Source organism: Diadema antillarum, unplaced genomic scaffold (assembly GCF_040938485.1).
Source record: "Diadema antillarum isolate AM-2024a unplaced genomic scaffold, OU_Dant_1.0 seq00000565_RagTag, whole genome shotgun sequence".
NCBI lineage: Eukaryota > Metazoa > Echinodermata > Echinoidea > Diadematoida > Diadematidae > Diadema > Diadema antillarum.
In genome coordinates this window covers 804,116-1,007,461 of record NW_027271504.1, presented here as the reverse complement: position 1 = coordinate 1,007,461, position 203,346 = coordinate 804,116, and the positions used below count along the sequence as shown (strand labels likewise).

Here is a 203,346-nt window from a genome sequence, read left to right as displayed (position 1 = left end):
ATGAGGACAGACAGTATTCTTCTAACCAGTTCCTGTGATGTTGCATAATCATACTCCATGTAAACCTATGGTTCTCTTTGACACAGCACGAAAACACATTTGAGGCGAGGAAAGTCCGCACCTTGCCTCACTCAACAACTTTCTCTGTCCTGACAAACAAATACACTGTAAGTGCTAAAGTGGGAATACACTAATTGCAAGTGGCTCTTTAAACGTGATTCAATCCTTTGAATTTCAGGGGAATCCACACATTTTCGTGTGATCCATCCCAACCCTTCAGAACAAATACTGATATTTACACAGAAGAGGTTTACAGGAGTCTCTATACTATGGAATGACATCTTAGTAGTACAGACTGTACATTAATCTCAAGTATTTCACGTGTTACAATTCATCTTTCTCCGTGTAGGTGCAGACCTTCACAGAAGGATCAGCCCAACATGAAACCAACCACCAAATAATCCTACGCTTGCATATCTACCTACCCAGGCTGGCCCTGACGACGTCCTAGCAATGCTTGTAAGAGCTTATAAAACATGATCGATAAACTTAACATATCAAGTGGCCTACGAAACTTGTGCACGTCACGACCCATGTCCATGCAGCAGACAGGGCCGGGGCTATGTCCTAGACTCCGTTGGTCACGACCATGTCGTAGGACGGAGGGAGGCTCGTGCCATTCAGCTCGATTCCATCGGCGGTCTCCTTTGTCATCAGCCTCACGTGGGTCTCGTCGTCGAAGTCGGACTTGAGACTGTTCAGGAAGCGCTGCATGGGGGTGACAGGCGAGAAATAAACACACACAGACAAAATGAGTATATGATTCACTCAGTTTCTACTTTGAGTTTTCAAAAACTTAATGAGATTTGGGCCAAGATGCACGACAAAAGTGTCTCTAGTTTTCAAGTATATTTGTTTCACTTGCCCTGCCAACATAGAAAAAGTGCAGAATTCTGCTAAAAATTTTTTCTATTTCTCGGATTTGAAGAATGCGATGCTGAGGTCTGAAAGACAAAAAGCAGCAGAAGAAGAAAGAGAAGGAAAAGGAAATTCAGTATCCATGAAGATGACTAACCTCTTTCAATGACCCCTCGGAGGTCAGTAGGGTGTGTATGGCCCCAATAGGGAGCCAGATGATAGACAGGAGGGCCACGCACCAGCCCAGCCCCTGGCACCATTTGGGGTACTCATAGTCGCCGTAGCTGACTGGTTTAAAGTCCACGATGGAGAAGATCAGGATGGCCTGGAGACAGGTGGGGGGGGGGGGGGGGGGAAGAGAAAATGTGATGAAGAGGTTGTTGGTTTTACTCTTCTTCTTCTTCATCTTCATCCAGCACTGGTCATCATCCCCAACTATTGCATCACATCATTTATACTAAGATTCAAAACACATAGCATTGGTCATCATTCCCATCTGTAGCATCATTTCAATTATGACTTTTTATTTAATTGTTAAATACTGTTTAAGTTTATCAGGAGCTTTTTCTTGCAGCACAAAAATATAGGAGTACATAGGTTCTGCACTTTATAAATTGATAGATTATTTTCAATAGTATCATTCACTTCCTTCTAATCAAAGGGTTTTTGAGTTATTGGGGGGGGGGGGGGGTCTAGATGATAAATCAACTCTGGGTCCATCCAATTTAGCCAAGGTCAGTCTGCTTGGTATCAAGTTACAGCACAGTGTGGCTAAACACAGTAAGCTAGGGATTTTAAAGCCTCTACTTTTTCCTTTCGTTTTATAGCAAGGAAATGCCAAAGGATATGATATCTGTAGCCTCATCAACAATGTCAGATGTGAATATATTACAATGAGTAATAACAGTTGATGAGTCTTCTCTGGCAAGTCTTAGAACCAAGCCCTCTTGAAAGGTTTAATACTATGGGTAAAAACTTTAACGCTGTAATGCATATTTGTTTGACATGAAGATGGTTTACAATTGATCAGGATTTGTTGTATATATATTTTGAATGGCTTGACCATCAAAAGAATATAAATTGCATTACAATTGGCTTGTTATCTTGGATCTTCATCATTGGATTTTCATCATCATCATCATCATTGTCATCACCATCATCATCATCTTACTGCTTAATTTGATAGTACATGGGTACAGGAATATGTTGGCAGTGGGTTTGGTTCTGTGATGTTTTTTTTTTTTTTTGGGGGGGGGGGGAATTTGTCCCCTCCCACTTTTTCATTCTGCTCGATTATCTCTGATGATTTCCCATACTCTTTATGGTTCATGGGATAATGCAGCATCCTTGTTGGAAACCAACTGTTCAACAGTTTTTTTTCTAATTTATTTATACAGATACTTTTTTTTTCTCACTAAAAATTTCTCACCAAGATGAGGACAGGAGAGATGACAAGCCAGCAAGCTCTGAAGTAAATATTAGGGTAGGATCCCGTCATCGCCTCAATGTTCCTGGCTAAGCGGTTTCCACCTGATGAGCAATACAAATGCAGGGAAGAGGATAAAACTTATCTTGAAGAATATATACATCCATAGACAAATACAAATTTTGTAGATATATGAATAATTTTGGTATTCAGGGCAGGTTAAGACACATTTTCTTGTGTTTAACTCACATTGTTTTCCATTCACAGAAATAATTATAATCAATGATTATAAGTCACTATCTAGTAATTCTCTCACTTTAAACACAATCCCTGTCATACATGGAATACCATGATCATCAGAGCTGAATGTATACTGTGCATCAGTGGCTCTAACCCTTGTAGAGCAATCAAAGCAACTCCTAATCAACTTGTAAAGCTTATGAGTAGTGCCTCCTGAAAAACAGATCTTTGAATGCCTACGCTGTACTGTTAATTTCCTCACTAGAAGTTAATCTACTTGAAGAAAAAAAAAATAGTGAATACATTTCTTTTTCTATTTTTCCCCTTCCATGATATAAAACCTATATCAGGTTTCCATCACACAGTTCATGCAGTCATTTGTGTCTTGGAATTAAAAAAATTGTATCAAACAGTGACAATGAAACATAACTATAAAGTGGACAAGAGCAGAGAAGTGGACAGCATTCAAACCATACCTTCAGTCACGCCATTTTTTTTTTAATAGATCAAAAACACTAAATTCCTGCTCTAATTGAGACTAATAAGATAAATTAAAGGGAATAGAGCATTACCATAGAGCCAACAGACAGCCACTGCCTCAGCGATGGCGATGAAGAAGAGAGAGACGATGGCCGTGTACCAGTCCATGATCTGGAAAAAGTACATGCCTCCCTGTTTGTGGTGAGGAAAATGAACACACTCCATCATTAGCTCATAATAACAAGGAAATATGTAATGATATTCATACATTACTCTGTGTTGGTAGACAATCCTGTGCACAGACACATGCAGGGAGCAGCAATCTAGGAGTTCTTGTGCCTGCTCAGTATGGTATTTGACTTTTCACACAATGCTTCCTCAAGCTAATCTTAACCAAGAAATTGCTGTGCTGGACACAAGAAAAAAACACTCTGAGATATCTATGAGTGTGTGGGTGTGTGTTTTTTCTTTGTATGTGTGTGTATGTGTTTCAATTCATCACCTATCTATATCTAACAAAGTATTCATGAATACATTTAAATACCCCCTTCCTCTCTCCCCACCCCCCCAAAAAATGATATCTACAGCAACACATATACTGATGGTGACTCAACTGTGAAGCTAATTGAAAATGAAAACATTACATATACTACTTCCTCCTTCACCATGTTGCCATGCATATTGTACAATGACAGAATGCACTTCCATTATTTTATCATCACTTTCACAATGTCATTGCAGTAATGTGCACTATCTCCAAGAGTCCCATTCAACACCATCATCCTGCTGCATGACAACACTGGCGATCACTTAAAGCAACAACGATTTCAGCTACCAGAAATGGCAACCAGAATGTTTGCAATGGACTGGAAGATGCCTGGCTGTTGCCATGGAAACTGGGCCAAACCTCTCCGTCGTGCAAATTTGTGGGACTCACCCTCGTGATGTTGGGCAGACCCAGGAGGAAGGAGATAATGCAGATGTAGAGGACCAGGACCTCCTTGCGGTTGAAGTAGAACTGGCGGAGTTTGGGGAAGCCGTCGCTGAAAGTAGACACCACCACCTCAACCATGGCAAACTGCAGGGGAAGATGGGCACCGTCTCTATAAGCTGATGTCATTATCATTACTTTTATTTACTGTTATGTTACTTTCTGTATGGAATTGTGATGCCTTCCTCACATAAAAAGAAATTACAGTAATACCAATTAAAATATACTTAAAACTGGAGAAGCACTCTGACAGCGCAGACCTCCGCCAAGCATGCATGCAGCTCATTTCCACCACTGATCTTGTTCTTCCATAGAGATATCAGTGATTTCCACCCATACGTACTTATAGCATTGTGTGCTGAAAGTCGCTCGATTTCCCAATATAGAAGCCTTTGTTACGTCATAACCCCTCAGCTACACACCGTGCCTCGCCCTAGCAGAAACTAGAGTACACACTTCAGTGTGTGCATGCAAACCTCAAATACGCACAGTCTGAACTCCCAAGTTCATTGACCCTACCTGCCAAAATATAAAAAATCCTTCATAAATTCCAAAAAAATTCTCGGATCACTACTAAAATTCAATCATCTGTTACTTGTATCATTCTAAACCTTTCCTGCAAGTTTCATCCAAATCCGTTCACTACTTTTTGAGTTATTTTGTACACGGACAAACTAACTAACTAACAAACAAACAAACAAACCAACCAACAGGTAACGAAAACATAACCTCCTCCCTTGGCGGAGGTAACAAAGATTACAATAATATTGATAATGAATACTAACATTAATGATTAGAAGAAGGAAATGGAAAAACAACAATGTAAAGGAATGTGTAGAATACCTTCAATTCTGAAACAACTGTGGTCAAAGAAGACATTTTTATTGGTATTAAAACAGGGTGTTATATTTCCATTAATGCAACCAAGCAGTCATTACGGAGGAATAAAGAAATTTTCACACAGTCTGTCTTTTTTGCACCAATAAATTATCTTCCTACCATCTCATTTTAGAGAAGTACAAATCATCAGCATGCATCATTCAGACCGAATCTTTCAATTGTCGAGGCTAGTTTGCAATATGCCACATCTTTTAAAACTGCAATAGACCCATTTCTAGAACTGAAGCACCAAAAGGACAAGAGGGGCCAAAGCTCTTAAACAGGGACACGCAGTGTCTAGCATTTGTTGAGTAATGCATGTTGGGTCATGTTTGTTGAGTAGCATTAATAGTTGTTGCAGGGTAATAATTCCCATGAGGATTCAACCAGATGTTACATTTATTTTGGAGGCTGCTCTAGAAAGAAGGGAAGGAAGGAAGGAGAAAGAATGAAAAGAAAGACAGATTGTGAATAACAATCAATCGCTTTTAGAATCACACAAACTGCTCTTCCAGCAAACCTAGACGCATCCTTACCTACCTAACACAGTCGACAATCTTCCAACCTGGTCACCCTCTCTCCATCTCGTCACTTCCACCCTCCTATAAAAAAAATGGTATGACCCTGACTCACCTGGCTGTCAATTCCCAGACAGACGAGCATGAGGAAGAAGAGGACGGCCCAGAGCTGGGAGACTGGCATAGTGGTGAACACGACTGGGTAGACCACAAACACTAGGCCAGGACCTGCATGGTGGAAAGAAAGGAGACCAACATTAACACTGCTAGTACCTCATGGAGAGTGAAATGCAATTGCAGGGCTGCCAACTCTCACGCATTGAGCGTGAGACTCACTCATTTTGGTCCTTTCTCACTCTAAAACTTTATTTCATTTGCATGCATTTCTATTGATCTCACTCATTTTGACTCCTAAATTATAGCATTGGCCTGTGGGAGTCTCACTCTCAACTAGTTTCCAGTGTTGGCAGCCCTGCAGTTGATGCCTGCCAATGTTGCATATTCGTACATCGCCCTCATACTTGGCAGTCACGCAAACCGGAGGGCAATAGTTTGGAGGGTTGTTGAATTCAAGAAATTTTTTGACTTGTTAGATTCACGAAAACAAAACCCTCATGAAATATTTGGCATCTTAAGTGTTTTGCTCTGTTTTTTCAGTTTATGAAAGCAAACTCTGCGATGGGTGCTGTAAAAAACCTCAAGTGCCACTACGGAAGAACCAGCTACTATCATTCATTATCATTGTGCAAGCAAAGTAAATTCTAATTTTGAATATCAGTGAATCAAGCCTGGAAACAACCCAAGTGCGGAAAATTTGTATAGTGTGTTTGACTATTGTAAGGTGGACTCCCGTTATAATGAAGTCCTCAGGACCGGCAGTTTTCTTTCGTTATATTGAAATTTTGTTGTAACCGAACAAATAAACAACTAGAAAAGCACTTCGAGAGTGCAGACCTCCACCAAGCAGGTACTTTCCATTGATGATCTTGCTCTTCCATATGGAGATCAGTGATTTCCACCCACTGAAAAATTGCCCGAGATCCCCAATATAGAAGCCTTTGTTACGTCATAAACCCTCAGATGCGCGGCGCGCCTCGCCTTAGCAGAAACTAGGGCACGCACTTTAGTGTGCGCATGCAAACCTCAAATACGCCCAGCCTGAACTCCCAAGTTCATTGACCCTACCTGCCAAAATATCAAAAATCCTTCATAGATTCCCCAAAAATTCTTGGATCATTACCATAAGTTAATCAATTGGTACTTGTGTCATTCTCAACCTTTCCTGCAAGTTTCATCCCAATCCGATCAATACTTTTTGAGTTATTTTGCGCACAGACAAACGAACGAACGAACAAACCAACGGTAATGAAAACATAACCTCCTCCCTTGGCGGAGGTAATAAATAAAAAACAAAGAGTGGATAATGTTGAGGTCTGAATTTTTACTTCGTTGTAACCGGAATTTCGTTATAACCATGTTCGTTATAACGGGAGTGCACTATATCGGGTGTTTCTCGAATGTTTGTCAAATGTAGCATCTTGTGCTGATAACCAAGCACTCCCCTTCGTCCTTCTTACCCTCTGTGATGACCGAATCAATCTCCGCATCCTGGACCTTAGCGATGTAGCCAATAACGGAGAAGATGACAAAAGAGGCAAAGATACTGGTGAAGCTGTTGATACCGCAGATGGTCAGTGTGTCCCTGCAAAGTTAAAAGAAGAAGAAAATTGAAAGATTAACATAACAAGGTAAAAACTTTCACATATGGAATGAACGCTTGATATTCTCATCTTGGGAGAAAGTGACACTCAAGACCACAAATAAAAGTTGGTGTCACGCTCTTTTGTTTATCATTCTCTTTTTTAATACATATCTTATGTCAACATTATTTTCCACCTTGCTTGTGACTTAAGGCACTTTCTGTTGTCTTCAAATATCTAATTATCTCAATTTTCTATTATTCTCATTTTAATATTTCAATCACTTCTTTAGCCATCACATTGAAACAACAGTTCTTGCTAATCTATCTTGACATACAATTTATCAAAAAGACCTCCGCTGTTGGGTCAACAAGTATAACAAGATGGTCATGTTATTTTTTTTACCCGGGTTTCGGTTATTCCAAGTGTTACATGTTTCCTTGATTGTTTTGAGTACCACAGTTCGGTCGCCACCCTAGTTTGGCCTAATTGTAAATGTCAATCAAGACTCTGTACCCTCCTTTCTAAACCCACCTGAGGATGGAGCGGTTCTTGAACTCGTTGTAGCTGGAGAAGGCTATCATGGAGCCGAAGGCGATGCCGATGGAGTTGAAGTTCTGGGCCGCAGCTGCTTCCCACACCTACCAGAGAGTGACATACAAACACGACGATGAGAAATCCACAAGTTTTGAATCCACTGCTTGCATGAATGAATCTTATTGTCCTGCACACAATCTTTTGGGATTCCAGGAACTCGTGAAAAAAATGGAATACTGTAGGTGCTGATATTTTTGCATACAGATATTTTTGCAAATGAAAGTTTATCAGACATTTTCACGTGTCAAATTTCTCACTTTGTGACCTTTTCACATTATCGTGGTAATTGCAAAAACAAATGATAATACAAATGCTCACAAGAAAGAGTGACTTTCAATCAAACAAAAATACAAGAACACAATGTGTCTACACATACAGACATGCTCAAATTCTCACCAGATACATTTACATCACAGAAATATCTGATACATCAAACCTCTAGTCAACAAATCAACTTACAACTTCAGGGACAGTGTTTATATTGTGTAATCTCAATTGCCGCCCACAGTGAATTGAGGTTGACATAGCAAGAAACCTTCACGTGATTAACCCTTTCTGCATACACTGATATTTTCTAATGGCAGGGAACAGAACTGAGATGTACCAGTATCTGTATGATATATTCTGTATTCTGTATTAACCGTTCACTTCATATTTTGTATTCTGTATTCTATGGTAACCCTTTCTGTGTTAGAGACTTTGGAGTGTGTTTACAATGCTACGGGGTGTTCTACAAAGAGTCAAGGGTTAGCACACTGTCACTAAGAGAAAAAGAATGTATCTATTGGGTTTTATAAGAAAGGCATCAAATAACCCAATATCACAGTGTGTATACATACATTCAGTACATATAACTTACCGAAGCCTGCTTCAGCAACTCCCACTTGGGCCGGAGGAAGTACAGAATGCCGTCCCCTGCACCATCCAAGAGGGCGCCATTTATGAGCAGCACAAACAGGACCAGGTACGGGAACGTGGCGGTGAAGTACACCACCTGACAGACACGATTATCGCGGAACAAGAGAGCATTAGATTTCGGGAAGCCAGACATCACCCAGACATAATGCGGCTGATGACAAAGGACCACAGTGACCAAAGTTGCATTTCATACATTGAATGCTTGCCGACAATGAACGAAAAGCAGTTTTGTGTGTATATAAATATATACTACTTTAAAAATACATGTAGAGCTGCATACACTAATATTTTCTAACAGCGGGGAAAGGAACTGGTGTACCAGTATCTGTATTTTGAATGAAATACCTGAGAGAGAGGTTTAGCCTCGGTACAACCTGCTCGTCCTGGTGTGTGCAATGCTGAAGATGTTGCACTTTGAAATTTGGTACAATCAAATCTTTTTGTTTATGCTGGTCAATGGAAGGGGGGGGGGAGGTCATTTGTTTCTTGCATGTTGAAGTTGAAGTCATGCAAATAATGATAAATATTGACAAAAAGGAGAGCTTGCAAGTGCAAAAATTTAATGATAACGAGAACACAGTCTTCTGAAATTTATCACCTGTGTAACTTTACCATGCACCGTGGAAAAACAAAAACATGGAGCAACCAAAACAACTTCTTCCCCAAAAGAAACAAAACCCAATTACAAGCTCACCCAAGGAAATGTACACTGCATAATGCTTTGAAATTGAGATTTTATTCAAAAGCAAAGTATCATACCCTTACAGGAAATACAGGTTTCAACTGTATCATACTGATATACTTTAAAAGCTTTAAAAAAAATACACACACATAATAATAACCCTCCAATAAAGTGAAGTCTAGGAATGGGCAATTTTATGGCACTACAATGGTACCATCATTTCTAAGAGTTCAAGTATGGATCATTTAGTTTCTGATTCTGTCTTGTCCATCACTGATGGACTAATATAAAGTCTTTCACTACTGATATCACTTGCCACCCCTTACAACCCCCCCCCCCTTGTCCAGACTGCTTGACCATGCACAGTAGAATCCTTTACATCAGAGTGTCTCGTCCAGCCTGTCAATGATATCATATTTCACAAAAAATTTTTCATACATGATAAATCATATTACAAAAATCCAAGGTTTACATTCTCGACAGATACTGGTACCACGTCTGGGCAATTAGCAATGGGGAACAAAAAAAAACCAGAAACAAAACCAATAATAAAAGTTTCAAAAAAAGATATACATTTAAAGGACAGAAAGAAAGAGAAAGAGAGGGAAATAAAAAAAAAAAGTCTGAGGGAGTTAAACGAGCAAATGTCACATGCATCTCTTTTACAGGATGCATTGAACATTTCAACCTGCTTGCAAGTTCAGCAACTTGAGCTCAGAGCAAATCCCAGGGCCGGAAATGACAGAGTTTTCAAATATGCCTTTGCCTGGTTGACTAGGGAAGCATAAACAGTACCGTTTTTTTTCTCTCTTTTTTTTTTTTTTTTTTTTTTTTTTTTTGGGGGGGGGGGGACATAACTAGGTCAATGTTGTTGTCCAACCTCTGAAAAGTACAAACTATTAAAAGTTGCACCGATCAAGGTCAGCCCAATGCACGCTTGGTTTCAGGTCAGAGAGCCAGAGCAGAGGCTCTGAATAGTGATTAGCTCTCAGTGAGAGCTTCAGGACCAATGTAAGTTTGGGGAAATTGACTCCAGGAATACCTCTGCAAGGTGGCAAACATTTTTGGTCGTTTCTAGGGGTTATCAAAATTTCACGCCTAAAACTTTGGGTGGCTTCTGGTCTGTTCCTGGCTCGTCTCTTTGGCTTTAATCGAGATGAAAGCAGGTTGAAAGCTGCGCACCGTTTTAAAGGCACTCCACGCACAAAGAAGGCATAGTAGTGTGAGATGAAATGAAATCTTCGTATCAGACAGATCAACTGAAGGTCCTGCTTCTCTCGAGGGTACAAAGAGTTTTTGGAGCGAGACAATTTTATACTTCCTCCCCTAGTGCAGAGCAATAGCCATATTGCAGCATTGAACCCACAAAGCAAAAATGGATAAGGTTTAATTTGACTTCAGGACACCAAAGCTTGTGTTGTCAGTAGGAAACAAGCTCACACTGGCTTTCTTTGGGAGTGTAAATCCCATAATCAATCATCTCTAACCACCTAGTGTCTTAACTGTAATTGAAAAAAACAAATATAAGCACTTTGTATCTTTTGTGGAAATAAAATAGCAACAACTTTCAAAAAAAGCTATTCCTCTTCCAAGGAACAACAATCAGCAGCCATTGAGGGCTGTCAGTTTGATTTGTAGAATAATTGTGACAAGTAAGATGATAAATCAAAAGTCTCAAGATACAGGTATCAATGGTAAACTTAAATATTGTTAGAGAACTTATCTTAAAATTTTCATTTTTCATTTTTTTTTGGGGGGGGGGGGGGTGGGGTTGGGTGAGGGAAGAAGCAGTTATGCTATTTCTCTTCTACAAACACATGACAAATAGCAAATCATGACAAACAAAAAATTACTGTCAGAAACTACATATCATTTGAAAAGCCAAGGAGCTTTTAAAGCACCACTGGCTATTGACAAAATGATTTTGTGAGAAAAAAAAAATAATGGGGCAAAAATAAAGACAAGCATGGTCAGGTAATTACTGTGAGTAGACAAAAGATTGTTGGTTCACCTTCTTCACATATTATCCTTAAGGAGCACATTTTGGTGAGTGCTATTACCCCTACGTTTGAAGGGGGCAGCATAACGGTTTTCTGTGAAATAAATCGATTTGCAAAATTGGGCCGGCATCACATGGGGGGGCGACCGTTCGTCTTTTTTTTTTTTTTCAATCACTGGGGCAAAAAGAATTTAAGTTTGTGACGGATGTCGACAGGTGCACTCAGTGACTTGCTCGGGATGACCCATGGAAATTTGATCGGGATGCAGCCCCGGAACGGACGAAGGTTTGGAGGGGGAGGCACCGCACCTCCATTCTCCCCCCTCCAACAACACAGAGATTTGCTCGGGATGGTTAAAACTGACGTCTTTACTTTTACAAGTTGTAAGAAAGAGAATGTGTCGGCATTGCACACTTCCTGAAAGACAGAGAGAGACGACAAAAAAAAAGTTGAAAAAATGATTAATTATGGGTTGTGAGATTGGCATGTGATGCGGTTGACAAAGAATGCATGAAGAGAGAAATTCTACAACAGACTATGATGAAGGTTACAAGCTTGAAGCTGCAATGTAAATACACATTTCTTTTTTCCCCCACAGCGTCCATGTCATCTGGTCAGCACTTATTAAGCCTTCCTGTAACAAGAGCCAGACAGTGGATGAAAAGAGATGTAAATATGAATAGAACAGTCCAATGCTGGATACCGGTACTCTACAAGGGTAGTTGGGGGAGAAAAGAACCGGTTCAGATACAATGTAATTAGTACCTGGTACTCGATATGAAAATAAGGGTGATAAGTGTGTGTACCATGCCCAATGTGATTGGTACTTTTATCTGGTGTTACACAGACACTGTTACCATGCCAACCAGAAACAGTCATCCATACGACTTTGTTATGGACAATATGATTCAAAGCGTGATCACTATGGAGTTCAAATGAAATAGAATATCGCCACAACATTGTCATCCAAAAAAAGAGAGAATTATGTGAAAGTGTTTGCTTTTGGGACGGTTAGTGTGATTATCTTTTCTCTCTTTTCTTTTTGGAAGGGGGGGGGGAGGGTGATTTTATACACAGCAGATGGGCTTGCATTGTTAAAGTAAACCGTTTCCAGATTTCATGATAACATTGTCTGTTTTTGTGACAGTGAGTTTGTAGTTAAAATGTTACATCTGTTACTGTATCTACTGTTAGTATCATATGATGACCTGTTCATTTATCACAACTTACCGTGTGTATGATAAGTGCACATTGTTGTTAAATGAAATATTCAAGGAATACATATTCTTTCATCGGTGTATACAGTGTACATATTATATTGCATACAATGGTGAAGAAGTTTTGAGTTCTTTTGAAACCAAAGTCTGTTAGAGTAACCACAGGGGGAAACACTTTTGTTTTAATAGAAATATACATCATATGCTTTTGGTTTTTCAACACTACGAGTGGTTTCTAACTCTTGAATTGTTTTGGACCAGCATCTGAGGATATCTATTATTACTAAGAGTCACATGAAGGGGGATGTTGTCTAAATACAAGGTGTCACTTTAACAATAGAATAGAGCTAGATTTCATGGCTACCTGACCGATGTTTGTGTTTTTGACTGACCAATGTGTGCCTCGATCCAGTCTGTTCAATTACAGTTTGCAAATATCTGGGGGCCATGATGACTTTGATTCCTCAGATTAACAATATTTTCATCCCTGGCAAACCACAATGTATCTGCCGCTACCTTACTACTCATCAGAACATGGGCAATTGCGAGGCTGAACATTTTTTCTCTCCCTTTTTAGGCAGGAAAGAAGATCGTTTCCTGCAAGCCCAGCACAAGTGATACCCATTACCAACACATCAATCCCACTGAGTCTACTTTTCCACATATTACACCCTAGGATTGCTACATTTGCAGCACCTGTGTATCAGCCTCTTAAGATAAAAGCTAAAACTGAAACTGTTACAATCTGTTCACAACTAACATTAGACAAATGAGAGCCTTTCTATGTGCTTTCACGCTATGCTGTGAACATCCTTTTCTTCTTTTCAATGGTTATAGCTGCTTTTTGGTTTCTATGATTGTTTTCTTACTTGGGCTTTCATATCACATTGTAATTTAGAGGTGACCTTTTCCTACCCTTAACAGATTATGAGTGAAAGTAATGTAGATGATGTGTGAACAAATGATTCCCAGCAGTTTCTTGTTGGGAAAATTCGGTACAAGGGGATATTCTTTGATTTTCTATCCAAGCTACACAAATTTGCTGACACAAACAAAATACAAAGACTAATGGTTAAAGTTAAGATGGGTTTTCCAGGTCTCTGATTCCAAAGGACCAATATTGTGTGCCATGTTAATACAGCCCAGTTGCACCATTTAATAGAGTCGGAACTAGGGAAGATTCCTCTTACAATGACAAACCGTATTAAAGAGATATGTACAGTGTATGCATACATAATGTTACACCATGCCAATCATATATGTCCATTCAACATTGTATTTTTCAATATATAGAAATGCTCATTCCTCACTGATGAAAGAGGGTAGGAAGCATGCAAACATATATGTCATGATGTCAAAAACAATAATGACAGTAGATATTTCATACATTGTATTCAAAACTTTGTTAAATACTAGTACTGTCCCCATGTTATGCTACACATGTAGGTGCCACTGTCAAAAATTCAACCCAAGACGGTTTTGGTGACACGGTATAACACTGTACACTGAGGACAGGAAATTTGAGTATAATGGTGACAAGGCATCGTTGTTCAAGATGCGCGGTTGCCATGGCAAATTACATGTGACTGGTGTTGAGGCAGGCACACAATGTAATTATCGGCATGTAATGTGGCAAGCGAGATAATGGCTTGAGTGACTATGCTGTCATACAAATGCAGTTAACAATGACTGCAGTCACAGACACATAGCAAAGGAGAAAGAAAACCAATCACATGTCATTGTAAAACTCTCATACTTTCAACTGCAAATTCATGCACTCGACATTTTCGTAACAGCAGAGCAATTCTCCGCATAATATTAGCAGGGTGGGTGAATGCCAATGTTTCACATCACAACCTTAGATCTCTCTTGATTCTATGAAAAAAGAAATGGGGGCAAATGGGGGGAAAAAAAATCAGTGGTGTGTGCAAACTTATTCATTTTTCAAAATCCCTGCCACCACATAAATGTTGAAATACTGACAGGGATTTTGCTGCGTGGTTCTAGAATGCATTGCCATATTAACTGTCTTTAAGAATGATCTCGGCAATGATCTGCATCCATCAAAAAATGTTTTCTCCCTCCTTTGCCATGGGTGACTCTTGTTTCAAGCTGGATACTGGTAAATGAGCCAACGTGTGGTCGGCAGGCTAGGGCGGGGCCCCTTCTCACCTTGCCGGAGGTAGACACGCCCTTGAAGAGGCAGAAATAGACTAGGATCCATGCCAGGAGGAGGAGGCCGAAGAGCTCCCAGCGCATCCCGTTGGGCTCGTCGATCCCGCCGCTGATCTGGAGCACACGGTGACTGGAGAAAAATCGAAAGAATGGAGCACACACAGTGACAAGGAAATTATGCATTTATGGAAACTTTATTCAAAGACTGACTGACAGACAGACAGACAGACAGACAGACAGACAGACAGACAAGCAGCTGGTATCATTACACACGTTTGTATGAGAATTTTTTTTTTCATCTTTTTTTTTTCTAGCAGCTACAGGGATGCTAAACTTGTAAACAGCATTATGCTGCATTTTGAGGGTTAAAAAGGCATATTTTGGGTAGAAAAACAGTATAATTACCTTTCCTGCAATAGACATGTGTAGAAAAACAATTTGGAGGAAAACAGCCTTTGTAGCAAAGAAAACTACCAAATACTGCAAAAAAGTAACAAGATTCAAGATTCAAGATTCAAGATAATTTATTGTCATGTATAAAATATACATAAAATTTGTTTCCGGACATACATAAAGATAGAGGTGCATAAATGAAGAATATAAATTTTGAAATAACTTAACATGAGTTTTATACCATACATACATAAAATACATACATTTAATAAAAAAAAAAAAAATGAAATATTGCAGGAGAAAAATAAGCGTACATAAAATATGCATTTTTTTTTTTTTCCCTTCGCCCCATTTGCCCCATCCAGGCACTTCCATATGCCGGAGCACTCCTCCAGTTGAGACTTTAACACATGTTCTACACACCACCACTACCCCCCCCCCCCCCCCCCCCCCCACTCTCACAGAGTACACTTCCACATACACACCCACAGACACACCTACACACACACGCACACACACACACACACACGCACACGCACACGCACACACACATAGCCACACTCGCGAGTTACACCCATATAAACTTATACATACACACACACATACACAAAAACTATCACCTAATCAACGTGAAAGAGCGCTCCAGCACACAAAAAGCCTGGGCAAGGATAGGAGACAGTAAATTATCTCAAAGAGAATTTGCTGCATGACAAAGGCTATAAAAAGACAGAGACATTCATACAACATACTAAATTATAGCAGGCAGTGTGACGTATTACAAATGCTCAATAATGTTATCATATTTGTATTTTGTTTAAAAGTTCTCTTAATTCTTTTTTCTTCTTTCCTTTTCTGCGTATGTTCCAGTAACAAATACAATATATAATAAATTAAAGATATTTTATCACAAAATCTAAAACATTCAATTCAGTCATAGGTCATAGGGTTGGCAAGACATGCAGCTCAAAACTTCCCAGGTCTACTGTTGGCTCATCCACAATTACACTGCTGCTGTTTACAAATTTGTGTAAAATTATTTTGCATTGAGTCAAAAATATGTAACAATTCAACATAACTAACGAATACAATTGTCATCAAGTGCACACATACTGGACTTTCACACCACAAATACATTGCACAAGGGGTAGTTAAGCTCAACACATGCAGTACATGTAGATAGGTCAGAGCCCTGCTTGGGCCGAATCATCTAGCACTTGTCTTAAAATACGACTCATGAATCATGAATCAATAAAACAGTTCACATATTTTAAACATATGACATGTACTATAAATAACAAAAAACATAACCTCATCTGTTAAATCTGCTATTGAAAGCTTTACATGCTGCAATCAGAAATGACCATCTGAACCTCTCCGTCTTTACTTTTGGAAGTCTAATTCTACCTGATCTGTTTACAGTCACCTCATCATAACAACTGGCATCCCTGCAGTTATAACATAGCATTCATTTTCAAATTACCATTATAAAGTGCTGCAAGAAATCTTACAGTACACGGATGCATCGGGTCAACAAGTTAACTTGGTACAAAAGGAATTAGGCTTCTACCAACATTCAGCAATTTACAGACAAGCGCTCATCCACTCCTGTGGATAAGAACTTACTAACAAATTGCCAAAAGGGTGGTACAAGCGTAACTTCTGTGGTATGATCATCCCAAACCAATGAAAGTTTTCTGTATTACCAGTAATTTGGTTTGGTAGAGGAAGAGGAGGGCAGCGGATCATACTCACTCAAAGTACTCCTGGGATGCGGAGACGGTGTTGTTGGGTTTGGTCCCGTTGCCGAGCGTGAGGTAGTCTTCCTGCGACCAGCAGTCCGCCGTGTTCCATGTGTTGTTGCAGTTGGTCCACGGCAGGACGCTCTGGAATGAGGCGAAGAAGTAGAAGAGGGCCCAGGTCATGATGACGTTGTAGTACGTCGTCAGGAGGAAGGTTATCATCACTGTGGCAACGCCGGTTCCTGCAATGGGAAGAAGAACAAGAAGATGTCACTGTACTTGCTTTAAAAAAAAAACAAAACAAAACAAAAACAAAACAAAAAACAAAACAAAAACAAAAAACAAAACAAAACAAAACAAATACACATACACATACACATACACACAACAGCAGCTGAGGGGAGGGGGGAGAAGTGGTTACTAGTGGTCAGTGAATCTCACAAAACCATAATGATCTTACAAGGTAAATGTGTGACTTCTTGGACGAAGAAATGAATTGAACGAAATTTGAAATGAACTGGACTTTCAATAGAGCATGGGGCATTTTACAGTAAGATTATGAAAGATTAATTTCTTGCATCGTCATCAGCTATAAGTCATCAACTGATAGATATGAAATAGATTGGTAGAAGGTAACTCCTGTATCACTTTCACATGACTTTCACTGCCAGCAAGAACTGCTATCTGCAGTGATGATAGTGGTTTGGCTTTTAATCCATTAATGCTGCAAGGAATTTCTGTCGGAAGACAAACAGATTTTTTGTTTTTCCCTGTGCAGTCACAATTCACTGTTTTCCTGTGTGTTTTAACAGAACTGCTGGAGATTGCATCACATGAATAACTTTTAGAAGACAACATTCTGAGCAGATACATGTATTGAAATGACCATCAACTTCTAAGCAACAACAGAAAGAATTGATTCTATACATTGAAGGTATAGCTTGAAATTCTACACACAGAAAACTTTTGTCACGGGAAAAGGAAATCCTTGAAAATATGAAACAAGAGACCCGCGGGTCTAGCGCTCACCTGAGTATCGCAAGTTCACCTTTCACGCAGTCACTAATCTAAATTATTCACAGCTCTACCAAAATTTGACGAGGCATTCTCAAGTGGAAGATGAAAATGTACAATAAGGGCCCAATTTTTTCAAGATTCCTTAATTTGGGGGAATTGGGGCCCCCTGGGGCCCTCTGGGTGGGGCATGGTGCCCAGTTTGATAAATTGAGATCCTGACCACCTAGGGATGCTACCTGCCAAGTTTGACAAAAATCCATCATGAGGTTTTCAGGAAGAAGATGAAAATGTACAATTCAGGCCTCCATTTGGACCCTTCCAACCACCCCCCCCCCCCCACCCCCAAGAGGGGCACCCCTGGATCTCCTATGAACAAACTTGAAACTACAGTCATTACTGTACTCACTCATAGTATTATCTCAGCTCTATAACTTCTGATTCTAGAGAAGATTTTTAAAGATTCCTTCATTTGGGGGGTTTGGGCCCCCTGGGGGCCCCCTGGGCGGGGCATGGTGCCCATTTTAACAAATTGAGATCCTAACCCCCTAGGGATGCTACCTGCCAAGTTTGGTGAAAATGGGTCATGGGGTTCTCAAGAAGAAGATAAAAATGTACAATTTAGGCCCCATTAGGACCCCTCCTCACCCCCACCCCCCCCCCCCCCCCCCCCCCCCCCCCCCCCCCGGGTCCAAAGGGGGGCACCCCTGATTCTGCCATGAACAAACTTGAAACTACAGTCATCAATGTGCTAACTCATAGTATTAACCTAGCTCTATCACTTCTGGTTCTAGAGAAGAAGATTTTTGCGGATTCCTTAATTTTGGGGGGTTTGGGCCCCCTGGGGGCCCCCTGGGTGGGTCATGGTGCCCATTTTAACAAATGGAGTTCCTAACCCCCTAGGAATGCTACCTGCCAAGTTTGGTGAAAATGGGTCATGGAGTTCTCAAGAAGAAGATGAAAATGTACAATTTAGGCCCCATTAGAACCCTTCCCCACCCCCCTCCCCTGGGTCCCAAGGGGGGCACCCCTGATTCTGCCATGAACAAACTTGAAACTACAGTCATCAATGTACTAACTCATATTATTAACTTAGCTCTATCACTTCTGGTTCTAGAGAAGAAGATTTTTACAGATTCCTTAATTTTGGGGGGTTTGGGCCCCCCTGGGGGCCCCCTGGGTGGGGCATGGTGCCCATTTTAACAAATTGAGTTCCTAACCCCCTAGGGATGCTACCTGCCAAGTTTGATGAAAATCGGTCTTGGGGTTTTCAAGAAGAAGATGAAAATGTAAAAAGTTTATGCACGACGCACGACGGACGACGGACGACGGACGACGGACGACGGACGACGCACGACGCACGACGCACGACGCACGACGCACGACGGACGCCGGACGAAGGGCGATCGCAATAGCTCACTTGAGCCTTTGGCTCAGGTGAGCTAAAAATGTACTCTCTTATCACAAACAGGCAATGCAACTGCATACAAATCCTACTATCTTGTCATATCATATTAATATTCCTTGTACCAAGAATTATTTTCACTTTCACCTTTTCACTCCCAATGGGCGAGTCAGATTTTTCAAATAGGGAGAATGATCGTCACCACAACATAAGTCGCTGACTGGTGCATGTGTGGTATATATCATGCCATTTTCTTTTTTTTGTGAGTTTGTTTGTTTGTTTGTTTGTTTGTTCACTTTCCATCTCAGAAGATGGCTGGATTGCCCATATTCAGCTACGTTAAGCTGGTCTTCGATGGGGTCCAGTTGGATGTGAGGCGTGACCACTTCACCGGGTTAAACATCTTGCTCTTTGCGTGCATGAGTTGTTACTCTCTCATACACGGGACCTCCATTTTATGTCCTACCCGAGGGACAGAGTGTTTTGCCTCTTACTAGAGGGGACGGTATGCTTACACACAACATTGCTCAGTCCAGACTCGGGTTCGAACCCGAGCCGCGTGATCGTGAGGCAGACATGCTACCGACTGAGCCAACTCACCGCCCTATCAAGTGATATTTGCAAAATGAACAACTCACAAAAGATATCGCCATCCGACACATGTATACCATGTATATCGTCTTCAAGTCGGGGAAATCACTGAATTTTCTCTGAGAAGGGATAATACTTGTGGTTTTCGTTCCAAACTCCGACACTCGCTAAATTGTCTCACGAGATCCACATCTGCAAAATATTTCACAAATGAAATATAGTACATGCCGCATGCAATATTCTGGTATCCTCTGTTCCTTCTACCATTCTCTTTGTAGGTAAGAGGGCTGTACTGGGCATGATGTATAGCCTCTCTATAATGTGTGTTAATTTTAGTATCATGGTGAGGTCAAATGGCTGGGGATGGCATTGGGGTGAGAAGAGGGTACTCGTACATGATAACTCTTCAAGAAACAGCTTGCTATTACTGCTAATTAGATTGGAGGTAGTTCCTTACTATGAAATGCCACTCTATGTACATATTGATGTTGATTAAAATAGGGGGGGGGGATAAAAAAACCAGGCTGAAAGGAATTTAATGAGTAAGGGACAGAGAGTTCTGCAATTATTAAATCTTCGTCATTTTGTGAGATGTGAGCTTCAGCCATGTGTGCAAAGTAGATGAATACTGATATCACTACCCTGTAACTTTCCTACTGGTTCATTAATATCAAACTCACATTTTTCTGGTCAACAATTTGGCAAATGTAATACATTCCTCCCATTAATATAATTACATACATCTCCAAAATGATATGATACAAAGTACATATATATATGTATATATATATATTTATATATACTTCTTTTGATTTCCTTTATTTTCTTTGATTTCTTTTCATCTATAAGTCTGCATACATATCAGCATGACACCCACGAGGTGATGAAAATATCATCTTACAACCTAGATTGTATCATACTATATGGATGCTGAGTGACATCACTCTTAGTTTCATAAGAACATGTGAAACGTTTAAACTCCAATGATTGATTTGTTTCCCATCAAAAGAAATCAGAGCTCCTGCTATCATACATGTTTCACTTTTACTTTAGCTGTATCTATAAAAGTCATTTAAATCATGTGGTGACATTATGCTTTAAATAAAAACAAACACAAGAAAAAAGAGAAGAAGAAGATAGGAAAAAAGAGAGATACACTATGTAGGCCTAGTATATTATGCAGCAAAGAGGGGCTGAGTATAGAGATCCTCAGGGTCCATCCCCAGCATGATAATATTTCCAGGGGTCATTTCCTGTATGCTGCACAAGTGGTACCATCATTATAATCATAGCACATGATTGGTCCACCATGCTAAACATAGTTCTCTCAAAACACCCTTTGATTGCAGAACAGAAATGAGAGGAAAGAAGAAGAGGAAGTGGAGAAAGGCAGGGAGCGAGAAATGATAATGATGATAATGATGATAATGATGATAATGATGATGATGATGATGATGATGATGATGATGATGATGATGATGAGCATTTGTATGGCGCCATCTGTTAAAAAAATCCAAATGCACAGACTCCTCCAGGAGAGTTGGTATAAAATTGAATGCCTTGAGCAAAGTGCTACAAATTGTCAATTATGAGAGGGAGAGTGGAAGGGAGAACAACAAAAAGGGGAGGGGGGAGAGGAAGAGAGATGGAGGGGGATGGGGTGGGGCTTTCCTGGGTCGAGGTCACTGCTGCCTCACTCGCTGCCATGGCGATATTGATTGTGGGAGAAAAGACCAGGAGGTGTGACACCCAGCATTCCTCACTCACACACACACACACACACACACACACACACACACACACACTGAACTGGCACCAGACGAAGAAGAATTCATCGCACAAATAAATACAGGCCCTGGGGAGGTATTAGACAGGCTGACACCCTAAGAATTCTTTTTTTCTTTTTCATACTGGATATTAAAAAAAAAACAACCCACCAACAATGCGTACATTTGTAAGTTCCCTATACTGTCGCGCAACACAAGCTGACACCATCTGAAACCATGTACAGCTCATGTACAAGCCATGTGATCCCTTGTTTCCATTAGGCCTGCGGATTGAAGCTGAATTTGGGGGTCAACTGGCAACTATCGTATAACAAACAAATTTTGTCATTTTTTGAAAATATATGTCTTAACAAACTTACCACTAAAATTTACCCGAAATCTCTGCGTCGGAACATGCTCAAATGACGTCATCAATATGGCCACCCCAAAACCAAAAAAAAATCAATGAGAATTTAAGGATATCTCAAGTGTTCATTATACAACTGACATTATAATCATTAGATAAGTTGCCAGTGTATGTATTTCTTATTTCTTGCCTTTCTTCAAGCAAAATTGGGCCCATTTGTGACCTCTTTTCAAAAAATTTGAGCCCAAATTAGGTTATTTCTATGGCAACTTTATGCTGAAAACATTTGTTTTTTCTCAAACAAATAATGCAACACCCTCTCAACGATAAACACCATTCTAAATTTATATAAGTATTCAAATTTAATAGACTACAGTTGAGATCTAACCTGTGAGAGACCATAGCTACCATGGTTACACTCAAATTTGCCTGTAGCCATTATAACACAGCTGTCCAGATATCACAGTTTTCATTGTTAGTGGTGTATTATGTATATTCCATCTCAGTAGCTGGATTTTTTGTTGTTTTTCGTTTTGCATTTGGCACAATCATAAGACAATCTGACATTTTGTTCAAGCCAATTAGGCATAGAACATAGATTAAGTCAATTTCTCATATTAGATGAGACCCTCCTCCACCTCAGCCCCCTTGTTAGTTCATGGCTGTTCCTTTCTTACAGTCCTGTTATATTATAGGTTGTTTCACCAAACTTCTCATTGGTTTCAGTTTCACTTCACTGGTTTCAGTCTCGCTATCTTACTTTTTAGATTATGTTTCAATCACGAGGACTTGCTAAGTGAAACTGAAAACACTATAATTGACACTGATCTCACTGAAATCAATGTCGGTCAAACGGGTCTTGCATGGATTTCTGTACGATATCAAAGCAAGCCCATTATACTCGATGGACTACTACAACAAATACTGTACTTCTAAAAGAAATGAAGCACTGTTAACAGGAACTGGATACACATTTTGTCATAGATCACATTAGACCAGTCAAAATAGGGTTTCACCAACTATACTAATTGCAGTACGAAATTCCACTACAGTGCTACTTTTTATGGGCTCCTAAACACCTTACTCAAAGTCCCAAGAAATCCAGTGGGGCATAGTGGCTAAATTTCCATAATATGCAAATTAGCACCCATTATGATAAAAATACAGTGTTTCCATGAAAACTGTACTTCTAGGTTTTAGATTGGAACACCGAAAGTGTTAAAACCTATGTTTATGATGTCAGCTAGTGCGATGCAAACATTCGCCATGACATGTACATAGTCTGGGCCTCATTTGCATAATATGCAAATTAGCTCCCATAGGCCTAATGATAAAAGTACAATGTTTCCATGAAAACAATGCCTCTAGGATTGAGACTGGAACACCTAAAGTGATGAAATCTATGTTTACGATGTCAGTTAGTGCGATGCAACTAATTCCATGTACATAGTCTGGGCCTTATTTGCATAGTATGCAAATTAGCTCCCATAATGATAAAAATACAGTGTTTCCATGAAAAAAAAAATGCTTCTAGGTTTCAGATTTGAACACCGAAAATGTTGAAACCTATGTTTGCAATGTGAGTTAGTGCGATGCAAACATTTCCACGTATATAATCTCGGCCTCTTGCATTATGCAAAGGGTTCCGAGCCAACGGAATATTCTAATGCATCAAAGTGCCCAATATGAGCATATCAAGAGTGTTCAAATATGATATTTCAGTTTCTCTTCACCAAAAACAAACTTTACAGCCTTAGTAAACTAGAATGAAAAATATCATAAAATTAGAGTTTGTTATCCAACAGATAATGATAGTTTAAAAGTACGAAATCAAACAAGTGTCAACATCTATAATTTGTCTAAAATTATTTTGTAATGAATGAACTCTATTTGGAGGGTGGTTTGCTCGAATCTTGATTATTCATCTCTTGCATCCTTGAGGGTTTTGAGATATTGAAGATGGCACAGTCAAAAGAAACCCTGTAGGTAGTGCCCAAAGTCACCCCAGTCGATCATATTATCCCCACGACCATTTACACAACATGCATCAACCAACGCGATTTCCGTTGTTTTAAGCGTACGAGATTTTATTTTTAAGTCGTTTGGCCGTCTAGCAACGACTCTTTTATTTCCATGAAATAGAATTGGCATGGACAGAGACATTTTCCTACAATGTGTATAATTATCTTTAAAAAGTGGTGCACAGTCAAAGCGACTCGTAGGGAGGTACCCGAGTTCATCCCTTATACCCTCACGGCTCGGTACAAAACATAATTATACACACGTGAATACAGCTGTTTGAAGTGAAAAAAACGCTGTGCATAACGTCCCTTTAGTTTCATTTCCATTAAAATTCAGTGGAAGTTATAGAAGAATTTTTGTTCTACAATATCTATAGGGTAAAAATGGTTCACATACGAAGGCAACCACGTGGAGGACGCCCAAAATTACCCCACCAAAAGGCAGTCTAAGACATGCAATAATCATGTACCAACGCAAATACATAATTATGTTCTATGGGTACATGCCTTTAAACAGTCCTTTTGCTCCTCTAGCAAAGAAACTTTTATTTAATGAAATTCAGCGGAGTCAACAGACGATATATTGCTCTGCAATTTTGACTTACACTGACATAGTTAAAGTGGTTATCATTCGAAGGGAGCGTACTATATGGGAAGTACCCACACTAATCGCCTCTATACATGACCCTTTGTAACACAAATATCAACGCAATTATAGTCGTTCCAAAAGTGCATGTCTCAAAAAAAAAAAGTCGTCCTTGAGTTTTACGACTATCACTTGAGTTGTATGTTTATGTATAATTATCGTATGGTGCTATAATCATTGTAAATTCTTTTCAGTCGACATAGTTTTACGCACCTCATTTTCTTTTACAAAGAAAGTGATGTCTCGATCTGTTCTTGTTGAAAATGAAATAAAAATCAATTGAATTGTATTGAATTGGATTCCTGCCATATCAAGACACTTTTTTTTTCTATAAAAGTTGCCGGGGTAGAGATAAAATAACAGCATTGATTTACAATATCTATGCAGTCCAAAGGGTTCACTTGCTAAGACCACCTTAGGAGAGGTGCTCAAAGTAACTCCATGCATCCTAAAGGCGATGAAAAACATGCAGTATACAACCGAGAAAAATGTGCCATGGTTACATACCTCTGAAAAGCTCTTCCGCCTGTGTATCACACATACGCTTTGATGTTTGTAAAATGCAATTAAGGTGATATAGGACACGTTGCTTTACAATATATTTGTCAAGCCCTTGGGAAGTGCCCAGATTACCCCTACCCTGACCGTCGTGGTCCTGAAACAGATTAACAAAACATGCATTTATGCCAAAGCAAACTCACTTGTACATGCATGTAAAGTCGTTTTGCCGAGTGGTAAGTAATCACACTTTACTTTTCATGATATTTGAATGGTAGAGACACTGCTTTGCAATCATCATATAGTCAAAGGGGTGCACATTCAACGGCAACCGAGTGGGATGTGTTCAAAATCATCTAACCCCACGGCAATATAGAAACATGCACTAGCATACAGCACAAATATGTTTCAATTTTCCATGCCTTCACATTTTCCCGATCGTTACGGTTGTAGAGCAATTGCCCTTTTGTTTGTAAGAAATGCAATATAATTACCAAAAGAAAATTAACTACATTGTCAAAAGGGTGAACATTCAAAAGCAATCCCTTAGGAAATCTCCAGAATTACACCGCCGCTCAAGACCCGTAATTACATCACACGGATACTATTAACGCAAATACCGACGTTCTTTCGTGCATGCATGGTTTTAGAAGTAGTTGCAGCAATACAGCTACACACTTTTATATCAATGAATGTCGTGGAAATGATAGGAAAAGCATTGCTTCACAATATCTATTTAGTGGGAGGATGCACATTTAATGCCAATCCTGTGGGATGTGCCCCCCAAAGTGCACCACCCTCATGGCAATATAGAAAACATTGAATATCATTAACGCGAATACAGGCAGTATGTTCCAAACAAACATATTTTCAAACTTCGATCGTGCCGTAAATCAAGGGCACTTTTGTTTTCAAAAATACATTGTAGTTAATAGAGGGGACATTGCTCTACAATATCCATATCGTAAAAGACAACCCCATGGGAATTGTCCAAAGTACACCTACGCTCAAGCCCCCTTAAGACAAAATATAGATATTAGCAACACAAACATCGTTGTTCTATAGCGTGGATGGTTTTAAAAGCAGTTCCGGCAATATAGCAAATACACTTTTTAACAATGAAAAGTCATGGAAATGATAGAAGAGGTTTAACTTTACAAGATCTATGCAGTGAAGAGGGTGCACATTAAATGGCAACCCTGTGGTATGTGCCAAAAAATATTCCACCCATACGGCAATATATAAGACATATAAAATCATATAATGCGAATATAATATGTTCCAAACGTGTATGTCTTCAAAATGCCATCGTGCCGTACAGCAAAGGCACTTTTGTGTCCAAGAAATACAACGTATTAATAGAGGAGACATTGCTCTACAATAAATATATTGTCAAAAGGGTGAACATTTTTAATTAATCCTTTGGGAAGTGTCTAAATTCACACCTAAGCTTACGCCCTCTTGTTACAGAACACATTGTATAACAACGCAAATACCGTTGTTCTAGCGTGAATGGTTGTAAAAGTAGTCCCGGCAATACAGCAATACAATTTTCATCGACGGGAAGCAATGGAAATGATAGAAGAGACTTAACTTTACAAGATCTATGCAGTGAAGAGGGTGCGCATTAAACGGCAACCCTGTGGGATGTGCCAAAAATACTCCACCCTCACCGCAATATAGAAAACATTGTAATATCATATAACGCAATAATGTTCCAAACGTACATGTTTTCGAAATTCCATCGTTCCGTATAGCAAAGGTACTTTTGTATCCAAAAATGCAACCAATTACTAGAGGAAGCATTGCTCTACAATAACTACATTGTCAAAGAGGTGAACATTCAAAGGTAAGCTTTGGGGAGGTGTTTAAATCTACACCTACGCTAACGGCCTTTATTACAAAATACGGATATTAGCAACGCAAATACAGTTGTTCTAACGTGAATGGTTTAAAAAGTAGGTCCGGCAATGCAGCAAATATACTCTTACATCAATAAAAAGTCATCGAAATGATAGAAGAAGATTTACCTTACAAGATCTACATGATAAAGAGGGTGCTTATTGAAGGGCGACCCGGTGCCGTGTGCCCCCAAAATGCCCTTTATCCTCTTGGCAATATAGAAAACATATACTATCCTATGACGCGAATATATAATATGTTTCAAACGTACATGCTGTCGTGCCCTATAGCAAGGGCACGATTGTTTTCAAGAAATGCAATGTAATTAATACAGATTGTCACAGAGTTCTTTACCTCAAATGTGACATCCATATTAATATATTTTGATAACAGAATACACAAGTGAAATGACACTTGACAGATATGTTGAAATTGCACTCTCATTCCATTGCGTAAACCTGTTTCCGAAGCTCTTTCTCGTTGCCATGGAAACAATTTTGGTGACCATGGTTAGCCTTACAATGAGTTGAGTCATCTAGTAACTGGATACGTTTACTGGGCACCTACTTATTTGAAAGTTATTAAGCTTAATCTATAACTATTTGCGTAGAAAGAATTACATTTTATCATTTAGGGCTTTTTTTCATGAAAGCGTTACCATGGCAATGACTATATTTCCCCCATATTAACACATGATTAAGACGGAAATTGGTTCGGCACTTCGCTGAAACCAACAGGACACATAAAAAAACATATATTCAGGCATTCTTATTATATTTCAACAAATTAAATGAAAATTATGAAAATTATTATGCAATTTTTTGTTTATTTCTACTACGTCAGTGTAAGGTTGCTATAGAAACACTATTGGTATGCATACAACTCACCAGCTCAACTGAAAATGAGCATAATTGATGGCTGATGACCTGAGGTACATGAGAAATAGCATTACTGTAGCTAGAATTACTTCCTTTCTGAAATATTCCATTTTTATTATTAGAGATGTCGAAGTGACAATTACTCTGGCAAAATTGCAGTTCTTAAGAGGCCATTTTGATGACGTCATTTGAGCATGTTCCGATTAGATTTTTTTGGGTAAATTTCAGGTGGGATATTGTCAGGATGTACACTTTTTAAAAAAGTTAAAATTTGCTTGTTATACGATAGTTGCCAGTTGAGCCTTTTTTAAGCCACTTTTTGACCATCGTCTGCAGGCCTACATGTTCTGTCTTCATGCAGAAACAAGGAATACAGTTGGTTTAATTGCATGCTGTGTCATTTGTGTGGAAGACATGATTACATTATATACTGAGTCACATGTTTTGTTCAGGGGCCCTACAGACCCATGTGCATGGTGAGGAATATGAAAAGGCAATTACGTAGGCCCACTTGAATACAGTAGTTAAAGCTGTATGAGGAGATCACAATTCATTGTTTTATTCATACATTTGATGACTTGCATGTGCCACCATCTGAGTTCAATTCAGCTCAATCATTATGTAGCAAAATACAGCATCTACTATCATGCAATATTGACAGAAAATTCAACCATAGAAAGAAAGAGACTTGTAAGGTAGGGAGATTGAATCCCCCCTCCCCACCCCCCCCTCCCCCCCCCCAAAAAAAAAATAACTATAAGACCAAAAAGTACAAACTAAATCTTCACTTACATGTAAATCACGGCATGCAATTCTAAACTTTGCAGATTCTATATCTGTACGTGTTGAAACCTGATCATTGAGGTTTTATTGTAAAATGCTCTATAGTATGGAAGAATACACTACGTAGAAGTAAAACATTGCCTGGCAAAGGCACGTACATTGTATGCTAAGTAAGAATTCCCAGCCTCTAGCTCCAGCCCTTTATATATGACTGGGCCATGGATGTTGATGCCCTCTTGAGCACAATAAAGTCCCCCCCCCAAACACAGGCATCAAACTTGAAACTAGAGAGGGGCCGTCAAAGGCGGCAGACCCACGCCTAAGTACAAAGTCGGGGTAAACATAATGTGCATTCGGTCATCTACCAGAATTCGGCCACTTAATTGCCAGTGTGCTTTATCACCAGCCAGTGAGTTCTACCAAAGATCGTACACTGAAGTGTACGATCTTTGGTTCTACAGTCACATCACACGCAAATCACATCATTACACATACGGTATTAACACTCATTCACGTACAGGAAAGTCCTTAAGTCTCCTCCAAAAATCCATCCAAAATCCCAAATTCCACCGTCAAAAGTGCAGAATCGGAACTTTTCCAAGCGCGCGCGAATTAAGTCCAGTTTTAAGAGTATTGTCTACGCGACGGGTCGCGGAAAAAGCGCTAAAAATCGAGAAATACGCCGTTTTCTTGCGGGATATTTTGATTATAGCAAGCCGAGAGTGTGATGATATCAAAGGTCGTATGAGTGTACGATCTTTGATGGTATCCACAAAAGCAAAAAAGAAAAACAAAATTTACGTACCCCCTAGGCAATTACCCCTATGATTAGTGTCTACGGGAATTATTCAATGCAAGGGTTGAATGCAAATGTCTACTGCACCAGTATTCGGCCACCAACGAGCGCCGCAACGTGCCCGGTGCAATTTTGCACCAACAGTGTAGAGCGCGATGCATTTTCAGCGGCCTTGCACACGCATTGACATTGAGCACGCATATCGTGCAGTGTGACTGCGACCGAGCAAAATGCTCCTCCAACGAAAAAAACAATCAATGTTAATTTGAAAAATCATCAAATATCAAAGGTCGTATGAGTGTACGATCTTTGATGGTATCCACAAAAGCAAAAAAGAAAAACAAAATTTACGTACCCCCTAGGCAATTACCCCTATGATTAGTGTCTACGGGAATTATTCAATGCAAGGGTTGAATGCAAATGTCTACTGCACCAGTATTCGGCCACCAACGAGCGCCGCAACGTCCCCGGTGCAATTTTGCACCAACAGTGTAGAGCGCGATGCATTTTCAGCGGCCTTGCACACGCATTGACATTGAGCACGCATATCGTGCAGTGTGACTGCGACCGAGCAAAATGCTCCTCCAACGAAAAAAACAATCAATGTTAATTTGAAAAATCATCAAATATCAAAGGTCGTATGAGTGTACGATCTTTGATGGTATCCACAAAAGCAAAAAAGAAAAACAAAATTTACGTACCCCCTAGGCAATTACCCCTATGATTAGTGTCTACGGGAATTATTCAATGCAAGGGTTGAATGCAAATGTCTACTGCACCAGTATTCGGCCACCAACGAGCGCCGCAACATCCCCGGTGCAATTTTGCACCAACAGTGTAGAGCGCGATGCATTTTCAGCGGCCTTGCACACGCATTGACATTGAGCACGCATATCGTGCAGTGTGACTGCGACCGAGCAAAATGCTCCTCCAACGAAAAAAACAATCAATGTTAATTTGAAAAATCATCAAAATACGGGCCAGTTTGTGATGACGGAGAACGAACTTTCATAAATCTAGAAGGACATAGTCCCTCAAATAGGCCTAAACGTAAATTTCGGAATTCTTACGAACATTTGAGCAGCGAAGTCGGATCGTTGGGGAGTTTATGTCTTCGTATGGTAGCGGAAAATCGCAAAGTGAGAAACGGGAAATTTTCGGAATGGTCACTATACCATGGGGTCAAAACTTCAAGGTCACACAGAATTTGCAAGGGTCAACCGATTATCACCAAAATCTAATCGATTCTTTCCTGTCATTATCCAAACATTCCCTGAACATTTCGTGCAAATCCGTTTACCCGTTCTCTTGTTATCTTGTACACAAACAAACAAACAAACAAACAAACAAACAAACATACAAACAAACAAACAAACAAACAAACAAACAAACAAACAAAAAAACAAACAAACAAACAAACAAACAAACAAACAAACATACGGAACCCTTTACATAACCCCCTGCCGATTTTCATCGGCGTGGGTAACTACACTCACAAACATAGCTCTATCACTTCTGATATATTGCAGTAAAAAAACTTCTGAACGATTCTCACATTTAGTGTTCTCAGGTGTCCACTTGTACTAGGTGTTTCAAAAAACATTTCCCACTTTTGATCATTAATAGCTCAAAAACTATTCATCCGATAAAACTGTCATTGATATAAATAATAGCTGAATAGTGTACAAAAAAAAAAAACTTCTGAACGATTCTCACATTTAGTGTTCTCAGGTGTCCACTTGTACTAGGTGTTTCAAAAAACATTTCCCACTTTTGATCATTAATAGCTCAAAAACTATTCATCCGATAAAACTGTCATTGATATAAATAATAGCTGAATAGTGTACAATTTGGTTGAAGGTAATTTGAATGTGAAAGCATAAATCAGTTTCATTACCCACGCCGATGAAAATCGGCAGGGGGTTATGTAAAGGGTTCCGTATGTTTGTTTGTTTGTTTGTTTGTTTGTTTGTTTGTTTGTTTGTTTGTTTGTTTGTTTGTTTGTTTGTTTGTTTGTGTGTGTGTTTGTTTGTTTGTTTGTTTGTTTGTTTGTTTGTTTGTTTGTTTGTGTACAAGATAACAAGAGAACGGGTAAACGGATTTGCACGAAATGTTCAGGGGATGTCTGGATAATGACAGGAAAGAATCGATTAGATTTTGGTGATAATCGGTTGACCCTTGCAAATTCTGTGCGACCTTTAAGTTTTGACCCCATGGTATAGTGACCACTCCGAAAATTTCCCGTTTCTCACTTTGCGATTTTCCGCTACCATACGAAAACATAAACTCCCAAACGATCGGACTTCGCTGCTCAAATGTTCGTAAGAATTCCGAAATTTACGTTTAGGCCTATTTGAAGGACTATGTCCTTCTGGATTTATGAAAGTTCGTTCTCCGTCGTCACAAACTGGCCCGTATTTTGATGATTTTTCAAATTAAAATTGATTGTTTTTTTCGTTGGAGGAGCATTTGCTCGGTCGCAGTCACACTGCACGATATGCGCGCTCATGTCAATGCGTGTGCAAGGCCGCTGAAAATGCATCGCGCTCTACCCTGTTGGTGCAAAATAGCATCGGAGACGTTGCGGCGCTCGTTGGTGACCGAATACTGGTGCAGTAGACATTTGCATTTAACCCTTGCATTGAATAATTCCCGTAGACACTAATCATAGGGGTAATTGCCTAGGGGGTACGTAAATTTTGTTTTTCTTTTGCGCTTTTGTGGATACCATCAAAGATCGTACACTCATACGACCTTTGATATCAACACACTCTCGGCTTGCTATAAGCAAAATATCCCGCAAGAAAACGGCATATTTCTCGATTTTTAGCACTTTTTCGGCGACCCGTCGCGTAGACAATACTCTTAAAACTGGACTTAATTCGCGCGCGCTTGGAAAAGTTCCGAATCTGCACTTTTGACGGTGGAATTTGGGATTTTCGATGGATTTTTGGAGGAGACTAAAGGACTTTCCTGTGGTGAATGAGTGTTACCGTATGTGAAATGATGTGATTTGCGTGTGATGTGACTGTAGAACCAAAGATCTTACACTTCCGTGTACGATCTTTGGTAGAACGCACTGGCTGGTGATAAAGGACACTGGCAATTAAGTGACCGAATTCTGGTAGATGACCGAATGCACAGTATGTTTACCCCGACTTTGTACAAGGCGTGGGTCTGCCGCCTTTGACGGCCCCTCTCTAGTTAAATCTAAGATTGATTTTGAAGTAAGGTTTCAGATTTTGGTCAAATTTTAACCCTCTGTACAAAAATTGAACCTTGCACAGGAACCAATGATGTGTATGTGAGTGTGTGCTGACAATGGCCCTGAACAATGGACATGCCTGAACCACCTGTTGACTAGGCGTCAGTCTCGTGCTCCCAGGCACATGAATGCTTAATCAATAATTCATGTGGATTGCCCTGGGCACTGCTAGTCTGGATTCATGCACGGTAAAGGGTAAACTGCATGCACATGGAAAAAAGAAGCACACGTTTCCATGTGCTTGCAAACACCACATTCCATTCCAGCTGACAATATTTTCAATTTCTGCCACACATATCACTAAATTTGGGATATAAATACGCATAAATGATCTAAAGTTCCTCATTTTAATACAACTGTCTACTAATTAGATAGTCTGACAAATTTTTCACTTTTTGATAACAAGAAATCATTTTTGGTAAAGAGTTCAGCAGCATTTATCATTGGGGCGATATGTTTCACAGTAGATTTATTTAAGGCTCCATTTACACAAGTGTATACTCTAATTGATTTTCTTTGCTTCCTGTCACCATGTTTACGATAGAACAGAAGGTATTCATTGTAATTTCGTTTTTCAGAAGTAGGGAGAGCACTGTCGAGACCCAACGACAGTATCGGCAGGCGTTCGACTTTACACAGATACTGCCAGAGGCTGAATAAAGACTAGTTGTAATAGTGGAATTTCTCATGAATAAATAATGAAGCATTCAAACCCTAACCATTGTTTAGGACCATTGTCAGGGTGTTAACCGCACACTCCCATACACACCCATTGACCCCTGTGCAAAGTGAAATTTTGTACAGAGGGTTGAAAATAGAGCAAAATCTTGAACCTAACTGTGAAATTAATCATGGATTTCATGAAATCGATTTATGTTTTCATATTCAAACCACCTTCAATCAAATTGTACACTGTTCAGCTATTACTCATATCAATGACAGTGTTATCTGATATATAGTTTATGAATTATTAAGAATCAAAAATGGAAAATGTTTTTTGAAACACCTAGTACATGTTGAGATCATAATACCCTTGGGATTCTACCTGCTATCAAAGTTTAGCAAAAATCTTGTTGGGGGTTTTAAAGGAGCTAAAAACCATGCATGACACAAAATGCAAAGCAGATGAACGATGGCAATGGTTCATTTGAGCCTTTGGATTAGGTGAGCTACAAAAAAAAAGCCGTCAAAATGCTCCACTACCACCAAACAATTTAAAGTTATACTTGAATGCCTTTGTAAGGAAATTTTGCACTGCAAATATGAAAGGAATACCCACTCTATTGTTGGAGGATATTTGTACACCCACAGACTACCTACCATACTGAAAAGAGTTCTCGACATCATTTCCCCCCCCCCCCCTACTCACCGCATATTTGTGTTCGCCCTAGTTCGTTTGAGGTCCCAAAAATGTAGGTCACTCTAGCAATGTCATGAGAATAGAGCCCCAGGTTGTGAACATTTGCATATAAAAAAACAAACAGCTTTAGTGCTTCAAAATTGTTCTAAAATGTGAGTTAGGGTGGGATTTCACGGAGCACGCGAACGATTTGCGAAGGACGAGAATGACAAAATCCAACATTCGGAAAAGTTTTTCTCCGAATGTGTTCCGACAATGAAACCGAAAACTACTGTTGTGCAATTTGTGCAAAGTTTCCACGACGTTTGTGCGAATGTCGTGTGTATCATTGCTAAAGTACAGCATGTTACGTACACGAAGAACTCGCGACGGAAATGCGAACAACGATAAATTTCCAATAATCGTGGGAGAAAATGTACCCAAGGAGAGGTGGAAGTTGTCTTGAGTTGAATTTTTTTTCTTTCCTCTATTTCTCCTTTCGTTTTCTCTCATTTCTCTATCGTGTGCTTGCCTACATTCTTTTTCCTAATACCTATCTCCACTAGTAAAGCATTTGATTTTTCTTTCAGTTCCTCCAACACATAATCTCTATAGTTCAGATGAAATTTTACATACTTAAGATTAATTTTAAGTGTATTCTGCGATTTTTTGTTGTATATCAAACATTTCTTTCTCTTTGCTAGTCTTTACTTTCTTTTGTTACTATAGTTGTTAATAATTCTTTGATGTTTAGATGTATGCTACGATTTTTATCTGTAGAAAACGTATAAGTCATACATCCCCTAAACGTGCGCTAAACGTTCACGAGAATGTCTCAAAAGGTACGCGAACAGTTTGCGATTACGTCGTAAAATGATCAGAAAAACTTTGCAGACTTCGCGTAACATACGCGAGACAGTCTCCAAAGTTTCAGAGTCTGTTTGGGGTTTCAAGAACATTTTGCGAACATCGCGCTTGTCTTGCGAAGGTCTTGCGCCTCTGACGAGGCTTTAAAGACACTTTCGAGAACAATTCACGAGCAAATCACGACCAAGTGTGCAGAAAAGGTTCGCAAAAAATTTCAAACTTTTTTGAAATTCTCGCCGAAGTAAAAACGACATTCGTGAACAACTGACGATGCTTCCGAACCCTCACGTTCGTTTGGCGAACTTTTGCAGACTAAAATACGAATGCTGGATTTTGCCATTCACGTCCTTCGCAAATCGTTCGCGTGCTCCGTGAAATCCCACCCTTAGGGATAAAAATAATGAACATAAAAAAGCTAATCAGCATGACCACTGTTAAGTAGTACTGAATATACAAAATGTGAACAATACAATGTAGCTTTATAATCTATTTAAAAACAACATTTCTATGAATTCCAGAATAAACTATCACCATGACGGTTTATTGAGAAAATTAGTGATATCTCCTTATTCTTTATTCTTTATTGCAAAATTTCTGCACGTTAGGGTGTTTTGTGATACGACTTAACTATACATACATCATTAACGTATCCATCAAATGTGAAAACTTACACACTTTTCAGATCACTGCTCCCAATCTGAAATAGTGGCTTTAAACTTCCCACTGTGTGCTCCATAAAAATTCTCAAGAGCACAGCCAGGTATCCTTGAGTCCAAAACTTTGTTCAAATAATGGAATGATCAATTGGTCAATCACATGGATTCGCATAACTGAATCATACACTCTTCTCATCCTATCCTACTTGTCTTCTTTTTCCTATCTCTCTTCCCCTCTCCTCTTCCTCCTCCTCCTCCCTTTCTCTTTCTTCTAACATCTAAATCAAACATCTTGAAAGACTATTCAGCTAAAAGATAAATCTTATATTTCATGATAAACTTCTTGAGTATTTTGATTTCACTCTATACCTTGCAGAGTGGGGACAGGACATCCAGTTTGGAATACAAATAGTACCAACAAAACAACTGCTTGGATATTATATGTTGGGGAAATACGTGCACAGTCATTCTGAGTTCAGTCACCCGCGGATCCAGTATGGGCATACTGTAGTATTAAAACCTGAATACTGCCTGCAAATAATAATGTCAGTGTACACAAGCATAACAGAATAAATGGACAGATACCAGTGTATTCTATGGGGAGATGTAATAAGCTAGCTATTTTGTATAGATATTATGAGTGGTAGATAGGGCCATTGATTTCATCCTGTGAGCTTCAATTCATTTCTTCGTTCTTTCTTTCTTTTTTTATCGAGGGGGGTTAAATGGAAGGACCCCGATTCCTGAACAACATCAGAGAAAGAGAGAGAAAAAAGTGGGAAGAAAAAGAAGCATACCACCATGCCTACAATTCTATCACAGTGATGCCATTCACAGCAGATATGTGTAAGAATAGGTGGCCACAACAACAACAACAAGCAAAGAGACCTAATGACCCATGCCACAGCTAGTTCAGTGATTGATACCCTACTACTGTATTTAATATGAAGTACCAGGTACCATGGTATGCCTATTTTATGGCTAAAAAGAGCTTCATATATTTTATGTATTTTCAACAATTTCAGAATGTTGGCTTGTTTGATACTCTACAGGATACCATTTGGTAAATGACATCACTTTTTATGATAGCATATTATTCTAAGTAATTCACTATTTGGGATATGATGCCACAAAGAATCATTATCATGTTATTGTATGCTGCTTGGCATACGATCACTGTAGCTACTTTTGTGATTTCCTTCAACAACATTGCATCCACTATGCACTACACAACTTCTCGCCTCATCTTTTCTCTTCTTTTGCTTGAAGTTTTTATGCATATTACAAAACAAGAAGGGGCCTATATACTACGTAACAAAATGTGCCTAATTTTGAGACCCTGGTTAAAACTATGTGAATTGGTGCCTCTAACAGTACTATTTTGGAGTCATCTCTGCCAAGTTTTCATCAGAAGCTCTCAATGCAAAGTATATTTGAATACTACACGTATATGTGGTTAAGTTTCAATTGGAAGCCTCTCTTGCCTACATCAACTAAACGAATATAATGGTCTCTGTGTTTTTTTTAATTCCTTTTGTGAATTCCTTTTGTGAATTCCTCACCTTCAGGTGTAGACCCATTTCAATTTACCTCATTCATGGTAACCTTGCAAGATAATATTATAAGATCACTTCGCCTCTCGGAGTCTCCTGCACAAACAGCACATAATTATATCTCTATACATGGGGGCCACAACAAGGACATACACGTTGTCATGATTGTTGATGCCTGTAAGTGCTAGTGATGCACTCTTATATAAAATCTGGGGGGGGGGGGGGGAATCATTTCCCTTTTTAACCCCTTGACACTCATCCCCCATAAAGATTCCCTATGCTCTCCTGAGGGCTCCTCCCTTCTTTGGGGTGCATTTATCAACTCACTTCTGGTGCAGAAGGTTAACTAACATCTTCAGAGAGTTTTGGGCAGTTCATAAATGCAGTGCTGTCATGATTATGGGGTTACAAACATGTTTCAAAGATGTCCCCAAAAAGTGTGATTACAAACGCATTTCTGCAGGGTTGATCAACATACATCATGTACAATGTAGTTGTTTTTAAATGTGTTTATAACTGAGACCTGCCCTCCGCTGTCAACTACACATCTAAGACCCCGTTTACAGTGCAGGGCCAGGCCGAGCCCAGCCTCAATTGAAGTACTAAGCCCCGCAATTTTGTCCATTAACAGTGGTGGGCTCGCGCGGGCTTTTAATTCAAACCTTTCAATATTTTGTCGTAGTGGCGCTCTGCTTGTAAACAAACGACTATTACTGGCAGCGTGCCGGTTGCACTTTGGTATCGCATTTGGCCCAGTTTGTGTTTACAGTGAGAAAAGGCCGAGACTACCTCCAGAGCTTGGCCAAATGCGTGGCTGATTTTGGTACTGCGTTTGGACTTTTGCGCGTTTACAGTGAAATGAAGGCCGGGCTCAGCCGCGGCCAATCCCGGCCTTTGCACTCACTGTAAACAGGGTCTAAGCCCCTCAGGTCAAACTGTGCAATGGAGCGGCGCAGAGACAAGGCCTCCCAATTGACTCAAGACAGAGTTGATACAAAACACAGCGGTTAAGAAATGCCAAAGGGCATTTGCAAACACGATTTGCCAGTGCCATCCAAAAGGAGTTTTGCAAACATGTTTTGATAGTATTGAAATGGGTTTTTAAACATGGGAAAGTTGATAAGCTCAGCCTTTGTTTCCTTTTCTCCCTTCTGCTCTCCCCTCGTCCCACTCATCTCTCCCCCCACCCCTTCCCGTCACTCCCTGATTACCTTGCCAACCATGTCATCTCTCCTCCTTCCCTGGGGAAAAAAATGCCTATAAGTTGGCAATGACCAGTCCAAATTAAAAGTTCTGCCCCCCCCCCTTCTACCCACCATGGAAAAAGTGCTTCTATTCATCATCATTCTGATGAATATTCAGAGATTCCATTCATCCTAAACATCTTCACAGCAATCTTTAATGCTACAATATTGACTAGATTACACTCAAATAAGCATAACAACTGGAACAGCATCATGTTGCCATTTTTTTTCTATTGTATCCATTAAGATATGATTAACAGTTTTAAGGAATAGTGACCTACAAAACAATGTATGTGTTAATGATAATTCAGGTGGGCTGGATTGTGTTTTAAATGAGATATGTAACAATCCCAAATTTGAATTGAAGTTTCCATACCAGAAAATCTTGAGATTTCACAAGCTATAGACTCATAAAGAGATCTGGGCCCTGTTGCATAAAAAGATGCAATCAAACGTAAATAAGAGAAACATATGTCACACATCAGCCAATACGAATTGAGTATTCAGAGACATATGTTTGATTTTCTGACAAACACTGTATGCTCGGTCTCAACTTTTAAGTACCACGGCCCATTATTTGTATCGCAGAAGTACCTCATGTCAGCACCAGTGAGCATGCACGTAATAAATAAACACACCAAGGCATCTGCTGTCATAAACTGTTAAAAGTCTCCAAAGTTAATTTCCTCAAATACTTAGACCCAGTTCAGTAAATATGGAATAACACCAGGGTTACAAATTAATAAATGCAAAGTACATCAGCCTTGTGTCATGGGATCCACTTTGGCTACACACATACAAGTGCCCTGTGAAATAATACGAACTTTGATATAGGTTCATGCAAACCATGTGGCAGATGGCCTGAATTAGTCCATGCCTTTATAGAGGATGCTTTTGATATAGCCACTAGTTTGTTCTACAAGAAACTTCTTTGCATATCTGATAGATTAACTTATCATAAAAATATAAACAAGAAACAAAGCATTTCTGAAATATCTTGTTTAAAGTAATTTTGAGCCAATAAAAAAGGAACAAAGGGAGAATATATAACTAAAGACTGGACATTGAGGAGTCACCAAAATGACTGTGAATATAGTATTTTTATGGATAAGGATAGTTGTGACTCTATGTAAATCACTGTCATTTATCATTGTCACTGTTTTTATTTTTGCGCTGGTTTCTGGTTGTGAGAAATGTGCAAAAATGTCACCACTGTGATAATTTCCACTTTTACAGTATTTCAAACTGTTTCAATTTTCATACTCAACCAGGGGGAATTGGAGACACCTCGACCCATTCTCAGAGACTGAGAGCATGTGGCAATAGAGTCTTATATATGCAGTTCTTCTTAAACTTTAGATGCTCCCACTTTTAATGATTAATTAGCACACAAACACACATACAACCATAAACACTGGTTTACTCTAATGCACACACATATAGAGGAGCACACAAGTTTGATTCATGTAGATGTACCAAATCTGGCTTAAAATGCTAGTCTGAACAAACTATTTAACAGAGGAAGTACACATAGTGTACATGCACGTTACACAGTCACACAAATGGTACACTATCCACATCTTCAAACTCCTTTTTGGAACAAGGTCTCACTATATACCCAGGTCTGATGAAAATAGGCCTACCACGTAATTAGCTTCAAGCAGGTCTGGAGATAATGCTTTAACAGGAAGATTATTAACTTCGATTTGTTTTGTTTTGCTCAGAGAAAAACTAATTGGCTCGTGAGGCAGCTTCCTACAATGTCGTTCTCAGCCAATGATGTGCTTGCTCAATCTCTCAACATACTCTGAACATCAACAAAAGCTCAAGGACAAGCAGAGATGTTATCTATTAAACAAACTAAAGTGCAGATTGAGCTGTGCTAAACATGCAAGAAATCCATCAGGGTTTCAGAGCATGCCCTTTGTTTTGTTTGATGACTTCTTTGTTTGTTTTGTTTTACTTCGTTGTGTTTTTCTTTGGGGTATTGGTGGAAGAGCAAGGCATTTCTTTCTCATGAAGATGAGCAAGGTGCCATTTCATAGGACCATTCTCATTACAAAAAATTATGACAAAGAAAAACTCAAATTTTTATTCCCTGTGTCCTATAAGTATCTCCTTTCAAGATCATTGGCTTAACCTGAAGATGATTACTGTAAAACATGATATATTCGCGGCACGAAATTTTCGCGAATTGCCACTGGCATTCAATGCATATAGTGTAGACAAGAAATTTCGCGTGCATTTTAATTTCACAAACCTTGGCGCTCGCCAAATTCGCGAAATCAAAATGCACGCGAAAATTCCTCGTTTTACACTATTTGAACTAAAAGTCCGTTGATAGTGAGAGAATCTCTACAGATCCTAGCAATTTAATCCCTTTAATCCGTACTCAAAATACCATTCCTGAGCAAACGATCAAAATATGATATGAAATGGAGGTACACTGTGTACATGTTGCTTGGCAGCTGTTCTTCCTCATTTTGTATCTATTGCATTTCTTTCCTGTTTTCACAGACATCCATTTCTCCACCTGCTGTGCCAAGCGACAACTTCCAGAAGCATCTCATGGAAATAGACAGGTGGCTTAACGGTCAGCCGAAGTGACCTTAGCGACTGCTGTCGGGACATCTGGCTAATCAGTGATGACCTCTCCGCTAGCAAGGATGGGATCCCTGATTGGGAAGACAGCCTGAGGAGGCAGAGGGTCGCTACGAGGCGAGGCGCGGAGGAGAAAGAATCAGTCAAAGGTGGGAGAACAAAGATATGCCTACAGTCAGGCAGAACACATATGGATACACTGCACACAGACACACACTAATACACACACACGCACACACACACACACACACACACACATACACACACACACACACATGTTTGACCAAATATGGATATGAAATCTCATAACAGTTAAATCTATATGGATGATTCAGTTTTGTTAGAGAGTCATTTCGAATAAATGCAGTCAATTAGCTGCATGAGTATCATTTTCTGGATAAAAGTGGGCACATATTAAAGGGACTGTATAGTCTTGGTTGAGGTGAGGATTTAGCTTTGACCGTTTTGTGAGGTATTTACACTTAACTTGTAGAAACCACTCTATGAAAGCATACAATTCTAAAGGAAACTAAAATTTCATTTGATGAAAATCGGTTTTGAAATGAATGAGATATCCAAAAATATGGTAACACAAAGAGATCCTAATACAAAGAGATCCTAATGACAGATTTAATTGGGATTGCCTTTTTTTTTATATCTCAGCCATTTCAAGACCAATTTTCATCAAATAAACTGTGAATTCCTCAATAAATTGCACATTCTTTCATATTTCATAAGAGGTTTCTCATTATTTCACAAACACACACACACACACACACACACAAACATTGGAAACCTGTATCCCTACTTGAACCAAAACTATACCATCCCTTTAACATTGTTCTGACAATCAAATACTAGTTGGTCCTCCATCATACTGCTGAATTTGTGGGGAAGAAGAAAAAACAAACCCAAATATCCTTCATATCAACTGACATGTATGGTGTATATAATCTCCTTTGATACACACGTAGAATGTCACAGGAGTTATGGATTCTCTGAAAGTGAAAATGAAACATCATCTATTGTTCTGCACAATAACAGGACTGCCAACATTCACAAATCGAAATCCGGGGGATTCCAAAAAGTTTTCCGGGAGATACCAAAGTATCACATGCGTCTCAGTATATATAGGCAATAATACTTCCCAAAATCGGGAAGGATTTCGATATCCTTTGCCAGGATGTAAAGAGAGATTTCATCTTTCACAGAGACACCTGGTGAGTCACAGAGACTTTTTATACACTGACGCACTTCCATGATATACAAATTTGCAGAAGCAAAAGATTTTCATCCAACCACTGATTCTAAAGGGATGTCATAGTATTGGTGGAGATGAGAATTGGGTTTTTCACCTTTTCTGAGATACCAAGAAACCACTTGTGAAATAGTACAGAACGTACCATTCTAAGAGGAATCCAAAATTTATTTGATGAAAATCGATTTTGGAATGGCCGAGATATCCTAAAACAAAGTAAAACAAAGCGATCGTAATATAAGGGGAATCCCACCTGTTATTAGGATTGCTCTGGATTTGGTACATGTATCTCAGCCATTTCAAAACCAATTTTCATCAAATAAATATTGAATTCCTCTTGGAATTACATGCTCTTTCATATTTCATATTAAAGAGGTTTCTCATTAGCTAACCACAAATGAGAAACCTGACGTTAGGTCTCAGCCAAAACTATACAATCTCTTTAATACAGGAAGCCAATTTCTTTAGGGTAATATAAAACCTGAAAAACCAAGAACTATATACTATAACATCAGAAACATTCATGGCATGAAACTTGTGCAATTTGGAGCCAACGGCTTTTCTCTCATGGCATGAAACTTTCGCGAATTTCCATTGGAATTCAATGCTTTATGAAGACAAAACCTTTCCCATGCATTTTATGATCGTGGATCTTGGCTCTTTGCAACAGTTACATGTACGTGAAAATTTCTGGTCTTACATTAATCCTTTTAGTGCAGAGGCTCAGTCTACTTGGCACATCCGGCCGATGGGGCGAGAAAGAGTGATAACATAATTTCATGATACCTTATGTAGAACATACATATGAGTCTCCTTTAACCAAATACACAAACATGCACACACACACACACACACACACACACACACACTTCATATTAAAATGTAATAAAAATCTCAAGTAAACCAAATCTAAGAAACCTGCTCCTCATCTTCCCCCAACCAATGCCTTTAAAATCTGTCCTCTTAGTATGATAGGCCATACCAAAATGCAAGTCACTGTGCTTCTATTACCTACTCTCATCCCTACTACGGCAGGCAGTCATGCAATGCGTACAAAAACCCTGTGCTGCTTGTGTTATTTACCATTTTACCATCTGTACTGTCTCCTGACAATTGCATACCATCACTTCAAAAGCTTCATCAGATAGCTGTCTTTATACACAACTAACGAGTAATCTTTTTTTTTGAAACCTCACAACAAATGGTGAATGTCTGTCTGGATTTAAAATGCAAAGGGTTGTGTATTATAGCCCCTGCTGTCTTTAAGTCATGCCTAGGGTTATTGTGCTCATGCAGAGGAACAGCTCCTTAAAAAAGAAAAGAAAAAGAAATGTGCATGACTTCCAGCAAGGTACTTTAGCCTTCTAGCAGTTAATTACAAAGTGTGAGAGATAACTACTGCCAGGGGCTACAGTCAAACTAATAGTGATAAAGATACAGTATAGGATGTGTACACGTGTAGGTGTTGCTCTGGCAATAATGATATCTGCACACTGATTCTCTCATGACACAAGCTAACAAAAAACAATGTAGAACTGCATTAGCTTTGACAAGTAATACCTGTCAAGCATTGTACTACGCTGACAGGGACTAAAATTTCTTGACTGACATTTGCCCGGTTCTCTGCTGCTCCAGACAATGGTGGAGAGGGTGGCTAAATTAAAAGAGCAAAGATACACAGCTTCACACAGCTCAATGAAATCTCCCCCTGGCTGCATGGCATTACCATGGTAACAAGACAATTGATGGTGATGCAGTGCTGCTCAGTGAAAGCAAACACGAGTCCATCCACTGAAATTCTCTGAGGGAGTCAGAGGCTCTCATTATATATCTACCGGTATTCTCTCAAATGGCTATTAAAGAGACAGAATGTATAATATCGCATACAATGTCTACACATAGTCATTGATAGGCATCCATCAAGCATTCGGTGAAAGTGCAATTTTTCCTCTATGCAATAACAGCCTGTCTTTCACACTCTCAGACAGTATCATAATAGGATTAACGTCAATTACCGTATGGTCGCCACTTGTGTGTAATTCCTATGCACTTCCCGGTTGGCGAACTAACGATAGGCACTGAATTAGTTTGCCTCCCATAGCCTGCCACATATTATTAGCGTGTGTGTTATACACACACTGCAATGAAGGATGCATCGTCCGTCACCGCGTTTGAAAACCTCCCTTAATCTGCCACCTGAAATCCATTCTAAATCAAAAACATCCTCGCATTAAAAATGGTTTCATCACCTGTTACATATATATGGTAAAATGTATTTTGATTACAATTATTTACGTTTTTACAGAGGAAAAAGGTGAATTACGAATGTATTTTGAGAGTGATGAAAATCCATCGCCCAAGCTGATCTCCGATCGCGGCGCGCGTTACATGCGATGTGAATGTCTGGCAACTTTACGGCAGTGGCGGTAATTGACGTTAGTCAGGTCTCAGTCCCTTTGTACTCTAGTGTCTTTTGATCATCATCATCATCATCATCACCGTCATCATCATCATCATCACCATCATCATCACCATCATCATCATCACCATCATAAAGAAAATAATACATTTTTATCAAACAAGACTGAAGCTTTCCTATTGATGCTTGGTAATAGGCTGCATTTATGCATGTCTTAGGGAGAAAAAAAAATTCTCCTTCAATTTCTGGTAAAGGATGTGGCATGCACATCGACAGTAATGCTACTTTGATGTTTAGGCAAATCGCTTTGAAAACTGCACTGGGCATTTTCTTTATGAGCTCTCACAAACGCAATCTCTACACTGAGCATGTTTCCATTTTCTGAAGTTGCACATGAAAATGGGATTTGGTCACTTTAGATATTGCAATAGCTCACATTCTCCCTCAATTTTAAGCACCTGAACAAGCACAACACAAATCATGAGATGTATCATATTTTGATTTGATAGTACAAGCTAATAAACCAGACACCACCCTTCCCCTCCCCCTTCCCCTCCCCCTCCCCCCTCCCCCTCTCCCCTCCCCACTCCCCTCCATTAAACACTCATATTTTTATGTTTGGGAGCTAAAAAGCAGAAGCAGCATCCTGTTTTCCCAAGCATTTTATCATACGTTGGCATCTTGACATAAAACAGAAGTACTACCATCAAATCTTAGATAGTCAGTGTAATGTTTTCACTGGCCATACATACTGTAAAACATGATATATTCGCGGCATGAAATTTTCGCGAATTGGAGCCGATAGCCTTTTTCATGGCATGAAATTTTCGCGAATTGCTACTGGCATTCAACGCATGTAGTGTAGACAAAAGCTTTCGCGTGCATTTTAATTTCGCGAATTTTGGCGCTCGCGAAATTCGCGAAATTAAAATGCACGCGAAAATTCCTTGTTTTACAGTATACTGGACACTTTATGTATTTGGTTGTTGTTTTTTTCGTGATAAATTATATCTCTTTAGGTTTTTGTTTTTTTCCCAGCACAACTGGTATATATGATGTCAACTCAGCAAAACTAAACAGATCCAACAAACAAACACAAACACAAACAAAAGCAATGTGGATGATTTGATTTAGCTCTTTCATCCTTGAGAGTGCCCACATAAAACCTTCAGCAGTCAATGGTAATAGAAAAGGAGGTTAGTAACGGTGGAAGTCTAGTTTCATGATTATTCAAAGGATGATCATTAAGGCCAAGTAAAAAAAGAAACCAGTTTCTTGTCCTCGCGCGCATCTATTTTGGCCGCCGCATCGATTTTTTTACGATTTACTATTTTCAAAATGGCGCTGAAAATACCAAGAAATTCATAATTCTCATCCCAGCCCGCTCCCCGCCCGCATCGATTTTCAGTTGCCGCATCAACTTTTTTGATATTTATTATTTTTTCGGCCGCCGAAAAAAAAATCAACAATTCACCTACCAATCGTGATTTCTAATTACGCCTTGCGTCCTCTACTTAGCTTTATAAAATGGGTTCAAGAATGTAGCCAATAGGAAGCGCTGAAATGAGACACACCTCCTTCCTTTACTTTAGTACAATTGCACTGCCTGTAATCCTATGGTAGATTGCCGATCGTCTGTGCGGCGGCCTGTCTTCCCTTGTGCATAACATGTGTGGCGTAAGTACGTATACTCTACTATACGTACACTTTGTACAGTACAGTAGACCAAGCGTTATGGGACCGGACGCGTACATGGAGTCACTTTGAAGAGCAAATCCAACGATTTAGCAGGTTAATTCTCACGCCGTTTTCAGAGTATGTTGTCTAGTAGGCCTATATGAGGAGTCTATATCAAGTCTTTAAGGTAAAGGGTGCATATTCTATGTAAAATAAGTAAGTTTTCATGCGGGAACTTAAGTGTCCGGAAACCCAACCCCCCATTATACTTATACTGTATGTGCGGGACTTCCGCCAGTGCGACGTGCGTAAATGTTTGGGACGAACATCTTCGGACGTCTTGACCCACAAAGGTACGTGAAAAACGCTGAAAAATGATGTTAGTTTTCGAATTTTCGACCCATTTTATAAAACAAATGATGCACATGATTATTTCGTGGCGTTAGTGGAGGCGTAGCTCACTCTCGGGTATTTACAATGTAGTGCAACATGCACTCGGCTTCGCCTCGTGCATGTTTCACAATTGTAAATACCCTCGAGCACCACGCCTACACTAACACACTCTAACCTGTGCATCATTTGTATAGTAGTACAGCTGTAGCTTCTGTAGTGCGTATGTAATACACTGTAACGCATGCATTTCACACTGCGAGCTCGGCAAGAAGGAATGACACACAAAGCAGTTGCACTGTAGTTGGATGGGCGGGCCTGGGCTGTGACAGATGTACAGCGCACTCGGTACGTCGTGATGTAGACAGGACGTTGAGCACCTTCTGTACATTTCTCTCGTGCTGTTGCCCGCTTCATGTGCTGCTAGATTGATTGCGCAATGTAACCACAAACCCCGTTATTACGAGATCCGTGGGACCGGCGATATTACCTCGTTATAACCATACTCATTAAAAACAAAGAAAAACATAAGCATGACGTCATATACCCATCCATGAAACTTAAACATAACCTTTGCGTTGTTATTACACAATTATTGAGCGTTATTATTGAGAGAATAAAGGGAGATTATTTGTGAATTAGACGAAGAAACAGAGGCTGAAATGATAAGTAAATTTACTCTTTATTGTAATTCTTGTTTTTTAAGCTTTTTCTAAACACCAGCGCAAATATGGGGGCAAATATATACTGTAGAGTAACATACAGGCCTTGTTTACCTAACTTGCTAGGTATTTTTACGCTGTTGGTGCCCAGCGGGAATGTGATGATTTCATGAATCATTTCGGCTGTGATCTTGTACACATGTACAATGTATGATCGTTGCGCCCAAATTGCGTTCTTTATTTTCTTCCGAAAATCTCTTCGCGTTTTGTACGACCGTCCTTGAAAATATGTGACAGGATTGAATGTGGGAGGTTGTCATCCTGTTTACGCAAATCTGTACCAGATCTATTCAAACTAGTAAATGCGTTTGTTTCTTTTTCTGATTTAGGTTAACATGCATCATTCAACTTTTTTTACGCTACTGTCACCTGGCGAGATCGCAATGATTTCAGAGTAACATACGTGCGTTGTTTACCGCTAACTTGCGAGGTATTTTATGCTGTTGGTGCCCAGCGGGAATTCGATAATTTCATGAATCATTTGGCTGTAATTTTTACAGTGTATGATCGTTGCGCTCGAAGGGATTAAAAATGTGTTCTTTATTTTCTTCCGAAAATCTCTTCGCGTTTTGTACATCCGTTCTTGAACTGTTGAATGCGTTTGTTTCTATTTCCGAGCACCGATTAAGTAGGTTTTCTTGTACACATGTACAATGTATGATCGTTGCGCCCAAATGGATTAAAATTGCGTTCTTTATTTTCTTCCGAAAATCTCTTCGCGTTTTGTACGACCGTTCTTGAAAATATGTGACAGGATTGAATGTGGGAGGTTGTCATCCTGTTTACGCAAATCTGTACCAGATCTATTCAAACTAATAAATGCGTTTGTTTCTTTTTCTGATTTAGGTTAACATGCGTCATTCAACTTTTTTTACGCTACTGTCACCTGGCGAGATCGCAATGATTTCAGAGTATATACCGCTAACTTGCGAGGTATTTTACGCTGTTGGTGCCCAGCGGGAATTCGATAATTTCATGAATCATTTGGCTGTAATTTTATACAATGTATGATCGTTGCGCTCGAAGGGATTAAAAATGCGTTCTTCATTTTTCTTCCGAAAATCTCTTCGCGTTTTGTACATCCGTTCTTGAACTGTTTAATGCGTTTGTTTCTATTTCCGAGCACCGATTAAGTAGGTTAACATGCGTTATTCAACAATTTTGACGCTACTGTCACCCGGCGAGATCGCGATGATTTCATTCACTATTTCGGCTTTAATCATGCACTCATATTTAAAGTATCATTCGTTAAATGATAATGAACACATCCAGATCTATTCAAACTAATACATGCGTTTGTTTCTTTTTCCGAGCACTGATGAAGTAGGTTAACATGCGTTATTCAACTATCTTTACTCTATTTCTGTCACCTGGCAGGATCGCGATGATTTCACTAATTATTTCTGCTTTGATCAATACACGCTCATATTGAAATCATCATTTGTTAAATGATAATGAACAAATCCAGATCTGTTCAAACTAATAAATGCGTTTGCTTCTTTTTCTGAATACCGATTATTGTATAGGTTAACATGCGTTACTCAACTATTTTAACGCTACTGTCACCCGGCGGGATCGGGGCGATGATTTTATTATTTCGGCTTTAATCATCCAAACTCATATTTGCTCAAAACCAGCAAAAGAACTGGAAGTCGGAACTAAAATTGGAAAGGACATAATGATGAGTTGCACACGCATTCCAATTGTCCATTTTTGGTCAAATTTTATTGTCGATACATGAAAAGTTTTTGAATGCGTTATCTATTTTTTTCTCGTTGCGCTGTGGTCTGACCTCATATCACGCACACGTTTCTCGCGCAAAAGAAAATCGAATGATTATGTTTAATAATTAGTAGGAACATCGGAAGGTGTTCCTGTGTCTTCTCGCGCGATTAAGAAGAAAACATGGAAGGAACCGTTCTCTGCAAAACGGGAAAAGACGTGGATAGCGAGATTTCGGTTTCCAATGTTTCATTTGTCGCGTGTTTGAAGGCGGCAATTTGGTCAAGAAATGGAATCTCGTTATATCCGATCAAATTGCTTATGTTTTTCTTTATCATGATTTACCGAAATTGTCCTCGTTATAACCGGAATCTCGTTATAACCGAACACGTAATAACCGATTCGTTCTGCCATTACACGCAAAGGAAAGCGGGACCGACGCGATCACCTCGTTAAAGCAGTTCCTCGTTATAACCGAACTCGTTATAACGGGATTTCCCTGTAGTAGAGGAGACCAGCCAGCCAGCATAGCATGCGTTCTGGAGCTGGAAAAAAAATCGTGGAGTGATGGAGAGAACCGATCTCAAGCGCACCGATCTCAAGCGCACATGTGCACAGCGAACGGCTTTAAATAGTGAATATAGTATTCAACTGTTTTGTATTCTGTCTTTCAGTAAAAAGGAAATCAGGTGGTTGTTTCACAGGGTTGACAATTGGCAGTACTGTCTGCGGCATTTTAAATCCTTGAGCGAATAAGTTTTCATATGAGAAAAGATCTAACTCAGTAAGTTTGTGTTGTGTTGAAAGGCAAAAATAATGCTATGCATTTCCAGAGATAATGGTTGGATTCATAGGTTCAACAAGTGATGCATAAATGTGTATATTTTATGTTAAAAAAAAGTTTGTTTTTTTCCTTACCCTTGATATGACTGAATGAATACAGTCACAGTGTAGTTGAATTGGTATACTTGTCATGCATAAACAGCAATATACGCAGATTTGGTATTAAATTGTGCATGGTACTCCAATGATAAGTGGTTTATATCACACATAAACACATATTACTTTCATTTTGACAATCCACGGAAACTAGTAAGATATCAAATAGTAAGGACCTCCCTCATCGCCTTGCTCAAAAAACCCGGACGAGAAACTACTTTCTTTTTTTACTTGGCCTAATATCAACAACCTTGTGCCAAAATCAGCATCGGATCAATAGTGGGATTAACACGTAGGCAAATTAGCGGGATACAAATCTTGAGATTTTTGCCTGTGTGGACATAAAAAATCTTGCTCATTATCGCAATCATCATCACGACGCAAATCCCAGGAAATCTTGCGCTTATTTCTGAATTATTCAAATAATTAGCTCCGTGGTGACTGTGTGAATGCTGGAGCCAGTTATTTTATATCCCATCATTCAAATCGCACATAACAACAGCATGCGCATCACACCACTGTGACATTTAAGTACAAAAGGGCAAAGAGAAGCACACGCAGATTTATTGCCATTGGCAATTAGCAGGATATTTCTGTACATGTGAACATTTGCAAAAAATCTTGTGATTTGGATCGCGATTATTATCCCCTATTTCTGTCAATGTGAATGCTCGCAAAAACCCTGAGATACAGATTGCAATTGTTATCCCACTATTTTGTACATGTTATAAATGAGGCCAATATCAGCTATTACAACAAAGCTGGCCAAATGGGCAAAAGTTTCCTTCAACACTGCCTAAAAATGTAGCTTTTTATACCCCCACCACCCTGTCCCTTTCTTTCACCCACCTTAGGCTGAATACAATACATGACCTCTGTTAACCCCAGAGGTTGACAACTGATGAACTTCAAGCTTGTGCACTTGTATGTACATTGTACATGTGTGTGATGTGTGTATTTGGAAAGGGGGAAAACATACATGTTCCTTTAGCTTTTTTCATCAAAACATATCAAAATTCACTGCCATTCATTGCAGCTGTCTCCTGAGAGCAGTTTGTACAGTAGATTTTGTCACAGTACATCTCTTTTATCTTCTGTCTTGCATATAATGGCTGCTGCAACTGAACTGTTTTTCTTTCTAAGTATTAATAGCAGCTTGTACAGGTTGTAAACTTATGTAAGGTATTAGAAGCCAAATTTGTGGGAAAGGGTTGAAATACTCTCGCTCTAATCATTGACACATACTCGTCATGCAAATTTCACAAGAGCCCATTACCAGGACTACAAATGTAATTTTATATCGTGTGTCCTGTTCATCAAGGAGGGGGATATACAAGGTGAACACGGAGATATCAGGTGAACAAGTATTTAATTACTATGTATTATACACATGTGGAGTCAAATGACACTCTTCAACTCATAATAATAACACAACTTGGGATTCAAATGAACAACAACCCATGAAGCTCCAGCGAGAAAATTTACCTTTAAGGAGAGGCGTAATCTTCTTGAACGTCTCCACCGGTCCGTAGCGGACATACTGACCCAGCCCGAGCTCCAGCAGCAGCAGGGGAAGTCCCGTCAAGAAGAGAGTGATGAAGTAGGGGATCAGGAATGCACCTGTGTCGTGAAAGAATGGAGGCCAGTTAGGGGTGAAGTTCATGATCGAAGCTTGTTAATCGAAAACTGTAGTCAGGTTTGTTATTCCAAAGCTTCATTATTTTCAAAACACACAAATTCTGTATATGGTGCATTCCCATTATAACGAACACGGATATAACAAAATTCCGGTTACAACGAAGTAAAAATTCAAGCCGCGACATAACCCACTCTATGTATTTTTATTGTTTATCTGTTCAGTCATATAACAAAAGGAAACTGCCGGTCCCAATGACTTTGTTATAAAGGGAAGTCCACTGTACCTACAATGGTGTAGAGGTTTGTTATATAAATTGAAAATGAAAAAAGGTTCATTATTCTGAATGTTCCTTCATCTCAAAATGAAACTAGAAATATCACTTAAGGTGATTAATACCCCCGCCCCGTGACGACAGTCTTACCCAAGGAATGATCTTTCCTTGATCTTCTGCCATTTAAATGCCATTACCATGGCAACGCAGCTTCCGACACGTCCAAAAAATATGTCTTCCACATCTTCCCACCAAGACTATTGCGTGTGCCACATTTCATAAGCTTTTGTCAAAAACTGTGGAAGTAGTTCAATCCACAAGATCTTTCCTTGATCTTCCGCCATTAATATGCCATTACCATGGCAACGCAGCTTCCGACACATCCAAAAAATATGTCTTGCACATCTTCCCACCAAGACCAATGTGTGTGCCACATTTCATGAGCTTCAGTCGAATACAGAGGAAGTAGTTCAATCCGCAAGATCTTTTCTTGATCTTCTGCCATTTATATGCCGTTACCATGGCAACGCAGCTTCCGACACGTCCGAAAAATATGTCTTCCACATCTTCCCACCAAGATCAAGGTGTGTGCCACATTTCATAAGCTTTGGTCAAAAAACTGAGGAAGTAGTTAAATCCGCAAGATCTTTCCTTGATCTTCTGCCATTAATATGCCGTTACCATGGCAACGTACTTTCGGGTACTGTCAAAAAATGCGTCTTGCACATCTACAACCAAAGGCACACATCTGTACCAAGTTTCATGGAAATTGGGCAAAAACTGAGGAAGTAGTTTGCAACACAAAATTTTCCATCATTTTGGCTCATAATATGTGAGCTGTTACCATGGCAACATACTTTTTGTCACTGTCAAGAAATGTGTCATGCTGACCTATATCCTAAGACAAACATTCAATATGAATTCCATGAGAATTGGAAGAACACTGATGAAGCAGTTTTGCCATGAAGCATTTTGCCCTATATTTTACCAATAACATGCCGTTACCATGGCAACGCACTTTTTGCCACTGCGGAAATATGTGTCTTGCACATTAACATATTCAGATGAACATCTGTACCTAATTTCATAAAAATTGATCAAAAACTGTGGGAGGAGTTCGCGACGCAAGATTTGTACCCATTTTTGCCCATAATATGCCGTTACCATGGCAACGTACTTTTGGGTACTGTCAAAAAATACGTCTTGCACATCTACAACCCAAGGCACACATCTGTGCCAAGTTTATGGGAATCGGTTGAAAACTGAGGAAGTAGTTCGCGATGCAAGATTTGCAACGGACCGACCGCCCGACCGACCGCCCGACCGCCCGCCCGACCGACCGCCCGACCGTCCGCTGATTCCTATATACCCCCTTAAAACTTCGTTTGGCGGGGGTATAAAAAAAAAAAGATTCATTTGATATACTAAAGGTTCATTCATCCACCAATATTGAAATATACTTTGTTACTCTAGAGGTTCATTAATCCGAAAAGAAGGTATGTGCTAACGAAACTTTTGAATCACAAATCTTTACTTTGTTTTTGGATTAATGAACCTTTGGAATAACACAACTTTTTTCTTTTCAGAGATAAACATATACCTTTGGAATAATGAACACCATTTCATTTTTGGATTAACAAACCTTTTATAGAACAAGGAACCTTAGGAATAACAAACTGTAAACGGCAGTCAGAAGGTGATACTAACAACCAATACAGAAGTAGAGAGAAGACAATGGAAATGGATTAAACAGTCCTAGACATCTACAGCAAATATCGAAGTTTTGCCTGAGCTGCCAGTACAACATTTCCTATGCATGTAGCAATCAACAAAGATGAAAACAAGCCATTACTTTAACTTAATAACCGTAGGAAGTGAGAGTGTGGTCATCATGCAGTGAAAATACAGTACTGATAGATTGGCATTAAACTCACTGAGAAAAATTAGCTTAAGAAAAGTGTATATGCATCTTTCACTTTCAAGGAAAATACAAAGTGAATATTGAGAGAAATGTCTTTGGCAATTTAATGCTGTTTCATAGAATATTTATGACTTTATACGAAAACATTTAACCATTTTAAACAACCTACGTCAGGTGGACAGGTCATGCCATGATTGAAGTGATTTTTGATATTACAGACTTCCAATGAAATGCTTTGTACTGAAAATCTGACTACAATCATGTAACTTTTATAATAAAGGTCCTTGCCAGTTCATCAGATAACATACAAAGAAATAAACAACAATAGCACTGCTTTTTATTAAGAAAAAGAGATAATCAAATATACTTGCATGCCACTGTCAAGTGTTTCATGAGTTGCAGAAATGAAATGTACACAAGGTGTGTGAAAAACTATCACACCAAATGTCAGTTACCATGAAATCATAACCCGTTCGTGAGAAAATCAAACAGATGTTTATCTATGGGCAAACTGCCTGGTTTCAGTACTGTTCCCACTTCTGTATTGAAAGCAATCTGTGTATACCATCATTCTGTTACAAATCTATTATATTCTGGCCTCTTTTCTTCCACAGTTTGGGGTTTCAGGAAAAGAACAAAACAAAACATAAAATTTCATTTCAGCATCCTAGTATATTTCTTCTCACAGGCAAAAGTTGACCTACTTCAAAATAATAACACCATACTAGCCTCTTTCTCACATTTGTATTAAAATCAATACAATTGTTTACACTGTTATTGAGGTAGACCATATTCCAGGTCAGCTATGTATGCACTGTAACAATATAGGCCTACAGTCAAGAAGTCAGGGTTATCCACACTCATTGCTACAATTGTTTATCCCATCCACCACATGTACTGTACATAAATCATCTAGACAAGACAAAAGAAAAAATGTTACAGCCCACTGACTATATACAAGTGTGCTTCATGATTTTTGCATTATAGCAAGCTGAAGGCCAACCCTAGTCCCCCTACCGCCCCCCCCCCTTGCAATCATGCTGTTGCTCATACATTGTCTGACGGCTAATGTTGCATGAAGTTACAATTTCCACTTTGTAATATTACACTGACACCTCATCTTTCATTTTCCACGGTTACACTAAAAATGTAGAGGGGGCTACACTTTTATGCACTAATTGTGCTGCAGAATTCAAAGAGTGTGTAAGTTGCATGCAAACAAGCCAGCTCCATGTAAACAAAAAGTGAGAGAAGATAAAGACAAAAAAATTACAAAAATAATAGATGAGATAAGCCTGCACCAACACCTGAAAACCTGAGCAACCGTTATATATTTAGGAACATGGTTGGCACGAAACAACCGAAATGACGCTGCAATTTCAAATCTTGACTCTTTTGTAAGCCCAAAACTTCCTCCCCTTTGCTTTGACTGCTGACACTTGACCCTCAAATCAATTTCATAATCATTTGAAGCAAACAGTGGCGTACGTGACTGTTGAGCAACACTGGTCTTCAATGACTTGCAGAATTTTCAATTTAATTATTAATGAGATGACTACACACGTTTCTGTATCCAACCAGAATTTCTGGACACTCATGCTCTCACTTGTACACTTCAGGAAATGGCTAAGAGTTCTCACAACACAGCTGCACTTGAAAGAAAGATCAATTGTCAGTTTGTTGTTGTTGGGTTTTTTTTTTTTAATGTATGCGTGTATGCTGTGTACGTATGTGTGTGAGCGTGTGTGTGTGTGTATGTGTTTTCAATGTAAGATGTTCTCTTACTGCTCAATTTCTGCAGCTGCGAAATCACTGGTATTCAAGCAATCTGTCAAATGTCAGTTGTGCCTGGTTGTATCTAGTTGTAGGGCAATATAATTTAAGGGTGTAACATGGATTTTATTCAAGAGCTATGATCACGTGTGCTTCAAATAAGCTATGAAACTATAAGTTATGAAACTCTGCAGCTACTTAAACTTGCTACTATTCTCACAAGACTTCCAACGACAAATGTCAATTCGATAAAGTGGCATCATAGGCTCAATAATCTAGAAAATAGTGCTCTGTTGTTCTTGTTTTTCATAGGCTGTATTCCTAGCCATTTGAATGGCAAGTCATATCTGGCATGAACAATAATTTTCAAGTGGTTGTAAAAGCTGATGAAGGAATGTTGACAAGAAAAAAATGTAGACAAAACTCAGTGAAAACAAGTGGTCCAAAAAGACCCTGTATAAAATGTAGCAGCTTGCATGTACCTGATACTGCATCTTATGCATGCTTAGAATATGTTTGTAATATTGTTCCGGCATCTAAATTTTTGTTTTCTTCAGAAGTACAATGTAATTTTGTATCTTTACAAATTTAGTGATATGTGATATTTTTTTTCCCCCATGATTCTGCATAGAATATGTCAAAACATGCCACATTCCTGTATGTCTCCGAGCACAATATTAGCCTTCCTCTTCACACACATTCCAGAGATATTACTCTGTGCAATGGCTGGTTGCATGTGTACATTGCATTGCAACATGGTTTCATTTCTGCCTTGAGTTGATACTATACGGACATAAAGAGACATACTGAAATCCATCATTAGGGACATTCTAGGGGAAGAGAATGAAACAACGACAAATCAATAAACATCTGGGGAAAACTAAGCATTTTTTTAAAGGTATATTGCAAGTTATGGCCATTTCATATCTCAGGATGAAACTGATGTCCTACTGAGTATAAAAAACATCATAATACAGAAAATAAAAAAATGAACGAGCACTTTTGGGCATAATGTGACCAACATTTTATATTAATCATGCCATGCTTATAGACAGAGAGAGAGAGGGAAGGGTATTCAATTTATTCATAAATGAGAATAAGAAATAAACTGATTTTTGTTGTTGTTGTTGTTGTTGTTGCTGTTTTTTACAGCACGAAACAGTAGGGTCTTTTTTTAATGTCAAGTGGCTGAAACTTAAAGGGATAGTACAGTATTGGTGGAGATGAAAATTGGACTTTTAACTTTTTGCGAGATACCAAGAAAACACTTACGATATAGTACAGAGCATATCAATTTAAGAGGAATTCAAAGTTTATTTGATGAAAATCAGGTTTGGAATGAATGAACCATCCAAAAACAAAGTAAAACAAAGCGATTGTAATAAAGTGTGGGTCCCACACTTTATTAGAATCGCTCTTTTGTGGATATCTCAGCCATTTCAAAACCAATTTTCATCAAATAAATGTTGAATTCCTCATAGAATTACATGCTCTTTCATATTTCATAAGAGGTTTCTCATTATCTCACCGAAAAATGTTAGAAACCTGAAATTATGTCTCAACCAAAACTGTATGATCCCTTTAACATCATGGTCTCCGCTGGAAGTTCCCTTCTTTGACGATACAATCCTCCTTTGTTACTTGAGTCATCCGAAGTATACATGGATCGAGATCTACAAACAACTGAAAGCCGTTCGAGATGTATGAGTAGAGAGTGAAACCACATCTTTTGTCACTGAATTACGCGCTGTGCAAGTGCTGTGGATGATACGCCTCGCTTGCACTGATTTTTGTTGTTGTGTACATAATGTGTACATATAGTTACTATTAAATGTAGCAATAGTGACTTCTGTAGAAGCTGTTATTTTCTTGTACAGATATTTTCACTAATGAGAAGGCCACAGACATTTTTGCGAAATGTTGTTTTCGCGATTTGACATCAAGGCTATCATAATGAAAAGTGCACTACTGCCTGTCAATACGTGACATTTTCGCATGTTGCAAAAACCTGTGGCCTAACACCGATTTTCGAAATTTGTGAAAATCAAACCCTCGCAAAAATAACAGCTATAACAGTTATCAGGGGCAAAGAGTTGTACAGGCTGTTGCTTGATCATTATTCTTATAAATACTTTTTCAGGACAGACCAACTGACGAGATGTGACTTATTTTGTAATCTTGAAGAAACTTGTATACAATCTATTGTAAAATTTCAATCTATTTTTCAAAGTTAACCAGCATGGTGTGAAAATACACTTCTAGTGTCTCTCAAAAGGTGATAACTTTCTTTCTGAGTCAGAAAATATTGCCGAAAGCTTCACTGCCCTGTCACCTTTGTGTCCCCGAGTTGGCATAAGGCAACATTACTGTAAAAGCCGTTATTTTCGTGAGGGTTTAATTTTCGCAAATTTTCCAAATCACTGTTGGGCCGTGAACATGGCAACATAATGAAAGTATTGCCACTTGATCCTGATCATATTAAATCTAAGAACAGGCATTACTGCACTTTCGATTGCCTTGGTGTCAAATCGCGAAAACAACATCTCGCTCAAGTTCTGTGACCTCCTCACTGGAAAATATCTGTACACAAAAATAACAACTTTTACAGTATATTTGAGACTATTTTTCCATACGTCATGTCATGGCCATGAACGCATTGTCCATTTTTATTTCATCATCATTCATTCTTTAAAGCCACTTTACCCTAGTGGTCAACGCTGTTTCAGAGTATCAAATGTAAAGTTTGATTGAATTTATCGCAAAAAGAGAAAAGCCGTGTGTGGGAGAGTCTAGTGCTTACCGCCACCGCTCTTGTAGCACAGGTAAGGGAATCTCCAGACGTTGCCGAGGCCCACAGCATAGCCCACGCAGGCCAGGATGAATTGGGCCTTGTTCCCCCATTTCTCACGCTGACCGCCAGGGTAGCCACCAGCCTTGACCACTCCCGGGTCCTTCAGGGGGGAGAAACTGGCCTTTGAGGAGGGCATCGTGGATGAGTCCTTTGCAAGTTCTTCTGGGCTGGAGATTCGAAAGAAAATTTGACAAGCAACTATGAAGACACTGGCTACTGTACAAAAGGTGTGTCACTGATATTTCTTCCCCCAACCTCTCCTTCTCCAGTGAGACAAAAAAGTTACTGAGAAACCCAAAGCACACAATATACAAAAAGGTGTGACAATTGGTATTCCCCTGACGTAACAATGAGAGAGAGAAAAAAAAAATGCTGAGTAATCCTGAACGCACAAAATACACATACACAAAAACCACACAATACAAGACCATACAATACTAGCTTCTTGAATACACCCCACCCCCAAAGGAACAACACTAGAAAACCCTGAAAACAAAAGGCATCACAATGCAAGGGCTCTACATCTCTCTCCATTGATAATTTATGGCACACAACTAACACTTGTCCTCATAAGTGGCATACTTGAAGAACTCCTTCTCTCTGGAAATACACACCAGGTGGGTAATCAATATTTGTCAGACAAGGACATTGGTATTGAATAACTCAATTGTAGACACACATGAAAGGAATTAGGATACCATTTGCAGCTGAAACAAAAACCCAGCTTCAGTGCTTCAAAATAGTTTTTATGATTTTATGTGAGTTCAGGATAGAAACAACCAATGTAAAAATTTTAATCAGTGTAATCAACATTCAGTATTGTTATACAAAATGTGAACAATAGTTATAATAAAATTGCTTCCAGACTAAATCGTCTACAGTTATGGTTTAGTGAGAATAGTGATATCTCCTCATATTTTAGACTTCATTATGAATTTTTATACGGTAGGATGTTTTGTGATACAACTGATCTACATATGCATCAAATGTGATAACTTGAACATTTTTTAAGTCACTACTCCCAATGGTAAACAATGCCTTTAAATGTCAGCTTAACACATAAACTGTGTGCATTTTGATACAGCAAGAAAAGACTACCAGTAACTCTTTATATATTCTTTTTTCAAAATGTTTTCTTGCACATATTCTCTGGCTATCTGCCAATAAGCTGGTATGATTTGTGAGGTAAATTTTGCCTTCACATCAGATACCATATTTATGATGATGATGGCCACTACAGTCTTTACATCAGTCCAGGCTACACTGAATTCATTCATTTTCAACTATCAATTTAATGATTTTGTCAATGAGCATTTACGATAATTGCACTATAAAAACATAATTTTCCACACATTCTGCACATCTATCACTGAATGTTAATAGTTTCTCTTTACAATCAGCTTTACACTTAATGAAACCTAAACTGAAAACATAATGGATGCATTTTTTGTTTGAAGCTCTATCAGTCTAGATCCCCCCCCCCCCCTCCCGTGTTTGGGCTTATACCTCGTTTATACTGCAGCTACATGGGGTGTAGGTTTCAGAGCATCTTCAAGGAGGTCCTAAAGTCTGCTTGAAAAAGTGGTCTCTTGTCTGTTAACCCTTTATTTAGCAACTGAAGATTCTGTACATTTATGGCCTGTGGTTCTCTGGAAGGTACAGCAATATGGCTGTAATTTCGACAACTTTCTAAATGATATATTATAGCTCAGTGCATGTTTATTTTTGTCTATAAAGTTATGTTTACTTGAAAGCCTATTCAGACTTTACCAAGAGAATGGTGGGTCACAGAAGTAATTCTGGCATACTTTGTTGACCTTTAACCTCTTCCAAATTACATAATTATGTATATTCTATATGAAAACAAAAACAAAAAAAAACCGGTAAAGTATAAAACTATTACAAAAAAAAAGACAGATGGGCAGTATTGGGTGGGTTAATACTGCTCGGGCTGTTCAAGCAGGCCAGACTGGCTCCGTTCCCATGGTAACCAAGCTCCCCTCTGATACACAGTGCCAGTTTTTTTTTTTTCTTACATAACCACAAATGTGATTGAGCTCAAAAGTGGGCAAGTTTTGTACCATTTATCAGTGGTGGTTGGTATCACAGCAGTGCTATGCAAATTTTGTATTCTGCAGCAGCTGCATCCAGGAAAAAAGGAAGTTTCCCTTGGACTGAAGGAAGAAAATGCCTATGATAAAAAGCAAATCATTTGCCATGTGCTTGGTGTTCATTTTGTGTTCATTGTGTCAGTTACCGGTATGGAGCACCAGTCGTGTCAAGGAAGATGGGCAGAACTCTTCTATACCACTCTCTGGCCATGTAGGCCCACCTTCTTCACACAAAACAACCATGACAATAGCTTTTATCGTTGTTGGGGTGACAAGACCTTGTATCTACAAAATGTCAAATATTCAGGAGGGCAAAAAAAAACATGGTAGCCAAAGCACTGTATCAAATGGGATAGCCTTTCCTTTGACATGCTGTGGTGGCTTCATTTTGGGAGTAAGACAGCTAGGATTTGGACAGGACATCACTGAACTGATTATCTGACTATTTATCCAAAAAGTCATTTTCACCAAAATTTCTGATATGAGGTCTTTGTCGCCCCAGCAACATTATGCATTGGCTGGTTGCCAGCTACTTTTTCTACACATTGCAAAATTTACAAACACAAACATAGCATTTTTTCACCTTTTTTCTTTACGTCAATAGTTGCAAGATTCTGCAATTCATTCATTCATTCACAAAATTCACAATAAAAAAGGCACAAAGTTTTGGTTTGCACTGCACTTGATTTGTATTATTCACAGAAGAAATGCTAATGAAAAGAGTTGTTATACTCTCATCTCTATGATATAGTCAAATTACAGGGAATTGGACAGAAAGAATAAAATCCCAACAACTCTAACTTTTTTATTAAAAAAAACAACAAAAAACAAATAGAAATATATACATACACACAAACACATACCACTCTGTTGAATTGTAGGGCAAACACTTCAAAATACATAACTACCACTTCCACGAAATTCAACTGGAATCTGGACTTGTGGACTATGCAAGAAAACAAGAATACATGTACAGTATCTAGCCACAACTGATAATCTTCTGCAGTATTGACAGAATTTAAGAAGGTAGAACTGACATTATTCCAAGCTGACTGGTCACAAGGACAAACTATGAATAAGGCATAAAATATAATGAAGCTGTAAACTATACTGAAAAAAAAACAAACAAACAAACAAAATCAGTAGCCTACAGTGAAATCACAGACAGTGAGTCAGCATTTTTCTTATTACATCAGCATTACGTGGAGGGTTACATGTGTACTTTCACTGCACAGCAGTATAAACTGCGATGGGGTAATCTCTCATAAAGTAAAAAATAACATGTGACTCAGTCTTAAAGACATAATTTACCATTTGCAGATGAAACAGAAACACAGCTTTAGTGCTTCAAAATAGTTCTAAACTGTGAGTAAGGAATAGAAATAATGTAAAAATGCTTATCAATATAATCAATGTTAAGTATTGTTAAATACATAATGTGAACAATAACCATAATAAAATTGTTTCTAGAATACACTGTCAACAGTTATGGTTTATTGAGAAAACAGTGATATCTCCTTATATTTTAGGCTTTATCGTGTCATATCTTTATGGTAAGATATTTTGTGAAAAAACTGACCTGCACATATGCATCAAATGTGATATCTTGAACATTTTGTAAATCGCTGCTCCCAATGGTAAACAATTACCTTTAAGTACTCACAAAAATCTGCACATGTTTGCAAGACCAACATGCAACAATAGCAAAATAATGCAAAAATGGGCAAAAAGGAAAATTGGCTTCAACTGTGAGTCATAAAGAGTTTTGGGGTAAAATATATGACATCACAGCTACCACTTCAAACTTGTGTCAACAAAATGCAAAGCTATTATCAGAAAAAGACAAATGAGACTTGCTGCTGATGGCATGCTTAATTACATTTGGAGTACCAGGTAAGCCCATATGTGCGCATTAGTGCAAATGACCTTTCGCTTTTCTCAGTTGCAATAGCTGGGAACTTCACTCGTTTTCAGAGCGACATAAAGCATATCAAGCCTGCCCGATGACAACTGATGGAATTTCATCCATGTTAGAACAAAGTACGAACTTGCATCTATAGACCAGGTGACCAGAATGGTCCATTAACTAACAATAGGTGAAGATTCCACTTTATTGTTTTGCAATGAATGCTTTAAGACAAACTCTCAATATTGCAAAATATCAGGTTTGCTGTCAGGTGGATGTAATGGCAAGCGCTATTCATAACATTCATTTAAGAGACATATTTCCCTTTTGCAAACATCACAGAATTTTGCATGGTTGAAGAGAAGGGTCGCTCAATTTCCTGCATAAAATTATTACATAATACATCATGTCACATGAGAATATGTTCCTCTTTTGTACCAAGAATAACATATTTTCTTTTTCTTTTTTTTTGGGGGGGGGGGGGAGGAGGAGGGTCTAAAAATTCACTGGAAATCCATAGTACATATACTCCCTCCCTTGTAAAGAAGATTCCACTTTTTACTATTCTGAAGAAAGGTCTAATCACTCCCTAATACCAGCATATAAAAGGAGTCTAATTATCAGGATTCCAAAAGGGACACTTGAGCCGTTAAAACTTCAACGAATTTAAAAACCCCCACATATCTGTTCGAATACAAACTCTGCTCATGCACAAAGTGGAACTACCAACTGGCTTATCATTTCATTCTACGCCAGTCCCTGGCTCTATACAAACACAAAAGCTTGGGGTTGGATGACTGAATCCTACTTCAAGAACCTACATTTTTGCTCTCACAATTCTCTGATCTATCAAAGCCAACATCCACAGTAATCCGTCTCATTAAAATGATTCCCTTTCAGATTCAACTGTTTGTGTCATGGAATTCTGCAGCACTCTTTGGGTGTGTTTATCAACTCACTTCAGGTGTAGACTTCAATATTTCAGGGAGATTACAGCAGATGATCAACGCAAAGCTGCTTTGATTATGGGCGGTGGAAATGCCTTTCCGAAACACTGAAACAAGTGTGATCGCAACTCAGTCAAAAGCGCGTTTCTGCCGAGATGACAGATGCAAAGTCGTTTTGAAATGCATTTATAGCTCAAACCTGCTCACAATAACCACTGCCAAAGTAATCCATACATCTCTGCTCCATGGGTCAAACTGTGTAATGGAGCTGCACAGCAACAAGGCCTCCCTCTTGACTCAGGAAAGAGGTGATAAAAGCAACAAGTCGAGAAACGCAATCCGAAAGGCCTTTGCAAATGAGTTTTGATACTGGGTATTGAGACATGTTACAAACATGAAAAATATGAAATTCTTTCGTCGAGTTATTTTCATTGCGATTGATTGACAAATTGCCCTATAGATCGTTGAAAATATGCACAGAATTGATCAGTGTTTTAGTAGGAGCCATGATAAAAGAAGTCATGGATATACATACATGTATACTTCAGCAGGATTATTGACCTCTTGAAACATTTTCTGGGTTGAGTTCATCACAAGCCACAAGCTAGTAGTATATTACCAAAGATCATGTGGCCACAACACTGAAGCAAATATTCCTATACCAGTACTGTAAAATGAGGCATTTTTGCGAATTTCGCAAGCGCCAAGATTTGCGAAATTAAAATGCACGCGAAAGTCCTTGTTTACACTACATGCATTGAATGCCAGTGGCACTTCGCGAAAATTTCATGCCATGAAAAAGGCTGTCGGTTCCAATTCGCAAAAAATTCATGCCACGAATATATCACGTTTTACAGTAACTATAACTGAGGCAAGTACTACACTAAAATCCACTGAGAAAGCACTACAGTGCTACCATTGGAGGGAAGGTCAGTATAACATGTAAAATGCCAAATGATTCGTCCTTGAACCACTATTGTGATGATATTGTGTCTCCTGTCCTTGGGTAGTTGACTATCCTGCAAATTTAATACCAATTTATGGACTGGCCTGGAGGGGATACTACATTTGTATTGCCTGAACTAGAATTGTTGTGCACTAACAGAGTAAGGACAATTGGGCCTATTTGAGTCTAGTTCAGGGCAATTAATGCACTATCCCCTCCCCCCCCAAAGATAAATAAATCGTGTAGACAAATTAAAAAAAAAAATAGCCAGTCCATATCATCATTACTCACAAAAAACAGACATCTATACATCGTGAGAGCAAATTTCAATATTGACAATCAATGAACAAGTAATCAAATCAAAGAGGAAAAAACAGAGACATTTAGCAGGCAATATGTTATCACTGGACGCCCAGCTAGCCATCACTTGCTTTTTAATAACGCGCAAATGCTTGCCAAGTAGCAAAGTACAATGTGCCAATTCATTTTGCTGAAGGTGGGTGATAGTATGTTTACAGCATCTCTCCAACTTACTGCCAAGTATTACACAAATTTTACCATTAACTTTGCTGAGCAGGCAATAGTAAAATTATTGACCAGTCAATAATGATGACAGTCAAGGCTTGGGCAATAAAGAATCAAAGATGCCCGACTCAGATGACTGATATGGTTAATAACATCTCTTATCAAACCAACATAATTTTATGTTTGATCTACTACTTTCAAGAAGCAATAACACGGTATTTCAGTTTATTGCCACTTGGTCTACTATTACTTAGATGGTCTACTTCCCAGTTTGTCTAACACCGCTACGGCTAAACTCACTTGGTCTACTATCAATTTCGTCTAATGCCCGTATGGTCTCCTTCTCACTTGGTCTACTATACCCAGTTTGTCTACTTATCATTTCGTCTAATGACCAGATGGTCTAATTGCAGTTTTGTCTCCTTGGACTTTTTCCCATTTTGTCTGATAAACTGTGGGTATTAGACAAAGTGGGCATAGCCCATTTGGAAGTAGACTAAACTGGTAATGAGGCTAAGTGGCAATTAGACTAAATGGTCACTAGTCGAACTGGTTGTAGACAAAACAGGAATAGACCATGTGGGTTGAGACTAAATGGCTATTAGACAAAATGGGAGTAGACCAAGTGATAGATCACCGGTATTTCAACTCACCACTGCTTGCAGGATAAATTGGAATTCCGAGTCAAACACGGCTATGAACGCACACGCCAAGAATTTGTATCCTTTCCCAGTCTCTTCCTTATTTGTGAATGGGCAAAGAAATAAATCACCCCTACTTATGAGGTGTGATTAATAAAGTCAGTTAGCACCAGGTATGCAAATGATGCCCCACAAACTAACCAATCACACGCTGCATTCTTTGAGAATGCACTCTGCCATCACAAAAGCTGAATGGGATTCCGCATTGATTGTCTGCAGCAGCCAAAGAACAGCCTTTGAAGGCTGTGGTTGTTATTCTGAAAGTTCTGTGAATGTCTTCCCCCACAAAAGAGGCTCTTTGTGTGACATAAGCCCAACCTACTGTGCCTCGGGTGTTTTCAGGGTAGTGGAGAAGTACTTCGTGTGAACTACAAATGTATCTTCACAAGAACACAAACAAAACATAAATAATATCTTGACTTGATTCTGTCCTTTTGCTACCATTAACCACGACCAGTTTGTTTACAATGTCAGTGGATTTATACGATAGTGGTAGCAGAAGGGTTAATACAAACTGGACGCTCTGTAATGAGTGGTAAAGTGTATTGAAGCTCACTAACTGCTTTCATGAAGAAGGGCTTCTGATGCAACCAGGCCGAACTTATTTCTTCACATGACCATACAATACACAGAACAATGGCTACAGCCAATTTAGCTTCTTAGGGTACTAGCAAACAGTTTTTGGTTCTGTAAACACAGAATGTACTTTGTTATTACTGATGTATCACCTTGAGATATTCCCTCTCATCCCCTACCTCACCTTTCTTCATCTTTTTTATTATCTTTCTTTCTGGTGAAGATATGCAATTGTGGGTGACTACCAGTAGCTTGACAAGATCAGTTTCTCCGTGCTGGCTCTCAAATGTAAGTCATGCATTTTGAAATTGGATGTCATCCACACTATTAGTATTAACAAACATAAATCTATGTGCACATGTAGCAATGGTGTCATCACTAATTCTTCAAAAAAAAAAAATTAAAAAAATAAAGAGTTTCATTGCTGAATGAGTTAGTGTATTAAACCAAGAAGGTACATGGTGAGCAAGTACTAACTGAAACTCCTTGGTTTAACTACATTCTTGTCAATTTGAGTTTTTGCAATCAAACCCAAAAGATGGAGAAAATATTAAAACAAGAAAAAAAATGAATATTTCTTATCAGAACTGAGACTATTTCTCATTATGTAACAAATGGTGTGTCAATGAAAAGGTCTTATTTAGCTCTAGTTGATGGTGAACTTACTTTAAAAATGTTTGAAATGGCACTTAACCCATTCTGCCACCAAACCCTTCTCTTATTTGCAAATACCACAAATCATTCACATCCATCACACCAAATAGTGTTTAATTGAAAGCATTCAAGGTTTGCACTTATCTTGCAATCACTATCTCATTTTGCAGATATGTACACAATCAAGAAGATAGTAGAAGCATATTGATTCCAAAAATATCAAAAGTATGTTTGTGTTTCTCACAGCAGACAAATATTTGGCAGTCTGCTGTACCTATTATAGCATCACAAGTTTAGCTCAAAATGTAGACATCAATACTAATATATTGCCACCACAATGGTCAGCCTGAAACACTGATGTACAAGCATGATAATCTTATCAGAATGTTCGGACACAGTGCCCTTTCGTATGGCAAGATTGCAAGGGGGTAGCATTCCCACAGCACTTCCTGCTATGTAACAACAACATCGATACAGCTTTGGAAACTGCTCATCAGTATATATGCTAGTCTCTCTCTTTTGCAAAATGTTCATTAGAAAAGCACTTTGTATTCTGTGCTACTGACTACGTGAGTCTTCTCTGCAGAAGAAGTCAGGTTAGTCCATCCAGTACAGCTGATTACTCAATATGCAAATATTCTATACTATAGATACAAAAAAAGAAAGAAATGATGAACAAAGGCACACTTGCATTAAAGATTTTAAAACCATTTTTTTTTCATGTTATATTCATATCACGTTTAGATGTTGGAGCATTTAGGCAAAAAAAAAGAAGAGGAAAATAGTGGGGTGAAAATTCGCATCATACTCTAAAATCACAAATTTTCGCGTGCATGAAACTTTCGCAAATATTGAGAGGAACCAAGATTTGCAAAAGTAAAATGTAGATGAAACTTCTTTTCTCCACAATACATTCAATGCCAGTGGTAATTTGCAAATGTTATCATGCTGCAAAAAGACCATATCAACATCAGCTCTGATTTGTGAAAGTTTCATGCATCGAATCAATGTTACTGGTTTTACAGTACCGTACATCAAAACATATTGTTGCATGGAAATGCAAAAAGTCTTTGTGTGAAAGGGGATTTCCTCCGCCAAGGAAGGAGGTTATGTTTTCTTCGGCATTTGTTTGTTTGTTTGTTTGTTTGTCCGTGTGCAAAAAAACTCAAAAAGTAGTAACAGATTTGGATGAAACTTACAAGAAAATTTGAGAATGATACAAGTAAATTAAATTTTGGTAGTGATCTGGTAATTTTGTTGGATTTTATGAAGGAATTTCAATACTTTGGCAGGCAGAGTCAATGAACTTAGGAGTTCAAGCTGCTGTATTTATACGCGCACTTAAGTGTGTGTTCTAGTTTCTGCTAGGGATAGAGCGAGGAGCCGCGCAGCTGGAAGTTGATGATGTAACAAAAGGCTTCCATATTGGGAAAGCAGGTGACTTTCAGCATGCATACATTGTACATATGGGTGGAAATCCCTGATCTCGAAGGAAGAACAAAGACCAGTGGTGGAAATGAGCTGCTAGGTGGAGGTCTGCGCTCTCAGAGTGCTTTTCTAGTTTACTTCAAGGGCTGGGAATGGGGAGGGGGGGGGGTTCCCTGTTATGCAACAAGTTGATAAAAAAAGACAAACAAGTGATTTGATTGGAAGATGACCAAGCAAAGGTTTGTCTTTAGATTTACTCATACAATCACACACTACTTCCTTATGTTTCAGGCTTCTGGACCACCAAAGGTCCTTTTAACAGAAGTGATGCAATCAAAACAAAAAAAGTTTGAGAATCACATCTGAACACTGTCCTGGGGTGTGCACACAGAAACACGCTTTGCTCAGTGTTAAAAAACAGGCAAATATTTGGTACCGTGATCTGAACAAAGCATATCGCCCCTTGGCGCCACTGGGGTGGCGGAGGCGAAACAACGTACCCTGGTCAGCTACTCTCGAGTGTCAGGGAGATTGATCATGGTGACATATTCCTCAAAACCACTTCTAAGGAAAGGAATATGATAGGCCTATATCTCTCTATTTGTCTCAGTATTCTCAATATTTTGTGTAAATATGTTTCAGAGAATATAAGAGACTTCCTTGTCTATTTGCTTCTCCCAAATCCAAAACTTCAAACAACCTGTTTCTCTCCTTTTATTTTATTTTCCTTCTGATCACTATTGGTCACTATTTCACATACCTTTACCTATCTCTTTTTCTTGTGCTCTTCTGTATATTAACCTGTTGAAGACTAGACCCGAGTATAATCAGGCAAATGTCTTTGATGGGAAATGCATGTTATATAGCGCAATCAGATCGTCCTCAATGGTTATGGGTTAACATAAAATATCCTATGTGAGGATCAGACACTCTTTGATTTTTGCCACTTCAATTCATCAGCAACAATACTCTTGCATAATTACACTCTCTCAATTCTCGCATACACACAACAGACAAGATAAATACCTGCATGTAATTAGTCGAGAGTCTTAACACAAGATTTGTGATTTCCTATTCCACTGATTCCACATGAAATATCTAAATTTCACGAAAATACACAGTCTATTTGAAAACAAAGATGAACAAAGGTGAAATTAATGCACGGTCTGACAATCATATTAGGGAGGTGAGAGCTCACCTCCCTGATCATATATCTAGGATTTAAGGAAATACAATGTACACAGTCTGTAAAGTGTGCCTCGAGACTGCATTCAAAATCACATACACCTATTTGATTAGAATGAAACAAGTCTAGTAGAATATAAATTACAGAAACATGCAAGGTACATTACAACTTCTTTGTAAAAAACAGGAAACCTCAAGAGTGAAACTGATGATAAACTGACCTACCAGCATTCCTGCACCCTGACCTCAAAAGCATGCCCGTTAACCCCTTCAAAACCATCAGTCTATTAGAATCCAACTGACTTTGTATGTCACTGACGGGACAGAAAGAAGCAAAATGCATTCGATGAGCAGATCTGCCAATATTTCCACATCCGAATCAGGGAGTTTCCACACAGCAATCAAGGAGATATATATCTGTGTGTTACATGCATTTCAATGGGTAAAAATAATCCCCAAATCAGGGAGATTTTGATATTCTCTTATTCAAACATGAGTGGATTTTGGCATTTTCAGGGAGACTCCTGCAGAATAAGGGAGACTTGGCAGCTCTGCATGAGGCACAATCCAAGTCCCCAAGCACATGCTGGAATTCCAAATGTCATATTTGCAAGTAACAAATAAGAAAAAAAAAAAGTGAAGTATTACACCAATTTTCTGATCAATATATAGCATTACACTGAATGATGCCAACCAGCCAGGCATCCCCTGTATTTTACAGGGTAGTCAACTGCATCATTTATCATCATCATGCAGTCAGTGTAACTGAAAGCAGTGACTGTAGCCCTCCAATTTTGTTGCTTTTCTAAGGCTTGAAGGAGGTTTGTATTGCTGAGCTGGTTGTTTGTTGCCCACTGCAAAATCTGAAATTTTCATGTGCATGACACATTTGCAAATTTCAAGAGGAGTCAAGATTTGTAAAAGTAAAATGCACATTGTATGAAAGTTTCTTTCTACACAATGACTTGAATGCCAGTTCTGGCAAGTCATGAAAGATTCTGTCTAGTTGAAAGACCAAGGCTGCATTCATCATCTTTCCCCTGTTTGAAACGGCTTTCAAAAGCCATTTCCAAAGCCCTTCCGAAAGTCGTTTCCAAAGCCCTTTAGAAACAGCTTCCAAAATAGTTGCATTTATCAACTCATCGCGAACACGAAAACTGGCCTTGTCACTGCGCAGCTGCATTGCGCATTTTGGTTCGTAACCGCAGTACAAAGCCATTTCAAAACAGCTTTGCATTTATCTCGCTTCAAGGGGCTTCTAGAAACACAAGCAGGTTTCTGGAAACCTGTTTCGGAAACCTGTTTCGGAAAGCACAAATGTGCGGTTTTTAAAAAGGCTTTCCGAACCCCATAATCAAAACAGCTTTGTCTTTATCATCTTGTAAAAATTCCCTGAAAGCCGTTTCGAAAACCTGTTTCTACCAAGAAAAAGAGTTGATAAACGCACAACAAGTCTGGTGTCAATATGGTCCATGTGATTTTATACTCTACTTGTACGGTTGTAGCTGTTATTTGGGGAATGAGGTCACAGACATTTTCGCACGATGTTGTTTTTTAGATTTGACATCGAGACTTATTATAAGTGCACTATTAGCATTATAAATAGCCTAGTAGCATATCAATATGGCAACTTTTTTTGCGTGTTGAATTTACGGTTAGCTGTAATAGCCTTGTAGCATACGGCAACTTTTTTGCATGTTGTTAAATTTAGGTCCAGCAGTGATTCGCGAAATTCGTAATATGTAAACCCTCACGAAAATAACACCTTGAACAGAATATTGACTGGGACTCAGTTGCTTTTATGTCGATATCAAACTTTATCCAGCACAGCTCATGCAAATATTTGAGTCCTTTGAGTCTTACATTTCTAAAAAATTGCAATATCCCTACTTTACAGAACAAATGGCTTTATATTCACAGCAGAGTTTGTCTTTTTATCTCATTTTCTCTTTTTTTAACACTAGAAAATTGTCATACCTTAACAAAAATCGGAATTACCTGTCCAGCTGAACCTCCTCAAGCACAGGGTTGTCAATCCCAGTCTTGGATTCCTTTTCAAACTCTCTTTCCATGTTTTGTTTTTTTCTCCCTTTGACAGTGTGCAGCACTCCTTTCTTCTCGTACAAGATGGCTACTCTCTATTTTTACCTGGAAAAAAGAACCTCCTATACGTGGCCGCTGATTTGAAGGCAGAACAAATACAAATCACCTTGCTGATGAGACAAGAGTTTTAAATACACACAGTTTGCTCCCAGCGCAAGAGGAAACAGCAGCCTTCCACAAACTAGAGTATGGCAGCAGAAAATGTCACAACAGGAAAGAAGCGATAATGGTGCACATTTAGTGTCAAGGGTGGGTGGTGTCGCAAAAAGTTCGGAGCTGATCACCTCCCCTGAAAATAATCACTTTCTCACTCGCTCTCTCTCTAATGAAACCGGTTACATTTGTTGAGTCATCCTGACCAGTTTTAATGTGGTCTGATTCGGATGGGAGATGGAGACCAGGTTCTTGTCTCCGCGGCAGCCAGTTCAACTTCTGAGATACGCCCCTTATCTGGTCGAGTCAGTATCACTCCACCAAACAACAGAATAGTTCTAAGCAGATCAGAGATTTTGTGACGTGAAATTCAATGCAAACAGCACTGCACCTTGGACCTCTGTCTGTATGTCACACAAACCCCTCGATAACCAACCAATGACGACACCTGATCAGATTTAACACAGACAGATCGTGGAATAAAAACGGCCAGAATCTATCTTATCACAGCAATGCCGAATGTGGACGGTAATCTGTGGGTGTGTTATTCAAATACTAACTTCTCATAATCCCAGTGCACTAGATATCAATATTAGCATTCACCTCAAGGATTGTCTTGTCATCATTGATGGCCCAATTCACATCGCAGAAGAAGTTGTTCCACGGAATAAGCTTTTGGCAATTGTACATTCAGGGGTCTAGACATATACACTGTATGCAATAGTGCTGCATCGTCAGGGAGCTGTACAATTAATGTCAGATGACTGAATTTACAATGTCCAAATTGGATATGATGTCATATGAAGAGGAATAAACAGATCATTCGATGATGTTGTCAAAAAGTTATGTGAGCCTAGACATCAAGGGTAGATTGTAATTCATTTTGATATCGGTTTAACATTGAAGTGTGAATCAGCTTTGGGCATGCACCAAGCATGCCAGGGCTGAATGGTCAAGCACGTGCCCACACCACAGGATGCTGGAGATCAATTTGTGGTGAGATTTGTTTTGTATGTAAAACCCATAAAATACATTTGATACTGTTTTCCCTCCAAAGGTACATGAACAGGCATCTTTAACCCTTTTAATTCTGTACCGGTACCCGGGACTTTGGACAAGGTGTATAATGCTATGGGGTTTTCTGTGTCAATCAGCACTCATAGCAAACAAAGGGTCAAACAATTTTTTTTGTCATCCATTAGATACAGGATATATACAGCAGTGAGAATAACCTCTACACTGTATGTGTGCAGCTTGCATGCCATTCAAATTTTCTCAGGATCACTTGATGGAGTTTGCTTACAAGCAAATCCAACCAGAATTCTTCAAGTTGGCATCGAGTACCAGGTAAACAAGAACAAATGTAGGGCCTACATGTACAAGTATGAAGGAGAGATTGCATCACAAATGTAACAGCAATATTACAGCAACAATAAAAACAACAAATAAGCTCTGGTCACATTTCAGTACTTTTAAGAAAACAATAAGAAAACTAGAAAGGCACTCTGAGAGCACAGACCTCCGCCAAGGAGCTACTTTCCACCGACGATCTTGCTCTTCCCAAAAAGATTTTTCTCCTCTCCACCACTGGGGAAAAGCTCTTTGGGCTCTTCCATAGAGATCAGTGATTTCCACCCATAGGTAAATCATGCTGAAAGTCATCCGATTTCCCAATACAGAAGCCTTTATTACGTCATAAACCCTCAGCTGCACAGCGCAAACTAGAGCCCGCACTTTAGTGCACATTTGAAAACCTCAAAAATGCACAGCTTTAACTCCCAAGTTCATTGACCCTACCAGTCAAAATATTAAAAATCCTTCATAAATTCCCCCAAAATTCTCGGATCACTATTAAAATTTAATAATCTGTTACTTGTGTCATTCTCAACCTTTCCTGTAAGTTTCATCCAAATCCATTCACTACTTTTTGAGTTATTTTGCACACGGTCAAACAAACAAACCAACGAACCAACGGTAACGAAAACATAACCTCCTCCCTTGGCGGAGGTAATAAGGTAAAAAAAAACAACAACAACATCTGAGTGTCAATGAGACTCAATCAAGGAATGCATTCTAGATGACACTCAATCCACAGGCACCTACCAGTGTACAGTTCAAACAATAGTCATGTGATCATATACAATGTATGTCAGAAAGCCATCTGCATCACACACCTCATTTGCGCCGTACATTGAAACCCTTTAATAAATCTCTTCGGCGGATGCACTTTGTCACCAAAAAGCATTTTCTTTATGACTCTCGTATAGATCTAGATACAATGCAATAAACCCTCAGCAAAACAGAAAGCTGTCTTTTTTTTTTACAAATTCAAAAAAAAAAAAAAAATCCAGATTTGTTGCGTGTGTATGTGTGTGTGTGCACGCAAGGCAAAGTTATGATGGATTTCTATTGAAAGTGATCTCAAGATCACATGGCCGAAACAGCTTTCCACATCTCTATGGGCGATTATCTGTAATTGAAACAACCATTTGTTTTTGACTTTGTACTGGGTATATGCCAAATGAGGTCATTAAAATTAGCCTAAAATCCATTCCTGTCTTAAGCTTTAAACCATTATCATTCTGAACAACCTTTTCTGTGAGTTAACCTCTGGTTGTGTTATAATTTGTTCTTGCAAAAAAAACCAAGAAAACAAAAACAAAACAAAACAAATAAACAGAACGACTCAACTTGTGAGAATGATTCACAACAACATTTGTAATTGAATACTTCTGAATACAGAGCTTAATGGGTGGGCTTAGGTGACAATTGACTGACATTATTGTTTCCTCTGATTTTTATTTTTTTTTTTTAACACTTGTTGCTGTTTGCTCATTCCCATCATCCTGTTCTATCCACTCTGACACTCTATACAGCTGTATAATGACACACATTCTGTGGTAAATATGAGATAATGACTTTATGACCTCAAAATGTGGGACTCATAGAGTGGATCCATCTATTTACCTATCATCTACAAATTGTAGTCATGATTTGCCCCAAATTACTCACTAAAATGTCTATGTCAGGGTGGTCTTCAAGGGATCTTAGCATGTGGCAGCAACATGAGAGAATATTAGTGAAAAAAAAAACACAAACAAGAAAAAAATCTTCACAAACATCATGCCAAAAACTGCTAACATGCTGAAAACCAGATATTGGCCAGTGAATCAAATGAGTCCACAAACATACTAAAAATGGGGGGGGGGGGGGGGGGGGGGGGGGGGAGGAGAGAAAAGGTGTGTCCTTGAATGACAGCTGGTTCATTGTGGTCAAATGATGAAAATAAGGCTAAGATGGTACCAGTGAGCATCCTACTCCTAGAGCTTCCAGAGCCCTCAAGCAGCTATGGACCTCAAATTTCTGATACATTTTATCACACATACGTGTAATTATACCAAATTTCAAGTTGTGGACCACCCTGCTTTGTGTGGATCCTTCTTTGCAGACATTCATTTGTCTACCCATTCATAAAACGTACAAAATTAGTTAGTGATTCTCGAAAATCCTTCTGCATCCCCCAAACCTGAATAACTGCAATGCTCCCTTTCTGATGAGAGGGAATAGAATTTGCTTTTAGTACACAGACAAAATACAATTGAGGAGAAAATAAACCGCTTCCTGGTTCAGGAAACCATGTATGGTAGGCAGTTTCTCAGAAGCACCTCCCATGGCAATTCAGTTCAGGTCTGATTTAATTGGAGAACAAATGCGCATGTGAAACACCAATACAGTACTTACATTTTTGGTACATACTTATCACATACAACTGCACTTGGAAGCCTCTACTGCAGATACAATGTACAAACAATGAAGTGAGTATCCCTTATCTCTTTGGTGTTTTCCAGTAGTCTTCAAGCAGCGATAATCCATGCAGGGACTAGTAGAAAGTAGGCCATGGTTAAAGTTGCTACTTTGCTTTCTGGTAGAATTGCACCAGTACCGCACCAATGCAACAATAGAAATAAAGTCTATTTGCAAAAATGAAAAAAAAAATTGCAAATCATGTTCATATTTCCATGAAATTACCTTTTTTGGCAAATATACAGTGTAAGTGCAGATGATTGCAAACACCTGTGTTGCAAAGTCCATGGTTCATCAATCAAGCATGAGGCTCACAGAAACAGCAAATGAATGCTGGTATACAAACATGCATGCGCTAGCCATTCAGGATTCATTTGTACACCTTGTACAAATTGTATCTGCTACAAGTATGCGTTGCTGTACATACTGTAGCAGAAGTGAGTGAAGTCACTGTAGAATATGGATCTGAATGGCCAAATGTTTCGAAGACAAGCAGGCATCCATCCGGAATCGCTTATCGAAAAGTGCTTCCACACCACGAGTTAGACCACAACACCAATTTGTTTTTGTTTTGTTCTGTTTTTCAGCATTATTAATCAGGAACGGAAGTTGCCTCACAATTCCCATAAAACCAGAAACATTTGCAGCAATCAAACTTTCGCATATTGGAGTCAATATCCTTTTTCCACCGAATGACCCAACAAAACTTTCAGCATGCAGCTGACTCTTGTGAGTCTTGGCTCTATGCAAAACATGCCGGTTTTATGCCAGTGAAAATTTCTGATTTTACTGGGCTAACATTCAACAGTTAGATTTCTAGTCTAGTAGAAACTAGTCGTAGTAGATACATTGCACTCATCCTGGCTTGATATTCCACTCCATTACAACACTGAACCATCATCAGTCCATAAACTTAAGATGATACTTATTCATTGCTAGCTCGACCAGACACCGTGCGAGTACAGCGACAGGGCTGTGTACATACGGTAGCTGTACTAGCCTGTAGTGCTGTAGGCTGTAGGTATAAAAAATATATGGTTCTATTGATAAATCTTCAATCATGGCTGTACTTTCTATAATGCTACCATTTATGATTTATTACAGAAACTATCTAGTTTAGTAGTTAGCAATTGTTTGCAACTGCTTTTGTTGGGAAGAAATCCCTGCCTGCTGTCCTGTCACAGCCAATCAGACTACTATTATTAAAGCTAAACTAGAAAGGGCACCAATGCATGTACTTGCAAACATTTTCATTTGAGAAAGCGGTAGAATCCAGGATGCCTATGCGAGCAGCGCTAGCTTGAATGCTAAAGAAATCTTTCAAAAGCGGTAGTCTACCGCCAAATGCGGTAGAGTTGGCAAGTATGCCAATGTCAATGACAAATTTGCAGGAGTGCGAGTGGTTTGGTGCAGTTGGAGTAGACTTATAGCGTGGTATTCTGAAAATCTTCCTAAGTTTCTTCCCAAGTTTCTTCCTAAGTCAGCAACTTAGGAAGTACCTAGGAAAGACAGAATTGGTATTCTGATATTTCTTCCTAGGCACTTCTTAATGCAAATCAGGCCATCCTTATCCCCACCCCACGTCCTATCTTAAGCCAATACGAAATGCCGTATCATGATAAGGAACCAACCAATCACAATCGCATATCACTATGACGTAGGGTCAAATACACGTGCGCGCGGCATGTCCCCTTAATTTCTCACGCTCATTTTGCGCGTCAAATTACATGTGTGCGCAATGAATGACAAGCGCACCTATCATGATGTCTGCAGCTTGCTATTCTTAACAACGTACTTACAACAGGGGTGGAGCTTTCCTAAATATCTTCCTAAATTTCTTTCCTACAAGTGTGCATTCTAGAATACCAACTTCTTCCCAAGTCAGAAATTTGCATATTCCCACCCCCTTCCTAAGTTTTTTCCTAATTATAGGAAAAAAACTTAGGAACAGACTTAGGAAGAAACTTAGGAAGATTTTCAGAATACCACTTAAATTAAAGGAAAAAATCCTGACTTGGGGCTAGCTAGGAAGAATTTCTTCCTAGGAAGGATTTCAGAATACCATCCTAGATCTAGACAGTTTTCTAACACTAACACTACAGTTAACAGTTAGAACTTGTACTAGCAGGCTTGGTAGAATAGACATTATTCTACAACAAACATCACAAAATTGGGTCCATAGGCATAGTGACTATTTAGTATTACGTATAGCAGGTGTGGCAACAACACTGCGCTGTGTCCACCACTTCTGTCTTTTCCTTTCCATCACATGCATGCACCGAGCTCACCTTGAATTGCCTACTCTACGACTTCCTGAGCCGAGCGAGCGCCGAGCGAGACCGCGCCGAAGAGGAGATGGAGGATGTGGAAGAGAGGAAATTCGGACCACCAGGGGCGGGCGATCCGGCGAAGACGAAGGCAAGAATCAACCAACTCAACAACACTAGAATGCAATTTCTTGGGTCCTGTCTTTCCTTTGCACTCCTCCTTGGCTCGAATGGAAAAGTGATATTTCAGCAGAGCAGGCCAGAGATAGTAGTGATGCTGGTGATGAGGGGAATTGAAAGTTGGTGGTAGGCTCTGCGGCGCCGCTTTCTTCGCTCTGATCAGGGACAAGTGACCTAATACCTCGCCATAGCCATGCTACATGCTCTGCACGTATTGTTGTACCGGCTAAGCACACGGTCCTGAGCTAGCTAGCTGTACATAAATTTATCCGCATAACAGCTGCTTTTGTTTGTTTCCAGACCCAGTTGTAATGTAGTGCAAATGAATTTCCTTTGCGAGGCTAACAAAGTCAATCTGAACCAAAACTTAACATGGATACCATTTTCAATTCATATCAATTTAGTCAAAAATCAAATCCAGTCGATGGATGCCAATTATATCAACAATTTCTCCTTACTCAAAAATACATTGAACAGCCTTTATTGTAAAAAGGGCCTAGTAATGTAGACTAACTTTTTATGAATGACGGCCACAAGCTCCTGTGGTTCTCGTGTTGTAGCGTACCCACCTCCCTGATTGAAATAAAGTCAACTTTACCACTTTGTTTACCGAGTCAAATCCCTTTGGACTGAGAGAAAATTCGACTTATGAGGGGTTAAAATCAATCGAATGTATAAAGAGAAGAGAACGTGAAAAGACCTTCGATTTAGACAATTATTCGAGTTTTGCAAGGTCGACTTATAAGCAAGGTGGACTGAACGTTTAATTCATCAAATTGTGAAATTCATGGAAATCATTGGGAGAACATCATATTTAGTTTTGTAAGATTTTGTTCCATTAATAAAGAATAAAGTAGATCTATTCTCTTTAAAAAAAAGATAGTATGTGAAGGGGGAGGCAAAGAGGGGTTGAGGGATGGCCCAATGGGAGGTGGAAAAAATGTAGAACACTGATCTGTGGAGATCAGCTGACGTGAAGTACAATCTTTGTACCGATTCTTTTTTTTTTTCAGTTATAAAACTTCATTGAATGAACATGATGAATTACCTACTTGTAGAAAGTACATGTTGATTTTTATTCTTTTTTTTAAATGAATAGGGATCGAGGTGTGACAAAGAATGATTCATCGTCATCATAACAGCTTTAGGTGTGTAAAACAGCTCAAGTTAGTAGCAATAACTGCTATTGGTATCATCATGCAATTAGAAAACAGTGATTCACAGTGTAATTACCAATACAATTTAGGATTTTTTTTGTGGGGGTGTGGAAAGGGATTCTAGACCTATTTCATGATGGGATTATTTTGCACTCATTGTGATACACATCTGATAACTTCTCATGTGAATATATTAGTTAAAAAGTTTTTAAAAAGACATAAATGAATGAATATCTACATACACACACATAAAGAAATACACTGTATGTGCAATTAATATTCCTATAATCAAATGCAAAATGTGCATCATTTGTCAACAATAGTTTTTTGTCTCTGATCCAACTTATTTACATAATCATCATATTTTTAGATCTGTCAAAAATGTTTCTTTTTCTCTAGCTTTATTTTCAACCCTAAAATGTACAGGTGTATAGCCCCTACAGTCAACCTTGCAAAAGTCGACCTCGCATAATCGAAGTCGAATAATCGCCTAATTCAAAGGTCTTTTCAAGTCCTCTTCTCTTTTATATTCTATTGATTCTAATCCCTCTTAAGTTGAATTTTTTTCAAGTTGAAGCTATATGTCCAAACACATTTGACGTAGGCAAGGTTGACTGTATTTAGATTTCAAAGATATAACAAGCCTTATTCACATGGGAAAATCTAACATGTGTGCCAGTACATGTAGTAACTGTTTACCCTGTAACAAACAGGGATGCATACATGGACACGTATACAATCATTGTGCAAACATACCCACTGACAATACACCTGCGTACAAAATTATGCAAGCTTGCATGTACATGCAAGGCTCGACATTAGTGGTGGACCAGGTGCTTAGGGCCACCAAAAATTGGTATTGGGCCACCAAATTTATCTTTTGGTGGCCCAATTAGGCAACTTTGATTGAAAATAGATTGTTACTTTTGCTTTTGATTTGGGCCACTATATCTTTTTCAGGCCACCAAAATTTTGGATTTAAAGATTTTAGTGGCCTGGATGGGCCACCAGACATGAAAGTTAATAGTGTCGAGCCCTGCACATGCACAAGAATTACATTCACTGCACTCAGAAAAAGAGAAAAAATATCCCCTTTGTTCACACATACAGACAGACAGACAGACAGACAGACAGACAGACAGACAGACAGACAGACAGACAGACAGACAGACAGACACACACACACACACACACACACACACACACACACAGAGCGGGGTTGGGGTGCATTCACACCACACCATCAACCTTTTAAACCCCTACCTGTTTGATCAACAACATATCATCCTCAATTCTTTCTGTAATTTCTGATTAGGTGTGTGTGGGTTGAGTAACCCATTACCTAAAATGAACAGAGTGAGCCAATTATCAGTTCCTGGGAAAGTGCCACATCTTGGGAGTGGTGCTAGTACACAATAACTTTCCTTTTTCTTAACACCATTCATCACAACCTTGGACACGCAGTACATGAAAACAAAACCACTCCATAAAACATATTTACCTGCACAGGTGCAATACACTATAAATGCATTCTTTTATTCACATATGTACAACTTTGCAAAAGCTTAGGTCGTTATATAATACTCTCCCAAACAATGAATGGCAATATACAGCATGCAATCAAGTTCGTTTTTATCTCATTATGCAGAGCATTCACATCAATGATACTGGTATTGGCAACTCAGTACAGGGGAAACTCGGTACAAATGTATAACGAACACTGCTATAACGAGATATCGGTTATAACGAGGAAATTTTCCCGGTCCCAAATTTCCTTCCACACAAGTCTATGTAAAATGCTACCTGGTACTCTTATAGCGAGATCGGCTATAACGAAATAACTGCTATAACGAGATAAATTTTGTGACTTCCAAACAAGGAAAAACATAGTCAATCAAACCTGCTATAGCGAGGTAAAGCAAAATGCCTTCGGTAAAGCTTTACTTCGCCTGTGCTATCATCTTCCGAGATTGTAAAGCTTGATGCGCCAAAAACTGTCTTGTACACACATAATCATTTTCTTCAGTGCACTCCAGCTAGCACTGCATGTTGTACGTGTAAGTGTGTGTGTGCGCGCACACTGATACATGCAGAAAATGTGGTGGGATGGCCATATGTATACATGACATCATCATGACGTTTAGCAGGTGTGAGGCAATCTGATGCTGTGATTGGCCTTCTACGTAGGGAATTCCCCATCTTCACACACACGCAGTCATAATGTACATACAGAATATGTCACATACACACACAGCATTGTGCAGACCATATTCAAGCTTTCCACACAACACACACCCATACGATAACCACATACCAATCCACAGACGATCTTGATACAATCGCAAGCTATATAAATTTACAAATTCAAACATCTTCAATTAATAAGAAACACATTCTTGATATTGGATTTCCTTGGCGAAAAACATCTTTTTACCCATAATGGTGAGTAATTCCCCCACACACAATATCAAGTTATCAGTATTGATTGAAATATGATGGGTAGTCCCACATGTGCAAATTAATGTCTTTATGTTATGCCTTCTTTTATGCCTACTGATATAACGAGATAACGGCTATAACGAGGAAAATGACTCGGTCCCGACCATCTCGTTATATCGAGTTTCCACTGTACTGTATATAACTCCCTAGGATCAGTGGTCATCATTTATATATGCATTGATTGTTACTCCAGTGGGATTAGGCATATTGGAGTTTCACATAATGTTTTAAAAGACAAACTGAAAGAGTAAATGTCATAACTGCACATGAAAACACATTTGTTTATATGCAGTAATAAACATGATACTCATAAATCTAGATGAGGCCATCATTGCTGCATTTCCTCGTTTCAAACATGAAGCAGGGTCCCAATCTCTCTTTGGGTGCGTTCGAGCGCTCTAAAGCAAACCAAAGCGAATCAAATCAAAGCGTACCATACTGAACTGTGCCAGATTTGGAGCATTCGAGTGCTCTGTTGAGAAAGCGTGCCACATGAGTTACTTTTAGAGGGGGTCACACATTTTCTGTAGCAAAAGTGTCATTCACCTGGCGTGCTTACACTACTTACAGATGTCCCAAACAAAGAGTGGATTCTTGGCATTATGACATATGTGCATGTTATGCGCATTCTTCACATGTGAACTTTTGGTATACTTTTGGTACCCTCCTGGAGCACATTGTGAAATGGTCCTCTGGAACGGGTACGGTACAGTTCGGTTTAGGGGAGCACTCATACGCACCCTCTGTATGCTTCTAAAAGCTAAGATGAATGCTATGCCAGGACAACTTTGTGTTTCTTAACCCATTAAGACATCTAATTGGGCAGCAGTCATCACACAATCAGAGTGTGTTTCAGATAAAGTTATCCAGCCAAGTCTGCAAACATGCTTGACTTCATAACTGAAGGAAATTTAAGGAATGCCTCCATCGATGAATTATGGCAGATGGCTACATGTTTCCTGCATTTTCTTTCACAACAGTGATTATCAACAAGAACATGTTCCTGGAGAGCAAAACAAAACAAAATCAGCTTTCTTTGATTACTAAGAATGTAAACAATAAGTCGGAAACTACATTTACCTACCAGCAAACACAGTTTCCTACTTGCAGCATTTGATTTTTATCACTATGTTTTACACTGAACTGAGTAGTGACATCTTTTTGAACAGGTACCAAGTACAATAGCCATACTGTCTACAGGGTCCAGAACACAAACTTTTGTCACAAATTATATAAATGCTAGATTATGATATCACCTCACATCATATGGTACTTAAAAATAGCCTTTGGAGTTTGGACTCCTATATGATATATATCTCAGGGTAAAACAGCATAATTATGATCCACACGAGCTTCAATGATATGCCAACCACAGTGTCCATCAGTTGCAAGTTCCACACCTAGAAAAGAGTGTGCACTACAGTCTGCTGCCACGTACTTGTTAGCCATGGTAGAGTCTCCTTTGCAACGGCAGACAATCACATTAATTTTACAGCTCCAGTCCTTGTTATATTGATGATCTTCAAAGCACGAAGAGTCTGAGCAGAGGCAAGATCAAAAGGGCAAAGGTTAAACAATTTTTTTCCCCCTCTGAAGTCAGTTTGTCATGGTGATGCATGAATCAAAACTTAATTACCTACAGACTCATTTGTACAACCAGCATTTTGTGAGGGAATATAATATATTTATTGACTTTGTTACCATTCAATTTTACTACCCGTATAAAAATGAAATGTGCTTTGTCATCATTATGATTACTTTTTTTTTCTCTCACATCAGTTTTCAAAGGCAATACACGAATCAAAATTTAATTATCTCCAGACTAATTTGTACAACCTGGAACCAGCATTTTGTGGGAAATGTAATATTTTTATTGGCTTTGCTACTATGTAACTTTATTACCTGTTATAAAAATGAAATATGCCTTGTCATCACTATGAATACCTGTATAATTTTCATTTTTTCTCATAATATAATTGCCAACAACTTTTATCAATAAGTATCATCAATGCTTTTATCCTTCATTTTTTTGTAAGAAGCAGAACAATTGTATTACTCTTTGATAATCACATTGTTGTTGCTTGGAGCCTGTTCAGAAGTAATCTAATGCTTTGGAGTTAGTAACTAGGGATCTGACAGCTTCAAATTCCCTTACGGACATCTAGGCAATGGGGATAGAGTGACCTGCCCACAGGCACTACTGCTACTGCCAGCAGACTCAAATTATGGACCTCATACCTGAGATTCTCTGGTTGTAAACTACCACACCATATCGCCTCCTTGTGATTTACTTCATATACTACTAGAACTCACTATGACTCATTATCATTTATAGCATTCTTGCATTGCCATCAAGATGTCTCATAAAAAGCATGGAGAAAGAGCAGTTTGATTTGATTTGATATGCTTTGATTTATTCTCTGTATGGCATCATGTTGCTATCATATCAATTTTCAGCAATTTCATTAACAATGTAGATATAGTATACAAATAGTTATGAGATGACGGGGAAAAAGGGTGGTTGGTAAAATAGGTCTATACATGCCTTTAACTTGGCTTCTCCTGTTGCCCCAGTGATGCGCATCCCCATCTTGCTCATGTCTGGTACAGAGAGGGAGCCCTTGTTTCCTTCCGTCCTGAAGTGGTCGTATAACCTCCTGTACACCTGTGGAATGTGTACACATAGGGTAACAACAGTTGGTCTCTACTAGCTTGACAAGAGGATAGCTACTGAGTGGCACTTTATGAAGACATCATGACAAACCTGGGCTTTATTGACACTATAATACTAAGGACACCAAACCTCTACGTCAGAAAAAAAAAAATTGATAACATGAAGAGGAGGAAGGAAAGGAGAACGAAAAGGAAGATACTTATCCCGCTCACTTGTATCATTGCTGTTATATGTCATCACCTCTGCACGATACCTCCTCAGCTATCTAGCAGGTTGACATGAATGTATGGACGGTCCACCTGTCAAGCTCTACAGCATGTGTATTTCATGTATGCACAACAGATTGCAATTTTTTAACATCCTGCAACGGAGGTCAATGGCACGCGACACCGCTTAGTGTTGTGATGTAATGCATCACAACCTATTGTGAGGCAGGCTTAAGACATATGTGCCATAACCAAAGTGCAAATTTTGCTCCAAAGAGTATTTCAGAGGTGAACTGAATTAGCTGGTCAGAGTGTATGACATCATACCCTGTTGATATCATCCAACTTTGCCCTTCCTCTGATCAGGTCTGACACCGAAGCAAACTCTTCTTCTGTCACGGGGACAATGTCATCAGATTGTGCCCTCAGTTCTGCTGGTGATGGACCTGGTGAGTAGCAATGAGGTACAGATGATGAGTACACAAAATAAAGTAACTCTAGAATAAAGGATTTGAAGCAAGTTACATTTCCACAAAATTTTACCAATTTGCAAGGAAGTCCTCTCTTCCATTGGAGTTTTTGGATTATGTAACTGATACAAGCATTGCCATGTTGAACATATGGAAGCATTAAACAGGTTCTCATACCCTGAAAATCAATTGAAAAAAAAAGAAAAAAATAATCTGCTCAGTGTTACACTTAAATTCCTTGTACCATATGGGAATGCACACACCTGGCCACAGTCCCACATATTTACATCTGCGCAAAAACTGTGTCAACTGGTTGTTTCAGGGAGCATTGTTCAACATCGAGTTGCTTGATACATTAATTCTAGGACAACATTTCCACTAAACAATCATTTACACTGCCCAGTTTCTACACAAAGTCTGTGAAATGTAGAAAAATTGTGAAAAAGTGAACAAAAAAAAAAGAAGAAGCTGGAGACAATACCAAAGCTTTAATGTGATGATCTCTTTTAAACTCGTCATGGGACCATGCATTAGCACACAAACATCCCCCATCCCGATTGCAGGGTGCTACATAAGCACTTGCCCAATTGCGTGGGGCAAGTGAAAATAAAAGTTGGGCAGGTGTTTTGGAACCAAAGAGATTATACCTATAGAGTAAGTAGTCGCCATACGCGTGCGTACAAATAGTGCGTACAAAATTGAAGAGGGAGCGCACACTCAGCTCCTGGCACTGGATCTAAGTCTACGTTCAAGTCATATCTTCTCATATCATATCTGGAATGATATGTTATTCTTCATTACACATTTTCATTTTCACAATCACAATGTGGTTGATTGTATAAATATTAGTTTCTACGATGATATCATATCATTTGAACCATTTGGTAGAGTCCAGACCTTTTTGTTTTTCGCAAAATAAACAGTGGGAACTTGGGTGTAGACTAGACATTACTTGAGCATTATGACGTTTGTTTCGCGTACATTCCCACTCACGCCATAAAATCAAACAACATCAGCACCATTATGACGCTTAAACATGACCATTGTGACGTCACAATAAAACAATGCAAGGTCACTGCGCCGAATATTCAAGTCGAGCGCATTAAAGGGGAAGGCTAGTAACTGATCAGTGGGAATCAGTGGAAATGCTGGGAGATAATTGTTCCAATTATTATGGGATTCATTCAAGAGTTCATTGTATATCTATTGTTGTGTGAAAATGATTTGCTTCAGAACGGTCTCATATTCAAGTAATGTGCAGATTAATGCTCCGTCACTGACCAGGGACGCTAACCTGGAAGCATTAAACTGCACATTACTTGAATATGAGACCATTCTGAAGCAAATCATTTTCACACAACAATAGATATACAATGAACTCTTGAATGAATCCCATAAGGATTGGAACAATCATCTCCCAGCATTTCCACTGATTCCCACTGATCAGTTACAAGCCTTCCCCTTTAACCCTAAGAAGACTGGGCTATTTTGGTAGCTCGAAAGACTGGGGGGGGGGGGGGGGGGGCTAAAGGGCCCCCCCTTAAAGGGCGTGTACAGAAGTGGGGGAGGTGGCGTTTGGGATTTTAACTACTTCGTCAGCTGGAAACAAAATAGCTATGCATATTGATGTGAAATTATGAATCTAAAGCACAGGTGCCGCTTGTTTGAAGAAAATTGGGTCAGAAATGGCTAAAATATGAATAAACGAACGAACGGAAAAAAGACGACATGCCCCAACTTTATCCGAATTTATTCGAATTTGGTTTGAAAAAAAAAGTTGTTTAGCTCCCTCAGCGGTAACGGTTACAAGTTTACATCGCGTTGCGATCGTACTCAATCGCAGAAGTATAGACCGTTTCAATTTCGATGGCCTATTCACCTACCGCCGCTAGCGGCGCTATAACGGCCGCCATAACTGGGGGCCAACGGGGGGCTCCCAGCGAGCTAGCTAGCTACCCAACGAGTTCCACTTGCAGCTAGCAGCCCAGCGTACCCATCGCGCATAGTTAGCCGGGCGCGGCCGCATGCGCCGCCGCCGGCGGCCGCTGGGTCGCCGCGCTAAAATTGTGATTGTTTTACTTACTTACTGTGGAAAAGTCATTCAGCGGCATTTAATGCCTTTCTTTTGGACAAATTGAGTAATTCAGACATATCGATCTTAAATGAAAGCTTCAAAGGATCAGAAAAAAAAAACACAAACTTATTGTGCAGTTGTTTGGGTGCACAAATAACAGGCGAAAAAACGGAAATGGAAGCTGCTCTTAAACACGTCAGTATGTGAAATTTTGACGCATGATGAATCACTTAAGTGAAACACAGCGGTATAAAAATTGCACAGATTTTTGAAACAAACTTTGGCCTATGCCTAATAGATTCTCTATCTAATTAGGCTAAATCACTGCATATTCATATTCGCAAAATAAAGTTGTTCATTTTAGAAGACAGGTTCAGATCAAAGATTTTGAGAATTAATTAAATATATATTTTTTTTAAATGCTTGGTGCAATACTTACAAAAGTTAGAATACACTTCCTGGCTACTTAACATTTTAAAGCCTACACTACAGCCAAATGAATGTTTCAAGATGTGTAAAAAAATCTTATATTGTAAATTTTTACTTCTTCACTAAGCGTTCAGCATTAAATTGACCATAATCAATTTGGGCCTGGAACTCTGAATTTGAATTAATTTTTGATAAAGTGATACTTATAGATATTAAACTGCCATGAATGGTGGCAAACATCTGTTTCATAAGCATAATTCATATTAAGAAAGTTTGATTAGAAAATCACTTTTGTAGATTATAATTTTAGGCGTTAGCGCGATGTTAAATGCAAGGTTACTTATACAGGGCTGCCAACTCTCACGCATTGAGCGTGAGACTCACGCAATTCAACCAATTTTGACTGTCTCACTCTGATAAACGAAATCTCACGCTAAACCCCCTAAATGGACTGTACATGACTACAAAAATAAATATATCTCTAAATTCTCTGATATTCCGAATATCGATATGCCCAAGCCCAAAATGTCGAGATTTTCCAGCGCGGGTGTAAAGCTTAACCAATAATAATCGTTTTCGGTTCGCGCGCAAGGACGAGCTATTGGATTACGATTGGCTTCTACCTATACCACGTGAGCGTAGCTTGTACTTTTGGCAAATTACAGTACATGTATGGCTATGACTTGTGCTTTACATCGCTTTACATACACTGACTGTGTACGTACGTACGGCCGCACAGCAGGTGTTTTTTTTAGACGGCACAGATTGGGGAAACTAAAAATCTATCGGGGACACTATCCCTAAACCTAACCCTAATCCTAATCCTAACCCTAACCATCAAACCCTAACCCTAACCCTAACCCTAACCCTAACCCCAACCCTAACCCTAACCCTAACCATAACCATAACCAAAAACCCTAACCCAACGTTTTTCCCATAGGTTTAACACGCGCCATGCCCCAATCTGTGCCGTCTTAAAAAAAAAAACGCAGGCCGCCAGGTGCTAGCCAGGAGGTCGCTCCGCTCCCTCGCAGTGTCTCACGCCAAACTCTCACTCAAGGTTGGCAGCCCTGCTTATAGACCTTAAACAGTAAACTGTTTGGTTGTTGACATCAGGCGACGTAAATTAACTTAAGTTTATACGGCTTAGAAACGCCTATATTTGCCTTCAGTTTGCTTTACTTAGTTAGACTTGCCGGAAGTTAGTGACAACCGAAAATGATATAGGATGTAGCTATAGGTCTAGACGGGTCTTGATCTAGTCTGGACTGTTGCCAGAATTCCAGACAAGATCTAAAAAACGTTAGACAGACTCTACCCCGCTAGTCCGAGAAAAGGCAAAAGCCTAAAAAGGTTTAAGTTAACTGATATTATTAGTTGCTTTGATAGCGCCATATCTATCTAGCTCAAGATTCTGATTCATTATTTGTATTTGATTATATCAGTAAACTGCTCAACAGTCTAGGCTTACTATCTAGACGTCTGTCTGCGCCTATCCATAGTTCTCCCCAGGTGTTTTTTATCCTCTTACACAAATGTGAATAGATCTATAAGGGGCTTACACGCGAGTACCCAGGTCATCGCAAAAGAAATAGAGTCTACAAACACTCACGGATCGTACCGATATTTACCTTGAAATTCAAGTTTTGGCTACAGCCGTATATGCCATCTACCCATTCGCTCATAGTCGGTATAAGTTGTTTAATTTTATTAATTAGCTAACGAAAAAAAAAGTAGACTCTATATTGTCACAAATCCAGATGCGTCGATCGCTGCCAGCTCCAGAGATAGCTAGCTGGCCGGCTGGCGCCGGGTGGTAAAAGCACTGGCTGCCGCTGGCACCCTTGCCACGCACACACGGCGCTTGCCGACCCGGCCTGGTTGGCCCCCAGTTATGGCGTCGCCTTAAGAGGGCGCACTTCCATGAACAGTCACTTGAATCGGTCTATTCTCATGGTCGGACATCCGGGTATTTTGCGTGTCACGGGGTCATGGATAGCGGTGGAGTGAAAACAAACAGTCGCGTGAGCCTGGAGGGGTAACGCTGTACGTGTTTTCTGCCGGGGCGCCCCGCGAGCATAGCGCTAGCACAAGCTGTACTACTGTAGCTGTGCGGGCAGCAGGATTAGGCCCTACTACTAAGGCCTACCCTAAATTAGGCCCTACCTTAAGCCTACTACAGTACTAACGTTAGGCCTATAGACCTACCTGAAGTTTCTATGAGGTACTAAGTAAACGTAGATATCGGGGTAGGGCCTGCTCAATGAGGTTCTACTGCACATCTGGCCATTTTCGGGTCGTTGATCCAGAGTCCTGCCGCGATTTCATACGGGCACAGGTCCAGTCCGGTTGCCTTCAACTTGGCAAAATACCGGGATCCGACCGATCAATCGACAGGATCCAGATTTTTAGAATATTGCTGGCAAGACATGATGCATGTATCTCATGAATAAATGACAAAATGAATACTAGTAATGAAAAGCAGTCCCCATGTATGCGTAGAGTGGCACATAAAACGCGTCGCTCATAAAACGCGTCGCACATGCAGGCACAGCATGCAGTGATGCGCATTATGCAGGCTTAGCTCGTGCAAGCTGTTTGTTTTCACTCCAGTCAACCGGAAGTGACGTGTAGCTGACCGCAAGAATACGTACACTGTACAGTACATTGAGTCATTGGACGTATGCAGCATGAGCACACTACACACGGCGATCCACCGTTGATGGAGGTTCGACAGGCAAGTGCCGTCTCGAATGACGGGGACTTCGCAGGGCTGCTGCTGACCGACTGTGTAAGTAAATGCGACCCGCATTTCCAACAAGTTACCAACAAGTTACCAGTTTGTTCTATGTCTAGAATACATCCTTCTGCCACTGGACTACTAGAGGGTTGTAATTGTAAACATATAGGGCCTACCGTTAGTTTATTCGTTTAGCGTTACTCAAATTGTTGTGTTACTGTTAGCATGATTAGGTTAGGGATAACGAACTGCGACCGGCGCGGCAGCCCCACACGCATAGCGTACTACACATAGTACCTACTTGAGTATGTGTATGGGGCTGGGGCTGAATTGCTGGCCGCACACCAAAGAGATTTTCCCCAGTGGTGGGTTTTGGGGAGGAGAAAAGTCTCTTTGCCGCACACCAATGACGCTATGCGTATGGGGCTGCTGGCCGCAGTAAGGTTACAGGGATATGGATAATACAATTTGTATACTCAGTTACTAGCCCATAGAGTTGGTTGGATTATGCGAACCAGACGCCGTCGCTATTTTATCTAAGTTAGGACGTAAATAAAGACAACTTAAAGCATAATTTATTATAAAGTTAGGCCTGAAGATTGTATTTTTAGAGGCCAAATAATGTATTCTAGTCCTCCGGAAGGTCACGTGATCGCATCTAGTGCGGAAGGGGACTTTTTCGGACCGTAAATGCACCGTTGACGCGTTGTTGACGATCTCTGCGGAGATGCAGGGTCAGTCCCATACATTGAAATTAGCGTCGTTCATTCGGTCAAGTGAAACTCCGTGATCGTGTACGTGTGTTGTGTATGTGGCGATGGCGATGGCAGTTTGTACAGCTATTGAGCTAATTTACAACAATTGTACAGTGTACAAATATTGGATTATTATATTGGATTATGGATATTACAGCTCAAGAAAGAATGATCGAATGACGATGTCTATAAATTATAGTAGATCTATAAACAGAGTCTTTATCTTCATCTCTTATTCATTTCCTGAAAATTATGTTCTACTACCTGTACTAGTACTAAAGTACTAGGCCTTTTGCTTTATATACAACCTTGTAGGGTGGTAGGGTAGGACTCCAGCCTGTGGCTGTAGGAGTAACATAGGTTCTGGGACAGGTTCTTGTAGGAGTAGGACAGGTTCTCGTTTGAAAGAGTAGCCTAATTGTATAGGCTACTCTCTCTTTCTTCTTCTTCTGTTGGTGTTAAGTGCAGCTTTCTGCTTGAACTTAAAGATTACGCACTGTTGTAGTGTGTGAGAGTGCAGCCGTATGTGTGGTCTACCAGTCAAATTCCACAAGTAGGCCTAGTGTATTTACAAAACATGTCTGTAAAAGTGGATATTTTTGCACGACTAATTTTTCGCGCTTTGCCGGGTGAAAAGAGTTTTGCGTGTTCTTAATTCCGCGGAATCAAGACACCCCACACAGGAACATTTAGCAAGCAAAAATATTCGCGTACTTTTATTTTCGCGCTAGTTTCTGGTTGCGCGAAAATTTCAACACCGCGAAAATTTCCACTTTTGGAGTGCAAGTAAAAATCCATAATTTCATACACTGTAGGCCTACATGTCATGAGCTACAGTTACATCTCCCTCCAGAAGGACTTGAATGCCTCGAGGGAGGATGAGTCAGCTGGGTCTGCTGGTAGGTGGTTCCGTGCAGTCTCTGGCAGTTCTGGAGAAGAAGGATTAGCTATACACCAGATTGGTGCATAATGGTGTCCTAAGGCGGGAATCATGCCCTCTTGTGGAAGATGTTGACTTTTGTAGGTATTGCTGCCAGTCATTGTTCACCAGATCATAACTTATGGATACAGCATTACAAGACGGCTTTGTAGATGCCTGCTAGCAAGTGATGGCCATTGTGTAACCTGTCCAACATGGCGGTGACACTGCTGTGACATTTGAAGTTGCCAGTCACATAACATGCACTTCGTCGCTGAACCATCTCGATCTTGTCCACATTTTTCCCGGTGTGTGGGTCCCATGCTGTTGCAGCATACTCCACAACTGGACGAATGTAGGTGAAATAGGTGGCCTGCTTTATCTTCTGATTGCAGTGTCTGAAGATATGACGGAAGAAGGCACAAATAGAGTTTGCCTTCTTGACGGTGGCATCAATATGTGTGTTGAAATTCAGCTTTCTGTCAAGATGGACCCCCAGATGCTTTGCTGAGTGAACTTCTTGAAGGTGTTGGCTGTGGATATTGTAGTGATCGACCTATGATTGGGTTTCAAACGAGAACCTGTCCTACTCCTACCCTAGATTAGATTCAATTTTTATTGTGCCTACTTGCGAGACATTATTGACAAGAGTCTAGAGAGATTCTGGTATTTGATGTAAACATAATTTTCAGGAAATCAAGAGTTGACCCTGCTGCAATTTTAAGACGAATAGAGTACCAGGCTTTTTGAATTTTTCAAGTTGGTATCCAACTTGCAAGTGTATTTTCTGTAAATACAGTGTAGTAGAGATGCAGAGTCTTCCACATCTATCAATAAAGTTTACAAGGATGTAGTCTGAATTTAATATTCTCAGAAAGGTTTTACTTACAAGGTGTGTGAGTTATGAATTATTACATTATTTTTTTCTCTCAATGTGTGTATACATGTATGTGCACATGTACGTACAGTGCATGTCTGTAGTTTCTCTTTGCTTGAATTGGGGTTTACTCCATCATGATAATGTTTTCAGACATGTTATGTGAATAATGGTTTAGAATATCATCTATAATTTGGAGTAATGGCTGGAAAAATTGTTATGCATTTTCTAATCCTTTCTCTAATCTCTTTCTCTTGTGTCACATTGTACACGTAGGTGTCCCCAGTACCTGACATCACATCGGTGGAACGTGCATATTTATGGTGATTCTCTTCTCTGTGGCCTCCAGGATAATCTGCATGACATGAACGAGGAGATCTACACTGTACAAGCTATCGTTTGCACAGTTCTATGTTTTGTTTTCCTGGATGCACCATTCAATCTCTGACAGATTTTATCAAGGAGAGCACTGCTGTTGCAAGAGCTTAATGGCTTCCTCACAAGAATAGAAACAACTGATTAGTAGCCTTTTTCAGTTCATTGAAAAACCTAGCAGGAAACCTAGAGCAGTATGTGATCATGATAACCTACCTCAGAAAGGTGCTAATCAATGTGATACATGTATGATACAATCGAAGAATGAAGTTGATATAACATATTATTTTATATCAACTTTATTCTTCATTCATCTTTACGGTAACATTTTTAGTAAAGACAAAGATACATTTATCCCTTGAAAAGCAAGGGTGTTGTACATAGTAAATGTGAAGTTCGACCATTACAGATAATCAGTGTATGGAACTACGTGTATGCAATAATCTATGATATATATGTTAAATCAGTGCATGTAAATTCCTTTGAAGTCTGTACAGATGGCAGAAGTATGAGGGATCAAACTTCAAATGTTGCCCGCCCTGATTAAATTAGATATTATCCTTCATGATATTCTTGATAAATGTTAGGGAACCAAGTACTTTGTATGAAATAGTATCTGGATGTCCAGCCAGTACTCAACAGGGGGCATGTCTTAATTGCCGCTGAAGGTATCAATTTAATTTGTACATCACCACTGAAGCACCATAAGAGGTTTAGTGAGTATACATGTTTTGTTGTTGATATTTTGGACGTGACCCATTTCAGAAAAGGTTTCAAAGATATAAGAATTCTGTTTGATCAGGTAGATACACAAGGTATGTCATCAAAAAGAATTGAATGGTCAGGAAGGGATGAGGAAGATGAAGATTCTGACACAGCAGTTAGATAGATGATGATACAACATGCACTTCCACCAAATCGGCCAAACTTTTACATGTTCACATGACCGAGCATGCTCTTATCAGATACCTATCAAGAAAAATTGTGGACCCTGTGAAAGGTAAGATGAGCAGATTTTTATACCACCTGGGGGGTTTCATGTTGGCCAATACTCCACACTAGTGTGGTCGAGTGAATTGTTACTGGTAAGGGGGTTGAATATCATTCACTCATTCATTTATAACCATGAAGGGAGTGACACACAGATATTTTAAATGTGTATGATGCTGCTTGTACACATGTACTGCAGGGCTGCCAACTCTCGTGCATTGAGCCTGAGACTCGCATATATAATTTTGGTCCTTTCTCACCCTAAAACTTTATTTCATTTGCATGCATTTCTATTGATCTCACACATTTTGACTCCTAAATTATAGCATTGGCCTACGGGAGTCTCACTCTTAACTAGTTTCCAGTGTTGACAGCCCTGATGTACTGATACATGTGTACAAATGTATTCAGTTGACAGAGATGTTGGGATGATTAGTTTGCCTTTGGACATTTCAGATCAGATTGTACATGTGTAAACTCTGTACAGCCAGTGCTAAAGTTGGGGATGAAAGATTTCTTCACATAGATGTTTTGCAAGATGTTATAAGGGCCAGTTCTGATCTGCCTGCTTTGATTTCTATTAATATTGATGTTTTGAAGTGTATTCAAATGTTGTATCTGTTTTGTTAGCTCACCTGAGTCAAAGGCTCAAGTGAGCTATTGCGATCGCCCTTCGTCCGGTGTCCGGCGTGCGTCGTGCGTAAACTTTTTACATTTTCATCTTCTTCTTGAAAACCCCATGACCGATTTTCATCAAACTTGGCAGGTAGCATCCCTAGGGGGTTAGGAACTCATTTTTTAAAATGGGCACCATGCCCCACCCAGGGGGCCCCCAGGGGGGCCCAAACCCCCCAAAATTAAGGAATCTGTAAAAATCTTCTTCTCTAGAACCAGAAGTGATAGAGCTAAGTTAATACTATGAGTTAGTACATTGATGACTATAGTTTCAAGTTTGTTCATGGCAGAATCAGGGGTGCCCCCCTTGGGACCCAGGGGAGGGGGTGGGGAGGGGTTCTAATGGGGCCTAAATTGTACATTTTCATCTTTCTTGAGAACCCCATGACCCATTTTCACCAAACTTGGCAGGTAGCATCCCTAGGGGGTTAGGAACTCAATTTGTTAAAATGGGCACCATGCCCCACCCAGGGGGCCCCAAGGGGGCCCAAACGCCCCAAAATTAACCCTATAAAGCCCAAGGGGGGGCACATTGTGCCCCCCCTACCAGATTTTCACTTGCCACTCCTTAGCCCTTTATCCGATTTCAACCAAATTTGGTGACTTTTCCTAAAATCTTATTGCGACCATTTTGGTATATAATTTAGCTATATCTGATGTTGCTGGTTGCCATGGCAACCTTAAACTGACAACCATGTCAGTCAGATTTTGCATCTTTTTTCTGTTCCCATTTCATTTAACAGCATTACTGTGTATGAAATGAAGGTTTCTTGGCTGAAATTTGTGGAAGGAGCGAAATTTGAAGTAATTATGGTCCTGGAAAGTTTTTCTTATTATTTCCTTTGTTTTTATGTGACAAAGGCATAAAACAATAGACATAATAGAGATAATTGAAAACAATAATATTTCCTAAAGATTGCCCTTCTATTTTGTGTTATTTTGATCCCTTCACCCAAGTTATGCCTCTAATGTCATTAGTTTATCATATTATTAATTGGCAATCTCAAAATTCTACTATTTTGCAAATATGAAATGTCATAACGACATGTACCCATTGCAAATATTTCATCTCAGGTCTCATAATGTACTACTTTATGTGGATATGAATAGCGCCCCCATGTGGTGACCTTGAGAAATTTCAACCGTAACAAATAATAAGATTCCACTTGCTTATCATTTGTGCCAAATATGAAAATGATTGGTTTATAATAAGACATATATAATGGGGATAAAGAAATTATACAGAAAAAACATGTTTTTAGCATATTTCCTATGTATTTCTTTATATTTTGGTGAATAGCGCCCTCCATGGGTGACCTTGAGAAAATTCAAATCTATGGTCATGTAGAGTACGAGTTACTCTACCCATGTGCCAAATATGACGATGATACATCAAATAATAAGAAAGTTATATAGGGGGGGCACAATGTGCCCCCCCTTGGGCCTGCGAGGGGTCAAAATAGCTTGGGCTTAATAGGGTTAAGGAATCTGTAAAAATCTTCTTCTCTAGAACCAGAAGTGATAGAGCTAAGTTAATACTATGAGTTTGTACATTGATGACTGTAGTTTCAAGTTTGTTCATGGCAGAATCAGGGGTGCCCCCCTTGGGACCCAGGGGAGGGGGATGAGGTTGGGTCCTAATGGGGCCTAAATTGTACATTCTTCTTGAGAACCCCACGACCCATTTTCACCAAACTTGGCAGGTAGCATCCCTAGGGGGTTAGGATCTCAATTTGTTAAAATGGGCACCATGCCCCACCCAGGGGGCCCCCAGGGGGACCCAAACCCCCAAAATGAAGGAATCTTTAAAAATCTTCTCTAGAATCAGAAGTTATAGAGCTAAGATAATACTATGAGTGAGTACATTAATTACTGTAGTTTCAAGTTTGTTCACAGGAGATCCAGGGGTGCCCCTCTTGGGGGCAGGGGGGGGGGGGTTGGTTGGTTGGGAGGTCCAAATGGGGGCCTGAATTGTACATTTTCATCTTCTTCCTGAAAACCTCTTGATGTATTTTCGTCAAACTTGGCAGGTAGCATCCCTAGGGGGTCAGGATCTCAATTCATAAAAATGGGCACCATGCCCCACCCAGAGGGCCCCAGGGGGCCCCAATCCCCCCCCAAATTAAGGAATCTTAAAAAAAATTAGGCCCTTATTGTACATTTTCATCTTCTACTTGAGAATGCCTGGTCAAATTTTGGTAGAGCTGTGAATAATTTAGATAAGTGACTGCGTGAAAGGTGAACTTGCGATACTCAGGTGAGCGCTAGACCCGCGGGTCTCTTGTTTCCAATAAGCATACCGGTACTTCATATTATGTACATGTACGTACAGTTTTGAATTGTTGATGCAGCTGCCAGTTTATGAGTTTGAAACATTGGCAGTGTGACCAATAGATACTTGCCTTCAAAGTACATGTAATTAAGGGCATATGATGTACATCTACACCTTCAAAACATTCTCTGCTGTTTGGTCTGTTGATCAAGTTTATATTTTTATGCCTCCGCCATGAAGTGTCGTCGGAGGCATTATGTTTTCGGGTTGTCCGTCTGTCCGTCCTTCCGTCCGTCCATCCTTCCGTCTGTAATCAATTTTGTGGACATTGTATCTAAAAAACCGTTAGAGGTATCAAATGAAACTTTGCATGTATATGATTGTATGAGTGGGTGGAGTTGTGCCTGTCAACTTTTGGGTGCACATACCCAAGGTCAAAGGTCAAAAGGTCAAGGTCAAATGCTGAACATTTCACTATTTCCCCTATATCTCTGCAATGCCTGGAGGTATTTTCTTGAAACTTGGTGTATACCTACCAAATGAAGATTCCTACTAGGGAGAGTTTTGAGTCATGAGGTCAAAGGTCAAGGGTCAAGTGAAAATGTCACTTAATTCTCCATATCGAACAAATATTTCAAGGTATCTTCATGGAACTTATGTAATGACTGACAGCGATCATGTAGGGAATTAAGGGGTCATGGGTCAAAGGTCAAGGTCAACTCCAGAGACTCCAACCCCAAGCACCTTCTGACCTGGAGATTCTCCCGCCCGAAACCCCTAGCAAACGGGAGACTCCAAGTTCATCAGTGTTCACTGTACATCACAGTCAAGACAGACTGTTCCTACTCATGTTCCTACTCACAAGACTGCTGACAGTTGTACCTTTCATAGGTCTCTTACATGTGACTTGGCCTGAGACTGATACCAAGACCACCACCAATATATATATATATATACAGGTTGTATATAAATAAATAAATAAATGGATGAATAAATAAATAAAATAATCTAAACCGCACTTGACTATAATGCTAAAAAATAGATAAAACTGTAGACTGCTTAATAAGCAGCTCTTGCTTTTGGTAACGTACATATTTTTGTCTTGTGTGTGATACATTGCCATGAAGAGTGATGGATACCTTGAAACTTAATTACAATGTAGTTCTTTCAACACCTACATGTAATAAATATGTGGAGATGTATATCAAGGAAAAATAAATTGTCGATTGTGCTCCTTTCTCTGTTGTTATTAATGAATAAAGAAGGTATTTTACTAATTGATGAAAATGACATGTGCAATAATGTATCAAAAGTTCTTTGCCTAGTTAGGTAGGCCTCCTAAAGTAATAGAGAGAATAGGCACAATGGCCTCCCATTGTAGCGAAGTCCTTTAGGATCAGCAGTTTTCTTTTGTTATATCAAAATGTTGTTAGGTAACAGCTCGTTATTCCGAAGGTTCGTTATTCCGAAGGCTCTTTATTCCTAAGATTCGTTATTCCGAAGCTTCATTGTTTCGAATTTCATTTTCGGATTGACCAATCTTCGGAATAACGCTACAAATTTTCGGATTAACGAACCTCTAGGTACTGTATAGGGAATTTGCGTGTTTCGGATGAACAACCCTTCGGAATAACGAACCTTCTGAACAGTGACCTTCGGAATAATGAACAGCACCCGTTGTTATAACTGAGCAAATTTAAAAAAAAAGAGTGGATAATGTTGTAAGCGGAATTTTGATATAATGTACATAGCTGTGTGTTCACTTTGACGGGAGTAAAGGGTATAACTAGTGGTTATAGCATATTTGAGTGAATGCTTAGGATGCTTTGAGTTGAGAGAGAGAGTGATCTGAATGATTGATGGCAGAATGAAACTGAGAATCAGACAGCACTTCCTGTTTACAAAATCAGAAGGGTGGACAAAAGCAAACCAAATAAACATACATGTACTTGTACATTTTGTATTATGATTTACAAGAACAAGGGAAGGCATGCAATCGGAGAGAGTTCCTTATGTCCCCCCCCCACCAATTTAAACAAAATAAACAAACCACCATCCCCCCCCCCCACTAATAATAAACTAAATAAAGGTTATGGGAAGTCTTTCCATAAATAGCATAACCTTTATTTAGTCCATTATTAGTAAAAAAAAATAGCAATCTATCCATTTTGCGCAAACTACGAGTAGTGGGGGGGGGGGACATAAGGAACTCTTTCCATGTAATCGAAGAAAGAGAGGGAGAGGGAGTGGGAGAGAGGCCAAGCAAGAGGCAGTAGACTATTAGTACCTAATGTCTAATGACAGACACAAGTACAGTATACATATCACAGCTAGACGCTCATAACTGACCATGTCCAGTACATGTAGTACATTGCCTGCATGGGGTCGCTCGTAACACACGAACAAAGGCATCGAGGACACACGTCAATTTCTATATGTGGGACATTACTGTATTTTCACGATTTCGTGCCGAGAAAAAAAAAGGAATGACATCCCCATGATTTCGGCTGGCTGCTGACCCATCCACAAATCATCACATTACACTCTAGGTATCATCTTAAAGCTGAATAATTATTCTTTTACATGGTATAACTTTCGTTGGTGCCATACGATGAAAAAGAAGACTTTTAGGAGAATTTTAGAAGAATATCTGTATCCATTATTTCCGGAACATCGGCAATTAATTAGCCACGAAGTTGATAATCTTTCATGTCGTTCTTGGAAAAATGAACAAGATGACATCGAAGTTTTAACCTTTACCTATCAAATAAAAGAAAAATCATGTGAAAATGTAATTCAGTGACCGAGATATGAGCATTTCAAAACGACTCTGCAATCGCGCTCTCCCATACCATGACCTGCGGGGTCAACTCGAGGTCACGCGTGCGAGTTGGATATTCTCATTGGACTGACTGATCCCACCGATGAACGTGTACGTGTCACAAACTGCACATTGTGGAGGTGTAGCCCACGGCGGTGTGCCACAGTGTATGAGATACCTCCTTGGCTGTACATACACAGCCCAGTCGCTGTACGTGTATTCGAACAGCGTAGTACAGTAGCACTAGTAACAGCGTCTGGTCGGCCAGAGGCAGTTGAGTGCGCAGCGCGACTTCGCACGGTCACACAACAGACAGCGATTGCTTTGTTACTGTAGCTATGCGTACAGTTGTAACACCGTCGTGTCTCACTCGCTCTCGATCGGGCGGAAAATCGGGAGGAAAGTTTGTGGATGGCACAAACACACCGCATGGTGGTGCTGTTGAAGTAACGGCCGATCGTACTTATTCGAAAGAAAAAACTGACCGCGAAACTGGCGAAACTAGATTTTGAAGCACTTCGGTGATCAGGTAATTTCAGTAATTTCAACCCTCAAAATCCATGTTGATCAATGTCAGGATGCTATATAATACTCTATAATGTCTCGTTGAGAAAATCAATCGCTTTCGTGACTTTTGGCGACAATTCAGGTGTCTAATCGACTACTGTACACGGGCTTTAAGATCTCGGCCGTGGATCGCGCGATCGCCGCAGAAATTTGCACAATGGTAGTGTGCGATGTAATCTACAAGATCGTATATTTAAATTTTCCAAAATAGTCTTCTTTTATTTTATTTTGATTAATTATGCTAATTTATGCGAGAAATCAGACTTTTTTATCTAAATCAGTAAATAAAGCTCCAAAAGTGCTCATTTTTGGTCTAGATATTCTTTGTAGCATTCTTAGCAAATGTACTTGAAAAAAAATTCGGTATCAAAATTAATTTCTTATTTATTTTATTGTTTTATGAATTTCTTATGTATTTCTTTGTTTTTTCGACCTTTTGTTTTTGTTGTTTTTTTCAGCAAAATTTGTGGCAGACCCTTTTTGAAGCATAATACTACTAAAACAAATTGATTTTAGCCATTGAGAGTAAAAATAAGCATATTTATATGAACCATGTGATAAAACTCAATTTGTGTTGACTTTGTACACAAAATCACATTTTTGAGCCATTTTCGGTCTCACGTGCATGTACAAAAAGTTATGTAACTTCAGAACCGTACCCCCAGGCGTCACAAATTTGGTGTCAAAATGTGCGGGAAACTCGAAAGAAAAAAGTCATAGAGCAACGCGGCAAGAGCATTGCGTGTTGCTGAGTAATCGCGCGAAATGTCGAGGGGGGGGGCCTTTTAGGCCCCCCCAGTCTTTTTAGGGTTAAACAGTGCGCTGCCATCTACTGATTAATAACTGTACAGGATCCGTGCAATGGTGGCTCCCACAACGCGAAATGGCAGCTCCCTCGCGCGGCTGCCTCCCCACTGGACTACGCCCTCTTGTGGTATAATCTCTTTGTTTGGAACGATGAGAAAAAGTGCTTGACTAAATTGGGCAAGCAAAAAAAGGTTTGAAGCCACCCTTTTTTCACTTTTTCCTCCCTATAAACCCACAAAATCAACCATACAGATGTCCAAAGATAATGACTGTTTCTTGATGCACTGCACTAAAATATAATTTCAGCAACTTTCCAACACTTACGTGTACAATTTACATGAAGAAGCCCCAGTGCAATATATTCAAACACCAATGAACTCTCGATCATACCACGTTTCTTACTCCAAATTGTGCTGTTCATTCAAAATGATTGTGTTTCATTAAGCCCTTGACTTATAGTAGTGATTTTCTTTATCATTTTCTTATTATTGGACATTCTTTTGGGGCAAGTAAAATTCATGTTCAAGTGTTCTGCAACAATTTGAAAATCTGCTTGCCTGACTGGGCAAGTGGTAAAAAAAAGGATATGGAGCACCCTGGACTGTTTCCTCTTGTTTGTTTGATGGATTGCTTATGTACTGGTATGTATATATACTTACTGATTTCAAATGTTGTGTCAATAGGTGATACATTTTCTTCATCTTCCACTGCTTCTGAAGTACTTGTTGTAATCTGAAGAGGCTGAATAAGACATCAAGAGTTCTACCTTTAGGTTACTGGGTCAGACTAATAGGAAGTTATGAATTTGAAACAATATAGCCATAAAGGTACTGTATAATGGAAATAAATAAGAGACTCTTATCGTTGTTCCGTAACAGAAGGCAAAGACACAAAGGATGATGGTGCCAGAAAATCATAATGGGGTGGCGAAAATGTAGGGAAGTCCTGTAAGTTATACAAGTTTATACATGAAATTGAAAAGAAAATGAACATAAAGACTGTCAAAAAAAACGCCATCAGCACCAAATCTCAAATTAGAAATTTTAAAGTTGTAATTTCCCATTCAAAACGTTGACTGTTATTCCCAATACGTCTTCGTGTTTTCTCCCTGCTAATAAATCCAATTTGTTGCCACTTCACAGTGATTTGCATATCTACCCTATCCTACAGGAAGAAGTTTCCTGACTTTGAAATCTTTACATACATAACATGCCACTGAATTATGATCGACATCAATATCTTAAATTCAGTGGCAACATTTCCTGAAAGGCATAATTTACCATTTGCAGATGAAACAAAAACCCATCACTAGTGCTTCAAAATAGTTCTAAAATGTGAGTTAGGGATAGAAACAACCACTGTAAAAATTTGAACCAGTGTAATTGATGTTATTAAAAAGTATTGTTAAATGTACAAAATGTGAACAAAAGTTATAATAAAAATGTTTCCAGACTAAACCATCTACAGTTATGGTTAACTGAGAAAAATAGTGATATCTCCTTATATTTTAGGCTTTACTGCAAAAATTTTATACGGCAGGATATTTTGTGATACAAATGACCTACACACATGCATCAAAAGTGATATTTTGAACATTTTTTAAATCACTGACTCCCAAAGGTAAACAGGACTTTTAAGCATACCTCTGATCTTACAGAGCTTTTGCTCTGCCTTTCACACTCTTGTTTGTTGTTTTACCTGAGCTCCCTCTCTCATCCTTACTTGTGAATGGTGAACAGGCTGAGCGGCTGTTGACTGCGATGCTGATTGCACAGTCGATGCTGACGTTAATGGAATACCAAGTATCGATCTGACAAGCTCTTCTTGCTCTGACACATCGGGGAGCTGAGTTTTAAGCATAAAACAAAGAAACAACATGTTCTATTTGATAATTCTTTGAAAACAGAATGCTGTATCATAGCAAATCATATCAGCTTTTGCGGTGAATGGAAGAATATCATTCATTTCTGCAAAATGCTGCCACCAACCCTCAAAATTTATGAAATATACAAATATTATATTATATATACTATATTAAGCAATTATTGTTTTCATTTCTTGTTTTCTATTGCTCTATGGTTTTTTATATTCAGAACAATTAATTTCAACTTCAGATCAGATTTTAATAGCTGAAAAACAGACTGTGCAAGAAAAACAAAAGAAACACATTAGAATCTTGCAAAACCTCATTCATTTTACACACAAACACATACAAATACGCCATTTTTGACTGACATGTGACCGTAAAATGTTATGTAACACCATAACCGCTGCAAATTAGCTATCAAAAGATGCGTAAGACTCTAATGAGAAAGTCATGAAGTCTCGCGGTGAGATCTTATATATTCTGGAAGTTATCGCAAAATTTCCGGGGGGGGGGTGGCATCATGCCCCCCCCCCCCCCCCCCCCCCCAAGTCTTTTTAGTGTTAAGACCAATTATCTTACATCATCACAGTTTCATAAGAAACCCACAGACTGGGCAGCTTCCTTTCAAGAATTTCATGTGACATATATGTCTAAAGGTTTATTGTCTGTGGAGGGAAATGTACAGTGTATATGATATACATATTGGGGAATCTTTCATTTGATTCAATTCTTCCTAGAACCAGCTGAAAAACTAAAAAATCTTTTCGTACCTTGCATTCCTGATAGTAAAAGGAAAATACCAATTTAGCAATTACAAAAAACACACATTTATATGACCAAAACACAATTATGATTTTCCCAAATGTTACATTAACATAACATTCACCACCATCGAAAATCAGAAATTAATAATTTTTGATTTGCCAAATACTGAGATTTTTTTATCAATCATTCATCAACATGAGGGCGATAGGTTACTACAGCCACAACTTCAAAATCACTACCCCTGAGGCAGAGGTAACTGCCCCTTTCAAAACTCTTTGTACTGTTAATTCATAATCATAATGCATGTTTGGACGCCCAGTTGTCAGAATGCCATGGAGAGCGTCAACTGGACAGAGACTCCAGCCCCAAGCACCTTCTGATCTGGAGATTTTCCCACCTGAAACAACCAGCACACTAGAGACTCCAACTTGTTGTGCACAAAGCGCACATCATGAGCGCGAAGCGTGAAGTCCCTTGCGACCAGGATCCAGGGCCCGCTCAAGGGCCCTGAAAGATCTGGGGTTCTAGATGCTCTCTCGTGCTACCTGAGGCTCATTTTTCAACATACGATGGCACTAAGTAATAATTCAGTGATTCAATCATTATATTTCAGCTTGATAAAACATCAATTCATATATCATATGTGTGTTTGGGCAGGAGAAAGACCATTTCAAAGCGGGAGGAAATACATCTGTTAAAGCAGGAGACACAGTGCCAGGGTGAGAGAAATAAAATGAGATTTTGTGAAAGTGGACTTTCGGCGGGAGATCTCCCTTCAAAAGCAGGAGAGTTGGAGTCTCTGCTGTCATGAGGCTTGTGCCACTCACCTCGGCTCCGGACGTCTGTTGCAGTCTCTGAATGGCGGCTGCAGCAGACTGGAGCTGCTGCTTCACCCCCGCCACCATCTCCTCCTGAGCCTTGCGCACATTCTCTGCCTCTTCCAGGATGCCCTTGTAGTCGTGCTTGACCTGCTCCAGGCGTCGGCTGAGCTCAAGTGGGGATGTCTGTCATGGGGGGGGGGGGGGGGGGGGGGCGGGCGGAGGGGGGCGGGAAGGTGGGGGTGGCGCTTGAGAACGTTTCATACAGAATGATACAAGCAATCTTACATGATGGCAGTCTGTAGCACTACTGGTAAATCTCATTATGAGGTCTGATATGAAGGTAAACATTGTATACCAAAGATGTTGGTTCAGTTACATTTTGATTGCACGCTGCTTCACAAGCTCTGATAGAAGATATTCCCTTTTCCTGCTAACAAATTTACTAAATCGTATCAGCTGGCAAAAACAATGGTTTATTTTCTCAAGGAATTCGTGAGAATGCTTAGCCAAGTCACTGTTCTTTGTATATATCTAGCAGTAAGTAGTCAGCACTGTTAAATATTATTCATGTATGCAGTCAAGTTCAAGTGCACAGCCCTTTATACACACAGTATGTTTTCTCACTACACTGTTTGAGTCTAGCCGCTCAGCCGACATTGTGCATGCAGATGCTTTGCACAACACCCATTCTAGAATCGAAGGAGCATGCCCCCCCCCCCCCCCCCCCACCCCCTCTTTCAATGGACTTCCTTTGTACTTTACCATTATTAGTGTATGGACAGAGAGAGCTACTTTGATTTTATAATGCACATACATACCGACATCTAAGTTTGAAATGTCAGTAAATACTACTCTTGTCTGGATGATACATCAAAGGGAGGTGAATGGAGAAAAAAAAAATTAATGCTCTTGATAATGGGAGGAATAATGGTTGTGTAAACATTATTTTGATTCCACCACAACAAAGCCAAGAGCAGTGATGAAAAGCAAATCACCCCCTCCCCCAAACAAAATCTCCCCAAATGGTGTTGGGGAGATGCTGACAATAATAACAACTGAAAGAGAGAGATACTTTACTGTAAGAAAGTAATTACACATTTCTGTTTCCCATGTAATAGGTCAATACAAACCTGCTTCTCCTCAGCTGCCTCTTCAAATTCATTTTCCAGCTTCCTTGACATATACTCGATGTCTGATTCCGCTTTGCGAAACTGCATCGGAGATCAAATGCAATCAAACACGAGACATGAATTCAACATGATTAAACAGACATTATAAGCACTGCAAGAAATAAGTCCCATATGGTTCAAGAAGCATATGAATACCATTATGCTGACACAAGTGGTCTCATCATCTTGAATGCAGAATATTCTGGGAAGGGGATTTAGTATTCATGCTTCATGATGCACTTGTATATTGTCAGGCATCTAAACAACACATGAATTGATCACAAATGGCACTTTTTATTTACAAAACTTCATTAATGAATTAATTCATTTTTGTGGTGATAGAATCACAAATGTCTTTAAAAAGATGTGCATAGGCAGGGCTCAACACTAACGGTGGCCCGGTGGCCCGGGGCCACCAAAAATGAAAGTCGGGCCACCAAATTTCAAAAAAGTGCAAATTTGGTGGCCCGCCTCGGGCCACCAAAATTTTTTGAAAAGTATGTCAATATATTCGTTACTTTTTGCGCCGGAAATTGCAGTTAAATTTGTTTAAAAGATGGATGAAAAGGACTGAATGAGTGCCTGAGAGTGAGTGTTGCAAGTTTGTTGAAGTTTATTTATGAGTAGATATGTCCAACTTCTAACTCTTACTATCATAAAACTTAAATATTTGACTCATTAAAAAAAGCAGGACTTTTAATGTTTTTTATTGGGTTTTTTTCGGGACACCAAATTTTTCTCTCGGGCCACCAAAAATTTGAAATTTAGGATTTTGGCGGCCCCATCCGGCCACCAAACAAAAAAGTTAGTGTCGAGCCATGGCATAGGATAAAGGTTGTAATCTACAAGAACTCTAGACTAGGCCCTACCCTGAATGTCCTTGTTTATTTTTCAAGTGCATCTTCTGTTTTTACTAATTCTGATGACATCATCCCAAACAAGGATGTTTGTGCTGTTTCATATTAATAATAATTGAACACATAAGCGCCTTGTCAGATTATAAAATAAACTCCCCAAATTCTACCCCACCTGGCTGCCGTCGTCGCGAGAGTTCGGTGTTTTGAGTGATGGTAGCATGGCAGGTAGTGGTGGTGTTGGTGGCCATACACCCCCATTGGAAATGCCTCATAGACATTAGAAACATCATCACAACAGCAACACAAAAGGACCTCACACTCAAAGAAAGGATCAATCATAACCCCTCATTCGCATTCTGGACACACTGGACTCACAGCAACCGGAAGATACTCTACCCCTCGAACGAACCCTCCATCCCATATCATCCATCAGGCCTTGATAGCAAGAGTCCAACTCCTGACAGCCATATACCTGCTACAAACAAGACTCCACAAGATAAAGAAGGATGTGGACCCCACATGCCTACTATTCGGTACTAATGCAAAGAGGAAGATGACTCTAGAACAATGTTGTCAACTGCTGCAGTTAGTGCAGCTACACTGCCGTAATTTCGCCAAGAGTTTATCAAAGTCAAACGGAACAGAAACTGCCTACCATTGCACCCAGACTGCATTCCAGTTTACTTATGCCACACTTGTACCATATGACCCGTATGATGACCTTAACCTTCCTAAGGACCTCAGTCTAGCTAAAGTAGTAACGTCACTTACCATAAGGTTGCCACCATTTTAATCTGCCACCAACAGTGTCTAGGTTGTTTACTGGAATCCTTTATGTTTTGAAACGAGTGGTGGAAGGCCCTTCTGACAGGTAAGTTAAATCATCAATGGCTGATGAAATATCCTTCTGTCGACTGTCTTGTACCGAGTCCGTAGTCTTCGTGGGAAAATTTGTTTGGAAAGAACCCCACTGAGAGCCGTGTACTAGCCTATCATATGCAATCACACAACACAGTCGATAAGCTCGGGCGACAATTAGTGAATGCCCGATTGGAGGCTGGCAAGCTAAGCCTATTAATAATTTTGCAAAGCGAAACTTAGGGAATAGACTGATACCACTTTTGATGGGGAATTAACTCAATACACAGAAAAAGAAGGGGTGGCAGCTTGTAGGGGAATACCACCTGTCTTCCCTGGCGGACTGGCGAATTATTTGGCCTGCAGTTTACGTGCGTAATGCAGTGTTGGTGACATGTGAATGTTTGAGTGCAGAAGATTCAAGGTGTATGGGATGTATGATTGATGAGGAAAATTAAAAGGCGTGATTTGTGAGAATGTTTGTTTCTTCTTGCGAATAAAATAATGAAATTTGATATTTGAATATATTTTGTGAAATGTATACACAATACGTGTATAGCGTAAAGATGAGCTGTTAGTGTTGGTGTTAAATGTGGCTAAACTTTCCTTGGCTTTGTTGTGTGGTTTGAGAGTGCTTGAAGTTGTGAATGAAGTTGTGTGCGGGCACGGGTAGTCAATGCAGAATGTGCACGGTGCACATGCACATAGGGCAGGGGCCTATATCACGATATAAATATACAACTTACAAGGGAGAAACGCGAACTGGCAGACTAAGGTCGCCATGCATGGCGACCTTTTTAGGCCGCGGGCATGTGCTTGTGCCATACAAACCCGTGCAATGCGCGAGTCGAGTGGCGACCTTATATGGTAAGTGACTTTAGTACTCTATAGGGAAAGCAGGTCTCGGATCTCTAGTGTCTAGACCCTATATTAATTTAGAGTCTAGACTCTAGCATTTTGTAAATTGTAGATGACAACCATGACAACAATCGAATATCCTCTGTCTGATCCTGATCTTTCCAATCCGGTTGAGCATTACAGTTCGGGAAACCCACTCACAAGGGGGGCCCCTCCTTATAAGTAACCCGTCCCCCTTGTAAGTAACCCCGTCCCCGGTCCCGGGGCACCCCTTATAAGGAGTCTCCACGCTTTTTTGCAATGCAACGCGAAAATGAAAGGACTGCGGCAATTTGCTTGATTATGTCCATAAAGCTTCACAAGTTTCCTAGTTACTCACGAAATTTGAGCAAAATCGGTTTGAGGCATCATATCTAAAATCATGGATTTAAATGCGATGTCAAACGACCCATGCGAATGCTGAAATGCGAGCGATTACTGGCGTGAGTGTCGCCAGGCGCGGCGACGCGGCAATGCTTGAGTGCAGACGTGGCGACTGAGTACGTGCTCAGTCGCCACGTCTGCACTCAAGCATTGCCGTGCCGCCGCGCCTGGCGACACTCACGCCAGTAATCGCTCGCATTTCAGCATTCGCATGGGTCGTTTGACATCGCATTTAAATCCATGATTTTAGATATGATGCCTCAAACCGATTTTGCTCAAATTTCGTGAGTAACTAGGAAACTTGTGAAGCTTTATGGACATAATCAAGCGAATTGCCGCAGTCCTTTCATTTTCGCGCTGCATTGCAAAAAAGCGTGGAGACTCCTTATAAGGGGTGCCCCGGGGGTTACTTATAAGGGGGACGGGGTTACTTATAAGGGGGACGGGTTACTTTATAAGGAGGGGCCCCCCTTGTGAGTGGGTTTCCCGAACTGATTAACTCTGCTTCTTGATATATCAATTATCTAAGAAAGGTGTCCAATCCTGATTGAAGACCTATCTGCGACCCACGTTCGTCAATCTCCGACATACACGGAGGGAGGAAAGGAAGAAGAAGAAGGCGATCGAAGAAGGTGGTGGGTTCATGCATTGTTAATGCGCGTATTGTTAAATTGACCTATGCAACGGCAGCAGCACGAAGGTCAATAATATGGGACTAGGCTGGACCTCCCTGCTATGCTACTCGGTATTTCTTCAAGTGCGAGTTAAATTTGTACTACAGATCACCTTTGACTGCGACTTACCATCCCCTCTAATTTATCAACGATCCTTTCCATTTCCTGTGAACCTTCCATATTCACAAATTTAAGCTGATGTTGCTGTACAAAGAGAACAGATGTGAGAGAAGGTTGCTAGCTAGAAGTTCATTCAAAGTCCCGGGTTATTCGATGTAGACCGAGAGATGGCGCTCCATCGATCGCTCGAATTATTGTGCGAGTTCTCAGCAGCTGTGGCGAGCCTATGTACACTGCCCTACTTTGGCAAAAGGAAGCAAGTGACATACCATCCGAATTTGCTGCTATTCAAAACATTCGCAAAAAGTGATATTACAGTAAAAGCCGCTTCCATCCAATCAGAGAGACTCTGTATCGTAGGACGGGACTCCCCGCGGGGGAGGGTGGATAGAAGAAATAGATAATGCAAGGGAAAAAAATAAAAACATCAAACAACTCATTCATGGTGTCTGTTTAGACACCTGTTTTCTTGATATGTATTATATAATTGTCTGAGTCACTGTACTTAATTGGTTGTTTTTCAAAGTCTTTTATTTGAAACAATATAATGTTATTTGAAATAGTTATTATGATGTATTATGTATTCAGAGGAATGTTTGTTACAGAATAATGAATATCCAAGTGGGAAAAAAAAAAACCCAACAGCTCTCAATTCAACTCAGCTCTAGAAGTCAACGTAATAGAGCAACCCAACATGAATGGCCCTAAAAGTATATTTGGGCCGTATAGGCCTATTCGGTTTTGTGTGTGCTTAAGTTTGTTTGTTTGTTTGTTATGTATGTATATGGTAGTGATGGTAGTGGTTGCCGCTGATAGATGTGTTTTAAACTAGAAAGTTCGAGAGAAAGATCGCAGCCAGTATAGGCCTGGGACGGGAATGTAAAGTTTGAGAGCACACTGGGTGATTTCAAGTTCGGTGCTAGTGCTACAGTCAGACCGCAACGTCCTGAAAAGCCTTCGCATTTATCGTACGCGTATGCATGGACCTCGCGGACATGAATACGTAATGAGCTGGGAGACCACATTTTTAGAGTGTCTGTAAATCTAAACGACATTATCAATCTTTATGATTTATACATCGATAAAAAGCTGAAGACCTGTACTTTGATGAAATTTGACCACTTAAAAGGTTATGACATATAAAATATACTGAACAAGGAAATTATGAAACACAAAATTTGCATATTTTTCATTTTTTTAAGGGGTACACTAGACCAACGAAATTAAGGTGGACCAAAATGGAAAAGGTACAAAATGAAAGAGGAAATATCATTCTATGAAAACATAATGACTTTATGTGGACTGATCCTATGAACGGGTCAGGTTGGCGAATAAATCATTGTGTTGTACAGTTAATTTTGACGAGATTTCAGTTTACCGCGAATATACGCGTTTCTGATTGGTTAATTCCCTCTGAGAGGAGAGTTGAACGAACCTCGCGGAATGGCAGTAAACGTGTACTCTACATAACATTAATACACTGTGTGTAGATGACAGTGTAGGACCCTATGGTGTGTGTGTGCGCGCACACAATGTATGTATTGACCGATTCGGGTTCGTTGAGGGCAGCAGACATTTTACGGCACAGGGCGCAGCCATAGTGGGTGTAGCGGTGTGTATCAGCCGACCCCCCCTGCTCTCCCCCACCCCCGGGCAACATGTTTATCACGCACTTGTAACAAAGGTTCGCGCACTAGCAAGCATTCGCGCACTCAGTACGAGACGCCCATTGGCTAAAGCAGTTTTTCATTCTGCGCGCGTGCTAATGTAGGGAGAGGGGTGGGGGAGTGCGGAGGGGGGGTCGGATGATACACCCAGTATGGCTGCGCCTATGCTAAAAATACACATAGCGCGTCACAGAATCGGTCAATACGCGCTCAGGTTCAGGCGCAGCTAAGATCTCCACGTAAAGAACAAGAACAACTCCACTCTGATCAATCGACAGCTCAACTTTGGCTTGAACTTTGTTTGCACAACTAGATAGAGTAGCGTGCATTAATAAATAGCATACAAATCAATAATAAAAGATCTAGCACTAAGTTTGCGCACATGAGTTCTTTGGGATTCTCTATTTTGTATTAGAATAATTATTCCTTATTAATCCACTGTATACATCGCTGAGTAATTTATCTAATGATACCCTGGGAGCGCATGATCATTCATGTATCTCAAATTGCCACACTCTGATTTTTACCCGACGAGACTTTCAATTTTTATTGTTTTCTTAGCGAGGGACCAATTCAGTTCTTACTGTGCTATTATAACAAGTATATCTAAAACGTTGACTATCATTCATGTGGTGATTCAACCTATGAACGGGTCGGGTTGGCAGTAAATAGAAAGCCTTGTTCTAAAATTTGTCTCAGGGTCGTTTGGAAAATATCGATATAATGCAGAGATATGAATAATGGTATCATAAGCTCATTTTATGTAATGTAAGCATTAAAAGGTGTGATTTATTTCAAATATTCACAAACCATGTCAATTAGTCGCGGATAGTAGATCTTCATGTCGTCAATGAGTGAATCTCGTAGACCATGCACTTTGTCTCTGAATTATCTCGCAAAATCTCGGTTGCTGAGAAGGACATGCGCAAAAACCTGCGCGTACGATAAATTTTTGATTTGAGCTCATTAACAGCAGCGTTGCGGTCTGACTGGCTAGTGCTAGTGCTAGCCAGTCAGAGGAGGATATTTTGTTTACATCAAAGGGTGTAGAGAAGTTGCTTTGTGGTTTGAAGACATATAAGGCCCCTGGACCGGATGGTATAACTCCACGAGTCTTGAAGCAGCTGGCAAAAATTCTGGCTCCAATTCTTTGCAATATATTCCGGTTGTCATGAATCAAGTGAAATACCAAATGATTGGCGTGAAGCAAATGTTGTACCAGTCTACAAGAAAGGTAATCGATCTACTCCTGTAAACTACCGCCCCATTTCGCTGACATGTATTTGCTGTAAACTAATGGAGCACGTTTTAGCCAGCAAAATTATGAAGCACGGGGACGAAAATAACATCATTTTTCCCCTGCAATATGGCTTCCGTAAGAACATGTCATGTGAACAACAATTACTTCAAATTGGTTTCACAAGCGATTTACATAGGAACTTGGATGCAGGACGTCAAACGGATGTTATAGTCATGGATTTTTCAAAAGCTTTTGACAAGGTTGGGCATGAGCGGCTTCCACGTAAGCTGGACTACTATGGTATCAGGGGGAAAAATCTGAAATGGATTCAAAGTTTTCTCAATGGAAGAAGTCAGAGGGTTGTTTTGGATGGTATTAAATCTTCTTCAGTAGCGGTAGGATCTGGAGTGCCTCAGGGGTCGGTTCTTGGGCCTTGCCTCTTTCTACTTTACATCAATGACTTGCCTGATGGTCTCGCGTCAAAGGTTCGCCTATTTGCCGATGATGCAATTTCTTACATGACCATCGACAATCAACATCATACGCAAAATCTTCAAGAGGACCTAAACAAAATTGGTGACTGGGCGAAAAAATGGATGATGGATTTGAACACAGATAAGTGTAAGGTTTTGACAATATCCAGGAAAAGAAGTAAGGTGCAACACGTGTATCATCTAAATAACGCCCCTCTTGAATCTGTTGAATCCGTGAAGTACTTGGGTGTAACCATCACTTCTGATTTGAAGTGGACCCAACACATTAACAATACTGTCAATAAAGCCAGTAACGTGCTTGCATTTCTAAAACGCAATCTTCGCATAAAATCTGATGTTAAAGCCACAGCTTACAAAACGTTGGTTCGACCAATAAGGTTATTGTTGAGTATGCTTCCACAGTTTGGGACCCATCTACCAAGAACCTAATCCACCAAGTGGAAATGGTCCAGAGAAGAGCTGCGCGATTCACTTTAAATCGCTACCATAACACCTCGAGTGTCACCAAAATGCTACAAGAACTTAATTGGACCACTCTGGAACAGCGCAGAGAAAATGACAGGCTAATTATGATGTACAAAATACACAATAATCTCACTCCTCTTTCAGCACAGGACTATATCATCAAACAGGCTACTCAGTTAACGAGAGCCTCGCAACCACACTCCTGCCTACCAGGTACCATATTCGAGAACTGAATCGCATCGCCATTCGTTCTTCCCAAGAACTGTTTCCAAGGAACTGGGATTCCCTGTCGTCAGAAATTGTTTCAGCGCCATCTGTGGGATCATTTCGAAACCGTCTAACGGTTGATCAGAGTGGCTAGTATTTTCGTCAAATTTTCTATGTGCTTGTAAATATCTGTAAATAAATTGTATTATAATGTAAATAGCACCAGTCTGCAAGAATCTTCAGTCTATTGAAGGAGGCAGACTTAATCAGAAGAAGAAGAAGAAGCCCCCCGAATAGCTCCAACACCGACGGTCAGATTGACGAGGCGATACCGATCAAAATTATCGATCACCAGCACTAGGTGTGTTGGAATCACAGCGAGCTCCGCGGGAATTGCGCGACGAAAAAAGTGATAGCGCATAGTTAAAGTCAAATGTAAAAAGATGTAGCCATGACTGTTTAGTTTTAGACACATAACGAGGAAGAATGATTGAAATGCCACAAATTTCATCCCTTCTTTAAATCACAGTTATCCTAATTTTGCTCATAGACTCAGATTTATAAAGCCATGTCGATGGTGTTCGTTTACGTTACGTGGGCGACCACTGCATTAGCATAGACTTTGCACGTAAAACGTGCAACTACTTATGGACGTAAATATGAGTCTCGCACGGCAACGCTAACGCACCGAACTTGAAATGACGAAAATGATAATCCCTAGGGGCTAGTGTTAGTCAATGGAGAAAATAGTCCATGGGCCAAGACCCGAAAAATGGGTTGTTGGTACCATCTGAGGTGGCACAACCTTTTTGGTGTCAGTTTGTTTGTCGGGCATAGATATGCTTATCAAGCTATGATAGCATTTCCAAATGAGTAGCTTAGTCATAATAAATGAATTTTTAACCAATTTGGTCTCGTACAGTAAACCTCGGATAAGTCGACGTCGAGTGAGTCGAAAATCACTTAACTCGAAGCAAAATAAAAAGTCCCGATTTTTCCCTATGTGTTTTTTCTAAGAAATATTTGGATAAGCCGAAGTGCGAGAGTCGAATTTCGGCTGTGTCGAAGTAAAACATTCAGTCCCTTTTGTACAAAATACACGTAGTTTACATCGCTTGAGCCGAAGAAAATTTCTCTGGCATTCTCATTACATTTAGAGGAGAATAAAAAATCGGCATGTCGCAGAACCCCGTCCCTGACCTGCTGCAGGTAAGCATGCACACTCACCGTACTGCTCCGCACGCATGTCGAATACATACACATGTATACATGTATACACACAGCACATCGATCCATACTTTATCCATACACACAGCACATCCATACTTTATCCATGTCAAGCCAGAACTCCTTGGTCAACCAATCGCTGCTTTAATATTTTAGTGACAGGCCAAGTGGGCGGAGCTTGTTTGTGCGTGCCGGCTGGCTGTAGAGTTTTGTTCAATGGAGGTGGGATGGGCCTGGGAGAGTGTTTGTCTCATGGTAGGTTTATGGCTACCTATGTTGCACCATGGACACAGCACATGCACGTTGCCACATTAGCGCAGACATTCTCAGAACTACGTTTAACTACACTAGTATTGATACAAATTCCATGTTCAATTTAGAACAAAATAAGAACATTATCTTCAAGAACAGACAAATTTGAATGCAAACACACACACGCAAGCACACACACACACACACATGCATGCAAATGTACTATAATACATGTACATAACTGTGAGTCGAAAAAAAATCGACTCTCGCGAGAGTCGAAGTTCACTTAAGTCGACGCATTTTTGTCAGTCCCGAGAGCTTCGACTCATGCGAGGTTTACTGTATTTATATCCCTATACTTCTGAATCGAAACTAAACCGCTATACAAAGAAGAGCACTCCCTTCTGTATGTCCACAGGTGTTCTGTTGTAAACGCGGTGCGCTTAGTCTTTATTCAAGGCAGCGAAGGGAATATCCAAAGGGTTATGATGTCCACAGCTGTCACGCGGTGCGCTTAGTTCTTTATCTAGACCAATGTACCGTTATCATATCTAAAGTTCCTCATAAAAGGGATTATCCATACTGTTTTTATACTACCCTATCAACAAATACATCAGTTTTAAACAAAAATCACTCTGTTCATTTACAATATCATTCATTATAATGTATCGTAGTGTACCGTTACATTGTTTTTGCATTATCTTATATTGTTGGAGGGAAATAAAGCGACATTGGCGTGGTATCAGCGTTTTCACCGTAGCGTTTTCACGGGAAAATGATAAATGATTGAAAAATACGATAAAATTCACTAGGAATTGCTTTTGTTGTTGTTGTTTTTAGATAAAAGGATATACACTGTACAATACGCTTTGGATATTCCCTTCGCCGTCTAGAATAAAGACTAAGCGCTGTGGACATCATAACCTTTGGATATTCCCTTCGCTGCCTTGAATAAAGACTAAGCGCACCGCGTTTACAACAGAACACCTGTGAACATACCATACAGCTGCATTTTACAGCTCTATGGAACATACAGAAGACAGTGCTCTTCTTTGTATGGCGGTTAGTTTCGATTCAGAAGTATAGGGATATAACAACGAGACCAAATTGGTTAAAAATTCATTTACTATGACTAAGCTACTCATTTGGAAATGCTATCATAGCTTGATAAGCATATCTATGCCCGACAAACAAAATGACACCAAAAAGGTTTTGCCACCTCAGATGGTACCAATATCTGGCCTGGCCCATGGACTAAAAGGCACGTAAATCGCTAACACAAACGGCGGAGCTCGGTTCAGCAGACGACATTCAACACCGAGCCCAGCACCAGCAACCGGAAATACGTCATAAATATTTTGAGGTCAACTCCCAACACCGACGTGATTTCAAGTTCGGTTTTATCGCCGGTGCTAGTGCTATCTCAGCACTAGCACTAGCACTAGCACCGAACTTGAAATCACCCACTATAGGTGTAAAATATCTCGCCCTCTCAGGACAATCCCATGGTGGGTGCTATGGGGGGGTGTAAAAATTGCACTCCAACCTTGTATTTTGTTATGATTCAACTAGCTTGGAATTCTTGGGCAAATGACTCAGTCACGACATGTCATGTTTCACAAAAACGAATGATGATAATTCGCTATAGGGCTATAATTGGTCGGAGATTAGTTACTATCGACCGTCCCTAAATTTTGAACAGTCTAAGACATAAAAATGGTGATATGGATACTAAGACTGACTGAGAGCTATTACACGATCAGTCTTTTCATTTTCAATTCAATTCAAGTGACTTTATTTCAGGACATAAAGTAATGCAAAACAATATAGGGTCTAACGCTTACATGAGTATAAAAGGCACTTTGAATCACATAAGTTTCAACAAAACATGGATACAATGATATCAACTTTGTTTTTACATAAAAAGACAAGTAAGCAATACAATTTTATTTTGTAACTCTATGGAAAAGATGAATTCACAAGAGAAGCATAGCTTGTCTAAAGGCACAACTGTGATGAAGACCGAAGAATCACTAATCGTGACCGCTCGGGCTGCGCTCAGCTGCATACTATACTAGTAACAGGTACTCTATAGAATACCTGTGTATCCTCCATTTCATAAAACAAGTATAATGCACATTCAGGCGTTAGCTATACGTTCTTCTTTACTTTTTATAGAAATCTGGTCCCAAACACATGCACTCGGCCTTGCCCTGTGTATTTCTGAAGTGTTCCATAAGTTGGTTCCACGGACAAAAATGCTCAGTCTGCCGACAAAGTATGTTTCGCCGACGAATGCTCGTTGAAATTGAAATTGTCACAAATGCTCCGCCAAAAATAATCCTTGCTCGGTAGACATTATTTTGCTCTGCTAACATTTGGCAGGATTATATTACGCAATGAAAGTTGAATCTTAAGGTGCCCTCACCTTCAAGAGTAATTCACTAATTTTACAAGCTATGCTTTTCTTGTGAATTCCTCTTTTCCAATCGATGTAGAGTTACAAATTAAGATTGTATTGCTTACTTGTTTATTTATCCAAACTAAAGATGATATCATCATAATATTGTATTCATGTTTTGTAGTGAAACTTTCGTGATTCAAAGTTCCTTAAAATGATATAGTACTCGTAGGCGTTATGTATAGGCCTATTACTTTGTATTACTTTATTATGAAAATAAAATCATTTTGAATCGAATTGAATTGAATTGAAATTGAATTGAATGAAGACACTCACACACACACACGAACATAGGACCTATACACGTAAACAAATGCGATGCTCACACTTATTGGGATCGAAACATGGTATTATCAATGAAAAAAAAAAGGAATTCAAGTATACTCTCCTCCTTCTCCGTAATGCCCCCACCCTCCTCCTCCTCTACGTATCATCGGATGAGCCACGACTAGCGTAGAAAAGATTAAGCCTCTCAAAAACAAGAAAAACAAAGATCATACATGCAGCTGTTCTGATCATTCCTATAATAGGGGGAAAAACAGCAAAACAGAGAAGCAATCCGGCAGACCTCCGCCAAGCAGTTTTTTCCACCCATAGGGCTCGAATACAGGCTGAAAATCCATCAGATAGCCGCATTCACATGCACTTATACAAATTGGCTGGATAACGATCTCATCCAAGGCTCGAGTATGGGAGGGGTAGCCATTTTGGATGACAGTTAGATTTTGAATTTCATTTGAACTTTGGTTGTGTCCCCCAAGTTATTGGCTGACAAGCTTCACAATTTTTGTTGCCCTTCCCGTAACAAGACCGGCTGCTGAAAAGCAAAGATAAACAATATGAAGTTTATTTTCTCTGCACAAAATTTGATAAGTTGGGTAACTTCAAGCTCACTTTCAAGGTATGATTTCCCAGATATGAAAAAAAAAAGTGGGGGCCCATGTGGTAAGACTCTTTTTAATAATTGTAGGCCTTTTTTTAATATACTCTTTGCAAAAAAAAAAAAGCGTATGTGTGTGTGTGCGCGCGTGTGTGTGTGTGTGCGTGCGTGTACAGTGTGTATGTGTGTGTGTGGGGGGGGGGGGGGGGCGCCTGGCATGCCGCCTAGCCACTGTCGGCTCTGCGCCTCCACTCTGGGGCCCGTTGCATAAAAGTTACAATTATGTTAACTTTGCCATCCAATAGTAACTTCCATGGAATTTTTGATTTTGATTGGCTGTTGAGTATTGTTACCATGGTACCATTGAATGGCAAAGTTACCTGTTGTAACTTCCAATCTATGCGATGCAACAACGGGCCCCGGGACGCGTTTTTTTTTTTTTAAGACGGCACAGATTGGGGCGTGGCGCGTGTTAAACCTATGGGAAAAACGTTGGGTTAGGGTTTTTGGTTATGGTTATGGTTAGGGTTAGGGTTAGGGTTGGGGTTAGGGTTAGGGTTAGAGTTAGGGTTTGATGGTTAGGGTTAGGATTAGGATTAGGGTTAGGTTTAGGGATAGGGTCCCCGATAGATTTTTAGTTTCCCCAATCTGTGCCGTCTAAAAAAAACGGTAAGCACTATTTGGGCACCCGTCCCGCTTCATCATGAATATTCATCAGGCAGTAAGATACTGTACTAGTAAATGGCAGAACGCTGGATACGTGCAAAACGTATGGCCGGGAAATGTAAAGATCTCGAAAAATTGCATCAACAGGGAATGTTAAAACATCTCGCCGGGAGATGGAAAAATGTTCAGTTTTGCCGAGAAATGTAAAAACGCTGCCGGGAAATGAAAAAAATATGTATTTCAACGGTATTACGGATACATGTAGGTGATGAATATTCATGATGAAGCGGGACGGGTGCCCAAATAGTGCTTACCAAAAAAAACACGCCCCCGGGACTACGCCATCTAGTGGTGTAAAATCTCTTTGGCATGCAGCGCAAGCAGCAGTACATGTACGCCACAGAACTCTGCACACACGCACGTTTCAACAAGGAATCTACGCAACCTTTGACCTTACCTGCCTTCTAATTATTCTGTCATGCACTGAGATCGTGTGGCAGGCAAAAGCCGGTGTAGGACGGACCTAAACGTGTGGAAATTTTGCCTCAAAACAGGTTTAAATATGCACAGAAACGCTATTTTCAGATACCTCCTGCGGACGCAAGCTCAAAGGAGCTTCTCAACGTCATGCCAGGTAAATATGACTCTGTTCTTTCGTTTGACATGTTTGAAATTACAGCCGGCGCCGGCTTGGGCTCGGGCTTCGGCCTATACACTGTATCATGCATATTGCTTGGCTATATGAAGGCACGTGAAGCCTTGGCCGGATGCCCGCCTTGGCCCGCCCGTGTCGGCGTGGATTGCCCTACGTACACAGCACAGCTAGCACTTAAAGTCTAACCGTTCTACGCAGGCTAACCAGTTCTAAGTTTCTATACAAAAAAAGTAGGTCTGTTGTAGTGTTAGGGCCCAATATTATTAAGATAGATCTCCATAATGTGAAACATCTCTCCGCTCCGGCACTAGTTTCTATTCGGTGAGTTTCGCACCGCTTCGTCAATGATCTCCAAGCATGCGCAAACTCACCCTGTCCCTGGACCCTGGTTAGGCCTATTCATTTAACGTTAGACCCTAGTCAACCTAAAATTAATTGCAACTGAGTCTCCAAAGTTGAATAGAAGTTAGGTTTTAACACTTTAAGTAAAAGTGTCAAAAAATCGCTTGAAATTCTGCTGTGTACACAAGTGATCAGCATAATACAAGATTACAAATATGTTCAGCACGCGCGCATGCAGTAGCACTATTAGCAGCGCCAGTAGGCCTCAACTAGACTACCTGTATGCGTCGATTGTTTGATCTGAATGTAGTGATCACAGTGGCTTTTTCTATGGTGTCTTTGAACTGTTGAAAAGAAATTTGTTTTTCCCCTTTCCTCGGCCAAGTCTTGCAGGAGCTGTTGCGGCTTTTACAAAGCGGTTGAGTGTGTGCATGTGTACATTTGTATGTGCTGCCACTTAGTTATATTTCTTTCTCTTTCTTTTCTGTCTTTTCTTCTTTCATTTTCAGGTATTCCTAACTTTTCCTTTCCTTCATATTAATCATTTCTTTGTGGGTTTCTTCTTGTCTGACTTTTCTCAATTTTCTATTTAATCTTACTTTCTTCCTAATTGTTCTATGTTTCCTGCATGGGTTATCTTTCACTCCATCTGCCCTTCCTTTCTTTCGTCTCTAATATCTTATGTTTCATTCTGATGAATCCTTTTTGTTATGTCGTTTTTAAGCTGTATAATTCTTTATTTTCCTCCTATTCATCTTTGCTTTCATCCAATTTTGATTCATCTCTCATTCTATTATTCTACTTGGTGCTTTTTTTTCAATCTTTTTCTTTGCTTTCCTCTTCTTTTCAAACATATCCAACTCTCCCTTGCTTTCCTTTGTAATGCAGCTTTCTCTTCTTTCATGCTTTCCATTATCTTTTCTTTTTATTTTTAGTGTACTTTCTGTTTTGTAAACTGTTTCATTTTTTCCAGGTTTAACTTTTTGGTATCTTTTCTTTCATTTCTCTACCCCCCCCCCCTTTTTCTAATCTTTCCCTTTATATTCTTTCACCCTTGTCTTATAACCTTATTTTTTCACAATCTTCTTTCATTTATAAACACACACACGCCCTCACACACACACACACACACACACACACACACAAACAACATGATCAACAAGCCCAAACCTCAACCAATCTCTACCATGACTCGGTACAAGCTGAATGGCAGAAAAAAGTTTATCTTTTTAAAGATACCATAGAAGAACTTTCTGTGATCGCTATGAGATCACCACATTCAGATCAATTGCTGTGCTTGTTGCCTTGCTGTGAACATGTTTTGAATATTGTGCTGCGCTGTCTGAAATCTGCTCACACTGTGCAACGCAATTATTGCAGAGCGAACTAGCTGCGATCGACATATTCTGACAAGTGTAAAAGTGTCAACATGGTGAAAATTCCATTTCTATTGAACTTGGGTCTCACTCAGATGCAAATAATCATGGCTGTTGGATATTTAGAGTGAGTTTGTGCATGTTTGGAGATCAATTGATGAAGAGGTGCGAAAGTACACTAGCGCCCACCTCTCCTTCCCTGCATATACACGACCATACTAATTACAATGTTGGTGGAGTACAGTTAATTCTGAGTATACTGACGGGACAGAAACAGAAACAGACAGCAGCAAGAACATGTGTACAGCCCTGCTACTTCTTTCAACACAAAATCTTCCCTTTTAATATCTTACTCATAATGATCGGAATCCCACTCTAAACTGGAGTAGAAAATATCTCGATTGTGTTAGACCTAATAATGTAAAACCAGAAAGTTTTGCCTGCCCGAAACTTCAGCGAATTTTGAGAAGAGCCAAGATTCACAAAAGTAAAATGCACATGAAAGTATTTCATGGTTTGTCTACACAATGCATGGAATGCCAGTGGCAATTCCGGAAAGTTTCGTGAAGATTCAAGCTAATTAGCAAAGGGAAATGTGCAAAAGTGCTGATAGGTGAACACAGCAAGGGCTGATCAATGAGTCTTTTGTTCCATCCTGAAAATTTAATCATCTAGGCAAACTCAAAGGTAGCAGTCCTGGGTGCAGCAGGTGGCATAGGGCAGCCTCTGTCACTCCTCCTGAAGCAGAGTCCACTGGTCAGCCACTTGGCCCTCTATGACATCGTCCACACCCCGGGCGTCGCTGCCGACCTCAGTCACATCGAGAGCAGGGCCCAGGTCACTGGACACGTCGGGGCAGAGCAGCTAAACGATGCCCTCAAGGGCTGTGATGTGGTCGTTATTCCCGCTGGAGTACCAAGGAAACCCGGTAAATTTCCCACCATCTCTCTCTTGGATTTCTCTTGAGCTTTTGGGGAGAATGTCAAGTTCATTCAGATTGAGTGACTTGTTTTTGAAGTCAAAGTACACCATAGATAAAGTTCAATAGAGTCTTCACTGATAACTTCTTTGTCCTCATTGTATTCTCATTGACATATGAGATAAGATAACATAGTTTGTGAAAGAGAAATTAGATAATGATCGGAAATGAATATTATTTCACTTATTTAAAAGTCATAGATGTGGGTGTATGTGTGTACATGGAGGTAACCTCCATGGTGTGTATATATAATTTCTTTTTCTTTCTTTTGTACTCAAAATAGCTCTTTATGTATACTGGTAAGTGGTCCTCGACAGATTGTCGTGTAGTCACGGCTGGAATAAATTCAAGGAGGAATGTGATGTTTGCTTTCTTTTTTGAGGGGGATATCATTGAAGTCAAATCAACAAACCAACTTCTTTCTATTATCCATTATACTCTGTGATGTGACTTTCAGTACAGTGAAAACCTGTTATAATGAGGTCATGCATCGGAACCATCAAATTTACCTCATTATGAGTTTTACCCCGTTATAACACATATTAAAACTAAAGACCTGCTAAATACAGAAATGCAATATGGGGACTGCCAAAATCACTTTGTTTAAAGCAAGCTCGCTAGAACAGGGTTTCCCCATACTTTGAAAATAGAGCTTTTCTTTGTTCAGGAAAAATGTTGAATTTCTGAGATTTGCCTTCATTTTTGTGCTGTGTAGGTATGACCCGTGATGACCTCTTCAATACAAACGCCTCAATTGTGCGAGATCTCTGTGAAGCAGCAGCCAAGGCATGTCCAGAGGCCCTCGTTGGAGTTGTCACAAACCCAGTAAGTAACAACAATGTGGCTGGTGTGCAGATCGAGGGGGGGGGGGGGGGGGGGGCAGGGGTTTTCCCCACAAGAAAAGTGTGAATGTTGTAGGTGTAGACTGGTGTGAAACTATTTATGTTGCTGGCAAGAGAAAACAAGCCTGTCTGAGCAAGCAAATCAGGAATGCATGGTACTTTCCTCTGTGTTCATTGCCACTTGTGTAAATTGCAAAATCAAAAGTATGTCTATTAGAATTTTGTCATGTTTGAAATTTTACATGGTGGATGTAAGATGTTCCTAATGTTTAACACCTATTCTGCTTTCTTTCTGCTAGAACAATGAGGTACGTATATGATGTGCGATGAAAATCAATTTAAAGAAATGGGTCAGGTGATAAAAATATTTGTGCCAGTGAAAATTTACTTCTTTTGATATGTACTGGTGTAAATATTTGTGGGCAAACAATTACCAGTGAACTGATACAACAAATTTGATTTGATGGATAGACATTCTTCAGTGCAATGCTGATCTCTTCACAAGAAAACTAGATCCAAGAATTGGAGAAACAAGTGATGAATCTCAATGTTGTCATCATCGTTTTCTTCTGGCAGGTAAACTCCACAGTTCCCATAGCTGCTGAGGTCTACAAGAAGTTGGGTGTGTACCAGCCCAACAAGATGTTTGGAGTGACGACGCTGGATGTGGTCCGTGCGAACACATTCGTCGCCGAAGCCAAAGGCAATGATGTTTCGGCCACCTCAGTCCCTGTAATTGGCGGTCATGCTGGCATCACGATCATCCCACTTCTCTCACAGGTACAGTTGTATGTCAGTAGACAATAAGGGCTCTAGCTGTCAAAATATGTGAAAATGTAGGAGAGGGAGGAAAATTTTTAGAAATGTGAAGTGTAGGTTGTGGGGGCATTGTGGCAAAGTGGATAAGACTCTTGACTTTCAAATCAAAGGTCCGGAGTTCAAATCTTGTCAAGTGCTCGCGTCCTTGGACAAGATATTTTTACCCTCCATGTCCCTCTCAACCCACGTGTATATTGAAATGGGTACATGAGAACGCTAGGGTGATGATAATGGCAGGGCCTTCTGGTAGAGCGGTGGCATCACTGGAGAGGCTACCCTGGATAAAGGAGACCATAATTATTGTCACCACTAATATTCCTGGAGAAGTGCTGGTTCCTTAGAATAGGACAGTGCAATCGATTTGATTTAAAGGCAGCCGATCGCCATCCCTTATGGTACATAAACTCCGAACGACCGAAGTTTGTGCATGCAATTGCGCAATGCCAGACTCGGTGCTATATCCATAAACATGTGGGACAATGCTGCCACTGAGACACGTGTGTGTACGCATCATACACAAACATTGTCACCGCGAGCTGCGGTGATTGGAGGAGTGAGGCCAGAAGACGCGTGGCTCTTTTGGCCTCTCTTCATGCGCTTGCGCGCTGAGAGTGTGCGTCCATTCGGAAGCTCTCGTGGCTCGCTCGGACAGCCATTTTGGGTTAGGAGATTTGTAGCATAGAGCTCTTGTAGTCTAGCGTTTTGTTCGCTGACCCATTGAGCCAGCGCTATTCTCATTCGGGGTCACTACATTTGATACAGAATGGGGGAGGCAGCATGTTGCGTTTGTCTCCGTGCCGCACAAACCACTCGCCACGATTGAGTGCCTTTAAGTTGGCCGTATGAGATGAGTCCTTGCTACATACATGAAAGTCAAATAATGGTTTGAATGATAATGATGGAGATATATTGGCTATGACTTGTCTGACTGTCCTCTGAAGTTTACTTATGTGCGAGTACATTGTATGATTGAGTGAAGTGGAAAAATGCTCTTGCAGAGCTATTTCTCTGGTCCCAAGAGATTGGAGTTCAGGTAAAATTGACTCTTGCATGATTTTCTGTGATGGATATTCATATTGCATGTGGAACAAATGCGGCGGATCCAGGAATTCTGTAAAGGGGGGGGGGTGGGGGCAACTAATATTTCTGTTGCCACTTCCGGGTTTCATTTCATTTTGTTCTTAAATTTCTTTTGTTTTTAAGAAAAAATAAAGGGGACATGCGCTGATTGCGCCCCCCCTCTGGGTCCGCCACTAGAACAAAAATCTCAGTGTTGGGCATCTATCCCCAATAAAATGATCTCCTTACTGCTGCGGATACCTCTACCATAGAATTCAACATTTTCCCGTGGAAGGAAAAACGCAGTTGGTTGTGTTCTTCAGTTTGATAATACTTTCATCATTTGATATGATTGCATGAAGACCTAGCCACAAGTTACTTTTATTTGCTTTCCTCTCCCTTCTCCATATCCCCTGCAGGCCACACCGGCGGTGTCCTTCTCAGATGAAGAGCGTGAGAAGCTCACAGTCCGCATCCAGAATGCTGGTACAGAGGTTGTGGAGGCCAAAGCTGGAGCCGTAAGTTTGTCTGCCACTCTTGTGCACGCATGCTGTGAACTAGTATATGCAGTATGCAATGCTGCACTTACACTGCCCTATCTTTTAGCATTATGAAGACATCATTGCAATATGCAGTTCCAATGATATCACAAGAAAACCAGTGTAATTTCTTTTGTTGAATGATTTAAAAAAAAAAGAAAAAAGAGTGCATTGAATAATTTCACATTCATTGACTGGGCAATGAACATAGCACATGATCATCATATATTATTAGAGATGATGTTTTGAACCATAGTTGCACAAAGCTACTTGAAAATACTGAAGACCATGGTCCTGGTGAAGTTTGAAACAAGATCTGGGTTTTAGCTATGTTTGTTTGTTTGTTTATTTGTTTGTTTTTTAATACTTTCTGCATTATGACTGCATTGTTGATTTTTTAATGATATCGACCTGACGATGAGCTATTGTAAACCTTGTATTCACTGCACTATGTTCTGTCATTTAACCCTTTGAGGACGAGTCCCGAGTATCTTGGGGAAGGGTCTATGGGAAATGCGTGTTGTAGCAAAATCAAACTGTCTTCAACAGGTGAATTCAAATGGTCTCTGTACCATAGGAGAAAAACTTTGTAGTGTTGGTCGTGCTGTTTCAGAACAATTCTTTAGTGTGATAACTTGTAGGTAGTCAAAATTTATCATGTAGGCTATGTTTCTTTATACATAGAGATGCACAGAACTGGGATTGACAGGTGAGGGTATTTAGGAGAAACAAGACAGTTCTTAGTGAGAATGGTTTCTCTAAAGTTGCATTAGTACTCTCGTTTGTTTTCATTCAGCTAACTATAGGCCATGGGGTGAGCTGGTTTTTTCGCTTGTTTCGTTCCGACAACTGCGGCACTAAAATTTCTCCACAGCTACGTGTAAACAAATAACCAAAAAGGCTACAGGAAAAAGTTCGACACAAACCCTCCTGTAGTATTTTGGTAATTTAGGGGGAAACAGTGAACTTTTTTGTCACTGAGGAGCTGAATATGTACACTTTGCCGTGTACGATATTCATTCGCGAACGATCATGTGATGTATGTTATCCAATCCGAATCGAGAATTATCGTTTACGAGTCAAAATGGCCGCCCCCTGTGAGCCTGTCGATGCGTCTACGTCGTCTGCTCTGCCGAAACTTTTAAGATGCGTTATTATGCATGTAACATCGATGAAGTTTGAAAATTTCACGGCCATGACAAACCTGAGATAGACAAAACCTATTTTGTGTGCCAAAGAGTGGATCAAATTGAGTAGGGGAGACCGTGAAATCGCAGACCAGAACGAAGTGATTCAGCTGCTCGGGGGACTGACTGCAACCTACCTCCGTAGGATAATTTACAGGTTAGTTTACGTGCGTACAGTCGTAGCAGTCGACACTGCAGTGCAGTCTCTCTCATGTTATATGCGTAATGTTAATGACCATGATGACTACAAGTACAACGTTAGCTATGTTATGAACGTTGCTTGTGTATGTTATAATGGGCGCTAATGCAGTAGCTTAGCCATTAGCGTGTCTGTTACATTTTAGATAAATTATCTTGAATTTCACCTTGGCATGGCATAGCGCCGTTATAATGTAGCCTAGATGTAATTTTACATGTTGTTCTATGTACAGCCCAGGTTAGGTTGATGTGGCTGATCGGTGATATTGTTTTGTAAAAATCTTGACACACAGGACTGGATTGAAAAAGGTCTAAACTGCATGTAAATTTATATTTTCATAATCATGGCCATGGAGTAGACGCCTCTATTAATATTAAAAATCCATCCTGTTTCTCTCACCCCGAAATTGGCGAATCCCCCCTCAAAACACACATTTAGCATCTCATTAAATTAACTTATTAATATTTGATATAAATAGGTCTAAAAAACCAACAATGACAAGAACATAATTTCAACAATTAAACTCCCTAAAACATATGATTGCCATTATGTTGTGCCAAACTATAAAGCAGTGGGTGGTGGCGATAGTGAAAGGCCAAGGATTACTAGTATTAATGATGATAAGGCAGTTGTATTCATAATTATGATAATTGATATTGCATGTGATCATGTGCTGAAAGCTGTAGATGTAATTTAAAATCAGTAATTGGACTGCAAGTACAAGTTGAAGTAGTTGATGATGACAATGATCATGAGGTGTTAATGATTACCTGGCATAGTACTAGGGCCTATTGGTAATTACAAGATTCAAGTATTGGCAGTCAATAGTCTACCGTACATTTAATGATATATTGAGTGTAATGTTCAACCCCTCCCTCTAGCGTTTAGCCTTTTTTTTTCCCCTAACAAAATCCAACGGCTAATCATTGCTGTTCATTTCTCCATTGTATTGAATAGGATTCCATGAAACGTGCTACAAGAGGTTTATAGATAGCAAACGCCTGAATCTCGCTAGGAAACAAAAGCTGAAGGAGGAGCCTGGTCCGTCAGCAGGAGCATCTGTTTCCTCCCCTAAGACGCTCACATCAAGATCAAGATTTTCTTCTGGAAGCTCTTCAGGTTCTGCTGTGTTGCCTGTAAAATGCATCATTTGCAACAGAGTCAACCTGCTCATTACTTGCCAAGGGAAATAGGTTAATATGATTGATATTGAAGCATGAAAACATTGTCATGTTACTATAAGTTGTCCTTGATAAAATGGAGCAATATATATACACCACTGAAACATTCACACACATACACAAAGAACTTCAGTGCAAAGTTCAGAAACAACAGAATGTACTGTATATGCACCAGTGCTTTGGTCAATGTGATTGATATTCAAGAATTGACATCTTACCAAAGTTGTGCATGATAAAATGTCTTTGTAATACAGATTGCTTCCTGTATTTTGAATGCCAATGTTTATGCAACATGTTTTGACTCCTTGCCTCAGTATGTGATTGTTCCTCCTTTAGCAAACAATTGCAATGTTATCATAATTTTTAATGCCAAACCTGTTTTATTCTCTCCAAGATTTTCAGGTACACATTGCCTCCAATACAGAATCCAACAGTTTTCACTCATGAATGGGTAAACTATAATTTTGCCTTTATTTTATATATTGGCATTTTTCAAAACTTTTACACCCTTTCAAGGATATTTGGACCATGGAATGTTCCAGGAAATTTATTAAAACTAGAAAATTTGACTGATTATCATTTTGAGTTATCTTACATGAAAGGAGGTAGTGTCCCACCATGCTGTAACCTAATGATAGCAATGAAAACTTCAAGAAATTTTATGAAGATTAAATTTTCTAAAGTACTGTATAATATTTCATGAACAACGTGATTGCTATGTGATCTAAGTATATTAAAGCTTCTTAAGAAGAAGAAGAAGAAGAAAAGAAAAACATGTTTACTGATAAACAATATGATCTGTTTAATAGTAATGTCTCATGTGTGTAAATGAGTTTGTATCTGTGCGTGTGAGTGTATATAATATGTCAGCGTTTTTATGCACCTGTGTATGTGTAATGCACTGATCAATACATGTATTATATCATTGTGTGTGTTCATGTTTATGATCATCTTTTTTTATGATGCTGATGTGATAAATGGCCAAGGCATGTAGAATAATATTTTAATACACTTGGGTATATTGAATCTTCATAACTATGTGTGTGCGTATGTGTGTGTGCATGTGAGGGTGTGTGTGTGTGTGTGTGTACAATAAGATTCTCCCACATGCACGCGGACACACACAAACAAACGCACTGAATTTTTTCTTTTCTTTTTTTTTGCCTTGAATGATTAGTCATTTGATTAATAACATGTCTTTGAACAGAATATAAGGCATTTGCCTTGACCTCTGACGGTCAGTCAGTGCTCTCTCTCTTATGGTCTCGAACCACTTTGCTCTTGTCTTCCTTTGCATAGCCAGCATCAGGAAAAGCTGAAACATGAGATATAATGCAACTATTAAACCAAAACTTCACTTTTTTTCTAGGTATATGGCTAAAAGCAGTGCTTTACAAATGTGTATACACTGTATGTATTTCAGCTTAGAAACACCATGGGAACTATACTGCGGCTAGCAGCCCCATACGCATAACTGCGGCCAGCAGCCCCATACGCATAGCGTCATGGGGCTGTGAACTGTAGCATACAGGATCATGACGGAAGTTTTATCGCGGACAAATATCAACTTAAAATCGGGAAAAAATCTTCAATTTGAAGACTTATTAATAAATTTGAAGTATTGATAACAGAGTTCGTGCAAGGGTTGCTTCTGCAAATAGTTCCTTTCTGTTCAAATTGATGACTAAATGTGACTCGGTCGAGAGGAAACTGGGAGAACTACACTGAATTGACGGCCAGCGCATGCACACACAGACAGCTTAATATCCAGTCAATGGATTCGAAATTTGTGCGCAGTGATGTGTGCGCCTGCGCTGACCGTCAATTCAGCGTAGTTCTCCCAGTTTCCTCTCGACCGAGTCACATTTAGTCATCAATTTGAACAGAAAGGAACTATTTGCAGAAGCAAACCTTGCACGAACTCTGTTATCAATACTTCAAATTTATCAATAAGTCTTCAAATTGAAGATTTTTTTTCGATTTTAAGTTGATATTTGTCAGCGATAAAACTTCCGTCATGATCCTGTATGCTACAGTTCACAGCCCCATTACGATATGTGTATTGGGCTGCTGGTCGCAGTTTATAAAATATGGATTTTCGCAAAAACTACAGGATATTTCGAGGAGAACTTTTTACAGTATATTTAGGATGTACAAAACGTCACATTTCCGCATTCAGAAAGTAGTGCCAGTGTTGCTGGAACGAAACCCATTTTCTAAGCCTCTTTTTCAGCTTCACCCCATGGCCTACTAGAAACCTTTCTGTCAATATTTCATAGGACACTTTCATCCTTTTTTGTAGTAATTTTAGTGTTAAAATGTGGATTATATGTAGTTGACACAAGGAGAGAAGTTGAAACCATCCAAACTTCCTTCTCCATTCCACATGATAATCTCCATATGAGATGGTGGTCATCCATCACTTTGTAGCCAGTTATTGATATATTGACATAGTGAATATATGACGTATTTTAGTCTGTTGAGGGTCAGGCAGAGATTGGTTTGGAGATCTTACTGTCGTGACCATCAATCAAGGTACAGCGGATTCCCATTATAACGAAGTCCTTAGGACAGGCAGTTTTCTTTCATTATAACTGAACAAATAAACAATAAATATGCATAGAGTGGATAATGTTGCGGCCTGAATTTTTACTTCGTTGTAACCGGAATTTTGTTAGACCGTGTTCGTTATAACGGGAGTGCACTGTACTGTAGTTGGATCATTTTATCTTTCTACCTTGTTTGTATGTGATAGTGAAAAATGTTTATTTGATCTTATTTTCTTTGACAGGGATCAGCCACTCTGTCCATGGCCTATGCTGCAGCAAGATTCACCTTCTCAGTAAGTCTTGAAATTATGTGCATGGGTTACATTGTTTTCCTTGGGCTTCCTCCCTTTCCCTGAATTCTTAGACAGCATTCACTGTGTTCGCCTTTCTCTCATTTTGCATTCCTTGCCTTGACTTTTCATCTCTTTGATTCTCTTTCCTTGTGATGTATTTCATTATTTTCTACTCTTCTCTCTCTTTCTTTACTCGTAGGTACTCTTTGCTTCCTCTACTGTTTTCATCTCTCCTCTTAAACAGTCGACTCCCATTATAATAAAGTCCTCAGGGCTGGCAGTTTTCTTTCATTACAGTGAAATTTTGCAATAACTTAACAAATGAACAATAATAAGTATCGAGCTGATAATGCTGTGGCCTGAATTTTTACTTCGTTGTAACCGGAATTTCAGTATAATTGTGTTCGTTATAACTGGAGTACACCATACTTACTTCCATGCTTCTGTTTTCTCTTCTTTATGCTTCTCTTTCTTTCCCCCATCCCCTCTCAAAGTTAAAAGTCCATGTCATGCAGCGATGTTTTCCAAAATCACGTTATGTTCTGATACGCTCAGACGTGAAATTCTGTGTTGCGCTGTTCTACATTCATGAGTTATGTAAAGATGCTTCATTTTTATGAAGGAGAGTATAAGAATATTCATGTGTTGTTCTCTCCTGCGTGAGTGAGTGATGGAGGAAAGCAGTTTGTTAAGTCAGCATGTAGGTACTCAGCTTGTCTAAATGCACAATTTGATCTAGAGTACCGCAGAGCAATATTATGTATGAGAGTGTGTAAACATGAATGTATCTCTCTTTTCTGCAGCTTCTTGAGGCCTTGAGTGGCAAGGAAGGAGTCATTGAGTGTGCGTTTGTTGACTCAGACCAGACAGAAGCTGCATTCTTTGCCAACCCCATCTTGCTTGGTGTAAGTATGATTTGTCTCCACTTGCCTCATACTATAGCTAATCCTTGTTGAGGAATATAACATTTTCACTTTTATAGCTACCCCAATTCATTATCACATTTCAATAATCTCTTGTGAAATGCACCAGGAGGGCAGGGCATGTGTCAAATCTCAATTTGAAATGTGTTCAATTTTGATCTCATTCATAAAAAAGGAAAAAAAAGAAGATTGAAATGATATGCCATAAATTTGATTGAGTATCTCCTGATTCATAAATCGTAAGTACCCTGTATAGCTTTGATAAAAGAACATCATGTGGGAAAAAGATTACTTACATTTGTTCTGAAGAATTTGTTCCTTGCATCTCTATCTGTTTGCAATGCATGAATAACAAGAGAATGTCTAATAGTATTAGCATCGTGGGATTAAACTTTGTGAGTGTCTATTTGTTATTGGCAAACATGCTTGTAAAAGAATGATTTCAAATCTGTGTTATGATAATAATTATGGTCTTGTTAAAACCTCCGATGCATTTTTTTTTCAGTTACCAACAGGGATGGCAGATCAAATTTGTGATTGCCAATATGAAAAAAATTAACAAAACGGAAGAATTACTTGAGGTTTAAGTTGTTTTTATCAATGTTGGCATACGTACATATACTGCTGCCAATTCAGTAACATCTGTTCTTGAACAGAGTTGTTGTGACCGTTTCAATATGCAGACTATTTCTCTGATCTTTGGGTAGATTAGGATCACATTGATAATTGCCCGTCCGTAGTCATCCAAAAGCATTTTTTCCCCCTTTTTTTTTAGTCCACCTAGGCAAGCAGGGACTAAGCCTGGAATACAGGTACACGTACAGTGGACATCCGTTCTAACGAAGTCTCCGGGACTGTCAGTTTTCTTTTGTTATGTATCGAAATTTCATTATAACTGAACAAATGAACAATAAAAAACATAGGGCAGATAATGGTGCAGCCCCAATTTTTATTTCGTTGTAACCGGAGTTTCGTTATAACCGTGTTCATTATATACGAGAGTGCACTGTACAATCATTTTGTCCCACTAGAACTGCCAATAAAACTCCAGAAAATTTCCGTGGTGACAGTCATTTAGGCTTTGCCGTCATTTACCATTGTGCGTATCCTCCCGGCTGTATCAAGTTTGTTTCCTTAATTTTGATCTCTGGTCTCACTTACCTGTAGAAAAATGGCATGGAGAAGAACCTTGGCTTCGGAACGCTCTCCGACTACGAGAAGAAGCTTGTCCAGGCTGCAATGGCAGAGCTACAGGGAAGCATCAAGAAGGGAATTGAATTCGCCAACAAATAGACCCATTCACCTCTCACTTGAAGGCATAGCAGGAACTATTTTGTACCAAAAGGGAAGGCATTTTAGGTTTTTGTATCCTGGTGTGCCCCCACTCCGGATTACACTTTTTTCAGTTTGTTTATTTGAGCAGATTTGAAAAGTGTGATTCTCCCAGTATTTTGTTTTTGTGTTTAATACTGTTGATCTCTCTCTCTCTCTTTCCTTTCGCACACTTAGCATGGCTGTTTTCATTTGCATGGTTGTTCATGCTAGGAACATTATTACCAAAATAACCCTTCTTGGAATATTGTGAAAAATGAATTCTCCATTTGGTATTGAGGACAGATATTAAAGGACAAGTTCACCTTCATAGACATAAGGATTGAGAGAATGTAGCAATATTAGTAGAACACATCATTGAAAGTTTGAGGAAAATCGGACAATCCGTTCGAAAGTTATGAATTTTTGAAGTTTTTGTGCAGTAACCGCTGGATGAGAAGACTACTGCAGTGTGTGAATAACTTAGATGTCACATGCGTACAACAATATAGGAAAATATAAAGAGAATTTCAAAAAATTTCATCTTATGAAAAAAGTTCACATTCCCCCGACTCGTTACCGACAAATGTTATGGGTAATATTATTCCCCCTGCCTTTAGAAAGAGCCAAGTCAAGTGCTCTTTTATTATGTGAAAAAAGTGAAAATATGTTGAATTTTCTTTATATTTTCTTTATACTGTTGTACGCATATGACTCACAAGCTGTAGTAGTCTCCTCATCCAGCGGTTCCAACACAAAAATTTTAAAAATTCATAACTTTTGCATCGATTGTCCAATTTTCCTCAAACTTTCACTGATGTGTTCTACTAATATTGTTGCATTTTCTCAATCCTTATGTTTATGAAGGTGAACTTGTCCTTTAAATGTACAGAATTGGATCCTATTGTTGAAAAGACAGTTGAATTCCAGTCCATGTTTTAAGTTTCAACAGATGCAGGGTTGGTATGAACAAACTTCTGAGGTATCAGTCGAGCGCACCGAAAAAGTGACAGGGTTAAAATGAAACAGACACTTTCTTTGTTATAATTCCGCTAAAGAAATCACCATTCAGAAATGATTCAAGATAATTTCATGAAATTGATTATAGTCACGTTGATTTCTATAGAGATTCTGTGGTGCTGCCAAATATACTACTATGTGAGTAGTCATGCATTGTAGATCTTTTATCTTTAATGTTAAGAGTAAATAGTGCTCAGTATTACTGTTAATATGAAGATGATTACAGAGCTTTCATATCTGACAAAGAGCATTATCTATATATGTATTTGCCCCCAGAGAGCAAAGATGATTTGCACAGCAAATTTAAAGTGTGATAATCTGAGAGATTAATCGCAACTTCCAATGTCGTGTCTGTTAAAAGTTGCCATTCAATTTGACATATTAATATATATTCCATGTTTGGATGCCACGCTTGCAGGTGTCTCTGTAATAAAGAGAAATGAATACATACCTTGAAATTTCACGACTTACTTTGTGTGTTGAAGGTTTGGAGTACTTGCTTGTAATGGCTTTGACTGCACTGTAAGGTTCAAGTAAAGTACATAGTACGGATTGTGTACATGTATACACATGTATACATCATTTATTGTGCTTCAGCTACAGATCCTTGAAGGGTGCCAAACCATTCAGGACAAAGTTTACTGCCATTCTGTTGACTTAAAACATTTATTACAGATAGCAAACTGCACATCATGTTCACAATCAGCAAATATCTGAACCGTCGGCATTATCTGCTCTTAACAATGCAGCTTTCAGTCATGTTAATGTTTTTTTTTTCTTGTTCTACTTAGAAGAATCATTCTTTGCAACTTTATGTCAGCTTTTATGTGTATGAATTAGTCCCATCATTTTGCGAATGTAGCCTTGATGGACTAGCAGTTTTAATGTCAGCTCTGTAAAAGTTGACATTCAGGTTTTAACTTGTCTGTGTATTCTGTGAGGTTAACATTTTCGGGTGTGAATGAATGAATGAATGAATGCATGTATGCATGTATGTGTGTGTGTATGCATATATGTGCGTATGTATGTGTGTATGTATGTATAGTATGTTTGTACGTATGAATGTACTTATGTGTCTGTACTAATGTATCCATGTGTGTGCGTATGCATCTATCTACATTGTATATGTGTCTGTGTGTGTGTGTGTGTGTGTGTGTGTGTGTGTGTGTGTGTGTGTGTGTGTGTGTGCATTTAGGTTAGGTTGGATGTCTGTCTGTACACATGCACACATAGATAGCGGGAGAGAGAATCAATTTTTCAGACTGCTGCACAAAACAGAATACTAGTACACATATCCAACACAGGATCCACTGTCTCACCTTACCACTAATGGAGTGGAGGAAGATAGGAGAGAACGGGTTGAAGTGGAGGAGCGGAGAGAAATCAAGTCTGAGATGGGGCAAGATTATTACATATCTTATAAACAATAAGCAATTTTACACAAAGAATTCTATTCAAATTTGTTAACACACAGGCTCATTTGACTTTGTGAGAGGCATGATATATTACATGTTGAGACGAAAAATGGCATGGATCTGAATGAACTACGTGTATGTATCAGGAAGGTGACTCATTATACACTGATAAAGCCAATTCACTGCTGTTCGAATGACGGACGCTGTAGAATTATTACTTTCTCTTACGACCGACGTTCAACTTAAGCTTGTATTTCTGGATGCATTTCTATCCGTAATAAATGGTTTCGTTGACAAGATGTCTGTATTTGCACCAATAATTTGATACAAAGAACGAATATTGTGACATTTCCTCTATGTTCTCTGATTTGTTTAATCGATTTATGCAATGAATACAGTACACACAAAAAAAAAGAAATACACACATACACACACACACACACACAATGAGATCTTAATAGCTGCGTGACCTTGTTTGACGGATACACCCCTTGTTGTTTGTCGTTTGGCTGATTATCCAAAACATAACAACTTTGTCGGCTTTGGTAGCAAATGACTAAATATTTATGGTCATTACATAACTTGGTTCTCTTAACAGGCAGATTTACCATAATCTTTGGTTTATCTATATTTTCCCGTGAGGACTGTACGGTTCACCTCGTCCTAATTTACTCGGTATACAATATAGAATCTAGTGCACCTGTAGTGCCATTATGTTGACAACCCTTCATGCAGGAAAGCGTTATTTTCATTTATTATTCTATTTTTTATAATCTGCTAGGAACTATCGTCGTCACAAATGTATGCACAAATGCAAAGTATGTAATTGCACCTGTTATGATGCTTAATTTGACCCGCATAAGATTGTCATAATAATTCTAATGGTGGGTTAGCTGCATAATATTTAAATGAGTACATGACAAAAGAGAATCTGAGAAAGGCGATTTATATGATAATTATAACATAGGGCAAGGTTCGAAAATATCCTACTTCTTTGGCACGGAATTGAAGGTATGTCTGGGACCATCTGGATGATGTCGAGTCACGGCGAAAAATGTCCATGGCATGGAGAAGAGAAGAGAGAAGAAAGCCTCCGAAGGACGATTTGGACCCGAGATAAGAGAGCTCACTCCCAATGGTTGCGCATTTGACGAAGTCCCATTGAGATGTATAGTGGATTCACTGAGATGGGAGGGCTTTAATGAAGTGATTATTCTATTAAGTGGTAAATCGACAAGGATTGCTTCAAGAATGATGAGTTTAGTACTTTTAGCGGCGGAATTGTCTCTCCTTGCATGTTGGTGTCTTGTTTTGCTTGAGGGAGCTAGTCATGGGATGGGCGACTTGACCGGTAAGTGGACACTAATATAAACTAGAGTCTATACAATTATTATAAATTCAACATTGAAGTAATACCATAACCTTTCTTGAAATCCCCGTTTCACGCTCGCCTTCGTTGCCGTTAGTGTTTTGTACGTTCTCAAGCTGTGTTTAAGTCGCTTGAGGCATTAAATGAGATTAAGTGAATATGTGCAATATTTTAGGACTAATACTGTATTTTACATTACTCTGCTATTGTTTTAAGTTTTCATCGTCGTATATAGATTAAGATACTGGCAAAATACTTATGATTATACCTAGATCTAATTTGTTTTAATGTTATGTTGGTTACGTGCACCTAATATCTAACATTATCAGCGATGCGTCTACAGTAATAGGAAGTGAAATACAACAGCATCGCGTTTAGTTGTCCAATACTGTACAGCTAAACAATGCAAGTTGTCACACTGAACCTGCCAAAATTTCCAGCAAACAAAAACCAATTGAAACCTTAAAACGAGTGTACAGATGCACCTATTATGAATGTAGGCTTCAATGAAAAAAAAAAATGATTTTGTTTCTTTTTCATTTATGTCGGTTTGGTTTAACTGAACCGGGTCGGGTCAGGCCAGTCTGACCAGGGAGTTGTTACAAAAGGAGTAGAATCTCTTTGCAATTTATGCAAATTTATACGTATAGGTTCTATAGCATGACAATTGAATGCTCAGCATTTCACTGGCTCTGATGTTCCATGCTCCAAGCCGCTCTTCCATGATATAGAGCTTGGATATTAAGACCAAAGAAGAAGTTCTTGATTTTGACAATCTCAAGCTGTATTTTCAAAGGAAATCTTGAAATTCTGTATGAAACTTGGTGATGATCTTGTAAGGAACAGCTACTAAGTTTTTCCTCAAATCTCTTTGTTATTAATATACTAGGATTGAAGAAGGAGAATTGGTATCTCATCATAAAAGTTATCATTTAAAATATCTTGTGCACGTTTGTGCATAGTATTGTTTGCCATGTTTAGTACGTAATGTTCAATCCTTAGAATTAAGTGATGGCTAATGCGTGTTTCTGTGTGTTAAGTAGCATTTTACAGTTAAAAAAGTACAGTAAAATATGTTTACTAAATTTCTTCGCGTGTCCCATATTCTTTGCACACTATACAAACAGACAAATGCTGCCAAAAACATTGAAGGGGACAGCGAATTGCTGCTGGCTAGGTATGTTAGGAATGATGCATAGGCCTACTGAAACAGAAGTCCGAGATGTCTTTTGTCAAAATAATTACATCTGCTATAGATCGCATACTACTTGTCGGCGGCACGGAACATGGGTACAAAGGAGAGATTCTTTTCTTCTTCTTGTCGAACACCTCCCTGATCTGACTTACGAGCACGTACGAGAACATAAATACACAGACATTTGGGGTTGACGTTTGTACTTGGTGTGACATATTCGACGGCACCAAACTTATTTTGCTGTTGGTATCCATACACCCTCACAATTGTCAGAATGAACTTAAAATGAGACAGTTTATCGTATCTTGTCACAATGAATACATGATATTTGGAAGTTGTAATCGAGTGAAGAACACCTTCTCGCCGCCATTATTTATAATTTCGTTGTGAGCATCTTCTCAGCTGACCTAAATATTGCAAGTGTTCCTTCCTGACAAGCTTTACAACACATGTCTTCTGCCATTAGACAGGAAAGAGATTTCTTTTGATTTTCAGCCTTTTTCAGACTTTAAGTTTCCACAATCGTAATCCTTAATTCATCATACCATTTTTATGTGCCCAGAGAAGATGTAATGTCAAGATTATAGTTTGTTAATACTTCCTTCCCCGAATTAGTCTATCATGTCTTATTGAATTGTTGTTGCATTTCTGGAAGAACCTCTATTAAAGTATTATCTAGTCCCGAATATTATGTATGTGTGTATGTATGTATGTATGTATGTATGTATGTGTATGTATATGTATGTATGTATGTATGTATTTATGTGTATGTATGTATGTATAATATAGAATGTATGCGTGTATGTATTTGTATATACTTTTACATTGTTTTTTTTTTTTTACATAATATGTTACAATGATAATGTCTGGGTGTATGTCTTCTTTGTTATTTCCTAATTTCTTTTGTTGGTGATTTCACGTCCCAAAGAGAACGTGATTGGGAAGAGGCAAGGGTCGGTCTCCTGCCCAAGGGCCTACTTCGAGTGTGACGACGGGACGTGTATCCCGGCGGAAAGGGCTTGCGACTGGTATATGGACTGCAGCGATTACTCCGACGAGGGTGATAATTGCCAATACGAAGGTAGTGTATTAGATAATGAATCATTATATCTGTGCTGCATATTAAAAGCAGAAAAAAAAAAACCAACCAAACTTCTCTCGGGCGTATGTTTTGTACTAATGACAAATATCTACAACACAAAAAGTGACCTGTATAAGACGGTCCCGATTGAAATAGTAGCCATAGTTTTCGTTTGTTGTATGTTTGTTTGTTTTTAGTGAAGAGGTTTCGGACTTTGACATACAGATTACCTAAGACTGTTCCTGAAGCAAACATAAAATATAATGCCGAACCATAACACGATATGCCGCATAAAGTAAAGAAATGGGTGCAAGAGTATTTGTGTCTTAGTAATGAATGTGTGTGTATTTCAAAGCTAAATGCAAAATAAGAATGAATGAATGAATAAATAGCTAAAGTATTATATATATATATATATATATATATATATATATATATATATAAATATATATATATATATATATACATATATGTGTGTGGGACACGCTGTATATATATATGTATATATACAATGTATATATATATACAGATAAATAATAACTCATCTATACTATCATGTTATATTACTTTGTATTAGTTTAATGGAAAAAAAGTCATTTTGAATTGGATTTAATTGACTAGCAACAACAGGGACAGCATTTCTTTTCTTTTTGTGGAGCGCCCTCAATGTGTTTTTCCGTTTGTGCGTTTCTTGGCATGAAGTCTCAGTTGCCTACAGTGTTCATGCCACATCCTATATTATGTCCTTCCCCCTTCCATCAGGATTTGTGTGTTGGTCAGGAAGTAGCATGGTGTCCACCGACTGGCTGTGCGACGGATTCAACGATTGTGACGACGGTAGCGACGAGGATCAACAAATGTGTCTAACCGATTTCGGTATTCTACAAAATAGAATATTATGACAATATCAGATCGCAATTACGAACGCATTTCAATTCCGAGCATTCAACAGAGAATGGTACTATTGTAAGACATGACTGAGTTAGTGTCTGTGAAACTTGTCGAAATATTATTGTATTTCCGGTGTTCAGTGACTTTGAGTGTTTTATCAACAAATTGGTGACCTAATTTAACAAAATAATTCATAACGCACAAGCGTCACGTCTACGGATAACCCTTTTAGTTTTCATTCTTTAAGTTTAGGCACAATGTTGCTTACTTCTTTGATCTTCTTCATAATGTTATCAAGTCAGTACCACTGGCATGACTGGCATGATTGAAAGGTAAGGTAGACACTGCCGAAAAACCCAAGTGCGTATAAAAAAACAAAAAGATAAGCGGATGGAATGAGTAATGAATAAGCACAAATCATTAAATGCAGTATACAGTGCATGGTCTTAATCTTTTTTCTGCTTATTTTTATCGATTATCGATGAATTGCTATCAAGTTACCCCTCCTCAGACTTGTAACATTGCAATTAATGAAATTGTTTACGTACATTTTACAGATTTACTTATGACAATCCAAATTTTTTCTCGACAGAAAAAGTGAAGAAGGTTTGTCCCAGGATATCTTGCGATAACAGCACAAAATGTTTGACAGAGGACGACATCTGTGATGGTCAGAAACGATGCGCAGACGGCTTGGACGAGAGTGACGAACTGTGTGCTGAAGGCAAAGGTTTGATGACGTCATCTTGCTCTCTTCACTGTTTTGTAGTCTCATGTTACATAACTTTATGTATTAATTTATCCCCCCCTCCCCCCACCCCCCACCCGAGCACTCGGTTTGCTATTTTTTTTTTTTTGTGAGTGTGTTTTCGGTTTGGGGAGCATGAGTGAAAAAAAAGTATTCCTAAATCGCACTTAATTACTATTACGCATGCAATTACTATATTATTAAGCACACCTGTAGGCTGCAACATGTTATTCAGACAGAGGTCCTCTAGATGAAGCAATTAGTATGTACTAGTATTGATATAGTCTTCTATCAGCAGCTCCAAAGAACTTTCACAGCTATTAGCAGAAGATTTTAATGAATTTTTATGAGGAAAAAAGAAGTCCAAAGACGGATATAGATGTGCATACACACGTATATTCATGAAAAATGTTTTAACAGCGAGCCCAATCAATTTTCCATTGTCACATATTTAGAATACTTTCATTCGAATACAAGCAATATTGAGGATATCATAATTATTCACATTTGAAAAAAAGGTGTATCTCATCGAGGGATATGTCGGCACGACTGCCGCTACTGATCAGTCGTGGCGACTCTGGTGACGCGAGAAACCGAAAAAGGCTTGCGCTCTCTCCAAAGCGACTTAAGGGCAACGTCCGAGACATCTCCTCAACAGGCGACAATCAATACTGTTTTTTTAATCGGATCGCCGCCGCTGAAATCATCTTCTCCATCTTCTCTAGCATCAACTATACTGTCAAAGCATCGAAAGAGTGAGCTAAAGCTGCTACAACTGCCACTGCACATTCTCCTTTTTTCGCCATTCCAGCACCCAGAGCCATCGGCTTGCATGATCATTGTGGGTGGGACATACACGTATGTTACTATGGAGTTGGAGCTGTTTCCCTGGCAAGACAATCTGGGAAAATCTTTCAAGGCATAGTATATCATACATATAAGGAGCAGCAGTAGAAGCTGGAACAAGCAATAAATGATGAAAGACCTCGACTGGGATGTAGCTGACTTGGAGCAGGAGTGAAGGCAACTTCGATGACGCCAGCACGCGCTCAGTCATCTCTAAAAATGGGTCAAGCATCGTCGCGGATACGTCGTCGCCGCATCGTTGCTGCATGGTCCCTGCAACGTCTCCTATAAGTCGTCTTGGTCTCCAGTACGTCTCGGAAACGTCGTGGAGTCGTCATGGAGTTGCCGTGGAGACGCCTCCCCAGTACGTCGCATACAATATTACCGGTATAATCTCCGCGACGTCGCCGCACCTGATGGAGACGTCTTGGGAGACGTCGCGAAGACGTCTCCGAGACCTGCTGGCTGGAGACTGGAAAAAGTCTCCAAAAATAGATCATGTTTTATTCGAGACTCTCGCAGACCCGGCTGGTCTCCAGGAGACGTCTCGGGGACGCCTCCGCTACCAGTGGAGACTCGAGTCGCCTCCAAGTCGCCATTTAGTCTCTAGGTCAATGAGATACTCACTGTAATGTATTGGATAACGTGAAAATCATTAACAAATTACAGTATTTTGTCAAAACTTTCCTTCGAATGACCTAATTTTCGCAACAGAGATGCTTACATTCTTATCTGCACTTTTATCTCGACTTGTAGGAAGGTGCTTTTCGTGTGATGGGAGAACTCGCTGCTTAGAATGGGATTGGGTGTGTGACGAAATAGCGGACTGTGCCGACATGAGCGATGAACTTAGCAAGTGGTGCGGAACAGGTAAGGAGGAGATTGCGCACAAAGTGCATTGGAGTAGCTCGGCGTATTATGTTCATCGTGTTCACGAAGGTCCGCAGTAAGAGGTGGAGCAATGAAATTGTTAAATAATGGAAGTAGAAGAAAGACGGTACAAACCGTGGCTAATTGTAGTTGGCTGTGCGGTGGAAGTGGTGGTAATAAATGCAACTGTCGTAGTAGGAGTAGTAGCAGTAGTTAGGCAGTTAGAAACAGGAGTAGTAGTATAGTACCAGTAGTAGAAACAGAAAAAGTATAGTTGTTGAAACATAAATATCAGCAGTGGTAAGTAAACAGTGTTTTAAGTTAAGGTATGTTTTTAAGATAAACTAATGTAGCGATCATGTCAGTTTTGTGTATGTGGTATGTTTGTGTTTTCTGGAAAGCATCATTATCCTTTTTTTTCCAGTTCTTTTTGCGAACATACCAGTTAAATGGTCGTTGCAAAATAACGATCATCTTCAAGAAAACATTTCCAACAGTAACTTACTCTACGTCAATTGGGTAAAACCTCATAAAACATAAGAAAGCTATGCCGAACCATAATACGATATGCCGCATAAAGTAAAGAAATGGGTGCAAAATGGGAAGTAAACTTAAAGTTATAAGTTTTGATTCAATTCAATCAATCAATCAATCATAGTTTATTTCCATCCATTCAACGAAAATCAAAAAAACATAGTACAATTTCCAATCAAAAAAAATCAAAACATAGTACAAAGTATACATGTCATGAAATGATATTGTTCAAACATTTGCAAAAGATTCATGTAATATCCGAGATAAATTACATGTATATAACAACATATGTTCATATATATATATATATATATATATATACACAATAATACATATATATACTTCGTGGACGTGCGGAAAATAGATTCGATTATGGAAAATAGTGAATACCCTGATCGACGACTGCAAGCGATCATTAATTCCATCTGCTGTATTTTCCTTGGTGATCAGTTTATCAGCGATGCTGGAAAGGCTCCTTCCTCTGTGGCCACACCCACTTCTGCGTCCCACAGAAATGGCGCTGCGACGACCAGAACGACTGCGGGGATGACACCGACGAGCGGTCATGTGGTACGTTTGGACATATTTCCTCCTTTTCCATTTTGTTTCATTCTTCCTCTTGTAGTTGATTTAGCATCATTATCACCATCTTCAATTCTTATTTCAACAGCTAGATTTTGAAGTCTGCAAACAATTATTAACATTTTTCTTCTTCACAAAGAATCAAAGGATTTGGAAAGATTAAGATGAACGTAATGACTTCCATGCATTAGAGTTTAGAATGTCATCAATGGATAATAATTGCTCAAAGAGATTCTTAATGCTTCAAGAATAACTCTTTAAACATGTTAATCTCTCAAATGCCCTTTTCAAAATATTGCAGCTACCACAAAAAAGCAACGACGACAACAACTGAAATACTCGTAGATGATTGGTTGTTGCACAGTTTCTGCCATGAAAATGATAATCATTGTAAGAATGCAATTGTATATAGCAAACTTCATTATCGACCTGAACCCCGCCCGCCAGGTGAGGATGTTCAGTGGACGGGAACCTTTGAGTGGTCTCCATGGAGTGCATGGAGCGAGTGTCACCCGTCGTGCGGTCCCGGCACACGATCTCGGTCCCGAGTCTGCGACTCTCCGGGAAACCTGTGTCCTGGGGAAGGACTGGAAGAGGAGACGTGTGAGCTAGCGCCCTGCATCATGGATGAGATAGGTATGCAATATTGTAACACGAATGGACTGGTGCTAGTCATAGTATAGAACGTTGTAAAGGTTTTATTACGAAATCTCGAAGGCCTTATGCAGGGACGATATAGGGTCTCACTTTTTGCCTCTCCGCCTTTTTGCAGAAAATATAGGGCGAGATTTTTGTTTTGTTTTGCCTTACCGTTTGTCAGGCAATGTCAGTAAAGAATAATCACCCCAAAATGTGCTTGCCAACCAATTAACCCTGGAAGTGACACCCAAACATGTCCTTTATTTGTTTTTTGGTTTTTTGGTTTTTTTGTTTGTTTTTTTGCTTGTCAGCCCACTTTCGTAGGCAAGTGGCAGCAAATTTGTTCCCGTAATCCATTGTATTTCAGTAGTTGTAAATATCTTATCTATTAATGATAAACGAAATTCGAGTCATCATGGTGCCTGTGAATAACAATAACAACCACATCAGTAGAAATTAGGAGTATCGTCATTTTTCATAACTGAGGAGTAATACAGATTATTGTTATCTTCGGTAGATAGTAAAGTAGAAGAACAGTCTCAGCGAATTCATGTTTCAACAGGTATTACAATGCCGCTGCGTTGCTTTCGTACACAATGCATGACGTAGTTCATGCCCGTATACACTATTGAAAGCAATTTAATTTTACTGATCACTGCTGATTGCAGCGGAATCACAAGAGGTTTTAAAAGTGTAAATTTAGAAATGCATTTTAACGCACAATCTATTTTACTATGTAATAGAACATGATAATATACGCTTCTATGAATAACACTTCAAACATAATGGTACATCACTTTATGTTCGGATACATGTACTGTACACCCAAAGAAGAAAACAAATACAAAAACAAAACAGCAACCCATAAACTTTTGGGGGAACAGACTAATTTCATGAATTTCGTAGCATATTTGCCGACCTCATTTTTCCATGCCCGTCAGACATCGGCTGCGGTGTGAAGCAACATCTCCACCTGCGCAGCGACGGGTTGGCGCTGGAGGAGCGCATCGTTGGCGGTTCTGCCACTGAGACTGGCGAGTGGCCGTGGCAGGCTCAGCTGTTCTACCGGAAGCAGAGGTCTTGGGTAGCCGTGTGCGGTGGGACTCTCATCAGCAGCCACATGGTGCTAACGGCAGCTCACTGCTTCATGGGATCCATGTAGGCTTATCTAGTCGATTGAATTATTCTTATTACATTAATCAGTATGTGCGTATGCTCTACATATACCTTCTTGTGAGTTACTTATATAACACTTTCACATGGAGTTACTTGTTTATTTGTTTGTTTGTTTGTTTGTTTAATTTTCATCTGAGAAGATGGTTGAGTTACTTAGTACCAGAGAATGAAAAATTGTCAAACTCCGAGGTCATTTTTTTTTATTCATCGTATATCCCTATACAATATTGTTGTTGTTGTCGTTATAAATTGCCCAGTGCCAATAAAGGATATAATTCTTTTTAACCTAAAAATCGTGAGCAGAAAAAGAAGAAAATCTGATGGAAGACCTAGTAGTAAAGTAGGAAAACAAGAGGTAAAAGATATACAGGTATATTAAAGGAAGCAGGAATGTCTAACCTTATTGATAGAACACAATAATATATCCCTTCCACCTCTGATATCTTCTTCATTATGGTATATACATTGTACAAGTCTAATTGATGACATCTAATTGACATCTGGATCACGCTCCCGATTTTAAGAGAGAAAGCGCCCAGATTGAATTATTAAACCACATTTGTCGATTTGAAACATTAGCATCGACCTGTGCATACCGCAATGTATAAAATGCAATTTATCAGTGAAAGGCAAATAGTACGATCAAGGCAACTGTATAATATAAGCATTTATCAAGATCATGGAAGTCGGACTTTTCTATAATATGTCGCCCTGCCATTTCTGCAAAATGAGGCATCTAACCCCCGCTATGCTTTAGTTGCCAATTGGCACTCGCGCTGTAGTGCTTTCTTCCCAGACTGGTCTGGTATTGCCATTGATAATCATAGAGACTACCTAATCCCCTTAAAGGGATGGTATAGTTTTGGTTGAGATAGGGATTCAGGTTTTAAGAACTTTTTGCAAGATAATTAGAAACCACTTATGATATGAAATATTACATAGCATACAATTCTAAGAGGAATTAAAAGGTTGATGAAAATCGGTTTTGAAATGGTTGAGATATCTAAAAACAAAGTGAAACAAATAAAAGTTGTGACGCACCTTTTACAGGACAACATTGTTTTGCATCGTTTTGGGGTATCTCAGCCATTTCAACACCAAATTTTCATCAAATAAACTTTGATTCTTCTTAGAATTATGTGCTCTTTGATATTTCATATTAGTGGTTTCTATCTTGCAAAAAGTTAAAACCTGAATCCCCATCTCAACCAAAACTGTACCATCCCTGTTCAAAAACAGTGAGTTCAGGGGACCGTTTCATGAAAGTTGTCAACCCGGACAAGTTGTCAGTCTCTGACAATCACCATGGTCGTGATGGTAACAGTTAGTGACCACAGCTTCTCAGCCAATCAAATCCACAGATTTTGCTGAAATTGTCAGAGACTCACAACTTGTCAGCGCTGACTAAATTGATGAAACACCCCCTGTTCTTGTATGCTATATAGGAAGGAGCCCTCTAGTTGGCAGGTACACCTTGGTAAGCACAGCAGACAGTACGTTGCGGAGCCCGGGAGCCAGAGTCGACTTGTCAAGGAGATAATCATCCACGAATGGTTCAATGAGCGCGGGGGCGTGGCTGACGACATCGCCATCCTGTTGCTCGACGCACCAGTTACCAAGGAGACGGGCCAGATCAACTGGGCGTGTCTGGATGTGGGGATGGAGCTCAATGGGCATTCAGAATGCTTCATCTCTGGTTGGGGAGCGACAGAAAGTAAGCCGAACACCGAAGTATATACATAGAAGTGTCTTGTTTATTATCGAAGTGATTACAAAGGGCATCAAGAAGAAAACTCAAGCAAATACTTAAGTAATATAGACATATAAAGAATTACAAAGAATGAGATCTTCAGATAATTTCTTTTTTTAGCAACAACAGCAACAACAAAAACAAAACAAAAAACAAAACAGCTTTCACAGTAACTTCAAGAAATTCCTGTCTTTTCACATCTGTTCAGGCTTATTATATTTCTCTCTCTCTCTCTCTCTCCTTCCCCTACGCATTATCTGTTCTCTCTCACACTCGCCCTCTCATGTCTATCTATAAGACATGTTTATCTATATCTATCTATACTTGTCATGTGCATTGCGTGCATGTGCATGGTGTAAATTGAGACAATTTTAATACCTTATATTCTTTTTGAGAACTTCAGTAGGCATTTTGGTTATGTTCTTGCATATCTTTGTTTTGTTTTCCCCCTTCAAACCAGTGGGTGGCAAGCAGGGCTCTCCCGTTCTACAGGAGGCAAAAATGCCAATCATTCCCCGAAATATCTGTAACCGTAAAGAGTCCTACAACGGTAAAATCAGGAATACGATGCTGTGTGCGGGCTACATGAGTGGAGGGATCGACGCCTGTAAGGTGGGTGTAATGAATGTCTACAGAAGGATGACACAATGGTATATTGATAGCAGAAATTACGTATAGAAGAAGTTCGGATGACCACCTTAAAAGTAAAGAGAATTTTGCATGAGTGTCTCATGATTTTTTTTTTTTAGTTTTGGTATAACGGAAACACACGTACAAGGTATGAAAAGGATGTATTTCAGAGATAAAATCTATTCTTTATTTTTGGTTTAATCAAAATCATATTAGAAACGGAGATCAATAGAATAACGATGGTATCATATTTACATTCTATTTTGTTATATTATGCTGTGAGCTCCTTTCTCTCTGAAATTTCTTCTATTCCATTGTGAGAGCTTTTGGTCTATAAAAAAAGTTAGGGTGTATTTGTATCTGACTGGCAATACAATTTTGATAGCTGGAAATGTTATTTCATGATACAAGAGGAGCGGGGATTGCGTCCCTCTCAAAGTCCATCAGCTGTGGCTGTGAAGAAAATCTTCGCACTGGTGGTGTCACTAGGAAGGGAAACAACAGCAGCAGCAATAACAACAATGACAAAAAACAAACAAAAACAAAACCCAAAACAGCAACAACAAAAGAATGTTGGAAGTAAAATGTTAAAGGGCATAGCGCTCTTTGTATGAGCGGCAAAACCATTTACAGGTAAACAATAGCATCACCGACACCTCTTTTTACATTTTGTATCGAAGTCACATGTTTTGTTTTGTTTTGTTTTTTTCTTATGGGGGGAAAACAATTACTAGTACAAATGGTAGGTGTGAGAGAGACTAAGTTTCTATTTTTTGTGTTGTCACATTTTACTCATTTTAGTGTATGTAATGGGCTCTTTGTTATCATTCATTCGTTTATTCGTTTATCTAATGTACACTGTACATTTATTTTTGGATTTATTTGTTTACTTTTGGTTCTATTCCCCATTCTTCCAGGGTGATTCCGGTGGGCCATTGTCCTGTCTGGGTAAAGACGATCGCTGGTACGTGGTCGGAGTCACCAGCTGGGGACACGGCTGCGCGCTGGCCAACAAACCCGGTGTATACACTCGTGTCGCCAAATACTACCCCTGGATACAGCAGATTATCAAAGATCACCATCTATGACTTTGATACAGCAATGCCTGTTATCCAACAGTTGTAGTTACCTTACCTCAGTCCCTCTACGTTCGTTTATTCCTTTTTTTTTTTTTTTACAAGAGAAGGCCAACTGGTAGAGCAATGGAATTTTGCATTACAGTACAGCGAACAGTGGTGAGAAAACGTCACCGTTTTAACTCTCTTTCCCCAAAGCGGAAATTCGGGTTATATACAGTCTAGTCTCTTATTTTTGGTGAATGTTTTCTTGCACAGTGTTCCTTGCAAGTAAGATTAAACTGTTCCAACTCATTTCACCTGTGGCAAATTTACAAATATATTTCGTACATTTATTTCAGGGAGAATGATGTATAGAAGAGAAAAAAAAATCATGCAAATTTGTACTTATCATCCTTGTAGTGCAATGTTCTGACATGGAGTTCATAATTAAATCCCGGGCGATTACTCAGAGACGCCATTGCATGATGATCACAGTTAGACACATACGACTTTGCAACATTGTCTTGATCAGAGCTAAACTAAGCTATGACTCTGCAAAGCCCTGTAAAAAGAAAATAATATCATGAATGGCAGCAGTATGTCAGCCTGGCTTCATAGTACATACATGTACTCATGAGTACATGTATTCCCAATGTAGATTTATCAGTCTTGTCATCTGCCATTACTAAAAATGTTTTATTAATGGCAGATTGTGATGCTGTTTAACAGCATCAGAATCGTGTATCTTATCTTTAACCAGGGAACTTTAAACTGCTTTAAACTTTCTTGGATGAATGCATTTGATGAAATTGAATTTGAACAGTCACATGAAATGGTTATACATGTAATGCCATTAGGCCTCTTGAGGACTCTCAAGTCTTTTGTAATGCTATTTCTATGACAACATTTACATACCTGAAATGAATAGGAAAATAGCAAATGTACATGTATACTTTCTTGCAACCATGCCATCTATGGAATAAACAATATTGTTTTCTTTACAAAATTTGTGACTGTACTGTACATCATTTATGGCTCCTGCGCTTCAACAACGGACATTTCAGCCTACTTAGTCAGCTTAGTCAAATGACGATTCTTACTGTCAAAGAGCCCACATGCCTTCTCCTACATTTGAATGCTACCATTCATGCCATTTTTTTGTTTCCTTGATGATTGTCGGGATTTTTTTTTTTTTTTATAACCTACATTTTTTTTTTTTTTTTTTTTGGGGGGGGGAAGGGGATTTTACAACTGATTATGCATGATTGAATATGATTTGGTTTCATGCAGCCATGATTGTGTCCTTGACAACTCAAACAGAGAATGTTGGGTTGTGATAAACTTTTCAATTTTAAGAAGACACAACAGACCCAGCTGTAACACATCACTCATCCTCTAACCAACCCAACACCAGACAGTATGACAAGAAGGCATCAAAATCACGTCCCTTACCAAGTATGTAGTGCTTTGTGTAGAGTGGAAGTTAACATGCCCCACAGTACCAGGTGATCCCATCCTCCGTGCAGCAAACCCTACTCTTGATGGAAGTGTCGCAGCCCAGTGGATTGCGCCGTGCACTTTTAGTCTGCAGGTCAAGGGTTCTGGTCCTCCTATGGCATAAATGCTCTTATCCAATGCACTCTCAATTCTCAACACTTATCTCTGCCCTGGTGTGTGAATGGATCTCTAGTAGGAAGCTGAATGTAAATAAGGGTTGAATTTATTTCGTGTTTGCATGTGTGTGAGTGGCTCCATTTGTGAACCGTGTATATTTTTTTGCTTGGTTCATGTTGTCCCTGCATCCACCTCGGCCCTGTTGCATAAAAAGATGCAATCAAACATACATAAAAAAACAATCAAACGTAAGTCGGGTATCTGTCAATCAGCATTGCGCATCCAGAGACTAATATGTTTGATTCTCTGACAAATTGTTTGATCTTAACTTCTATGCAATAGGGTCCTGCTCTGCTACTTATCCTCCTGTGATAGGAAGAGATTTACTGCTTTTTTTTTCAGTGGATGGAGGTTGACATTACAGACAAACCTTGTTACAACACTTGCTTATGAGGTACCGCGACCGCTTCTAATGAGGTTACATGGCGATCCTGACTTTCCACTGCTGCATTTAGCTGATCTCTCTCTCTCTCTCTTTTGTTAATGTTTACAATGATGTATTGGTCATAACGAGGTAAAAGCAAAGGTCCCAGCAACCTTGTTATAACAGAGTTTCCCTGTACACGAAATCTCTGGTTACCCAAGGGTCAAGAAGAGATCTGACTGTACAGTGAAAATGGAGCCCCCCCCCCCCCCCCCCCCCCACCCCCGCACCACTCTGAGATGAAAGAGCAATCTCTAGGTCTCTGATTATTATAACACCTTTACTTTTGATCAATTCTAATCACTGCTAACAACTTGTCCTCTCTCATCCAACCTAGTAGGTGTTATATGCAAGAACAGACACAGGTCTACAAAATTGTCATGGTTTCCAAAAAAGAAAAGTTTTTAATCATCACAGACAATTCACAGCAATCACAATCCATTCAATTTGGTACTGTCTGGGGTTTACAATTGATTTACATGTTGTGCAACAGAAGATATCAAATATTATGAGTACTATGCATTCCTTTTATTTGAGGAGCCATCCCTAGGTTCTGAGATGGATTCTTTTTTGGATTCACCTTACCAATAAAGAAAAAATGAAAAAGACAACAGCTATATTAATATCCCTTGACATTTCTGTATTACTCAAGTAGTTTGGCAGTATGTTGAACAGTGCAATTTAGAACTGTCTCTCACAACATCTTGTGCTCAAAATTACACATGAGTTTTAGGAGTGCAGATATATGGTCAGGTGCTATCCTGCAAAAACATCAGTGATTTCGGAAATGCATTTTTGAATGATCCTGCTATCGGTGACAGCTGTTTTATGCATTCATGTATCCCAAGTCGAGTCATAATTTTAGCACTTGCTTGATGTACAGAGTATATGGTGCTGTGTGATGGTCTTCATTAAAGCAAAGAAGACCACACTTTCTCAGTGGAGTAGCTACTTATGCATACATTCACATGCAACATAAATCCACAGAGGGAACTTCATTGTAGAAATGGAGGAATGGACAATGTATCGTTCCTTTCACTAGAGGTGAACATCACCACATGTCCACTTTCTCTTCTGATCATGTGGTTACCCCTCACATTCACAAAATTTGTCAATTTGCTGATGATCAGGTTTCCAAAATACAAAGAAAAACAATATACCACATGTACTACAAAGTTTCTGGCCTTTGGTAAATACATCTGTTGCTAATTTGCACATTATGTCACAACATGCCAAATACAAAAAAATTCAGACACCCTCTTGCTTGTCGGAGACACATATCACATACCTTGCTTTACAAAACAAAGAGGCAAAAAAGACACAAAAAAGGGAGAATATATAGGAGAAGCAGATGATTACACAGAAACTCTCAGCCTCCAGTATTCTTGAGGGATGATAAACCAGCTCTCATGATCTCGTCCACCAGGAGGAGGTTGCTGGCGATGACAGTACTGCAAATGAAGAGACAATGATGATAACAGATGCAACAGATTTTTTTTTTTTTTTTTTTTTGGGGGGGGGGGGGGGGCAATATCATGTACAGAGATCCCAACTTCTTGACATAAAAAAACTGATGGAATATCCCCAAAAATCAGATTTTTGAGAGGAAAATCAGATTTTCATCAAATCTTGACACCATCACTAGCCCATTGGCTCTGGGCAAGTGAAATGTCAGAAAAAAAAAAAGGTTTCCCCAATAAGGACAGGCATGTAAAATGTTTATCATACTAAATACTATAAAATTGTATTGGTCGGCATCTCTGCATGTGTATCTTACCAGGCTACACTCATCTCGTTATGTCATACCAATGAAACAAATGACTCATCACAATCAAGATTTGTTTCTCTCTCCAATTTTAAGGTTTCCTTTGCAGATCACTGCCAGTGTCTTTGTACTGTACTTTTTTTTTCTTCCCCCAAATCTAAGAATATTATTGATTTCACAGAGATTGTTATAATGTGAACGTGTCCACAGCTATGTACTCAGAAAGGGTAGATGAACAGATAAATTGCCCTGACATACTGCGTCAACATGCACATTGAAATCAAATCTGGAAAAATGTACAAACTGAAATGTCACAGATACTGACAGACAAAATCTGCTACTACAGGCAGATATCTTTACAGGAGGTACAGACTCAGAACATGATGAAGCTGTAACGCTCACCTTTTTCCAGTTACGGGTTCATGCAAAATAATATCTGATAGTGCAGGATGGACTAGGATGTGGGAAGAGTGTACAAAAGGCAGTCTTACAGTTCAAAAGCCTATGGTTTAGCTTGTCCTATACTGCTTCAAGGGGGTGCTGGTACCTTATACATCTTTTCTTGGTATCTGTGAATTGGACATATGTTTCGTGCTTGAGGAAAACCGCCAGTGGACATACAACAATTCCTTGGCAAACTGTCTGATGCTCAGTGCACCATCAGCATTGAGTCATAAGAAAGGAGTAGCCTTGAAGATGGCTTACCATGAGTGAAAGATTTGCTTCTTGACACAATAGTTGTCCCAGATCCCTGCATTTGATGCTACTAGTGCTTCACCTGTTGATTGAATGGAGAAATGAAAGAGAAAATGAAAGTAACTCTCAATGCTTGTCATGAGATTGTCCACTCACTGTGAAATATGATAAGCTGAATTACTGCACAGATTTATATCAATGACAAACTATGTTTCCTCCATTATTCTACCTGTGGCCTGAAAAGAGAAAGTAAACTTGTCCTGCGAAAAGCCTTTCCCTTTTCCATGGCATCCATAGTGCTATGGCAAGCCAAAACAGTTGCATATCAACATGGAAAGGATGCAGAATTTCTTATGCCATTTGATCTTCACTTTGCCCTTTGATCTTCACTTTGCCCTATGGAAGGAAGCATGTCATGTCATCAACGATCATCAAACAATTCCATGGGAAGCTGCCCACCATGACACATGACTTTATCACATACACTGCAGATGTGTTTTGAGAGTAAAGAATTGAACGCTTTAGAAGTCTCCTCATTCATAAAGAAACTTGTGTTCAGAAAGAAGAGGAGTTCCCTGTAAATTCACCGGCAAAACATAAGTACAGTGACAGAATTAAACTTTGGGAATCATAATTGAGTCTTCCCTGGTAAAGTGTTGTCTGTGTAGCTATGGTTTTGCAGAATCTTTGACACAAATAAGTTTGCTTGTATTCATGAGTATGCAAGTACAGAATTACTTCAAAATGAACACTGCTGCCAGCTAGGTGGTCATTACCTGACGAGATATCAACTCCAACTGGCTGACCGGACTCTGCGTACTCCTCCAACAGCTTGACCATTGTCTCCTGGGGGTCCAGGCCAGAATTTTGGGCCAGCACCTTGGGGATGACCAGCAGGGCCTCGGCGTAGGCCTGGACGCCCAGCCTGGCCCGGCCCTTGACCGTCTCCTTGAATTTCTGCAGGGCATGGTAGATGGCCACCTCAAGGGCACCAGCTCCAGGCACCACACAGCCTGGTGAAAAAGAAATCATGCACCACTTGGTCAAAGCATTTTTCATACAGATTTCCATTCCCTAAAACTCCAAGGAACCTCTTGCTCAACCTGCTCTTGTTGTCCTTTTTTCATTCCTTTACATTTTGTCTTTGCCTCCTGTGCGCTAAATATTGATAAGATGGTATTTTCTACAAGATAATTTCCCATCATTCGCTTCCTTTGCCATGAGTGAAATATGTCAAATGAGGTTAGAAATGGAGTACTACTGCTTGTCACTTTTGACAGGAACTAGTGAATGGGACTATATGTACATGTATGCCTGGAAAGCTTGTCAACTACAAAGACCCTAAGACATGCAGAATGAGTCTGCATATGATATGAGGACACTCACTGCTCTTGTGAAAAGGTCATGACTACCTTGATGGAATGATGAGACACAAAAATTACTGCAGACAATGAATATTAAGAGAAAGAAGCAATTTTTGATGAAATTTGATCATCTTTGGCATTGCTTTGTGCAAAGGGTTCACCCGCTAGTGACACTGTAAGATTTGGGTTAGAGGACATATTGTATATTCTCTCCTATTGACACACAAAAAGATCAAATTTTGCTCAGAATGAAGTGGAGAGAAAACTGGCTGCAAAAAAAACACGATACACAGAGCATGCATGTTGAGGGATTGACAAGGACAGTGACAACAATCACTCACCATCATCGATGGCATTCTTGACAGCACGGAGCCCGTCGTGAGTGGCGTCCTTGATCTGGGTGAGGGTGTGGCGGTTGGGCCCCTTGATCATGATGGTGACAGACTGGGGGTTCTTGCACTCCTCAATGAAGGTGTACTTCTCCTCTCCCTGGAATGGTCAAGGCACAGGCATCAAGTGACATTTGCAGGTAATGTGTTCACGTGAGAGGTCACTGCATTAATGTGCGGACATATACACACACTTTTTCACTCAGGACCCTGAAAAATTACCTCTGTAATCCACTAATTACTTATTAGTGTATGTATGATTCCAGCTTGCAGATGTAAGTTGCTAAGTTTGGCTATATAAGTTTTGTAGTATAATAATCAAATCATGTAATGAGAAAATCACATTCACTAAATGGCCAAAATACACTAACAATGGAGTATACACTGTACTTTAAGCCACATTGTGTGCATAAATGTGTTAAACTGGACATAAGGGTAACAAGAGACCCGCGGGTCTAGCGCTCACCTGAGTATCGCAAGTTCACCTTTCACGCAGTCACTAATCTAAATTATTCACAGCTCTACCAAAATTTGACGAGGCATTCTCAAGTGGAAGATGAAAATGTACAATAAGGGCCCAATTTTTTCAAGATTCCTTAATTTGGGGGAATTGGGGCCCCCTGGGGCCCTCTGGGTGGGGCATGGTGCCCAGTTTGATAAATGGAGATCCTGACCACCTAGGGATGCTACCTGCCAAGTTTGATAAAAATCCATCATGAGGTTTTCAGGAAGAAGATGAAAATGTACAATTCAGGCCCCCATTTGGACCCTTCCAACCACCCCCCCCCCCCCTACCCCCAAGAGGGGCACCCCTGGATCTCCTATGAACAAACTTGAAACTACAGTCATTAATGCACTCACTCATAGTATTGTCTCAGCTCTATAACTTCTGATTCTAGAGAAGATTTTTAAAGATTCCTTCATTTGGGGGGTTTGGGCCCCCGGGGGCCCCCTGGGCGGGGCATGGTGCCCATTTTAACAAATTGAGATCCTAACCCCCTAGGGATGCTACCTGCCAAGTTTGGTGAAAATGGATCATGGGGTTCTCAAGAAGAAGATAAAAATGTACAATTTAGGCCCCATTAGGACCCCTCCTCACCCCCCCCCCCCCCCCCCCCCCCCCCCCCCCCGGGTCCCAAGGGGGGCACCCCTGATTCTGCCATGAACAAACTTGAAACTACAGTCATCAATGTGCTAACTCATAGTATTAACCTAGCTCTATCACTTCTGGTTCTAGAGAAGAAGATTTTTGCGGATTCCTTAATTTTGGGGGGTTTGGGCCCCCTGGGGGCCCCCTGGGGGCCCCCTGGGTGGGTCATGGTGCCCATTATAACAAATGGAGTTCCTAACCCCCTAGGGATGCTACCTGCCAAGTTTTGTGAAAATGGGTCATGGGGTTCTCAAGAAGAAGATGAAAATGTACAATTTAGGCCCCATTAGAACCCTTCCCCACCCCCCTCCCCTGGGTCCCAAGGGGGGCACCCCTGATTCTGCCATGAACAAACTTGAAACTACAGTCATCAATGTACTAACTCATAGTATTAACTTAGCTCTATCACTTCTGGTTCTAGAGAAGAAGATTTTTACAGATTCCTTAATTTTGGGGGGTTTGGGCCCCCTGGGGGCCCCCTGGGTGGGGCATGGTGCCCATTTTAACAAATTGAGTTCCTAACCCCCTAGGGATGCTACCTGCCAAGTTTGATGAAAATCGGTCTTGGGGTTTTCAAGAAGAAGATGAAAATGTAAAAAGTTTACGCACGACGCACGACGGACGACGGACGACGCACGACGGACGACGGACGACGCACGACGCACGACGCACGACGCACGACGCACGACGGACGCCGGACGAAGGGCGATCGCAATAGCTCACTAGAGCCTTTGGCTCAGGTGAGCTAATAAAAATGTATGAGAGCAAAAACAATTGCCACTTCCATATTGGTGCATAATGCAAAGTCAAATGAAGTCCCTCCATTCCAATCCAAATGAAGTTGCTGTTGGTTGTTTTTTTCAATCGTTCAGCAAACTAGAGGATTGTACTTTTGCCGTAGATCTTACCAGGACGTGTTCATAGACCAGTCCAGCTTCCCCTAGACAATCTGGTGTCAGGTCATCGAAGGAGTTCATTGCCATGCCTCCCACAGCCAGAGGGAGCCTGTTTGGAGAAGAGAGCAAAGCAAGAGTTAATAGAACAGGACATGAATATTCATGACAGACTTTGTGACTTACTTGAATAGACAGGATACTGTATCTTAGAATTGTCTGACACTTAACCCTGTCACATCACATGTTTTTACTCTTACACCCTGATAAGATCATGATTTACATTCCAAAATTTATTCGAAATAAAAGTTATACCAACATGATTATCCTCTGAATTAGATTAAAAAAAAAAAACAGAAAAGAAATGGGGGTTTCCATTTTTTCAAAATGCTTTAATGATCACTGCTTCCAGTATCTGTACCGACATAGAATTTCTGCAGTATTAAAGGGAACGCAAACCCAAAGAGCAATGTGGATTGAGTGAAAGCAACAACATTAGCAGAACACATCAGTGAAAGTTTGAGGAAAATCGGACAATCGATGCAAAAGTTTTAAATTTTTAAAGTTTTGGTGTTGGAACCGCTGGATGAGGAGACTACTGGAGGTTATGACGTATGAGTGGACAACAATACAAGGAAAATATAAAGGAAATTCAACAAAAATTCACTTTTCTAGCATTATGAAAGAGCACTTGACTAACCGCTTTCAGAAAGCAGGGGAAATAATTGCTACCCTTAACGTATGTCAGTATCAAGTTGATGGAATTTGTAATTTTCATGAAAAATGATATTTTTGCGAAAATTTCTTTATATTTTCTTTATATTGTTGTCCACTCATACGTCATAACCTCTAGTAGTCTCCTCATCCAGCGGTTCCAACACCAAAACTTTGAATATTCATAACTTTTGCATCGATTGTCCGATTTTCTTCAAACTTTTGCTGATGTGTTCTACTAAAGTTGATGTTTTCACTCAATCCACATTGCTCTTTGGGTTTACCTTCCCTTTAAGCAATCACACCCGAGTTTCCTTAGTTGTTTCACTCTTCTTTTCAGGTGAAATGACTATTCTACGACTTCTTCACAACTTTATGACCTAACTGAACCAAAAAAAAAAAAAAAAAAAAAAAAAAAAAAAAAACTGCTACTGCAATCACAGTGACAAACTGGATGTTTGATGAGAAGTTTTCAAGACAGTTGACAATTCACTTGTTGATTGACCTGGAAACCTAGGTTACACCTTTGGACATGACTAAAAATAAAAAAAAATCACCCACTCACTCAAATGGATACGAGTGTAAAGCCCTATACCTTCACGAGACAAGTGCCTATTCACTGTACTTGCCCATCAGCCAAGTTTTAGTGGCTCCTGGCAAGTGGGAAGGCAGACAGGTGGTTTTGAGGCACCCTGGACCTTACAGGGGGACAGAAAATCAATGTGATATAATAATCAGGTGGGTACACACCTCTCCATGTTCCTCCTCTTGGCTCTCCTCAAGGCAACAATGCCTTCCTTGGCCAGCATGTCTAGAGACAAGGGATCAATGCCCTTTGGGAAGAAAAAAGACAGAAATTCTCTTGTTATTTATTCCTTCATATCTCTTTCTTGCTGTCATGTGATATGACTGAAATCATCTCTCCCACTCAACACAGATGCAAAATGCAACAACCATTAATGAGCGGTCACTTGGCAGATTCACATGAAACAGTTGCGGTACTGCATAAACTAATTGCTCAGAGTCTGTAATGATCATTCATTTAATCTGTGATGAACGATTCCCTCTCACGTAAGGACAGGATTCTTCAGGTTGTTTAATATATCATCACATACCATGAGGAAAACAAAGTGTATAGCATGAACACATCTCATTTCATTCAAAACTTTGAAAGCGCTATGCATTCAACAACTAAATCCAGTGTTGCCTTTTGATAGTAAAAAGCATGTCCATAAGTACTGCTGTGCATCCTTCATTTCTATTTGACCTGCAATATCCATCTGCAATTATGGGATAATCCTTTACTATGACGGCAGCGTTAAGGTGTCTGTTTGTTTGTTTGTTTTTTCTTTTTTTTTATAAAACTTGATCAGCAATATCACACGAACATGTATGAGCTTTGTTTTGTTTTGATTTTTTTTTTCTCTGTGCATCCCATTACCTTTTGGTTGATGACCACGAAGCCCTTCTTGTTGCCCTCGCAGACCTTCCGCTTAAGTTCAATGACCTTCTTGACCTTCTCGTCGGTGAAGTTCCTCTCTGCCTCGACCAGCTTCTCCCGCTCAGCAGCAGACTTGTAGAAGAAGCCTGCATTCACCTCACTGTGTGCGTGTGGGATGTGGAAACAAAGTCACAGATATCAATGTAATGACCTCATACAATTTTCAAAGAACCATCTTTCGATTGCTCATTTCTTTCTCTTTTGTTTGCTTTTCTTATCTTAACCAAGCATGGAGGACACAACTGGGAATTTTTAGGAATGCATTAGAAACTGAAGATCACTCAGCATCATGATTTTTTTGTTGTTGTTACACATCGAACTTTTGAAATAGTTGATACCTCCCATGCAGGTACACAGTTTGATATATGAAACAATTTTGCTCATCAACCAACGAAAGTCTACTTCGGCTTTCATTTGTGCGTGTTTTTGCTTTGTTTGGTGTTCTTACAGTGTTGCTGTTGTTTTTAAGGGGGGGGGGGGGAGGCAAGTTCTTTTACAAATAAAGAGTCACAAAATATAGTATACTCCAAAGTACAAATTAATGCCATACAATGTTTGCATTTCAGAAAGAAAATACACCAACTCCACACTTAATAAAACTTGTACTTGCCAAAAGATTTATATATAGCTTGTGGAGAAAAGCAGTTTGAACAAGCTGTCTACACAATGCTGTCAAAATACCAGGGAATATCTCTTTGTCCTCATGTGACACCACAAGGGCACTTGATGGTGCAATTTAGTCTTTGATTTCATTGACGGTTAGATCACAAAGCTCCTTTGAAAACTGGTCCAATCACAATATCTACGATACATAATGAATATGGTTTCCATTCATAGGGTGGGGTTGTAGAATGGATGGAAAGTGAATGAATGAATAAATGGATGGATGGATGGATAGATGGATGGATGGACGGATGAACGGATGGATGCCCACCTCTTCTCATACTCCATGGACACGTTGCAGGTAAGGATGTAGGCGTTCTCGACACGCTTTCTCATGTCTGGGTGCCGTGCTCCGTGATCCATGACCAGGCCCCTGACCAGGGAGGTGTCCGTTTCACTGCGGTGCTGCATCTGCATGATCTCCACCATGTGGAGGTCGATGGGCTCCTTGTCCTTGCGAATGGCCAGTACGGCATCGACGACCACCTATGGATAAGATTTTGTCAGCCAGTGACAATAGTTCATGTCAATATCTTTCTTGCCAACTTCATGATCATCGTCCTCATCATCATTATAATACAATATTGATGTTACTATCAATCCTCAATGCATTTCCAATCCTCAACCCGCTAATACTTACAGCACTATTAATACTACTTCAACACTAGTAGCAGTGTTACTTTTCATTGCCCCCAACTTTAGCCCAGTTAAACTGACTGTTGACCCTTTGTTCAGCCATGTACTGGCATCAGCTCACTTTTCTGCCTTTTTTTTTCCCCCCAACAAACTGAGGTTATTTGGGCTTGAAATCAGCTTTGCAATCACTGACAGTCACGTAACCCGTGCATGCATGAATTACTTATATTTCATTTTCTTTATATTCTGTTAAGCTTCATATCAAAAGCAAACTATCTTTTTGAACATTTGTAATTCATTAGAAAGAAAGGCGGAACATGCTACATTGACTAAGGGATACTTGTACACAGACTTTCACTCACAATTACTGTACACACTGCCCTCATACATTCAATGCCAAACTGTGGTACATATGTACATTGTATAGCTATGAACCCAGCATTATTGAACGAAGTTAGTGATCTAGTTCTCACAGATTGAAGCTACATATTTTACAGCCTTAATCTTGATGCCAACAGTTATTACACAACAATCAAAATGGTAGTAGGAGGATATTACCTTGAGCCACACTGAAATCATGTTACTGACGGGTCTAGCGCAATAACCCCGAACCCTTCCTGTGGCCCTAATCCTAATCCTAACCCTGAATCTAATCCTGACCCTAGCCCAAACTCTAACCCTAACCCTAATCTTTACTCTAACATTACCACTAACCAGAAATTAGATGGGGGTAATTGTCCTCGGGGGTAATTGCCCTGATATGGTTACTGACAAATGATATGATTCTACTCTTCAGCGTATCAAAAAACATCAACAAAACTCTCTTGGACTTGAGGAAACCATCTGAATTCTTCGGTCACTGCTACTGGGTGTCACCTTACCTCGGTCAAGAGGTCAGCCAGCTCGGGGTGGACCTTGGTGCGGAGCGAGGTGCGCGCCACGTTGATGAGGATGTCCCGGTCAATGGTCTGGGACACCTTGATGTCTTCCAGGACCTTCAGGGCCTTCTCCTTGGCAAGCTCAAAGCCCTCCGTCACGATGCGGGGATGCAGACCCTGACGAAGATCATGACAAAAACAAATATATGGGCTTCACATGACACTCACTACAGTCATATATGTATTTCATCTAAAAGGTCTGCTTGTATCCAAGGTGATAGATCTGAAAGTACATGTACAAATGAAAGACTGCAGATATTCAATTCTCCAGTGTCTGTGATGGTAGCTGAAATATGGAAACCTTTTCTACAGAAAACATCCAGCCGTCTCATGAGGATTGTGTATTTCTTGACATTCTTAAATTTACTTTAAAACCAAAAACTTTCATGTGCATGAAAGTTCGAAAATTTTGCAAGGAGCCACACACGAGAAGTAAAATGCAGATGAAAGGGTTTTTGTTTTTGTTTTTTGTTACACAATGTATTAAATGCGAGTGGTAATCTGCAAGTTTCATGAAGCAAAAATTTCTGGTTCTATAGTATTTTCTTTAACTGCTACTCTGCCCAATGAAGAAAAAAACCTGTAGGATGCATCACATTAGGTTTCTGCTGTCTGAAATAAGTGCGCCTTGGGCAGTAGAACTTGGGAAGATCAATACTCTTCACATTTAAGCATATGATGCAGTGATCAACCAATCGGCTAGTAATAGGTATTTTGTGCCTTTAAATACTAGATATCATGTCTTCGTTAATTCACATTATACACATATGAATGGATTTTATTCGAGTATGAGTGTCTGCTACAACCTATTTTGTTTGCATGATTACAATAAGCCTTGATTCTAGCATGACACTATGCAGAGAACAAGTTAAGAAAGCGAAGGGTAGAAAAACAACAACAAAACTTATCAATCATATAAACTTATCACTCAAACATATACTTGTAACTCATTACCTAATCATTCATGTGTTCAGTGACATTTGATTGTGCAACTGTAAATGAAGCATTTATGAAGGTACCCTTATGTAGGTTCCTTAGACTTATCTTCAAAGGGTCAGAATTAATATTGCTGGTACAAACTGTAGATACAAAGCCATAACACATACTTTACGGATTAACATTTTACTGCCTACTGTATGTATGTTTTGACCACAGGGAGCTGGTAAAAGATTGACTGCCTTGTGCCGGGGATGAAAATGAATGAATGAATGAAAATGTTGACAACAATATCCTGAAGGTGAAAAAAAAAAGAAGAGATCCTGCATATTACATGAAAGTAAAGATATCATTACTGAACCACAAATTTTTCCATGCATTGCAATTTCATGAATTTCAAGAGATCATCAAATCAAAATGCATGCAAAAAGTGGTTGTCTACACTTTAATATATTGGATGCTAGTGACAATTTGCAAAAAAAAAAAAAAAATAATGCCGTGAATATTTCTTGCTTTATAGTATGTGACTGAATACACAACAGGGCAAACTCGTAACATGGGGTCCGACTACAAGCTACTTCACGGAAACACTTTATGCAAACTAGAAAAGAAAAATTTGCCTTGCTCATGAGGAAGTTATTGAACAGACCTGACAATCAAAAAAACTAAAACAAACAAAAACACTAGAATACTTTTATTTTTGTTACGGTGGCAGCAAAGCAATATTAGACAAACTGAGTTGAAAACAACTGCCTCCTCTCATCTAGCTCGATAGCTCAATTTATTCTAGAGAAAATGTTACTCATCCCTTCAAGAACCACATTGAACTTATCCACCTCCTTAACCACCCATCTTCCCCCCCCCCTACAAAAAAGGGTCTCTCAAGAAAAGAAAAAAAAAATGGGAGTTATATTCATGAAATCTTCATAACATACGCACCATTTTTATTCTAAATCTGAAGGGAGTTATATATTCATGAAATCTTCACAGTATATATGCACCACTCTTGTTTGAAATCTGCTGCTATGGTCCAATTTGCAGACCAGAGCATGGCATACACTGAATGAGGTTTAAACCGGTAGGTGGGTGGGGGAAGGGGGCTAAGGTCAGTCCTTACCTCCGAGATGTAGAGATCTGCCTGCTTGAGGAGCTCTCCGATGATGAGGACATTGGAGGTGGTTCCATCCCCTGTGATGTCATCCTGGGCAGTGGCCACCTTGGCGATCATGGAGGCCGTTGGGTGCTGGATTTGCTGGAAGTGGAACGAAAGGGCGAGATATAATAAGAATGAAATGTAGTCATCCACGTCTGGCTAAGTGCCCACTGACCAGACACATAAACCTGGTAGACTGGGGATTTGTGCACTGGGAAGGCAGGCCCGATTAGGATACATTCAAGAATCACTGTTAAAGGTCCAGTTTACCTTTGGGAGCAATGATTTTAAAAATGTTCAAGATATTACATTTGATGCATGTGTAGGTCCATTGTATCACAAAACATCCTACCATATGAAATTTTTGCAATAAAGCCTAAAATATAAGGAGATATCAGTATTTTTCTCAATAAAGCACAACTGTAGACGGTTTAGTCTGGAAGCATTCTTATTATAACTACTGTTCACATTTTGCGTAGTTAACAATACTTAACATCGATTATACGGATTCAAATTCTTACAATGGTTGTTTCTATCCCTAACTCACATTTTAGAACTATTTTAAAGTGGAATGCTGGGGTTTTGTTTCATCTGCAAATGGTGATTTAAACCGATTGTGTGTAGCTTTTAATATCATTATCTCTACCTAGGTACACTTACAGCACTGAAGAATCTTGACTGGAGCCAAACATTACCGATGAACATATATGCTTCTATGCATATTCATTGATGGACAATTCTATTCTACTAGGCTACATGTACATCAGTCACATTCTTTTTTTTAGTGTACCCCGTGGGCACTGAATCAAGATCCATTTAATTTGGCCACCCTGCTCTCCCCACACTACTAGGACTTTAGTGCCATCTTAACAATTCACCTTTCATAGAATGAAAATCTAGAAAAGAGAGAAAGTATTTTACCTACCTGGTATTCTTTTTGTCTTCAAAAGACACAAAGTAGATGACTTGACTTTAAAATCAACAGAGAAGCTCTCTTTCCGAGAACACTACGGCTGAAAAAAAATAAGCTTTGCCAGATAAACCTCACTTTAACCTAGCAGATGTCATCAAAATAAAATGATTGAGGAGATAAATTGTAGTATAAGTGGTCAATCATCGAACATCTTACCATTTCATGCAGCAGGACATTGCCATCTTTAGTCAGCTTAATGTCACCACTACCAGACACCAACCTGGATTGGAGAAAAAGAATGTTTGATGATATCTTTAAAAGAAAAGAAGAACACTAGCTATGAAGAAAACACTGTGCAGACAGAAAACCTTTCATTCTCAAGAGTTAAGTGTGACATTCACACTTATACCAAATCATGGAGCTACGACACATGCACTAGATAATCCACGTAGTCATGTAGATGGCCTGATTGAAACAGCTGAGGATTTTTAACATGTATTTACTTTATTTTTTTTAAACAGAAATTTACCCATGTGAGTTATCATCTTAACATTTTTTGACATATTTGACATGCAAGTCATGAAAGTTAACACAATGAATGGCAATATTTGAGAAGGCAACAGACCTTGAAATCATTAAAAGGAACATTGCACACAAATCAAACATTGATTTCACAGGGTCATGATTTTCTCCCAGCTTTGTGCAAATGTCTTCCATGCAGTCATTGTCTTGCATTCCCAATGTTTGAACTGGCAAGTACTGTGGAAATAAACAATCTAAAAGCTGCAATGTAGCTTGCTTCCTGCATTGGTCTGAATTATCAGTTTCTTTTACAAGTTGGACCGCTAAGACCTAAGTTATTTGTTGAAGCACACATACTTGGTGGTGCTCATCTCTACATCTGCAATTACCTTAAGAATGTGTTTAAAAGGTTGATTTAATTTTGATACATTCACATACAGTCAAACCTGCCTTTAAATCATAGCGGCCACCAGTGTATAGTGGCCACCTGCTGCATACATTCACCCCCCCCCCCCCCATGAGAGAAAAGCCATGTTAAAGACCTTGTCTATAGCAGCCATCTGTCTATAACAGCCACTCTTTTTGCCTCCATTGGGTGAATGCTGGTTTCACACAGGTATCATTAAATTGCATAATCTTCTGATAGAGGTCGAAGTGCAGGTGATGTCGATCTGACAGTGAATACAGTGTACATTTTATTTATTTTTAAAAGGGGTACTGCATAAAATGAACAGCATGTATAATGTAAACAGGGCTGCACACTAACCCAATTTTTCTATTGGGTCGACCTGTCTGTCTGACCAGTGAGTACCTAGTTTGTCCATTCTTTACTGGTCCACCCCTGAATAAGGTACTGGTCCAACAGTGATATTTTTACTGGTCGGGGACCATCAGACCAGTGCCAGTGTGCAGCGCTGCTGTACAAATGTATTCCATCATATGACTACATGTGCCACTATCCACAATGTAACAGCAAGGTCTTTTCCTCCTTTGCTCTATCTTTAGCAATCTTGATTGCACATGTGCTCTGGAGGAATAAGCCTTTCCTCTCAGGCTTGTGTACACTCAACAGACAGTCTCCAGCAACTCATTAGGGGATCACACAATGTGTACAAAGAGAGATTTAGACATGCTGAGATACAATGATAGAGCTGAAAGGAGAGAAGAACGCAGAAAGTTACTGGTATTTGAGGTTCTCAGATGAAGAAAGCATATAATCAGTGTACATCATGCAGTATAATATAGTCGGGCCAAGCCCTCCAATATAGAAGAGCCGTATTTCCTATCTGTTGGAGGGTCCTGTTGATTTTTTTTTTTTTTTTTTTTTTTATGACAACATGCAACTCTAGATAAAAGCATACACCAGGAACTTTTCCCCTTGAAAGCACACAGTCACTATCACAGGTATACGAGGCACATTTCTGCATGTACCTGCACTCTGGGACATGTCTTCAGACTGACCAACTTGTGTTGCACAGGACAGATACCTGGTACTTCAGTTTGGACACAGGACTTTCAAGGCAGTACTAACTACTGTCAGGGAATTTGCCCTCTGGATACAAAATCAACTGTTTTTTTTTATCTTCTTTTGTCTTCCTTTCTTTTCTCTCTCTCTCTCTGGCAGCATCCTGTTTTGGTTACATGAAGGATTTATGTGTTTACAAAAAAAATCCCTTTCAGGAAGGGCAAAGGATTCCAGAACATCACGGCCAGCTAGTGTAAACTTGCACAATCCAAACTGGTGTCCATCGGAATCACTGTGTATCTTGTGCCTAGGCAAGGGATCTGTCACACAGAGGCTCAACCAAGATGTTTTCATCTATCAAGTCTGTCAGACTGCTCGACTTTGAACCCGAGTCTGAGCACGAGTCCGAGTCCAGGCCGGAGCTTGATCCTTCGCCCATGCCCAAGCCCAAAAAGGAACGAACAAGGACTTCTAAATCTGCAAAACCACCACAACCTCTGCCCCTGCAGCTGCCGATAGTAGAGATCAAGAAGCTCGTAAGTAGTGTAGATTTTATGGATGCATGCGTAGAATTTAGCAGGTCGTCAATACATGTACAGTTGAACCTCTCGTATCCGGACAAGTCGGGACCGGGGCTCATCCGGATAAGGGATTTGGCCGGATACGGGAGACTCAATGCTTTATACATGTACATATACATACACATGTACTGATGTAGCCCATTGTAGTACCACATGTAGTAATGTGTATACTGCAACCTTTTCATTGTTACATTTGGGGATGTTTCGGGATGTTGAAATGTCTGAAGGTAAGCAATTTGGAAGGAAATTTGATGCAATGTATGTTAATCATATTGGAAGTAATATGTAATTCATGTGTGTTTGGGTAGGAGTTCTCAAGGAGTTGGGAATCCCCCTTTCTTCCCGTAATTATTAAAAAAAAATCACGGCGAGATTGCGTCCGGATAAAAGAGATATCCGGATAAAGGGAGGCCGGCTAATGGAGGTTCAACTGTAGTTCGTAAAACACTGGCTCACGACAGTAACTTGGCCCAAGTTTTCAGAGTGCTTAAAAATGTTCCACTAGTCTCAAAAGCTAAATTGTGGAATATTATATGGAACTCAGCTCCAATGCATGGATGCCTGTGTACTATAGGACCATAAACTTTCGCGGCATGAAACTTTCACATATAAAATAGCCACTGGCATTCAATGCACTGTGTACAGTAGACAAACACTTTCATGTGCCTTTTACTTTTGGGAATCTTGGGCCCTTGTGAAAATTGTGAACATTTCCGATTTTACAGTACTGTTTTACGAGGCCACTCACAAACAGCATTTCAAAAATCTTTCTCACTCCTTCACAGAGAAAAATCACTACAATATCATTTATTCAATAAAACAGTTATTGTACTAAAAATATTCAATATCATCCTAATTTGTAAGATACTGGTACATCTATGGAAAAACTGAAAGCTTGACATGCTGCTACAAACCATCTGTACCCTGTGCAACAAGTAATCACTGTTAGGCCAGTAATATGAATCCATGGGTATTTGTCTACAAAATACATGAAGCCTTGCTTAATGCCTATTTGGGCAAGAAATATCCTTACAACCCTGTACGGCTTACTGTATCTCTTATGAAACAGATCCTATAGAGGCAATTCTCACAGCTTCAAACAGCAGCATTTGGTATGCTATGCTCTCTCTCAAACATTTTCCCACCTGGATGTTTTTACATGACTAATTATTGGTATACACATCAAATTTGCACTTTGTACTATGACAGTTACAATTTGTACTTGCACATTTCTGCTTTCAGTATTCACTACAACAAATATATTATACCATACATGTATGACCCCCTCCCCCCCCCCCCCCAAAAAAAAAAAAAAAATGGTATGGAAATACCTACCCAGTCTTTCTTGGATAACGCCATTTACTAAAATTTTGCAATTATGTACTCGCATTACATTGTATATTTCTAATCTCCAGATTTCAAGCTTCCGATTGAAGAAATCATTTCCAGTAAATTCGAAACACTGTTTCCAAAATATCACATAAAAGCAAGTGTTGATGTAAATTTTTTCAGGATACTCAATGAACTTATGTGTTACAGGCAGTGGGAGAGTTTGAGGTATGATCCCACAAAAAAGAAGAAATGTCACTATGACCAATAGTACATGCCTCTGCCTCACACGGTTCTCCAAATAGGTTTGAGTGCATCTTGACAATGTGAGATGACAGTTGCACAGAACTGGCAAAAAACTGCATGTTTGTCACAAATGTGTTGAGTGTTTACTTTCGTTGAATTCTAAGGTTTCATTTGGATGGAGGACTGGCTAAATTGTTGAAAAAAGCAAGTATTGGGGAATTTGTGCATTTCCACTTGACTAGGTTGTATGTTTGCAGATTAACTACGAATATGAACTTCATAAAGTTTGCTCATATGAGCATTCATAAATAATTACAAAAAATAATTCCACACACATTTCCATCACAAGCCTCTGAAGCTTTGAAAATAAGATGTAGTCACAAAAGCAGGAAATTATGAATTTACAGACATTGGTCAATGCAAAATGCCATACCGATGTGCTCTTTGAAAATGAAGTTATAACTTGCTTTAAAAGGGAAATACACCTATCAGTACTGTACCTGACATCTACCTGAGACATTAAAAAACTAGAAATGTCGCTATGGCGACTGGTATGCCTTCGCCATAATGCATGGTTCTCCTAATAGGTCTATAGTACAATGTCTTGACAATGTGTGATGACAGTTTCACACAACTGGCAAAATATTAAAATGACAGGTTTGCCACAAATGTGCTGAATGTTCACTTTCCTAGAACTAGGAATGAATGACCTTTGACCTTTTGGCAAGAAACTTCCCACAGAATATATATTGGGTAATACATGCATACATCAAGTTTAAAAAAAATCCTTCAGGCATTGCATAAATATAAAGAAAGTAGTGATATTTTGAGGAGTTGACCTTGACCTTTGACCCCATGACCTTTGACCCATGACCCACACCTTCCTTAGATAATCTTTACCCATTGGTACATGCATATATACTAAGTTCCATGAAGATACCTTGAACCATTTGCGAGATATGGAAAAAAACGTGAAATTTCAACCTTTTTTTTCCACAAAATGACCTTTGACCTTTGCCCCGTGACCCTAAAATCCAAACAAAGTATTATCCCCCCAGGATGTCTTTTTTTTTTTTGGTGCTACTTCCGGGTTTCATCTCATTTTTTAAAAATTTCTTTTGTTTTAACCAAAAATAAAGAGGGGGTGCGCATGGTGCGCCCCCCTCTGGATCCGCCAGTGATCAATTCTAGAAAATTTTGGATTCATACAAAGTGCTTTCATAGATCCATACAAGTTTGCTGAGCTTATAATCTTGGAAAAAAAAATCCTGCACTGTGATGTGCCTTTTTGAGACTCTAGAAAATACTGCATGCACTTCTTGATTTATTTACATGTAAGTCTCATCACTGCAGCCACGACCATCAGTGTAAGGGACACCAACATAACCACTGATAACAGCACTCATATTCTAGATACAATTTAAGTATTCGTCTTCAAATTTTGGTACTGCATCAGCATAAACAATACAGGAAAGAACTGATAACATATTATGTGCTAGTACATTTTGGCTGTGCACTCATGCAATATATCCAGCATGATATTTTCTGTAAATCACACTTTATTTGAACAAGGTCTCTACATGATATCAAGTTTCCTTCGTTACCGGTACATAATCTCTACCCTACACTTGTACATAGGGGTCTAACTGTTACTGTAGCTTGGTTTTCAGTCATCAGCTGTCAACAATTTAGGACTGACGTCAGTGTTGAGTGAGACAAATCTAGACTGACTAAGCTTCATTAGGACACTACTCTTTCACGGCACTTCTGGATGGCGTTTCACAAAGATTTTAAGTCGAACTTGAAATTTAAGATTGACTAAAAATTATGGTATGCTGTGTGTGTCTTTAATGTTACTCAACCTTCTAATAAAAATGAAGATTTTGGAGACCTTTTTCATGTAGCCATTGATAATACAAGATGAAATAAATAACAATGCCAATGGAATTATTCTGTAAACATTAGACACTAGATATCTACTGATAATTTAACAAGGAAAAGTAGAAATTACGCGGTGCGTAACATATGTCCCCGCCGGAAGTAGCATTTTGTAACAAAATGTGCAATATAGGTAAAAAATCAAGGTCAAAGGTCAAAGAAGTCAAAGGTCAAAATTCTGTGTAGAAGTTTTGAAGCCCTCACCTAGTGCCATCACATAAAGCAAATGGAATCGAAATTGGGTTAGAAATGGCGAAGGAGTAGCATTTTGTAGCCAATGTACAATATAGGTCAAAAATCAAGGTCAAAGGTCAAAGAAGACAAAGGTCAAAATTCTGTGTTGAAGTTTTGAAGCCCTCACCTAGTGCTATCACATAAAGCAAACGGAATCGAAATCAGGTTAGAAATGGCGAAGGAGTAGCATTCTGTAGCAAAATGCACAATATAGGTCAAAAATCAAGGTCAAAGGTCAAAGAAGTCAAAGGTCAAAATTCTGTGTAGAAGTTTTGAAGCCCTCAACTAGTGCCATCATATAAAGCAAACGGAATCGAAATCGGGTTAAAAATGGCGAAGGAGTAGCATTTCGTAGCAAAATGTACAATATAGGTCAAAAATCAAGGTCAAAGGTCAAAGAAGTCAAAGGTCAAAATTCTGTGTAGAAGTTTTGAAGCCCTCACCTAGTGCCATCACATAAAGCAAACGGAATCGAAATCGGGTTAGAAATGGCGAAGGAGTAGCATTTTGTAGCAAAATGTACAATATAGGTCAAAAAATCAAGGTCAAAGGTCAAAGAAGTCAAAGGTCAAAATTCTGTGTAGAATTTTTGAAGCCCTCACCTAGTGCCATCACATAAAGCAAACGGAATCGAAATCGGGTTAGAAATGGCGAAGGAGTAGCATTTTGTAGCAAAATGTACAATACAGGTCAAAAATCAAGGTCAAAGGTCAAAGAAGTCAAAGGTCAAAATTCTGTGTAGAAGTTTTGAAGCCCTCACCTAGTGCCATCACATAAAGCAAACGGAATCGAAATCGGATTAGAAATGGCGAAGGAGTAGCATTTTGTAGCAAAATGTACAATATAGGTCAAAGGTCAAGGTCAAAGGTCACGACTGAAATTCTGTGTAGAAGTTTCAAAGCTCCCATGTAGTGCTATCATATAAAGCAAACAGAATCAAAATTGGCTCATAAATGACAGAGAAGTAGCAAATTGAAGATTTTGATCACACACGGACGCACACACGGACACACGGACGGACGGACGGACGGACGGACACACGGACGGACACACGGACACACACACGTACGGAGCCCGTTTCATAGTCCCCTGCTCGAACTCGTTCGGCGGGGACAATTAAAGTGGATGATGATAAGCCAGTAATCATGTACAAATGCACACCATGCACATCTATCTACCATTTCCTTCCTTAATTTGTCAATTAAAACTTATTGTGGCTATCAGAAATGTCAAGATAGACCATGAAATTTCATAGCCAATTACAGAAGAAAAGTAGCTAATTTTGACTCAAAAGTATGCCGATCGATGGCTGTGTCAGCGCAGCATGATGGATGATCGATTATGTGGAAGAGCGATATAACAATGATAATCGATCGTTGCAGTCTGTGATGGAGCCCGTTTCATAGTCCCCTGCTCGAACTCGTTCGGCGGGGACAATTAAAGTGGATGATGATAAGCCAGTAATCATGTACAAATGCACACCATGCACATCTATCTACCATTTCCTTCCTTAATTTGTCAATTAAAACTTATTGTGGCTATCAGAAATGTCAAGATAGACCATGAAATTTCATAGCCAATTACAGAAGAAAAGTAGCTAATTTTGACTCAAAAGTATGCCGATCGATGGCTGTGTCAGCGCAGCATGATGGATGATCGATTATGTGGAAGAGCGATATAACAATGATAATCGATCGTTGCAGTCTGTGATACAGCCGCTTGTTTGGTCTCTAACCACAATAATTACATCGGCTCGACAGTAAAAAGTGGAAGAAAGAAAGTGATCTTGATGCCGTGATGCGTCTGTTTTTTATCGTTTTAGTTCATTTTCTACTGCGCGTGACTGTATCTGTAAACAATTTTGCTGACTTAATGATGGAAGGATAATATGTGTACAAAACAGTAAAAGATATTGATGAAAAAAATGAAAATTATCCATCGATCATGAATTCATATTTCACAATGGAATGGACCTTTACTACAAAAAAAAGCACATATGGGTTGCAGTTCTTGTAGACATAATAAAAAAAAAAAATAGAAAAAAAATACTATAATAGCAATTACCAATACTATAAGTCGAACTTATCAATTAAAAACATATTACCATGTCAATTTCAATATTCTGTTTCCACAGCGCCATGAATATCTTTTTCAGTAGAATGAGCACTTTATAAGAAGTCCATGATTGTACACTTTTTCTAACACTATTCTCATTAATTTATCATGAGGCCGACATAGATTACTAGAAACGGCAAGACTTCCATATGTACTGTGTGTAGACGCAAATCCCCTTTGAATTCAACTTCCTTCTCATCTTCTTTTCTCTCTCTCCCTCCCTCCTTCTAATTGCCTTACCTTTTTCTTCCACTTTTCCTTCAACCTCATTATATTCCCTTCAACACTATTCAAATTAAATCATCAACTTTTGTCATGATAAAATCAATACTTGCCACAATTTTTAGAGAAAAGAGGTCTAAATCTTGGTATGAATAATCTGTATCAATAATTTGAATAGTGACAATCATGATAGTAGCAATGAAAACAATGACAATGAGAAAAAAATACGCAAAAGCCAAAAGAAAGTAGGGCCTACACATATTGCACGAGTCATGTTCGATATTGTTAGTATACGTGGTGTAGTAAGCTGCTAAATTAGAGACTACCAGAATCAATTATAATTGCTGACAACATTCTCAGACTCTGTGTGCTGCGAAATCGATGCACTACTTACTACGTCGGAGACTATGTTTGCGACTGACATACTTTTCAACTCCGATTTCTCATTTTCTTCCCTTTTCGGCTTTCTAATTCCATGAAAACTCTCTGATATGGTTCAATTTACCATCCCCAATACTCGATAGCTGCACACAACATTTGACAGACAAACGGCGAAGCGAGCAGTGTGCATTTCTACATGATTACGGCGATAAGCCTAATGAAATTGAACAGGGAAACCATAGTGGCATACCATAATTTTTAGTCAATCTATAAAAATTTAATTAAGTTCGACTTCGTGAAACACCTCCGAGGCAATCTCTTCGATTATAGTAAGTAAGCTGTCATGAGCCCTCATGATCATGTGCCGCATGCGGATTTATGAGGCCGCAGACGGCAGCTCGCAGCTCTACGATCGCAGCGCAGCGCGTGCGAGCAAGAAAGCACGCCAGAGAAGCGGGCACAAGGAAGGTACAGTTTGGGACTCCACACCCAAATTCATAGTCATATGCATGCACACAGTAACAACTTCAGATTTGCTAGCACTTTGTGTTACGCTAACATTGCTTCTTACATTTTAATAGTTCCCTTTGGCCCAAGATTAGTTCGCAAGACATCTTGGAGTCCTCTGGCTGCACTGGTGTTGATAGCAAGTGCTTGTGCCGCTCGGGCGACTTCAGCTTTCGGATTTAGTGCTTTCACGGCGGCCATGCTCACTTCGATTTCTTCTGTGATCTCATGCAGTTGCCATGCGTTTTGCGATCCCCAGGTAGTGATACAGTTGCACTTGTTGTAGACACAGGGGTTCCGGGTTCAGCGAAAAAGCATCAATTGATCTGCGCTTGCGCACTCGAGTTTACCGTCGCTCTCCTCGACTGCATGTGAGATTTTTCCAGAACGACATTTGACGTGCACCCTCACACAGATATCTCCCGCAAGAACTCCCGAGAGATCACGATATTAGATGGGTTGTTCAAGAAAAGGAAAGAATGGGGATTTAACGAAAAAGCAACACTTTAACTGACAAAGGGAATACAGAATCCGAATACTTGTACTTTAGGATTACAGAAAAGCAACCTGTGTAATGCTGTAGCACTCTGATCCTCGTGTATACTTATCTTTTATGTCTTTCACGCCATAGGCCCCTATGTCATTTATTTAATTTCCAACAAGTTACAGAAATGCAGTTACAGTCTAAGGTATTTATATGATTGCTCAAAATTAATGCAACATGTTCAAATACAGCAAAATAAACTACAACGAACTGAAAAGCAATAAATGTAACTTTGTTGAAACTACAAATCTTTTCTATTGAAAAACAACAACACACACACTTTTTTCTGTTACTCAGAGAAAACACAGAGGGTAACATCCCACATCTATTCCATGATTTTCCTCGACTGATCCCCAAGGTCACTCCAAAATTAACCAAAATAAATGTTTTCACTCAAATTTCCCTCTAAACTCACTCTTATGTTGTTCACTCCTTCAAGAGTGATCATTTTCACTCGTTTTTATTTATTTATTTATTTATTTATCTTTCTTTTTTTATAGATCGAGTATAAGTATTTAAATGCCCTCTACTTGCAACATACAAAATATGCATGCACCAAATGAAGCATATAACTGCGGGATGCTCGATTGAGATCAAAGATACGCGCAGCATTTCTTCTTCTTCTTCTTCTTCTTGTTATCATTATTATATTATCATTATTATCATTATTTGAATATTATTTTCACATATACGCTGGAGAGCATTACGGATCGACTGCATTGTTGAAACATTCTCATTTTTAATATCACACACACACACACACACACACACACACACACACACACATACACACACACACAAAGTAGCACACACAACAACAACAACAACATATACACCACGGAGCTACTCAATCTTTCTCTCTCTCTCTCTCCTCGTATTGATCTCGGGGCTCTCCCTCCCTATACACGGTGGGTCCCAGTCTTCTCCCCCAGTCTCTCCTTTTCTCTGAGAGAGTGACGAAGAAAGTTAGTTTAAATTTGGTACTTGAGGGACTACCATGCCATTTTTCCGGAAATGGTAGTTACTAGGAGCGAACATTTTGGTTCTCATTTACTTTAATATATATGTACATCAGAGTGGTCCACGAGGGGTTTTAGCATGTCGCTGCAACATGCTAAAATTCTTGTGCAACACCCTCAAAAGCCAGCAACATGCTATGCAACATCCTCAAGAATTTGCAACAAGCTCATAGTAAAAGTATTCAAAAATTTGCAAAACATGTGCATAACATAAGAAACATCAAACTACCTGGTAGTTAGATATTTGTGTGCGAAACATGAGAGAGAACATCGAATGTTAAGCAGCACAAAGAGAGATTAAGCACGTACTATACGCAGGGGCGGCGCAGCCGTGGGGGCCGTGGGGGCTCGGGCCCCCACACTTTTTTTGCACCATACAAAGGAATACGTAAGGTGTCATCACTTTGGGCCCCCACACTTTTTTCAACCCGGAAGTACGTAAGAGGCACTACTATGGGAGGGGAGAGAATGAGCTGAGGACCTTTTTTTTTTTTTTTGCTTGTCAGCTGAAGAAACCAGGGAGTGGACGGGGAGAGATGAGCTGAGGACCTTTTTTTTTTTTTTTTTTTTTTTTTTGCTTGTTAGCTCATGAAACCCGGAAGTGGGCCCCCACACTTTTGAAAACGCCGGACCTGCTACGTACTCATTGTGTGCGCTCCGCGCATATTCAATATCTGCAATATTCTCAGATTCTGAGCTTGCAACATGCTTAAATTTCAAGTTGTGGACCATCCTGATACATTAAATACAATTTTTTCATTCATCCTTTGATCTCACCATCACTAACTTTGTAGAATGACAATTCCTCAAATAAGTCTTTAAAATTTTCAAGGCAAGACCAGCTTTTGATACGTATGGCTTTGGTTGAATAGGGCAAAGTCCTTCACAAAATTTACCAAATTTGGAGGATGGACGCAATTTCAATCACAATATTAGGCCCATATTGAGATTGGCGGTGAAAAAAAAATGAGCATGCAATAGTCAACACATGCAAAATTTGAGTGGTGAAATCGTAATCTTCATGTAAGACATCTGAGCGGAGTTTGAGCACACACAAAAAATTTATAATAAAGGTATAAACAGCCCCTACACGAAAACAAAATTGCAAATTTCAAGGCACTGAAGTGACTGAGGTTATCTGGTTTATTTCGTACTATAAAACAAGAACGACAATGTGACTTTCATGCTTGTCGTATAAATTCTTTTCCATTTTTTTTATTTCTTATTTTTTACTTAAACATCTGTCTTTTTGGAGGACCAGTAAAGATGATCGACCTATGGCCCCTTCAGTATCATTTGTGCTCAACCATACTATGTACTAGAGCAAAGTTGTCGGTGGAGTAGTGAGACTTTTAATTTTGCGTACGTATAGGATCATCATTTGATTCATCATATTTTATATACCTTGCTGCCCTTGCGTAATAGCTGTTGATGCACAGACGTGCAATTTGTAATGTGAAGTTGTCTTAAATATGAAATGGAGAATGTCGACTTTTAGACTGAAGCCTTTTGCTATGTGGTAGAGAGTGTTTTGTTGGGATCACGACATGCACAGGACGTTCCTTGGAAAAAAACTTTCAGCCAATGTACTTCTCTTGGAATAATCTATGTGAGATATTGACATCGTGTTGTTGATAAGTCTTGAAATAATACAATACTAGTACACTAATGTTCTGCGAATCGCGGTTACGTTTGCAGACGACAGCAACCAATGTGCAGAGTAGTCAGTCAGTACAACATAAACGTCATGAAAATAGACTTTGCCCAAGTCTTTTAGTGGTATGCTGTCGTATGACCTGAAGCATTTACGGCACTGGCCGAGTCTGGCCAACTCGGTTTTCGGCTTATGTGTTTTGAAGCCTGTGATTGGTCAAAAGCTGGTCCCGTGATCTACAGGCGCCATGTCGTTACCAAAGTCAATCACGCGGGCGTGAGCAGAGTTCATACGCAGTGCCCATTGTTGAACATGCGCAGCTACGCGTTAATATTGCTTGCCTTTGGGACATCCCCAATATCAGTCACGGTGCAGTGTCCTTGCCGTTGTGTATTTTATTGAAGTATACGAAAGATATTTTGATATCTTACTGCGATAAACTGAAAATTCGTCATGCCTTTCCTGCGCAGCATGGCGTTGCGCTAACCGACCTGGCTCAAGTGTAATGATGCACCGCTTTCCGACAGATCCAAAACGAAGGAAAGAAGTGGGAAATTGGAGTGTGACGGGAAAACTATATGATTTTTTTTTCTTTTGATTCCTCGCGGTGTCTTTCAGACTATCCAAGTTTCGATTCACATTAAGATTGTATGTCACCGCTATAACGTACGAAGTGTCGCCTGAGACATTTGTCTGTCCTTCATTCGTAATCAATTTTCTTGAAACCGTTGGCCATGAAGCTTGACATGATTGTGTGCATGTGGGAGTGGACGAAGTTTTTTTTTTTTAGCATATAACATTTGTGTAAACATGTTCAAAGTGAACGGTCAAAATCATACTGGTTAAAATCTTAAAATACTGCCATTTCCCCCATATCTGTATACAATTTCTGAAGGTACCAGACGAAACTTACTGCCCGACCGTGATTCTCTTGTGATTTTTTTTTTTTTTTTTTGGGGGGGGGGGGGGGGGGGTTGGGGTTGGGGGTCATGGGAGGTGGCAAAGGTCAAGGATCGATGTCAGGTAAAATGTTAAAATTCTACTATCTATTGTTGAAATATTATTACCCAGTTCATCCATACCTTGGAGATTATACCCAATGCACAAACTTAAAACCGAACGCGGTATTTGCATGCCACCATTACTACACAATGACGCATAGGGAAAGATTTTGGCCATGATGGTCAAAGGTCAAGTGAAAATACTAAAATGACAGTAATTTCCGCAGATTTGTTGAATAACCGCTTAAAGTATTGCCATGAAAATAGATTGGTCAACTTACGAGTAAAAACTGCTCAAATTCCTTAATACTTCTCTTTTAAATAAAAGTCATCCATTTACACCTAGTTCAAGGAAAGTAAACACTCGACGCATTAAATTTTGTGACAAATTTTTCTGCCAATAATATGTGAAACTGTCGTGTAACATTGTCAAGGCGTACTCTACATCTGCTACATAAGAATAATGTAATATGGCGGAGGTATACCGGTCGCCATTTGGACATTTTCATTTTTTTAAACTCATTTCATATCCATTCAATGGTCCTGATCATAGTTTATATTTGGTACGGATGTCACTGAGGATATCCCTCATGATTATTATGTTATCCAGGTACTTGTGCTTGTTCAATTGTTCAATTACAGGTCTTTTTTTGAAATTATTTTTAAACAATTTGAGATCATTTTACATACCATTATATGCACTTGCCGATGACGTTTCATGTTGTATATGCATTGTACATAGATGTATTCCTCTTGAATTAGGGCTTACTTATACTAGTAGGCCTTCATGTCAGTTTATGGTACTAAATAGGATGGTAATTGATGGTTATCTATGTGCGAAACAGTAAAAATGTGAAATTCGTCTATCGTCTCTGCACAGTACAGCTAGAATTGTAAATATACATTGTATCATTTTGTTATACGATATTCTTGTTCCCTGGACAACTTGCTAAATATACAATATAGCATAGGGGCCTACAGTCTAGTGAAAGTTTACGACACGACATACTGTGAATTCTTCTTTTATTTATACAGCAATAATTTATCATATTTATATTCAGGAATTATGTCCTTTAAACAGCTTCCCAATTGTTTATATACCTGTGTGCTTGTGTCTATTTGAATGTGTAAAAATGATTGATTGTTGGCTTTGTTCAACATGGATGGAATGAATGAATGTCCCTCCCCCAACCTACACCCTTTCTCTCTCTCTCTCTCTCTCTCTCTCTCTCTCTCTCTCTCTCTCCCCTCTCTCTCTCTCTAAAAAAAAGTCAAGCAACACTACAGTGCCTTGCGCCTTTGGGACGCCTGCGCTAACCCCAAAGCGCACACGCTAAAACCATAAGCGCACTGTACGCTGGGTATTGACATGGCGTTCAATTTAGGAGTTGGCCAGACTCTCTTAATATACGGCACTGGCTGTGAAACTTCAACAGCGCCCTCACATGTCAGTTTTTTTTCCTGTTGCTGTTGTTGCTACAGCTAGTGCTTTCACCAAGTAGGTGGAGATCATTTACCACACAAAGATTAGTGTTCTTGATTTACAAATTCATACTGTGTGTTGTTTGCTTTCTATTAATAATGCACATGATTATCTGTAACAAGCACATGATTATCTGTAACAAGTTCTATAACTAAATCCCAATAAGCATGTATTCTGTGGGTATTGACAACCATGCATTGAAAAGATCCGTTGGAAAATAATGAATCAAAAAGAGAAAAATAAACCATTGCAGATGTAGTAACCTTGCCACTGTTCTCGCCAAAATCTGTTGGGATTACATTTCTGTCTCAAAAACCACTAAAACATTTATTTTGTTCTCATACCTAATTTCCACATCATATGACATTGCTCCACAACCTATAGTAGGAAAGATAGCAACATCTTGAGAAACCACAATGCTACGGACAGGGCCTTTTTTAGTTTGGTCGATTTTCGATGTGAATATGTATCGGGGAAACTCAGCATAGGCAAAAAGATATGTAATGTCTTTCAATATTGTTTGGAGAGAGAACAACTTACTCTCCTCAATGAAAATAACATCATAAAAAAGAGGGATATAGAAAGGACAGTCAGACTAACTTGATGATACCGCAGTATTTTTAGCAATGATATTTATTGTTTGGATCAGAGATGGTCAACCATTCTTCACGACATCTTTTATAGGAGAATATCCCTAAAGCCTGGTCAAATAATAACAACATAAAAATGTAATAACGGCGGGATTAACCAACATTATCTCTAGTTGCTGGTGCAGCATTCTAATCTCATTCATTGAGGTATGCGCAGTAGAGTATATCATTATAGTAGCTGCGCAATATAAATGTCCTTTTATTATTATTATTATTATCCTAACGCTGCTGGTTGAACCGGAAAGAAAAATGTGTCTATCATATTAGAGTTGAAGGACAATTTACCCCCCCCCCCAAAAAAAAAAAAAGAGAAAAGTTTGAACGCAAAATAGATATATGCTACTTTTTAAGATGTTCACAGTAAGGTCATCATCATTTTTGTAAAGAAAAACAAAATATTTGAATTACACTGCACTCGTTATACATAAACAAGAAAGCTACAAAAATATTTTTGAAAATTTTATCAAAATGTTTCATGTATTTTTTTTTCTATTTTCAGCAGACTTTACCTCAAATTGATAGAAATTGATTTATCTGTTTTTATATTCAAACTCTTCATAATATTGTAGTGAATGTATAACAGTAAATTACATGAGTAGAACACATCAGTGAAGTTTAAAGAAAATCAAGCAGTCCTTTGAAAACTTTTGAATTTCTAAAATTTTGGTATAAAACAATCACTGGAGTGATAAGGTGATTACAACGCTTTGTGATGTCACTGTAGGACAAACAATGTAAGGAAAGAATAATATAAAGAAAATTCAACATTGATATTTTCATTTTTCTAGCACGATGAGAGATCACTTTCCCTCTTTAATATTAAGGGGAATAATTACTTGGATTGTCTGTAACAAGTTCAAAGAATGTGGTTGTTTTATTTAAAATCAAAAGAAATTTATGTGATTCCCTTCATCCTTGTTCTATGCGAAATCATAAGTTGTTTCCGTCTATTCCACTTATCCAGCAATAGTAGTACCAAAACTTTACAAAATTAATAACTATCGTGTTGAACAGATTGATCAATTTTCTTCACACTTCAATGGTATATTCTACCAATATATCTACTTTCACTCAAAGTGTGTAGTAGGAGTATACTGTATAGTAGAATAGCATAGTAGTATATAGCAGCAATGGAAGCTTCAGCTGCTACTAACCATATAAAGGCACCCAAACATTGTTCTTCTTCTTCTTCTTTTTTTTCTTTAAATTCTGCTCTCCCTTATTGAGAAAACTACCACATGCAAAAAAACCAAGCAACCAAGCAACCAACCAAACAACCAACCAACCAACCAAACAAACAACCCCCAAATATTGCTCTTGGTTATTGTATTAGTATACCAAGTACAGTTCAGATTTTTTTTTTTTTTTTTTTTTTTTTGGCTTGGGAGGGAAATGGAAATATGTGAAATTTTGTATATACATAAACAGAATAAACAGCTGCTATTTCTGCGCCGCGTAGAGCTGCCATAGTGTGTGTGTGTGTTTGTGTGATTTCCCCAATTTGTCGCTTTGCTGATTTTGTTTTTTGTTTTGTTTTAATTCAAAGCAACAATGATATCACAATGGAATTTCTGAGTTGTTTTGGAACTTTGTATTTGACTCATGCTTTTTTTTTCATTTTGTTTTTACTTCTTGCTAATTTTAGCAATTATAATTACCGGTATAGCAATATCGAGTAGAATTTATTATCAAAATCTACCAATTTTGCCAAGATGATTGAAACTGAACGTCATAGTCTCAACGTCATTTTACACCATCTGATATAACCAATTGACATTGACATTTAACCAATAAAAATCAACAAAGTTGAAATTAACTTTACTCAGCTCAGTGAAGTGATTGAAAGTACGAGTATAATAAAGCTGGCTAACAAGACTACTTACTGTTGTACTGCGTGGCCACATCTGCAACACCGGCACAATGTGGTGAGGGCATTGACCTTGCATCCAGACTGCCTGCAAGTCAATCGGTACGGTAGTGTACGTCGGCGCGGCAGTGAACGGCGGCACGGCGATCGAGCGACCGATCCTATTGCATGCAGTCGAGAGCCGCAGAGACGTAGACTACATACCGTAGCGTGTAGCGTACAGTATGGAAATCAGTTTCCCTGGGTTGAAGTGAAGTGTGTGGGCTGCGTCCTGCGACCTGTCGTATTAAATTCGAGCGAGCACGTACACACGCACACACACGCTACGGGTGGGCAACTACGATTCCGTGACATCGAATTACACAGTGGGTGTTTATAGAAGTGATTCATTTATTCCATCTCGTCTTATTGATGCTGATGGAATAAAATACTACTCGTTCTTGGATTCGCGATTGTGACATTGCAGACACTAAAGTTCTATTTGGCACCGTCAGTGACAGTGTTTATTGCATTTTGAAGATGTCGTCGTCACTGACAAGTAGGTTGTCGGTCAGGAGAAGCACGGACAGCTTGGAGGCTGAACGACAAAACTTCATCAAGCGACAGGTATCATAAACGTACCATCGTAACTTATTTAGCTTAGCTAGGATCGTATACAGTTGTAGGATCTACTTAGTACCTGTGTGGGATGTGGTGGTGCTTCTGAGCTGCAGTGCAGTGTGTAGTTGCCATGATTGGAGTTTTTGTCTGACTATAGAATCTACTTACAGTGTAGTTTAATAATACAGGAAATTACATGCTACCCTCAGGCTCTGCTCTGTCAACCAACAGTATCGTTCCAGCAGTGCATGTCAGTAGAATACAGTAAATTTAGATCTAAAGCCAAAAGGGCCTTATTATTACAACCTGACAACTGTAACACAATTTACAAATAGACTCTATAAGTTTATAAATTAATACTTTTTGAGGGACATGGTTAAAATCTAAAATTAACGTTTGAATTATAGTAGAAACGAGTTTGGTTCGGCTAACAGTGTAACACCATCGGATATTGCTCACAAATTAGATCTATTTTTATTTCTTGTTCACTGACTATGATTCAACTGGTCAAGAGCATTGAAAGTGACAAAAAAAAACATCTCTTAACCTTAACTACTCAGAGTTAAAGCCCCAATATTCGGCCGGCCTCCAAAATCCGGACACTTACTAGGTAACACATGTATCATATTTATCACTGGGAATATCACAAGCCAGCAAATTCTACTGTCAGTGTCGCGACACACGCATATCACATCGTTTCACATAGATACTACTAGCACACTCTTTCACCACAGGAAAGTGCCTGAGTCACCTCCAAAAATCCTTTTAGAATCCCAAATTTTGCCGTCAAAAAAGCAGAATTGCCGCAACTTTCCTAAGCGCGCGTGAATTAGGTCCCTGTAAAGAATAAGGGTTGCCGAAAAAGCACTGGAAATTGAAAAATTACGCCGTTCTGTTGCGAGATTTTGTGCTTATTGCAAGCTCAGAATGTGATGGTATCCTAAAAAAACACATAAGAAAAACAAAATCTCTGTGCGTGCCGATGCAGTGAACAAATGTACAGGGGCTGAATGCAAGTGCAGAGTCACCAAAATTCGGACACGAACGGGCGCTGCAATGTCCCCGCTGCAACCTTGCGCCCACAAGGTACGTAGAACATTCTATGGCGCACGCTCATTTTTCAGCGGCCTTTGTATGCGCATTGACATTGCGTGCGCGTCCGAATTTTGGGGAAATGACAAGGTGATAATATTAGGGGATTCTCTGAAATTTTATGGTACATTTAACAAAATCAATATGGGGAAAAAGTAGATTGATATATTTAACATACATTATTATAGATATAATTTTGTAAAGTATTATTTGAGTTGAACAAATATTGCAAAATAGCTTAAGCGTCCAAAATTAGGGGTTTTACTCTATACACAGCCCTGTCGTTGTGCATTTAAGCATACGGCGTCTGGTCGGGCTACTCTAACCAACATTGCTAAACTGACTATTTAACGTTAGCCACACTAATCTACATGATTTTATTTGGTACTAGATCTCGTAGTAGAGTCTATTGTATTATTACTAAGTTCCACTTTGTCTTTGACTGAAAGATCGGTACCACGGTATGTGTATCTCATCGGGGATATGTTCTGAGGACACTACAATTGTATGTCTGGCTTAATGGAATCACGTCTATGGAGGAGGGCTGTAATTATTATTTTATTAGTTCTAATTATTATGAAAGCATATTGTGCAGTCAATGCTTATGTACGATGTATACAACTATACACTTTAATACTAGATGTCATTTTGTGCATGGAAAAAAGGCCTAAAGGGAGATTGGTCAAACACCCACGGCGTTCACTTTACTTTGCTGTTACTCTTAAAATTTGTATTGCTTATTGGTAGAACTACAATATTATGTATACAACCAGGCCTTTGTTCGAGGCACTGGCTAGATGATTACCATGCCTACGGTGACTTCAATTACACTATTTTCTTTGGGGCTGTGCCCTCAGAAAATAGTGGACATGTTGCCTACTGTACTAAATTTTTGAAGTCGCCCCATGCACAAGCAGTGTAGGCCTACATGTACAGTGTACAATGTAGTTTCAACCTGAACCTCTCAGGCCTGGTTTGTTATGAACTGCCCAGAGCCAGATGTGAGTTCCTCACAGTGCTAATTGCCATGAGACGATGTCGAGGGGCATAGCCATAGCACTATACACTGTAGATTGAGAAATCACCGAGTGAGGGCAGTAGTTCTAACCATTGTTGATGACCCGGAAGAAAGCAGTCAATATTTGTTTTATGAGCTGTATGGCACTTAATTTTGAGATACATTGTATCCATACTGAATTAACATTGTAAGCCATAGAAATAAAGTTGTCTTGCTACTGGTCAGAGAAAAGAGAATTGGATTTTTATAAGATATAATTTCACAACGTGCAAAAAGAAATCCACATGCACAATTCACAATGACTAAGGTTTGATTAGGAGTCATGTGTAGAATGTAGCTATGTAGATTGGTAAGTCTAACTCAGCTGTATTGCATTAACAAGTGACTTAAAATATTCAATTTGCACGATAAAACCAGCAAAAAAAAAAAAATGAATAAAAAATTAAACTTTGTAAATTTGCCAAAACACAATGACAGTAGACTGTCTGGATACAAATATTGATCTGATAGACAAATATATCATGCAGTGCTCTACAGCTGTATCTCTGCTTATTATGTTCCACAAGAGTCTGGCTGCGTTTATCTAACTCGAGACTGTCGAGAAAGAGAATCACGTTTCAGCACGTGTTTGGAATGGCATTTGCGAACAATGTTTGAAACACGATTCTTGGGGTGCCGTGTTTATTTAACCATCATACACTACAATCGCGATTCGAGTGTTGTCACTGTGCACTTTGACCCATGAAGCAGAGGTCAACTGAGGCCTGTGTTGTAATACTGTATTTAAGCTGACCTTGGCAGCTTGGAGATATAAACGCGTTTCAAAGCGGCGCTGCCTTTATCTACTCTCAGAAAGGCGAGTGTGGTTTTAAACGCATTCCAAAACGCCCTTTGAATGGCGTTTCAAATCCTGGCGTTTCTAAACGTGTTTGAACACACGGTTGTGTTTTCTATCCCCCCCCAAAATGCCTCAAGTGCGTCAAGGATCGTGATTCTACCTCAGGAAATTTTGATATAAATGCACCCGTTGACTGTCCACTGCTGAAATCCATACAATATCCAGTGCAAGCCAAGCCAGGTCTGTGTAGATGGTGCGGTGACATGAGCAAGATGATAAATTTTCATGTTTAGGTGCACATTGTGTGTGCCATTGTATGTACAATAATCAAACTTGACACTGTGTGTATGTGTGTGTGGGTAAAGAAAATAAAAGTTTATGAAAAACATGAGGCCATATTGCAGTTACTACTATTGAATACAGTGTACCATTGTACAAAGTCCAAGAGCACATGTAGGCCTATCTTCACATACACTGTACATACAATGTACAATGTACAACGGACGTACAATGTTATACATACAATTATTGTATGTGTATGTATTTAACGAATGTAGCAAAAAACAAAACAAACAACAACAACAAAAGTAAACCTAGTACAGTGTACTCTGTATACGTGTATGATATTTTGCTCTTTCATAAAAAGCACGTCATAACTGAGCCTATCAACTATATTGAACATTTACGGAATGATACAGAATACCGTACCTCATGCCAGTATCAACGCTATTAACATTGTCAATATGACAAAAGAATGTGTCATCAGTGTATCATGCATTCTGCAAATTGTGCAAAACCACAAGATATTAATTTGGCAAATTGGCATCTGCTGTGCTTTGCTATTACAGTATTTATGATTTTGCCAAAATGGTAGCTTCAACAGACAAAGCTCATAGCCCTGATTCAGAAATGTATGTTCTTTGGGCAAAGTGGAGCTACCTGGTATTCTGAATGAGAATGCTTTGCTGTGGTCAAAGGCTGTAACTGATTTGAAAATGAAATTTAAAAATATCAAAATTCAAATCCCTTTTAGCTCATCTGAGTCAAATGGTTGAAGTGCAGTGCTCAGCTATTGTGATCATTTAGTCTGTGTCATCTGTTGTGTGTTGTGTGTAAAGGTTTTTCTGTTGTCTTCTTGAAAACTGGAGGCTCTTAGACTTTGACCAAACTTGGCAGAAACCATCCATTGGGTTAAAGATAATAAAAAGTTTTGGTACCTCAAAAGCTTCCCTAAATTTCCTTGTCTTGGTTTGTGTTTCAGGTTAAAGTACGTTGTCTGTGAAAATTACTCGCCCCAAAGTGCTCTCATGTCTTAGTAATCATGCAATAATGGTTTCGTACCAGAGCCAACGCTGTACAGCGTCGATAAATATTGTACGAAACCACTGACTGCGACCAGCAGCGTGCAGCCCATTGTACGCATAGCTAACTGCGACCAGCAGCCCCATACGCATAGCGTAATGGGGCTTCGCATTGTAGCATTCAGGATCATGACAGAATTAGTATCGCGGGTAAATGTCAACTTAAAATCCAAAAATTTCTTCGATTTGAAGACTTACCAATTAAGTTGAAGTATTGAAAACAGGCTTCGAACAACGCTTGGTTCTGCCAATAGTCCCTTTCTGTTCGAATTGATGACTGAATGTGACTCGGTCGAGAGGACCTTGGGAGAGCTACATTGTACATATACTGGATACCATGGCCAGCGCATGCGCACACAAACATCTTATCCGTTCATGGATTTGAAATTTGTGTGCATGTGATGTGTTCGCATGCACTGGCTGTAGTATTCAGTGTACTGTATGTAGCTCTCCTAAGGTCCTGTCGACCGAGTCACATTCAGTCATCAATTCGAACAGAAAGGGACTATAGGCAGAACCAAACGTTGCCCGAAGCCTGTTTTCAATACTTCAACTTAATTGGTAAGTCTTCAAATTGAAGAATTTATGGGATTTTAAGTTGACATTTACCCTGCGATACTAAATCTGTCATGATCCTGAATGCTACAATGCGAAGCCCGATTACGCTATGCGTATGGGACTGCTGGTCGCTATGCGTATGGGGCTGCTGGTCGCAGTTAATTGCATGATTACTAAGACATGAGAGCACTTTGGAGCGAGTAAGTCTCACAGTGTTAGTTATATGAAAGGTACTTTAACCTGAAACACAAACTAAGACAAGGAAATTCAAGGACACTTTTGAGGTACCAAAACTTTTTATTATCTTTAAAAGTAATGATAGTTTGTGCAAAAGGTCATGGTACCCTTGGGGTCCTATGGTGGGGCCCCCAGATATCCCGGAAATTAGCAAATTTTCATGATTTTTTACATTTTTATAGCTTTCCAGATAGTACTACAAACGCATAATTTCTGCATGTTGTGATTCAAAGGGTCATGTACTATTAAAAGCAGTTGTGAAGACCTAACTGATTGAAGAATCAAAGTGGAACTGCCTTTGAATGAGATTCTCCTAACATACTGATTTTCAGGGAAATGAAATGGGATATGTTCTCATCTTATTAAAAGAGGATGCACACTTGCGATTGCACTTAGGATGCTCTGTGCCTACAAAGCAGACTGTAGTGAGGCAATTGGAGCGTAATGGAAAATGTCGGCTACACTGTAGCTCAAAATAGCTAGAGAAGGAAGGATGGAAAGGAAGTTTGGAGAAACTTTTTTTGCCCTGTGCCTTCTGCACTCGTGTGCCACGTGAAATCAACAGTGGACAGGTGACTGCATTTTTTGTTCCGCTCCATTTTTGATATTTTATGTACAGCTGTACAAGTGTACAAAGTAAATACATTTTGTACATACATTGTAGCCTTCACGAATTCACCATAAAATTTACAAGTTGAAGTTTCTAAAGTGTACTTTAGGGCATATTGTATGAAATATACAGGAATCTATCTAAATGTGAAGGGCTACTCGCCCTCCTTTTTTTGAAATCATTTTTTTTTTCTTCAAATGCGTACAGGGAGGTTCATGATGTTTGTATAAAAAATTCAGTATGCATACATAAGCGATACATAACGTAATACAATGTAGATCAAGAAATTAAGAAACATGATCGATGTGATCACTAATTGCCACCTTCATCTCTTGAGTCATATACTTTAGTATTGTGGGGTTTTTTTTGACAGAGCTAAAATGCCTGATACTGCAATGATATCAGAAAGAATATTTCTGCAGTTCTGCTGTCTTGTTTTACATTGTACAGTGCATATGAAGTGTGCATGTATGACTTTTTTCTTTTTGTCCAAATATGCACTATGATAATACAATTAATTATTATAATTTTTTTTTAAAGGTAGCTTTTGTTTAAAACAAAACAGAATCTTGTTTTTGCAATGTTTACATTCATAGATGAAACAAACTGGATTTAAATGTAAGTTTCTCCATTTCCACCAAATATACATCATATACATCATGGACTATTACCTGGTAATGTACTGTACCACCCACAAACATGGACCCATTAGATTATAAATTGCTCCTACTCAGTAACCCATAGTAGGCCCCTATCAGTGGTTGGTTTACCAGTTTATGTTTTCCTGGCATTGCAAAATAACCCATTCCAGTGATTAGGATAATTTAATGCATTTTTTACATGCTTTAAAGCTGTCTTAGCTCCTTTTGTACAGTCATACATGTACATTCAACTGTTGTATGTGCTGTTGTGTACATTAAGTATAATGTACTGTACATGAGCTTGACCTTCTTGTTTGTTTTGTTTTGTTTGCAAAGACTTCAGTCAGTGTCGTTAATGCCGGGGGAATGATTTCATGGTCATGTGTATTTAAGATGTCCGATTGTAGACCTTGGAGCAGTGCTTTTTAATAAATTTATACAAACACTATGAGTCAACATCAGGTGGTTCATTATGCTAGCCCAGCTGAACAATGATAAAATGCCAATGCCGACGCCAACATGGGCTTTTTTGCTTTAAAGATCATTATCTCTACGTAAATCAATGTACAGTATGTAGTATTTACGTGGACTTGTACACTTTGATGACATTGTGTGTTTAATGAACAGATGATCTAATGCTGTGTTTGTATGTTTTTCATTTCATTCTGTTGCAGCAAACAAGCGTTAACAAGGCGATTAACTCTCAGGAAGTACCCGTGAAGGAGAAACATGTGCGGAGTATCCTTTGCTATTGTGTTCATGTCATTACGGTAACTGCACATGGACAACATTTTAAAATCTTGTGATCGGAGATGTTATACTTCAGAAAAAATTGTGATGAAGACCTCACTATGCAAAGCAATCATGCTATGTACATTGAAGTGCAGTATTGTATTTTGATGAGTTTTTGATGAAAATGTACATTCAGGAATTTGATGGTGAAATATTCATTGAAAAGTATTCTTATTTCATTTTGTTGTTAAAATGAAAAGGCACAATTTTTCATTTCAGTGTATTCTTCCTAGAAAATCTAAGCCTAAAAAGAGAAACTATTCATGGGTGGGTCGCTGATTACTCTCAAATTCATATAGTGTGACTATAATGTGAATGTTGACTTTGAGGGCATCTTGCTGAATGAAAAGTGTAAGCATGCATGATGTCATGTCTTGTGATTAGCTTGGCAAACCATCCATGCCCTTGACAGAATATGTTCTACATTTATTGTTAGCCTTCGGGTTTAGGGGCAGTGCAGATATGATCATACATTATGAATTGCAAATATGATTGTACATTATGCATTGCAGATGTGATTCGTACATTATGCATGGCAGATACGATTCGTACATTATGCATTGCATGAAACTTTCATTTTTTACTTCAGGGTGGAGGACTTTGAACAATATGACTCCATGGAGACATATTTGGCATGTACATGTACAGTTGTAGAAGGTGTTTTAATTTCATGCAACATTTAGGGTGTATGGCTTGCAGAAAATGGACAGTGATGCGTGTATGGGTGAGGAGGTGTGCAGTGTAGGGTCATGCCTCTCCAAGGAATATAAATGCAGACAGTGCCTAATAAGCAGAACCCTGGTTGTCTGAAAGCTGTATGTAGCACTGACTTCTGAGGGCTGGGATGGGTGGACTCCATGCAGAATTAATGAGCTCTCATTGATGGTGGGGATTCTCCACAACTCGTGCATGGCATAGCAAAATTGGCCCTTCTTTTTGTATCGCTTTGGTGCTCTTTCTCTCTCTTGTGATGCTGTACCAAATGCATGAGTCACTGGACATGCAATGTTAACCAACCTGACTGGCTGAATGCACTTGTAATGAAGAAAGGATGCCAGATTTGAGTGAGCCTCAGGGTTTAATCCACTGAGTTCAAAGGGAGATCGGAAGGGGTTATTGGCTTTAAATATCACGGGGGCCATTTGTAGCATAAAAGTCAGGCACTTGTCCTCAGAATCAAATGCCAGTTGATGAATGTCCAATTGAACTGATAGAGTGGAAGGAATAACAACTCATTGGTTGTGAATAATAAAATGAATTAAAAGTTGCGGGTAATGCACTTTTAAATGCTACATTGTACTTCAGCCGTGCAAAATTAATGTTGTATAATAGTCATTCAAAAACATTTCAAGGAGCACCATACAAAGTGTGTACTATACCAGTTTCTCTTACCAGGTAATAGCCTACATAGTACAAATATACCATATAAACGGTTTGTACAAGTTTGTGCATACCTCCTCTGGACAGATAATCACAGTCCTGTTTTAACTTGAAGGCAAACTAAATTGTATTTTAGATAGTGACTAAATGCAAATACAGTGACTTATACATTTGTTTCTGGAAAAGTCAGCATGCCATCTCAAATCATGTCCATAAATTTCTGATTTATACAAGTTATTGGTAGATTTGAAACTTTTGTCATAATCATCTCTATGTCATGCATTGGTGCTTGTCCTAGCTTTGAAATGGGAATCATTGTAGTTACAATTAATCATGGTTGCTCTTTTTCCTAGACCCAGCAGATACCTTTCAAATGCCTTTAAAATTACTTTTTTAAACCAAGGCATTCTTATAGCGCTTGAAGAGATAAATTTGTAAGTTCACCAAATAGTATACAGACGACACAGAAATCACATTCAGACATGTGTCGTCTTGATGTAAAAATGTGTTTCTAAAAGCATCTCATAGAAAAGTTGTGAGGCATTTAAGAGATCGTATAGTTTTGGTTGAGTCCTAACTTCAGGTTTTTAACATTTTTGCGTGCGATAATGAGAAACCTCTTATGAAATATGAAATGGCCGAGAGACGTAAAATAGAGAAATCCTAATAAAAGGTGGGACCCACCTTTTATTATGATGGCTTTATTTACTTTGTTTTTGGATGTCTCAGCCATTTCAAAACCGATTTTCATCAAATATACTTTGAATTCGTCTTAGAATGGTATGCTCTACTATTTCATATTGGTTTCTTGGTATCTCATAAAAAGTTAATAGCCTAATCCTTGCCTCCACCAATACTGTACCATCCCTCTAAGACTTTACAGAGATCATTCAGAACTTCAAAGTATGCTCAAAGCACTGATAGGAATGATCTACTGTAGATCTATAAGATACAAAACAAAATCTGCTTGTTATCTTGTTGTATAATAGACAGTGCTGGATCAAGAAACTATTACATGAAGAATTCCCTTGCAAATTTGTTTTTCTTCTAGAGGCAGTATAAGTAGTTCAGTATATACTGTACATTGCATGATTGTTGTTTCAGATAATAGAAAGTTTGCACAGTACTCATCTAGTTGAACACTGCAGTGAAAGTAAAGTGATACTGAATGCAAATTGTAATGAGGAACAATAGGGTTACTGTGGTCACAACTGAAAGTGACTGGAAGTGCTGGTCATTATATACAGTATGTGTATACTGGTGTCAGACTTCAAAGTTCTGTCCAGTGATGTGCAATGTATCAGAAAATAAAACCTCTGTCCATCTGACACAGTAAACTTTGATGATGCCAACACAGGAAACCAAGGTTGTTTATGTGATTCAGTGGTAGTGCCTGTAGATTTTGCTTTGTAGAATACTTGTCATAATGAATTATTATTATTATTATCATTATTACTATTATTTATAGTGCGCTTTTCCCACAAGGCCCAAAGCGCTTACAATCAATTCAAAACATGTACGACAGTATGTAAAATAATGGATAAATGTTACAGCTACGAACTAGTTGCTACTGAAAAGATGTGTTTTCAAGGCTTAAATTCAATACACTTTTAATAGTGATGTTAATACTTAAAGCCACTTTGTAGAATGCAGCATCATATTATGCTATCAGCTATAAGTTGTATTGTCATAAAAGACATTATGAAAGTTATTGAAGAGCAAAAAAGAATAATGAAATGGGATGAAATGACTCATTTAATGATTTGGAATCCAGATATCTCAATGTGTGAATGTGTCACAATCACTCATTGGCCCAGCAAGTGGTACAGGTTGGTACTGGTACAAGATTGTGGTTGCGATTGCAAGTATCATTCTTGTCCTATGTGATTCATTTGTAGTTTGCATTTCCACAGGAAGCTGTACAAGACCCATTGGAGTTTGTGACGGGATAAAAGCTTCATGCTTGAACGGTGTGAAATGCTTGAACGCCAGATGATCTTCATACACTGTTGATTTTCAACAATTTTGTTCATTGAGCCATGCAAATGTCATGTTGGTAGGTAAATGATCATGCTTGCTCAAACATTAGATGCTAGAAGAGCTACCAAGATTGAAAATAAAAATAATACATGTAGTTATGCCCGGCATTTGAATTCGCTATTTCACATTTGGTAAATTGTAGTACTAGTAGTTATAAGATTTTTTGGCATCAAGATTATGATTGGGAAATTGGGCTGTGGCTTTTGCTCACATGTTTTGGTACTGTAGTAATCATGTTACCATGGCAATGACTTGGCAGTGGCATGCTGACAGGTAATTTGCTGTGTCCTGGCTGCTGCCATGGTGACTGCAGTTGAAATCCCATGGTGACTGGGAGTCACCCCAAATTTTTGAAAACTAGCACGGGGGGCAAATTTACCAGTAATGGCAGTATCCAGTCTGCCAGAACTACATGTGTACACCTGTATGACAGGCTGACCTTTTTTTTTTAGCTTTTATATTGCAGCAGCTAGCCACTGGCAGGTATGTGATAACAATATCTTTAATCCATCCTCATATTTGACATAGTAGCATTCATATAAAGTAGATGTTATTTCTTCAAAATTTATGTGAGCGTGCATGTATTATGTTAGTGAGCAAGTGGCCTGTTGTATTAATTGTTTAGTTTTGTTTAATTCATAATGATGATTCTTGTTCAATGAATGGTGCTGTGGTAGGAGTCTACATTTTACTTTTAACCATCTAGCACCTATGGTCTGTGTAGGTACACACTTTGTAGAGCTGTTTATTGCAAAGTCAACCCCTGCTTTCTGAAGAAAACAGAAGATTTCAAACTTTTCATGGTTCTGGACGAGTATGACAGTTCATTTGATCGGAAAAGATTATTTCTTTTTCAGAGTAGGGGGATGATAAAAGGATGATAAGAAAGAGGAAAAGAGGCACACACATTTTCACACATCAGACACATTTTTACACATCAGACACATTTTTACACACCCACTTACAATGTACTGTACATGCACAAATGTGTATCATGTGCATACAATTGTGTGTGAGAATGTACAATATAAAGGTTGGCACATACTGTAGTTGTTGGGTTATGCATGTACACGTACATGTACATACTGTACCTCCCCCTTATGTGACCCACTTGTTTCTGCAAACAATTGGCTGTTCCACAGTTGTGTGCGCAGTAGGTGCCTACATACCAAATTTCTCTTTTCAAAGTATATGTACAATGTTCCTGAGCCAAGAATGTTGGTTGACCACAGGTGACCCAAGGGCAGTTTTTGGCATGGATAGCCAACTACAATGACTCTCCATTTGTGTGTGATAGTTATCTGCTCTTGGCTGCATTTATCAACTTTTCTATGTTTACAATGTGTTTCAGTTCCCACTATCATAATGAGTTTGCAAACGCCTAGTTTGTATTGCGTTTCTTGAATTGTTGTGCACATTTATCAGCTCTGTCATGAGTCGATTGGGAGGTCTCATGACTGTGCCGCTCCATTGCTCAGTTTGACCCGTGGAGCAGAGATGTGTAGTTGCAGTGGTTGACATGGGCGGGTCCAAGCTGTAGATGCCTTTCAAAACAACTTTGCATTTATCAACTCTACAGAAATGCATTTCTGGCTCAAGTACGTTTGAGATCACATTTTTTTGGCATTTCAGAAATGCATTTTTAACCAAATATCTTCACGTTAAATGTGTAACAGTATGTAAAATACTTGCAAAAGATTTGTAGAGATTTTAAACTTAATCCTTGTCAAAGATGAAAATTCATGTGTGAGTGAAGAAATTTGGTAATTATTCAGTTGTGTGCACAGAACAAGCTGAATTTTCCATGTGGCTAATTCAATGCAAAACAAACCACAATTTTTAGTGGTTCACTTGTAAGGGAGGTGGTCCCACCTCCCAGCTTGTATACCACATGTGTGAACAGAACAAACTTTCCTTAATCCCGTACTCGCTATCAGATATCATCATTGGTACGTTCCAGGAAAAGGGTGCATCGACATTTTGGAGTGTGGCCTCACGCCTTCCGGTCCAGGGAAATCCTGTGGTCTGCTGGAAGTTCTGCCATACAATGCATAAAGTCTTGAGAGAAGGCCACGAAGAGGTAGATACACTCACTTTACACTTCCTCTACAGGGAATAATTTACAAACTCAAATTTGATTAGAGATTTCAACTGATGAACAATATTTCAAATGGTATCGTGTAGACTTCTATGGAAGAAAACTGCTACACGAATGCTAGTTTGTGTAGCATTTGTGTAAAAATGTGTAGCAAATTGCGATGCGATACCAGGAAAATTATTCCCTGCTCTACTAGGTGCGAAGCAGGAGCATCTACAATGTACATATGTACATGCTATATCAATTTTGAGATTTTAGAGAATATTACTATTGTAAAGTGTTTTGCATAATTCTCTGGTATTTTCAGTGATTTTTAACCTACCTTTAGGATCACCCAAATGCACATTAAGTCTCATGGGATTCTCGAAAACTCTGCAATATTGTGTAGACTGTTTTGTCAAGTCAATCGTGCTCTTGATTGCATGATGATGCTATGAAGCACCAAATATAAAATTGCCTTGTAAATTTGTGGGCAGTAGCTGTCGTTACTCTACTTATTCCTATATTTTTGTATTCAATGTATGCATATAGTTTTACAGAGTCCTTGCTGTTTCACTTCATTTTGGAAAGTGGGACATTTCATGTCCGGATTATTGTCTAATAGTAATTATAAACAGACTGAATAGATGCCTGATGTGTCTAAGTCCGTAGTTCGTTTATTTAAAGCTTACACTATCCCCTTGAAAACCTACATGAAGTTCTATGGAGGAAGAAAGATGATATTATTGGAGACTTTGGCACAAGCACAAATATTAACAGCATACAATGTGTTCCACTTTGAGACATAATCTAAAAGGTCATGTTTCTGGCACTGCTTGTGATATTGTCTCAGATAATTGCCGGCCATTATTGGTATGTCCTCTCTCCACTCACTTTATGAAGTGCTTACACTTACACTCAAGTGCATACGATGTACAATATTTTGCATAAATATATGGTGTTACAAAAATGCAACAGTAATCATATGACAGTAATTTTATGTCCTTTTAGTTGTTGAATAGTGTGCAAACAGCAATGTGAAGTAAACATCGAAAAGGAAATTGTATACCATTGAAGTACCAAGTATTTACATTTCACAGTTCTCTTCCCACCTCCCAGGTTGACTCATGAAGATGAGTTGTATCACATTGTCTACTCTGAGATATTGCTGTCAGTGAACTTTAAAAGGATAGGTCTGTGCGTAATATACATTGTACATGACGAATAAGACTGTAGGTCTAAAATGTTTGCTCAGTTTTCTCTGAAGCCTCGTGTGGACATTAGTGGATCATGACATAACAACAACAAAAGCTAAAAGCACTAAATGTACATGAAACGATTTGATGAGGCATGTGTAATGTAGTCAGGTTGCCTTAGCAGCTTCCACGGTAAACAGTTTCTCAAAGCATTGTACCGTACATGGAACAATGCATTTACAGTTTATCAACAAGTGAAGGGAAGGCCTTTGTCTAGATGCAACCTCTAACCCAGACATGTTTCTCACATTCAAAATATTTACTTCAGAAAGGAAACATGAAAACATCGGTAGAATAGCTCTCCTTAGGCATGTGTGCTGTACCTTTGCTGTAATGTGACATTCATATGACTGTCATAATTGTTCTTGTTTGAATGCTCCCAGCTACACAGTGATATATATTTTTAATGTTTTTCTCAATAAGTAGTCAACACAGTATGGAATGCAGAAATATCAAATGAACTAGAATGAACATGTTTTACATTTTGTAACCTTGTGGATAGAATAGGAAGAAAAACAGTTGAAGATTCTGTCTGTACTGGGCTGAATAATTTTCCGGAATGAGCCTTTTACATACTCAAAGCTTCATTGTTCTGTCATGTTGACATTTGAGCTTCTGGAAGTATTTGGCAGGGTGCATAATGTGAGGAGGAAATCCTACTTAGGCTTTCCCTGTCTGATAGGAAAGAAGAAAGATCCTTCAAGGACCTAGCTAGAAGTAGCAGAAATCCTTAGAACTACAAGAAGGAAACAAAACGCCCCTTCCATGGTTTCACTCTCAGTGCGTCCCATGCTTGGTTTCTGTTACAAGGCATATGATATATTCCCTCTTGAGACCCACCTCAGCTGCATCTCAAGAAACCATTCATTTGATTTTCTCCGGCATATTTTGAGAAAGTAGACTGGAGATGTATACAGTAATGGATGATGCTGAATAGTGTCTGTGATGCAAGCAATGTGGATGTAATTGCATACATGCAGTAAATAAAGGATGCCCCGTGCATGGCTTGATCATGTGATAATGACATGTATGAAACTTGTCATCTCATTTTGCTATCAACTGATCAACTGTGGTGGCATCATTAATCCCCATCAGAATCCACTCACGAGATGAACGGTGACAGTTATTCATATTCACAGTTATGCAATCGTATCCATGTCATCAGAAGTATTCATTAAACCTTCCCCAGATAATGTTTCTTGTGGTTCTAGGCTACTGTCTCTGCTTTCTCTCAATTTAATACATAATGCGTAGGGGAGATATTTCATTCATATCCCTCCACAATTTTCCCTGACTTACTGTAATTAATCACATAGTTTGTGTCAGAGCCTCATATCTCTTCTTAATGCATTATACACCTTTGATCCAAAACGCATAAAGATTTCATTAACTGCTTCGGAAATGTACACGGTACCACAAAGTGATATTGCCGAGACACTGGGAGTGGGATACAGCAGTGCCTCTGTAGTTGTTGTGGGATGCACCAATCAGCTTTTCAGAAACTGTGAACTAGCATGACAAGTTGCACTCACAATGTGCAGATACATGTGTGAAAGGACACAATGAATTTTATAATCTCATTGTGATTAACATTCTGTTTTGTGTGTGTGTGTGTGTGTGTGTGTGTGTGTTGAAAATTCAATTTGAGTCTTCATTCAATTTCAGGTCACATGATCAAAACAATGCAATCTGGAAGGCCTTAGGAATACATGCAGTAGTTTAAAAACAATTGAGTAAATCTACTTTAATCTATTTAGCCATTCATCCATGTGGTACCTTCCTATGTGCGTAGTGCATTTATCAACAATATCTTGATTTGAATTTGTTGTTCCCTTTACTTGCCTGGCTTGTTTAGTTCAATTGCTAGCCGTCAACATGTGGAATTACCTACAGTTCCATGTAGGCCCGCTTTCATTTATTGTACAACTCGACTCAATCGTAGCACCATGCACATGAGAATCAGCAGAACAGCCCTGCTGTTTACTGCATGGTATGTGAATGTGGGGAATTCTGCCTGTTAGAGCCTAATGGCAAATGCATGACTCATTCTCTTGCATAGGAAGTTTTTTCTCCACTGTGTTGTAAACATACTAGGGCTGTCACTCCGACTGGGGATCAACGGAGATGGGGGGGGGGGGGGGGGGGTGGGGGGTTGCAGGGTGGGGTGGGGGGTTGCAGGGAGGGGATGTCTGGGAGAGTATTGACTGCTATGATATTGTAATGTCTCTGTTACAATGTAGCTTTGCTTTGTTTCATTCAGGTTGGAATTTGACTTGTATGTATTATTAAAGTTCATGTAAAATAGCAAATTATATAATTTCTCCTTTCACAGCTTAGGCATGCACAAGAAATAGACACACTTTAATAGCAGGCTGCTCCCATTATCTTTTCATATTTGCAGTTACAACTTTTGTTCAATGTTCCATCTGAAAAGATGAATTTGCCTTTAAATTTTTGTATGTTTGTTTTTCGTGAGCCAGATGAACAGTCAGTCAAAGGTCTTGGCAGAATCAAACAGTTTCAGAATTTGCAGGACAATGTGAATGTCACTGTTAAGCTAAAGCCATCCAACACAATGCCTATTCTTGACTTAAATAGCCATGCTGAAGTGACTGTTAACAATTGAGTATATGAATATAAGAACGACCCAAGTCCAATTTTTGGCCAAATTTAGTTTGACATGGGAAATTGTAGCTTGTGCATGGACTCATCTTGTGTATAAATGATAAATCCTAATTACCACCGGAAGTGCCTGAACTAAATGAGTTAAGTCTTATATGAATGTAAACATGAAGGACTTGGGTCGTTCTTACATTCATATTATAGCGCCCTCTCTCGTCCTTCTCTCATCTCTATAGCAGAATATCATGTGTATGAATCAAAGAACGACCCAAGTCCATATGAATCAAAGAACGACCCAAGTCCATCACACAAAATGGCCTCTCCACAATTAATGCAAATGTTAATTGTCATGATAATATATGTTCTAAATTGTATATACAATGTTGCTTTCCCATCACAGTTAAATAGAATATTTTTGGACAAATAACAAAAATATGAAGTTTTTTTAAGTTTACTTGAAATGGTCATCCATGGACTTGGGTCGTTCTTATATTCATATACTCAATTGTTAGCATGGAAACTCCTCATATTGTCATACTTGTGCAAATACACGTTACACAAACAAAACAACTCTTATGATATCATTTTTTTTCAGATTTGTATGAAGCTGTAAAGTTCATCAGTCTAAAATTATAGTATCACAATATTCTTTGGACATGTATATCTGTGCAATTGTGAAGGGAATTCAGTCTTTCAAGGAAATATAAAAATATTGTGTGTCACAGTAATGCGAAGGAAAAAACAGATGAGGAGTATTTAGCAATTGGTGTCAAAGCCTTGTGACTGAAACAACAGTTTCACTTTATCGACTGGATGACATGCTTTACAATTTGCCACCTTGGTAATTATAACATTCTAGGGATTTGATTTTAAAATGTTTCTTGAAGTTCCTCTACTTCTCTTCCACCATTTTCATTTTATATGACTCTGTTCCTTCTTTTTTTTTCTCTCTCAAAATGTCAACTTTATAAATGAGTCACTCACTTTATTCTTTATTCTGCATTTAGCCGAAGGGCTTACAACTAGGAGGTCAGTTGACTTGTCAGGTTGCTATAAGTGAGGAATGGCCCACATTTTGTATCTGGAGGGAGATGAGAAACACAAAAATAGTTTCTTGACGTCGAAATGTGAGTTCTGTCATCATTCTGTGTGCCATATTCAACAAAATGATTGGCCATTGTCAACCACAGCTACAAAAAAAAATACATGTAACATCACAACAATATTATTCCATGCTTTGTGTAGGTGCAGAGCTCTCGCAGAAAAGCTTTTTCTGTGGTAATGATCCGTGATGAGCTTGAGAATTGCATTAACCAACATGAAGGCCAAACTGCATTAGATCTTCCCAGAGGAATGAAGGTCCCATGCATAAGTGCATAAAATGTGATGGCTGGCTCGCCCCTTGGGTGTTCCTCTGTGGAGTGGTTGACATCAGTAGTAATGGTCAGTCACATTTCCTTTGTCTGAGGGTCACTGTGGGTCAGTGATTGGGATGGGTAGTGTTCTGCACATGACCTTGACCTTACATGTAGATACCCATATTGCAAGGGCCTCGAAGCCATAATGGTATCCATATGTGTAAGCCTAATTTACTATTAAAGGCAGAGTGAAGAACAAGATAATCATGCAGGTAATATCCGGAGCAGACTCTCTTAATAAACCACACTGTGTGCTAATTAAGTAACTGCACAATGTTCTAATTAAGCCCTGGCCAAAAAGGGTTTCCAATACCCCCCCCCCCCCCCCCCCATGTGTCAGTTGTGCACCAACATGCTGAAAACAATCTAAATTAATAGCACAACTCTCCATGCAATGACATCAAATGCATTACTGTTCTGAAAGTTTAATGTTATCTTTGTTAACTCTCCATATTGAGTATCATATACAAAAGAGACCCAAAATAGTTTTATCACCATTGTATAAAAATATTGGCTTGAAATACCCTGCAAGATAAAATAAAAAGAGAAAATGACTGTTCCTGTCAAAATTTTACCGGAATAGTTTAAATACACTATTGCAAAATGAGCAGGAATTGTCCTCACTGATGCTATTGTTAGTGCTTTGTATCCAGTGGAAAAGGCTCTGTAAAAATATCAACTGTTATTATCTCTGTCTCTCTTTTTCTCTCTAAAAAAATGAATTTTTGATATCTTTATGTATGTGTTTGATATCTGTCTTAATATTTAGAATAGTCAGAATTTTCATACTGAATTTCTGATCTTCTCTGAGATGTACATGTACAGTTGTAGGATGTTTGGGGCTGCTTTAAACTATCAAGATTGGGATCTGAATGCGGGATTTGTTGTTGTTGTTGTTGTTGGAAGACATATTTCTAAATACATATATAGAGCACTTCAAGGTTGTAGAAAGCTTTACTAGAAAATAGTGTCCCAAAACTAGGCAAAAGTGTTATGTGGTGGCTGTCAATCCTTCACCATGCTCAAATTTGGGCAGTTCTGAAGATGCCCCTCTATATTTACTATCAGTGCACATCAGGGAACATGTACATTAACTGTGTGGATCACCACACAGACAGTACAGTATCATCAATGTTTCTTGGGGTGGGGGTGGATGGATGTCACATGCAAGAAATGTCTCATGATCCTCCCCCCCCCCTGTTGATTTCCTGCCCATGACCTTGACTTTCTTGGCTCTTCTCCCGCCCCACTCCCAACACAATCTTTAATAGGAAATTTGGCCCACCTCTGGGACTCCTGCCAATCAGTGGGGGAGTCATGGCTGTATGAGTCACTAACAGCGGCCCACTCTCAAAAACGTCACCGACTTGGGCAGGACTGACTGTCAAATTGTCCATGCATAGAGAATAGACGGATACCATGCCAGGAATTACAGTATGTTGGAGATGCCAGTTGATCTTCTCTCTATTGTTTTTTCCTTGGCATAGTCTGCATGTAGTCTAGTTTCAAGCACTTGCATTTTTTTTTTTTTTTGGGGGGGGGTGTAATGTTTACCATCAAAGACTGGTGTCATGATGTTCTGCTTTGAGGAATCTGTCTAGAAGTCCTTTTGAAAATGTCATGTCCCCATTATACACAAAAAAAGTGTGTTTAAGGATAACCATGAAAATAAAATGAAGAATTTCTGTAGATGTACTATATATGTCAACATGCCTGGTAAATACCGACACACATGTGTATGATATGTCTTATCCCTGAGTCTTAATAATT

The 203,346-nt window shown here is 39.3% G+C and overlaps 5 protein-coding genes across 5 annotated transcripts; 2 read left to right on the top strand and 3 right to left on the bottom strand.

Annotated features, from left to right (window-relative positions):
- Positions 1–269: 269 nt before the first annotated feature.
- LOC139735205 (sodium- and chloride-dependent GABA transporter ine-like) lies at positions 270–72,788 on the bottom strand. The gene is made up of 14 exons (XM_071645964.1): positions 72,486–72,788; positions 58,597–58,814; positions 51,678–51,812; positions 16,887–17,115; positions 14,739–14,871; positions 8,609–8,743; positions 7,687–7,793; positions 7,030–7,154; positions 5,568–5,680; positions 4,002–4,142; positions 3,157–3,256; positions 2,348–2,448; positions 1,076–1,243; positions 270–768 (listed from the first exon to the last, which is right to left on the bottom strand). The coding sequence occupies exons 1-14, from the start codon at positions 72,506–72,508 to the stop codon at positions 628–630; spliced, it is 1,869 nt and encodes a 622-aa protein (XP_071502065.1). The 5' UTR covers positions 72,509–72,788; the 3' UTR covers positions 270–627.
- Positions 72,789–82,982: 10,194 nt separating this feature from the next.
- Positions 82,983–109,968, bottom strand: LOC139735148 (SKA complex subunit 2-like). Its single transcript, XM_071645909.1, is given in 8 exon segments — positions 82,983–83,327; positions 84,335–84,454; positions 84,997–85,115; positions 102,100–102,202; positions 103,163–103,285; positions 104,900–105,076; positions 106,024–106,104; positions 109,862–109,968. Coding segments are annotated over 8 exon segments (834 nt in total). The 5' UTR covers positions 109,913–109,968; the 3' UTR covers positions 82,983–83,267.
- A 9,934-nt stretch (positions 109,969–119,902) lies between these two features.
- LOC139735147 (malate dehydrogenase, mitochondrial-like) lies at positions 119,903–133,846 on the top strand. Its single transcript, XM_071645908.1, has 8 exons — positions 119,903–120,045; positions 122,460–122,712; positions 123,479–123,588; positions 124,182–124,385; positions 125,903–126,001; positions 131,381–131,431; positions 132,235–132,336; positions 133,522–133,846. Exons 1-8 carry the CDS (start codon positions 119,974–119,976, stop codon positions 133,645–133,647), a joined length of 1,017 nt encoding a protein of 338 aa, XP_071502009.1. The 5' UTR covers positions 119,903–119,973; the 3' UTR covers positions 133,648–133,846.
- A 4,909-nt stretch (positions 133,847–138,755) lies between these two features.
- On the top strand, positions 138,756–149,499 carry LOC139735204 (uncharacterized). Its single transcript, XM_071645963.1, has 11 exons — positions 138,756–138,759; positions 139,593–139,745; positions 140,508–140,621; positions 141,229–141,366; positions 142,987–143,100; positions 144,085–144,204; positions 144,664–144,852; positions 145,797–146,013; positions 147,477–147,745; positions 148,242–148,393; positions 149,329–149,499. Exons 1-11 carry the CDS (start codon positions 138,756–138,758, stop codon positions 149,497–149,499), a joined length of 1,641 nt encoding a protein of 546 aa, XP_071502064.1.
- A 3,318-nt stretch (positions 149,500–152,817) lies between these two features.
- Positions 152,818–175,063, bottom strand: LOC139735146 (T-complex protein 1 subunit zeta-like). Its single transcript, XM_071645907.1, has 12 exons — positions 174,883–175,063; positions 165,495–165,558; positions 164,330–164,464; positions 162,220–162,393; positions 160,974–161,188; positions 159,980–160,139; positions 159,289–159,371; positions 157,840–157,936; positions 155,734–155,881; positions 154,805–155,041; positions 154,038–154,110; positions 152,818–153,018 (listed from the first exon to the last, which is right to left on the bottom strand). The coding sequence occupies exons 1-12, from the start codon at positions 175,017–175,019 to the stop codon at positions 152,937–152,939; spliced, it is 1,605 nt and encodes a 534-aa protein (XP_071502008.1). The 5' UTR covers positions 175,020–175,063; the 3' UTR covers positions 152,818–152,936.
- Positions 175,064–203,346: the final 28,283 nt, after the last annotated feature.

Coding starts and splice junctions, on each gene's coding strand:
- LOC139735146 (XM_071645907.1), bottom strand. CDS start 175,019: ATGGCCGCCGTGAAAGCACTAAATCCGAAAGCTGAAGTCGCCCGAGCG. Junction 162,394..164,329: donor CAGATCTCTACATCTCGGAG/GTAAGGACTGAC, acceptor GATCTTCGTCAG/GGTCTGCATCCCCGCATCGT. Junction 153,019..154,037: donor AAGCAAATCTTTCACTCATG/GTAAGCCATCTT, acceptor CTTCATTTGCAG/TACTGTCATCGCCAGCAACC.
- LOC139735205 (XM_071645964.1), bottom strand. CDS start 72,508: ATGATGACAAGACAATCCTTGAG. Junction 7,155..7,686: donor AAGAACCGCTCCATCCTCAG/GTGGGTTTAGAA, acceptor TTAACTTTGCAG/GGACACACTGACCATCTGCG. Junction 2,449..3,156: donor GGCTGTCTGTTGGCTCTATG/GTAATGCTCTAT, acceptor ATTGCTCATCAG/GTGGAAACCGCTTAGCCAGG.
- LOC139735147 (XM_071645908.1), top strand. CDS start 119,974: ATGCACAGAAACGCTATTTTCAGATACCTCCTGCGGACGCAAGCTCAA. Junction 124,386..125,902: donor TCATCCCACTTCTCTCACAG/GTACAGTTGTAT, acceptor TATCCCCTGCAG/GCCACACCGGCGGTGTCCTT. Junction 126,002..131,380: donor TGGAGGCCAAAGCTGGAGCC/GTAAGTTTGTCT, acceptor TTTCTTTGACAG/GGATCAGCCACTCTGTCCAT.
- LOC139735204 (XM_071645963.1), top strand. Junction 139,746..140,507: donor TGATAATTGCCAATACGAAG/GTAGTGTATTAG, acceptor CCCTTCCATCAG/GATTTGTGTGTTGGTCAGGA. Junction 146,014..147,476: donor CACTGCTTCATGGGATCCAT/GTAGGCTTATCT, acceptor TATGCTATATAG/GAAGGAGCCCTCTAGTTGGC.